The sequence below is a fragment of the Tenrec ecaudatus genome, chromosome 1 (assembly GCF_050624435.1).
Source record: "Tenrec ecaudatus isolate mTenEca1 chromosome 1, mTenEca1.hap1, whole genome shotgun sequence".
Taxonomy (NCBI): Eukaryota; Metazoa; Chordata; class Mammalia; order Afrosoricida; family Tenrecidae; genus Tenrec; species Tenrec ecaudatus.
In genome coordinates this window covers 149,779,608-149,996,240 of record NC_134530.1, presented here as the reverse complement: position 1 = coordinate 149,996,240, position 216,633 = coordinate 149,779,608, and the positions used below count along the sequence as shown (strand labels likewise).

General features: G+C 42.4%; 4 protein-coding genes and 2 pseudogenes across 5 annotated transcripts; 4 read left to right on the top strand and 2 right to left on the bottom strand.

Annotated features, from left to right (window-relative positions):
• The first annotated feature begins 12,628 nt into the window (after positions 1 to 12,628).
• Positions 12,629 to 44,402, top strand: AMPD1 (adenosine monophosphate deaminase 1). Of its 2 annotated transcripts, XM_075540319.1 has the most exons (16): positions 12,629 to 12,650; positions 13,923 to 13,934; positions 17,083 to 17,263; positions 19,711 to 19,876; positions 30,995 to 31,160; positions 33,823 to 34,042; positions 34,841 to 34,970; positions 36,110 to 36,304; positions 38,688 to 38,819; positions 39,429 to 39,592; positions 41,215 to 41,341; positions 41,507 to 41,670; positions 42,272 to 42,392; positions 43,016 to 43,189; positions 43,719 to 43,829; positions 44,244 to 44,402. In XM_075540319.1, exons 1-16 carry the CDS (start codon positions 12,629 to 12,631, stop codon positions 44,400 to 44,402), a joined length of 2,244 nt encoding a protein of 747 aa, XP_075396434.1. The 2 variants fall into 2 exon arrangements, with proteins under 2 accessions (XP_075396434.1, XP_075396435.1); XM_075540320.1 differs by lacking the exon at positions 13,923 to 13,934.
• Positions 44,403 to 46,123: 1,721 nt separating this feature from the next.
• On the bottom strand, positions 46,124 to 47,502 carry LOC142437006 (phosphoglycerate kinase 1-like). The gene has a single exon (XM_075540318.1). It carries the CDS (start codon positions 47,455 to 47,457, stop codon positions 46,204 to 46,206), a length of 1,254 nt encoding a protein of 417 aa, XP_075396433.1. The 5' UTR covers positions 47,458 to 47,502; the 3' UTR covers positions 46,124 to 46,203.
• A 6,265-nt stretch (positions 47,503 to 53,767) lies between these two features.
• Positions 53,768 to 58,082, top strand: LOC142437179 (ecotropic viral integration site 5 protein homolog pseudogene; annotated as a pseudogene).
• A 401-nt stretch (positions 58,083 to 58,483) lies between these two features.
• DENND2C (DENN domain containing 2C) lies at positions 58,484 to 155,953 on the top strand. Its single transcript, XM_075559655.1, has 19 exons — positions 58,484 to 58,601; positions 107,093 to 108,105; positions 108,699 to 108,835; positions 109,247 to 109,359; positions 109,948 to 110,118; positions 118,074 to 118,170; positions 123,104 to 123,148; positions 124,740 to 124,927; positions 129,446 to 129,555; positions 137,460 to 137,529; positions 138,758 to 138,835; positions 140,165 to 140,305; positions 140,783 to 140,931; positions 141,869 to 142,046; positions 145,640 to 145,681; positions 147,105 to 147,210; positions 151,960 to 152,196; positions 152,441 to 152,527; positions 154,195 to 155,953. The coding sequence occupies exons 2-19, from the start codon at positions 107,288 to 107,290 to the stop codon at positions 154,224 to 154,226; spliced, it is 2,799 nt and encodes a 932-aa protein (XP_075415770.1). The 5' UTR covers positions 58,484 to 58,601; positions 107,093 to 107,287; the 3' UTR covers positions 154,227 to 155,953.
• An 8,910-nt stretch (positions 155,954 to 164,863) lies between these two features.
• On the top strand, positions 164,864 to 176,978 carry BCAS2 (BCAS2 pre-mRNA processing factor). The gene is made up of 7 exons (XM_075559647.1): positions 164,864 to 165,032; positions 165,133 to 165,225; positions 168,152 to 168,222; positions 169,704 to 169,865; positions 171,124 to 171,174; positions 172,553 to 172,633; positions 175,382 to 176,978. Exons 1-7 carry the CDS (start codon positions 164,940 to 164,942, stop codon positions 175,506 to 175,508), a joined length of 678 nt encoding a protein of 225 aa, XP_075415762.1. The 5' UTR covers positions 164,864 to 164,939; the 3' UTR covers positions 175,509 to 176,978.
• A 23,197-nt stretch (positions 176,979 to 200,175) lies between these two features.
• LOC142437005 (protein SREK1IP1 pseudogene) lies at positions 200,176 to 200,630 on the bottom strand (annotated as a pseudogene).
• Positions 200,631 to 216,633: the final 16,003 nt, after the last annotated feature.

Here is a 216,633-nt window from a genome sequence, read left to right as displayed (position 1 = left end):
AGGTTTCCCAACAAAGTTCTCAGAACAGCCCTTGCTTCCTCTGAAGAGTGTGCAGGAGCATCGAGACGGGCAAACGTTTCGGTGCAGCTTTCGCAGCCTTTCTCTGGCTTGTTTGTAAAAACTTCCTTATCAGCCCCTCTGCGGCCATCTTTGAGGAAATCTATCACGATGACCACTTTAGAGTCCCCCAAAAGAGTGCCATAATCTTTTGCACTGGCCTCTCTGCCTTAAATTTCACCGGCCCAGCAGATCCCCTTGAAACTGCTGATTTGGTTGGCCCTTGAAGGTACCTCAGACAGGTGTGCTGAGAGAACTTCCCACAGAAACATGCTTAAACATTTTGTTTGGGGGGGAAGAGCATCTATTGACTGGAACCCTTGGAGTAGTACTCTGACTTACCTCCATATTTATCAGCCGCCTGGTGCGGGCCCAGTGACAAGAGGAAGCCACATTCATCCTCAAAAAAAAAAAAACTCTAGTATCAATACAGTTTGCCATCAACTTGAAGCCACATAAAAAAATGAGACCAGTTTATATTGCCTGCAACATTAGGCTTTCAAGAGCTATTAAATGTTTCTAAAGATAGCGCAGTCACATCCTTGATGGGAGAGGGTCCAGTGGAAATAGAGCCGTTGCCTCCTGGAGCTTGTCGATGCAGAAGCTGGAAAGACTAGCTGGGCCAGGAAAGGCAGTCTTCCCGAACTGCTGCTAGGGAAGGGGTAAAGTGGGCACTGCTGACTCCTGAAGGCACGGGCGGCGCTTGAACAGTGCCTAACTAAAGCCGAAAGGTAACTTGGCACATATTTAGAAAACACTCTTGTTTAGAAAACATCTTTATATAAGTTAATTCTCCACATATACATACAACTGAGAGCCCTGTGCTCTTTATATAGACGCTTCTTTATTAATAGAATGAAGTTCCATTTATCTTGAAAGCTCAAAAGAGCTCATGTTTACACCTGTTTGGCTATGAATTTGAGGAGTTTGACCTTTAATATAAAAGTCTGAAATGAAACTCCAGCATAGCATAGCATAAGCGCTGAAATTACCAGGACGTGTCCTGTTACCCCATCATTCTGTAGCTGGTGTGACATTTCCTCTCAAGAGAACCATATTTGGGTGTCACTGTTGGGCACAGTGGCGCAGTGGGGTAAGCATTGGGCTGCTAGCCACAAGGGTGGGGGTACAAATGTGCCAGCTGATCCGAGGCAGAAAGATGATACTGTCTGCTCCCATAGTGATCTTCCCTCAGGAAAACTAAGGAGCTGTTCCGCTCTGTCCTGTCGTATTGCCGTTGGAAGGCGTGGCTTGACAGCAGTGGGTGGATAGGTGAGGCTACACCACAAACCTGAGCTCAGTAACTTTTCTTTGTGATGCCTTCCTAGTTCATTTCGTAGGATTTGATCAAGCACATATTTGGGCATTGAGTGCTTGCCCTGAGCGCACAGCACAGCCTAATAGAAATGGGTACCTGCCCTCATTAATGTTCTTTATTCTGTCCGAGAGGAATCTCTAAAAAACTTCATTGCAATTTGCTGAGTGCTGCAAAGGACAGTATTTACTGTGAGGACTTAATTTGTTTAACCTCAGTGTCCCAACTTTGGCCCCCTTGCACTTCCAATGCTCACCTCTCTCCCTGATTATTCTGAGAATAATTCAGGCTACCCAAGATGTACCCAATTCTGGATCACATAAGTCAAGTGTTCATAGAAGCAAAAACTAGTATCTATTGCTTCACAATTTCAACCTGTTCTTATATCTCGCATTTAATCCTTCACATAACGTAGTAATGATCTTTTACTGACAAGGAAACGGAATGATCTGTGAAGAATTAAGCTCATGTAAAATTTAAACTCCAATCTCTTGACTCGAGATTCTGCGCTCTTCTATGGCTCACTATCCGTTTTCCACTAGGGCCCTGGTGGTTCCAGTGGGTGCCCCACTAGCAAGGTCAACAGCAGTTCAGCAGTTCCACTCCACAGGAGGAACATGAACCCTTTTCCTCAGAGAGATTTACACTCCGGGAAACCCACGGGGGAGATTTTGCTCTGCCCTGTATTGACTCACTGGCCATGGGTTTCAAGGATTTTCCAGTAAGAATCCTCGTGGCACAGTGGGTTACAGATTGTGCTGCTAGTTCCCAAATCAATAGTTCAAACCCACTACCTGCTCTTTGGGACAAAGATGAGACTCCTGTAAAGATTTACAGTATCTGAAAGCCACAGGGGTCTATAAGGGCCTATGGACAGAAACGCACTGAACGGCATTGAGCAAGTTGAGGATGGATTTCCCAGCATGCTGTTCAAAGCCCTTGCATTCCTACTTGGAGCCACCCTGCAGGATGGAGTGGAACTACTCTGTCTCCGAGGCTGGAAATCTCCCAGAAGCAGACAGCCACATCTGTCTCAGAACAACTGGAGAGTTAGTATCCAAGCACTGGACCACCGGGCCACCAGGCTCCTGAAGTAACATAAAGATCTGCTGAAGGGGAGCTGATATCAGGGGCTCAAGTGGGAAGAGAATGCTTTGAAAATGATGATGGCTGCATATGTGCAAATGTAGTTGACACATTGGAGGAATATATGGATTGTGATAAGAGATGTAAGAGCCCCCAATAAAAGTATTAAAAGAAAAGATTTGCTGAAAATGATCAGTGGGTAGAGTGCCGCTCTTCACCTTTAGCCTCATTTCAACTGGAGCAGCACTACTTTCATCTGAGTTTTCTTGTAGGCTTTCATCTAAGATTTGGTTTGAAGTTTTCAGAAGTGAAAGTATCAAAACCTCTTGAGCTTCACCAGTCTACTTCTACAGCCACCCAACAAGATGGAGGTCTCTAAGTCACAACTCATGCCTAGTTCAGAACCTAGGAGCCTCTGGATACAGCCGTCATCATTGCAAAACTAAGCAATAGGGAAGCAGTACAGGTGTTCTCTCGAGCCCTGGTTGTGTAGTGGTTATGCACTGGGCTAACCACAAGGTCAGCAGTTTGAAATCACCAGCCACTCTTCAAGAGAAGGATGAGGCTTTCTACTCTCATAAAGATTTATAGCCTCAGAAACCCACAAGGGTGGTTCAACTCAGTCCTCTAGAATCTCTGAGTCAGAATCAAGTCGATGGCAGTGAGTTTGTTGGTTTTAATAGTTTTATTGGCAAACACTTCACATATACAATTTAATCATTCAATCTTATTTAAAAGATTTGTGAAATCATCACCACAATCAATTTCAGAACATTTACTTCTTGTACTCAATGTTAGTTCCCCAATCTCTCCCCTCCCTCCCCTGTTCTTCCCTGCCATGCCCCTAGGCAATTATAAATCCAGTTACGGTCTTTATAGACCCACCACCCTGGGTTTCCTAAACAGAAAACCATACAAAGCGCCAACAAATAACAAAACCCAGTAACAATGACTAGACAAAATAGAGGTTAACCTCAATCAAAAAGAAAGCAGACAGTATTAAAAACTTTTTTTTGTTGTTTTATAGATGTATGACACTGGTTCAGAGCCTCTGCTCTTGAGCCAGAATTCTTGGGTTTAAACCCACTTGTACCTCTTAGCTGTGTGACCCTGAGCAAGGCAACCTCTCCATCTTCCAGTTTCCTCCACCGTAAAATGGGGGTAATACTAATTCTCAAAAGATTCTTGTACCATTTCAATAGTGTGTGTAAGAGCAGTTGGAGCCATGCCTGGCACGGTTACTGCTGCGCGGCCCCCACAGCGTGCCTCCCCCCTCTCCTCTCAGGGACCACAAGTTCACCATGGAAGTTTAGATTGTTTTGTTAAGAGCAAATTGCTGACTTTCAATTCCATTCAAGAGGCAGGAAATGCAGTCAGTTTGTCTCATGGAAAAGGATGAGTCTTGTAAATTTGACTTCTCTATTTTTAGGGCTGTGTGGGAAATGATTACTGACTGGAAAATGAGACGAGTGCATTGAAATGCCACATAATTCCTCGCCATCCCACAGGCTTGGTGTTTTGTTTGTTTTTAAAAACATTTTTATTGTGGATTAGGATCTACAGGACAGATCCTAGTTCTATGTTCAACAATTCATACACATTCTGATTCAGCTCCGCCCATCAATGTACCAGCATCACTTCTACTTCCTTCCTCACAGTCCTGCTCTGGCCAGAAACATTTCTTAGGCCTAATTTCACTGCCATGCACTGCACATGGGGTGACCAAAGAAAGCCTACTGTCGTTGCTGCTGGCAAAAAAGTGCTTACATTCCTAAACTGGAAGTTGTCGTGAATTCCAAACTCCTTGCAATGAAGCAGAGCAGCAAGGCTTTTAAGGTAAGCTGGACAGTTCACGGCTGGTAGCTGAGCCCCGCAGAACCCTTTGGCGTGCTGCAGTCAATGAAGCCCACGGCACTCTGGGCAAGGCGGGATGGGGCGTGAGGAGCGAGTTGGAAAGGGGTGGGCATTGCCAGTAAGTTTCTCGGAGAGAGGAGGGGAGGTTGATTTCCCATAGCTGAGTGGCCAGAAGGGCTTTCTGTGACCAGGCAGCAGGGATCTCATGGTACTGTTGATTCCTGTAAAATGCCTGTCGTCTGCTTCCCCGAGGAGAGCATCAAGTTCCAGGTACCTCTCACTCAGCGAACACAAGAAATCTGCATTTAAAAAATAAGATTTGCTCCAAAAATACACTTGTCAAGGTCTTTCCTGAAACTCAGTGTTTTCCCCACCTCCACCCCATTGGAATAATGTGTAAGCAATGATTAGGTGTCCATGTTAGCCTCTCAAGCCAACATAGTCCATAATATAGCTGAAATATTGAAAACTAACAATTGTTAAAGGGAAAAATTGTTTTGCTAAAAACTAGAGTGAAAATAGAGTTCTATGAGCCTAGTGTATTTCATATACCGGGGCTTACAGAAAAGCATGCTTTGTTAAAAGAAGGATGAATAGATAAGATGAAAAGATCGACTGTCTTTTTTTTTTTTGAGACTCTTATTGAAGGAAATTTCTAGATATTTTCCCTTAAGGGTTGTAGATGACAGGCAGAGATTTTTCTTTATTGTATTTCCCCTTAAATTCAAGGTTCTATTTTATTTTCCCTTTCTGATAATAAAACAATACTTGTTCATGGGGGAAAATGCAAATAAATCAAAACTTAAAATCTGCCATCATCTCACTCTGAAGATACATTGATGTAAGCTGCTTGGTTGTCAGCACATGTTTGTAATTGTCAGATGCCTTTGAGTCAGCTCCGACTCCTGGTGACCCTGTGCAGAGCAGAGCGAAGCACTGCCCTGTCCGGCACCGTGCACACAATTGTGCTTATGTTTGAGCCCAGCGTTGAAGCCACCGTGTTAGTCCATCCCATTGGCAGTCTTCCTCTTTTTTTGCTACCAAGCCCTGGTGGTATAGTGGTTACAAGTTGGACTGCGATCTGCAAGGTCTGAACTTTGAAATCACCAGGCACTCCACAGGAGACCGATGAGGTTTTCTACTCCCGTAGAGGTTTGTAGTCTTGGAAACCACAGAGGCAGTGCTAGCCTGTCCGACAGGGTTGCCATGAGTCAGAATTGATTCAATGGCAGTGAGTTTCTACCAAGGATGGTGTCCTTCCTCAGGGATTGATTTCTTCTGATATCATGTCTAAAGTACATGAAACAAAATCTTATTCCTCCACCTAAGGATCATTCTGGCTTTACTTCCTCCAAGACATGGCACTTACAATATTCTTTGTCAGCACCTTAATTCAAATTCATCCCTTCTTCCCCAGTCTTCCCGACTCACTGTCCAACTCTGCATGTGTATGAGGCGATTGAAACCAAGACTTGCATTCGGAGCACCTAGTCCTCAAAGTGACGCCGTTGCTCTTGAGCACGTCAGAGAGGTCTGCGCAGCAGATTCGCCCGGTGCCATCTCTCATTTGAGTTCTTGAATGTTGCTTTCATGAACGTTGATTGTGGATTCAAATAAAATGAAATCCTAGACAACTTCCATCTTTTCCCTGTTTATCACGATGTTACCTTTTGACCCAGTTGTGAGGATCTCTGTTGTGGGGATATAATCCATACGGAAGCCTGCGGGTTTAATCCTCATCGGTAAGTGCCTTAAATCTTACACTTAGCTTTTAGGAAGCACACCTGTGTCCTCCAATCCTGATGTCATGATGTCCTTCAGACAGCCCATCTTCCGGGATTATGTGCTCAGCATAGAGATTAAATAGACATGATCGAAGGATACAACCCTGAGGCACATCTTTCCAGATTTTAAACCATGCAATAACTCCTTGTTCTGTTCAAACAACTCCCTCTTAGTCCATGTACAAGTTTCATATGAGCACATTGAAGTGTTCTAGAATTCCCATTTTTCGCAATGTTTTATCTACCTTGCTCCACCACTCACACCACCAAGTGCCATGGCAGCTCCCCTCTGCCCACCAGGTAGATGGTAGAAGAGGTGGTCACAAATATTTATGGACCTTTGTAGATGGCAGAATATGTGACTCCATCGATATAATTTCAAGTTTTGAAAGTGTTTTACAACTTTATGAAAGCAAAGTTTATTGACATCAATAAACTGCATGTATTTAGACAGTAAATTTAAAAATATATATATGTTCATGGCATGGGCACAAATAAGGATCTCTCTGTCAGTTGGCCATGGAGCTGTCTCCCAAATTTCTTGGCATAAATAAGTGAATGCTCTTGTCATTAACTGGAGCCTTGTTTTTCCCTCTTGCCTCAGTGCCGCTTGGACTTCTTCCTTCAGGACCACTGGTTCTTGATTATATGCTTCTTGAAATGGCTAAATGTCCACCAATGTTTTTTGAGACTGTGTATTCTTTCCATCTTCTCTTGATGCTTCCTGCATCTTTTAATATGTTGTCCTGATGGAGCTTACAGGATGCAACATAATGAAAACGTCTTAGACATCACCAAATACCTTGAGGCTTGGGGGTTCAGGAACCCCATGGTCTTCAGAGACAGTCCAGGCTTACTGGTCTGATAGAGATTGGTGGAACCCCCAAGACTACGGCTTTTAATCACCCTGCAGGTCAAGAACTGAAGTCACTTCCGTGGTTCAATTTTATGTTAAGTAATAGGTCTATAAGGGGTAACAGTGCACTTTTGAGGTAGAAGCATCTTCAAATAATTTACCATTTGAGATCAAAAGAATAGCCTTCACTGAAGGACAAAGTTCAGAAAGGTTAAGAAAGAAGGAAGAATAGCAACCGGAAACACAAGGAGGAACTGGAGTGTGTGATGTTGCATTATGGGTATTGCAATGAATGAGATGAAACAAAATGTATGACTTGAATGCAAAACTGATCATCTGCTCTGTAACCCTTCACCCAGTTCACAATAAAAAGTTCCAAACAAGCAAAACGCATTGCCATCAGGTCCATTTGACTCATGGCAACCACACGTGTATCAAAATAGAACTGTTAGAGTCTTCATTGGCTGTGATCTTAAGGAAGTAGATCTCCAGGCATTTCCTCTGAGAGGCCCTTGGGTGGGCTTGAACCTCCAGTCTTTGGGTTAGTAGCTGAGCACAAACCATTTGCACCATCGAGGGATCCTCTCCAACACAACGAACACTAAATTCAAAATTCTCCGTGTGACCTTTCTCTGTCTTATCTTTTCCTGTGCCTTCTCCGACTCTATATTTCTGCCCCAAACATTTTGAGCTAATTGCAACTCCACAATTGGGCCAATTATCCTTGACAATAGTGCATTTATAAGAGCAGAGTTGAGTCCTGAAATGGGAGGATATATAAGCATTTGCATCTTGGAGGTGGGGCGAGGTGCAGGAAACACCAGTGAGGTAAAAACATCATTAGAATGATCCTATAAGTTTGATGAGTTTTGTTTTTGATGTATGTATTTTGAGCTGTAAGAGTCCTCAACAAAATGGTTTTTTTTTTAAAAAAAAAGAAAGATCAAATAAGAATGAATACCTTTATCATCTTCTTCTTTTAAATCATTTTACTGGGGGCTTTTACAGCTCTTATCATAATCCATACATCCATTGTGTCAAGCACATTGGTACATTAGTGGCCATCATCATTTTCAAAACATTTTCTTTCTACTTGAGGCCTTGGTATCAGTTCATTTTACTCCTCCCTTCCCCTCTTTCCCTCATGAACCCTTGATAATTTATAAATTATTATTTATTTTTCATGTCTTACACTGACTGCTGTCTCCCTTCACCCACTTTCCTGCTGTTTGTCCCCCTGGGAGTGGGTTATATGTTGATCATTGTGATTGGTTCCCCTTTTCTACCCCAACCTTCCTCTTCCCCTTCTGGCATCGCTACTCTCATTATTGATCCTGAGGGGTTTATCTGTCCTTGATTCCCTGTGTTGGGAGCTCTTATCTGTACCAGTGTACATGCTCTGGTCTAGCCATATTGAGATAGAATTGGGGTCATAATAATGGGGGGAGGAAGCATTAAAGAACTAGGGGGAAAGCTGTATGTTTCAATGGTGCTATACTGCACCCTGACTGGCTCATCTCTTCCTTGTGACCCTTCTGTGAAGGGATGTTCAATTGTCTACAGATGGGCTTTGGGTCTCCACTCTGCCCTTCCCCTCATTCACATCAATATGATTTTTTTGTTCAGGGTCTTTGATACTTGATCCCATTGACACTTCGTGATCACACAGGCTGGTGTACTTCTTCCATGTGGGTTTTGTTGCTTCCTAGCTAGAGGACTGCTTGTTTATCTTCAAGCCTGTAAGACCCCAGATGCTATATCTTTTGATAGCCAGGCACCATCAGCTTTCTTCACTACATTTGCTTATGCACCCATTTCAAAAGTCTTCAGTGATCTTGTCAGGAAGGTGAGCATCATGGAATTCTGGGTTATTAGAACAAAGTGTTCTTGTGTCAAGGGGAGTACTTGAGTAGAGGCTCAATGTCTGTTGGCTACCTTAATACCTAACATATAAATATATGTACATAGATCTATTTCCCTGTTGTTATATATAAATATATTTACATACGTACATGCCTTTATTTAGACCTCTATAAATGCCCTTTGCCTCCTATTTCTTTCCTCTATTTCCTTTTACTTTCCTCTTGCCCCACTATCATGTTTGACCTTCATTTGGATTTCAGTAATTCTTCTCAGCTACATTGCACTTGATCAAGCCCCACCAGGCATCCTACACCCTGTACGCCATCCATTTTAGATCACTTGTTGTTCCCTTGTTCCTGAGTTTATTGGCACTACCCTTTCCTTCCCCCACCTCCCTCTCTCCTGTGTTCCCCCCTCCACCAACCTTCCATTGTTTTCTCCTCTGGATTGTTTATCCCACCTATCTAGATAAGCATGCAAAAACAATACCATAATAAGCACAAAATCAAAACAAAACAAAAACCAACAACGAAAAAGAAAAGTGTATAAATAATTCCAGGTCTGTTTTTTGACCTTTATAAATGTTTTCCGGTTGAGTTTGATGCACCCTGGCCCCAAAGTCTATTTTGGGGCTTCCTCAGGGATTTCACTGCTTTCCTCCCCTTGCGGCACTGTCCTATGATCATGGCAAGCAAGCATTGAATGTATACTTTTGAACTGCAGAAGAACAAGCAATTCTATCTCGGGGAACTTCTGACATGCGATCAGGAGGGACCAGTCCTGGAAAAGGACATCATATTCTGTAAAATAGAGGGTCAGTGAAACAGAGGAAGACACTGAACGGGATGGAGGGGCCCAGGGGCTGCAGCCATGGGCTCAGTAAAGCAGTGATTGTGAGGATGGTGTCAGACTGGGCAGCGTTTCGTTCTGTGGTACGATGGTTGCTATGGGTCAGACCTGATGACACCTAACAACAACATCACTCCAGTTAAACGGTATTGACTCTGAGTCCCTGAAATCCTGACTAATCACAGCTATTTCTTACCACTGCAGACGTCTGGGGACGCGCTTCTGGGGGTATTTGGCAGCTTTGTGGTAACAGAGAGGCCTTGGCGGTTTCCATTCTTCTTCCTGTTTGCCACTATATTACGATAGTCAACCCTCCTGAATAGATCCTTACTCCAGGCAGGAAGAATAGGGAGGGGAAAACATATGCCCACCGAGTTGATTCCTCTTAACAAAGTTGTCCAGATATTTCATCCAGCAATTTTGATACATCCTATTGGTCAGAACTGTGCCACATGACTCCTCGCTGCAAAGGGGTCTATCAAAAGAACCTTGTTAACTGGGCACTTTAATGTCCCCCCACCAAAATAATTTTTGTTAGTAAAAAAGATAAATGACTACTGGGTTTTGGCTGACAATTTGGCTGTCTGCCATAAAGTGACTATTTAGAGATAGGAGCCCTGGAGGTGTAGTGGTTATGCATTGAGCCATGATCCCCAAGGTTGATGGTTCAAAACCACCAGCTGCTCCTCAGGAGAAAGATGGGGCTTTCAACTCCTAGAAAGAGTTACAGTCTCAGAAACTCACAGGGGCAGTTCTGCCTTGTCCTATAAAGTCGCTGTAAGTCAGTATTGACTCGACGGCAGTGAGTCTTTAGCATTAAGAAGCATTTAAGGAAAAACCAGTTTAGAGAGGAAGGTGTTTGGTTTAGATAAATACAATGGTAGATGCCATTAGGAAGCCCAGGTGGAATTGTGACAGACAGGAGTTGAAAATAAACAAACATTTTGCTGCAGTGACACCTTTGTCATATGTTCCAGAATTGTGGATTGAAAAGATGATGACGGTGAGGCTAAACACTGAAATACTTCACTTTTGCCAATGTGTTAGTCCGGGCTGACTAGGGAAACAAATCCAGAGACACTCATATGAGCAATTGTTTATTGAGAAAACATCCCAGCCCAGTCCCCATCAAGTACGTATGTCTGATGTTAGCTTGTATGTCCTATTGTAGTCCATACATTCCTCTTGTAGCTAACATTGACACTCACAATGATGCTGAGTGCAGGAAGGTCATAGGCCGGTGGGTGAAAAGTCTTGTGGATGGTGGTGGTAGACACCTCTCCAGGGCTCCGGCTGCTGTCAGTGTGGCTCCATGTGGATTGTCAACAGGAAAGAGTTGTGTTTGAAAGCAGAAAGAGTATGTGGCTCTCCTCCAGAGAGAAAAAGAGGACGTTCCCAGAAACCTCATGAGAAGGCCACGCCCACAAGGAAACATCATCAGGCTGCGTCCTGATTGACAGGTTACACTCCACCCTTTCCCTCTCTTTATCATGTTGACACAAGGTTATGTAACATCCAGAGCCAACAAAGAGGCTTATCTGAATAAGCCCATTGCTGTGGAATCTACTCTCCTCACGGTAACGCGATAGGGCAGTAAGCTACCCCATCGGGTTTCCAAGAATGTTACATTGACATGAGCAGCTGCCACATCTTTCTCCCACTGAGTGCTGCTACTGGGTTAGAATGCCCAACCTCGCTCTTAGCAAGCAAGTGCTTGACCACTGCACCTAACTCCTAGGAAGCAGTCCATAACGAAAGAGTCGCTAGCCAATGTCCACCATTCTGTTCCTACCCCGACGTCCCTAGTGGGGGGCTACTGCCCTTGATGTAAGCTGTTAGTTTTTCAATTCTGCTGAGCATAGCAAAACGTTTTATTTACCTAAGTGTAATTTTCACTCATATTACTTACAGTTAAGATGCATTTTACCATGAAAACTGCATAGGGTTTTGATCTGGAAAGGTGTGGCCTTGCTATTTATGAACAAACTAACTTTGGGCAACACCTTTCTTAGCACTCTCATTTTTTGTTTTTGTTTTTCATTTGGGAGACAGCAATCATCATCTACTTGCCTTATGGGGTTGTAGTTATGATCAAACAGCATATTTTCAAAGTGGTGTGTATAGTATAGACTATCATAGAAAGAAAGAGACTATTCTTGTAAGACTATGAAACACACAAATGCACTACCATGGAATCGATGCCTACTCAGAGCAGCCCTACAGGACAGGGGAGAACTGCCCCTGTGTTGCCAAGGCTGGAATTGTTTACAATCTTTCTGAGGAGCTGGTAGTGGTTTCGAACTGCCCACCATATGGTTAGCAGCCTAATGCATGACCACTACTGGGACTCCTTTAAAAGTATATAGACCAAGGTAACTGCACATTCTAGATGGCAATTGAGTCTCTGTAAGACTTAAAGTGAAATTCCTGCTTATAAATATATTCTGTCATGTGAATGTATGCTGAGTTGGGAGCACTGTAAGGACAAGTGTGTGTGTGTGTGTGTGTGTGTGTGTGTGTGTGTGTGTGTGTGTGTGTGTGTAGAGAGAGCTTGGTAAATACACCAGTGTACTCACCAAGCACCTCCCCTGGGGTAAACCCCGGAGCATCTTGACTTGTCAGAAGACTAGATAACTCCATTATATTTCACTAGGGTGGCTGAGTCTTCCAAGAGAACGGTGTTTAAAAGGAATCTAATCTGTAAGACCATCTTGAGATCATTGTAGTGCAATGTCTGGCCCTACCACGTCTCTCTTCTAAAATCCCAAAGATAGGCTTCACCTGTTTGTCACTCTCAATTGCCTGATCCTATAAATAGGTCCAAAGCTCATCTCTCTCCTCCTAGCCCAGAAGACTCAGATTTCAGAGGATAAAGCAAAATAACAAAATGCATGTAAGGACATTTCAGAGTGTCAGTCAGCCAGCCACCCCATCTCCACTCCTGGAACCGAGGACCCAGCAGCCATGCCTCTGTTCAAACTTGCAGGTAGGTGTGCAAATGTTTGAAAAGCTCAATTGTTTTCATATGCAACCACTTCTTAAGCTATCATGCCAGCTGTGATAATCCTAATTTAGGGTTCATAACACAAGTTGCTTTAATAATACATTTCTGAGGACAGACACTTTCAAGAGTTTTTGCTTTTGTTTTAATTTAGAAAGGGGATGCTTTTCTAAGATTGCACTATCACCTTTGATGATCCCAGTTCAAAAAAAGTGAAGTATTAATCAATTAATATCTAGTGTAAATAAAACCTGTGCTAATCTAATTCTGAGAAGGGTCCTGCCTCACGCCTCGAGCTACAGTGTGAGCTGAAATCATGAACATGATGAAATAGTAACCCAAATTTTACTTTCTGATGGTTCCCAACCCAGGTTTGTAGCCACGGTGATGTGTTTTTAAGTAGTAAGCTGAAAGTCCTTTTCAGTATCAAATCCCACATTTCACATGAAACAAAAAGGGGGCGATTGCTGCAAAAGACAGAAGCAGAACGTTCATTTAAGAAGCGTGTGAGTCTAGGAGAGCCGCAGTGAGCTTACAGCCGCTGCTCACCTGAGGATACCCATTCATGATGCTTTGCTTTTGAGTCTACTCCCGCAGTAAAATGAAAGCGGTATTTAAACACAGTTGTGCTTATGTGGTCCATGTAAGTTTACATTCTGCTCTCTCTCTCATTTTTATTTTTGGCTTAACATTATAATTTAATCATCTTACCATGTCATCCCAAGCATCATTTTCAATGACTCCATAATATTCCAATTTTCCTAACTAACCTCTTAGGTTGCTTGTAGGTTTTTAAAAGTATAAATGAATTTTGACAATAATCTTTGCCCCTAAAGCTTTTCCATATGTAAGTATTCTTTCCATTGGAGAGAGTTAGAAATGACTATTGGTCCCAAAACCCAACCCACCCTCTTACCACTGAGTGGGTTCTGAGCCCTGACTTGGTAGGTATTAGTCAATTGTGTCCAAATGAGTTATTTCAACGTGCTGGAAAAGTCCCCACTTACCTTCATCAGCTTTTACAAAGGGGACCCTTTTTTGAGATGAGAAGCACAACTTTGAAGAGCTGTTAGAAGTGAGAAGACAACGAAGAGGTGTACGATGGGCACCGCCCCAGGGGTTTCTGATGGCGGCAGACTGTAGGCAAGCAGGGAGAGTCACCCTGTAATTGTCATGCATCCCACACGCCTCCACGTGTTTTCGTCCCGAGCACTTAGTTCTGAAAGTTGTTCACTTATCTTATTTTAATTCATACAGCTGAAGAAAAACGTGAGTACTTCATATTATTTTTCCTGCCATTTCCCAAACCGTTAATTAGACAATTGGTGCTGTTCCTAACTTTAGAAGCATGGTTATCTTTCAGCAGTGTTAATTAAAGGATACCATTGATAGTCAACAGGGGTTCACACTGATCATCGATATCCCACAGTAGAGCAAATGAACTCACGGTATTTCTAGACACCCAAAGAATCCAGTCTCTGAAGAGAAACTGCTGGACCACTTATTTGATTAATGTAAAATAAAACAATCCTTTCCATTGACACAAATTAGCCAAGAAGGCCTAACACAACTTACCTTAGTTAACTCTCAATTTCAGTGCAAAAAAAACATTTGTTGAGCATTTTTATGACAAGATAAATAGAAACATTTTAGAAAGACAACAGGACTTTTATTTGTATGTGCCCCTTTATCTTAAATCAGACTCTTTTTTAGGCTGACTGATATGGATCTGCCTCTGAGCGCCTTTGTCTTTGAGATGGAAGGTGCTAGATGGAAGGCTTATCACTTTGTTCCATCCCCCCCACATTATTCAAGCACTGCTGAGAGATAAGCATGCTTCCCACCCGCAGCCCCTACCTGAAACTATTGATTGAAGAAGCAAGCATGATAGTTCTTTTCTCAAAAGCCTTGCAATTCCTGGGTTAATAATAATAACCCCCACGTTTGGGTAGTATTGTGCCATTTGAGAGTGTTTGTTATTTAATTGTCTTAACAACTCTCTCAGGTGGGCATTATTATTATCCATACTCTCCTCTTATGATGATGAAAACTGAGGTTCCTTGGTCATTTCGTGGTTGACATGACTGGCTGACACGGACACCGCTTCTGAGCACCTCCTGGACTCTTTACCTGTCACCACTCTGCTTCTCGTTTCGAGCCTGTCTCTTGCCTATTCCCTGTCCAAGTGTAGATGTCCTAGCCTCAAGGCATTCCCACGTGATGCTCCGCTATCTCAAGTGTAACATGCTCAGGAAAGAATTCAGCCATTATCCGCCCAAACCTGACGAGGTCTTCTTTTGCTCCATGAATCCAGATGGCCACCAATCTGATCTCCTCATCTTTTGAAATCCCAAGCTCGGGCTTTCCTTTCCCATGACCACTGCGTGCTCTGGATTAATTTTGAAAGGCAGAGCTCTGGAATGGGGGTCAAATTTCAGCTGTGGCTACATGAGGTCACGCGACTGGTTGATTCGGTGGAAGGCAATAGCAGACGCAGTTTTTTTCTCATCGTGTACACTACTTCTGGAGAGTAGAGTTTCTCCTTTTAACCTACTCAGAGTGGTTTAGGTATCTACAACTTTAGTAGAAACAAGGATGTTTAAGAATGTGAAAGAAATGGAGATGGGCAGTCCTATGCAAGAACCAGATCTTTAACAAGTAGGATTTAGTTTCTGGGCAAAGATGCCCACACCACTTCTGAAGACCATCTTCACTATTGCCATAGACCCGGCATACAAGCAGCCGCATCTTCCTCCTCCTCATCATCATCATAACTCATTAGTCCATTTCCATCTGCCTTGCAGGGTGCCTGAAGCCTCTTCTAATTTATGCTTGCCACTCATGCTTGACATGCATGTGCTTGCTTGTGATGTTCAGGGAAGAATGGGACTATTTCTGGGGATCCTTTGGCCTTGGGGTGGAGAGAGGAATTTTCAAGCTATCAAATGCATTTATTAGTATTCCATTTGCTCCTTAGTGAGTCATGGTGCCTGTTAAAGAACTACTCACAACTTCCAAAGATGCTTTTCAGTTTCAGGAAGTGCTTAAGTTTAATGAGGCAAACAGATGCATGAAGTCCAGCCAGTACAGTAGGACACAGTGTGACAGGCTGGTTTTTAAAACTGGCTGACCGGATTGTGGTGAAGTTATGAATCAGTGACTATCATTTCCAATGTACCCCTCAGCCTGTATAAGTCATTTATCATTTCCTCGTACCAAATGCCTGTTTTGTCAGTGCTACCATCTTATGTTATTCCATTTAGTTAGGTGTTTGTTTTCTGCCATAAAGCGTTTCCATTTCATCTCATTTGAGTCAAGTTGGGTAGGTCTTAGAATGCCCACTTTACAGATAAGGAACTACAGATCAGGGAAGGCGAAGCCAAGACTTGAGCATATCACAACTACTTACCATGGAAAATGTGGCTTTGGGGAGGCCTGTAGGGCTTTTTCTCTGCATGCAGTGTGGCCTGTCATCCTGTGGGGAGTGTTTGTCGTCTATTGTTGCTCCAAATAACTAGCTATGTGCCCAAATCAGTGTTGCTACCTCTTCTTCTCTGGAAATAGCAGCCAGAGTCACTGCGCAGTGTCAGAGGTAATGATTATCCAGATGGAAACAACTGGGTCTCTAGAGAACCCGGGGAGACAGGGAGAAAAGCAGAGGCTTGGTGTGCATCATGACTAGTATGAAACTGGTTCTCTTATAGCCGGAGGGTCTTCAGTGATACACTGTTGAGCTAAATGTCACCCATCCGTTAAAGAATGGAAAAATTAAGGCACATAAACGTAAAAGGGCCTCTCCAGGAGCCGCTCATTATGGGACGCCTGATGTTCACACGCAGTGGGACTCCCGAGACCAAGCATCAAAATTCCCAAACTCCCTGTCTCCTCCACACCCACATATCAAGTTATCAGGATCGCCAAGAGTCCCAGGTTGTTGTGTGTGAGAGAAACACAGTACCTGGCCTAGAAAGAGCAGAGACCCAAAAGCCCACAGCTCTTTTCAGGATTGCTTGGAGGACCAGAGCTCTTCGGGAGGGAGCCTCCAAAGCCTGCCCTGCCCTTTCCAAAGCTCCCCGAAAACCACCATACTCGAGGCAAGGGCTGGGCGGCGTGGTTACGATCAGACAGAACCGTGTGAGTGAGGAGCTTGTCTCCAAGAGCCAAGTTCCATCTTGAGGATCAGCTTCGGGACCATCCTGCAAAGATCTGGGAGAAACCTGACTTACGTTTCTGAGAGTAGATGTCTCTGCTCCTCACAGCAGAACCTACTAAAGGAAGCAGAAGCCTTGCAGCCTGAGGGTGGAGCAGGGTCCCCAAGAGCCCAGTATCGTTCTTAGCACTGCACCTTATAACAGAAACTCCCAGGTGATTTAGGGGGGAAAGGGTTGGAGTACTAACCTGCGAAAACTTCCTTTAGAAATTGATGATGCGATGCGTAGCTTTGCTGAAAAGGTATTTGCCTCTGAAGTCAGAGATGAGGGAGGCCGGCATGAGATTTCTCCCTTTGATGTGGATGAGATCTGCCCCATATCTCACCATGAGATGCAAGCACACATTTTCCACCTGGAAGCCCTGGCCGTCTCTACAGAGGGCAAGAGGTAAGTAAGAGGGATGTTCAGAGCTGGGCACTTGAGGGGCGGGGTGGAGACCAGGCAGCTATGGTCAGTCTCTCTGGATGAGGATTTACCCCTGCCAGCGTTACTATTGGTGTTTGTTTGTTTGTTTGTTTCCTTCACAGTGTGTGTGCTGGTAGCGGTATCAGTGACTAAAAGAAGAGAATAGCGGACGGCTTAGCTTCACCCACCTTGGTTTTGTCAAAGCCTGCCTCTCTCTCTCTCTCTCTCTCTCTCTCTCTCTCTCTCTCTCTCTCTCTCTCTCTCTCTCTCGCCTTCTGAGCCAAAGGCTCAGACGAGCCTTTACAATTAGCCCAAAGTAGGCTGCTGGCTGCTGCGGGCACATTCAACTTACACATGCGTGCCCACCCGATGGGTAGACACCTTGGAACCCACAATCCTTCATGTTCAAATGCTTCCCTAGCCGAGCTTAGTGTGGTGACTAGTGACACGCATCACTGCAACCAGCCAGTCTGACTGCCTCCTGGCCTCTGCGACACAGCTCTCCCTCCGTTTCTACCCTCGCGCCCTTCCATCCCACACGCCACGATGCATGCTTAGTGCTTCCCCTAAGCAGTTTTTCATACGCCCCTCTCCACAAAGTCTATCTATGTTCCTGTATTTGAACTACTTCAAGGCTCACTATCTGTTCTGTCTGCCATAGAGTTGGACCCTGTATTGGGTTTGAACTGCCACCCTGTCAGTAAGGCACCTAACCAGGTACCACCACATTGGTGTCAGGTGCCATCGAGGAAGCGCCACTTAACAAAGCGCCACTAAACAAAACACTGCTTCGTCCTGTGACATATTCATATTGTCATTATACTCGAACCCATTGTTGCAGCCACTGGGTCAATCCGCCTTGTCCAGACTCTTCCTCCTTTTTCACCTCACCATGACTCCCACCTACCTGCAACCCCCTCCTCACAGCACCCTCCCCGGGCACAGGTGGAAAAGATCATTCTATTGTCTCTTTCTTGATTTCATGTTTTTAAGGAAAGAATAGTATTTCACCTTTTGGGGCAGCCCTACCTAAGGGAGAACTTGAGGTGGAGTGGGAATGATGGGAGGAAATAATATGTATTAAGCACTCTCTATGAGCCAAGTACTTTTGAGACATTTTCTATACATAAAATCTCCCCCAAATTTTATCCTGTCAGTATTATTGCCCCTCTTTCGTCCAGGTGGGAAGATGGAGAGTTTGAGGTATATTCATAAATGACACAAGCAGTAGCTGACATGACTTGGATGATGGCAGCTCCCAGACTGCCTTTCTCCTGTTAAAGATCTCCTAGTAGGTTCCCTGAGGGCCATCACTGGAAGGTATGGCAGGAGAAAGGGGAGCACTGCTGGGGTCCTCAGCGAACCTTCTCCCACTGTGGCTGGATCCTCTTTCTTTTTTAATCATTTTATTAGGGGCTCATACAATTCTCATCACAATCCATACATACATTAATTGTGCAAAGCACATTTGTACATTCATTACCCTCATCATTCTCAAAACATCCGCTCTCCACTTAAGCCCCTGGCATCAGCTCCTCATTTTTCCCCTCTCCCCGTTCCCTCTCCCTCATGAACCCTTGATAATTTCACTGTCCAATGTCTCCCTTCATGCCCTTTTCTGTTGTCTGGCCCCCAGGGAGGAGATTATATGTAGAACCTTGTAATTGGTTCCCCCTTTCCACCCTACCCTCCCAGTATCGTCACTCACACCACTGGTCCTAAAGGGATCATCTGTCCTAGATTCCCTGTGTTTCTGGTTCCTATCTGTACCAGTGTACATCCCTTGGTCTAGTCAGATTTGTAAGGTAGAATTGGGATCATGATAGTGGGGGGGGGGGGGGGGTGAGGAAGCATTTAGGAACTAGAGGAAAGTTGTATGTTTCATCGTTGCTACAATGCACCCTGACTGGTTCGTCTCCTCCCCGAGACCTTTCTGTAAGGGGATGTCCAGTGGCCTACAAATAGGCTTTGGGTCTCCACTCTGCACTCCCTACCTCATTCACGATGATATGATTTTTTTTCTTCTGATGATGTCTGTGACCTGATCCATTCGATACCTCATGATCGCACAGGCTGGTGTGCTTCTTCCATGTGGGCCTTGTTGCTTCTGAGCTAGATGGCCGCTTGTTTACCTTCAAGCCTTTAAGACCCCCAGACGCTATATCTTTTGATAGCTGGGCACCATCTGCTTTCTTCACCACATTTGCTTATGCACACATTATGTCTTCAGCGATGGTGTCAGGAAGGTGAGCATCATAGAATGCCAGTTTAATAGAACAAAGTGTTCTTGCATTGATGGAGTACTCGAGCCCATATTTTAATTTTCACTTTTTTTCCTCAAAATAAAATTCCATAGTAAAATATCAATATGACACAATGGAACTTCTGGGGAAAATGAAACTCATCTATTTTTAAAATTCCAAACATAGAAAGAAGCGCTTCCAAGGACGAAAGACAGTTAATTTGTCAATCCCACTAAGTGAAACATCTTGCACCAAACTGTCTAACATCGATGAATACATTTCTTCATCACCTACCTACCAGACTGTGCCTGATTTCCAGAGAATGCAGATCACCGGTGATTATGCCTCTGGGGTGAGTTGCTCCCTCCCCCTCAGATGCCCCTGCCCCAAAGACTTTCAGCTTGACTGCTCTAGCCTCTCCCCTCCTTCTACTCCTCGCTGAGGGAGGCCCTACTTCACTTGCCCTTTGTTCTATTTTATTTCGAGATGAATAGATAATGTCTTGTAGATCTATATTGTTTTTTTTCATTCAACATTATTTCCTTTTCTTTGCCTCATTTGATTGCATGGGAAGAAGATGTATGTAGAGCAGAAGGCAGTAGACAGATTCTGGCACAGGGACCCAAGGGAGAAGTAGGTGGTCTAGTCTCACTGATGGCCGCAAAAAGTGGGAGCAGGAGCCTCAGGAGGGACAGGGGACTTTCTGATAAATGTAGAACCCAGCAGACCTGGACTAGAGAGATGGGTTTCAGGGAGCCTGAACAACTACAACAAATCCGTGGTATGAAAGGGAGAAGAGAGGAGAGAGAAAAGACCAAAGAGCAGGAGATGAGCGAGGGCAAAAAGTTCCAATGCCTCTTTCTTTTAAAAAAAAATCATTTTATTAGGGGCTCATGCAACTCTTATCACAATCCATACATACATCAATTGTATAAAGCACATCCGTACATTCATTACCCTCATCATTCTCAAAATATTCACTCTCCACCCAAGTCCCTGGCATCAGGTCCTCATTTTCCCCTCCCTTCCCACTCCCCACTCCCTCATGAACCCTCGATAATTTATAAATTATTATTTTGTCATATCTTGCCCTGTTCAACGTCTCCCTTCACCCCCTTTTCTGTTGTCCTTCCCTCAGGGCGGAGGTCACATGTAGATCCTTGTAGTCGGTTCCCCCTTTCCAACCCAACCTCCCTCTACGCTCCCAGTATCGCCACTCACACCACTGGTCCTGAAGGGATCATCCACCCTGGATTCCCTGTGTTTCCAGTTCCTATCTGTACCGGTGTACATCCTCTGGTCTAGCCAGACTTGCAAGGTAGAATTCGGATCGTGATAGTGCAGGGGGAGGAAGCATTTAGAAACTAGAAGAAAGTTGTATTATTCATCGTTGCTACATCGCACCCTGTCTGGCTCGTCTCCTTCCCGAGACCCCTCTGCAAGGGGATGTCCAGTGGCCTACAAATGGGCTTTGGGTCTACACACCCTACTCCCCCCTCATTCATTATAAGATTTTTTTTCCTGATAATACCTGATCCCTCTGACACCTCGTGATCGCACAGGCTGGTGTGCTTCTTCCATGTGGGCTTTGTTGCTTCTGAGCTAGATGGCTGCTTGTTTACTTTCAAGGCTTTAAGACCCCAGATATTATACCTTTTGATAGCCGGGCACCACCAGCTTTCTTCACCACATTTGCTTATTCACCCGCTTTGTCTTCAGTGGTTGTGTCGGGAAGGTGAGCATCATTGAATGCCAATTTAATAGAAGAAAGCATTCTTGCATTGAGGGAGTACTTGCATTAAGGTAGTGGAGATCCAATGTCCTTCTGGTACCTTAATACTAAACCTATAAATATATGCACATAGATCTATTTCCCCATCTTCATATATAAATATATTTGTACATATACATGTCTTTATCTAGACCTCTATAAATGTCCTTTGCCTCCCAGCTCTTTCCTCTATTTCCCTTGACTTTCCTCTGTCCCACTATCATGCTCAGTCTTCATTTGGGTTTCAGTATTTCTTGTTGGTTACATTACTCTTAATCATGCCCTACCAGGCCTCCTACACCCTCCTCATCACCGATTTTGATCATTTGTTGTTCCCTTTTCTCTGGGTTTGTTAACACCACTACCTTTCCCCCCACCTTCCCCCTCTCTCATGACCCCCGGAACTGTTGGTCCCATTGTTTTCTCCTCCACATTGTTCATCCGCCTATCTTATTTAGACAGACCTGAGGAGATAATAACATGCACAAAAACAAGACAGAGCAAAACCAAGCAACAATATATAACAAAAACAATAGCAACAACAAACCAAAGACAAAAAACAACAAAACAAAACACAACAAGAAAGAAAAGCTTGTAGTTAGTTCAAGGACTGTTTGTTGGCCTTTACGAATGTTTTCTAGTCCAGTCTGTTGGGGCACCAAACCTTGGCCCCAAAGTCTACCTTCGGCATTCCCTGGGGGAACTTGTTGCTCTATCTCCTTGCTGTTCTGTTGCATCCACTTATTGTTTTGTCTTGGTGTGGTGGAATCAGATCGGGTGCAATTCCCACTGTGTCTCCAGTGTTGTCCCCTGTAGGGCTAAAGGTCAGTGAGGGATGTTGTGTCTCATAGTGGGACCGGTCATGTGGTCTTCTCTGTGGACCGGTTGCTCTGAGTGGGAACGTCATCCTCAAGGCCTTGTGGGCCAGGATGTACTCTACTCTCTTCCTCCCCCTTCATCTGCTCCCGTGTTCTATGATCAGATATATCCCTCTCCCAGAGCTGCAGATTCAATGTCATCCTCTGAAATAAATTCTTCTGGGGGGAAGGGCAGGCCAACACCTCTTTGTGTACTCAGTGCAGCCATGGCTCCTGGTCCCAAGAAGCATCTTAAGCAAATAGCTGCTCATTGGCTGCTGGACAAACTGACGGGTGTGTTTGCTCCTCATCCATCCACTGGTCCCTACAAACTGAGAGAATGTTTCCTGTTGTCATTTTCTTAAGAAATAGACTTACATATGCTCTGACAGGAAATGTTGTTTTAAAAATTGGCATGTAGTGATTTATTAAGATGGATGATCCCTACATAAATGCTGAAGACGAATGTGTGCATAAGTAAGTGTGGTGAAGAAGGCTGATGGTGCCCGGCTATTGAGAGATATAGCGTCTGGGGACTTAAAGGCTTGAAAGTAAACAAGCAGCCATCTAGCCCAGAAGCTACAAAGCCCACATGAAAGCAGCACACCAGCATGCGTCATTTATGAAGGGCCAAAGGGACCAGGTTTCAAACAACAAAGGCGCGGGGAAAAATCATATCATTGTGAATGAGGGGAGTGCATGATGGGGACCCAATGCCCAGCTGTAGTGGACCACCAAGTAAGGCTGAGGTGAGCATGCTACCATGAATTGTCTCTGACTCCATTTATTTCAATACTTCTCTTCTATCTCTCATGCTCTCTATAACTTTACTATGATCTTTACTTATTATTGCTGTACAATTGTGCCTACTGGACCCGTAATGATGTGCTAGGGGCTGGCTTCCCCTGGCAGATGGTGCCCATTATGTGGGGCCCAGTAATAAAAGAGCTCTTTCATGTTATATCCCATGTAACAATTGTTCGCCCTTATCAGACAGTGAGGGTGAATCGGGAAAGTTCTTTTTGAGTTAATTTTTTTAAGTGTGAAGTTTTTAGTCTGAGTGAGCTATGGGTCAGGGAAAGAGCAAGGATACAGAGTATGGCACCACTCTTTGCCGCCTCTTGAAGATACAAAATGTAGTGGTAAAGAATAAGAGAATGAAAGAGTTTCTTCAATTGGTAAAGAAATTTAATCCTTCTTTTCTGGAGTCAGGAATCTTCGATTTGGAGATCTGGGATAAGGTAGCCATTAACTTAAGAAAAGCTCACAGGGAAGGACAGAGCATACTCATGGAGACCTGGGTTCTGTGGGTGCAGATTAAAGCCATGTTGGAGCTGCTGCAAGGTGAGAGAGTGAAGGATCCAGACCATCAGAGTAGTGAGAAATCTCTAAGCTACACAGACTTAAATCAGGTGAGAAGCAGGCAGAATGAGTTTCAGGCAGATGAGAAGATTTTAGATGTAGCTGAGAAGGCGAAGTTTGAATCAGGAAATGGCAGAGTAGAAGCATCTGCCCCACCAGAGTATAGAGCAGGGAATTACAATACTATCAAGCAAGCCAGTGCTGGAGGAGAAGAGATTAGATCCAAAGAAATGCAAATAGAGAGATTTAACCTAGAAAGTGGACCTTGGAAAGTGAGAGGCAAAGAGGGAGTAGGAAAGCACCTTTGCTCTCCCGGGTGGAGAATAAAGAGTATAGCTCAAGAAGCAGACTTAGAATTCAGAATGGCTTATCCTGTTAGAATTATAGACAGGGAGCCCGATGAACAATAACCGAAGGGAATCAAGAAAGGCAATATACAGCCTTTCCCTTGAAGCTTCTGAAAGATCTCAAGCAGGCAGTAACTAGTTAGGGTCCAGATTCACCATTTGTAATTGGTATGGTCAAGAATATGGCAGATACGGAATATTGGATCCCGGCAGACTGGAAAGCTTTGACGAAGGTGTGCCTTTCCCCTTCAGAATCTTTGCAATATCAGATGCTATGGAACGAGGCAGCCCTTGCACGAGCATGCAAAGACGCAGAACAGGGCATAGATAAGGGGTTCATCAGCTGCTAGGAGATGAGAATTACATCACAGTTGAGTCTCAACTACAGTTTACTGAACAGACAATAGGACAGACAAGTGAAGTTTGCTTAAGGGTCTGGGAAAAGATAATTCCATCAGAAGAGAGAAAGCTGAGTTACATGACTATAAGACAGTGGAATGATGAGCCTTACTCTGACTTTGTGTCCCGACTGGAAGATGCTATTTCCAAATGTGTGACGAATGTCCAGGCAGTAAGAGACCTAGTGCATAAGCTATCTTATGATTTCTCTAATAAGCACTGTGAAAATGCCTTGCGTCCCTACAGGGAACAGGGCACGTTGCTGGATTATTTTAGGATATGCAGGAGTGTAGGGGCAGAGGAACACAAGGCAGACCTCATGGCAGCTGCACTGGCAAATTATTTTAGACCTAGAAGAGAGTACTTTAGTTACGGAAAGACAGGTCATCTTCAAAGAGAGTACAGACAACACAGGCCGATCAGCCTGCCTGTGCAAGCAAACTGCGGCCTGCACCAGAGCATGGGCCGGGGCCACCTAATTCCGGTTTAAAAGAGCCTGAACTCTGCCCCCGCTGTAAGAAGGGAACTCATTGGTCGAGTCCATTTCGCTCAAAGTTCAACAGTGAAGGGTTGCCATTAGCAGAGGCTTCCCGGCGGGAAAACAGAGGAAGGAGCTGGATCCAAGTCCCGCCCAACAGAGCTCAGAAGGCAAGGCCTCTGCCCAACCCAGCAAGAGAATCGTTGAATGGCAGCAATCACAAGTATCCCCCAGCCTCACAGCAGGAGACCAGACCTAGTCAAACAGACAAAATCCCAGCCTCTGTTCTCCCTGCAGTTGGGTTGAGTAACCAAGAGAAAGCTCAGAAGCCCTCACAGCAGTTTGCTGATTCTAAAGAACAGAAGCCTCTTATTGAAAGAGTAATACAGTTTTTATCAGGAAGTTTTAACCTAAGTACTCAAGAAATTAAAGTTGATACTGGAGTTGATCAGAGTTGTGAAGTAAAGCCAAAAGCTGTGATTAAATCAGAAATTATTAAGAGCGGTAATAGGGGTTCGCTACCTAAAAGAACTATAGGGTGTTTATTAGGAAAGTCTAATGTAAATTCTTAAGGTGTTCTGATTGTTGCTGGAATTCTTGAACAAGATTATGAAAAAGTTAAGGCAGTGATGAATTCTGATATATCATAGTTTATGAAAGAAGATCGCTTGCAAAGAGGTAGTGGGGAGGAGCTGAGTCACTCAGGGTTCAGTATAGCAATAATGAAACTCACAAGTCTTAAACGTTTCCTTCCCGCCAACTATCATGATCCCAATTCTACCTTGCAAACCTGGTTAGACCAGAGGATGCACAGTGGTACAGATGGGATCTGAAAACACAGGGAATCCAGGACAGATGAACCCCTCAGGACCAATGGTGAGAGTGGCAATACCGGGAGGAAAGGGGGTGTAGAAAGGGGGAACCTATCTCAGGGATCTACATATAACCTCCTCTCTGGGGGATGGGCAACAGGAAAGTGGGTGAAGGAAGACGCCAGGCACTGTAAGATAAGATAAAATAATAATTTATAAATTATTAAGGGTTCATGAGGGAAGGGAGAGCGGGGAGGGAGGGGGAGGGAAAAAAAGGAAAACGAGCTGATTCCAGGAACCCAAGTGGAAGGCGAATTTTGAGAATGACGAGGGCAACGAATGTATAAGTGTGCTTTACTCAATTGATGTATGTCTGGATTGGGATAAGAGTTGCATGAGCCCCAATAAAATGATTTTAAAAAAAGATGGATGGCAGGTTCTACCTGATCGAACCTCCCTTGCTGGGGTGTGGCTGTCGTCAGCATGGACAAGGCCCGAGAGAATCTCCGTCTGATCTATGAGACCAAGGTTCGATTAGCTGTTCATTGTATTACATCGGAGGAGGCAAAGCACATTTGTGCAAAGTAAGAACGATCTTTGTGGGCACAAAAGGAATCCCTCACCACCCGCTATCCTGATCCCCTCATGAACGTGAACGGCACCGTTCAGATCGATTTGGAGACTGGTAAGATGACAAATCTCAACAAGTTCTACACCGGTAATGTGTGTATACACGGTGACTGCAGGTGCTAACCTGGGAAGGAAGAACTAGAGTGATCACCACTGGAGAGAAACGTCCTGGCTCTTTGGATGCGGCTCATGTGAAAAGTGCCAATGGCAACAGCTCTGCCACCCCGTTCCCAACATGTTCGTTATTGAAAAAGGCAACAAGCCATGGATTTCTCTTCCCCAAGGAAAAGGGATCTGCCTCTCACTTGCTGAAGAGGGAGACAAGAGATTGATTGCCAAATAGTGCAGTGGGTGAAATGATCGCTAGGTGGTGAAAATGAAGAAATGCCTAAATTAATAAATGTGGCATAACTGATTAAAAAGAGAGAGAGAGCAAGTTCCAAAAGGCTATTGTTGTCTTTCTGTCTGGCTGTCCTCTCCAATTTCGTGGCAGATGCGTGCACAGTAGATTATTGCTTGGAACAGACTCTCGTGTGCCACAGGGCTAGTAAACTCATGGCACAAACAACCTGACCTGCTTGTCCTATCCATAAGGGCTGGCCAATTCATAAACCTCTGCCACAGGGACTTGCAGAATCAGCACCAGGTGGGTGAAACTGTGTTTAGCCATCAGTCCGTGCTCCAAATATAGTTTTATGACCAGTCCCAGGCCCCCTTCTCATATAACTGATCCATTTAGGATCCATCCTAAGTTATTTAAAAGTGGTCCTGGAGACTTTGAAGAACAAACTATATCACTATACTTGTATATTTGTTGGCTAGATGTGGCTGAATAACACTCCACCTAGTTTTAATGTGTACCTGAATGAAAAAGAGAGCTGAAAATGATAGCAGGATGAAGTTCTATGGGCCATTAATCTCTGATTTAAAAAAAAGGGGGGGGGATTCCATTTAACCAGGTCTCACTGAGGACTAGAAAGCCCTGGTGGTATAGTGGTCATGTGTTAGGCTATGATCCACATGGTTGGCTGTTCGATACCACAAGCAACCCCTCAAGAGAAAGACTGGGTTTTCTACTCCTGTAAACGATATAGTCTTGGAAACCCTCCGGGGTCACTGTGAGTCCATATTGACTCAATGGCAGTGAGTTTGGCTTTGGTATCAAGGACTACTCCTTGCTAGGTGTTGTGCAGTATGTGCCAACAGCCAACCCCAATTCCACTGTGGAGCAATGCAGACTCCGAAGGATTCTGAGGCTATACATCTTTGCAGCTGTGAATTTGTAAAGCCTCGTCTGTCGTGTGTGGAGTAGCTGGTGGGATGGAAGCACAGACCTTGCAGCTAACAGTCCACTGCTGACTGTAGAGCAGCGGTCCTCAACCTGTGGGTCGTGACCCCTTTGGGGGGGGGGTCAAACGACCCTCTTACAGGGTTGCCCGATTCATAACAGTAGCAAAATTACAGTTATGAAGTAGCAACGAAAATAATTTTATGTTTTGGGGGGTGGTTACCACCACATGAGGAACGGTATGAAAGGGCCACGGCATGAGGAAGGGCATGAGGAAGGCTGAGAACCCCTGCTGTAGAGCATCCTCAGGGCTGAGGACAGGAATGAAAATAAGACCTAACTTCTTCCCTTGAGTTGCTGACCAACGGATGGCTCACTCGTTGGCAATGTTCACAAGTATGTCCCTGAAAGCGGATCCCTGATCTAGCACCATGTGTTACATACTTTACAAGCTCTTTAGAAATAGTTGAACTGATTAGGATCACATCTGAACTGCCAACCTTTGGGAACAAGCTTACATTGATCCCCAGGGGTGGGGGAGGGAGCAGGAATAGTCAATGATTTAAAGTCAGAACTACTTGATTATGCCTCCCTTAGCCAGAAGTCACATTTGGAGGAAGGGGGAATAGGCCTGTGTCAGAATATCCCAATGTTCTAATAAAAACGTATCTCTTTTCTGCTGTCTGTCCCCCTAAGAGGGGGCCCCTGTGTCAATCATAAGGATCAGTTCCCACATATCCCCCCACCCCCACTCCTTACCCTCCTAGTATTGCTACTTTCCTTATTGTTCCTGAGGTGTTTAAAAGAGACAGCAGTTGGTGTAAGACATGAAAAGAAAAAAAAATTATCAAGGGGGATAAGAGGGAGGGAGGCGGGAAATGGGGAGCTGATGCCAGGGGCTCAAGTAGAAAGAAAATGTTTTGAAAAAGATGATGACAACATATGCACAGATGTGCTTGACACATGGATGGATGGATGGAATATGATAAGAGTTGTATGAGCCCCCAAAACAATGATTTTAAAAAGGAAGGAAAAGAAAAAAAGAACTGTAAGAGCATCTAATAAAATAAAATACATGTATCTCTCTGCTTTTAGCCAGAAGTAATGGTCCTCAAAGCCATTCAAAGAGTGACCGCTCACAGGCTAACATTCAGATCTGTCTACAGCTACAGAAGGGGGTGCGTGTGTGAGGGGTCCGGGGGATTCACACCACCCCGTCTTCCCCCAACAGTTCCCTCACTAGCCTACAAGTGGTTTGAAATCTCATTAGAATCACATTGCCTTTCAGTATTCAGAAGCCTACACTTAAAATGCCCGCATGTTATCTGGAAGGAAGGAAGCATTTACCTTTTAGAATAAGTAGTTTTAATCATATCTGCTAGATAACCAGTGCTATGGATTGCATCTCAATGTAAAGAAAACCACAGTCCTCGCAACTGGACCAATAGATAACATCATGAAAAATGGAGATGTGCTTGAAGTTGTCAAGGATGTCCATCTTGCTCAGATCCACAACTCTGTGCTCATCAGAGCAGCATCTGGAAGTCAGAGGACATACCGCATTAGGGAGATCTGGGACTCAGACCTCTCTAAAGTGTGGATGAGCAATTATGTCACTCTGAGGACTAAAGTACACCTGATCCAAGCAATGGTTATTTTCTGTTGCTTCATATGCCTGTGAAAGTTGGACACTGAAGATGGAAAACCAGAGGAGAAGAAGTGCATTTATAGTATGGTGTTGGCAGGGAGTATTGAAAGCACCCTAATCGCCACAAGAACAAATAAATCTGGGAGGGGGAACGTAGCATTAGAACTGATTGTGACAATGTATATACAACTCTTTTAAAAAGTGATTTATCTATGCAAGTATATGATAAGTGAATATTATATCAAGAAAATGACTTAAAAAAAAAGACCAGTGGTTACCAGGTATGTAGGAGGAAGAGTGTTTGCTTAGGGGCCTTTGAGAGGTTGGAGATGGAGGTGCAGAACAGAGATAGAATTTAGCCAGGAATGTGAAGTTAAGAAAGATTTTATAGAGGCAAGAAAAGAACTTCCAGGAGGGAAGGAAGAGCAGAGAAGCACAGGGGCATCTTGAACCCCCGGGCGGGTTCTGAGACCCAACCCCAACGAGTTATGTCAGGGGAATCGCACCTGGCAGTGAGGCAGTGGGACATATATAGGGCTTGAGCCAAGGACAGGTGAACTGATAAGGGGAAGGAGGGCCTTCTGGTGCTGCAGTTGCAGGGTCTGAGTCAGGGTGTGGTCTGTGAGTAAATCATCCTGGAACGCTGAGGGAAGGGGCTGAACAGACCCAGCCTGCAGAGAAAAGCTCCTTGAAATGCTGGAGGCAGGGACTTCACAGTCCAGCTCTGGCCTGGAGAGGCGGGGAGAAAGGGGCCGCACAGTCCAGCAGGCCATCTTTCAGGAGAACTGGGGCAAGCAGCTGCATGGTTCGGACCTGGCCCAAACAGCATTGAGTTTGTTAATGGTGGTTGTACAACACAAAGAGTATAATCAATATAATCAATGGCAGTGAAATATACACGTAGAAGTTGTTGAATTGGTAAAATGTTTGTTGTGCATATTTTTACCACAGTTACAAACATAATTACAGGAAAACAATGAGTACAAGAAGAAGAAAAGGTTCTAGAGTTGACTGTAGTAATGATTGTGTGATTGTTCTTGATAAGATTGAACTATTGAATTGTAGGGTAGGTGGGTGACAAGCCAATATAACTGATGATCAAAATAAAATAAAATGAAATGAAAAAGAAAGAGAACATATATCTGTCTTAGAAAAGGACAGCCAGAATGCCCTTAGAAGCAAAGCTAGTGAGACTTGTCTCACCTGTTATCAGAAGCATCTACTTGCTGGGAAAGGACATCATCCTTGATGAAGTGGAAAGACAGCAAAGAGAGAGAGAACCCTCCACAGGAAGGGCCAACACAGCGGCCAAAACAACTGTGGGGATGGCGCAGGACCAGCCGCGTTTCCATCTTCATTGGGTCCCTATGAGTTAGTACTGACTTGATGGCACTTTTTTTTTTTTACAACATCTATCTAGTGAAGAATGGAACTCTGGTGGCAAAGTGGGTTAAGCACTGGGCTGCTAACCAAAAGGTTGGTGGTTCGAACCTACTAGCTGCTCCACAGGAGAAAGATAAAGCAGTTTGCTACTGTAAAGATTTATGGGCTTGGAAACCTTATGGGGAAATTCTACTATGCTATGATAAGAATGTCACAATAGTGGGTATGGTATCTAGTGAAATACAAACAATGACAGAACTGTTAAGGGAAAGAACTGCAGGCCAAATAAGCTTTGATAGAAATGAAAGATCTATCAAACTTTTAGGACCTACTCCTAGAGGGAGGCCCAGTGCCCAAGTCAATGGGGAAGCATCCGAAGTTCCGTGGGGTGAGGGAGGTTGGCCTGAACTACAACAAGCAAGAGAGGTGGGAGGGACCAGAGAGAAGCTCAGTCTATGTCTCAGATTTCCTGATACTCTGAACTTTTCTTGCCAGGTTACAATCGAAGATTTTGAGATGGTTTGCACAGGGCTGTACAGGGCACTGTGTATACGGGAGAAATACATGAAGAAGTCAATTCAGAGGTTCCCTAAAACTCCTTCCAAGTACTTACGGAACATTGAGGGCGAGGCTTGGGGAGCAAGCGAGAGCGTCTATCCAGGTAATTCATAATCTCATAGGTGTAGAAAATGTATCTTTAGGTTTGACTACTAAATATAAATGTAAAACATGCTCCTAAATTACAAAGAACCCAGTGTAAAAAGTCATAGTCCTCGTTGGCTCCATTCTCCTTCCTGTGACACATGCGTGCTCAATCACTTCATTTAGTCTGGAAAATACCTCTCATAATATCTTCTCTCTTCGCCCTCCTCCAGACCCCTAACTTGACCCTGGATTTCCCCGTGCCTAGATGATTTCAATAGCCCCACACTGCTAAAAGTTGTCTTACTCTCAGTTTAGCCTCACATTAATGTGGGATATCTTATTAAAACACAGTTCTCAGGGGTGTGAGGGGTGATACTTGGAGAGTAGAGGGTGAGTGAGTTGGAAAGGGGGAACCGATTACAAGGATCTACATATGACCTCCTCCCTGGGGGACGGACAACAAAAAAGGGGATGAAGGGGGACGCCGGATAGGGCAAGATATGACAAAATAATAATGTATAAATTATCAAAGGCTCATGAGGGAGGGGGAAGCGGGGAGGGAGGGGAAAAAGAGGACCTGATGCAAAGGGCTTAAGTGGAGAGCAAATGCTTTGAAAATGATTAGGGCAAAGAATGTACAGATGTGCTTTATACAATTGATGTACGTACATGTATGGATTGTGATAAGAGTTGTATGAGCCCCTAATTAAAAAAAATAAGTTTACAGCAATCAAGAAAAAGTGGTCATTCTGAAATGTTGGACACATAGATTAAAGAAAGCAACAGAGAATCCAAACTATACTTATACAAATACGAATAGAAGTACAGTTGTCCCAACAAAATCCTTTATTAAACAAAACTATTAGTGAAAAAAACAACAACACAGTTGTAAGCTCAACCTTCTTCTCACAAACAACGTAAGTTACTCTCCCTTACCAACAAAACCAAAGCCGCAGTCTTTAGGCACAGCATCTAAGCCCTACCACCATCTGGCCTCTAAACTCCGGTCCTTTTACCATCTGGCCTCTAAACTATGGTACTTTTACAATTTTTACTGGCTGGTTGGTTGGTTTAACTTGCATTCAACCTATCTCCACATCTGCCACTTCTCCACCTTTGTTCTGTGCAGAGGTGCCCCTGCTCCATATAAATGGACATGTCCTTGTACCAGCACTGTTCCCATGCTGTTCCCTGTGTTTCACCCTGTTCCCTCATTCACTCTATGTCCAGTAATAAATAATCCTCCAAAGACTATTATTTCCTGCCTTCCTCTAACCCCGGAATGAAAGTAAACTCTTTTGAGTTTCCATAGTATGTCATTTACATACTTACATTTTACTTTCTGCCTGTCTAAATCGCAGTAGCTATTCTTAATAATAGCACAGTCTTTTTATTGCAACACTATCATAATTTAAACAATGTTTATTTTGGGGCATTTCAGTGGCTGCCCAATAACAACATATTTCCAAATATCCTTACATAAGCATCTTTGTGCAATTGTATTGTAGTAGCCTTGGGACTAGACTCCTAGAATGGGCATTTCTGGAGAGGCAAATATTTAAAGGTTTTTGAACTTCCAAATGGTTATATGATTAAAGAGGTTCATTCTACAAGCCCCTCTTTGTCATTTCTTATAATATTTAAAATTGTATTACACACGTGTCCTGGTTGGCCACTCATTATATTGCTACACCCACCCTCTTTAATATGCATATTCAAGCTGTTCCTTGGTGTCGATTTCCCCTAAGTCACACTTCACCTCTCGAGTGTAATTGAGAATGAGGGTTGATCGTTGGTGTTCAGTGTAGCACCGCACTGGCTTTACCCCCGCGCCCCGCCCCCCCCCCGTGTGCCTTCTCTCCCAGTTTTGAAAGGAGGCGGCCGACGTGTCCTTCACACGGTGCTCCCTTCATGCTCACTCTGGCTGCTGCTCGAGCGACACTTGCAAACAGGAGACTCTCTGTCCTGGGACCCAGCAGCTGAAGAGACATGAATGCCACGCTGTTAAAGGTCAAAGGACAAGTTTGCAAAGACACTGCCTGTGTGAAAGTTGTTTTTGGCTTCCTCAGCTTGAAACTGTTAGCAGCAGAAAAGAAAAAGAACGTGCACCCACCGAACCCCTTCTGAATTCCTTTAGCAGAAACGAGGTGCTTTAAAAGGTGGGCAGCAGTATAATGATACATTCCTATAAGAAGAATTTATTTTCATAGCTTCATAGTGAAATCATTCGACATGGAAACTAATCTAGAAGGTTGGTTTAAATAGGGTAAAGATCCATATTTTGTTTTTTAATTGCAGTTTTCTATGAAATTATCTGATAGACTAATAGTGAACAGGAAGCCGTCAAAGACTCAGTTTAGTGAACAATTTAATTTAAGTAACTACCACATCAGTTGTAAATATCACAATTTCTTATTTGTCAGCAGTACTTCTGAAGAACTTGACTACTGTTCTTATACTACGTAAAATATTGTTTTGGCAATTATTTTAAACTACTAGTTTAATCACCATCAGAGAAGAAGGTAAAAAAAAATTTATCTTAACTCTGGATAAATATACCTTATCAAGTAGGGCAGCTCAGTGACTGGTATTTTATAACAGTACTTCATGGTTTGGTTACTTTTATGTGGTCATTCAATCTATTTGCTGATATCTGACTCTCTGTTTTATGGAAAAAGTCTTTACCCCTCCTCCGAAGAAGGGAGAAGACCCCTTCCGAACAGATGACCTTCCGGAAAACCTGGGCTATCACCTCAAAATGAAGGATGGGGTCATTTACATCTATCCTAATGAAGCAGCAGCCAGCAAGGATGAGCCAAAGCCACTTCCTTACCCAAATCTGGACATCTTCTTAGATGATATGAATTTTTTACTTGCTTTAATTGCTCAAGGACCCATGTAAGTGTTTCCTGAAACCTAAGCAACAACAACACTCATTACTATTGACATGAATGATACTACCGGCAGTGAGAATGGCGACTTATTACTCACTGCATTCGCCTCGATTCTGACTCACGTCCACCCTAGAAGATAGAGTGGCTTCTGAGACTTTGAATCGTGACGGCGAAAATCTTTCTGTCAGGGAACAGCTGATGGGTTCAAACTGCTGATTTTGTGGTTCAAGGTGTAACCCCTGGGCTCCAAAGGGAACGGTGGGTTGCATGGCCGGGAGTTAAACTTGTACCTTGAGAATTCTACTACTGAACCATTCATATGCTACCAATGACTTAGTGAGTGCGTTCTACCTTCACACACAATGTTAGACACTTTGTGTACATTGTTTATTTTACTCCTCACAGTTGCCCTATCTGGTAGGTCTGTTTAAAATGCCAGGTTTATCCGCTGAAACGTTCAGTTTTTGGTAAATATTGGCCAACGTCACACTGCATGGCAAGCTGATAGTCAAACCCAAACCTGCTGATTCTTAAGCATTGGGTCCATACTCCGGAGGGACTGTCCCCATTGGTTTATTAAAATGCCTTCTCAAACCGTCCCTCATTCTTATCTCTGACTTTGATAGAAAGCCGAAATCCTGGAGCGCAATACTTTGCAGGAGGATTGGCTGCAGGGTAACCCAAAATGATAGTTCTAATTACTATTTCCTATGGGTGGTAAGGGTCTCGGTGGTTTTGAAATGATGATGGTTTCCCGAGATGTCTGGGATTTTAGAAAAGTGTGTTATTTTCATCTTTCTAGTAAAACCTATGCCCACCGGCGCCTGAGGTTCCTGTCCTCCAAATTCCACGTCCACCAGATGCTCAATGAGATGGATGAGTTGAAAGAGCTGAAGAACAACCCCCACCGCGACTTCTACAACTGCAGGAAGGTGACGGCTTAGCTGCTCAGAGGAAGTCTCGAGGGATGAGGACAACATAGTAGTTTTCTGATTAATCTGAGGTTTCTGATGGAAATCCATCTGATGCAGATGGATTATGGTCTACATGTTATGCCCGTGGAAATATGTACCCTAGTATTGACATAAAACTATTATCATGAACACGTAGCACCAAACGAATCTTCAAACACTACCCTTCTTAAAAAAAAAAAAGACTGCCCTTCTAGGATATGGAAGTTGTTGTTGCTGGTCTTTTTTTCTGCCATCTCCTAACTGTATGACCTTGGAGAAGTCATTAAATATTTTCAGTTTCCGTTTTCTCATTTGTGAAACTGGGAAATGGCTGCTCAGCCCATCACACGTGAGGATTGTGAGTGACTGTGTAAACCAATCAACTGGAAACGCTTTCAACGAGTGTGCTATTTAAGTGATTCTTAAGGAAGTGCCAACAGGAAATATCTGAGCAGTGATTCGGGCCCAAATCCCAGCTCCGCAGCCTATGTGACCTTGGGCAAGTGACTTTAATTATAAAATTGTCATTATCACAATATTTACCTCATAAATGTCCTCTGTGCTGTGCCTCCAAACTCAATCCTCTCTCTCTTCTGGGCAGAAAGCAGCAGTGTCTTTACCTCCAGAACTGGCCCAGGGACGGGGTTTCGGTCGCCATGAGTTCCGTGTGCCTCAGGAGCAGGAAGTCCCCTGTGTCCGAGAGGTGGCAGGCTTAGGCATCTAGCCTGCCCTGGCTGTTGCTATTGCATAGACACATGAGGTTCGGATGGCCCTTTTTTTGCCGGGTCACCTCCACCAGTTGTCCGATCACACACACCCTGACGTTTATTGCTGGCTCCCAACAGTGGGATTGTACGCACTATGGCCTCCAACAAAGAGCCCCGGTGGCAGTGTGGGTTAGTGTTAGACTGCTAACCAAAAGGTCGGCAGTTCAAATCCATCAGTCTCTCCAGGGAAGAAAGATGAGGAGGCTATCTGCTCCCATAAACATTTCCAGCCTTGGAAATTCGCTCTGGTTCTAGAGTTTGACTCTGTGAGTTGGAATCTGTTCCACATCAGTGGTGGGTCACAGTCTCCAACAACGAAGGCGGATTTTCTTTCTCTGAATGTACCTACAGGTAGACACCCACATCCACGCAGCTGCCTGCATGAACCAGAAGCATCTGCTGCGCTTTATTAAGAAATCTTACCAAGTTGATGCTGAAAGAGTGGTCTACAGCACCAATGGGGAAAATCTCACCCTCAAGGAACTGTTTGCGAAATTAAAAATGCATCCATACGACTTGACGGTCGATTCTCTGGATGTTCACGCTGTAAGTTGAGAAGACGAGAGTTTCACAACCTAGAAGGAAGGTGGAGAGAGGATGGGAGGAAGTGGGAAACTTTTGGGATGATGGACATGTAACCACACACCCCTCCCTCCAGGGGCACAAACGTCAGAAACCGGGGGAGGGGATGGGGGGCAGGGAGACAGTGGTCAGTGTAAGAGTCGAAAATAATAACAATTTATAATTTATCAAGGGGTCATGAGGGTGGGTGGGAGAGAGTAAAAAGAGAAGCTGATACCAAGGGCTCAATAAAAAGTAAATGTCTACCATAGGACACCCCCTTACAGAAGGGTCTCGGGGAGGAGATGAGCCAGTCAGGGTGCCATGTAGCAATGATGAAACATACAACTTTCCTCTAGTTCTTAAATGCTTCCTCCTTCCCCACTATCATGATCCCAATTCTACCTTGCAAATCTGGCTAGACCAGAGGATGTACACTGGTACAGATAGGAATTGGAAACACAGGGAATCCAGGGTAGATGATTCCTTCAGGACCAGTGGTGTGAGTGGCGATACTGGAAGGGTGGAGGGAGGAGAGTGGGTTGGAAAGGGGGAACTTATGACAAGGATCTACATGTGACTTCCTCCCTGGGGGATGGATAATAGAAAAGTGGGTAAAGGGAGACATTGGACAGGGAAAGATGTGACAAAATAATAATTTATAAATTATTAAGTGTTCATGAGGGAGGGGGGAGCGGGGAGGGAGGAGAAAAATGAGGAGCTGATGCCAGGGGCTTAGGTGGAGAGCAAAATGTTTTGAGAATGATGAGGGCAATGAATGTGAAAATGCGCTTTACACAATTGATGTATATATGGATTATGATAAGAGTTGTATGAGCCCCTAATAAAATGATTTTTTAAGTAAATGTCTAGTAAACAAGGATGGCAACATATCTACAAATATGCTTGATACAACTGATATATGGATTGTTGTAAGAACCCCCAATAAAATGATCTTTTTAAATTCTATTTCTTTAAATTTATTTTAAAAAATCATTTTATTGGGGGCTCGTACAACTCTTATCACAATCCATACATCCATCCATTGTGTCAAGCACTTTTGTACATTTGTTTCCCCCATCATTCTCAAAACATTCGCTTTCTACTTGAGCCCTTGATATCAGCTCCTCATTTTCCCCCTCCCTACCCACTACCCCCTCTCCCATGAACTCTAAATAATTTATAAATTATGATTATTTTGTCACACCTTACACCATCTGAGAGGTACCTGGAACTGGATGCTCTCCTCGGGGAAGCAGACGACAGGCATTTTACAGGAATCAACAGTACCATGAGATCCCTGCTGCCTGGTCACAGAAAGCCCTTCTGGCCACTCAGCTATGGGAAATCAACCTCCCCTCCTCTCTCCGAGAAACTTACTGGCAATGCCCACCCCTTTCCAACTCGCTCCTCACGCCCCATCCCGCCTTGCCCAGAGTGCCGTGAGCTTCATTGACTGCAGCACGCCAAAGGGTTCTGCGGGGCTCAGTTACTAGCTCCTCCCTCCTTCATGAACCCTTGATAATTTATAAATTATTATTTTCTCGTGTCTTACCCTGTCCGACGTCTCCCTTCACCCACTTCTCCTCTTTCTGTTCCCCAGGGAGGAGGTTATATGTAGATCCTTGTAATCGGTTCCCCGTTTCTACCCCACTCTCCCTCCACCCTCCCAGTATCGCCAATCTCACCACTGGTCCTGAAGGGGTCATCCGCCCTGGATTCCCTGTGTTTCCAGTTCCTCTCTGTACCTGTGTACATTCTCTGGTCTAGCCAGACTTGCAAGGTAGAATTGGGATCATGATAGTGGGGGAGGAGGAAGCATTCAAGAACTAGAGGAAAATTGTATGTTCCATCACTGCTACGATCTTTTAATTAAAAAACAACAGCAAAGCGTTTCTGAACGTCATGTGTCCTACCAGCTGGTCCCTTCTTGGGGCTCCCTGAGCCACACTGGCAGCTAGTGGGAAGTCCCCACCATGTGGAAGTCAGTTCATTGTCAACTGTCATGACTGTCTTTTTAAAAAAAATCATTTTATTGAGGGCTCATACAGCTCATATCACAATCCACACATGCATCCATTGTGTCAAGCACATTTGTACATATGTTGCCATGATAAATTTCCAAACATTTTCTTTCTACTTGAGCCCTTGGTCTCAGCTCATTTCCCCCTCCCCGACCCTCTCTCCCTCATGAACCTTTGATAATTTATCTTTTTTTATTTCCCATCTTACACGGACCGCTGTCTTTGATTCTTAGAGCTCAGCCCTCCTTCTCTGCAGCCAGGTGCCATTCCTCCAGCCATGTCCTGCTCTCTGTGTCCAGGAAGCCCTGATGATTATCCATTTGTGTTCCCGTTTTCTGATTCAGGGACGCCAGACTTTCCAGCGTTTTGATAAATTCAATGACAAATACAATCCGGTAGGGGCCAGTGAGCTACGGGACCTCTACCTGAAGACAGACAATAACATTAATGGGGAATACTTTGCCACTATCATCAAGGTGAGGAAGAACCAACCAGATCTATATGGAGGTGGTATCTGACACCATTCTTGGCGAGGGGGGACGAGAAGGTGGAAAAGAAGAAGGGAGAGAAGGAAAGCTGGTGTTATCCGGAAGGCCAAGCGCCTCATGGATTACTTCCGCTGCAATCATTTTAAAGACCTCTGCCTAGGGTGCAGACGCCAAGGGTGTGGCTCTGGGACTAATGAACGCCGACTCCTTCAGGCTTTGGAAACTGGAGGCCCAGCCAGCTTTGCAGGCTTCTGTTGGGATGCCTGCGCACCAGCAAGCAGGAAGGACATACAGAGTTTGGGGAGACTGTTTTTGGGGAGGTGGGGAGAACAGGGAAACACGGGATCGCCTTCACAGGTGCCCTAGTTATCTCATCATTTTGAATCGAACCTTTTCAGACTTTAATCTCCTTTATGTTGAGCCTGAGTTCTTGGGCTCCCCACAACTTCCCATACACCTCGACTTTTGATATTCTCGCCTATTTCTTGTCACACCTTGGTCCTTAGTATCCATCTCCTCTCCCTAGACCCTGTAGGTTTCAGTCCCCGAGGGCCTTGTGGAAATTCCTGGTTTTGGACTCCTCTCTTGATTTTGTAGGAAGTAGGCTCTGACCTGGTGGAAGCCAAATACCAGCATGCTGAGCCCCGCCTGTCAATCTATGGTCGCAGTCCTGACGAGTGGAGCAAGCTGTCCTCCTGGTTTGTCCGCAACCGCATCTGCTGCCCCAACATGACGTGGATGATCCAGGTCCCCAGGATCTAGTATGTACCTATTCATGGGAAACGCTCAGGCCTGCTCCCATCTCACTGGCCTCAGCTTGCCTGCATGAACGAAGAATGAGCAGCACACCTAGACCGAAATAACTGTGGTTAGTTTGTTATCCACAAGCAGGAGCTTGGGGAAGATCATTTCAGTCCGGGGTTCGAATCAGAAGGTGCACATAGACACAGAGGACTTAAGGAAAATCACAAGGAACTAAGTGAGCAGGATTAGGCTGAGCTAGAACAAGAACTCCATGCACTTTCTCTCTCCGCCTTGTCTTTGCTGTGTCCAGTTCTTTCTTTCCCCTGGTTATTGGTCGCTTTTCTCTGTCGGAATCTGTGTTGCTGGCCTCCTTGTCTCATCCACAAGTGCTCACGTTTTCCGGCACTCATGCTTTCCTGCCAGTGTCTCTGCTGAGAGTCTCTGCTCTCTGTCATACCATTGCTGCTAAGTCATTGCCCTCAAGGATGCCATCTTAATTGTTTAGCTGCTCTCTGGCCACCTGCCTCCCTGTTCTTTGTGCCCCGAGGCCATAAAAGGTCTGATCCTGTCTCTTGAGCCAATGGGTAACTTTCCCACTGGAGTAGTGCTTCCTGTCTGAAGCCATTCAGCCAGAGAGACAACAGAATGTGGTGGCTCCTTAGGGCTCTGAGCCCAGACGGGCTGTGCTTAAATCTTGACTCCACCACTTCTTAACTGGCAGGCTTCACCTCCCCGTGCCTTAGTTTCATTATCTCTAATGTAGGTTAACAATGGGACCTACTGTGTTGAGGTATTTTGAAGATTAAATTAGCTAATATTTCTAGCCTTAGGAAAATGGATTTATAAAACCCAACTTCATTACCATGAAGCTGATTCTGACTCATGGCGACCCTATAGAACAGGTTAGAACTGCTTCTGTGTATTTCTGAGACTCTTGGCTAGAGTAGAAAGCCTTGTTTTCTCCTGGGGAGTGGCTTGTGGTTTCCAACAGCTGACCTTGTGATTTGCAGCTCAGTGCCTAACCCCTGACCCCACCAGGGCTCGTGGTACATATAAAAAAGCCCCAAACTTACTGCCATAGAATCAGTGCTGACTCCTAGTAACCCCCCTGTGGATTTCCGAGACCGTAACTGTTTACGGGAATAGAAGGCCCAGTCTTTTTCCTGTGGAGCCTCTGGTGGTTTTGAACTGCCTACCATTTGGATCGCAGCCCAACACGTAAACACTACACTACCAGGGGCCCATACGTTCTATACCCAAGCCCAACTGGATTCTTCTTTATGGGTAGCCAAGAAGATGTTTAAAATTACGCTTTTCTTGTCCATTACGTTTGGTCCTCTGACTTCCTCATACTGGGGCTATCCGCCCACCAAATCTTTCTTTCCTCCTATGTTTTCTTTCATAAGTCCCTGGAAGGGGGGGGGCACAGATGAGCAGCACCCAGTATTGAGCACTTCACTGAAAGACTGGTGGGTCAAGTTCACCTAGAGATGCTTCTCAAGAGAGGCGTGGTGGACTGCTTCTGGAAGGTCCTCGCCCTGAAAACTTCCTGGAGCGAGTCCACTCTGCACACCCTGCACTGCCACCGGGTGGAGCAGCTCTCCGCGGCGGCGGCAACAATCTTGATTCTTGTTTCTAGTGATGTGTTCCGAGCCAAGAATTTCCTTCCACACTTTGGAAAGATGCTGGAGAATGTTTTCATGCCGGTGTTCGAGGCTACTGTCAACCCCCAGGCTCACCCAGACCTCAGCATCTTCCTCAAACATGTAAGCATTTGGAAAGGTCCCTTAAGCCTCTTGCTGCTGCTCACAGCCCAGCCCCTCTACTTGACCAGGCCTTAACCCCGGGCTTCTCTCTGACGCTTGCCCCTGCCTTTGGAGTTGAAGGTCCCTGCAGGATGGGACCAATGCCTGGCTCCCTTTTCCTGGCAGATCACTGGCTTTGACAGTGTGGATGACGAATCCAAGCACAGCGGCCACATGTTCTCCTCCAAGAGCCCCAAGCCCCAGGAGTGGACAATGGAAAAAAATCCGTCTTACACATACTATGCCTATTACATGTTTGCAAACATCACAGTGCTCAACAGCCTGAGGAAGTAAGTGGGGGAGGACTGGGATAAGAAGGGAAATCTAGTTGACACAACTGTTTCATATTCTTTGGCACTCGGTCTGGCCCAGGGCCTATGTCGTGTTGGTAGGACGCTTCCGATTGGCCCAATCAGATACGTCTTTCCTTTGATTTTTCTTTAACTGCTCTAGCTATTTTGGAGTTTTCAGAAACCTTCCCAGTTCCTTTTATCTGAGAGTTTGGGGATTATGCTAAATCACTACACGATTTATTATAAAACTCGGAATGTTACCCTTCTTGGTAATCTCTGGGTAAGGAATAAATAAAGGAGAATATTCTCCTGGGCTTCTGCAAACATCTCCCCGGGAGGTGTGCTAAGAAAGGCAGTGGGAGCGTAGTCTTGCCAGTGGACACTGAAGATGGCACTTCTTCCCTTCCTTCCTCCCCGCATCTTGCTACTGTGGCTTTTAAAAAAGTCTTTGTTGAGGAATAAGTACATGAATTCAGATTCTGATTTGGGATTGCCAGTTTTGCCGGATCTTTTGGCTATCCCACCCATCCCTTTTCACCAAATTTTCTTGTAAGTCACTCTGTCACCTGCGATTCCGACAGCGGTTTCATCCCCCCAGGGAACGAGGCATGAACACGTTTCTGTTCCGACCTCACTGTGGGGAAGCCGGCGCCCTGACCCACCTGATGACGGCATTCATGACGGCAGATAATATCTCGCACGGCCTGAATTTAAAAAAGGTGAGTCAGAGGCGCCCTTCTTAAGATGAACTTTTGTACTGGAGCTACAGACTCCTTTTTGTTCTTACGGTAGGGTCACAAGTCATCATCAACACTAGAAGCAAAGAAAAGTGGAACAGAAAGAATTTTTGAGGTGACCCCGGGGCAGGTTGGTCACAGCGGTCCAGAGAGCAGAAAGGCCTGGCTGAAGAGCACCGGCCTGCCTGGGGAAGGCAGCTCTCCTGTCTTCCGTTTAGAACTGGGCTGCACTACGCCAGTCCTGACTGGAGTTCCTGCTGTGGCATGTTTGGAGCTGCCTCTTGGGTAGAGGAAAAAAATGTTTCAAGGTGTAGTCTTTTGCCTGAGACAGACTACCTTGCCAAGGCAATTAAAAGTTCAACCAACCCACTTCGTTTAACTGAATGCTTCTTAAAATTGGGGCACCCAAATAGATCCCCCCAAAAAACATCTTTACATTAAATAAAAAAGAAAACTACAGTTAATCTTCACTGGGGGTGTTAAAGAGCAGGCGATACTTTTGTGGAAAGCTAAGAAGTTTAAAGTAGAATACGGGATCTAATCGTCTCTAGTTTGGATTCTTTTGCAAATCCTTAAATACCTTTTCCTCCAAATTTTCTTTTCAGAGTCCTGTGTTACAGTACTTGTACTTCTTAGCCCAAATCCCCATCGCCATGTCGCCATTGAGTAATAACAGCCTATTCCTAGAGTATGCCAAAAATCCGTTCTTAGATTTCCTCCAGAAAGGGCTGATGGTCTCGCTGTCGACGGATGACCCGATGCAGTTCCACTTCACCAAGGTACGCATATGGAATCTCGAGCAACGCCAAGGAGTTCGGGTGGCGCCGTGGGTTACGTGTGGGGCGGCTAATGGACCACCAGCCATTCTGAGAGAGAAAGACCAGTTGCCTGCTTCTGTAAGGATGGACCGTCTCAGAAACCCTGGGGCAGCGCTCCTCCTGCTTCATACTTTCATGGAGCCAGACTGGACCAGAGAGCAGTGGATTTCTTTTGCTTTAGCAATGCAAATGTGTTTTGCTGGACTGTGGCGTTCTAGCCAGAAATTTTCTTAATTTAATAGACAATTTTATTGGTGGCTCTTTTACATATAACAATCCACACATCTACTATATCAAAAGGACGTATATAATAGTTGGCATCAAGAATTTCTAAGTATTATCTTTCTTCTTGAGCCCTTTGATATCAGATTCTCTCTGTCTTTTAAAATTTTTGAAGTCAAATTAAGGTACTTCATTTTTTTGCAGGATGCATATTGTTTCTTTTATTAATATACTTCTTCTTTTGATACACTTACATCAATAACTTCAGGAACCCTTGATGGAAGAATACGCTATTGCTGCCCAAGTCTTCAAGCTGAGCACCTGTGATATGTGTGAAGTGGCAAGAAACAGCGTCCTGCAGTGTGGGATTTCTCATGAGGTAGACTTGTCCCTGACTGGTCACTCTCCTAAGGTGCTCTGGTGGTGCAGTGTGTTAAGCACTGGGATGCTGTGTCCTCAGGGCTTCCTCCTTCTAAGTATAGAGTTGAAAAATTAGCTGGGGAAACACATGTGGGAAATTTGACCCACAAAGCATATCTACTTACTGTGGGCAGGGACTAGAGAGAGTCGTTCTATCTCTATCTCTAGCCGTGCCTTTGGGCCAAGAGAAGTAAAACACATTTCATTTCTCAGCAATGGATGCACATTGAGGCACGGATGCATGCCTTCAATGGTAGGTCTTTATCTCTGGGCAAGGCTACTGTCGTGAGGAGGTTTTTGCTCAGGGCGCAGTTGCTGTCCACGTTAAAACGAGAAGAGATAGAAGTCATTCTGCCTCCTTTTCTTCTTTTAGGAAAAAGTCAAGTTTCTGGGTGACAATTACCTTGAGGAAGGCCCTACTGGAAATGACATCCGGAAGACAAACGTAGCCCAAATCCGCATGGCTTATCGCTATGAAACATGGTGTTATGAACTCAATTTAATGGCAGAGGGTCTTAAGCCAGTGGAATAAAATAAAGAAATCACAACAACACAGACAATGTCTTCGTTGTACTCTACATGTGGTAGATATTCCACAGACAGTGATTCCTTTCATCCTGCTTGCAGCTTGGTGGAGTAGAAGTAGGCATACCTCACAGCTACTACAGGTTTGGTTCCCAACCACTGTAATAAAGTGAATATTGTAAAAAGTGAGTCACGCAAGTTTTTTTGTTTGTTTCTGAGTGCATATGAAAGTGCCCGGCTATCAAAAGATATAGCGTCTGGGGTCTTAAAGGCGTGAAGATAAACAAGTGGCCATTTAGTTCAGAAGCAACAAAGCCCACATGGAAGAAACACATCAGCCTGTGTCACCACGAGGTGTCAAAGGGATCAGGTATTAGGCACCAAAGAACAAAAAATAATATCATTGTGAATGAGGAGGAATGCAGAGTAGAGACCCAAAACCCATCTGTAGGCAATGGGACACCCCCTTACAGAAGGGTTGCGGGGAGGAGATGAGTCAGTCAGTGTGCCAGCCTAGCAACAATGAAGCATACAACTTTCCTCTAGTTCCTAAATGCTTCCTACCCCCCACTATCATGATCCCAATTCTACTTTACAAATCTAACTAGACCAGAGGATGTACGCTGGCACAGATAGGAACCGGAAACACGGAGGGTGGAGGGAAGGTGGGGTGGAAAGGGGGAACCAATTACAAGGATCTACATATAGCCTCCTCCATTGGAGATGGATAACCGAAAAGTGGGTGAAGGGCGATGTCGGATGGTGTAAGATATGACCAAATAATAATAATTTATAAATTATCAAGGGTTCATGAAGGGGGGGGAGAGGGGAAGGAGAGGGGAGGGAGAGGGAAAATGAAGAGCTGATATCAAGGGCTCAAGTAGAAAGCAAATGCTTTGATAATTATGAGGGCAACAAATGTACAAATGTGCTTGATGCAATGGATGTATGTGTGGATTGTGATAAGAATTGTACGAGCCCCCAATAAAATGATATTTTTAAAAAAGGAACCAGAAATACAGGGAATCCAGGACCGATTATTCCTTCAGGAGTTGAGAGTGGTGATACCAGGAGGGTGGAGGGAAGGTAGGGTAGAAAGGGGGAACTGATTATAAGGATCTACATATGACCTCCTCTCTGGGGGACAGACAACTGAAAGTGGGTAAAGAGAGACGTCGGACAGTGTAAGACATGACAAAATAATAATTTATAAATTATCAAGGGTTCATGAAGGAGTGGGGAACAGAGAGGGAGGGGGGAATGAGGAGCTGATACCAAGGGCTTAAGTGGAGAGCAAATGTTTTGAGAATGATGATGTCAACGATTGTACAAATGTGCTTGACACAATGGATGTATATATGGATTGTGATAAGAGTTGTATGAGTCCCCAATAAAATGATTTTTTCCCCCAGTTTAAATGGACAACTTTATTGTTCCTTTAACAGATCATCGACTTGTTCCCCTACCTAACACTGGAGCTTCATCATCCTTCCATGCCAGTAATGAAACGGTAGCATAGCTAACCAGAGTAAGCTGCTCCCAGAGGACTAACACAGCCTACTTTAAGCGGCAAAACATATATATACACCTAGAAAGCACAACGGGTCAGCCACTACAAATTTAAATGCAACTTGAACAATGTGGGAAAAGCCAAGGTGTGGTAAAGATGAGCTGAGATTCTGTGCATCAGTTATGGGTTCCTGGTGCTTCATCTTGACATGAGAGACGATTTTCGCTAATACCAAGTGGAGATATGAAAGAAAGCACTCAGTTGCCAGGACTGCACAGGAACCAAGGGCCGGCGAACACTAAACACTGCTGAGAGCATCCACCCCAGGAAGGACTTTACCTTCCAGGAACTCCAGACTAGCACCACCCCCAGTGCTCACGTGGCTGACTTTGTCCTCAGTGTTCCATTTGGCACAGCAAGTGGCAGTGTCTCCACCACCTATGATGGTGATACAGCCCCTGGAAGTGGCTTTGACCACCTTATCCATGAGAGCTTTTGTTCCCCGGGCAAAAGCTTCCCATTCAAATACCCCCACCGGTCCATTCCACACAATCTGCTTAGCATGACCAACAGCCTCAGCATACTTCTTGCTGCTCTCAGGACCACAGTCCAAGCCCATCCATCCAGCAGGTATGCCGGAGGCCACAGTGGCTTGGCCAGTCTTGGCATTCTCATCAAACTTGTCCGCAGTGACAAAGTCAACAGGTAAGGTAATCTTCACACCATTCTTCTCCGCTTTGGACATTAGGTCCTTGACAATCTTCGCTCCCTCTTCATCAAACAGAGAAGTGCCAATCTCCATGTTATTGAGTACTTTAAGGAAGGTAAAAGCCATTCCACTGCCAATAATCATCTCATTAACTTTATCCAGCATATTATTGATCAGTTGGATCTTATCTGCAACTTTAGCTCCGCCCAGGATAGCCAGGAAGGGTTTCTCTGGGCTCTCCAAGGCCTTGGCAAAATAATTCAGCTCCTTCTTCATCAAGAAACCACCAGCCTTCTGTGGCAGATTCGCTCCCACCATGGAACTGTGAGCTCGGTGAGCAGTGCCGAAAGCATCGTTGCCATAGACATCCCCGAGCTTGGAAAGGGAAGCCTGGAAGGCTTTGACGTCGGCTGGCTTGGCTTTCACCTTGTTCCCAGAAGCATCTTTCCCCTTCCCTTCCTCCTCTACATGGAAGCGGAGGTTCTCCAGCAGGATGACAGACCCAGCCTCTGGGTCAGCACAGGCTTTCTCTACCTCTGGGCCCACGCAGTCCTTCAAGAAAAGGACATCCTTGCCCAGCAAAGATCGCAGTTCTACAGCAACAGGCTCTAAGGAGTATTTGTCAGGCATGGGGATGCCATCGGGGCGGCCCAGGTGGCTCATAAGAACAACTGACTTGGCTCCATTGTCCAAGCAGAACTTGATGCTTGGGATGGCAGCCTTGATCCTCTGGTTGTTTGTTATCTGGTTATTCTTCCTAGGAACATTAAAGTCCACCCTCATGACCACGCGCTTCCCTTTCACGTCCAGCTTGTCCAGCGTAAGCTTGTTAGAAAGAGACATCTTGGCAATACAGCAGTGGCGAGTGGCTGGGAGCTAGGCAGCGGCAGCAGCCATAAAGTGATTTTTTTTAAAGTTATGTTTATGCTGTAGTCTTCTAAATGTACAATCGTAGTATGGAAGAGTTGAGAACTACCAAACTGCAACACCGACACCAGGAGATGACATGCTGTCGGCAAAAATGGTGTCAATAGACTTGCCTGACTCTGAGTTGCTACAGACTTCCATTTGCAAAACAAGCATAAAGCAAAGTATCGCACAAGTGAGTATGTCTGTGTTGTAACACCAGTTTTAGAATGAGCTTTCACAGTGAGTAAGTAGATTCTGACTCCTAGTGACTCTATAGGACGGAGTGGAACTGCACTTCTGGTTTCCGAGGCTGTAAATCTTCAGAGGAGCTGGAGTATTTGAACTGCTCACCTTGAGGTTAACCGTTCAACTTGTAACCCACTACCCCACCAGGGCTCCTGAAACTGAGCTTAGCCGAGTTAATAACATACAAGCATGTACCCAGTGAATGGTAGAATTGGATCAGAAACCTACGTTTGTTTGATTCCACAGTCTCCATGGCTTTTCAGGTAAAATAGTTACTACGGTTGGGCAGAATAAATAAGCAAATGAGTTGCTATTGGAAGAATATAGGCTTTTGTTTTATAGAATCGTTAAGATAATGACTCACAGTGACTCTATAGGACAGGGTAGAATTGATCCTGTGAGTTTCTGAGACTTGTAAATCTTTATGGGAATAGAAAGCTTCATCTTTCTCCCTAAGAACGGCGTGTGGTTTCAAGCTACTGACCTTATGTAATAACCATTACACCACCAAGACTCCTCCTGGACATTCCTTAGAACCATGAAAAAGTACTTTTGACAGGTTACAACTGAAGAGTTAGTTTCTTAGACAAAAACGAACTAGGCATACTCTATATAGAAGCTCGATACCAAACCAAAGTCACTGCTGTTCAATCCATGCTGACTCAGTGAGACTGGACAGAGCACAGAGACATGCTCTGGTGAGTTCCTGAGACTGCATCTTTACCGGAGTGGCGATGTGTTGTGCTGTGGGGAAAATAGACAGGTCTGTCAACCCCAGAGGGAGATCCTCTGTCTGGCTGAGATGACTGCAGTATGGAGATACCCTGGGGTGAAGTCTTCATCACCACTTCCGACCTTCAACTGAAGACTTGAGGGATAAGAAAGAAGAAGAAATCAAAGTCTTTGGACAGGATAGTGGTTAGACACATTTCATTGACAACACATCTCAAGAAACTCAAAGAATCATATTGTCAAAGACAGGGAGTTCAGTAAATTTACTCAGGTGTCTCTTGGAAAGTCAGAGAATTGCAGATAATCATACTCCATAAGCACTGGGAATGGAGGAAGAAGATATCATTGAAATTTATCGGGAACACAGAGTCTGGAGAGTTTTTAAATTTTTCTCTTTCCTTAATCCTTTTTTATTAAAAAATATATTTTGTAATATGATGTCAACATGGAATTGAAAACCGGGGCCTTTCTTTTAATCTTCTGGCATTTGGAATCCTAGTGCTCCTGTTCATTAGTTTTGTTTCTCATTGTGCTGATGTTTGGTGATCCCGCCTTGGTCCCCTTCCTCGTACACTCCTCTTCTTGAAAACTACACGTGTGCACGAGAGGGCCCTTTGTCCAGGACTGCGCATTGTTAGGCTTATGTCAGATAAACAAGATCAACCATTGCAAGTGTTCACGATGATTTGCAATTGCGTCACACCTGGAACATGACTTTCTGTAGGAGAAGACCGTTTTCCAGAGAACCGGACTGTGGGGAAAATGACCTTCTCTTAACTTGCAGCAACTGAAAATCGGAGAGTCTGGGCCAGTGTTGCGGCCACTCTGGTTGGAGTCACAGTGACAAATGGAAAGAGTAACGGCTGCGTCCAAAGGTGGCGTCACTGAAGAAATAAAGCACCTTACGATTAAAATTAAAATCTTGTCAAAAGATCCCAGAAAAGTTCTAGATTTCATTAGCAATTAATAAAGTTATTCATGCAGAAGCGTATACAATAGAACCCTGCTCTTCTTAATTTTATTTGTACTTTTGGGGCTGGGATATGGGTTTCAAATGGACACTGTAACAGCTTTGTTAAAATAAACAAAAATATTAGTGAAAAAAAATCTACAGAAGTAGAAAGCCTCATCTTCTCCCACAGAACTGCTGGTGGTCTGGAAATACCAGCCCAGTGCATAAGCCACCACGCCACACAGGCTTTTATGGGTTTCAATCGCCCTGCCATGGGGTCTGTGCTGACTCCCATCAGCCCTGTTGGACAGAGTAGAACTGCCCCTGTGGGTTTCCAAGACTGTAGCTCTTTACAGGGGTAGAAAGGGTAGTTTTTTTCTCCTGCGAGTGGCTGGGGGTTTCAAACGGCGGGCTTTTTGGAGGTCCAGCACACAACCATATGCCACCAGAGGCCTGTGAGCTATTATCCTCAGCAATAATTTATTTTCAAAAGGATTCTTAGCATTAAGGATGCACAATAAATTACATCCTTATTGTAATATCATGATAAATGGAGAAAAGGTTGAAGTTGTCAAGGATTTCGTCTTGCTTGGATCCACAACCAATGCTCAGGGAAGCAGCAGGCAAGAGCTCACATGTTGCATTCATTACATGGGCTCGTCGGACATAGGGTCTTCTCGTTTAAGTGTCGAAAAGCAAGAATGTTGCTTTCAGGACTAACGTGGGCCTGCCTCAATACATGGCATTTTCAATTGCTTCATATACAAGTGAACGTTGGATACCGAATAAGGAAGCCTGAAGGAGAATGGATGCATTTGAATTATGGTGTCAGCGAAGAATGTTGAAAATATAGTGATACCTCAAGTTGTTGAATGGTTCCAGCTCAAACTTTCCACAACAGCAAAGTTTGAAAAAAAACTCTGCTCGGTGTTCCTAACTTTGCCAACAATTGAACTGAAAATCGGACTTGACAAAAACCTGCTCTTCAGGACCAATAATGAGAGCAGCGATACCAGGAGGGGAAGGGGAAGATGAGGTAGAAAGGGGAAACTGATCACAATGATCTATATATAACCCCCTCCCTGGAGGATGGACAACAGAAAAGTGGGAGAAGGAAGACATCATACAATGTAAGACTTGACAAAATAATAATAATGTATAAATTATCAAGAGTGAGGAAAGAAGGGGGGTGGGAAGGGAGGGGAAACATGAGCTGATACCAAGGGCTCAAGCAGAAAGCAAATGTTTTGAGAATGATGATGGCAACAAATGTACAAATGTGCTGACACAATGGATGCATGTATGGATTGTGTTAAGAGTTGTACGAGCCCCCAATAAAATGATTATTTTTTTAAAAAGAAAAAACCTGTACAGGCTTAGTGAGTCACACAAGGAGTCCCTCATTTTAAGATACAAAGAGGTGTCTCTGCAGTCTAAGTGCTGCTCTCGCTCAGACAACAACTTGTATTAAAATGTTCATCACTGTGGCTTTTGGTACTTCATTTGCATAAAACATCATAACCATGGCTCCAAAGAAAGCTAGTGATACCCACAGTAGAGCTAAAAGAAAAACTGTGAGAACCACAATTATAAGAAGTCTACATAGACCTGCAGAGATAATAATATGCACAAAAAACAAGACAGAACAAAACAAAGAAACAAAACAACAACAACAAAAATCATAAAAAAGAAAAGCCTGTAAAAAGTTCAAGATATGTTTGTTGACCTTCAGGAGTTTTTTTTCCGGTTGAGTCTGATGGGGTGCCACACCCTGGCCCCAAAGTCTAATTCTGATATTCCCTGGGGACTTCGTTGCTCTGTTCCCCTTGCTGTTCTGTTACACACCCTTAGTGTTTTGCATGGGTGTGGTGGGGTCAGATTGGTCACAATTCCTGCATTGTGTCTCCAGTGTTGTCCCCAATAGTGCTATGAGTCAGTGAGGGACGTCATTTCTTGTAGTGGGGTCGATCCTATGGTCCTCTCTGTGCTTTGGTTGCTCTGAGCGGGAATATCGTCCTTAGGGCTTGGTGGGCCAGGATGTGTTCTACTCTCTCTTCCTCTCCCTTCCTTTGCTCCTGTGTGCTCTGATCAGACATGTCCCTCTCCCTGAGCTGTAGCTTCAGTGCTGTCCTCTGAAGTGAATTGTTCTGCGGAGAGGGGGGACTGTCCACGTAGTTGAGATTGTGCCCATCCCCTCAGACCTCTCTATTGGTTCCCTACTTCATGCCGGTATGTTGCATTCAAGTCTTGGAGCACTGGGTACTGTTGTACCCTCCCCTTGGGTGGGTTAGTTTTTCTCTCTCTTGTTTTTTTGTGTGCATATTATTATCTCTGCAGGTCTATCTAGATAAGATAGGCAGGATAAACAATCTGGAGAAGAAAACAATGGGACCAATGGTTCTGGGGGGACATGAGAGTGGGGGAGGCAGAGAGGACATGAGAGAGGGGGAGGCAGGGGAAAGGAAGTGGTGTTAGCAACCCCAGGAACAAGGGAACAACAAGTGATTCAAATCCATGGTGAGGAGGGTGTAGGAGGCCTGGTAGGGATTGATCAAGGCTTGATCAATGTAACTGAGAGGAATTACTGAAATCCAAATGAAGGCTGAGCATGAGAGTGGGACAAGAGGAAAGTAAAAGGAAAGAGAGGTAAGAGCTAGGAGGCAAAGGGCATTTATAGAGGTCTAAATAAAGGTATGTACATATATAAATATATTTATACATGGGGATGCAGAAATAGATCTATGTGCATAGATTTATAGGTTTAATATTAAGGTAGCAGATGGACATTGGGCCTCTACGCAAATACTCCTTCAATGCAAAGACACTTTGTTCTAATAACCTGGCATTCCATGATGCTCACCTTCCTGATTTGATCGCTGGAGACAAATGGGTGCATAAGCAATTTGGTGAAGAAAGCTGATGATTCCTGCTATCAAAAGATATAGCATCTGGGGTCTTAAAGGCTTGAAGGTAAACAAGCGGATATCTATCTCAGAAGTACAACAAAGCCCACATGGAAGAAGCACATCAGCCTGTGTGATCATGAGGTGTTGATAGATCAGGTATCAGGCATCAAAGAACAAAAAATCTTATCATTGTGAATGAGGGGGAGTGTTGAGTGGGAACACAAGACTCATCTGTAGGCAACTGGACATCCCCTTACCGAAGAATCATGGGGAGGAGACAAGCCAGTCAGGTTGTGATGTAGCTCCGATGAGACACACAACTCTGCTCTAGTTTTTTGATGTTCCTCCCTCCCCTACTGCACTATCATGATCCCAATTCTACCTTACAAATCTGGCTAGACCAGAGGATGTACACGGGTACAGATCAGAGCTGGAAACACAGGGAATCCAGGTCCCCTCAGGACCAATAATGAGAGTAGAGATACCAGGAGGACCCAATCACAATGATCTATATATAACCCCCTCCTTGGGAGACGGACAACAGAAAAGTGGGTGAAGGGAGACATCGGACAATGTAAGACATGACAAAATAATTTCTAAAGTATCAAGGGTTTATGAGGGAGAGTGGGGGAGGGAGTAGAAAAAAATGAGGAGCTGATACCAAGGGCTCAAGTAGAAAGCAAATGTTTTGAGAACTATGATGGCAACAAATGTACAAATGTGCTTGACACAATGGATGTATGTATGGATTGTGATAAGAGTTGTATGAGCCCCCAATAAAATTATTGTTTTTAAAGAAAGAAAGAAATCATTGTGAACTTTGAATTAGGTTGTGCTTGTCTGATGTAGCAACTGGATATAGCATGGCTAAGTTGGCATTATCAACACGTTTGAAAAAAGAAAATGTGATTAAAGAAGCTAAAGTAGTGAAAATGTGTGAAATGGTTAACCATGAAACAAAGAACCCAGACCATCGAAGAGGTTGAAATTTACTGTTAAATTGAATAAATCAGAAACAACTCCATGGTAATAGTGTATTCAAGACAGCAATATGCAAGAAAGCTAAAAGCCTCCATAATGATTTAAAGTCCTGAGAAAAACTGAATTTAATAGTATAATTTTGGGGCCTCAGAACCAATTATTTGGTTTTCCACTACTTTTTATGGGAAAAATCTGTTTAGTTCCCCAACTTTTCAGTGTTCAAACATGAATTTGGAATGAACTGATTTAGACAACAAAGGTATTAATGTACCATGGACTGCCAAAAGTATTTTTAAAACTCTCTTGGAAGAAGTACAGCCAGAATGTTTCCTTAGAGGCAAGGATGGCTAGACTTCATCTCAAGTACTTTGAACAAATTGTCGGAAGAGACCAGTGTCTGCAGAAGGACATCAGGCTGGAGGGGAAGTTAATGTCTACAGCGGAGTCCACCCAACGTCTCCAAGGTGGCGACAGACAAGGTTGCAGGAAAGCTGAGTTCTACTCTCACATGGGTGAAAAACACAGTATCGCATACAGTCAGTCAGATGGCCAGTCAGGTGGCAAGTCCATCTGCTTCATTACACACTACATCCTCATCTACCACACTGTCAACACCAGCCCTTTCCCCAGGCTCTCCATCACAGCTGAGTCCAGACGACATCGAACTCCTGGCTAAACTGGAGGAACAAAATAGATTGTTAGAGACGGACAACAAGTCTTTGAGATCTGTGAACGGGTCGAAGAAACAATGGCTCCTCTCTCATTTCAAGCTCTCCTGCCTCTAGCAACCTCAGCCACCTTGAAGAAGATTCATGGCTTCTCTGGGGAAGAATTGTTAATGACTGGAAGATGTACGCAAAAAGAAGGAAAAGCAGGTTAAGGAACTTGTTCGTAAAGGAATTCCTCACCACTTTCGAGCTATAGTTTGGCAACTTCTATGCAGTGCACAAAGTATGCCAATCAAGAATCAGTATTCAGAACTTTTGAAAATGACCTCACCCTGTGAAAAATTGATCCGAAGGGATATTGCAAGAACTTACCCAGAACATAACTTTTTAAAGGAAAAAGATAGCCTTGGACAGGAGGTTTTATTTAACGTGGATCGAGAGGTTGGTTACTGTCAAGAAAGTGCGTTCAAAGTTGGATTGTTGCTTATGCAGATGTTGGATTGTTGCTTATGCAGATGCCAGAAGAAGAAGCTTTCTGTGTGTTCGTTAAATTAATGCAAGATTATAGATTACATGAACTTTTTAAACCAAGTATGGCAGAATTGGGCCTTTGTATGTATCAATTTGAATGCATGATACAGGAACATCTTCCAGAGCTCTTTGTACACTTTCAATCTCAGAGGTTTCATACCTCAATGTATGCATCATCTTGGTTTCTGACTATCTTTCTTACAACTTTTGCATCATCCTGGTTTCTGACTATCTTTCTTACAACGTTTCCACTCCCAGTCGCAACAAGGATATTTGATATTTTTATGTCTGAGGGTTTAGAAATAATGTTTCGAGTAGGATTAGCATTTCTTCAAATGAATCAAGCAGAACTAATGCAGCTTGACATGGAAGGCATGTTGCAGCACTTTCACAAGGTCATTCCACATCAGTTTGATGGTGGAACAGACAGATTCATCCAGGCGGCCTACCAAGTCAAATACAACTCAAAAAAAAAAAAAAAGAAAAAGCTTGAAAAGGAATACACTGCGATAAAAACTAAGGAAATGGAAGAGCAAGTTGAGATGAAAAGGTTACGCACAGAAAATAGACTTTAAAACAACGCATCGAAACATTAGAAAAAGAACAAGTGACACGAGCCCCGGAGGCTGAGGAAAATGACCTCCTACAACGGGAGTTAGTCACCATCAAACAGCAGAGTGATGAGGCCAGTGCTGAAGACCTTCAACAAGATGGAACGGCCCAGTGGCTGCATCGATGGGCTCAAACACTAGGAACAATTGTGAGGCTGGCACAGGACTGGGCAGTGTTTCGTTCTGTGGTACACAGGGTCTCTCTGAGCTGTAACTGACTCGACAGTTCTTAAAACAAGAACAATACGAGATTTCATATACAGAAAATCATACAAAATAAACACAATCATACAAAAAACTAACAAAGCAAACTAACAAAGCCAACCACAACAAATAGACAAAACATAGAAAAGCCTCCATCAAAGAAAAAGCAGAAAACATCAAAATTTGAAGCAACTTTGGAATGGGTCAAAGGGAGATCAAATGATAGGGTGTTACATTTTAACCTAACTCCATCTGCCACAACCGACTTTCCAATGCTTCTCTGTCTGATAACAAGACTATTCATATCCCTTGACTATGGACAGAGGGAATTCACCAGAGACTTAATCTATGTGGATTAAGGATTTTTGGCTGTCATCTATGGCCTAATGGATTTTTGGCTGTCATCTATGGCCTTCTATAAACTGGGTATTCCTCACTTAGATGGCTGTTTGTTTGAAGACGAGCAAGTAAGATCCGTTACCACACTTTGCTATCCCATATCTTCCGTGGTCATCTCTTCAGGGGCAAGCATCGTGCAGGGTCATGTCATAAGAACCGATTTTTCTTAGATTGAGGATAGAATTAAGGGGCAGATCAAAATTCATTCATGTATCTATGCTTTATACATGTCTTTGGTTCATTTTAGAGACATCAGTGTGATTTTATGATAGAGAACATTGTAAATAATTCCCCTGGCACATAAGGTAATTCTATTGATAATAATTTAGCCAGTGGTATAGAATTTAAAACACCGTTGAGAAGAGGAAATTATACAAGTACAGGCCAGCTTCAGACTACAATACATGAATTGTTGACGTATACAGATTAAACTCTTAAATGACTGGACACTATTTACGCCAACAGTGGGGGTTGGTGATAGGGCAAAACTTTCAATAACACTCATCCATAAGACAGAATCATGCCTAGAAGATATTAATATTCGTCATAAGAAAGCAAGGAGGGCATTAAAATAGTAAATTTGTGGTAGTCTATACTGGTAGATTTTAAGTGATGTTCCTTACCAAAATAGCATGGCAGCACCATGGGTTAAGAATAGAACTGATTCATGGGTTTTTTTCCCCCTCTAATCTCTGTGGAAGTGGTTCACCAAGCTTTCTTCCACAGAGCTGCTTGGTGGGTTCAAACCTCCACTTATGTCATCGAGATCCCTGAGATAAGATGACACGCACCTCACTTCTTGGAAGCGTCTGTTACTCAAGCAAAGGTGAAACACCAACTAGCCGAATTATACTTTAACGTATATAACTGTGTTGCCATCTAGTGGCTAGACTGATATTTCATTCCGCTTATTTAATAAGCAATTGCTGATCAACTATCTAGAAACCAGAAACTATTCAAGACACCAAAGCGGAAGAATAACGTTTCGTTATTGCCTCCACTTGTTCATGCCACGAGGTTATGGCTACGGGATACCAATGTGGAAAAGTGCATTTGTGAAACATCTCAGAAAGCAAGGCGATTATAAATAGGGGAGGGGTAGGGGTGTGTGGAAATTCCTGCATGTTTTCACAGTCTCTACCTTTAAGCATAGGTGTGACTCTATTGATGTGTTTGTACTAGCTTTGGTGGAAGAATCCTCTCACTGGCTTACGAACTTGCAATTTTGTTTGCTGAGTAATTTGTAATTCCCTTAGAGAACTTGATCTGGTTTTTCCTTGGTTTCCTTGTCATCAAAATAATATATATTGTTAAATTAAACATACACTTCTCAGACTTAAAAAACATCTATCTATCTTCCCCATGACAGGGCAGTAGAATGCACGCATGTGAGTTCATTTGTTACCTCCCTAGATGTGGCTTTGTATTAAATAACTCCAACTCACTACCATCAAGTCATCCCACTCATAGCGACCCTACAACACAGGGTAGAACAGCCCCTCTGCGTTTCTGAGACTTTAGATGTTTATGAATATTTGTTAATTCAATCTGCTTCGTGTTGCTATTCTTCCTGAATGCAAAGTTTCCAACGGGGAAAATAAAGGTTTAAATCCACATTATTCTATCTAAAATGCCCTTTATAAAACTACCGAGGGAATTTAAGGGAAAAAACTATTCATTAAAGGTCTGGAGTGTGGAGGGGTTCATAAAAATTAATACTCAAGTTTACTGCAAGCAATATTCACCTTTATTGCTTCATGGGGACATGATTTTTAAAAACTGTGCCTCCCCCACCCCCAACATACGTAATTTGTTTTATTGTTCGCAGGTCATAGTTTGGTTTTCAGAAAGGCCGGGTTAAGCAGTCTTGTTCTTTTGGTCAAGTTAACGAATGACAGCCAACTGGGTTGTGTAACCAAACGCTTCCCCCCCCCCCCCCCCAGTCTTCTATTTTGATACCTTTATGTGAACAGATGTGAGAAAAGTTTGGCCACCAGACCCAGGAAGCTAGGAGGAGGGGTGGGGTGAGGCGGATAGGATAGGGTGGGGCGGGGCGCGGCCGGGGTAGTTAGCAAGTGGCTGGGAAACAGGCTCAACTCATCTTGAACGCAGCAGTCTTAGTGAAACTGGGCTACTGCTTTGCAGTGGGCACCAGGCCATGCACATACTTTAGCATGAGCGTGTCGCCTATGCGTGCGTGTCACAACAGGGTGTGGGGGCGACCTTAGCCACTGGGAGTATCAAAGGCGCCTCTGCGCCGGGATTTCCAGCCTCGGGTGTTCCAAGTGTGATTTCCATCTCCCTGCATTGCAAGTTAACACCGTACTGAAATGGCCCGGGAAACATTTGTTCCCCCCACCCCTCCCCCCCAGCTCAGCTAGACCTATTGTTTCACTGCAAACGGGAAGCTCAGTCCCTGGCGGCCAGCATTTTACAGCTTCCTTGAGAGAGGTGCCGCTGGGGTGCCTTGACTCAACTAGGCTTTTCCTCGCGGGGTTGCCAAGTTTGAATCATGCCTTATAAAGTTCGGGCCCGCGACCTGGAGCCAGGGGGATAGGAGGCACAGCGGGGACAAAAGACTTTGCCCGCCACTTGCCAGCTGGGGCACTAAGGTGCGGACCAAGGTTCTCGAGCTTTGCAGACCCGGTCTTCTGTAGGCGGCGGGGGCGGGTCCAAGTGTGAGGGTGGGAAAGGAGCCAATAAGAAGCGAGCTTTGCTGGCATGGGCGGGGCCTGAGGTCGGGGCCTGCGGGGGCGGGACGGAGCCGACCCCGAGTGCCGCCTGGCTGACAGACCGAGCGCCCCCGCCGAGGAGAGCGAGAAGCTGGCGGCGTCGAGGCCCCGGGCAGGTAGGAGCGCCGACCCAACCTGGGTCTGAGGCCGCTTGGGGCAGTTGGTGCCGCCGCTGGGCATCGAGAGCAGGGCTCCCCGCCACCGCCCGCCCCTGGCCCGCTGCCTTTCCACCCCGCGGCCCGCAGGGACTCCCGGGCGCCCCTTGGACGGCGGGCTCCTCGGCCGCGCGGGCGTCGGCGGCGCCTGGGGGCGAGTCCCGCCGCCGCTCTGTGGGGGAACCCGGTTTGAGCGGGCGCGTCGGTCGGGGGTCTCGTCGGTCGGAGTCCCGTCACTGGGGTCTCGTCGGCCGGGGTCCCGTCTCTGGGGTCTCGTCGGCCGGGGTCCCGTCGGCCGGGGTCTTGTCAGCGGGGTCCCGTCTCTGGGGTCTCGTCGGTCGGGGTCCCGTCTCTGGGGTCTCGTCGGCCGGGGTCCCGTCGGCCGGGGTCTCTTCAGCGGGGTCCCGTCTCTGGGATCCCGTCGGCCGGGGTCCCGTCTCTGGGGTCTCGTCGGTCGGGGTCCCGTCTCTGGGGTCTCGTCGGTCGGGGTCCCGTCGGCCGGGGTCTCGTCAGCGGGGTCCCGTCGGTAGGAGGCGCGCTCCCCGGTGCGGGTGGGCTCGGGAAGGGGTGGAAACTCGGGCAGTCGCTCCGCAGGACGGGAGGGTGGGCGCCGGCGACGGGCTGAGGCTTTTCTAAAAGTGTGTGCGCGTTTATTCCTGACCGAATGGAGCAGGGCGTCGTCTAGTTGGGTTTTTCAAAGATCTGAGAGCGAAACACCTAAGAGTGGTGTGTGTGCGTGTGTGTGTGTGCGTGTGCGTGTGCGTGACTTGTACAGCAGAGGATGATTACATGATGAGTCAAAAGACCGAGCCTCGGTCAGGAGTCACTTACCAGATGGGATGTCGGGGCTCTACTGAACTTTTGAACGTCTCTGGACCTTCTTTTCCGTAACTGTTAACTTGGGATGCGCGTGCCACTGGCTATTCTGAGGGGCACAGGCGATGAATGAAAGTCTACAGCAGACGGTAGGACTTGCGGTTAACCCTGCACCTGCAGCACGCACAGCCACCTCTAGATGCCCGGCACTCACACCTTTACCCTAAAGCCAGTGGTGTTTTAGCCTTAGGTCTCCATTTACTGTGGAAACTAGTTGTTCAAGCTCTTTAAAAAACATCACGATTCAAAACAAAACCAAAAACATTGTTATTACAAAATCACCATAGTTTGAGTTCTGACCGATTTAAAAGATTTATGACATTTTCTGGGAAACACATATTATCTATGTATTGTTGTTCATTTATCATTGATAGCAATCAAGCAATCCACGTGAAGACCGTGGCTTTGGTGGGTTTTTTGGCTGTAGGCAAGCAGTTGTAGTCTAGGATACCTGGTAAAAAGTAGCCTGTGAGCATTGCTTCAAATCAAGACTTAACTCAAAATTTAAAGTCGAAGGCCTGCTGTTAAGAAGTTTTGTCTTCCAAGACCAAATTAATAGATGCCAATACTTTTTTAATACATCATTTTATTGGGGGCTCTTACAACTCTTATCACAATCCATCCATCTATCCATTGTGTCAAGCACATTTGTACATATGTTGTCATCATAATTTTCAAAATATTTTCTTTCTACTTGAGCCATTGGTATCAGCTCCTCATTTCCCCCCTACCTTCCCCACCCTTCCTCCCTCATGAATAATTGATAATTTATTAATTCCCTCCCCCCATGTCCTACACACTGTTGTCTCCCTTCACCCACTTTTCTGTTGTCCATCACCCTGGAAAGGGGTTATATGTAGATCATTGTGATCGGTACCCTTCCCCTACTGGTATGGCTCCTCTCATTATTGGTCCTGAGGAGTTTATCTGTCCCGGATGCCCTGTGTTTCCAACTCTGATCTGTACCTGTGTACATGCTCTGGTCTAGCCGGATATGTAAGGTAGAATTGAGGTCATGATAGTGGGGGGAGGGAGTCTGTATGTTTCATCAGTGCTATAGTGCACCCTGACTGTACAAATGCTTTTATACAGTTTTTATTTTAGATACTTGTGTTCTTTACAAGGGGTGTGTAAATGTGAGGCAGTTTTGGAAGAAGGGAAATATAAAAGGGACTAGTAGCGTTGTACCCGGTGAACTTTTCCTGAGGACACAGGCTCAGATGTGAATTCCTAGGCAGACGTCAGGAAATGTAGTAATTGTATCTTTTGGGCTTTCATTCTCATAATTATTTTAGTATTATTAGTGTCGAAGGCGGCAGCAGGTTTTTTAAAATGCTGAAACAATGGGGAAATGTTAGTTTTTCTGATCTCATAAGAGGCAGCTTTTGAAACCTGAAAATTGCATTACTTTTAAATGACCTGCAGTAAGTCAGTCTTGCTTGTTGTTAGTTGCTGTCCAGTCAGTTTCAACTGGCAACCCCAAGTGTGCAGAGTATAATTGCTCCTTAGGGGTTTCAAGGGTGTGACCTCCTGGAAACAAATGGCTAGACTTTCTTCCCAGGTGCCTCTGGGTAGGGTCAGACCTTGACCATTTGACTAGTAGTCAAGTACTTAATCACTTCCACCCCCAGGTACTCTTGTAGTGTGGTTCAAGGCTTTTCAGTCCCTGGGACCAAGACCAAATTAAATGGAGGAGGAGGAGAGGCAAACTTCAGAGTGGATATAATTGTCGTGCTATTGTAAACATTTTATTTCAACAGCTCAGGGGAAGATGGGTTTTGACCAGCTAATTTGAAACACCAGTTTTAAGCTGTGCACCCTCTATAGATTGGACTGTGATTTATAATTTACTGTGAGTTTAAAAGCTGGTGATAGCTGCGGTATTTATTGGGACCCTCTCTGTCCAGTGGCACAGTGGGTACGTGGTTGGCAGCTAACTGAAGGGTCGGGGCTTGAACCTGCCAGCTTGCTCCCTGGGAGAGCCACCTGGCAGTATGTGCCCACCAAGGTTCAGCCTACCCTGTGGGACAGATCTGCTCTGTCACTTGGGATAGCTATGAGTCTAAAATGGACTCAGTGGCTCCTAATGACAACAGTAACTATCTACATTCTTTCCATGTGTTTTCTTATTTTCATTCTCACAACAATGCCGTTCTGATGTTATTTTGATCTCCGTATACAGAGGCCTGGAGAGACTGAGTAACTTGGCCAGGATCAAAACAGTGTAGGTAGCAGAACCATGATTCCAAACAGACCAGTCTGGCTCCCGAGACCATACTCTTAACCCTGTGTGGTACCTGACTTATAAATTCTGTGACAGAGATGCAAAGGAAATTGTCCTTTAGCCAGCGTGTGTGAAAGAGAGTTATGTAAAGCCCCTTTTCAAAAGGAGAGAAGGAGAAAAGAAACTGGTATTGCAAGATGAAAACATGCTCACACTGCAATTTAATTACACCTTGTGCATGAAAGCGCTTCCCTCTGATTGGCTTTCTTTTTGTCTTTAAACTCTGTCACTCAGTTGTTACAATTACATCATCATAACAATATAAAAGGTGATTTTTTCAATAATCAGTCTTTTAAAAATCTGTTCTCAGACTAGAAGTTAAATGTTAGAATCGAGAAAAGAAAATGCTTCCCTGCCTTCAAGAAGTTTATCATCAGCTATGTTAACAAATCTCTGTAATAATTCAGTGTGATGAGAATATATAAGGAAAGGGTGGCGTTCAGTAGGAATACTGATTTGTGCATGGGAGTAGGGAGGAGGATTAGACAGATGCTGTTAGTTGCCTTCCAGTAGATTCTGGCTCATAGCGTCCCTATGTGTGCGCAAGGAGAACTGTCCTCTACAGGATTTTCAAAACAGATTGGCAGGCCTAGCTTTCATGGAGCCTCTGAGTGGATTCAAACTCCCAACGTTTTGGCTAGTAGGTGAACACTTAACGGTCACACAGGGAATCCTATAGAGAGAAGACGCCATGTTTAGGCTCTGAAATTTGCTGATTTGGGAATGGGAACCAAAGATATAGATGAAAACCATGGATGTGTGAAATTACCAGTTTTTGAAATGTTTGAGGGACAGCTTGTCGCCCAGTGTTACCAGAGCTTTGAGTGTGCACACGTGGGTGGGTGAGCTAAGAAAGCCGATGATGAGATTTGGGGGAAATGAAAGTTATAGCACTTGGTTGCTGTTCACACTAACGATCAACTGAAAATCAGGTAATTGTAGGGTTTCAACTCCTCATTTGCAGTAATGAAGTGAGTGAGTAATCTAGTTAGACGAAATTTTTCCCTCTAGAAAACTATATTGAAGCTGTTTTACTTTCAGTGCTTTTAATTCCTTAAAGTACAGGATATATTATACAACACGATATAGGTAAGCAGAAAAGTTATACCCTAATTGAGGAAAAGAAGAAAGTAAAGGGTGCTGGTGGTGAACAGCCTCCTGCATCATGCTAAGGACTTTGGACTCGTTTCTAAAAACAATGGAGAAACAGTGAAGGATTTAAGTATTTAGGAAAGATAACTTGGCTGCGGCATTGTATAGGGCTCCAGTGGATGGAGAAAGGCAAAGGGTGGGGTATGCAGTAAGAGGCCATTGCTATTGAAATAGGCTGGGTAAGAGAAGATAAGGACCTGGAGTTGGAATGGCGAGAGAAAAGGACAGATTCTGAAGGCTGAGAATTTACAAGGCTTAAACCAGGATGGTGAAGGATGAACAGGGAAGTAAAAACTGACTTACTAGCTTCAGCAACTAATTTCTTATGGATAGAAGAACTTATTTTTATTTTCTAAAGTATGTGTGAAAGAAGAAGGCAATCATTTCAGTTTGAGGTTATGAAACTTTTAGGCGGGAATATCAAGATGGAATCTGGAGTATAGACTGAGATTGGAGATTCACTTTTTACAGAGCTGGCCAGAAGGCAGATGAAATTGCTCAAGGAGAGCATGTAGAATTAGAAGCCTGGAGAGAAGTTTGCTTTGTATGTGTGCATAGAAGATAGTATTAATATTTTTTTGCTTCTAATAATTCTATACATTGTGATGATAAAGCTGTATAGTGGTTTTAAAATAAAGGTTAAACAATGTTTATTTCTGCTTGAGTCCTGTTCTCTTAACACTGTGCTTGGGAGTTATTTATTTCAAAATTGTATTGCCAAAGTGTCATCAGTTTCCCTTTGTAGACCACTTTCTTTTGTGTGTGTGTGTGTGTAGACCACTTTCGTAGCAAATTTACAAACATGCAAGAAATGAGACCTTCTAACTTTATCATAGGTTTCTTCTTTCTCCTTTGTGCTCCTATTTCCATGGCTTGTATAACCTGTTTACCTTGAATTGAAGCTGTGACTACTCCTCTACTTGAGAGTCAGCTTTTAGAAGTCAGAGATAGGGCTAAAAAAAAAAAAAGGAAAAAACCAAATCAACCTTTTTGTATTCCATAGATTTAGATGATCAAGAACTGTTTACTGTTTGATTTATTTTGATAACCAACCTTAGTCAGCATTGGTTCTGCGTTACACAGTCTCTGTTGCCTCGGCTCTACAACAAAGGGGCATGACCTATATTCCAATAAAACTTTATTTATTAGGACTCCAATTCACATTTCATGTCACTTCCACATCATGGAAATTTTTTAAAAATTCCAAACACTTAAAAATGGAAAAATTATTCTTTGCTCAGAGATGTCCTACAAAACGAGAGTCAGACCAGATCTGACCCTGTCATAAAGTGTGTTCTTTTTTTTTTAAGTGTATTTATTTATTTATTTATTTATTTTAAAATATCATTTTATTGGGAGCTCATATAACTCTTAGCACAATCCATACATCCGTCCATTGTATGTCAAGCACATTGGTACATCTGTTGCCATCATCATTCTCAAAACATTTGTTTTCTACTTATAAGCCCTTGGTATCAGCTCCTTATTTTTCCCTACCCTCCCTGCCCCCCCTTTGATAATTTATAAATTATTATTTTTTCATATCTTTCACTGTTTGACATCTTCCTTCACCCACTTTTCTGTTGTCCGTCCCCCAGGGAGGGGGTTATATGTAGATCCTTGTAATTGCTTCCCCCTTTCTACCCCACCCTCCCTCTACCCTCCTGGTATCAACACTTTCACCACTGGTCCTGAGGGGTTCATCTGTCCTGGATTCCCTGTGTTTCCAGTTCCTATCTGTACCAGTGTACATCCTCTGATGCAGCCAGATTTGTACGGTAGAATTGGAATCTTGGGGGAGGAAGCATTGAAGAACTAGAGGGAAGTTGTATGTGTCATCGGTGCTATACTGCACCCTGACTGGCTAGTCTCCTCCCCACTACCCTTCTGAAGGGGGATGTCCAGTTGCCTACAGATGGGCTTTGGGTCCCCACTCACACTCACCCTCATTCACAATGATATGATATTTTGTTCTTTGGTGCCTGATACCTGATCCCATTGACACCTCATTATCACACAGGCTGGTGTGCTTCTTCCATTTGGGCTTTGTTGCTTCTGAGCTAGATGTCCGCTTGTTTACCTTCAAGCCTTTAAGACTCCAGACGCTCTATCTTTTGATAGCTGGCCACCACCAGCTTTCTTCACATTTGCTTATGCACCCAAGCTTTGTCTTCAGCGATCGTGTGTGTTCTCTTAAGGACTTGGATTTATAAGTTTAGTTTAAAAATAAAATTAAAATTCTGGTAATTCAAAGTTATCCCTCCTGTTTCCCAGTTTTACTACATTTCCAAGAATATCCAACAGTGTGTTCATTCTCTCTATTTCTCATAGAATGTAAGTGAAAAAAATTCATTGATTGGTTTGGAACCTCTGAGTCAGAGAAATAGATTAACTTGTGCAATAACAGTCAAAAATATATTTGAAAACATACTCACCCGAACCAGTTAAACAGTGATGGCTTTGATGCTAGAGTAGTGGGACGTTGGAAGGTGGGTGAAGTACCAGACCTGGGTCCCACAGCCTTGCACAGGATGGCTTTTATCTTTTCACTCCTTGTCCAGAATGAATTATTTTGATACTAAGGACAGCGAAGGAGCCCCGGAAATTTAGTGTTGACAAGTTGGGTTGTGATAACGAGAAAGGTCAGCATTTCAAAACTGCCAGCTGCTCTGTAGGAGAAAGACGGGGCTTTCTATAAAGAGTTAGAGCTCACAGGGGCACTTCTACCCTGTCCTACAGGGTCACTGGGAGTTGGCATTGACTCGATGGCAGTGAGATTTTGAGGACTAGGAAACAAACCTTTATCTTCACTTCCAAGAATCACAGCAGATTATGAGATTAAAGGACTAAGTAAATGATGGTGAGGTAGGGAAATAAATTTAAAGGGTTTATTGGCTTTATCACATCGAACTACCACAGGGTGCTTTTCTTGCTTGGTTTTGTGCAGAAAATTCAAGATCATTGATTTCGATATTTTATTCCTTTTTTAATTATTAATAAATCTTTTTATTGGGGCTCTTATCACAATCCATACATACATCAATTGAGCAAAGCACCCTTATACATTCGTTGCACTCGTCTTTCTCAAAATTTGCCTTCCACTTGGGTTCCTGGAATCAGCTCGGTTTCCTTTTTTTCCCCTCCCCCTCCCTCCCCGCTCCCCCTTCCCCCTGCTCCCTTAATAGTTTATAAATAATTATTTTATCTTATCTTACACTGCCCAGCGTCTACCCTCACCCACCTTCCTATTACCAATCCCCCAGAGAGGAGGTTACACATAGATCTCCAAGATCGGTTCTCCCTTTCTACACCCCCTTCCCTCCTGGTGTCGCCACTCCCACCGCTGGTGTTGAGGGGTTCATCCGTCCTAGATTCCCTGTGTTTCCAGTTTCCTACTGCACTGCTGTACATCCTCTGGTATAACCAGGTCCGCAAGGTAGAATTGGGGTCATGATAATTGGGAGGGGAGGAAGCGTTCAAGAACTAGAGGAAGGTTTTGAGTTTCATTGTTGCTACACTGAACCCTAAGTGACTCATCTCCCCACTACCCCTCTGTAAGAGATGTCCAGTTGTCTACAGATGGTCATTGGGTCCCCATCACACACTCCCCCCTCATTCACGGTGATGTGATTCCCATCCCCCCACCCCCGCCTTTATTGTTTGAGACCTGGTCTCTGCCCTTCACGATCACCCATGTTGGTGTGCTGCTTCCGTGTGGGCTTTGTTGCTTCTGGGCTAGATGGCCGCTTGTTTGCTTTCAAGTCTTTAAGTCCCCAGGCGCTATATCTCTCAGTAGCCGGGCACCATCAGCCTTCTTCACCACACTTGCTTATGCACACCTTTGTCTTCAGCGTTTATGTGAGGAAGGTGATCACACAATGATGGTTTTTGTTCCTTGGTGTCTGCTGCCTGGTCTATTCAACACCTTATATTTGCTTAGGCTATGTGCTTCTTCTCTGTGGGTCAATATTTTATTCTTAGACTCCTGATCAGCAACCAGAAAATTTTTAGTATTCATTCAGACAATATAAATCCATTTGTATTACTTAAAGGTTATTATTTATGTTCTCTTTTCTAAGTGGGATATCTTACTTTATTGCTTTTCCTAATGGTGATTAATTTTTTTATAGCAGAAGCTTGGAAAGAATGTTTATTATTTTCCCTTGAAGTTATAATTCCTAGTAATGGCATATTTGTGGATGATTTTTCTGCATGTGTTAGATATTTAGGACAGTTTGCTGTGTATGCGTCTTATTTTTGCCGCTACTTCAAAGGAATTTCCTTTTCTTTCTCAACCTTCTCTTTTTCCTCTGCAGTTAAATAAATAAACCCACTCCAGCTGTCTAGGGTATGTTTCAATTAGTTACTTAGCAATCTAAAGCATATTGTATTCAAGTTTTTATCTGTACTCTTTTACATTCTGATTAAATAAGGGTCTGTTATGCTGATGATCAGGCCTGCTGGGAGGAAGTGAGACAGCCGGCTTTGAAACAATACTTATTGCAAGTGTGGGTTATCCTGGCTCCCTATTTTAACTGTAAGGGCTATCATGGAACCAAAGGGAAAATTATGTGAATTAGAGTGATGGGTCAAGTTGATCACAACCATAATGTTGCTGATCCATGTATAATATATTTGCATTTACATGACTTACAACCAAGCAAAGTGTGGGAGAATTGACCTGCCACTGGCAAAAATGACACAGTTTTCAACCATGTTATGTTTTTGTAACACTCGGTCCGTTCTTTATGTGTGATATTTTATCTAAGGAGCAATGATGATTGTGATTTAAAAATCGTACTAGAGCTTTTGCTCCTAAACTGAGTCATTCCACTCTTGGAATGAAAAAGCAGGACGTGTAAAGCTCAGATCAGTGTTCTGTAGTTGAAGTACACGCATGTTGACTTGTAATGAAAATTATGTCTTTAAAAAACGGTTTTATGGTATAAAACCTGGTTAAAATAGCAGACTATTTGTAAAAAATGTTGCAAATAAAACTTAAAATCTTTAATTAAAAGGTTCTTTGAAAGATAGCATGCTACACTTTCAATAACCCTTTCCAATATTTTCAAAGAAAAGTAAAACTATATGAAATTCCTGTTTATTCTGGGACCACTCCCGAGAAGGCTTCAATTTGATCCTTTTTGGTTGCATATCAAGAGAAAATGGGTGTGTGGCTCTTGAAACCAGTAGTCTTCTAGAATGCATGGATGTATAATTTTAAAATAATAAGTTAGTTGAAAATTTGAAACTGTCCCTCTTAGTGGGAACATTCTGTACCATAATGGGAGCTTTACCACGAAGTTTCATAATATGCTTACATGCTGGTGCAGATTTTACAAACCGGGTCAGTGGGACTACTGGTACTATAAGGTTCACTATGCTTTTGCTTGGTCAAATGTAAGAGCAAGACAATTAATAAGGAGGATTTCCTCCTGTTGTTTAAATGCAGCCACAGTTCTATGAGTATATTTATAGAATTTAAGAAGTTAATTGTTGACTCTTCTAAACTGGAAATTAAAAAAAACAACCAACTTCTAAGTATTGGAATAGCAGCTATTCATGTAGTTATTTAAGCACTCTTTGAAACTTCTATTAATAGTACTTTATTGTAAGGTCCCCGCCTATATTCTATTGATTACATCCTTGTTTACATTCCAACATTCAGGGGAAGAGAAGGCGGGAGAAGGGAGACAGACAGTACTCAAAGCCACACAACGGACAGTTGCGTTATGGACTGCTTTCTTCCATAGGACCGCTGATCTCAGCGCTTTTACTTCTGCGGGGCCTGGGTGGATGCATACCTGTCCTAAGGGTTAGGTGATGCTTATAATTCCTGTTTTCTATATCTCAAAGCTTTGGTTGGTATGCCTGTCAATCCTTTATAATTTCATGGCAATATTGAAGTACACAGTGAAAATGGTTAGCTTTACTAAAGGAAACTTGCCAAGCAGCCAAGTTTTTAAAATATTTTATTAAGGATTTGGAGCTAACCACTTACTATGTCATGTCAGTGTTGGTTGTTATGGGAGAAAGAATTGTGTGAAGAAAGAATTTTTCAAGTTAAAAAGCAATCTCCCTAGGCAAAAAATTCCAACATATTGCCATATATATTTCCAAAAATTTATATATTTTCACTTATTTCCAAAACTTTCTAATGAAAAATTTGTCCACTTATATTTTGGTCATGTTACTTGCATCGGAGTCACCTTGGTGCATAGGGAGCCCATGCATGTGAGAGTAGAATTGCTCTCCAGGTGTCCTAGACTATAATCATATAGGGTTGCCGGGAGTCAGACAACACGCAACAACAGTCTTTCTGGAAGCAGATTGCCAAGCCCTTTCCCAAGGAGCCACTAGGTGAGCCTCAACCAGCAACATTTAACAACTGAGCACATAGCTGTTGTGCCATCAGAATACCTTATGTGGCAGTAACTAACATGTATTTAGGCATTTTTTCTATATATCAACTAGAGTATTATCAGTGAAGAAAGTTTGAAAGAAAAAGAAAGAAAATGTAGGCATCATATTATACTTCACTTTCTGTTTAAAACCTTTAAGTTATTTCCCACAAAATAAGCTTAAAACATTAAAGAAAACCACTTTAATAAAAGATCTATTTATTCTTGAATCCATCAATATTGAAGTTCAGTGTGTACTCAAAAACAAAAATAAATTACCATATCTATGTATATGCCCATGATGTAACTAATAATGCACACACATTAACAAGCACCGAGTGCAGAGACCTAATGCATGGCAAGTCGCATGGTTTACAAAAATTGTATAATGCCTATGTTATTTGTATAAAAATAGGGTCTTGCATCTTAGTTCCTCATTTACTCTGAAGAATGATTACATGACATTGCTTATTGTTGTCTTGATAATAAGGAAAGATTAAAGAATTTCCTATGCTCAATAAAAAAGAATGCGTTACTATTTTTACCATCCACGACTTATTGTTTCAACTAAGATTTTCAACTCTGACCCAATAAAAAACAAAGGAATAAAGCAGACTAAATATGAATCTGGTAAGTGCAAAATATTGCCCTTGTGTTATTCAGACTAAATGAATTTATGAACAAGAAAGATTACCCATTGGATTAAATGGATTCTTCTTTAATTAGAGCTTTTATATGATTTATTTGGGGATTTAAGACGTATTTAAATAATATTTTATTTTAACTTTATGTTTTTAGTTTATCACACATAGGTAAGAATAACTATTGCCTTATGAAACTTCTGTTTCAGTTGTGTGTGTGTATTGTGATGTCAAAGTATTCCTTACCATGGGTTTTAGTAAAAAAGTTTAAAAGTTGACCTGTAGCATAAAGAAAGGAGGATTTGAGTCAATAGGCACTCCTGTTCTCTTACTAAAAGGGTTAAGACCCTTAGGATTTGTGTGTGTGTGTGTGTGTGTGTGTGTGCGTGCGCGCACACGCGCGCATCTGTGTTCTACTAGGGGATACCTCAAACAACCCGGAATGCCCCTCCCCCAAAGCTATGTATTTACATTTTTTTACAAAACAACCTTAGCACCTTCAAAGTACTCTTGATTGCATTTAATACATTTGTCAAATATGTGATTCCATTCTTGGAATCAGTTTTCAAACTCATTTGTTTTGGATGGCTGTAGCACCTCCCTTACTGTTTTTCTTCACTTTTTCAAGTTGTCACATTGATGTCCTTTCATGTTCCTATTCATATGCAGAAACAAAAAGAAGTCATACAGAATGAGGTCAGGTGAGTCAGGTGCATGGGACAAAAGAGGCATACTGTTTTTTGCCAAAAACTGGCACACTGAGATGGCTGCACGAGCAGGTGCATTGTCGTGGTGGCAAAACCAGTCCCCCATCTGCCACAAATCATGCCTTTTTGTAACACACTGTTATGCAATCTTTTCAGAACCTCTAAATAGAAAACTGATTAACAGTCTGACCTGCTGGAACAAACTCTAAGTGCACTATCACATCAAAAAAACAAATGATCATCATCTTGATCTTTGATTTCATGTGACGAGTTTTTTGGGGGCAAGGTGATGATGGTGTCTTCCACTGGCTTGATTGATATTTGATTTCAGGGTCTTAAGAATAGCACCATATCTCATCACCAGTAATGACCTTGGGAAAAACAGTCTGGGCCACTTCAGAGCTGTTCATTCAAAGCATGGCATATTTCTACTTGATGTTCTTTTTCCTGATCTGTCCGAACCCGAGGTGCAAATTTTGTAGTGACCCTTCTCACTCCCAAATCTTCCGTTAAAATTTGCTGAACTGAGCTCCAAGATAATCCAAAACAACTTTGCCAACTCTTCAATGGTCAGTTGTTGGTCTTCAAGCACAAGTGCACGAATTTTGTCAACTTTTTTGCCAATTTGGGAAGTTGATGGAAATCCAGAATGAGGTTTGTCATCAATTGACATTTCACCTTTTTTGAAACAAGAGAACCACTCATACACTTGAGTTTTTCCCATAGTGCTGTCATTGTAAGCTGTGTTCAACAGTTTCTGCGCCATTTTTCCTGAGCAGGAAACAATTTTCACAGCTCTAAGCTCTTCTCTTAAATCAGTCATCACAAAAAATGAGGTTTGAGCAAAACTGCTTTTACAAAAAAATTCACTGTGATCAGAGAGAACCTTCCCAGGTGATGCCACTGGGTGCACTAACTCAGAGTGAGTTGATAGATGCTCACCTAGTGGGTAAAATGCATACTACAAAAGCTCGGCCTAAAGGAGCCTTTTCGGTTTGGGAGGGGAACCTCATATGTAGCAATACTAACATACTCCTCTATTCCTACTCCTGTTAAGTGACTCCTCTTTGAATTTTTCAATTCCTTCCCAGAAAAAGTCACGATTGCTTACTCTGTCTTCTTATTATTGATATTAGGTGGTCTTGCTTTCTTTGTGTTTATCAAATGTCTCAAACTCCATTTTTCCCTGCAAAATCCCTTTCCTTTTCTCAGTGCCTTAAGTCTTCAACTTTGTCCTCATCACATCCTTAGATTCTTTTATTCACGTTAAGAAGCAAGGCATACCTCAAATGGGAATAACCAGTCATTTCCCTGTCTTGGCCACAATTTACTATTATCACTCATGTGCCCTAATCCTGGAGGGAGACTAAGTAAGTACCATGTAGACCAGACCCTCTCTGAATCAAGTTACCCAACTTCAACTGAATATCCTACTGTCACTAGCTGGCTGACCACCCAGCTCCATGGTTAAGCACATCTTACAGATCTGATCTTTGAATAGCCTGTTCTTATCTCTAATTGTTAGCATGATTATATTTACTTTTGTAGATTAAAATCCGACGAGGTGAGCATGCTCAGGTGACTTTCTCTTTGCCTTCATTGTACATATATCTTCGTACCTTGTCTTCTAGCTCCAGAAGAACTGACATTCTTAGACTCTCAGGCAAGCTGTGGCATATCTTTGAGATTCAGCTTTCCCTCTTCCTGATTTTAAACCATGCTACATTACCCCGTTCTATTCCAATGACTGCCTCTTGATCTATGTAGAGGTACTGCATGAGCACAATGAAGTGTTCTGGAATCCCATTCTTCTCAGTGCTATCCTCAGTTTGTTACCACTCCCACTGTCGAATGCCATTGCACAGTCAATAATGTACAAGTAAGCATTTTTCTGGTGTTCCCTGCATTCAGCCAAGATCTATCTGACATCAGCAATAAATAACCTTCGTTCCACGGGCTCTTCTGTCTGAATTTTTGGGAGCTCCCTTTCAACATATTGCTGCAATCATTGTTGTCTGATCTTCAGCAAAACATCATTTGCATGTGATATAAATAATATTGTTTGATAATTTCCACATTATGTTGGATCACCTTTCTTTAGAATGGGCACAGATATGATCTTGTCCTGTTGGTGGGCCAGGTAATGCTTTCATTTTGCTGACGTAGCTGAGTAACTGCATCCAGTACTTCGTCAGCTTGTTGAAACATTTCCACTAATAGCCCATCAGTTCATGAAGCTTTGTTTTTCACTAATGCTGTCAGTATATTTTTGACATCTTCCTTCAATACCATTGGTTCTTCCTCATATGCTGCCTCTTGAAATGGTTCAGTGTCTACTAGTTCTCTTTGATACAGTGACTGAAATTACTTCCATTTTCTTGTGATATTCATGGTTCAATATTTTGCCAATAGACACTTTTTTATTATTAAAAGATCATTTTATTGGGGGCTCATGAAACTCTTACTACAATCCATACATCAATTGTATCAGGCATATTTGTACATATGTTGCCATCCTTCTTTTCTAGACATTTACTACCTATTGAGCCCTTGGTATCACCTCCTCTTTTTATCCTCCCCACCCCCTGACACTTTTAATTCACTTGTAATTCAAAACTTAAATTTATTCTTCAGTTTAAGATAAACTGAGCATGTTCTTCTGTTTTGGTTTTCTAACTTTAGATCTTTCCACATTTCATCATAATATCTTGTCTTCTTGAGCTATGTGTTAGACAGGGTTCTCTAGAGAAACAAAACCAGAATGCTAATAATTAAATATATATGTATTTATACATATATGTAACATAAGAAACGCACAGTTAATTAAATTATAAAGCAGTACATATGGCTAGTGCAACTCACTAAGGTGAGACATTTGTGAGACACTGGCAGTCCTTCAAGTCTTGAGGGCTTCCCAGGTAGTCCTCTGTAGAGCAATTAAGGCTATCTGGGCACAGGCAGCAAACAACAAGGCAGGTCACCAACAGTCAGCCAGATGACGGAGTCCGACATTCCCCAGCTCAAGAGATGTACATTCCAATAGTGTGGCAAAGCAACAGAAATCTCAAGTTACAGTGACACAGTCCACTGGTTAGGTGTCCCACAGGTAGTGTAGCTTGCAAAACAAGACACAGAAAAAGCAAGGCAACTGCACACTGGTCTGATGATCAAAGAGCAAGAGACAAGACAGGCAAGGTTCGCCGAGCCATTTATCTCTCTGCCCTTCAATTAATCCCACATGTATTTATCGGCCAGGTTGGCACAATAAACTAACTACCACAAGCTACCCTTGGAAATTTTGTTTGGTTCTTTTCATTGTTTCTTCCATTTGCTTTAGCTATTCTGTGATAAGAGCAAGTTGTCAGAGTCTCTTCTGACATTCAATTTCATCTTTTCTTTTCTTTCTTTCCTGTCATTTTAGTGACCTTTTGCTTTCTTCATGTATGATATTTTTGATGCATGATGCTCTAACCACAGCTGATCAGATCGTCTGCTATTAGTGTTCAATGAGCCAAAACTCAAGGTCATATTTTGACTCTTGTGGACTTGTTTTAATTCTCTTCAGCTTCAACCTGAATTGACATATCAGCAACTGGTGGTCTGTTTCACAGTCAGCCTTTGGCTATGTTTTGCCTGCTGATACTGAACTTCTCCACCGTCTCTTCACACAGATGTAGTTAATTTGATTTCGTGTAAACCATCTGAAGAAGACCATGTGTATAGTCAGTTTTTGTGTTCTTAAAAAGGGATATTTACAATGAAGTCATTGGACTTAGAAAATTCTGTTGTGGTCTCCACCTTTGTTTCCATCACCAAGGCCTTATTTTCTAACTAGTGTTCCTTTTTCTTTACTCCCAGTTTCCGCTTTCCAATCTGTTATTAATGCATCTTGACTGCATGTTTGATCAGTTTCAGACTGAAGATATTGGTAGAATCTTCCGTTTCTTTAGCACTAGCTTTAGAGGTTGGTGTGTAAATTTGAATAAGAGTTGTATTGCCTGGATTTTTTTGTATGTGTATAGATACTTTCCTATTGTGGACAGCATTGTACTTCAACATAAAGCTAGAAATGTCCTTTTTCACAATGAATGCCACCCCCCTTTTGAATTTCTCATTCCTGGCATTGTAAACCATATGATTGTCTGATTCAAAATAGCTAATATCAGTCCGTTTGTTGCCTAGGATATCCATCTTTATGTGTTTCATTTCATTTTGATGACTTCCAGTTTTCCTACATTCATATTTCATAATCCCAAGTTCAGAGTATTAATAGATGTTTGCAGCTGTTTCTTGTCATTTGGAGTCATGCCCCTCTGCCAGTGCAGGTCCTGAAACCTTTCCTCCATCCATGTCATTAAGGTTGACTCTACGTTGGGGTGGCAGCTCTTCCTCTGTCATATTTTGAGTTCCTCTGACCCAAGGGGGTCATTTTTCAGAATGGAATCTGTTTATAAGACTTTCAGTGGCTAATTTCTCCTAAGTGGAAAGCTCATTTCTTTTCCCCACCTTTAGAATGCTATATTTAAAATTGCTTTTTCCCTTTTCATTTTATGATCTCTTTAACTACATGACTCCAAAATCATTGTTTTATTTTTCCTCTCTGTTTCTTCATAATTTTCACATTCTATTCTAGCTTTTTCTTGTCTGTCCTCAGTGTTCTTCTGAAACTTTGGGGTTAGGGGTAGGTTTTCACATAGAGAAATTTTATTGTGTCTTCCAGGAGAGAGAGAAAAATCGCTTCACTAATCTACATGACTGGGTCTGTGGTGCTTCTCTCGCCTCACTAATCTACATGACTGGGTCTGTGGTGCTTCTGTGCTCACCCCTGGGAAAACATGCTTTTAATATTCTTGAGGAAGAGACTGTTGGGAAATTCTGCTGTAGCTAGTAAGGGTTTCTGGGAAATGTAGTCCCATGATATTGGATGGATTTTGCGCATGTTAGTCCAGATCTCCACCTTTGTTCCCGTGTCCTTCTACTTTACCTTTTGGTATTTCATGCATATAATTCTTTTTGGGATCAGGGATGAAGGTGTCTCCTTGTATAGCTACTTCCTGTGTTTATTGGTCATAGTATATCATATCCTCCTCATATGAGTAGAAATCTCTCAATCTATTCTGTACTAAAGGAGAGCAAGTTCTTACAGGTAGACTTGAGGCTGTGAATCATTCATAGGCACTGTTCATCATTTAGATCCTTCACGATTGACTGGTCCTAGTCTTTGAGAAAATTCCACCAGCATTGATATACAAAGGTGATATTCTTAATTTTAATGAGAACGAAGAAAGGAGGTGAGGAATGGATTGCCACTCATCAATGCCACACCTGTCTAAGAATAATACTAACAGCACAAATTAGTCTGTTTCTCTTTTCTACTTTCTCCATAAAAATTCCCAATCTACACTAAAAAAATTTCCCAATCTAAGCTTTAATTATAAAAAGTCAGGAAGGAGTTGGTTGGTCTAACAGGCTAAAATGAAAGAACTAAGAAAGAAAACTCATTTTTTCTACATATTGTAGATCTGAGGACATTTTTAGGCCACACTTCCTTATTTGTATGTGTCTGCATGTGTGTCTTGCTCTTTCCTAAGCACATTTTCTGATTTTTCTAGGATTTGCCCCGGCTTTCGTGTAAGTTAGTGATTAGACATATACGTGCAGATAGAGTACTAAAGATGGCTTTTGGACTGATTCAAGGCGTAGGATGAAACCTGGGCTGTGTACAGGTTGTGGCTTCCTGCAGAGCAAGTGCTTTTCAGCTCCTGGCCCTAACCCATTCCTTCCTCTTGATCAGAGGTAGAAGATAGCACACTGAGAATTACCCTGGGGTTTGGGTGGGCTTGAGATGGCGGCCATAGCAGGCTCTTTCCACTCACAACGCTGGTGTCCCACTGGATCCTATCTTACCGTCGTCACCGGAAAGTTCGCAGTGTCTATCAGAGCTTCTGTTCACCACGTTGGCCCAAGCCCTTCTTTTCCTTCTGCTGTGCGTGAGGCAGCAGTTAAAGATGGTACTGTGAATAGAATGCAGATAGAATTATTACCATCCCTCCTAAGGCTAACTTTCCTCAGGGGAGAAAGCTCTTCTCTAAAGTTTGTTAACAAATACAAGAGATGCTTTTCTGCCTTGATTTCTGCCCTCACTCTGTCTCTTTTGTTCACAGGTCCTGTAACCTGTGGTTTTCATGATCTTCTAATCTCACCATTAGTCTTATTCCTGCTGCGATTCTCTCTTAGATTCTCTTTTTTCTTTCTTTCTCCCTCTTAGGCTCTTATTTGCATTACCTAACTATGACAAAGACTCATTCATTCATTCATTTATTTATTTTAAATAGTTTTATTAGGGGCTCATACAACTCTTATCACAATCCATTCATACATCAATTGTGGAAAGCACATTTGTACATTCATTGCCCTCATCATTCTCAAAACACTTGCTCTCCACTTAAGCCCCTGGCATCAGCTTCTCATTTTTCTCTTCCCTCCCCGCTCCCTCCTCCCTCATGAACCCTTGATAATTTATAAATTATTGTTTGTCATATCTTGCCCTGTCCGACATCTCCCTTCACCCACTTTTCTGTTGTCCATTCCCCAGGGAGGAGGTCACATGTAGATTCTTGTAATTGGTTTCCCCTTTCTAGCCCACCCTCCCTCTACCCTCCCAGTATCTCCACTCACACCACTGGTCCTGAAGGGATCATTGGCCCTGGATTCCCTGTTTCCAGTTCCTATCTGTACCATGTACACTAGTACTGGTACATTCTGTGGTCTAGCCAGACTTGCAAGGTAGAATTGGGATCATGATAGTGGGGGATGAAGGATTTAGGAACTAGAAGAAAGTTGTATTTTTCATTGTTGCTAGACAAATACTAATTTTTTTGAAGTTGCCCTAACTATGCCTTTTTTTAAAAACTTTTTTTGTTTAAACTTTCTGCTTAGGGAACCTGTATTGTGTATTCTTTCTTTTCTTTCTACAAAAGCTACTTTAAACTTTCTTTACTCTATTTAGACCTTGGCTTTTTCATCTCTTATTTTACTGTCAGCAGATAATCATGCCTGTCATTTCAAGAGAAAATAAAAGCTAGCAAGTGGGAAGTTAGTTTATCAATGTGTGGCCCCAACACCTACAAATTTACCTGCATCTATTCCAGGAAATTTAGAAGACAGCTTCTTGGCCAACTGACTGAAAGAGATCCATATTTGTACCCATTCCAAAGAAAAGTGGCCCAACAGAATACTAAATTATACAACAAGATCATTAATACCACATGCAAGTAAAATTTTGCTGAAGATCATCCAACAACAGTTGCAGCAGTACCTTGACAGGGAGCTGCCAGAGAGAGGTTCAGGCTAGACTCAGACGAAGAAGTGAAACAAGAGACTATATCATAGCTGATGTCAGATGGATCTTGGCTGAAAACAGAGAATACAGAAGGATGTTTACTTGTGTTAAATTAACTATGCCAGTGCATTCGACTGTGTGGGTTATAACAAACTATGGGTGCCTTGAGAAGAATGGGAATCCCAGAACACATCACTGTACTCATGCAGAACATGTACATGGATCAAAAGTCATTTGTGCAAATGAAACCAAGGAAAACTGCATGGTTAAAAATCAGGAAAGATGTGTATCAGGGTTGTATACTCTCACAAAACGTATTCAATCTGTATGCTGAACAACTAATCAGAGAAGCTGAATTATGTGTAGAAAAATGTAGCACCAGGATTGGAGGAAGTCTTGTTGACAACCTTCCATACTCAGATGACGCAAGCTTGCTTGCTGAAAGTGAAGAGGACCTAAAGCACTTGGGTGATGAAGATCCGAGACTTCAGCCTCAATTATAGTTCATGAAAGAAAGAAAGAAAGAAAACCCAAATTCTCACAATTGGACCAATAGATACCATGATAAATGGAGAAAAAAATGGATATTGACTAGGATTTCATTTTACTTGGATCCACAGTCAACGGTCATTGTGGTAGTTATATAATTGTCTGTCATTTTGCAGATTACGAGTGAAGGGGTAAAGTCTACGCTGTCAATTGGGTCATAGCCAGTGAGGCCTCTGTGTGGACATAGCCTTCTCCTGAGGATTCTGGGAACTCCTGTATTTCCTCCTTGGAGGCAGGAGATACACACTCTCTCTACTCTCTTCCTGAAAGAGGTTCTACTGACAATACACATGGCGCTATGCCCTGGGAGCTGGAGAAGCCATATGGACCTACCCTGTTGTAACCAGACCTATGGAGCCTGAGAAGCCACGTAGAGACCCCTGCCAGCGCTGAGATGCATACGCCACTGGATCCAGAAAACTTCCAACTCACTGGCCTGTGATCTTCCTGCATTCGGCATCATTGCATGTGATTCGTGATTCTGAAGAGGACTTTATAGATTGGTATTGGACATATGGGCTACATAGCGTACTTATGGACTTGATCTGGACTGGGCTGGGATGTTTTCTCAATATTCAATTGTTCTTGTGCATAAACCTCCTTCTTAATCACATATGAGTCTCTTTGAATTTGTTTCTCTAGTCTACGTGGACTAACAGTCATGGAAGCATCAATCAAGAAATCAAGTGATTTAGTGCTAGAGGTGTGCTGAAAAAGACCTCTTTAAAGTGTTCAAGAACAGAGAAGTCACTTTGAGGACTAAAGTCTGCCTTACCCAAGCCATATGCATAGTATTTTCAATCATCTCGTACGTGTCCAGTGAAAACTGGACAGTGAATAAGAAAGACTACAGAAGAATCCATGTATTTGAATCATGGTGTGGACTACCAGAAAAATGAACAAATCTGTCTTGGAAGAAGTACAGCCAGACTGGTCTTTGGAAGTGAGGATGGCAAGACTTCATCTCAAACACTTTGGGCATGTTATCAGGAGAGACCAATCCCTGGAGAAGAACATCGTACTTTGATAAAATGGAATGCCAAAGAAAAAGAGGAATACTGTTACCTAGATGTGTTGACACAGTGGCTGCAGCAGTAGGCTCAAACATAACAAGAATTGTGAGAATGATGCAGGACTGAGCGCCTCTTAAGTTGTACATAGTGTCACTATGAGTCAGTACCAGTTGGACGGCACTTCACAACCACCACCACCATATTTCACTTCTACCTTGCCTACATATGTAAGATGCATAGCACAACTTATGCAGTTTACACTTGTAAGCACACTTGCTATTTGTGTAAAACTAGGGTGTTCTCCCCATTGTATCTGGTGCATGTGACACAGCTTATAGCCCCGGGTCACGCAGCAATTAGTGAAGTGTTTTATGGGACTTCCAGGAAGGCTGCTTCAGCAGAGCTATACCTTTTCTTCTGCTTCCTGGAATGTGGATGTCATGCCTGGGACTTCGTAGCCAGCGTAAACTATGGTATGACTTTGAAAACTGAAACCATGTGCTGAGGAAGGCATAGTAGAAATAGCTTGGTTACCTGGCAATTCTTTAGACTGTGTACTCGCTTTCTCATTCTCTTTTATAAGTGACAGAGAAACAAACATCTTTTTAAAAAAATCATTTTATTGAGGGCTCTTACATCTCTGATAACAATTCGTATACATCAGTTGTATCAAGCATATTTTGTACACTTGTTGCTATCATCATTTTCAAAACATTTTCTTTTGACTTAGCTCCTCTTTCGCTCCCTCTCCCACCCTCGTGAGTCCTTGATAAATTATAAATTATTAGTATTTTTATATCTTACACTGCCCGCTGTCTCCCTTCACCCACGTTTCTGTTGTGTCCCTCGGGTGTGTGTGTGTGGGGAGTGTTATATGTCGATCATTATGTGATTGGGTTTCCCCTTTTTCCCCCCACCCTCCCATAACCCTCATGGTATCACTGCTTCCATTATTGTACCTGAGGGGATTATATGTCCTGGATTTCTTGTATCGAGATCTCTTATCTGTACCAGTGTACATGCTCTGGTCTAGTCAGATTTGGAAGGTAGACGTGGGGCCATGATAGTAGTGGGGAGGGGAAATTAAGGAACTAGAGGAATGTTGTGTTTCATAGGTGCTAGACTCACAGTGGCTGCTTCATTCCTTCCTTGTGATCCTTCTGCGAGGGGATGAATCAAACATCTTTAATGTTTAAATCACTGCTATTTAAAATTCATAGTTACGTATACTCAGAGTATCATATTAACCACAGAGAGATAATATGATTGATGTGATTAGCATATAGAAGGTTCTTCTAAAAACTCGCTGGCATTGAGTCAGTTTTGACTCATAGTGACCCTGTAGGACAGAGTAGAACTGCCCTTGTGGGTTTAGGAATAGAAAGCCTCATCTTTCTCCCAAAGAGTAGCTGGTGACTTTGAACTGCTGATCCTTGTGGTAAGCAGCCCAACTTGGAACCCACTACACTAACAACGTAGTAAAGTTAAAACTGTTATTACTGTGTATGCCTTGTATGAAGCAGATGCTCAAAGTATTTATATGATGAATCTTCATATGAGGAAGTTACTTTAAGAAATTATGTGATTCTGCTTATTAAAAAAAATACAAGTAAACAAGCAAAAACCCCTCAACCATTGCCCTAATACCGAGACAATAGTTGTTTCTGTTAACATTTTGCTGTATATCCATAATGCCTCTAAATCTTTTTATTCATTTTGAATTTTTTCTTTTTAAAATTATTTTATTGGGGGTTCATATAGCTCTTATCACAATCCGTACATACATCGATTGTGTCAAGCACATGTGTACTTTTGTTGCCATCATCATTTTCAAAACATTTTCTTTCGACTTGAGCACTTTGTATCAGCTCATTTTCCCCCTCCCTCTCCCATCCTCCCTCCCTCATGAACCCTTGATAATTTATAATTTATTACTGATTTTTAAAGGACCGTATACTATACAGTAATAGATCTTGCCCTTCTTTCTAGGACAATGAAGACACATCTACAATGCCTTTTTATAACTTTATAAGAATTCAGTGTATGGATATAACCATAGTACATTAAAAACAAACAAACAACCACTTGCCAGTTGAGTTCACTCCAGCTCCTAGTGACCCAGTGTGTGTCAGTGTAGAGCTCTGTCCCCTGGGGTTTTCCATGGATGATTTATTCCCTAACATACATTGCCAGGCCTTTCCTCTGAGGTGCTATGGGTGGATTCAAACTCCCAACTTGTTTACCAGCTAAAAGTTGCTTCTAAAGGGTACTGTTTTGTCTGAATGCTCCCATTGTAGATTTAACATTCCAGGTTTTTAAATAATAATTTGAGAGATATGAGACATGGATTTAATAATCATGTAAGTATAATTTTACTTTTTGATCTTTATTTGGACTGGAGTAAAATAGCCAGTGAATGCATAGTTTAGGAATGCGCTTTAAAAAATCATTTTATTGTGGGCTCATACAACTCTTATCACAAGCCATCCATCCATCCATTGTGTCAAGCACTTTGTACATTTGTTGCCATCATCATTCTCAAAACATTTGCTTTCTACTTGAGCCCTTGATATCAGCTGCTCATTTTTCCCCCTCCCAGGGATGCGATTTAAGAACCCGAGAAATTGGTCTTGTGGCTTTTTCTCTAGTCAGGAATATACACAAGAAGCTATATTACACAATGGAAAGGAACGTTTGTATTTTAGAAGGGTCTGTATGTGTGTAAGGAACCCTGGTGGCACAGTGGTTAAAAGGCTGCGCTGCCAGCTGGAAAGTTGGCATTTGGACCCTGGGAGCTGCTTATGGGGAAAAAATGTAACAGTCTGACTCGCTAAACATTTACAGCCTTGCCTTGGAAACCCTGTGGGGTAGTTCTGCTGTGTTCATAGGGTCACTCTGAGTCTGACTGATTCGGGGATAGTGGGTTTAACCATGTCTGTATTCTCAATTCTTGAGAATTGGATCTTTTAATACAATGCTCATTCTAAAAGGGTGGTATAGTTACATATACACTGTACTGCAACTATAAAAAATATGGAAGGAATAAAAGGTGTTGAAACTGATTATGGTCACAATTGTACAGTACTGCTTGATGTGATTGATCTATGGAATAAGATGTCTTGATTAGCTCCAATAAAATGGCTTGGAAAAAATATGGCAATGAAAGTAGTACACTTTATAGGGAATGTAAGGGTGGAGGGTGGGTGATAGGGAAGGGGATTCGAGGAGTAAATACTGAAGGTGGAGTGGAGAGGGAGCACTGGAACTGATTATCATTGCACAACTCATTTAAAAAGCATTTTAACGGGGAAGTGGGGATGTGCTAAGATAGATGTGGTGGTGACTGTTCAATTCCCCTTGATAGGATTGAACTATTCAATTGTAAGATATGTAAATTATATGCTAATAAAATTATTGGGAAATTTTAAAAAATAAAATCTGAAATATATACATATACACATCTACATATGCTAAAATATGGTTATTAAAATATGCCAGTGATCATGCTGGAAATCACAGGCTAAGAGGTAATTTTAAATTTGTAAAGTTTTCAATATCACTGTATGATTTAAAAATTTTTAATAGACTCTTTTTAGTTTCTGGAAATTATTTTTCAACTTTTGAACACTTCAGGAATGGTTATGCTGCTTTTACTTTCCAATGTCAGAGGGGAAAAAGTACCTGAGTAGAGTTTGAGCCTGTAATTTAAAGCCTAGGTTACCTTAGTCATCTTGAAGCCATTTGAATACCTAAAAGATTCTAGTTTTAGGGACAGTTATTTCTTACTCTAGAGAGTTTTTTAACAAAAAAATAATTAGGTTATGAAAATTCAAGATAAACTTCATTTAATTGCATGGATAGTTACTAACTGCATTAATGTAATAAATTCTTTTTGTTTATTATTTAAAGTTAATTTTGTGTGTAGTTTTCCACATTGAGGCAGTTGGTAAATCATCTCCAGAATCTAGCTAGCTCTTTTTGTTCCCAAGTGTGCGTCAGACTCCAGCCTGTATCCCTGTATTCCTTGTACTTCCAAGTGCTTACTTGCATAATTGCTTTGCGATGAGAAAGCTGAGACTGAATTGGGTAAGTAAGTTGGCCAAGGTCACTCAAACCTAGACTGGGGATACTTATTAGGTGTTCCAGAAGTTATCTTGATGCTCCTGTCCCTTGGTGTGAGGTGAGCAGGAAGATACCTCCTTTTGTTTCCCCTTAGGAACCTGGGAAACACATACTAATTTTTGTTTGTTAGTTTTTAAAGAAAGGACCTCACTACTTCCTCTTGCAATCTGCATAATAAATTTTAATTTTCCTACATAGTCTGGAAGAGGGTGATGAACTGATGTCAGCAGAGCCCATTTGGGCCACCCCATTTTGTAAGCCTTGCACTTGTTGGGATGTAGCGTGGTATTTGACTCCTATTGTCTTGTTTTGGCCTTTGAGGCCTCTCCTGAAACTGAGAGGACCGGAAGAGTTACACTGGACATCCTGTTATATTAGCCAATATTATTGTTTTGTCTACTCACAGGCAGTACATAGTGGTTAAGTGCACAAGCTTTGGAGTCATGCAGGTCTAGGTTTGTGCGACCTCGGCCACCTTACTTAACCAACGGTCCTCAGTGTTCTCATGCCAAAATAGAGATAATAATTATCAGTGTTGTTGTCAGAATTAAAAGCAACAATCCAAGCCAATGCTTAGCACATGTAAGCACTTAATTAAAAAATCATTATAATTTATATATGACCCTGGTGGCAGAGTGGGTTAGGCATTGGGCACCTAAAGGAAAAGCCATTCATTTGAACCCACCAGCAGCATCTCAAGGGAAAGAGGAAGCAGTGGGAGGGGTAACAGCCATGGGAACCCTAGGGGGTGTTCTAGGGTCACTATAGTTAGAATTGTCTCAGTAGCAGTGGATTTCATTTGTCTATACCCCTTGAATTTATTTGTTGAAAATCGGAGATGTGTAAGAACTGAATTTGTCTGAGAAGAATGCTTTACTGTCCATCATGCTATTAACCAGAAAACCCTCCAAACTCACTGCGCTGCCAGGGCTCCTTGTTATATATATTATTCCCCACTACCCCCCCCAAAAAAAAAACACCCACAAAACCCCTCACTGTCATTGAGTCAATTCTGACTCAACAACCCTATAGGACAAGGTAGAACTGTCCCTTTGCATTTTCAAGTCTGTAACTCTTTATGGGGGTATTTCTACTCATCTTTCTCTTACAGAGTGGCTGGTGGGTTCAAACCTCTGACTTTGTGGTTAGTAGCTTCCTGCTTAGCCCACTATGCCCTCCAGTGCTCCTTTGTCATGCTGTTCTTGCTCCCACCGAGTCAACCCTGACTCACAGTGACTTATAGAACAGAATAGAGCTGCCCTGTCAGTTTCCAAGACCGTAACTTGTTTTTGTTTTTTTTTTTAAGACCATAACTTTAGAGTAGTAGAAACCTCTTTCTCCCTTGGAGCAACTGATAGTTTCATACTGCTGACCCTTCAGTTAGCAGCCAAAAGTACAACCCACTATGCCACTAGGGCTCCTGTAATACTTTAGGTGACATTAAATACCCTTATGTAACTTAACACTTCTTTTCCAGGGGATGAGAAGTTGTGTGGATAGTGAACTATATTATTAGATCATCCGAAAAATATTTCTTAACTCTGGGTTTATATTATATATTTTCATTTTATTCAGAATATCTTTATAAATTTATTTTCCTTAGGTAAATTTAATTGAATATCTTTAAAATTCTAGTATTTGGTATTATTTAGTATTTAGTATTGTTTAGTATATTCCTATGTTTATTAAGGAATCCTGGTGGCACAGGTCAGGCAACCAGCTGCTAACCCAAAAGTCAAGGGTTGACCTACCACCTACTCTGAGGAGGAAGTTATAGTAGTCTGCATCGATAAAGCTTAGAGCTTTGGAAATCTTAAAAAGCATGCTTGTTCTACTCTGTTCTGTTAGGGTCACTGTGCGTCAGGATAGACTTAATGGGTTCGGTTTGGGTGTTGGGTCAGGATAGACTTAATGGGTTCGGTTTGGGGGTTGGGTCAGGATAGACTTAATGGGTTCGGTTTGGGGGTTGTTGCTACATTTAATGTGTTACTGTTTAAGTTAAGGCACGGTGGTTGTGTAATGGTTATTATCCATTGGACTGCAAACCATACCAAATCACCACCCGCTGCACGGGAAACGAGGCTTTTACTCCTGTAAATAACTAGAGTCTCGGAGGCTCACGGGGGCAGTTGTACCCTGCCTTCGAGAATCGCTATGAGTCAGAATATAACAGGGTTCCCATCACAAACATTACCTGACAGCAAGAAGAGGTAATGTAGAAACAAACGAAACAGCTAAAGTCACTGGTAGAATACTGTATAGACTCGTGTATAAGCCAAGTTTTTCAGCACAAAAAATGTGTAACTGAGTAACTCTTATATTTGAGTTTATAAAGCGGGAATTGTTAATATTTTAAGACTCAGATAAATAACTTTTGGTCAACTTCTTTCTTTAACACTCCCCCGCCCCCCACCACCCCCAAGCCCTACTGGCAAAGAAAACAGAAAACCACAAACCCCCAAAACTATTGTCTTCAAGTCAATTCTGACTCATAGCAATTTTATGAGTAGAACTGCCCCATAGGGTTTCTAAGACTTTAAGTCTCTAGGGAAGCAGACTGCCACATCTTTCTCCCTGATGGGTTTGAAGTGCCCACTTGTTGATTAACAGACATCTGAAAATTCCCCATTTCCTTTTGTAAAATGGTGTGCGATAAAATGGATGCATGTGGAAGTGGGAATGCCTGATTATGTACTCGGGATACTCAAGATGGCACATTGGAATGTGAGAAAAGCATTAGAATAGCAGTTTATAGTCGTTGTTGACAAAAAAAGGCGATATGCTTTTCTATCGCGATCAGAAAACATTAGAGACAGGCGTTTTGTCTGCAGCACCTCTTCTCAGCCCACCCATAGACATGTCTCTTTCTCTGGTCCTTGTCCTTTTAGCCACACAGATCCTTGGTTTTTGTCCCTGCTCACGCAAGTGTTAAAAAGCTCCATTTAGCACCAGTAAATGACCCAAAGGCACCCTACTGTGCAAACCAGGCTCATGGTCAAAGGCACTCAGCTTTAACTCATCGAATGGCCCGGCCCGCTTCTCTGTTTCATGGTCTCTGCTGCCATCATAGCTTCTTTAGGGTCTCTCCTGCCAACACTTCTCCAGCAGGGATCCCAGACAAACATAACTCTTCTATCTGCTAGTCATGTGGTTCTCTGTCACTGCTTCTGAGATAGCTCACTTTTGTACCCAATGGGAAGACAAAGTTGACCACTCCTCCAATTAGAAGAGCCATAGCAAGTAATTTCACTTTACCACAGTAAATCAGGTTGATTTCAATTCATGGTGGCCCCATGCATGTGTGCAGAATAGAACTACTTCGTAGAGTTAAGACCTTCAGAAGCAGACTTCCAGGGTGGTCTTCCAAAGTACCTCTTGGTGGGTTCAAGCAGTTTATATGTGTCTGAGTAAGCAGATTTTCAGATTATATCCTAAATGATATACTACATTAAAACCCTTTAAAATGAAATGAACAGTGGCCATGGAAATATTTTGTTACATAACATTTTTTCTGTTTGTTATGGATAAATAGTCTTAAAATGAGTCACAGAATTTTCCTTAACCAAAAATGTTCCAAAATTATTGTCTTCTCTGTAATGATAAGTTGCTCTTGAGAGAACATTTTTTAAAAAGATGAACATATTCCATCTATCCTTTCAAGATAAAGGTGATAGTTTAACAGTGAATCAAAATTAGTTGGTTTTAAAGAAACTGATGATTTAGAGAAAGAATTTGAGTATTTGGAAATTGTGTTAGACCAGGTAGACTAGAGAAACAAATTCATAGACACTCATATGTGTATGAGAAAGAGCTTTATATAAAAGGGCAATTGTATATTGAGAAAGCACTAACCCTGTCCAGATCCAAGTCCCTAAGTCAGATATTAACCCATATGTCCGATACCAGTCTATAAATTCCTCTTCAGACTCACACAACACATGCAATGAGCCGAATACAGGAAGAGCACAGGCCAGTGGGTGGAAAGTCTTATGGATCCAGTGGTTGTGGAAGCATCTCAGCACTGGCAGGGGTCTTCCTGTGGCTCCTCCAGCTCCAGGGCTCGAGGTCCATCTGCGTGGCTCAATGTGTCATGTCAGTAGGAAGACAAAGCAGAGAGTGTATCTGGCCTCCAGTGAGCTATTTATCTCTGTAGCACCTCCACATGAGGTCATCAAGCTGCGACCTGACTGGCAGGCTTAACCTCTACCCCTTCACTCTTAGTAGTCTCAAGTTGACACCAGATTATGTAACTACTACAGAAATGTTTCCATTGCTATTTGGTTCTGTTGCCCAAGCAAAGTGTATAATGTCATCTATAAAACTCTCAGCTTGAGAAGCAACAAAGTCCACATGGAAGAAACACACCAGCCTGTGTGATCACAAGGTGCCTATGGGATCAGGTATCAGTCACCAAAGAACAAAAAATCATATCACTGTGAATGAGGGGGAGTGCGGAGTGGGAACCCAAAGCCCATCTGTAGGCAACTAGACATCCGCTTACAGAAGGATCACAGGGAGGAGACGAGCCAGTCAGGGTGCAGTATAGCACCAATGAAACATACAACTTTCCTCTAGTTCTTTAATGCTTCCTCCCCGCTGCACTATCATGATCCCAATTCTACCTTACAAGTCCGGCTAGACCAGAGCATGTACACAGGTACAGATAAGAACTGGAAACATAAGGAATCCAGGAGAGATGAACCCCTCAGGACCAATAATGAGAGTAGCGATACCAGGAGGGTAAGGGGAAGTGGGGTAGAAAGGGTGAACCGATCACAAGGATCTACATATAACCCCCTACCTGGGAGATGGACAACAGAAAAGTGGGTGAAGGGAGATGTCAGCCAGTGTAAGACATGACAAAATAATAATAATTTATAAATTATCAAAGGTTTGTGAAGAAGCGGGGGAAGGGAGAGGGGAAAACGAGGAGGTGATACCAAGGGTTCAAGTAGATAGAAGATGTTTTGAGAATGATAATATCAACAAATGTACAAATGTGCTTGACACAATGGATAGATGTACGGATTGTGATAAGAGATGTATGAGTCCCCAATAAAATGATTAAAAACAAACAAACAACTCTCAGTTCTGCATACTCAGAACTTTGGAAACAACCCTTTCATCTGTTTAAAAATCTCTTCCTCTAAGTGGATTTTGAATCTGTTTTTTAAATATTAAAAAAGCGACACCCTAAACTTAGTTTGCAAATGCAGTTGATACATATCAGAGAAGACAGAAATGTATTTGTCAGACTCAACAAAAACTTACTTAAATGATGAGTGGATTGACAAGTTAGTTATTAGGATGTAGTCAATGAAACTCTTCTTTCATTGCCTGTTTGTATCTTAGTGAGTTACCTTTTTCAATTATCTCAGCCGAGTATTGAAATAACCTGAATATAGAACTAGATCTTTGAATCACTGTACATATGTAAAAAATCATGCCCAATCTCATTACTCTTACTGAACATATTTGTCATTAATAATCTTTTAGTGAGATTGAAAAGAGAAGTATGCCTTTTGTTTATATTTTTAATTTTTAATCCATAAGAATGAAATTAAATACATTTTAAATATCTTATGCTTTAATTTTTGTTTGTGTAATTTATTAATGTATACAATATTATATTTGTTTATGTCTGTACCTCTAAAATATAAAATAATTTAAAAAATAAGATTTGGGATCAAAGTTCAAAGATAGGTGACCTAGTTGTAGTCATTGTTTTTCCCTGCCCTCAGGTCAGCCCTAGGTTCATGACAACCCCACACACAACTAAACAAAGTGTCAGCCTCAGTCCAGTGATTGCCAAGAGGACTGACCGAATTTTCTTGAGCTGTTTTTTGGAAGTATATCTTAAGGCCTTCTTCCTAGCCTATCGTTGTCTGGAAGCTCTGCTCCACCCTGTCCACCATCATAGCATTGGGCAGACCTCCACTGACATATGGGTAGTCCTGTTATGAGGTGTATGGGTAGAATTGAACCCGGGTCTCCTGCATGGAAAGTGAGAGTTCTACCAGTGAGCCACCAATGTCCCCAACTTAGATTTTGTTCCTTCTCAAAATGTCTTTCTATCTTGAAGACAGTATGGTATGGCTGTTAATCAGAACGAACCTTTGAGTGTTCCAGTTCATACTCTGCCACTTGTAATACTGGATGACGACAGAAGGTGACCTGCAGTTGTTAAGCCTCAGTTTCCTTATCTAGTAAATGAAGATGTCATCCTCCAAGGAATATTTGGATGATTAGATGAGATATAAGTGTACTTTAAAAATTTTTTTCACTGCTGTGCAGTCAATTCTGCCTCTTAGCCACTCTATAGGACAGAGTAAAACTGCCCCTGTGGGTTTTAGAGACTGAATTTTTGCCAAACTAGAAAGCCTCATCTATCTCCCATGCTTTTGAACTGCAGATCTTGTGGGTAGCAAGCCAACTCATAACACACTATTCCATTAGGGCTCTTTAGATAATAGGTATATGGCTGGCAAATAGTAAATATATAAAAACATTATTATAGTGATTATTATCATTTAAACAATTATAGCATTATCCATTTATCTTCAAAGAATTATAAGATGCTTTTCCATTTTATATAAGGTAGCTTCAAACACTAGAGGGTCACTAATTTTCATGAATTTTCCCACTTTAAATGATCTTCTGTTAAATTATTTATTCCTTCAATAAATCCTTCTGAGAGATTACTGTATGGTAGATTCTATTGTAGGTTTGGGGAATATAGTAATGAAAATGTTGATGTTTCAATAAGGGACATAGTAAGCCAATAGACAAATTAATAATAGTTTTTAAGTAAATGACAAGTTGGTGAAGGAAACATAGCAAGGTTTGAGCATAAAGAATCTTGTGAGGAAAGGAGTCTTAATTTCCCCGGGAGGGAAAATTGAGCAGAATTTGAAAAGGAGGCAGGGAGGAGTTTTGGATCAGTGTAGCAATGAAGATGGTTAGTGGTCAGTGTAAGAGATACTTTTTAAGCTGGGGCCAAAGGAGTTCTTACGGGATTCACTGTGGGAATAATTCCGAGCATGCAGTTTTGGCAAATCAAATTTTCAAGTACCCTTTAGAGCCAGTCAACAGGAAGGGCATAGAGGAATGGTAGTTGTGGTAGAAGTTTGTGAATAATATGGATAACCAACTGTGTAACAAAAGGAGCATTATTCTAAGTTTCTGGCTGGGACATCAAAATTCTGAAGTATGACATCAGCTACCATTTTTCATTCTTTCATGTTACAAAAAGCTCCAACAAAATCCCATGACAAATGTTTCAACAGAATGTTGAAAAACCAAAAAAAAATTTTTTTAGAGGTTCTTTTTTCACTTTGTTGTTAGGGGCAATAACTGCTTGGGAAATTTTTATACTGTATATTATGAATAATATTAGAACCTTTTCGTTTCTTTGCTGTTTGGGGAGGCATTTTTAGTTATCTATAAGCCTGTTTCCTCAAATAGTGAGGTAACAAGAGAATATGATACCCTGTATGTTTTCATTTTGAATATTTGTTGTTCAGGGAACAGCCAACAATATATCATACAGAAAAGTAGAAGTCACTTGAACACTTGCTTTTCTCTCTCTTTTGTTTTGGTCCCTTATTATCTGCTTTAAAACAGTTGAGCTGAACTAAACTAAAGGACTTTTATGCGGGATTTAGCCCAGCGGGCTTTCTTAAAAATTTATCCTGAGAATTTACAATATAAATACTATTACTTTAATATATCTAATTCACTTGAAAAAAGAAAGCAATGTGAGCCATTCAGATTCCCACCTGCCTTCATTAGCAGATGTCATATGTTCACGCTATATAGCATCCTCTGCTGTCGCACCCTCTGCTATAATGAGTGCTATTCTGAGATTTTTATTTACTTCAGGTATTCCAAGACAGTCTTACGGAAGAATTAATCCTTTTTTGTTTGGTTTTTTTTTTCCTTTATTGGGTATTTTGGAGTTTTTTGTTAGTTTGTTTTTTAATCGTTTTATTAGGGGTTCATACAATTCTTATCACAATCCATATACATCAGTTGTGTAAAGCATATTTGTACATTCATTGCCCTTATCATTCTCAAAACATTTGCTCTCCATTTAAGCCCCTGGCATCAGGTCCTCATTTTTCCCCACCTTCCCCATTCCCCCTCCCTCATGAAGCCTTGATAATTTATAAATTATTATTTTGTAATATCTTGCCCTGTCCGACATCTCCCTTCACCCACTTTTCTGTTGTCCGTCCCCCAGGGAGGAGGTCACATGTAGATCCTTGTAATTGGTTCCCCCTTTCTAACCCATCCTCCCTCTACCCTCCCAGTATGGCCACTCACACCACTGGTCTTGAAGGGATCATCCACCCTGGATTCCCTGTGTTTCTGGTTCCTATCTGTACCAGTGTACATCCTCTGGTCTAGCCAGACTTGCAAGGTAGAATTGGGATCGTGATAGTGCAGGGGGAGGAAGCATTTAGGAACTAGAAGAAAGTTGTATTTTTCATCGTTGCTACATCGCACCCTGTCTGGCTTGTCTCCTCCCCGGGAATCCTCTGCAAGGGGATGTCCAGTGGCCTACAAATGGGCTTTGGGTCTCCACTCCGTACTCCCCCGCTCATTCATTATGATAAGATTTTTTCTTCTAATACTGCCTGATACCTGATCCCTTCGACACCTCGTGATCGCACAGGCTGTTGTGCTTCTTCCATGTGGGCTTTGTTGCTTCTGAACTAGATGGCCTATTGTTTAGCTTCAAGCCTTTAAGACGCCAGATGCTATATCTTTTGATAGCTGGGCACCATCAGCTTTCTTCGCCACATTTGCTTATGCACCCGCTTTGTCTTCAGCGGTTGCGTCGGGAAGGTGAGCATCATAGAATGAGAATTTAATAGAAGAAAGTATTCTTGCATTGAGGGAGTACTTGAGTGGAGGCCCAATGTCCTTCTGCTACCTTAATACTAAACCTATAAATATAGGCACATAGATCTTTTTCCCCATCCTCATATATAAAATATTTGCATATGTACATGTCTTTATCTAGACCTCTATAAATGTCCTTTGCTTCCCAGCTTTTTCCTCTATTTCCCTTGACTTTCCTCCTGTCCCGCTATCATGCTCAGTCCCGACCAAGGTTTCAGCAATTCCTCTTTGTTACATTACCCTTGATCATGCCCTACCAGGCCTCCCACACCCTCCTCACCACCAATTTGGATCACTTGTTGTTCCCTTGTCCCTGGGTTTGTTAGCACCACTACCTTTCCCCCCACATTCCCTGGGGACTTTGCCACTCCATTCCTTTGCTGTTCTGTTGCACCTCCTTAGTGTTTTGCCTCGGTGTGGCGGGATCAGATTGGGTGCAATTATGTCTCCGGTGTTGTCCCCTGTAGAGCTATGGGTCAGTGAGGGGCGTCATGTCTCATAGTGGGGCTGGCCATGTGTTCCTTTCTGTGGACTGGCTGCTCCAATTGGGATCATCATCCTCAAGGCCTGGTGGGCCAGGATGTGCTCCACTCTCTCCTCCCCCCTCCCCCCTTCATCAGCACCCATGTGCTCCGATCAGATATGCCCCTCTCCTGGAGCTGCAGATTCAATGCCGTCTTTTGAAATAAATTCTTCTGTGGGGAGGGGCAGATATCCACTTAGTATTTGGGACTGGGGCCAGCCCCTAGTCCTGGAAGAATTTATCCTTCTCTGACTATACAGGTGACCTCTGCTTTAATCCTCACCTCTGAGTTTCCTCTTTTTCTCCAATAAGAATGACTAGAGTATTAAGATTCTTGAGGTAGAGAATGTATACAAGAAGTATTTGCTGTAAGGAGAATGTGGAATTAGGAATGACAATAAAGGTGTAATGTGGAAGCACACAGAAGGGGGAACGGCTGAGGTTTCACTGGGGAAAAAAACAAAACCAACAAAAACCTTAACAATGGCCTTGAAATTACAGTGTGATCAGGGAACAATGGAGGTTGTTGCCTACTGACTGCGGTGGGAACTACAACATTTTATTCCCTGAACACACTATGTACTTTCAGGAGCAGTTCTACGTTCCCCCCCCCCCCCCCCCCCCCGTGAAACCTTCCTTAGCTCTTTAGTCTTCTGTGTGCTGACACTTATCCTTACCACACCACATCAGTTTGTCATGCTATGGGAGCTGTGTCACTGGTGTTTCATTTGCTTGCAGGGTCACCCGTGGTGCACAGGGTTTAGCAGTACTTCCAATCTAAGACAGACTAAGGAAAAAAAGGGTTGATAATCTATTTCCAAAATATAGTCAATGAAAACCTTACAGATTGCATCAGAATATTGCTTGGGGCATATCAGCAGAGGGATCAATCTTAGAGGAAGACATCACATTTGGTGAAGTAGAGGGCTCGTGGTTAGGAACACCTGCTGTCAAAGCTCATTGATGGTGCTGGATTGCTAACCTTGAGATTGGAGATTCAAACCCACCACCCACTATGAGAAAGATGAGGGTATCTAGTCTGGAAGAGATTTATAGCCTCAGAAACCCTCTTTGGGGCTTCACTGAGTCAGAATTGACTCAATGACAGGTGTCGAGCTTCTAGCCACTAGTAGTTGTTACTGGAATGAAGTATGTGAACAGCAGGAAGCAAAATTGAAATCAGAGCGTAAAAGACCTTAGAGTGTAGAGTATTCAATATGAACTTTATTTTGTTTATTTATCTTATTTAGTTTTTATTATTTATTTCTCAAAGCTGTCGTAGTATTGTGACTGTATTTTATGAGTCCATTATAAAAACAAAAATGTATGTGAGAGTCCTTATGATTTTAAAAAAGAAGTTTAAAGCCACAGTGCTGTTTTTTTCCAGGTGTTTTCATTGATATTGTTGGCTATAGATTTAGGGAGCTCTAGTGATGCAATGGTTAAGCAATCAAGTGTTAGAACAATGACTGTTAGTTAGGACCTACCGCAACAGAGGAAAGATCAGGTGATCTCCTGTGAGGATTACAGCCTAGGAAACTGCGGGCAGCTCTGCTCTGTAATACAGGGTCACTCACCATGAGTCAAGTAAAAAGAAGAAAAGTGCCCACAATAAAATGATTTTTAAAAATAAGAAAAGTGTGTATCTCTTCCCAACATGATCGCTGAAGACAAAGCGGGTGCATAAGCAAATGTGGTGAAGAAAGCTGATGGTGCCCGGCTATCAAAAGATAGAGCATCTGGCATCTTAAAGGCTTGAAGATAAACAAGTGGCCCTCTAGCTGAGAAGCAACAAAGCCCACATGGAAGAAGCATACAAGCCTGTGTGATCATGAGGTGTCGATAGGATCAGATATCAGGCATCAAAGAACAAAAATTTATTTCATTGTGAATGAGGGGGTGTGCTGAGTGGGGACCCCAAACCCTTCTGTAGGCAACTGAACATCCCCTTACAGAGGAGATGAGCCAATTAAGGTGCAGTATAGCACCAATGAAACATACAACTTTCCTGTAGTTCTTTAATGCTTCCTCTCCACCACCACCCCCCACTATCATGATCCAATTCTACCTTACAAATCCGGCTAGACCAGAGGATGTCCACTGGTACAGATAGGAACTGGAAACACAGGGAATCCAGGGTGGATGAACCCCTCAGGACCAGTGGTAAGAGTGGTGATACTGGGAGAATGGAGGGAAGGTGGGGTAAAAAGGGGGAACTGATCACAAGGATCTACATATAACCCCTCCCTGGGGGATGGACAATGAAAAGTGGGTGAAGGGAGATGGACAGTGTAAGACATGACAAAATAATAATAATTTATAAATTATCAAGGGTTCGTGAGGGAGGGAGTTGACGAGGGAGAGAAAAAATGAGCTGATACCAATGGCTCAAGTAGAAAATAAATGTTTTGAGAATGATGATGGCAACAAATGTACAAATGTGGGTGACACAATGGATGTATTTATGTATTGTGATAAGAATTGTACAAGCCCCCTATAAAATGATTAAAAATAATAATAATAATTAAAAAAGAAAAGAAAAACTGGTCACAAAATATTCAGTTATTTTATTAATAGATGAAACTTTTAAAAAATTCACACCCTCTAAAATCAGAAAATTCAATAAATAACCTTATATGATTAAAAAAACAAAAGTGTGTATCAGGGTTGCATTTTTTCACTATAGTTGGATAAATATAATGTCTGATGTGCAAATAAGCCGAGAACCTGGATTGTTTAAGAAGAATATGGCCTCGGTGTGGGGAAAGGAGAGTGAGCTTTAAGGGAGGAAATGGAATGCGTGCCCTGTTTCCGCTGTGTACAACTGCCTCCTTTCCCATGAGACCAGAAGAACCAGCTGGTGCCCAGGTACCGTTACTGAACATTTGGATCAAAGAATCTCATCAAAGGGGGCTAGGGGTTGGTGGGGTTGAAAGAATGCAGAACAGCATTTTAAAACTTTTATAGAATTCAAATTTCCTTAAAGCCATGGAGGCTGGATAGACCCCAGAGATAATACAGTAAAAAAGCTCTTCAAACCAAAATTATTCCCAAAGTCTTCGAAAAACCAAACAGACTTAAACTGTAAAGAAGGGCTGCCTTGAACATTCTGCTCTTTTGAGGTCAGTGGATATGGAATCAAACTCACAATAGCAACTTGAAGGAATAGACGAGCACTTCAGAGGGCCCGTGAACTGATGTCAGTAGGGAGGAACAACTCAGAAAAGGAGGGTGAGTGTCATTGCACAGCTCAAATAATGCAACCAATATGACGGAATTGGATGTGGAAAAGCTGTTGAGTTGATGTATGTTTTGCTCAACGATTTAAAGAGGACAGAAATTTCACAACTGGACCAATAAGCAACATCCTTATAATGGAAACGTGATTGAAGTTGTTAAGGATTTCATGTTACTTGGATCCAATCAATGGATCCAATCCAATCACGGAAGCAACAACCCATAAGTCAAAGGACAGGTTTATTGCCTCGGGCAAATCTGTTCCACGAGACCTCACTAAAATGTTGAAGAGCAAAGATGTCATTTTGAGAACTAGTGTGTGCCTGGCTCAAGCCTTGTGTTTCCAATTACCTCCCTGTGCTTGTGATATCTGGAAAGTGAGCAAGGAGGACTGGAGAAGAGTCGATACACTTGAATTGTGTTATCAGTAAAGAAATTCAGTATAACCAAGACTGCCAGAAGAATGACCAAATCTGTCTTCGAATTTAGAATATACCCTGAGAATTTAGGATGGTGCGACTTCGTCTCAGGTACTCTGGACATGTTATCAGGAGGGAGCACTTCCTTGTAAAGGACATCATGCTTGGTAAGGTCGAGGGTCATCGACAAAGAGGAAGACCTCAAAGGGGTGGGTGGATGGCCAGGGTGGCTGCAACAATGGTCTCCAATATAGAAACAGCCACTGCTGAGAAGCAGGGCCAGGCAGTGTCTGTTCTGCTGTACATGGGATTGCATCAGCATATGAGCCAGAGCCTCACAACAGCAACAACAACTGTTTTATTTTTAAAATGGATTTCTGTTGCCAAGTTCCTATTGCTGAATTGCCAAGTGATTTATTCAGTTCATCTATATTGCCATTCAGTAAACTCAAGAGAATCTGCTTGTCTCTTTGACTTTTTCTTTTTAAAATTATTTTAAAAGCTAGACATAGGAAAAGCATATTCTCTTTCCAGAATTTTTTCTGCTACTTTTTAACCTAAAAATGGCAGTCATTAAGCAACAAATTGAATTAATGGTCCATAGGCCCAGTACTGACTTTAATAAAAAACCAACAAAAACAAAGGTGGTCTTGTTGTTATTTAACTAAGAGTATCTGTTGTGCCTTACTCCTCTTCTGTAACAGTAGTGGCTGGTCGTGGTAATTTGTATTTTTGTCTGTTTTTTCCCAGAAGCTTACCCCTTCCTTTTTGACCTATGCCATATGAATAATAGACAGCATGCAACACTCAGATAGGACACTAATGTGTGAAGGTACTGTGTGGTTTGCAAAGACACTATAATGTGTGTTATGTTCATAAACATGGAGTATTTTGCTATGTCAATTTGTAAAGGCCTCTGGGAACTCTGAGGATGAAGTTGCACTGATACTTTTATAAGATTGACATCCTAATAGCTTTTCCTTCACCTCTTTGTTAGCTCCAAAATGGACTCTCTTATACCGAACACAGTAGCTTTCCAAAAAAACGTGACCACACTTTACTACAATAAATACATTTGCAATTCAGACACACACAAAACTGAAACAAAAGCTTCTGAAAGAACACTAACGCTTGCTTGCAGTGTGCTCCAAGTTCTATTTGTTCTACATTATTCAATCTAATTAAAAGCATTTTCAGACTCCCTCTTCCAACTAGGATGTAGAAAGACTTGAAAGACCTTTCTCCCATAGTAATGAAGTCCTAAACCAAATAAAATCCATCTATTTAGCTGGGCCTACAGTAGGTGTTGGGAGCCTTTTTCTGCCAGGGGTCATTTGGATAGTTAGGACATCTTTTGCAGGCCATACTTGTCAATCATTTAATTACCTCACCCTAATGTGATGACTGGAGGAGCCCCAGTGGAGTGGTGGTTACCAGGTGGGCTGCTATCTGCAAGGTCAGCAGTTTGAAACCACCAGCCTCTCCACAGGAGAATGACGAGGCTTTCGACTCCTGCAAACCCACAGGGGCAGTTCTTCCTTGTCCATAGGGTCGCTTTGAGTTGGCATTGACTCGATGGTCATGAAATCTTGAAATCCAGGAGCCATTCCCGTCATCACATTCAAAACCAAACTCGTTTTGGAACTTGGATTGAAATTTAGATGAATCTCAAATGCAAAAGCAAATTATTTGACCCAATAACTGTATGCCTTGTCTCCCCTTCTCCCCAAACTTTGTTCAGAAAGCAGTATTGGAAAAGAGCCAATGAGCCACAAAGAAGCAGTGTAGTTTCACATAGTTGTGCAATGAAACTCTAGTGGGGTTGAATTCAAATCCGAGACTAGTCAAGCTCCCCCAGCTCATACAGGTATGGGTCACTAACATCCACAGCACATTCTGTCAAATAAGACATCATTTGTTTTGTCTGCTATGGGAACACCATATGACTGGCATACCTCAGATATAGAGTGAGTCCAATTCCAGACCACTGCAAAAACGCAAATGTTGCAATAAAGCAAGTCATACATAGTTTTTTGATTTCTAGTGTTATGCTGTGATCTGCGAAGTCAGTGGTTTGAAACCACCAGCCGCTCAGAGGGAGAAACACAGGGCTTTCTACTCCCATGAAGAGTTATAATTTTGGAAACTCACAGGGTCAGTCTACCCTGCCCTATAGGGTCACTCTGAGTCAGCATCGACTTGATGGCAGTGAATGTAAATGAAAGTATGTCTACAGAGTGGCACCTAACAACGACAGTGGATTGTAATCTGTCAAATGTGCATAGCACTATGAAAACGTTTGAAATATTGTGAGCATTACAAAATGTGACACAGAGGCATGAAGCGAGCACATGCTGTTGGAGACTATGTATGTTTGCATATGTTTGATACACATGTATCAAAGTAAACCCCACATAAACTGCTAAGCTCTTAGCGCCCCTACCCTCAGGATTTGCAAATTTGCACCTGCAGTGGGCTGTGGCAAAGGTCCTCGCTCTCAGCAGTCTCAGAGAATTGGAAGTTGATGGATGGATTGGAGCAGCCGCAGCCCAGAGCTCCCCGAAGGCACTGGTCTTGGTGTGGCTTGTACACACCAGTGACAGGCGGCTGCTGGAGCAGGAGCCTCCTAAGCCATGCCAAGGTTCAGAGGCTGCAGCTCAGCTGAGGCAGCTACAGGAACTGAGCTGGGATAGTGTCTGCCACGAACGCAACGCTGGCCCGGCCTCCTGGGCTCCTCCAGGCATACCCCTCCACCCTACCCCAAAGATGTATGTGCTGCCAGGCATTGCCAAACAGATGTTATGTGGTGCATATGTTTGCACACATCTCCCATTTCAAAAGTTCACTTTCTGCCACTGTGCTTTTGCAAAAGACCTCCATGAGTACCTGTTTTCACTAAGCGAAGAAACCCACGAAGACTTTGACTTTTATCAAAGAACTAGCCCTCTGCGTTTGTTTTGCAGTGAGCGCCTAGAGTGGCCCCTGGCACCCTGAGCAGCAGCAAGAGTGGCACCACCAAGCCGATGTGCAGCCTTTGAGTGTCAAACCTCCAGAGCTTTGGCCTGTGACTGTGAACGATGTAAGGGCCGTCAGAAGTTTGTGGGAAATTTCCATGATCTCATAGCTCTCGTTTTCCACCAACTTTTTGAAGTCTTCCTGTATTATGTCAGTGTTTTTTTAGGTTTTATGTGTTGTCTATTTGGTATGATTTGGCAGGTTATTTTAGGGGATCCTGAGAATGCTTGAAAATTTTCCCATATAAATTAATGGTAATTACTTCCTTATTTTAGTGCCATTTTGACTTACAAAACATCTCCAAAGAACACTGATCTGATGTAAAAGTCAGCAGAGCTTGGGAAGCTGAGGGTTCATCTAATCCCTGGCAGTTTCCCTGTCCTACAACCTGTCACCCAGCCTCAGGCCAGCTTTGTCCGTCGGAGGAGTGTGAGCGCTCACCCTTCAACCTGACCTCCAAACTCAGGAAAGACACTTTTACTCTTGGCAAGATATAAAGCAAACAAGCAAAAACTAGACACTGTATCCTCCACTGTTCTTTTGTGCACCCTGCCATGAATATAAGTAAACATTTCAAGACATTAGAGGAAACCACCAAATGCGAACCCTGTTGTCTTAGTTACCTAGTGCCACTGTGACAGAAATCCCAAGAGTGAGTGGGTGGCTGTGAAAAGAACAGAGATTCATCTTTTTCACAGTTCTGAGGCTAATAGACCATATCAGAGCCTTGGCCAGTGTGATTCTCTGGGGGCCTCTCCCCTAGTTTCTGGTACCTGCTGGCAGTCCCTGGCATTCTTGCCTGTGTATGGGCATGCACATGCTATCTGCCTTTCCTCGGGGTCCCTGTATAGATTCTGCTCTTTGTGTAACTCAGCAGTGATTTGGGCTCATTGTTCACTCTACTATGGGACATCCTCATTAAGATAGCAAAATAAAGCCTTATATCTGAACAAGATCCTGCCTACAGGTGCAGGTGCCAAGACTTCAGTACATATTTAGGGGTGTACAGTTCAATCCTCTAACACAGATTATGAAAAAGCATAGTAGAAGCAAACCTGCAGATAATGCAGTTGTTGGAATTAGCTAACAAGGATTCTTCAAATTATAAATAAGTTATATAATATACAGGCAAAATTAACATAATGGATAAAAAGATTTCAGAAGAGAAATGAAAATATCTAAAAATAAGCACAAATAGAAAATCTGAAGCTGAAATATACAATATTTTGAATTTTAAAATATGTAATAGATGTACTTACTCAGAAGCCGATTGGCTCTGTTCTGTAGAAGAAATGGCATGAACTTGAAGAAATCAGGTTGACAGAATTTAAACAAAGTGAAAGAAAGAAGGGGGGAAAGAGGTTAGCATTGAATGTGTGTAACAGAAAACCCCAAAGGAAAGAGAGAACGGAACAAAAAAATTGAATTTTATGGAAAAGATAAACTAAGGTCCAAGAGATCTTGATAGAGAACAACCACAACTCTACAAACCTGAAGCAGGATAAATATACATAAAACCACAACAAACACCTGTTGTTATTAGTTATTTCTAACTCATAGGGTCCCCAAGGCTGGAGAGAAGCCGACTGGCCACATCGTCCTTCCATGGAGCGTTTGGTGGATTCAACCTGCCAACCTTTTGGTTAGCAGCTGAGCACTTTTCCCTGTGCCAACAGGGCTCCTTAGACCACGCTTAGGAGCACAAACAAACTACTGAAAAAACAAAGATAGCTCAAGAAAAAGCTCAAGGGAAGAAAAAACCCCAACTACATTACATACAAGAGAGTTAAGGTTGCTGATTGCTCATTGGGGCTGGGGGGTGGGGGAAATACTAACTCTGAATCAATAAAATGACCATTTTAAACTAATTAAAGGGATTAAAATAAAGTCACTATCCTAGAATTTCACATTCAAAAAAATTATCCTCCAAAAGTATAGGTGACATGAAAATGAATAAGCTGAGAAGGTGTGTTGCCAGATGTGCACTACAAGAACTGTAATGCAAAAGTACCTGGAGAGCATGATTCATGTGATTCGTCATGCTTTACAGATGGCAAGACCGAAACTGTAAAGTGACATGCCGTAGGTCACAGTGCTGACAAAGTGCAAAAGGGTTAGGACTAGGATCCAGTTCCTGGGCTTTCTAGCCAGTGCCCTTTGGGAAAGGCTAGTAGCACTTGGTGTGCCTCGAAAAGGTCGATCCCAGCTGCACTCTACTAGCCTTAGGACCTCGGACTCTTTGGAAAGTCACTGATCCCCATTTTTCAGGTCAGGAATGTGGCACAGAGAGATTAATGTCAGTTCTGCATGATTGGGGGGGGGGTGTAATGCTTATTAAAAGACCTGTATGTTGCTCTATGTTGTAGGCGTGCAATGTTAGTTCTCTGCTCCTCTTTGTACTATTGTGTGCTGCCATTTTTTTTTTAATCCATGAGATTTCCTTGGTCCATCTTTCCCACATGTTATCCTCTGTCTTTTGATATAAGCCATTCTTAGGATACCAACAGCGAATCTCTTCCCTGTTGGCCGTGCGCTTTCTCATAGCTGAGTAGTTGGAATCCCTTTGGCACCTATTTTCTTCAGATAAGCAGTCACTCTTGCACTAAAATTACAACTGGCATTTTAAAAATAGGCATCTGCACCTAAGCCTCATTTCCCAGGGCAAAAGAACAGCCCGGAGTTTAAGGTAAGACTACAGTGAATAGATATTACTCCTTGGGAGCTGATGCATTGCTGAGAAAGATATATCTGATGCTTAAGAAGATGGTTGTATGATAACTTACTTTACATTTCCTGATCAAAATCTGTTGTTCTACGCATGGGGAGGACTGTAGGGATGGCCCCACCATGACTCTGCGGGGGACAGCACCGGAGACACAGTGTGGGAATAGTGCACCGGTCTGGCCCCATCCCACTGGGGCGAAGCACTGAGGTCATGCCCATGCAGCAGAGCAGCAGGGGGAGCAGAGTGATGAAACTCCTGGGGAATACCAAAAATAGACTGGGGAGACAGAGTGTGGCACCCCATCACACTAGACTGAAAAACACTCATAAAGGCCAACAAACAGACTTTGAACTATTTATAGGCTTTTACATTTTTGTCAGTGGCTTTCTTTTTTGTTATTGTTATTTTGTTCTTGATTTCTGCTGCTGTTGTTATTGTTTTGTTGATTTTGACTTCCTTTGTTGTTTTATTTGGCTTTTCCTGTTTTTTTCATTTATTGATGTATATCTGCATTCCTGTCTAGATAAGATAAGCAGGATAAATAACTCGAAGATAAAAAGAGTGGGACCAGTGGTTCTGGGGGATATGGGAGAAGTGGAGATGGAAGAAAGGAAGGAGGGGTAGACCAACCCAGGGACAAGGGAACAACAAGTGAACTAAAATCAATGGAAGTAAGGTTGTAGGATGCCTAGTGGGGCTCAATCAAGGGCAATGTAGCAGCGAGAAATTACTAAGCCTGAATGGAGGTCAAACATGATGGTGAGACAAGAGGGAAGTAAAAAGGAAATAGAGGAAAGAACCAGGAGGCAAAGGACCTTTATAGAGGCCTAAATACAGGCATGCACATATGTAAATATATATATAGGAAATATATATATATATATAATGAGAGGGGAATAGAATTATGAACTTATATGTATATGTTAAGAATTAAGGTTGTAGATGGACATTGAGCCTCAACTCAAGTACTCCCTTAACACAAGAACACTTTGTTATAGCTTTCTGGCATTGTGTGATGCTTACCTTCCCTACATGATTGCTGAAGACAAAATAGGTACATAAGCAAATGTGGTGAAGAAAGCTGATGGTGCCCGAATATCAAAAGATACAGCAGCTGGGGTCTTAAAGACTTGAACATAAACAAGTGGCCATCTATCTCAGAAGCAATAAAGCCCACATGGAAGAAGCACACCAGCCTGCGTGATCATGTGGTGTCATTGGGATTAGGTATCAGGCATCTAAGACCCAGAATAAAACCATACCCGTGTGTGTGTGTGTGTGTGTGTGTGTGTGTGTGTGTGCATGGAGTGGAGACCCAATGCCCATCTGAGACAATTGGACATCCCCTCACAGAGGAGTCACAGGGAAGTGATGAGCCAGTCAGGGTGCACTTTATTATCAATGACACACACAACTTTCCTCTAGCTCTTTGGTGCTTCTTTCCCCCTACTATCATGACCTCAAGTCAAATCGATTAGACCAGAGCATGCACACTGCTACAGATAAGAGCCTGCAACACAGGGAATCCAGGATAGATTAACCCCTCAGGGCCAACAAGGAGAGTAGAGATACCAGGCGGGTAAGGGGAAGGTTGGGGGGGGGGAGAGGGGAGCCAATCACAATGATCTACATATAACCCCCCAGGGGGACGAATAACAGAAAAAGTGAGTGAGGGGCAACAGAAGACGATGTAAGATATGAAAAAGTAATCTATAACTTATCAAGGGTTCGTGGGTAAGGGAGGAAGGGAAGAAATGGGGAAATGATATCAGGGCCTCAAGTGGGAAAGAATGCTTTGAAAATAATGATGGCAACAAATGTACAAATGTGCTTGACACAATGGATGCACATGTGGATTGTAAGAACCCCCAATAAAATGATTTTAAAAAGAAATATGTATTGTGAATATTGTCTCCCAGATTATGGCTTATCATTCAATTTTTAAACAAAATCTTTAGATGACCAGAATGTTTGAATTTTGTTAATCAATTTATCAATTTATTTTCCATTATGGTTAGAGTTTTTGTGTCCTAAGAAATCATTAACTTTCTTTAAAGTCATGAAGATTTTCTGTTTTTCTAGAAGATGTAGAGTTGCAGGCGTTATATTTAAGGTTTCTGATCCCTTTCCTGTTAAATGTTTTAAAAGTGTGAAGCAAGGATTGTGTTTCATTTTTCATAAGATGAGCCTTTCTCCATTGAATTAACTCACTAGCATTGTGGAAATCAATTGACTGTGTAAGTGTGGGTCTATTTATGGTCACTGTATCCTTCTAGGGATCCATTGGTGTACCCCTTCCCTAATGCACACTGTCTTTGGTAGTGTGGTTTATATAAATTAATCCTGCTGGGGCCAGATGGCTCAGAATGCAACTAGGGTGAGGGGAGAGTTAGATATGAGGTGCCTATAAGAATAAAGACTGAAGAAACTCTTGTTTTGGTGAATGAGTCTAAGCAAGCCACATTAAAAAGGGTTTACATTTATTTGGCAAAAATTAGCACTGTAATCAGATGTAAAGACAATTTATCAACATAGTTGTAGATCTAATTTTTTTCTTTTTAAAATCATTTTATTGGGGGCTTGTACAACTCTTATCACAATCCATACTTCCATCCATTGTGTCAAGCACATTTGTACATTTGTTGTCATCATTCTCAAAACATTATAGATCGAATTTTTTAATTAACTAAAATGTTTTTTATTTTGATAGTTTGCTTTTTAAAATTTTCTATGTATCAGTAAACACATTTTGGAGCAGTTAAGATACCTCTTTCCAATATCTGCCTGTGTTAAGGAATTTCTTACACTGCTGTGCAACTCGGCTACCATGGAAACAGCACCAGGGCACAGCATTTATATTGGTGTGTGAATTACATAGCCTAAGCCAACTGTTGCTGATCACCTTCTTATTTTGCCCCAGAATTGTTCATCTTTTTCTCCTCATTTTGACCTAACCCACCCTTACACCCATTGCCTTCAGCACAGAGTAGAACTGCCCCATAGGACGTCCAAGCCCATGAATCTGTAGGGAAGCAGATGGCCAGATATTTCTCCCACAGAGCAGCTGGGGCGTTCGAACCAGCCCCTCCACAACCAGGTTCACTTCAGTTTGACCTAAACAAAGAGTTAACAAAGACAGCCCCAAACTCCTACTAGGCTTCCGGGGTCCAGAGGAAAGATTCGTATCTTGTGTATAAGGAGGGAAAGCTGAGTCTCAGGACACCCCCCAATCCTTGGGATCCTGAGTAAGCAACGGAGTCAGAAAGAATTTTAGTCACGAGTGATAGATGAATGACTCTTCAAATTCTGTGCATTAGTCTTTAGGTATTGGGGAGGGTTGTTTTAGTTATTCTTTGTTCCCATCTACATGCGTGGGTTTTTTAATGATTTGCTTTGCACCCAGCCCCCGCGACATGTATTTACTGACAAAGCTGGTGTTCCTGCACATGTGTAGGAATGGTTTCAGTGAAAGTTGGTGGAAGTCCTGATTAGTAGTTGCTCTGCTATAGTAAGTCACACCCCCGTGGGTGGGTGGGTAGGTGGTGTGTATATCAGTGTCGGTCAGCTCCTGAGCCAAGATATTTTCCTGCCTGTTAGTTAATCAAGGCCACACAGACTAAGCTCACGGAAGGATGACCCCTGCCTCAGGAAGTTTTGAATCAATTGCTATTTATAACTAATCCAGAGTAGATGTCAGGTCTTCGCGCCATCGGTAGAAAAACTTTCCTGCCAAATTTTACCCTTGAGGAAATAGTTTATGGGCCTAACTGAGTGAAGCTTCTGTGTGAAAGGAGGGAGTGTGACAGCATCTGTAAATATTTTTGCTGATTTGGGCCAAACGTGTGGTGACAGAGATATGGGACGTTCAGTCAGTGACAATAGATTATGTTTTAAAGCAACTCTCTCTGAAAAAAAAAGAAAGGAAGCTAAAAAAGACAATGACAACTAGTGCTGAGTTACAGGGCACCTTGGACGGGCTTCAGCTCTTTGTGTGTGGAATCTGGCAACTGCTAATAGTGAAGTTGAAGTGAGGGTTGGTCATAAGCTAATATTTTAACAGCATTAGAAAGGAGTGTGAAAGTAGCTGGCGTCGTGTTTCTAGACTTTCTCTTGCTCTGAATATACACATTCAGGTCATTTGTGCTGTATTTCTGTATATCTATGCATTTTATACTTGGCACTGGCCTTTGTTTCATTAAAAGAAAACTTCATAAAGAAATGATTAATTTAAAAAATAACATTATATACTGCTAGGTATAATCTCTTCTAAAATTATATCCCAGCTGACTTTAGGAAATTAAATATGGCAGGACATTAAAGCTGGCTACTTGAGAAATACACGAAGCAGCGTTTTCTCAGTAGTTTTGCGTCCAGCATTGCAGGAATGCCTTTTAGAACTGAGTTACTCAATAGATGACAAGTACATGTATACATATGCATTGTTAAGGAACCAGTTAGGGAAGGGAGGGCCATGGTTTCGTGGAGTTGACATTGGGAAATTACAGAACCATGCTAACACACTCTGTTTCATTTTAATAGAGAGAATCAAGATAAAGCTGTGCGAGTTCTCAGCAAGGATCAATGACCAATTTTTGTACTTCTTAAAAAGAGCCCTTCAAGTTGAAGATGAAAAGCAACGAGTGGAATTGCTTGCTTCTCACTGACAGAATAAAGGATACAGCGCTCCACACTTCCCTGTAATGGACCCTTGGTTGTAAAAAGTTACCACTTGCCATGCACCCAACAGGGAACATGGATGTTGGGTTTTCTCGTTCTGCTGCTCAGACACTCTCGAGAAGTCACTGTAAAAACATCAAACTGAAAATCTCTCAGTGGGAAGGAAGGACAAACGGGAAATGTAATCCAGATAAGTGGCACCCAAAGGACTTTGGGGTGAAATATAACCAGCACCAGGACATCCTTCCCAAGAAAAGACTTGTTGCTGAGGCGGAAAGTCGAGCTTTGGATGCAAGCAGCTCTCAGAATGTGGGTGTAGGTCTGCAGGAAGATGCCAAAAGCCGCGGCCAAAGTGAGGGTGAAAGCGAGAGTCCTAAACACAGCGATGCAGGTCTCTGTGGGGATGACTCAGACACGCCATGGGTGTGCTCTCGGGTCAGACAACTCGAAAACTGGAAAGAAGTTGTGTTGGACCCAGAGGCGTCATTACCTCCAGGGAACTTCTACACCTCACAAATACTGTGGAAGAAAATTGAAGCCCTTCCCCCAGATAAAGTATTAAACTTGGCTTTACGGAATTGTGACTCTTCAGAAAAACTGGATTTCAGCGCTCTGGATAGTTCCTATGGAGAAACCAAGAGCTTGGAGAACATTTACGCTGAGCCTGAGGGGCAAGAATGCAGACCGTCTATAAATCCTTTGCCAAAACCTCGTAGGACATTCAGATATTTATCTGAATCTGGCGTTATGGCATATAAAGAAAGAAACTGTGACAGAAAACACTGTGAAAATAATTCTTGTGCAGCATCTGTTGCCCCTTCTCAGGCACCCGAGACAAAGAAATGCGGTGGAAAAATCAGAGGGAGATCTAAAAGGTATGTTTTATCCTATAGCTTGTGATCTGTATAATTATTGAGCCCAGCCCCACAAAGCAACCCCTTTACGATTTTCCTTTTAGAGTTACAGCCCTGGTTTGAACAGACAGAAGGTGACTCACAGTGGGGGGACATAGAAGTATAGGAAATAGTCAGGAGCTTTGGTAACTATGGGGCAAGTCTATTCTGTCATGTAGGGTGGTTTTCATAGGAACTCCTCTCCCCCCCCCCACACACACACACATAGGAACTCTCTAAGACAATCTACTGACAAGCATCAGATAAACTTGAATCCACAGGGAAACAATTTTAGTCTTCCACTTCATCCAGGGCATGTTGGCCTTGGCGCCATTCTTTGCGAGGGTGATCTGAGAAAGGAACTGAATGTGAACACGGTGGGACTGGCTAAAAGCCTCCTTTATTCCTCATTGCGCACCCAGAGGAGCCACCTGGTTGTTTATTCTTAGGTAGCTGATCAGAACAGTTGGTAAGTGTGCCTGCAATTCCGTTAATAGTCAATAGTGGTTTACCCTCCCAATATAAAGAGGCGAGTTTTGAAAGGCCTAACTTTAAAATCTCTTTCCTTTCTTCAGGAAATCCTTTGAATTTGAGGATATTCAGCACTTTCGAAATCGGAATGCACAGAGGATTCATGAAGAACTTGGAAGAAATTCTGGGTCAGCACTTTATTACACTCAGTCTGAGGACAATATCTACGAGGATATCTTATGTACGTATCTTATGCCCACAAACTTTGCAATTAGACTGAATGAATATGTATGTGGTGGAGCCCTAACAGTAAGATGGTATTTCCTTTCACCATTTAGCATATCTTACTGAGATGATGGAAACCTTCAGTGAATAGTATCTTTTGTTCTTTAAATATTTCACTCAGGGTAATGGGGCTGCTCAGTGTAGAGTAGATGTCTTTATTTTAGTATTTTAAGGATTCTTTTAGTTCAGAGGAAGTACAGATTGGTTATTAGCATAAAAGGACTTGGTTTTGAAGATGCTTACCCCATCAACAGAGTAGAATAAGAAAATGGAAATAGTCTTTTCTTTCCTTTTCTAGCTGTGATCACTTAGTTTAGTTTTTATTTAGATTTACCTCAAAAAATTTTTTTCTTCATTATTTTCCAAGATCCAGCCAAAGAAAATCCATATGAAGATATTCCAATACAGCCCATACCCATGTGGAGATCTCCTTCAGCATGGAAGCTGCCGCCCCCTAAAAACACTTTCAAAACGCCCAAGGTATGATCCCAGAATTTAATGGAAGAAGACGTTTAGCGTTAATTAGGTCCTTACAAATAGGTCAAGATGGTTTAACTGGGGCCCAAATCAGGCACTGAGAATGTGGTTTTGGTTATTGTGTTTTTCTATTTGCTTTGCTTTGTGGGGTAGTACAATGTTTTTGCTTTGTGTTAGCACTTTGTTTTTGAATTTGAATATGAGTGCCTTTAAACCAGGCATGCACTTTCCATTTTCAGTTCACGCCAGTTCCCATGACTCCTCATCAATCTCATCTAGCTGTGGCCTAAATTACCTGCCCAAACGCATCCGTAACCCATGACAGCATAGGCTCCTTGAGTTAATGAGGCCTGAGAGCCATTGTTCACTGAAAATTTGATTACATTGTAATAGAAGAATTTTGGATTAGGAACCAGAGAAACTTCTTTATAAATGGTGAGAAAGGAAATAGAGAATCCTTGCACAAGTCCATTATTATTGACAAGATAAGATAAATATGCTCCTGGGATAGCTTTGCCTTCGCATGAAAACACAGCATAAACTAGATGATTGGACCCTGACCCCTTACCACTTTAACTTCTCCACTTTCAGCTTCCTCCCAAACCTCAGTTCTTTCTCCGGAAAACGATGGAACTGAAGAACTCACAAGCTTTTTTACGGTTGAAACTTACAAAGGATGCCACTTTGCCCGTCACGTTAACTGAATGGAAGCTATTCCGAGCTGGAGAAGTTGCCAACCGGAAAAGGAAAAACCTGCCAAGGGTAAGGACTCCAATACTTTCTTTCTTTGACTCTTATTAATTATTCCTCACTTCCAGAAATGAGAATAAATAGACTGAAATAAATAACAAGTTAGAATGCACCCATTAGAATTAGAAGGTTTGGAAAGCAACCTTATGCTTTAAACTTTTGCTCACGCAAGGCAAACGCATGAATGGCTTTTGCCAGGAACTGGACTTGGAAAATGGATTTTTAACTGGACTTCCCTTTATTAACCTTTGTTCTTATTAATCCCGCCACCTCTGTCACTCTAAAGGAGGTCTCAGAATCTCGTCTTAAAGGACTTTTTAATCACATTAGGTCACTGCCTTTGTCACAGCTCACTGACTTAAGTGATTACAGAAGTAAATTAAGGTTTGTCCCAGGGTTTACAGATTTTTACTTAAGGCAAAGTACAAAGATCTCAAAAGGTATTGCTCAATAATCAGAGACACCTTTATTGAACAAAAATATCAAAATGTGAAGCTGTGGGTTCTTGATATATCCTCCTGATAGGTCCACACCCTTCTGAAGGTAGCTTTTCTATCTCTCGACCCTTCCCTGAAAAATTCTTCACTCTTGAATTTATACCATGTTAGAGAGGCAGTTCTAGCACCCGCAAGGGACTCAACTCATGTTCCTTTCCAGTGTTTTTTGAGTTAGGGGAACAAAAATAAAGTCTAAAGGACCAAGATCAGGGTGAACAGTGTAAGGTTCTCAATAAAATTCTTGTCGGACAGCCCTTACTGCCTCTGAGTAATGAGCCAATGCTTTGTTGTGATAGGAAAAAAATGATGCCAGTGCAGCTTTCCTGGCCTTTTCCTCACCAGTGCAATTTTGAGTTTTTAAAAAGTCTTCATAATGACTGTCCTCTGTCTGGAGAAAATCTATCAAAACTGCCCGTTGAAAACTCAAGAACGCTCACCATACCTTTAAAGTGGAGGGGCAGTGAGAAACGGAAAGGCCTCAAGGAGATGGATTGACACCTTGGCTGCCACAATGGGCTCTGGCACGGGGACCCTGGTGAAGATGGCACAGGACAGTGCCAAATGTTTTGCATTGGGTCGCCGTGAGTTGGAATCGATTTGATGGTACTTAGCAACAACTACATAACCTTTTGAGCCAACCCCCTCTGCCTTGAACATTTAAATTGGCCCAGCAGGAGTCCTTGAAAACTACTGTTTTGATTGGATCTTTTCTTTTTAGATATATCTCAAAATTATTTTAATCAGATCCTTGAAAAACTAGAGGTCTCTATCAAAAATTCATTATTTATAAGGGTGCCCCAGGAAAAGAGACAATGCCACAATGGCATGCTTGTTATCTGGTGTCACTTGAGGGCTCTGGATATCTTAGGGCAGCAGTACATAGAAAACACAGGGAATTAAACACAATCATGTCTCCTTCTGAAACTAGTAATAAATGGCTGTTTCTCATTCTCACTGCCATTGAGTCAGTTCCGACTCGTGGCCACCCTAGAGGACAGGGCAGAGGTGCACAGAAACTCACTCCAGATACAAAGAAGGTAGGTACCAAAATTTTGAAGAATTGCAGAATCCTACCTTCCTTTGGGATACATTAACAGCAACAGCTTCATAAGCGAGAATCACCTTGATCAGCCTTACTTTAGCCCCACATTTTCTTTTACATCTGTTGGATGTAATGATCTCTTTTACTGTTCAGCCCAAATTCAGGGGGATAAGGGCCTAGTCGGGTGGCTCAGGAAAGATGTTTTTATAATGGCAGTGAGCTTGTCTTCACGCCCACCCTTACCCTCTCCTTTGTGGAAACCTCCAAAGTCTCAGAAGTGGTTTCCTCCATGATCACATGGCAGTTGTAATCTATCTGATTCAACAGAATTCTTCTAGCAAGATATAGCTGAATACTTGTGTGCGATAAGACCACGGGACCCTTCACGTTCATTCTTGTTACATAGACCACCCTGAGATGGGCTAGTCGAGCCGTGTACATCCCATGTCAAGCTTCATGCAGAGAGAACAGCACCCACCAAGAGCCACTATGTCTCAATGATCACTTGTAGATTTATTCACACCGTTGTCATGGTTTTTTGTTTTTTAATTTGGGATGTTATAAGAAAAAGCTTCCTACCCCTGCAGAGAGTTACAGTCTCAGAAACCCAACTGTGCACCTCTGCCCTGTCCTCTAGTGTGGCCACGAGTCGGAACTGACTCAATGGCAGTGAGAATGAGAAGCAGCTATTTAATACTAGTTTCAGAAGGAGACATGATTGTGTTTAATTCCCTGTGTTTTCTATGTACTGCTGCCCTAAGATATCCAGAGCCCTCAAGTGACACCAGATAACAAGCATGCTATTGTGGCATTGTCTCTTTTCCTGGGGCACCCTTATAAGACCAAGAAAAGTATATTACTGAGAGAACTTACCTGCATCCGTCCACTGAACACATAAATGTGTTATAAACAGGTTTTGTTGGGAATAAACTACACATATGAACTGGAACCCTGGTAGCAGTACTTTGTGACTCACTTTAATATATTCCACAAACAAATGCAGCCTTGGAAGAAGTGATCACTTGTCTATGAAGAGGCTTTGAAAAGTCCGTAGGGGAATTCCAGTATCTCTAGTTCCATATTTGCATAAACTTTTTGAAGCCTCCTTTCTTTTTTTTATCGTTTTATTAGGGGCTCATACAACTCTTATCACCATCCATACATACATCATTGTGTAAAGCACATTTGTAAATTCATTGTCCTCATCATTCTCAAAACATTTGCTCTCCACCTAAGACCCTGGCTTCAGCTCCTCATTTTCCCCCTCCCTCCCCACTCCCTCATGAACCCTTGATAATTTATAAATTATTCTTTTGTTATATCTTGCCCTGTCTGACGTCTCCCCTCATCCACGTTTCTGTTGTCCATTCCCCAGGGAGGAGGTCACATGTAGATCCTTGTAATCGGTTTCCCCTTTCCAACCTACCCTCCCAGTATCGCCACTCACACCACTGGTCCTGAAGGGATCATCCGTCCTGGATTCCCTATGTTTCCAGTTTCTATCTGTGCCAGTGTACATCCCCTGGTCTAGCCAGATTTGTAAGGTAGAATTGGGATCATGATGGGGGGTGGGGTGGAGGAAGCATTTAGGAACTGGAGGAAAGTTGTATGTTTCATCATTGCTAGTTCGCACCCTGACTGGCTCATCTCCTCCCCAAGACCCTTCTGTAAGGGCTGTCCAGTGGCCTACAAATGGGCCTTGGGTCTCCACCCCGTATCCCCCCACATTCACTGTGATATGATTTTTTGTTTTTTGATGCCTGATAACTGATCCCTTTGGCTCCTCGTGAATGCACAGGCTGGTGTGCTTCTTCCATGTGGGCTTTGTTGCTTCTGAGCTAGACGTCCATTTGTTTACCTTCAAGCCTTTAAAACCCCAGATGCTATATCTTTTGAAAGCCGGCCACCGTCAGCTTTCTTCACCACATTTTCTTATGCACATATTTGTCTTCAATGATCATATCAGGGAGGTGAGCACACAATGATATGATTTTTTTGTTCTTTGATGCCTGATAGCTGATCCCTGCGGCACCTCGTAATCATGCAGGCTGGCGTGCTTCTTCCATGTGGGCTTTGTTGTTGAAGCGTCCTCTTATGCAGAAATTTGGAAGACAATTGGCTGGCATAGATGTTAATGATTATTTCAAAGAAAGCTGATCCAACAGTCTGGAAACTATCAAACAATATGTGTTCTATCACAGACAAGTAAAATTTTGTGGGACTGCAACTACAGCATAGTTTGAAATCAGGAAACTTGGACAACTTGGCCATATTTACTCAATCTATAGACTGAGCAAAGAGTCTGAGAAGCTAGACTATACGATCTCTTGATGAAAGTGATGAAGCACAGACTTAGGAAGCTCAAACACTATAGACTTGATGGTCCATAACAACAGCAGCATCATAATCTAGTAAAAGAGGCCTGCTGAAGGGAACACCGAAGATATGGGTGCTGTAGCAAAATGTGGTGAAGAATTTAGAAGGTACCTGGCTATCAGATAAAATAGTATCTGGGGTCTTAAAGGCTTGTCTCCAAACAAGCAGCCATCCAAGTGAGAGGTCAACTAAGTCCACATGGAAGAAGCTCACCATCATCAGTCACCAAAGGACTGGAATCCATAGAATTCAAAGTCGAAGGAGGGATCAGTATCAGAACCTAAATTGTGAAAATCCGCTGTGCAGAAGGCAGTGGATGACAGTGGGAACCCAAGATTCCTTTGTGGATGAATCTACAAGGAAATAAGCTACATCAGAAATCAGCCTCTGGAGAACTCCTCCTATCTAAAAGTAAGGGATGGGAGGAGAGTGGTCACTGAGCAGAGTGCTTGGGAGAGAGAAGTATACACGAGCAAAGGCATACATCTGACCCGAACAGTTGAAACAGTTGAAACTTTGGCAGTAGATTCCCTCTATGTTGCATGCTGGGATCTGACCTGGTATCCAAAATTTTCTCTATTTTTGGTTTGTATTGTTTTGTGTGGTTTTTGTTCATTCTCAGGTGTTATGTCAATGGAGATAACCCTCTTGAAGCTGTGTCGTATGTTTTTCTGTTTTTTGGTATATAAAACCCAGGATTGGTGAACCTATAGGCACAGCAAGTAAAATATAAGGGGTTCTGGGGGTGGGGGGACAGCGGTGGTGGTGAGGTGTGTAAAAGGGAGACAATGTCCTGGAGTCCATGTAGAAAAAGAATCGTTGAAAACGGATTGTGGTAGCAATTGTACAATTCTCACTGATGTGACTGAAATATGGAATGATACATGTATTAAATCCCAACTAATTAAAAAAAACATAAGTGCAACAGCCAAAGGGCTTGGCTGCTAATCAAAGGTCAGCTGTTGAACCCACCAGTGCTTCCCATAGACAGATGAAAAGGCCTGCGCCGTAAGGGTACAGTCATGGAAACCCGCCCTAGAAGCCAGTGCTGCTGTAGTCGGGTAAGGTCACAATGATTGGAATTGACTCCAAAGCAGTGGGGTTGTTTTTTTTTTTTTTTGGTTGTTTCTTTCTTACTTTTTTTTTAATGTGAGACAAAATTTTCAATTTAGATGAAAGAAAAGAGAAATCTATCACTTGGAAATAGAAATTGCTAGCAATTATACTAATTAAATTACTTCTCTGAGCATAAAAAAGGCAGTAAGTATAGAAGTTATTTAGCTTAGAAATGTGGGACCCACAAAGAATTAATTGGGATTATATATTTTCTTTTAGGAAAGACGTTTAAGGAATTACATGGAAGTATTTTTCAAGAATGTTGTCAAGATTGAAAAATACTGTGCAGCTGTCACGCAGCCCTCTGGAAAAGTTTTTATTTCCCTTTATCTCATCTGATGTAGCTGGATTTGAAAACCGCTGATGTGTGGTTTCATTTAGCCTATAATTCTTTTAGCCTATGATTTTGGTACCTGACTTTAACATTAACCAGAAGTCACAGCTGTTTCTTGGTTTAGTAACTCCTGTTGAGCTCCTGTTACTTTACCTCTTCTGCTCAATTTCCTGCCTCTTCCTCTTTAGCATATGAAGAGTTAAAGGTGCACACTTTAAAAAACAAGCTAAACGGACTTCTCTCAGTAGAAAAACAAATCTTTTGCTGTTTTTTCTCCTGCGTGTGGTGAGGAATATTTAAACATCTGAGGTTTACAGAGCTGCAAGGCATCCGGCAGTGGCTGTGTGGATCATGCCGGCACAACAAAGCAGCCTCCCGCATGGCCCAGAAACAACAGGTCCATGTGTGCACCGGAGGAAGAGTGCAAACACAAAAGGGATTGCGTTTGGATGTGGCTCCTGGAATAGCATGACCGAATCCTTGAGCGTTATGCACGGTGGCGTTTAATGAGTGCCCATGAGACTTTGGAGGGCTTTTGACTTCACGCCTCAGTATTTTATGTCCTGTGTGTCCCCAGAGACTAAGCCAGTTCCCTTTCTGATTATAGGAAGCATGATCCAACCGTTCCTTTTCTAATATTTTCCTGAAAGTTTTCTTGAGGAAGCAAAGGATGATCGACTCTAAATTCTGGAGCGGGAACAGACTTGTGAACAGCATTTCTGCTGGTGCTCCTCCATGAACGCACGTTCTGTAGGCAGGATGCAGTTTGGCTTTGGAGTGTGTTCAGGAACAGCTTTCCACAAGAAAAACATTTCTCATTTCTCTCCCCTTTGATGACTAGAGCTATCCCTGGAAGGGAAGCTGCTTTCATAATTTGAAAACCACTGATCTAGTCCATATGCCTCCTCCCCACCCTTCCTTTCTCTCCCTGCTGTGGGAGCTTGTGTGGGATTGTTTGCTAGAGTCGGTTTCCTAATGTTGTGTATTGTTTTTGTCAAAGATCTACAGCAATATGGTCTCTGTCGTTTCTTAGGACGACTATTCTGCAATATTTCCTGCCACTAGACATGAAATGTAAGCTCTTCTACCTAGTTCTACCTACTAGTAATTTAGACGAGTTCATAGTCTAAATTAAAATCTTATTACCTTATATCCTCTTTCTAGAACACATATTTCCCTTTATAATATTTGAGTATAATTTTCAAATGCACATTAATAATTATGCTCTCTTTAGTCATTTTGATCTCAAAATACATGTTTACTCTCATAGGTTGTTCCTGTAGCCTGTAAAACAGTACCTTTTTATGCTGGAGTCTCTTGTGGGCTTTTGTTGTTATTGTTTTAATTTAAGGACATTAGTAATTTTCTGTTGGAGTTGCAGCTTCACAAGCTCTTTTTAAAAACCTAAACACACAAAACAGTTCTCAAAGTGTGAGAATAATCCAAATAATGGAAGCAGTTTAGTCTTTTCTCTCTCTTCTCTTCTCTTCTCTTCTCTTCTCTTCTCTTCTCTTCTCTTCTCTTCTCTTCTCTTCTCTTCTCTTCTCTTCTCTTCTCTTCTCTTCTCTTCTCTCTCTCTCTCTCTCTCTCTCTCTCTCTCTCTCTCTCTCTCTCTCTCTCTCTCTCTCCCCTCTCCCCTCTCCCCTCTCCCCTCTCCCCTCTCCCCTCTCCCCTCTCCCCTCTCCCCTCTCCCCTCTCCCCTCTCCCCTCTCCCCTCTCCCCTCTCCCCTCTCCCCTCTCCCCTCTCCCCTCTCCCCTCTCCCCTCTCCCCTCTCCCCTCTCCCCTCTCCCTCTCTCTCTCTCTCTCTCTCTCTCTCTCTCTCTCTCTCTCTCTCTCTCTCTCTCTCTCTCTCTCTCTCTCTCTCTCTCTCTCACACACACACACACACACACACACACACACACACACACACCCCTTTCCTAACAGCAAAGAAAGAATTCTAAGGAGTAAATGAGGAGAAGCAGTTATGTAACTTTTAAAAAGTGAATGGTCTAGGCTGGACTTGCTTAAAATACAGAATATGAAAGGAAGTTTTAAAAAGCTTGTTTTTTGCCTTTGATATTTGAGAGTTTCGTATTTTTGCCCCATTTAAAAAAGAGAAAAAAAGAAGTGAGTGTCCCCTTCGACAAAAGCTGTTTAAGAATGATTGTCCTCTTCACAAAGAATTTCTGGGAGCAGAAATAACTGAGCCTCACCCTGCCTTCCAGTGAATGAGTATTCCACTTCCTACGCCAGACAAGTGAAAACTTGAGTTTGATCATCAGGATTTGGTCACTCTCTGGAGTGCAGTAGCCAGATTTCTCCCATGTTGTGACGTGGAGTGACCATCCTAAGAGTCTGCACTGAGTTCTCCTGGAAAGATGTCCTCTCCTACTTGCCTAACCTATGCCATGAACTCTGGCTTGGAATAGCATATTTAATGAAAGACTCAAAAGTAAATCATTTAAATGTCGTAATTTCTAAAATAGGTCTTCTCACTGAATGAGAATCACAAATAAATTTTCTTTAATCATTAATAAAGTAAGGCCATTGCTCTGAAAAATTTTAGAGTGCTACTTTTAACCAAAAAGTTTAAGGGGTCTTTTTTTGGTCTATTTTCAGTATGTGTTGAAAATAGAAGACGTATTTGAATCTAAGCGAGGAAAGAAGAAAGTAAAGTTACACCCTTACACTGGGAAAGAGGTGCCGCCCTCAAAAGGTAAGATGTGCTCTGTTCCAGCTCTCATTAGCTACCGGTGTAGGAGGAAAACATTGCATACCTGAAGGTTTGATGTGTATTACAGTTTTTTAATTTACATTGGTTCCATTCAAATATAAGCTTCTTTGGGATTAGTGGCTGCTTCCTATTCTTCCTGTTAGGCCTTTTATTTAATTCCGTTCATGTAGAACCAATTAGATAAATACATGACAAAATAATTATAAACAAGGTGACACATTCTCACAGGTAGATCGCATCACTGAGCAGCCCTGGCAGCACAGTGGGCCAAGCTTTAGGTGGTTCAAACATACCAGCTCCTTTGCAAATGAGGCTGGCTGCTTCTCTGAATATTTAGTCTTGGAAACCCTCAAAAGAAGTTTTACCCTGTCCTTTGTATGGGCCCTGGGAGTCAGAATTGACTCATTGGCAGTGGGGCTTTTTGGGTTATACACTGTTCAAAAGGAGCGCTGGTGGCATAGTGGACACACTCGGAGGTGCTAACCACAAATTCAGCTGTTCAAACCCACCAGCTGCTGCACAGGACAAAGATGAGGCTGTCTGCTCCCATAAAGATTTAGTCTTAGAAACTCAAAGGGGCAGTTTTGTCTAATTGGTCGCAGCAAGTTCAAATCTACTTGACAGCAGTGGGTTTTTGAGACACTCGTCAATGGGAGGCGGTTGGAACTTCAACTCACCAACTGCTCCGTTGAAGAAAGAAAGGCCGTGTGCTTCCGTAAAGATTACAGCCTTGAAATCATATGAGGTAGTTTTATTTTGTCCTAGAGCAGGAGGGAAGAACCTTTTTTTTTCTGCCTGGGCCATGTGGATAGTTAAAACATCATTCTTGGGCCATTGTGGTCAAATGTTTCATGAATTTACCTCAGTCTGATGGCTGGAACGGCTTCTCTTTGATTAGGCCTGTGATGCTGTGCTGCTAGTGATGATTTCCCAGGCCTCATACATCCTGGGGGCTGGACATTCCTCACTCTTTCCCTACAGGGTCACTATGGGGCTGAATCAACTCGGCAGCAGATTAGAGCCACCTTTTTTTACAGTTGTACTTAAACAAATGAAAATACTTAGTATATAGAGACTAAAGGTATGTAGGATTGAACTTACAATCTAAGTTCAATAGTGTTTTATGTCTAAATAGAGCTTACATTGTTTTAATTAAGAAACTCTCAGCATCTATAATGCAGTATTAGCATTTTCTTAAAATGCATGTGAGATTCTTAACTCGGTTGCATGGGATGGAATATATAGAACTGGGCAGTTTGAAGACTTCAGATTAATTCATAAGGAATCCTGAAATATTATATAATAAGAAACAATAGTCAAGTGTCACACCAGAGAAGAGCATTTCTTGTGTCTGCAGACTTCCACAAACATTTAATTTCCCTTAAACCTGTTCTTTGATCTACACTGGTAGTAAATTCAATAATGTGCTATCAAGATAAAATTTTCAGTTCTACAATTTAAGACTCTTTACTTTGTGGTGATGAAGACGAACATATCACCCCTTTAAATATAAATTTTCATATTTTCAACAGCAGTTAATAAGATGTGTTTCCGTCTTCTCTGTAGAAGAGATGTTTTGGTCATTGTTAATGAAATAGCTCCTGTCGACTCCATGACCTAAAGGTTCCTTTGCATGCTGGGCCCCACGTATAGCCTGAGGCAGCACCATGAAGCAGGACTCTCCTCACATCACATATATGGAGGCTGAGCCAGAGGAGGAATCCAATCACGAATCATGGCACCACACTCTCACTTTCCCTCCTAGCTTTGATTCTCAGCAGTTGTGCTGGCTCCTCTTCCATATTTCCTAATTCTCAACTAGAGTACAAAGGCTTTTTGTTTCTATAATTCAGAATACAGATAATACAAAAGGAAAACTAATGCCAGACATGACACCAGATCCTTTCAACTATACTTACTAACTTTCTAAATAACCCTATGTGGCAGTTACTATGGTCACTATTGTAAAGGAAATAAATGATAAATTGCAAATTTGGTGGTCTTGAAACCCTAGGGCCAGGACACACTCTTGGAAAATAAGACACGCATTTGCCCAGATGAAAAGTAGTCTGCAGGTATACCACTCTAATTAAATGGTATTATTACTGACTTTATTTTATCTGTGTGGTTTTGCCAAATGTAATAGGAACATCTTAGTGAATTTGGCTTTAAGACAAGTTTCTTTCTTTTTTCTTTTACATAATTTTATTGGGGGCTCATATAACTCTTATCACAATCCGTACATACATTAATTGTATAAAGCACATTTGTACATTCATTGTCCTCATCATTCTCAAAACATTTGCTCTCCATTTAAGTTCCTGTCATCAGCTCCTCATTTTCCCCCTCCCTCCCCTCACCCCTCTCTCATGAACCCTTGAAAATTTATAAATTTTTATTTTGTCATATCTTGCACTGTCCAACATCTCCCTTCACTCACTTTTCTGTTGTCTTTCCATCAGGGAGGAGGTTATATGTAGATCCCCCTTTCTACCCCACCCTCCCGGTATCGCCACTCTCATCACTGGTTCTGAAGGGATCATCCACCCTGGATTCCCTGTGTTTCCAGTTCCTATCTGTACCAGTGTACATCCCTTGGTCTAGCCAGATTTGTAAGGTAGAATTGGGATCATGATAGTGTGTGTGGGAGGAAGCATTTAGGAACTAGAGGAAAGTTGTATGTTTCATCATTGCTGCACTGCACCCTGGCTGGCTCATCTCTTCCCTGCTACCCTTCTCAAAGGGGATGTCCAGTTGCCTACAGATGGGCTTTAGGTTTCCACTCTGCACTCCTCCCCTTATTCACAATGATATTATTTTTTGGTCTGATGATGCCTGATACCTGATCCCATTTGACACCTCATGATCACACAAGCTGGTGTGTTTCTTCCATGTGGGCTTTGTTGCCACTTGTTTACCTTCAAGCCTTTAAAACCCATGTGCCATATCTTTTGATAGCCGGGCACCATCAGCTTTCTTCACCACATTTGCTTATGTACCCATTTGTCTTCAGCAATTGTGTCAGGAAGGTGAGCATCATGGAATGCCAGTTTACTTGAACAAAGTATTCTTGCATTGAAGGAGTACTTGAGTGGAGGCCCAATGTCCATCTGCTACCTTAATACTAAGCATATACATATATGCACATAGATCTATTTCTACATCCTCATATAAATATATTTACATATGTACATGCCTTTATTTAGACCTGTATAAATGCCCTTTGCCTCCTAGCTCATTACTCTATTTCCTTTTACTTTCCTCTTATAAGACAAGTTTCTTAAGAGCCACATGCTTTTAAAAAAAAAGAACCAAATCTTTTTTTCTCATTGACTTGTATCATTATTAAAAAGAAAAAAAACAATAGCTCAAGTGGCCAATGTCTAGCATCAAATTTTTAAAAAAGAAAAAAATTCTCAATAATAACCCTTACCAAAAAATTGTTATCCATTGTCAGTTGCCAACTCTTCCAGTAAAACCGGAAGAGCTACTCTCATGCCTGAGAACCTTCTGGCTTCATGGTCATAGTTCTCAGCATTACAGTCTCCTCCTTTTGTCTGTAAACCAACCATACCTAGTAGAACTCAATTATTATACTTACTTACTCTGTCAGTACATGCTGGGATTTACCGACTGTACTCCAACCAAAATATTTTTAAATTTTCAGTTATCAGGCATTACAAAATTATTCATTGACCTTATTTTGTTCTGTCTTTATCATCTATGTATCAAAGTTATATATAAAAAGGGACACCCAATTCAGAAAAGAATCGTGATCATAGTTGGAAACATGAAGAATGAAGAGTGTAATCATAGTTACTGAATAAGACATGAAAATTATTGACTTGGCAAGTGTTTTATTATGTATATTTTAACAGTGTTCAAAATTAAAAATATATATGACAGTAGAAAAAAAAGAACACCCAAGTATTTTTTAATCCATCCAGAGTCCCAGCAGGTTTCCCTATTAGTGCATAAGCCAACTGACATTCGGTTTCTGGAACTGCAGTTCATCCAAATATGTCAGTATAAATGCATTCCAAACCCATTGCTATCAACTCAGTTGTGACTCATAGCAACTCTGTATAGGGTCTCTTGAATCTCCGTGGCAGCAGACAGCCTATCTTTTGTTTGCAGAGCAACTAACTGGTGGATTTGAGCCACCAACCTTGCAGTTATCAGCCCAACACCTAACTCAAACGATCACCAGCATGCTTTATGAATACATTAAAGCCTCTTAAATGATCTCAGAAGATCTTTCCTAGTTATATTGCCTTTCCTCTTTCTTTCTAAACACTTCATAAACTCTTAGGAGGTGGCCAGCTGTTCTATGGGAGAAAAGACCCACTGATGTGCTCCCTTAAAGATCAGAGCCTGTGAAACCCTATTCTGTCCTTAGTGTCACTAAGAGTTCATCGTGTTTGGTAAAGTAGAGGGGCAGCAAAAAAGAGGAAGGCCCTTGACAAGATGGATTGACACAGGAACAATTGTGAGGATCGCACAGCACCGGGCAGTGTTTTGTTCTGCTGTGCACAGGGCCACTGTGGGTCAGAGCGGACTCCATGACCCACTGGATTAGACTTGCATTTTTTCTATCATTTTATTGGTGGCTCATACAGCTCTTATCACAATAGACTTGCATTCTTAAAACTAGACTGAAATGCCATTGATTCTCATAGTTATAGGTGAAGAGGGAATGGTGGGAGGAAGCAGGGTGTGGAAAAAATTGGAATAAAGTACTTTATGAGCCTTTTTAAATTCTCTTGTGGAACTCGCCCTAACCTGATATAACTGGAGTGATTTGCAAAAAAAAGGCTAATTAACCCTGACTGCAAATGCTCATGTCTCTGTTTTTCTCGACTCATGTACTTTGTATGTCGGACAATACCGATGGAAACTCTTTCTCTCTTTTCAGGTGAAACCAGTGGGAACGAGAGTGATGCCGAGTATCTGCCAAAGAGTGAGTGAGTCACCGGCTGCTCCCTTTCACGTGATTGTCATGGGTCTAGGCGGAGTGACACTTTCATGATTAAACATGTTTTTTCCCACATGAAGTTTCACTTGTAGGTAATTCTTGGTTTTCAGAACCTGCTAAGATTTGGTGGCAGTAAACAGTGTGCTGTCAGGATTTTGACAACATTAAAATCCCCATACAGAGTAAAGTAAACCAGTATGGTTCTCAGGGTGGAATGTTCTTTGGGGAGCGGCACAGAGCTGCATGCCCAGGCAAACGTGCAGTAGTTCTCTGGCAGTTCAAACCAAGTGTGTGAATCATCCTCAGACAAATAATAATCATTAAATATCTGATTTTTCATAGTCACTCAAGTGCAATTATTTGAGTAACTCTGATATCTGTCTAAAGGCATTGAGAAAGAATACATTTCTTATTCAAATGCATTCATAAGCCAAATTATTATGCTGTTTACTTTCTGTTAACATGTGTGAAATAGTGCTGCGTGATTTTGGTTCTATCTAGTGCTTTGTATACTTTATCTAATGACTTTTCACAGCAAGTTACTTGGTTTCTACTGAACTTACTGACATATGAAGCCTGGGGATAGAAAGTAGGAGACTTGAATGATCAAACCTGAGTATAGGACACAGCCAAATCTGACACACTAATCTTATGACTAATGAGCCTTGTGCTCCCTTCTTTGGCCCGAGTTGCTTCAGGTGCTTAAATCTGTAGCCTGAATGAAGGTGAAACTTAAATCATCATCAGACTCATCCCACGTGTATAAAGATGCTACTTTTGTGTCCTTGGTACTGACAAACTACCTAAAATTTCCTTACATTGATCTCAGCCCTTTGGGGCTTAGTAAAGCTTTGCCTAGAACAGTAAATGTAGTGGGTAATTCTGGGGAACCATCGGGAATAGTTATTCCTAGATTTTTTAAGCGTTTTTTACATTTGGATCCACAATGTAACTTTATTTGTGGAAGAAGGCACCTTATCTTAAAAAGAAAAGAATTAGAGGATGTGTCATTTAGTTGCTGGCTCAAAATGATACGTAAGCAAAACTTTGAGCCGTTTGGGCAATGTTGGGTTTTTATTTTTTCAAGTACACAGTTTCCTTCAGTGAACAGTGCCCCAAATTGTTCAGAATGCAGAGATAACATAAGTCTAAACACTGTCCAGATTTAAGTGGAATTGCTGCAAACTGCTTAAATATGCTTATGTACAGGCCCTGCCCACGATATCAAAGTCCCAACAATGACCCCTGTTGCCAGTCCGGTGCTTTTTGATGGTATTCCCCTTGTGTTTCCCATAGATCCTAGTGGGGTGTCAGGAAAGATGGCATAGCATACAGAATGTACCGGCATGCACTATACTATCCAGTTACGATGTAGCGATCAGTCCCGTAACAACCTGGTGATGCCCCCTGGTCTGCACTCGGTGCCCCCCGTATGTCATAGCCAACGAGGTGTGTCTGTGTGGCAGGAACGGATTAGTCAGCATTCACTCAGTGATGACACCATGAAGATGAGTCCTTAAGGGGTCACAGCCTCTGGGGGAGGAAGGAAAAAGGTCACTTCCTGATTTCATTCCAGATCGCCACAAGCGCTTAGCACAACTGCAGCAGGCGTCCAAGAGGAACCCTCACTACCAGACCCTGGAGCGGGACCTCATTGAATTACAGGAGCAGCAGCTGTTTGAGCTTTTTGTGGTGGTGTCCCTGCAGAAGCAGCCTTCAGGAAAGAGCTATGTCCCCCAGGTCATACAGCAGTTCCCTAGCAAGGTGGGTAGACGGAGGCCAAGAGGAGGGGTTGGTCCTGGGTCTCTGTGAGGGCCTCTCGCCTCTTTCCCTGTTCATTGTGATCTCTCCCGTGTTTACCAATACTGTACTTCCTGTAGAACCTGGTAACTGAATCTGACACAGTCTTATGTCAGACATGTGCTGCACCAAGTGGGTACCAAACAGGCTCATTGTCCAGGTTCCTTTTTTTGTTTGGCAAGGTGTCCATCTTCTCATTCTTGATAAGGGGAATAATAAATGAGGCAGAATAGGGGGTAGTGTTTTAGGCCTTGGAAGGGGAGCCTTCCTGGTGCCGTGGTTAAACACTTGACTAGTTAACCAAGGTCAGTGGTTCGAACCCACCAGCAGCAACATGGGGCAAAGATGTGGCAGTCTGATGTAAAAACTACAGCTTCGGGCACCCTGTGGGTCAGTTCTCCTCTGTCCTGTTGGGTGGTGGTGAATCACAATTGACTCGATGGCAATGGATTAGGTTCAGTGTTTTTAGAGCATAGACTATAAGCCAATTCTGTGCATCTGCCACTCCCTTAGTAGCTCTGGAACTGTTATTTCAGCTCTCTGAGCCTCAGTTTCTTCATTTGTTAAATGGGCATAATCGTATCTACATGACATATTTTTGAGGATTAAATAAGTTAATTTGTGTAAGACCATGAGAACAGTGCCTGGCACCCAGAAAGCAATAGAAGAAGTATCAATTATTAGTGACGATTTCAAGACAGAATGTCTATAATGTGCATCATGGTGGCACAGTGGCAAAGCACTCGGCTGCAAACTGAAAGGTAGGTGGTTCTAATCCACAGCTGCTCTGTGTGGGGGGAGATGAAGCTGTCTGGCTTTCATAAAGATTTACAGCCTCGCAAACCCTGTAGGGCCGTCCTACTCCATCCTAGTGGTACTGGGGTGGAATCAACTTGATGGCAACAGGTAATGCAATTCCTAGCACACAGGAAGCAATCAATAAATGGTAACTATCATTAATAATATCAGCTAGTTTTGCTCTACCGTTTTCAAAAAAATCGTTTATGCACTAAGCTAACCATCAAGCATTTGTTAAACCCTCCTATTTGCTAGGGCTAGGTGCTGGGGATACAGCTGGAAACTATCTTTTTGGTCTCCCTTCACAGGGTGTACAGACAGCATGTGGCTCTGAACTTCGAAGTTCAGAGTTGGAAAAACAGAAACTTGATTCTTAAACCACAGTTTGCAAACTGGTGGCTGTGAGCACACTGAGCCCACAGACATGTTGCTTTGGTTTGCATTGTTTTGGATTATTTTTAAAAGGATGACACATCTTGTTGCCAGTATTTAAAAATTATTTTCCCATAGAAATCTCTTGCGACTTTTTCTTGAGGAAGCGCACAGACCGCCAACAGCTGACCTGCATTCCTAATTGGCAGCATTTGGCTGAAGCCGAGTAAGGAGCAGGTTTGGCTTCCAGGGCATGTGACCAGTGAAGTCACATGAGACCCCCCTCTCAGAAGGGCCTGTGCCTGGAGTTTAATACTCCGTAATCCCCACCTCAGAATTCTTAATTTAACATTTGAATTCAAGTTTTGTAAGTGAAACCCAGTTGGACAACGGGACATGTATGCTGGGGTTTTAAAGCCTCAGTTCTCATGTGGTCCCAACTCCTGCTCCCAGTCCTTTGATGGCAGAGGAAGCCAGCCCCTAACACATCATTACAGGTCTGGTAAGTGCAATTGTACAGCAATAATAAGTAAGGATTATATTAAAGTTGTAGAGAGCATGAGCGATAGAAATATTGAAATAAATGGAGTCAGACACAATTCATGGTAGCATGTCGCCTCAGCCCCGCTTGGTTGTCCACGTGGAGGGGGAGAGAGAGAGAATTTTTAATGCTAGCCCAGGCTTTTATCTTCTCTGGGGACATGCAAGCCCCTTAAATTACAGGCGAAGACAAACCTCACAGGAAGGGGTTGTGCTGTAGGTAATACAGTAATGGAAGGAGGTGTCTAGCGTAAGGTAACTTTGTCCCACTTTGGGCGGGACAGTCCCAATTTTTAACAAATTTTTCTGCGTCCCGCTGCATTTTTTAAAAGTCCCGATGTTTGGAAAGAATGTACGTCAAGCTAGGGTATACGGTTTTTGGCTGCCATGTGGCTATTTTGCCAGGATATGAATTTTATCAATGGTGTCCCGTGGCTTTAAAAGTTAAAAGTTGGTCACCTTAATCTAGGGGTATCCACGCAATAGGAAGAGGAGGGATTGGGGGTACACATGTGGCAAGATGGGTGGATCCTAGAGTCAGGATGGCAGCTGGATCTCCATAAGAACCTTTAGAAGTAGTAAACCCCACCTACAGGAACCAAGCTAATGGTTGCAAGCTCCAGGGAGAAGTAATCCATCGACCCCAGCAGCAGGGAACAGGCCCACACCTGTGATGGGGCGGTGAGACAGCAGTCTAGCAGAGATTGCCTTCAGGGAGGATGTCTGTAAGCATCTGACTTCCCCCCACACTTTGACTAACCTTTCCTCTGCCCCCTGATGTCCTGAGCCCAACCTGATGTCCCTGCCCCCTCTAGTCAGAGACTCCTGCCACCCTTGGGCTCCTCCAGGACCCTAGGTATAGTCATGGGCAGGAGCTGGATCAAGCGAGCCCAGGCAGGACAAGGCTGTGACCTACTCTGGCCTTGGCTGGGGTGGGGTGGAGCAGAGCAAACTCCTCTACCAACCCCCAACCCAGAGAATGAAGCCTTCCAGTGTGGAAGTTCCAGCCCATTGGGGGTTGCCCAGCTGCTGTGGGTTGGTGTAGCAGGCATGTGGAAGGAGAGATGGCTGACTCAACTCTCCCAGCCCCAGTCAGGTCCTACAGTGTCAGTCACAAAGCTGGCTGGCTGGGAAACCACGCTGCCAGGCTGCACGTGCACCACACTCTGGGACACCTGGGCATCTGTGAGGGTTCCAAGTGCCCTCTTGCCTAAGGGAATGCATCATTTAAGTAACATGCAGAAACCTGATGACAGGTGGAAAGGAAGACTACAGAAGAAAGGATGAAGTTGTCTATTTTCATTTTTATTTTTTATATAATTGCACTTTAAAAAGCAGACCCCACATTTTCATTTTGAGTGTGTGTGTGTGTGTGTGTGTGTGTCTGTAATGTGGAGAAGACTCCACATTATTGTTGGGCCACTTTGCTCATTCACCTGCCAATTTTGGACTGGGCTTCTGACCCCTGAGCTATATGGTTTGTTTGGTCAAGTGCTCTGGTGAAGCACAGCTTCAGTACAGCCCCACTGTAACCAGATCTCAGAGGCACGGCCTGCATGGGTCCACCAAGAAAGTACAAGGTCCTCAAAACAGCCCTGCAGTGGATCCTGCGGGCTTCTTTGCTCATAAAGTCCCTCAATGTCTGTGGAAAGCATGATGTCACTGCACTGTTAGGTCAAGCAGTACCATCAGAGTCTAGAGTAATTAATCTTGAATGATCACATTTCCAAATCAAGACACACTTACTATATTCCCCTCTTTCATTTTGGAGTGGGGACTTTTGAGGTTGAATCTGTTTTCAGAACAGCTTAAATTAATGAGCTCAGAACCAGATAAGAACCCAGATGACTCTGGTAGTGACTCGGGGCTGTCACTAAGCAAGTTCCTTAGCATATTCATGCCTCAGACATCCATACCTTAGGGAGGACAGAGCTGGATGCATTGGAAAACCAGGAATATAAAAGGTAAAGAATATGATAAAGCAATGTTTTCCGCCAATTTTTTTAAAGATCCTTATATGACTCAGAATGGCTGCATGTTTTATTTTGGAAACTGTGTTAAAGAATGAATCATCTTTATTAGTAGGCATATTGAAGGCAATGTGATAGATTTATTATCTTCTTATTTTTAAATGAGAGCAGATTGTATTAATTTTTAAATGACTTTAAATTTAATTACCTATAAACTACCTTTTGAAGCACAATATCAGATGTCTACAAATGGGTCTTTCATGCTAAAATAGTACAGGAAGTCACAAACTATTAGTTAGGAAGCAAAGATTATATACTACAAAAATGATTATACATGGAGTGGATTCTAAAAAACAATTTATGTTTTCTAGATCACATTCATCTTCCATTCAAAACTTTTTTGATTGACAAGAGAATGTCTCGGGCTGACCCAGTTTTTGCTATCAGTGTACAGTAGAATGGACATGGATTTACTCTTTGTGTTGTGATTCATGGGGATGTTAGGTTTCCAATTGTGTGCAAATTTCAGATGAAGGTTTTGCCTCTAGGTAAGAACTATTTCCAGTCACCTCTCATCAGCCAGATTGTAGGTGCTCCATGGGTACCATTTGCCATGGGTAAATATAGGCTTCCTTAGTCTCTGCCTCTGCAGTGGCTTTCCTGTTCTATTAAGCAGTTTCAAGCCATGCTGAGATGGCTGCTTGGGCCTATCGGAGACCACTGTTCCTGAGATCAAGCTATTTGGTCTTGTGAATATCCACTTAAATAGGACAGGAAGCACCCATCATATTTTTTTTTCCAGGGTGATCATGGTTTTAAGCAATCCAAGGATACCGAAGAGAGGCTCAAAGTTATCCCAAAATTTTGTTTTCCTGATTCAAAGGACTGGATGCCAACCTCAGAACTCAAGAGGTAAGTGGGCTACTCTAGCTTAACCTCTGTGTGTTGGAGCTGCAAGTGTAAGGTCAGAGTATTTGAGAAGTGGGGAGGGCCAGTAGTGGCAGGTCAAGGATGTAGTGGGAGGAAAGGAAGAAACGGATTTAGAACACTTCCTATGTGAGGCTCCAAAAGATAAAAAGAAAAACAGAATAACTCCAGTGTCTGAAGAAAAGCAAGTTTGAGAATCTCTTCAGTTTCCCAATTCTGCAGGAAAAAGAATCCCACTTTCTATACAATCAGACCTGTTCCTGAGTGGACAGAAAAGGAACAAAAAAATTCTGGTACTTTGGAACTTTACCTGGAAGCAGTGGTAAAACGGAACAGTGTCTGCATTTTTTTGTTTCTTCTTCAAGTTTATTTAAGGAGTCACAGCCCAGATGCTGTGGTTTCCTGTAGAACTTGTTCAAAGGGAGGCTCCAGTTTGGGAGGCTTGGGGGAGGAAAGGAGGTTTGGCTTGGCCTATTAATAAGGGAAAGTGGTTTAAAAAAATACCCTACTGCCCCCTCCATAGTATTTAAGGGGAATTACCATTTTTAATTAGTAAACCCCATCCCCTCTGAATCTTATTTGGCAATAGCCAACTGCTTTATTTAAAATTGAGGATTCTGTGTACGGCGGAAGAGCTTGATGGTGGGAGCCTTAGAGCATGCCGATGTCCTCCTGGATGACTGCCTGGCTGTTGCCTAAGTGGCTCTGCCCTTCAGCATCCTCACGCAGCTGCTAGCTCATAACCAGTTTAACGAGAGTGCCTCGCTCAGCTCTTCGCCATCAATCCTGATGCATTGACATTGTCTAGCCTCAGAAGTAGCTGCTTTCACACAGTCTGGATGATCTGTGTTTGACTTTGGTCCCTAACAAGCGATATATGTTTATTCTGGGGTATTTGGACAGTGCAGAAGAGTGGAAAGTAGAAACTAGAAAGTACTGGTGCAAAAATGGCAAGGAGGGGCCTCCACCTGACCTCAAACGTTAACAGTGTGGAGGAGGAGAATCACCATGGGCAGTAGCCCAAAGCTGATTCCTATGGGACCAAAGTCAGACATGTCTCCAACTTCCAAGCTTTTTTTTTTTAAAAAGACAACAACCAGTTTTGACACTAACCATCTCCCTCTTACAACACTCTAATCTATTGAATTCAGTAAGGCTTTTCCGTGGCCATTGTGTTACTCTGGGTTCTCAAGAGAAGCAAGCCCAGTGACCCTTATAAATGTCGATGAGGGACCCTTATAAATGTCGATGAGGGGGGACCCCCCAAAAATGGAATTTTTCCCCAAAGCTATGTACTTAATTTTTCTTACAAAACAACCTCATCACCTTCAAAGTACTCTCCATTATACTTACTACATTTGTCACATCTGAGATTCCATTCTTGGAAACATTTTTCAAACCCATCTGGTTGGATGGCTGACAGCACCTCCCTCCCTCATTTTTTCTTCACCTCTTCTAAGTCATCAAATCACTGTCCTTTCATGCCCTCTCCATTTGCAGTAACAAAAAGTCCCACAGAGTGAGGTCAGGTGTGTGGGGCAAGAGAGCCATGCTGTTTTGTGTAAAAAACTGGCACACTGAGACGACTGCATGAATAGGTACACTGTCATGGTGGGAAAACCAGTCCCCCGTCTGCCACAAATCAGGCTTTTTTTGGTGGCACACTGTTGTGCAATATTTTTCAGAATCTCTAAATAGAAAGCTTGATTAACAGCCTGACCTGGTGGAACACACTCCAAATGCACTATTCCCCTCACATCAAAAAAACAAAAACAAATGAGCACCCTCTTAATCTCTCATTTCACTTGATGAGCTTTTGGGGGGCGAGGTGATCGTGTCTTCAATTGGCTTGATTGATGTTTGGTTTTGGGGTCTTAAGACTAGCACCATGTCTCTCACCAGTAATGACCTTGGGAAAAAAGTCTGGGTTGCTTCGGAGCTGTTCTTTCAAAGAGCGTTATGTTTCCACTTGACGTTCTTTTTCCTGGTCAGTCAGAACCCATGACACAAGTTTCTCTTTCCCAAATCTTCCATTAAAATTCGCTGAATCAAGCTCCAAGATAGTCCAGATAACTTCCCCATCTCATCAATGGTCGTCATTGGTTGTTAAGCACAAGTGCACAAATTATGTTGACATTTTCATCTGTTTGTGAAGTTGATGGATGTCCAGAATGAAGTTTGTCATCAATCAACATTTCACCTTTTTTGAAATGAGAAAACCACTCATACACTTGAATTTTTCCCTTAGAGCTGTCCTTGTAAGCTTTGTTTCAACATCACAACAGTTTCTGCTGCATTTTTTCCTGAGCAGGAAGCAAATTTCACAGCCTGACACTCTTCTCTTAAAATAGCTATCACAAGACAACAAGGTTCAAGTGAAACTGTTTTTACAAAAAATTTCACTGTGACCAGAGAGAACCTTCCCAGGGGATGCCACTGGGTGCACTAACTTAGTGTGAGTTGCTCGATGCTTGCATAGCGGAGGGGAAAAGGTGTACTATGATAGCCCCACCCAACCAAGTTTTTCAGGGTTTTTTTAAGGGGGTTCCCCCTGTATATAGAAATAAATTTATATAAAGAAAATGGATCACACAGTTGTAGCAATGGGTGAGTTAGTCTGGTTCAAGCCCATGGGTCAGAAGTTAAGCTGGAGGCTTCTCCTGACTCAAGTAGCTATTGGGACTGGTGAACCTGGAAGTGGTGAGAGGAAAAGAAGAAACTGATTTAGAATACTTCCTATGTGAGGCTCAAAAAAAGAAAAACAATAATTTTAGTATCTGACAGAAAGTAAGTTTGAGAATCTCAAACAAAGCAGGAAGACCACAGGATGCAGACTGGAATGAATCCAAGGTCAGTGATCCACTGATGGAATCAGCAGGCAATATGGCAAAAGGTCAGTGAACCAGATGCAGAATCCAGGCCTACTAAAAGCAACAATGTGTCCCATAGAATCTGCTTTTAAAGGAGCAGACCACACGCCCTGTGAGATTTCCTTCCAATTGCATCAGGGCTGTGACCTGACCACGGGGCGCCCAACTCCACCACAACTGCTGGCTGCTCGTGGAGTAGATTATGTCCATTAAATCACAAAACCTAACTATCAGAGCCATACAGAACTCAGAAAATATTCAGTTAAGGGGTTTATTAAGGAAGTAACCAATCACAACTCAGGATCAGGAATTCCTCGGGAGAAAGTTCTTCAATCTGTTGCCTCCTCCCAGTCATGCCTATAGTCACATCTCTCTCTGGCCTTTGACCTCTCAGCTGTTAGCCTCAGCTGTGCCACAAAGGCCAGTGTTACAAAGCTCTTTCAGTTCTGCCAGTTGTGTACCAGAGGCAGCATACTCCATTAGTAATCCGCCTTCCAGAGGTGCTCAGCTCTGACCTCGTGGGCTGGCAAACCCATCACTGTGCCAACAAGCCTCCTGCCCATGGCACTCAGCTTACTTGCTCTGTTGGTCAGGAAGCCATGACTCTATCTCCTGGCTCTACCGCCTCTACTGCAGCTGCTTCCTGTCTACTGCTTCTCACCATCTCACGCTGCCTCTGGTGCCACAACTCTCTCCTGGACTGAGGTGGCTCAGCGCGGTGTCATTTGGTCAAAGAGTGAAAGATTGTGGCTGGTAAGGGCCATGCTAAGTAAATAACAGCACTACACAGAAAGACATCGCCACTATTTTGGCATATTGGTTTTGCATATTTCTAGCAATTATAAAGTTTTATATTTATCTATGCATGCCTTTCACCCATATTTCTAATGAAAATTTGTTCTTTTTCCTATTGATTTTATATTTTAAGGACATAATCCTATTCCATGGGTCCTCTCCAAACAAAATCGTGTAAGAATTTGGAAGGGGAAAATGGCTTATTTAAATCCTTGAGAGTGACCCATATGTTTAATTATATTGAACATTCAGCTACAACAGTGGCTCTCAACCTGTGGGTTGTGACCCCTTTGGAGGTTGAATGACCGTTTCATAGGGGTAGCCTAAGACCATTGAAAAACACATATTTCTGATGGTCTTACGAACCAAGACACTACTCCTCTATCCATCTCCAGGTGGGTCCACCCATATGCAGTACCCAACATGATGACATCATCACGCCAACTCCATCACATACACCCAGTACAAATACAGGTTTATGTGACAGAGTTGGCACCATAATGTTCTTATAAGGACCAGTCACACATGAGTAGAGAGCAGCTGTAGAAAGCAGTATTGGAGGTAAAACAACACTTCATGAATTATAATTACTGGGTAAATGTAAAATCATATACTCTAAAATCATCAACTACTGCAAAAAATATATAAATCTATACCATGGGAACTTAATCTGGATGCTGACTGGTCTTTTTCATATTCAGCTGTGGTTGACATGAATACTGCCCCCTTGTGATAGTAACCAGTATGTAGAAAAAACAATGATAAATCATAGGAAACTTTTATGAACTGTATTAACTGAACTATATCATGTATCACCTTTTGTATTATTAAAGTGATGGTTATATATTATTTTCATTAGCAAACTATCCCATGACAATGGATCATACAGAGAACTTTAAAAAAGAAAATATAGTGAGGGTTTTTTACAGTATGGCTTTACCTCAATAATTACAGAGGAATTGAGAAACCGCAATGTGTTAAATGCTGTGAAGTTCTATCAGCTGAATCTATAAAGCCAAACAAACTAAAATGCCATTTTGATTGCAAGCACCCAAGCTTTGCCAGCAAGGATACCAACTATTTTAGATGCAAAGCTGATGGACTCCAGAAAGCCAGACTTGACACTGGTGGCAAGTCCACAAACAAAACATAGCAGCCATTAAAGCTTCATATTTGGTGGCACTCAGAATCACAGAGCTATGAAACCTCACACCCTTATTGAGGATTTACTGTTGCCAGCAGCCAAAGACATCGTTCAATTATAATTGGAGACGAATTTGTTATGAAATTGAGTGTAATTTCCTTATCTAAGGACACTGTCCGCAGAAGAAGAGATGACATATCTGCTGATATTCTTGATCAGGTAATCCGGGAAATTAAATCTTCTCCACTTCCAATATTTAGCATCTAGCTTGATGAATCTACAGATGTTGCAAGCTATAGTTTGCAAACTGTTCACAGTTAGTGTGGTTTACGTTAGGTAAACTGTTCACAGTTACTGGTTTAAATGAGGTATATTATGATGGCAATTTAAAAGATGAGTTTCTTTTTTGCAAACCTCTCGAAATGACAACTACTGCACATGATGTGTGTGACACAGTTGGTTCATTTCTGAAAGAGCATAAGATCTCTTGGGAAAAGGTGTGAGGTGTTTGCACAGATGGTGCTCCAGCTATGCCAAGATGTCGATCTGGATTTCAACATTTGGTGCTGAATGAATCACTAAAAGTTGTCGGAACTCACTGTAGGAGTCATCAGCAAATATTAGCAACAAAGACACTGTCACAAGAGTTACAAGAAGTAATGAAAAGTGTCATAAATTCGGTCAATTTTGTAAAGGCGAGCACTTTAAACAGTCGACTGTTTTTGCAACTGTGCAATGATTTCGGTGTGCCAAATAATGCTCTGCTTTTTCACACTGAGTGAGGAAAAGTTTTGGTTTTTTAAAAATCATTTTATTGAGGGCTTGTACAACTCTTATCACAGTCCATACATCCATTATCTCAAGTACACTTGTACATATGTTGCCATCATCATTTTCAAAGCATTTTCTTTCTACTTGAGCCCTTGGTATCAGCTCCTCATTTCCCCCCTCCCTCCCTCCCTCCCTCCCTCCCTCATAAACCCTTATAATTTACAAATTATAATTTTTTCATGTTTTGTACTGTCTGATGTTTTTCCCCCACCCCTTGTCTATTGCCCATACCCCTAGGAGGAGATTATAGGTACGTCATTGTTCCCCCTTTGTCCCCCCATCTTTCCCTTACCCTCCTGGTATGGCTACTCTCAATATTGGTCCTGAAGTTTATCTGTCCTATAATCCCTGTGTTTCCAGTTCTTATCTGTACCAGTGTACATACTCTGATCTAGCCAGATTTGTAAGGTAGAATTAGGGTCATGATAGTGGGGTGGGGGAAGCATTAAAAAACCAGAGGAAAGCTGTATGTTTCATCAGTGCTGCACTGCACCCTGACTGGCCCATCTTCTCCCCACAACCCTTCTGTAATGGGATGTCCAATTGCTTACAGATTGACTTTGGGCCTACACTCCACACTCCCCCTGTCCTCATTCACATTATGATTTTGTGCTCTGAGTCTTTGATGCCTGATACTGATCCCATTGACACCTCGTGATCACACAGGCTGGTGTGCTTCTTCCATGTGGGCTTTATTGTTTCTGAGCTAGATGGCTGCTTGTTTACCTTCAAGCCTTTAAGACCCCAGATGCTGTATCTTTTGATACCTGGGCACCATCAACTTTCTTCACCACATTTGCTTATGCACCTGCGTTGTCTGCAGCCATTGTGTTAGGAAGGTGAGCATCTCAGAGTGGAGAAGAAAAGTTTTTAAATGTGTTTTTGAGCTTTGTGATGAACTGAAAAGATTTTTCAATCAGAAAGCAAGACAGTTCAAAGCACTTTTCAGCAATAAAAGTGAACTGCCGAAAATAGCTTACTAGGTTGACAACTTTGCCATCTTGAATGAGTTAAATTTATCACTGCAAGGACCAACTGCAACTTGCCTCGATTTATCTTAACAGATCCGATAATTCCAAATGAAACTTCAGCTTTGGCAAAAAAATTGGAAGGAAATATAATTTGCATGTTATATTCCTTCTTGCTTTCTTTGAGGAACATGACATTGAACCAGACAAAAGGATTGCAATGATACTTTCTGTGAAAGAACACTTGCACATGCTTGCATACAAAATTCATCGTACTTTCCAAATCTACCTGACACTCAATTTGCACTTGCCAGAACCCATTTAGTGTCAAAGTTGAAGATGTTCTTGAGATAGCACAAAAGGAATTCATTGAACTTATTAACAGCGATGCAGTGAGAATTGATTTCTCTACAATGCATTACAAAATTCTGGATCAAGTGTTTGCAGTCATATCCTGTTCTGTCTGAGACTGTGTTGCACCTTCTTCTTCCATTTCCAACAACTTATCTTTGTGAAACAGGGTTTTCCGGCTTGTTGGTTATCAAGTCTAAATATAGGAAGATGATCTTTGTTGTGCACTTTGCAAAGACTGCCCCGAGAATTTCTGATCTGGTGAGAAAGAAGCTAGCTCAACTTTCGCACTAATGTTGGCTTCTTACACATACTGTTGCAAAATGTAGCAATGTTGTTTACGCTTGTTACATTAAGCCGGTTACCTATGCTATACCATGCTTCAGGACAAAATTTCATTTATTTGTAATTAGAAGTAAATATTTCACAATATATAATTACATATTATTTTGTGATTAATCATTATGCTTTAATTATGTTTAATTTCTAACAATGAAAATGCATCCTGCATATCAGATATTTACATTACAATTCATAACAGTACCGAAATTACAGTTATGTAGTAGCAGCGAAAATAATTTTATGGTTAGGGGTCACCAACACATGAGGAACTGTCTTAAAGGGTCTTGGCATTAGGAAGATTGAGAACCACTGAGCTACCGGAAAACAGACCTAATTTACAGCTAGATTGAATAATTAAGAAAGTAAAGGAAGGTAGTGGAGTCAACAGCTCATCTGATACCTAATTTCTCACTCCAGTTGAGGTAAGATATTCCTAAAATGATTCTAACAGATTTTTTAAAGTCCCTTCATGTTAACTCTCTCTCTCTCATATCATGAAATAACTGTTGCTGGACCCCAATTTTCAATTTTTGTTTCCATGAAGACTGTCATAAATGGTCTCGAAATAACTTTTTTTTTTTTCCCCAGTGAAACTTTCTCCTTCGTCTTGACTGGTGAAGATGGGAGCCGGTGGTTTGGATACTGTAAGAAGCTCTTGGTAAGAACCAGGAATTCCCTACTAGCAGGGTTGTTAAGGAATAGTAGGGTCAGAATAAACCTTTCCCTCAAAATTCAAATTCATTGCCATCCAATTGCTTTTGACTCATAGTGACCCTTTAGGACAGAGTAAAATTGGCCTTGTGGGTTTCTGAGACTGTAAACCTTTATGGAAATAGAAAGCTTCTTCTTTCTCCTACAGAGTGGCTGGTGGTTTTGAACTGCTAACCTTGCAGTTAGCAGCCCATCATGTAACCCACTACACCACCAAGGTCAGACTAGTATCTTTAACAACAGTATCACTGGATGAATTTGAGGACAATTTATTGATCTGTGTATTAAAGTAGCGATGTTAACTACAAATGTAGTAAGGTGGGATTTAGTCTTAGAATGCTTTTAAATCGAAGACTCTGATGTTATTTATATATGTATGAGTGTATATAATAAAGAAAGAAACTGCGAATGTGGTGGCTAGCTATCAGTCTGGGTAGATGTGAGGAAGGGTCCAAGGAGCCCCTCCAGGGAGTTCGGAGTTGCTCCTGTGGAGGCTCTGTTGAGGCTTTCTTCTTGCCTGGACACCTACGCTCTTCCACTAACCCTGGGAAAGGAAGTCTGGGAGCATCAGCGGATGGTGGCTTATATTATGATGGCTGCAGAAGAAGTCAGTTCTTATGTAAATGAAATACCCTTTCCCCCCCCTTAGTTTTCATTATTATTGCCCACATCTTTAAAAATCTAATCATTATTTGTCTTTGCACATAATTTACATATCATACAATTCAATAGTTCTGCCGTTCAATCATTTCAAGGAGAATTGTACAGTTATGGTGGTTCATTTTTACTACACTTGATCTTAGCCAAAAGGTTGAGAAGTGATGGTGGTTAATTTTTAAACATCCATAAACATTTGCAAGTAAACATCTGAGAATGTTAACATCAGAAAATTGCATACTGCAACACTGTAAATAGTTTACTATTTACAGGTGTTTACTTATCGTATCACTAATGATAAGTTGTACAACACAAAACAATGACTCACTTACAGTTCATTGTAACTTATGTCTGTCATAAATCAGGACTACTTGTCTCATTTTTAATACTTCTGTCTTTTTCTCTGTGTACAGTGAGACTAAGAGCCCTGATTCTTGCTCTGAGTACTAATGGTCTGGATTAGCATAGAGTTGTGCTGTTTGACTTTTGTTTTGTTGCTTTGCTTTTCCCCCTTTTAGCCTGAAGGCAAAGGCAAGCGACTCCCTGAGGTATACTGCATGGTTAGTCGCCTGGGCTGCTTCAACCTGTTTTCCAAGGTGAGTGGAGAATGGACAGTGCAGAGGAATGAGCTCTGAGGAAGGCTTTCTTTCCAGGGACTTCACCAACGACTAAAACCAGCGCCATTGCTCTCTAGTCCACTGTGTCTCATGGCTAGCCCACGTGCCCTGTGTGAGTCTGGGTAGACTAGAGAACAAATTCAGAGACGCTCAAATGTGTGTAAGAAAGAGCTTTCTATAAAAGAGCAATTGTGTATTAAGAAAAAAATCCCAGCACAGTTCAGATCAAGTCCACAAGTTCGATATTAACCCATATGTCCGCTACTGGTCTGTAAATTCCCCTTCAGACTCACGCAACCCATACCATGACACCAAATGCAGGAAGATTACAGGCCAGTAGGTGGAAAGTCAGCGCAGTGGAAGCATCTAGGCACTGGCAGGGGTCTCCACATGGCTTCTCCAGCTCCAGGGCTCTGTCTCCATCAGCATAGCTCCATGTGGCTTGTCAACAGGAATGTGTAGCAGAGAGTCTGGGCCTGGCCTCCAATGAGCTATTTATCTCCATTGCACCTCCAAATGAGGTCATCAAGCTGCAACCTGATTAACAGGCAAAACCCCACTCCTTCCCTCCTAATAGTCTCAAGTTGACACCAGATTATGTAACTACAACATGCCCTGAGTACCAAGTACAATAAATAGGGTTTTCTTGGCTGAACTCTTGACAGAAGCACTTTGCCAGAGTTCTCTTTTCAGTGTTACTGGATGGGTTCAAACTGCCAACCTTTAGGTTAGTAGCCAATTGCAATGTACTTGTGCTACACAGTGTTAAGTGACATAGACATTAGATTAATAGATTAGGAACAGCAAGCATGAAGATGTAAATTTAGGTCTCTAATCCAGCTGTTAAGGTCCCATCCTCTTTGGTTTGCTGATGCTCTCAAGGCCTTTGCCAAAGCTCTTACCTTGGGTCCTTTCTTTCCCAGCCTTTATTTTGTTGTTGTTGGAGTTTTCACTTAGAGAAACTTTATTAAGCATCTCCCAGGAGGGAGAGAGAGGAATCGGCCTGCATGTCTGCATGTCTGGCTCTCCGGTGCTTCTCTCCTCCCTTCCCTCTCCACTCCTCTCCAGGATATTACATTGCAGGAGGTTACTATCAGCGCCACTTGCTCTGACACCATGTATGTCTCAACTTCTTAAAGAAATGAAAAGTGTCGTCTCTCCTAAAACGAGTGTTTGTTGCTTTCAGAAATTTATCTCTGTTAAATCCCATTATTTGCAAATTTGAGCATGCAACCTATAAGCAGTTCCTTTAATGGCATTCTTTGGTATTTCTGCACTCTTATAAAATAACATATTTTGGCCATGCAGATTCTGGATGAAGTAGAAAAGAGACGAGAAATGTCCCCAGCCCTGGTTCACCCGTTCATGCGAAGTGTCATGGAAGCTCCTTTCCCAGCTCCTGGACGCACCATCACGGTTAAAAGCTACCTCCCGGGGGCAGGAGATGGGGTAAGTTAGTAGACTTTGAAAAGGGTTAACAGCCTCCCAAAGGCAAGTAGATTCCATCAAAGCATACTTATAGGCAGAGTTCCAGAAGCATTCCGAACATTTCTCCTCTTTTCCACAAAGTGAAGAATATGGTTTTATCCCACCAAGCACTACAGAAACACCCAGTTGGTCTGTGAGCCAGTTGATCTGAGACTCTGGTTTACATTGATTGACTACCCGTGGAATGATGGGTTGGGTTTGGTAAGTGAAGAATATACTCACCATTGACCCATGGGATAAAAGGTTTTAGCTGAAATTTGTAGCAGAACAAGAAGTCATGGGTTTGGGGAATCAGGTAGGTAGCTTCATGAACTCTTTTTAACAAACCCTATTTCTTATATTTCTCTTAGAGCAAAAATTGACAGGATCCATTAGTATTGTCATCAGATTTTTTTTTCAACTTTTGCCTCCCTGATTCGAGCTCTTCTTTCCTTTCAGTCAATTGAACTCTGCCGTCCTCTGGATTCACGATTGGAACATGTTGATTTCGAATGTCTCTTTAAGTGCCTAAGTGTGTGCCATCTCATCCGGGTCTGTGCCTCTCTCCTTCTGGAGCGGCGAGTCATCTTTGTTGCCAACAGCCTAAGGTGAGAAATATGTGGGGTGTTGCACTTCCTGCTGGTGGTGTACTTGTTTGGGGACCCATTTTTAAAATGTAGCGTCAGTCTCTCAATAAAGTAGAATAATGGCGTGGATAACCCCAAATAATAAATAACCCAAAAGCATTAGACTGCAGTAGCGAGTCTTTTGAAGCACAAGAAATTTACTTTTCAAAATGCATTCTGCTTAAAGTACTGTTGTTGTTGTTTTTTTTTTTTTTTTGCTTTCTTTTCTTTAAATCATTTTACTGGGGCTCATACAACTCTTATCACAATCCATACATTCATCAATTGTATAAAGCACATTTGTACATTCATTACCCTCATTATTCTCAAAACATTTGCTCTCCACTTAAGCCCCTGGCATCAGCTCCTCATTTCCCCCCTCTCTCTCATTTCCCCCATTCCTCTCTCCCTCCTGAACCCTTGATAAATTGTAAATTATTATTTTGTCATATCTTATACTGTCTGACATCTCCCTTCACCCACTTTTCTGTTGTCCGTCCCCCAGGGAGGAGGTTATATGTAGATCCTTGTAATTGGTTCCCCCTCTCTACCCCACCTCTCCACCCTCCTGGAGTACTGTTCTTAAAAACTGATATTGCTTATTCCAAGTACCCCTAGATTTTTACTATGATAAATTGTGTGAAAGAACTTAACTGAAATTAAACATTTAAAGATTTTTTTAATTAAAGTATGCTAAAAAGCAATGAACACAACAAAAATTGAATAAAAATTTTCAATGTTAAAGGGCATACTAAAGGCATTGAAAATATATAGTACTAAAAAAATAGGTAATGTGTCATCACAGAGTTGTTCATCTGTGATCGTTAACAGGTACTGATTTATAATTTTCTTGAAACGTCCATTTAAAAGACCTTGCGTGTGCTCTGCTCTGTGTGACACCGTCTGTCTCCCTCGCTAGCACCTTGTCCAAGTGCGGTCATGCCGTGGTAGCCACCCTGTATCCGTTCACGTGGCAGCACACCTACATCCCCGTCCTGCCCGTGTCTATGATCGACATTGTGTGCTCCCCAACGCCGTTCCTGATTGGAATCCTGTCTTGCTCCTTATCACAGCTTCACGACCTACCCATCGAAGAGGTGAGATGAGAGAAATGGCACTCTATAGCACAGTGGGGGTTGAGTGGTTTTACAGCACAGTCACACCTGAAAAGTGACTTCTCAAAGTTGAATGCCTGATTTCTCCAAAGGTTACCATCAAAATTTGTCAACATGGGAAATCTGCCGCCCTTTGTTAGGAAAGAGTTCAATTAACGATGAGCAACCCCTTTTAGCAGTGCATGTGTTTTCTCAAAATACAGATATTTCACCCTGGCCAGGGGATGGTAAAAGAAGAAAGCAAGTTGACAGTTCGTGCCGTGCAAGTAGCATGTGACAGGTGACAGAGCGTAGGCTTCAGAGTTGGACTGGTTTAGGTTCAATTCTTGGCTCTGTACCAACTAGCATTGTGACCCTGAGCAACTTGCTTCACCTTTTTGAGCCTTGGTTTCTTTATCTGTAAAACTGGAAAGCACTTCATCCCCTTTATTTGTTACCTGACAATTTCACATTGGAGACCATAGTGCAAAATCTACCATCAGTATGACTGAAGTCTGGCAGTACCAGAAGGTTACTGTGTGAAAGTGAGGTGTGAAGCAAGAGTAGTGCTGGTTGTGCTGGTTAGAGTCCTGTGTCGACTTGGCGTGGCCCTGATTCTGAGTGGTGTGACAGTTATGTAATGATGTAATTTGGTACTTGTGTAATAGGAAAATCTGGTAGCTATGTAATGATGAGTGATCATGACTACCTTGCAAGCTTTTGCTATGGTTGTGGACATAATGGACACTTATTAAGTGTTCTTTGACCTATGATTTTTACTTCTGGGGGTATAACCCTGGAAAATAATCTAAAAGAATGATACAGCTCAATATGCATGAGAATACTGGATGAAAATTATTCAGAACAGTAAAAAATTAGAAGGAAAAGTCAAAGTGAGGGAGAAAGGAGAGTATAGCATGTTCAGTTGGTGGAATACTAGAAACTTTGGCCATCAGAATTTGTCAGTATTTGTAGCTGTGTAGAAAATTATTGTTAGTAGAAAAAATTACTCTGACTTTTGTACAGTATTGGTGTGCTGACAAATGAAAACACATCTTTCATAGGACAGAGTGGCCAGTAATTAACACAATTAAGATGCCATGTTACCGCCTTTTTATTAGTGAGAAAAATACTATGACAACCTAACTTTCTATCCTATTTACAATAGATGGCCTCATTCGTGTATTACTTATAAAGGGTGTATGTATTATCTGTTTTAAGAAGAACAGAACAACAATTCAATGAAATCGTTTCACATAAAATCCACATACAGGTAGATGTTCAAAATAAAATGTGGAACTCAGTGAATTATCTCAAAGTGAGCCCTCGTGCCCCCGGCTGAGGAGTGAGACGCGAACTTGACAGCACTCCAGAAGCCCCATCGTGCACTCCTAATCAGTGTTCCCTTCCCCACCCCCCGTGTTGCCTGATTTTAAGGTCTATATAAATTAAGGCATACCACATATATCATTTAAATCAGGATGCTTTTGCTCAACACTGTGTCAATAAGGTTCACCATATTGTGTAACACTCGTTTGTGCATTCCACTGAGACTACCACAGTTGATTCATTTACCTGCTCAATAATTGATGGTAATTGGACATGTTTAGGGTTATGGCAATAATGCTGATGTGAATAGTGTTGCACATGGCTCTTGATATGTGTGTGTATGCAATTCGATGAGTATATTAGAAGGTAGAATTGCTGGGTCATGGTGTCAGCATATTTTCTTTTTTTTTTTAAACCTTTTATAAGGGAATCATACAACTCCTATCACAATCCATACATACATCAATTGTATAAAGCACATTTGTACATTCTTTGCCCTAATCATTTTCAAAGCATTTGCTCTCCACTTAAGCCCTTTGCATGAAGTCCTCTTTTTTCCCTCCCCTCCCCGCTCCCCCTCCCTCGTGAACCCTTGATAATTTATAAATTGTTATTTTGTCATATCTTTCCCTATCCGGTGTCTCGGTGTGAGCATATTTTCAACCTTAGGTAAAGTCTAGCTGTTTGCTAAAGTAATAGTGCCAGTATCAGCTCCCTCTAGTGGTGTGGGAGTCCGTGCTGTCGAGCGTCCTTGCCATCAGGTGTTCTCATCAGTTTGTGTGAGTTAGCCAATCTGGTATGTGCATGGTGTGCCCCCTGTGGTTTGATTTTCATTCCTTGGTGACTGTGGAGCTTGAGCATCTTTCCTATGTGTTTATTGGTAATTTGAATATCACCGTGTAAAAGGTATTCTCCAGCTTCCTACTGAATTGCTAGCTTATTATTAATTTGTAATTTGTCTTTTTAATATTCCGAATGCCAGTGCATTTTCTGTGGCTTTCAAGTGCACTTTTCAAAATGATGCTTTTCAGTCATAGATGTTCTTAATTTGAATGTGGTCTTGAACTTTTCCTTTAGACCTCATGATTTCGTGAACTAAATGCTTAGGTTTTCTTTACATTACCTTTATGAAGGTCCTCTCCGGCACTGTCTCCTGGCATCTTTACTTTTAGTACTCCCTACTGGTGGTGGTCTGCATATTCTGCAAGGGTCGCAAGGACTGTTCCACAGAATTTTGCTGAAAAATTTGACTTCATCTACTCTACAGCTTCGATGCTACCCTATCAGACTTCTATTTGTTCCCAAAGCTTAAAGAATATTTCAGAGTTCTTTGAGTATCCCTGGAGGATGCCAAACTGACATTTTAATGTGGGACAAATTGAAGAATGCAGAATTTTTCAGTGAAGGGTCAAAGAGATGGGTTAAAGAGCTGGGAATGCCACTTTCAAGAGGGTATGGATCTCTATGGAAGAAAATTGAGAAGCCATAATTCACGTTATGATATTTTTGTTAAATACAGGTTGCTATGATTTTAGAAAGAGCCCTGGTGGGCTGCACATTGAGTGGCATGATGGAGGTCAGCACTCCAAACCCACCCTTAGTCCACAAGAGAAAGATAAGGCGAGCTGGTCCCTAAAGAGTTACACATCTCGGGAGTTCGATGGCAGTCCCACTCTGTCCTAGATAGGGTTGCCGTGAGCCGGGATAGATTTGACAGCAATAAAACGAACCCTTAAGTGCCCGTCACTGTTTCTTAGTACATATCAACTTAGGGCCTGTCTTTATCTGTACCTGTGTCTCTCCTCTAATACTATGATATTTTAAACATAAGTACAATACTACTATTATAATACCTAAAGCATTTAGCAGTAATTTCTTAACATAAGCAAGATCCAGTGTTCAAATTACCATTTACCTTATAAATTTGCAACGCTTTGATATTGAAGTTTGACGAAAATAAAATCCATACATTACATTTGATTTTAAAGTTTCTTTTAATTTATAGATGTGTGTACCATCAGTTTTTTCACTTAAAATATATTTGTTGATGTATCAGCTTTTAAATGCTTTTTTTTTAAGTTAAACAAATATTTTTTGAAAGCATGAGAAACATTTGAAATGGGGAGGTGTTTGTTAGCACCCTGAAGACCAACAAATTCCTAAATGACTACAGTTTTTTGAGTTCATTGTAAAACCTTCTCGTTAACAGAATCAAGACTCCATTCCTGGTCTAGCAGTTTAACTTGCCTGGTTCCTTTATCCCACAGGTGCTGATAGTTGATCTCTGTGCAGACAAGTTCTTACAGGAGGTGAGTGACAAAGGACAGGATTCCATAATGTTCAGGGATAAAAGTCTCCCTAGATAATTGGCCAGAAAATATGTGAAAGTACTTAGAGAAGATGACTCACACAAGCTTCCACCTATGCTTGAGTTGACACTGAGGCCAATTACACAAGACTGACCTGAAAATTTGGGGTTGGGTTTATAACTGTCCAACCCAAAGAAGGAAGAAGGAAGCAATAAACCTCATTCTCAAAAGAGGTGACCCTCCCTTCAAATCCAGATTAGTTGATTTATACACTTCTAATTTCATTAAGTTTAGCAACCATTAACTAAACACCTATTTTCTTGTATTTACTCTGACAGGCAGTTGGAATCTAAAGATTTGATAGAAACAGTTTGAACCCTAAGGCGTTATTATATAATACAGGGTGGTAGACAGATGGACATAAGCAATAAACGTAGAAATATTTAGAAAGGTAGAATGGAAATTAATATTACTATACTGGGTGTAAGGTGTAATGGGGGCAAAAGGTAAGAAAACGGTCATTTATCCTAGATGCTGCAATAGCAGGGAGGACTGCAAAGAGGGTTCAAACTGGTTTGTTTGTTTCACCCTCCTGTCCCCATAATGTGACTAGCCAGCCAGATACACCGAACCAGAATCTGCATTTTCACAGGATCCCCACGTTGTTGGGGATCCCATTATTTTAGCTCTTTATAGATTTGGGGATCTTGTTAAAATGTAGATTCTGATTTCAGTGACTGGGCAGGACATGATAATTCTCAACAGAGCATTGAACTAGAATTCAGAGTTCAAAGCCCTTCATAGAACAACCATGTAAACTGTAAATGGCTCCTAAGCTCTGAAACAGGTGGGGACAGGATACCCTAAGACTGTCTCAGTTTAAGAACCAGTAATAGGGAAGGGGTGGAGGGAGCATTACAACAGATGATGATTACACAAATCATGTTTAAATGATTTAGCCATGGTGGGGGTGAGGAAAGTGTTCTAAAACTGCTTGTGGTAATGATTGTACACCTCTTCTTGATATGATTGAACTATTGAATTGTGTGATGTGGATTGAGTATCAATAAAATGCTTTAAAAACACCAGTGAGCTCACCACATTGGAGACATTTATTTGGAATTGACCTTTGCAATATAGCATGAGAGTTCTTGAGAGATATTTTGAGGAAAAGTGCTACTTACTAATACTGCTGGGTTTAAGACCTAGAAAAGTTTATAAAGTATATTTACTTTTTTCATATTCATGATTAAAATGTACATCCATGAACATCATGTATTCTGTTTAGCATAGGAAAGGAAACTTTGGGCTGATTCGTTAGGCAAAATATATACAAAGCCTCCTTGGAATTTGGGGACCTATGTAATTCATGGTGAGATTTTCTTCCTCAAACTCATAGGAAATTTCAATTTCTTCTCCTAAGGTATCTGATGAAGAAGAAATTCTACCACCTAAACTCCAAGCTGCCCTGATACAAATTTTGGAAGAACGAAATGAAATCTTGACTCAGGAGCAGAATTTTTCACATGGTGAGATAGCTAACTAGGGACTCCGGGTCAAAGCTATAAATGTTTACAGGATTGAATAGCAAAAAATATATATGAATGTGTATTTTTTAATGTTTAGGTTACTGACTCATGACGACCCTATAGCACAGGGTACGGTGTAGAAAACCTTGTCTTTCTCCCAAGGAGCAGCTGGTGGTTTCCAACTGCCAGCCCTGCAGATCTTACGTAGCCCACCTCGTAACTACTAGGCCACCAAGGCTCCCTCAGAAGTTGCATAACCAGCTTCCTTGTTAAAGGTCAAATATTCCAGCTCCTCTTCTATTGCAGAACCTTTTGTGTTTTTCGGTTCCAGTTATGGACTGCTCTTCCCCCAGAAGCCATCCACCTAGCTTCTGTGCTTTCCTCCTTCAGATCCACTAGCAGCTGTGGCCGTCCAAGGGAGCCCTTTGCTGACCTCTGTTTAAAATTGTACGCCAGCATGCCCTATCCTCCTGGTGTGCCCTATTTTTCTTCATGGTTCATGCTACCATATGAGGGGGTGCCCCACAAAATAGGACTCCTCCCCCCAAAAAAAGCTGTGCATTTAAATATTTTTACAAAACAACCTTATCACCTTCAAAGAACTCTCCATTACACTTAATACATTTGTCAAGTATGAGATTCCATTCTTGGAAACGTTTTTCAATCTCATCTGTTTGGATGGCTGACAGCACCTCCCTCGTTTGTTCCTTCACCTCTTCTACGTCGTCAAATTCCTTTCATGTCCCTCTCCATTTGCAGTAACAAAAAGAAGTCACATGGAGAGAGGGCAGGAGAGTAAGGTGCCTGGGGCAAGAGAGGCATGCTGTTTCGTGTCAAAAACTGGCACACTGAGATGGCTGCGTGAGCATGTGCATTGTCATGCTCTGCCATAAATCAGGCCTTTTAGTAGCACACTGTTGTGCAATCATTTCAGAACCCCTACATAGAAAACTTGATGAACAATCGGACCTGGTGTGGAACAAACTCCAAATGCACTATCCCCCTCACATCAAAAAAAACAAACAAAACCAAATGAGCATCACCTGGATCTTTGATTTCGCTTGACGAGCTTTTTGTGGGGAGAGGTGATGATGGTGTCTTCCACTGGCTTGATTGATGTTTGATTTCAGGGTCCTAAGAATAGCACCATGTCTCTCACCAGCAATGACCTTGGGGGGAAAAGTCTGTGTCGCTTTGGAGCTGTTCTTTCAAAGCACATGTTTCCACTCAATGCTCTTTTTCCTGGTCAGTCAGAAATCGAGGCACAAATTTTACAGCAACCCATCTCATCCCCAAATCTTCCGTTAAAATTCGCTGAACGGAGCTCCAAGATAGTCTACATAACTTCCCCGTCTCTTCAGCGTTCCGTTGTTGGTCTTCCAGCACAAGTGCATGGATTTTGTCGACATTTTCATCCACTCGGGAAGTTGACCGACATCCAGAATGAGGTGTGTCATCAATCAACACTTCACCTTTTTTTGAAATGAGAAAACCACCCATACCCATAGCGTTGTCCTTGTAAGCTGTGTTCAGCATCACCACGGTTTCTGTGGTATTTTTCACAAGCAGCAAACAAAATTTTACAGCAGCATGCTGTTCTCTTAAGTCAGCCATCAACAAAACAAGGTTCGAGCAAAGCTGCTGTTAAAAAAAATTCACTGTGACCAGAGACAACCTTCCCAGTGACGCCACTGGGTGCACTCACCGAGCGAGCTGCTCCATGCTTGCCTAGACGGAAAATTATGTACTACAAAAGCTCCACCTAGCGGAGCTTTATTCCAGTTTTTTGGGTACCCCCTCATGATGAAGCAGAATGCAGGTTTTGTGAGGATGCTCACTTTGTTTTGTTTTTTTATTCCAAATACTATAACCAGTATTAAAATAAACGTTTGGTGCGCAGGTACTCAGGAGGTATTTGTTTTAGTTATCCAGTACTGCTATCACAAAGACCACAAGGGAGTGGCTTCCACAAACAGAAATCTAACTTTGTCAAGCTCTAGAAGGCTACAAGCCTTAATTCCCGTGCACACTCTGGGAGGTTCCCGTTCAGCTCTGGAGGAAGGTCCTTGTCTCATTGAGCTTTGGCTTTGGGGTGATCTTGTACCTTGGCATTTGTGTTCCCCCATCTCTTCTCTGCTCACTTGTTTAATCTCTTTTATGTCTCAAAAGAGATGAACTTAAAACACTAATTCTGTCTCACTGACTGATAACAGACCACCTACTCCCAGATGAGATTATTTACACAGGCATCAAGGTACAGTGTTTGTTGAATGAATAGTTGAATAATAATATTTATCAATTATTTACCAAGCATTGGGCTAAGCCCTTAAATGTATTTACCCTAGGAATAGCCTTATTAAAATAGATATTATTAATCAATTCCTATTTTACATGAAGAGTATATACTGCTGGGAACATAAGAGAATGACCAGGTTTAGGAAGACAATTAAAAGTTTAGTTTAAAAAAACGTTTAGTTTTGTAAATTAAGTTTAAAATGTTTATTGGATGACCAGTACCTAGAAGACACCCGATTGGAATCTCGTCAAGTAGGTGTTTATATACGTGAATGTGCTGTTCCGAGGGCATATTCGGGTTACTTGGGTTGCTACTTAAAGTTATGGATCTCAATATGATGACCCAAGTAAGTGAGTACCAATTAGAAAAAAACAAACGGATTTAAGGATTGAGCCATGCATTATTTGCCTATGGTGTAGTTTCCAACATTTGGAGTTTGGGGAGGAAAGAGAGATTCAAAAAGGGAGATTAAAAGGAGCAGCTAGTGAAGTAGGAAAAAACAAAAGTGTGTCATATTACAGAAGCTGGGGTGAAGGAAGTGTTTCAAAAGGAAAAAGTAACCATCTGTGTCTGTTTTTGTAAGGAGATCACTTAGATGAAGAATGAGCCATTGGATTTGATACTCGGGAGCTTGGAGACCTTGATAAGTGCAGGTTAGGTGGAATAGTGAGGAGAAAGCAGGGTTGGGTTGAACAAAATATAATAAACACCAAGATTGGAATAAAAATATAGGAGAAGCCAGAAGAGGCAAGTATGAGCTACCCATTTTTATATACCTGTTTCATGGTAGAACTGTGGTTAAATGTGGTTCCCTGCTTCCATGTGCAAGGTGGAGTCCATGGGGAAAAGCCAGAGATATTTGGGTGAGGGGAGAGGTAAATCATACGGTTATGGAACAAAAAGGAGGACTTTGAACCAGATCTGAGATTTGAGCCTGGGACCTGGGAGGCAGTGCGTTTTCAAGTAAGGTACTAGTTAAGAACCCCGGGGCCTTGTGTTGTTAGGTGCCCTCCACTAGGTTCCAACTCACAGCAGCACCGTACAACAGAAGGATACATCACCAGCCTCGGAGCAGAGCGAGCCCTCTGCCAGCGCTCCACGGGAACAGACAGCAGGGGCTGGCTGACGGCAAGCTGCTTGCAAACATTGAGGACCCAGGCCCTCTCCATCAACTCAAGAGCGTCAAACCCGTTTGTAGGCTAGTCAGTGGGAATGTCCCATGAAACCATGACCCAAACTTCAAACAAGGAACCAAATCCCATGAGATGGTTGGTTGTACATAAGCAGCCTCCGCAGCTACTCCATTGTTGTTTCATTGTAAATCACACAACTTTTGCCAATTCAACTCTTTACGGGGGTACAGCTTACTGAAAACTGTCCTACCTGGCTGGCCTATTTTAAGCATTCAGTAGTCATTTATTATGACATAATTGTAGTGCTATGTAAAATGGGAAAGTTGAGAGCGAAACTAATTGGGTGGTGCATTATAATGAATGCTGTTTCAGATGTGTTGTTACCTAGTCTATATAGATTGTATAAGATTCCAAAAGAGGCCTCATATGGTATCTTATAAACAAATGAAATTCAAAGTGCTAGTCAGGTAGCCAAATGCTGATCGCCTGGAAATGTAGAAGAGGAATTGAGAGGCCATCTCAGGATTAGAAATTTAAGGTTGGAAATTATCACCTTAGAAAGCCAGCTTTTAACTCTGTGCCCATTAGCTCTTTAAGGAAAGGGTGTGTTGAACAGAGGACGTGGTGGGATATCATCGGAGAAAGAAGTAGAAGCAGCAGAGAAACAGATGCTTGGTCATAAGGCAGGGAAATGAGAGGAGCGGAGAGTTGTGGGAGATGAGCAATGAGAAGACGGCTGCACAGTGCAACCAGTGGGGCTTAAAGGAGGATAACGGTGGAAAGCTGAATTTGGCTGGCTCCCACTGGGCTCCTTTGGAGTGGCAGTTCCAGTAAAATGGTGGATATGCACGGCCGACTGCTTAATTTAGTGAAAGTGTGGGCAGGGGAGCCCGGTGGTGCCGTGGCTGCACAGTGCGCTGATCACACCACCAGCTCAGCAGTTTGACACCTCAAGCTTCCCCACCGGAGAAAGACAAGGCTTATTAATCCCATAACAGTTCCAGACTAGGAAACTCTCAGGGGAAATTGTACTGTCCTACAGGGTGACTATGAGTCAGCACTGACTCAATGGCAGTGAGTTTGCTTTGATTTTGGATGTGTGGAAAGACAATGAGGGCCAAGGGGATAAGTCGTTTATGTTTCTTCAATCGTGGAAAGAGTGAGAGAAAGCTAAGAATTTGGAGTCCTTGGTCTATTCTCAGTATACCTTCTTAATCATGAATTTACTAACCAGAGGTAGTATTCTCAAGCACCCAGAACTTAGAAGATTTCTTTTTTTTCTTTCTTTCTTTTTTTAAAAAAATTTTCATCTTGATGCAGATGTGACGCTCAACTCTCTGGTGTCAGAAGCATTTGTCAGGTTTTTTGTGGAGCTGGTGGGACATTATTCTTTGAGCATGACCGTCACCGAGCGTGGGGAGCGCATATTCCAAAGGGAGCCATTCCGCAAGTCCCACACCTCCCGAAGCGTGCGCCACTTCCTGGATCTCTTCATGGAGACTCAGATGTTTGCAGGATTCATCCAGGACCGAGAGCTTCGGAAAAGTGGGGTGAAAGGTCAGTTTCCATCAGAACATTCTCCCTCTCTTTTTAAGTGCCTGGGACTATGAAATTTACATTTAAAAATGTAATAGCCACAAGGGTTCAAAATGTAAATTGCTTATTGTGAGAATTAACCATATTTATTTTAAAATATTATTTTGCCCATGGAAATATTACACTGGTAATGAGCATCAAGTCTTATCTACCTAACTAAGCTTTTGAGAGTTAGGCAAATTTACTAACTGAGTTTTCCTTACAGGTTTGTTTGAGGTCCGGGCTATTCAATATTTGGAAACAATTCCTGAGTCTGAGCCCAGTGGGATGAATAGAATTTTGCGGAGCCTTGGTGAGTTGCTGTACTTTCTTGTTGAATAAAAGTGGCTGATAAATATTAAAAGCATACTTCAATCACGAAGCCTTAACAATCTGTAATTATGTAAAAAAATCATCTGTGTCGGGGTAGCAACTGGCCTCCTGAAGATAGAGTATTACCTGCATCCAAGGCAGATTTTGACTAGGTGGAGGTCAGACATGTGTTCACCCTCCAACCTTTTCACCAGTTTTGATACCAACCACCCTTCAATGACACTGCTGCATTCAATAATTCATTGCAATGCCCACACAAAACTCGTGGACAAAACTCACGATTATGGGATTCATTAGGAAAGTAGCGGGTTATCATTCAGGATCAGAAACAATGCAGGACATAGTTCTTCAACCCAGACGGTGTCTTCTCAGCCTTGCCCACAGGCCTGCCTCTCTAACCCTTAGTGTCTTTCAGCCCTGGGGCTCCTTGGCCTCTCCCCTGCTCTGGCAAGTGCTACAAAGCTCTTTTAGTCTGCCAATGAAGTACCCAGTGGCAGCCTACTCTGCCAGTAACCTTGAAGGTCTCCCACATTCGTTCGGCTCCAGCTCTGTGGGTCAGCACACTTAGGCTCACTAGGTCCCAGGGGCTCCTTCTCCTGTCAACAAGTCTCTCACCTGAAGGCATTCCGCTTTCCCACTCTGGGCTTGGAAGCCACCACTCTAGTTTATTGCCAGTCTCTCAGTTCTCCTGGGCCTGCTTCCGTAATTTCTCTGGTATCCCAGTTCTCTGTTTTCTATGTCAAGGAGGTTCTGTGCAAACTCTTGGGTCCAGATATCATGCCCCACTCCTGGCCGTTCTTTCTTGATAATAGTAAGATTCCTCCTTCCACCTCTGAGATGTAAAGCCTAGTGGGATGGCAAAACTAACCTTTCCCCTCAGGGTTTCACACACCTGATTTTCATGGTCCTTAACCCCCTCAAGGGTGCCATGCACCTTATTTGCATAATTAGCAAGCTGTCCAATCCCCTTTATGTACAAGCACCTCATATTTGCAAAGTCCTACCCAGTGATGTGATGGGACTTTTAACGACTATAGCTAGAAGGGCCATACTAAGCAATTCACATAGTCAGGTCAGCAATATATTTGAATACTATTAATCTCAAATAGGCTGATTAGAAACTATGACGGTAGTTCCCAAGTGTTACGGAGAAAATTAAGTCTCTTTCTCAGAAGTTGGGATCAAGTGTATGCTTCAGAAAGTTCAGGGGCTGTTTCCCTCAAACAAAGCTCCCTGCTCTAGCCCCGCACGCCATTCGCTTGCCTGGCATGATCACGCGCCTCTCCTAGGCTAATTCTGTTGAACTTTGTGCATTCTTTTTAGTGTTTCAGGTATATCCTTGGGTTAATGTTTAAAGATTATCTCAGGGTAGTAGTTTCAGGGGTTCATCAATTTTCATGGTCCCAAGAAATCTGGATATCACGAGAATTTGAAATTTTGTTCTGCAAATGCCCTCTTTTGATCAGGATTCTACCATAACAATTTTAGACACCTGGGGCTTTTCCGCAACTGGTTTACGTCGCAGTGCGTCATTTCAGCAGATTTATGGGTATTCTGAGTCACTAAATTATTCATCCATTGCCCCATATAACTTGCAGTAATTAAAAACTACTTAATGAGATTATAATCTTTTCTTTATCCTTTTAGGAAATAAAATGAAATTTCTCCAGAAGAAATGAAATTTTGACTGACAGTCTCTGCTTTAAATCAAGCAGAATGTGCCAAAGAAAATGTTTCCAAGAGTTAGTATGCCTTGAAGTATTCCACACACGCTTTGAAGTTTACGTTTCAAGTGAGTCAGCTCTCGGAGGATGCCCGGTTGCTGCTGCGGTCATCACTGGAAAACTGTAGGGAGGGTCTAGAACCCTGCTGTCTCCACTCTGCCTTCATTGTTTTTATTTCTCGAAGTGGCCTTTTCCGTTTGACATCAGGCCCATTGGATGTTTGTGCTACATCTGTGAAGGCACTTGTCTTCTTCAGAGGAAAGACTCGGTGGGGGGTGGGGGGACATTTTCAAAAGAGCTCCAAGATCAGGGGCTAGGGAAGCGTGACCGAAATGGAGAACATTAGTCCCACACATGATTCTCCTCCCTGAAATATCATGGCAGCTTGAACTGCATGGGCTCTTTGTGCTGCGTGAATCTCACTGATCTGGCAGCTACTTGGGAGGACGGGTTTTGAGTACTTTATAGAAATAGGTGTCGCTCCTCCTCCACCATATGTCACAGTTGGGCAGCATGTCCCTCACAGGCCAACATTAAACTTTGTGGAACGACAGTTGCTAGGAAAATGTCCTTTCAACAACAGGGGAACTACCATTTCTTTTCATTATCTGCCATATGCAGGGCAGTGTATGTATGTCATCTCACTCAGTCCTTACGTCAACTTCATTTTACTAATAAATAAACTGGAATTCTCAGAGGTAAATTACCTGCCCAAAGTTGTACGGGCCTGTCGGTATTGACCCTAGGACTGTTATAGTATGTGCACAAAGTTGGTTAGTCCTGCTGGTAGATATTGGAGCTCTGTAAGAGTTAGCTATTGAAAGAGTTCCTGTTAAGCTTAGGGATACCAAAGAGACCCCCACCCCACAAGCCCTGAGAATAAGGTATTTCAAACTCTAATGTCTAACTAAGACAACGCTTGTCATTGGTACCCCTGGAATTGTGGACTTTTTGCTAAAATTAAATGGGACTCGGAATTATAAGAAGTTCCTGAGGACACACCACTAAATCACCCATAAGCTTAATATATAAACTAGTATTAGTCATTGCAAATAGAAACTTGTTAATGATGGTGCAATTTTCATTGATAAATGTTACAGAAAATGTCGGTGTGTTTTATTCAACCCCTGCTAATGGTTTTAAATAGCATTAAAAAAATTATTTATTCAACCTCAGCCCTGCAAAGGTGTGGTGTGCGACAGTTTAATGACTTGTACAGTATTGTCGTAATAACGCTTTCAGGTGTGCTTGGATGAATCTGAAGCAGACACTTGGTAAGGAGTGGTGCTGTGTAATATAATTCCAACAGATGTGGGTCCAGGGAACAGAACTGAACACGTCTTATTAAAACTGTTATAATGTGGCTTATCTCAATGGGGCACCTACCAGATACCTCCCCAGTGGTTTCCTGTAACACTCCACCCTGGGGGACCAAATGAGTTATAATTGGGAGGAGGGGGTGTCTATAACATGGAGATAAGAGGGGTTACTGTGGGGCAGTCCTCTGTGGGGAAACCTTTGTGACAGCATGGAGGCCTTTATCCCTGTACTTCAGCTGCTTCCCTGGGTTTACTGTATTTTGTTCTTGTAAAGTGTTATGAATTCTGGACATGTTTGTAAGATAATTGCTCAAGATTTGTATAAAATGTTGTTTACAGATCTTTTAAAGAATAAACACATAAAAATCCCACAGCTGTCTGGAAAACTTTAAATATAGTTACGTTCGCTTTTTTTCATAATGTCACCCCTGAGCTTATGTCCGTGGTCACTCTTCAAGTCTGGAAAGAACTCCCCACGTGATTCAGGTTTTAGACAAAAAGTAGCCAGGTCTATAAAGGAAGCAGCCACACTAGAGGTAGGCGCACCTTAGAATAGCCAATCGTTTGCTATAAAAAAGGGCAGAACAAACCCAAGGAAAAATTCAGAAGAATTAGGAAAAGATGAATGGAAACAGGAAACAGAGGCAGTGGGATACTTGATGTTACATTATAAGAATTGTAATCAGTGATGTAACAAAATGTGTATGAATTGTTAAAATTTTAAAATTTCCATCAAGTCAATTCCAACTTGTGGCCCCATGTGTATATAGACTAGAACGTCATAGGATGTCACCGGGCGGGGGGTGCTTTCATCTTAATGGAAGCACATCTTCTGCAATGTGCTTGGTGGGTTTGAACCATCAACCTTTAAGTTAGTAGTTGAGCACAAACTCTCTGTGCCGCCTAGGGAGCTTACACGTCACTTAAATGCATAGGTAGCACATTTATCTGACTAATAGTAAGGAACAGTGCTTCAAAATAACTCACTAGGTTCAAACCTTGGCTGTGAATTTGCATTTCCGCCCCAGATACACTGAATCAGAATCTAAATGTTAACAAGGTAATCATCTTAGATTCCTATATACAGAAATAGATTGCCACCTCTTTTTCCTGAAAAATGCTTCTGGATTCAAACCACTGCCCTCAGGTTTAAGAGAAAAAAAGCTCTTAACCACTGAACCACCAAGGGGTCCTTAGTTTTCTAACCATGGCTTCAAGCTGGTTTATTCCAGTTCAACCGCATGGTGAGAATCTGCATTTCCACGTTAGATATACTGAGTCAAAATCTACTTTTTAATAAGGTGGCTGCTTTTTAACACTTTAAAGAGGTCTTTTGCCTTGGAGACTAAAGTATACCCAACCTGTGCCATGGTATTTCCAGATACCTCATATGTATTGCTGTGTTGGGCAGGGTTCTCTAGAAAAACAAAACCATGACAGTTATGATTATTTTTATCAATATCATTATATCTAAATAATTATATTTATATAACATATTATATATAAATATATAATCATTATATATATACAGAGAGAGAGATTTATACAGCAAGAAGGAATATAACAGCTAACTAGTCCACACAGCAGTACAGAGGGCTCAGTTCAACTCTTCACTGGAGCAGTTAATATACTGGAGGTCTTTCAACTCATGTGGGCTGCCGGGTCTAAGGTCAAGGAAGCACACAGCAGAGTCCTTCCTGGGGCAAGGCAAGCAGAGTCCTTCCTGGGGCAAGGCAAGCAGCAAACAGCAGGGTGCATCACCAACAGTAGCTTTGGAGCTTAGCAAAGCAGGCCTCGATGGGATATGGAATGCAAACAACGCAAGGCCACAAGATTCACCAGCCTCAAGCTCGAGCGATGTATGCACCAGCAGTGTGACAAAGCAGGTCTCCAAGGAGCCTCAAGCTCTAGCTACATGTCCATGGGTTGGCCTCGCCCACAGGTAGTGTAGCTCACAGGCTGAGGCAGAGTAAAAAGCTAAAGCAGAAGCACACATGCTCCAGCACACTCGCAGATCACCAGAGAGCAAGAGAGGGGTGGGGGAGTGGACCATTTATATCTTTGCCCTCCAATCAAACTGTAACCTGATTAATCGCACATATTCTTATTGACCAAGTTGGCACAATAAACCTAACTATCACAATTGCAAAAACTGGACAATAAAGAAGGCTGAAGAATTGATGGCTTTAAATTACAGTACAGGTAAAGATTATAAAATATCCTATGAACTTCCAGAAGAACAAACAAATCTGTTTTGGAAGAAGTATGCTCTATAAAAGTAAGGATGGCAAGACTTTATCTCACATGCTTTGGACATGCTATTAGGAGGGAGCGGTCCCTGTTGATATTGTATTTGGTAAAGTAGAGGGTCAGCGAAGAGAAATATGCTCAACTAGATAGACAAAGGCTGCAACAAGCCTAGCAGCAATTAGGGAGATGGCGCGGGACTGGGCAGCACTTTGCTCTGTTGTACACACGGTGAGTAGGAGCTGCCAACCACTCGGCAAAAGCTTCCATGGGCATGTCCTTACTGTGGATCCCAGTAAAATGAGATCCTTAACAAATCCAATATTTCCTTAGTTACCATGGTGTTGTTAGGCTGTAGCCTTTGATCTTCATCAGTAAGCGCTTCAGGTCCTCTACACTTTGACCCAGCAATGCTGTCATGTGCAAACCGCCAGTCGTTAACGAGACTTCCTGCCATTCTAATGCTGTGTTCTTCTAGTCCAGTTTCTGGAAGTATTTGCTCAGCATACAGATTGAATAAATGTGCTGAAAGGTTGCAACCCTGACAGACACCTTTCCTGACTGCAGGACCCCCTTGTTCTGTTCCAACGACGGCATCTTGGCCTATGTGTAGGTTCCACATAAGCACAGTTAACTCTTCTGGGATTCCCATTCTTCTCAGGGTTTGTTATGATCTGCGAAAGCAATTGCCTTTGCATAATCAATAAAGTATAAACATTCTCTGTTTTCAGCCAAGATCTATCTGACAGCAACAATGACATTCCTCTTGCCACATCCTCTTCTGAGTCCAATTTTGATTTCTAGAAGCTCATTGCCAATGTGCTACTGCAACCATTTTTCAAGTCAGTAAAATTTTACTTGTGTGCTAATGTTGTTCAATAATTTTTACATTCTATGTATAACCTATCTTTGAAATGGTTACAAATGTTGATCTCTTCCAGTCAGCTGGCCAGATGCCTGTCTTCCAAATTTCTTGGCATAGACGAAGGAGTGTTTTCAATGTTATATCTGTTGGAACATCTCAATTGGTATTGTGTCAGTTCCTGGAGCCATGTTTTTTGCCAATGCCTCTGGTGCAACATGGCCTTCTACCTTCGATACAATCAATTCTTTTTTACTCATTTTATTGGGAGCTCATATAACTCTTTATTATATGAAATCTCCTGAAATGGTTGAATGTTGACCAACTCATTTTAGTAAACTGTGTGTTCCTTCTGCTTTTTTTTAAATGGTGGAAAATTAACTTTATTCAGTACAATATTTATAGTGACCAGGTGTTTATATGTTCAGGTAGATTTGATTCTCAAGGTTTTTATTTTTTTATATCAGCATCCAAAGAAATCCCAGCTCTTTCATCATTCCTGATTTCTTTTTTCCTTCCTGGCACATTCAATATTTTGCCAATAGATTCCTCCAATCTTGCAATTCAAGACTTACAGTTACCCCACCCCAGTTCTTTCAGCTCAAGAAATGCCAAGTTTATTCTTGCTTTTTATTTGCAAACTCTAGGTCTTAATACATTTCATTATATGTTGCTGTGTCTTCTCAAGCTGACCTTGTTATTTTGTAACACTACAGTGGTTTGTGTGTTGCTGCGATGCTGGAAGTTATGCCAGTGGTATTTCAAATGACAACTGGTATTTCAAATTTCATGGTGTAGCTGTTTCAGAAAGCTGCCAGACTAGGAAGGGGAGAACCTGATGATCCACTTATGAAAAGCATTGGCCACTGAAAACCATATGACTAACAGAACATTGTCTGATATAGTCCAGTGGATGAGTCGCTCAGGTGTTGGAAGGCACTCAAAATACAGCTGGAGAAGAGATGCCACCTCAAAGTACTGTAGACCTTAATGGCGTAGATGCAGGAAAGCTTTGGGGACCTTTGTGATGGAACATAACTCAAAATGAGAAGTAATTACAAACATCCATTAATAATAGGGCTATGAATGTACAAAGTATAGACTAGGAAATTTGGAAGTTCTCAAAAATTAATGGATGGTTTGGAGGTAAATATCACCCCCTAAAACAAAATAAAACAAAAAGTCAAGGGCCAACTATAGAACATCATCAATTGCTCATATGTAAGTTCCGGTTGAAGCTAAAGAATATTACAACAAATCCTTGAGAGTGAAATTTTGACCTTGAATTTAGAAATTTTCTCAAGAACAGACTTGGCACACTGAACACTAGTGACTGAGGAGTGGTTGAATTGTGGGATGACATCAAGAACATCATACATGAAAAAAGAAAAGGGTCATTTAAAAGACGGGAAAGAGGGAAAAGATCAAAATGAATGTGAGACCGCTCTTGCTCTTAAATGCACATGCACAAAATGATGAAGTAAAGAGCTACAAACGATTTCAAAGGGCAGCTCAAAAAGTCAAAGTAAAGTATTATAATGAAACATGCAGTTAGAAACCCAAAGGGAAACAACTTGGCTCAGCGTTTCTCAAACAAAAAGAACTGAAGAAAAAACCAAAGCCTCAAGGTGCAGTGTTCAAGGATTCCATGGGCAAAATACTGAATGATGTTGGAATGATCAAAAGTAGACAGAGGAATGAATAGTCATGTTACCAAATAGAATTGGTTGAAGCTCAGTCACTTCAAGAGATAGTATATGATCGAGAACTTATGATGTTGAAGGAAAATATCCAAGCTGCACTGATGGCCCTGGTGAAAGGTTTTCACAAACTGATGCAACGCTCACTCACATATGCTAAGAAAATTGAAAGAAAAAAAAAGAAAGAAAGAATATTGCAAGACATCTACCTGGATGACTGACTGGGAGAGAGCCATATTTATGCCCATTCCAAAGAAGGTGATGTGAGAATTATGGCGCAGTATCATTAAAATCATGCAATACATTTTTTGCTGAAAATAATTTTAAAACGTTTGCAGCAGTACATCCATAGAAAGCTTTCAGAAATACAAGCCAGATTCAGAAGAGGTTTTGGGAAGAGAAATATCACTGCTACTTTCAGGTGGATCTTGGCTGAAAACAGAGAACACCAGAATATTTACTTGCATTTTTGTTGACTATGCAAATGCGTGGGATTCTGGATCATAACAAACTACCAATAACCTTGGGAAGAATGGGAATTCCAGAATACTTAATTGTGCTCATGCAGAGCCTCCATGTAGACTACGCAGCAGTCAGTCGAGTAGACTGAGAGGAGACGAAATGGTTTAGTATCAGGAAAGGTGCGTGTGTCAGGTTTGCATCCTTTCAACACACGTATTCAGTCTGTATGCAGAGCAGCAAACCCAGAACCTGGACTACAGGAAAAAGAATGTGGCACCAGAAGTAGAGTGAGGCTAATTAACAACCTGTGATATGCAGATGACACAACCTTGCTTGGTGAAATAAAAAAAGATTTTAAAACACCGATAAAGATCAAATACTAAAGTCTTCAGTTTGGACTATGCCTCACATAAAAACCCTCATAACTGGACCAATAAACAATATCACAATAAATGGAGAAAAATTAACGTCAAGAATTTTCTTTTACCTGGCTCCACAATCAGTGCTTATGGAACAGCGATCAAATGACAATGCATGACATGGAGCAAGTCCTCTGCAGAGGGCCTCTTCAACGCATTACATACAGAACAGGATGTCACTTTCAGGACTGTTATACCCAACCAAAATCATGACCTTTTCAGTGACTTTATATGCATATGAGGGGCCCTGATGGTGACTCATTGGGCCACCAGTTCCTCCTCAGGAGAGAGATGAGGCTTTCTACTCTCATAAAGAGTTGGTCTTTAAAATGCACAGTGGCAGTTCTAGCCTGTCCTATAGGGGGGTCACTATGAGTCGGCACCGGCTGGATGGCAGTGAGTTTGGTTTGGGGCTATATGCATGTAAAAGCTGGACAATATGTAGGATCAGAGAATTTATGCCTTTGAATGATGGTGTTGGAAAAGAACATACTATTGACTGCCAGAAGAAGGACGAAACACAGCCAGAATGTTCCTTAGAAGTGAGGATGGCAAGACTTCAGCTCACATACTTTGGGCATACTCTCAGTAAAGACCAGTCTCTGGAGAAGCATATCGGGCTTGCTAAAGTAGGTCAGTGGGAAAAAAAGGGAAAGCCCTTAACAAAATGAATTGACCCGGTGGATGTAACAATGAGCTGAAACAGAACAATTCAGAGGATGGTGTAAGATCAGGGTTTTGCGACAGGGACAGAGGAGGAGCGTCTGCCTGGTCTGACAAGGGGCTGAACAAAGGACTGGTGAGAAGTGGCTCTACTTACACCTTAACCTCGATGCCAGGCCCCGGTGACAAGGTGACAATTCCAACCCAGGGTTGTCCTCGAAGATAATTCTCAGACATGTTGGCCCAGAGCAGCAGCCCAATAAAACTGAAAGAAACAACGTCTGAAGCCCAAGGACTGAAGGCACAACTGATTACACAGTTGCTTGACCATCTGCAGAACGGCAACTCTTTGAAAGTGCCATTTAAACACTAGAAGCAAGCAACCTCCTGTTTCAGCTCTGGAGGGAAGACTCCCTTCCCTGTCAGACTGAAATGCATCTTATCTATGCTTAAGGTATTCTCAGCTTGTGAGAGAGGTTTGCTTTATTTCTTTTGAAGTGACTCTATCCTTTAATAAAATTGTGACTTAAGTCTTTGCTACGGCTACTGCTATGTATATGCATGCTCGAGAGCTTGGCTTCTCTGTGACTGTGAGATCCAGCCCCACATCTGGACGGGTCCTAAGGGATGGGTGTGTAAATTAAGGAGACATGACACAAGGCATGCAAGGATTACTTCCTTCCTGGTGACCAGAACCAGGATGAGGCAGTAATGTATTCTCTGTTTGTATAATCTCGGTCATGCAAACCACAGTAAGCACATATATAGCAGGAGGAGTTGTATTAGAGGCATACATGTAACATGAGGGGGTGGGCTAGGGGTATACATGCAATAGGAAGGCGAGGTACTAAAGGCATACATGTGACAGGAAGGTACTTGCGAAACAAGATGGGCGGCTTCTAGACTCAAGATGGCAGCCTAACCTTGGTCTTCTATAAGTTGGCTTGACCTTAGGTATCTCTGAGCTCTTCTCCAGGGAAACAATCTATCATCCTTCTTGGAAGGGAATGGGCCCTACTTAAGGTGGGACAGACAATAAGGTCTGATAGCTGATGGATGGCAGGCAACCTCCAGGCAAGTACCCTTCAAGCAGTTGACCTTCAAGAATATAGTAAGTAACCATGGGTTTGCAAGAAGCACCTCAAAATTGGCATTATTATGAGGGGTATTGTAAAGGACTCCTTCCACAGGAGCCCCGGCTTCCCAGACTCCTTAGCATAAGAACATAGAAAATTTGTCCGCAAATAATCTCTTCCCGGTTCTGTTTCCCACACCTAATTAACAAACCATTCGGGTCTTCTGAGTGCCGAACTTCACATTTCGTTCTGAGATGAGATGGGGCACCGAAGCCAAACCAAATTCTGCCCCTGAGTGCACTCTGATTTACAGCAGGCGAGGACAATGGGAGGTGGCTTAACCTGTGACTGGGGCAAAAGTGATTCCTTATAAATGACATAGGACTAAAGGTCTGGCAGAAAAGATCCTCCATCCACGCTTTCTCTCTTCGAAGGAAACATCTCAGCTATTTCGCATAGTTAATATCTGTGTCCAAAAACAAGCACCAGCTTGTGGATTGCATTTCGTTTGGGGAACTGCATTTCCCAGAATCCCGGGCATCGGATTCCATCTCGTGGAAACAGAGCAAGTCAGACTGAAATTCCCAGAATCCCTCACACCTAAAATCCCTATCCATTTGTGTTTGTGACTGCCACAGCCTGAAAATTCTTCCAAGCTGTGATCTTTCCTTATATATCTTGCCAGAGTTACTCTTTATCTCGGTAAATGACAAGAACCAACGGTTTTGTTGTACATAAGTTCCCTACGAATTGACGCCTAAAAACACTATCCCTTCCACCATACACACACACACACACACACACACACACACACAATGACAAGATTGTAAAACCTGAAGTTGATGGTATGGTTATCAATCTTTCTTTGAACATACATAAAATTCTTTTTCTTATGCAAACCCTGTTTCACTTTTTAACTGCAGAGTGGCATCCATTTCTAGAAATGTGTGAAAGAGCTGCACCACCCAATGCAAAGATTCCCGGGCGCTTAAAGCAAGGATGGTGCGGGGCCACAAGAAGGCAAAGGGAGCAAAGTCCAAGCACCAAGGGGCACTGGGTGACGCAAGGTTACGGGAATCAGATACGCTGGGAACTCAGCTTCCAGGCCAAACAATGCAGCTAAAAAATTGCCCCAAAAAGTTACCAAAAAAACTTAAGCCCTTCCTTCTAAGATTTCAGCGTCCCTTTGTTTTTGCTAAGTGGCATCGAGTCCTCCTGACCCACGGCCTCCTGACCCACGGCCACGGCTCCTGACCCACAGCAGGGCACACTCCCATCCTGCGCCATCCATTGCTGCTATGTGTGAGCCCACTGCTGCAGCCCGGCATCAATTCATCTCCTTGAGGGCCTTCCTCTTGTTCGCTGCCTCTTGACTTTAGCAAGCGTGATGTCCCTCTCCAAGGTCTCCCCAAGGACACGTCCGAAGTCTGTAAGAGGAGGGCTCGCCATCTCCGTGCTTCCAGGGAACACTCTAGTCATCTTCTTCCAAAGCAGCATGCTAGGGAAAAGGAAAGGCACCTGCCTCTTCACCAAAGGGAAATAAACAAGATTTAAAGCGTCGGACACCCTATAAAAGAACATTAAGGGTCGAAATGAACTTGATGGGTGGGGTTTTCATCATGAAACGGTTTCCAGCCGGAGACAGTGACTGTGAGAGCAAAGAAGGGAAAAAGGGGACACAGAAAAATGAAACCTTCCGCCCATGCTTGGGCACCCGGAAGTCGTGTCACTACCGAACAAAACAAATCCGCCGGACAATTCTAAGGAGCCGGCGAGGCACGCCTTCAGAATTGGCCAATGAGCGTGCGTGTTATAGACAACGTGTGGGCGTGGCTCGGGCGTCCGCGGCGCGCGCAGGCGTGCTGAGATGCACTGGGTTTCCGCGCTCTCCGGCGACGCTCTCTGAATTCCGCCGCTGTGATGGCGGGCACGGGGCTGGTGGCGGGCGAAGCCGTGGTGGATGCGCTCCCCTACTTTGACCAAGGTTATGAGGCGCCGGGTGTGCGGGAAGCGGTGAGTAAGGGGAGTCGGGGGAGCCGGCCGGCGCTCGCTGGCCGCCACCGCTCGGGAGCCCGGGACGCGTCCGCCCCTTCCTGAGCCCTGTTCCCCGCAGGCGGCCGCGCTGGTGGAGGAGGAGACTCGCCGCTACCGCCCCACCAAGAACTACCTGAGCTACCTGACGGCCCCCGATTATTCGGCGTTCGAGGTAAGCGCGGCGCCTTGAGCCCAGCGTTCTCGAAGCGCTTTCCAGTGGGCGTTTGGGATTGAGAGCCTCGGCGGCGTTAAAGTGCATCTCAAACGCCAGCGAGACCGTCGCTCAGCCGTGGCGGACCTTGTCGCGGGGCTCTCTGCCCTTGACAAACGAGTAGGTTTCTTATCCTGAGACCCTTAGAAGGATTTTCTGGTCAATTCGTGAACTCCCAAACTGGACAGACAAATCGGTGTGTACATGTTTTTTCTTTCTGAAATAGGATCCATGCATTTCCAAAGGAACCTGCTAGTTACAAAGGTCTACTTTAAAACTAGTGATCCTCGTTTGTGGGGTGGACTTGGGTGGGTTTTGGGGTTTCAAGCAGCTTTATTGCTTTGACTCTTGAAAACCACTGGAGGGCGGGCTTTGTGTAAAAGCCCCGAAGTTCATCCAGTGAAGGAGAGTGACAAGGAGGGGGGGCGGGCATGTGCTATCTGAATTACTTACGTGCCATTTTAAATGATTTATCTTACTAATGAACTCAAAATGTTCATTAAGGTCTAATCTGCTGGCTGTAAAATACCATTTCTAAATTGTTGCATAGTTTGAGACATCCCAGTACCTAATGGGCTTCGAATTCCCCCCCCCCATTATGCATAACTATTTATTTATGAAAAGGTTTTGTTACCGAAAAACCTTTTATGTATATGTACGTATCTAAACAGCTTTACAGGCATGTCGTTCACACAGTGTACAAATGAGTAGTTCAACCATACAGTTTTACAATAATCACCACATCAGTATCAGCACCTTCTCTTTGTTCCTGCGCTCATTGCTGTTAGCTCCCCACACTCCCCCAACCTCTGCCGCACTCCCAAGGAACCATTAATCCAGCTATTGTTTCTATAGATTTATCTACCCTGGATTTCATATACTATACAGAAAAACATTTTTAAAAGAAAATGACAAAATTAAGAACAATAAAGTAAAACAGATAAAAACCTAAATTGAAAAGAAAACAAGATATTCAGAAGTGGGTCAATAGGGATATCAAATGATGGGGTATTAAATAAATTTTAGCCTAACTGCATCTGCAATAATCCACCTTCCAAGGCATTCTGCATGATAGCAAGACTATTCACATCCCTGTCTAGTCACCAGAGAGGTTCATCCACATCTATTTCCCCCTCACTTTTTGAAAAAAAGAGCATTTATATTTGAAGTTGACCGGAAAACTGTTCATAAAGTTTTTAAATAGAGATAGTCCCATGAAATGCTGTTTCATAATATAAATGCTGTTTCATAATATAAATGCTGTTCCGCATGTTTTTTTTTTCTAGGTGCTCAGTGCTATCAAATCAGTTCAGACTCATAACAGCCCTCCCGTGCAACCACATAACAAAATTATGTTGCAGCCACTGTTGCAGTCAGTTCACGGGGTGAGGGCCTTCTCTCTGTGACCCTCTGCTTTACCAGAAGGAACCTGGTGGTGGAGTGGGTGACCAGAACTGCTGTGAGGTCAGCAATTCAAACCCACCAGCCACTCCTTGCAAGATAGGTGAGGCTGTCTGCTCCTGTGAAGGTGTACAGCCTCAGGGGCAGTTCTGCTCTGCCCAAAAGGGCTGCTGTGACTCACAGTCCACTGAGCGTGAGCTTGACTTGGTTTAGGGGGACTTTTCTTATTTCAAGCCTGCCCTACTCCAGGGACTAATGACGCTTTCCTCCAAGACAGGTTTGTCTGTTATTCTGGCAAACAATAAGGAAATCTATAATTAGAAAAAAGAAAGTAGACTGATGGTTGCACAGCAGGGAAAGATGAGAGAGTAGAAGGGTAAGGACTGAGGTGTGTGGAGTTTTTCTGATGTTGGGTTATGAGAATATTCTGAAATTGGCATAATATGAGTTGCTCAGTTGTGTGTCTTTTTTTTTTAATCGTTTTATTGGGAGCTTGTGCAACTCTTATCACAATCCATCCATCCATCCATTGTGTCAAGCACATTTGTTGCCATCATCATTCTCAAAACATTTGCTTTCTGCTTGAGCCCTTGCTATCAGCTCCTTCACTTGTGTATTTTTAACAGTTGGATAGTATGGTGTATGAGTTAGACAGTAGCTTATTCAAGCTGTTGAGAAAACTTAAAAACAGGAAGTTGGGCTCTGGGAGGCACTTACTTTCTATTTGGTCTCTCAGGACAGGTGAAGCTTGCAGAATAGTGAAATTACATGGGCCATGTTCATATTGTGCATAAACGGCACTTGATCCTTGGAGTAGGAAATACACGAAACAAGTGGGATGGGATATAGACAGAACAGGGAAAGCAGTCAAATTGCTAGAGCAGATAGCAGACAGTTCCTCCTCTCCCCCCCCCCCCCCAGCAAAGTATGAAGAAAATAGCAGCCAGGACCAGAAAGGCTAGATTTGAGCTTAAAAACCTTATTTTAAGGTTCTCAACACTGACTTGCATTGTTCTGCTGTGATTGAGGGGTGGGGGCGGGGGTAGTACTTACTCAGATGCCACATTTCCTGCCTGAGATGGATATGGAATTGAAGGAATTTGAGTTCATTGTGTGTATAAAATTTTTATTATGGTTTCTGTTTAGTTCAGAGAAAATTTGGGGGCATTCCCCAATTTAATTTAATTACTGCAGTGTAATTGTATAAGTCCCTGGGAGCCACTGCTTGGTGTCAAGTGTAGTGCCTGTGGCCGCTAACTGAAAGGTTGGAGGTTTCAGCCCCGAGGGTGGGAGGTGCTCGAGAAGGAAGGCCTGGTGATCTGCTTCCGCAAAACCAAGTATTTGGATTTTTGTCAAGAGTCAAGAGTTGACTCAGCAGCAACTGATGGTGTGTGAACAAACCTGAAGACGCTAGAGTTATCATTCATTTAGTGATTGCTGATTTCAATTTGTAGTTACGATTTTGTTTCTCTGATTTATTTGTCAGACCGACATAATGAGAAATGAATTTGAAAGATTGGCTGCCCGACAACCAATTGAATTGCTCAGTATGAAACGGTGAGTGCTGTTTCTCAGTTGAGTGCGGCTCAGTCATGGTTCCCTTGATTAGTAAAGTTGGGCTGTAAGCATATCAGAGTCAATGTTCCTGTGTGATGTGTGAAAGTGCCCCCAAATCTGTAAACAAAAATACCTGGCTTTCCTTGCAGTGCTTAAGCACTGCGTTGATGAGAACCACTGGTACTGCGTCCTGTCGAAGCAAAGTCTGCCAGGTGTCTGGTTCCCAAACCCATAACCCTTGTGAATTTCTTGAGTAATCAAAGTGCCTTTATCATCACCTCCAAGCGACAGTTGAGGATTTGTGCAAACAATGGGGACTGGCTAGGCCACAGAGACCACGTCTGGTCAGCTAATCTCAGGAAGAAAGAGGGATATGATTTAGCCAATCATGAGTAGTCACTGAGGCCCCAATATAACGGCAATAAGGCCAAATAATGGCTAAGCATGGACGTTGCGTGCGCTTCCTGGGTTGGAAACCGCACAGGAGAAGGCGCGCACATCTCGGAGCCATGGAGGCACCGTGGTTTGGGATTTTTTTTTCCAGGCTGTAATAGGTTCGTTATGCCCTTCATAACTTCTTCGAGTCACTTCGAGGCATGAGTAGACTCACAGGAGTGATGAGAGCCCACGGGGCCTGGCAGCTGCCTAGTTGGCAGCCCAAAGAGCGCCGTCCTTTCACTGTGTTCTGACCTAACTCAGGATGGCGGGGATCCGGAAAAGGCTGTGCAGACAGCTCGCAAAAAGGACAGTGGTATCCTTTTAAGTTGTGTGCTCTGACCTAGCATGGGGCTGGTGGTCATTCTGAAAGATGTCCTTTTAACTTGTAAGCCCTGAAACAGCTTTGGTTGGCTGGGGTCAGAGAGAGTGCTACTTGAAACAGTTGGCGACAAAGATGAAGTGGAAAGATGAGGACTAGACACAGTTCCGGGTGAGACTTTGGATCCATGCTGATCCTTACCATGCAGTTAAAGAGGGGCTTGAGTCTGGCTTCTCTGGAGAGGCAAACCCAGTGAAGCTTATATACATAGAGACACACAGAAAGAAATTTGCTTTCAGGAAATGTCTCATATTGTGGTGAAGGCTGTTAAGGTCCAAATCTGGGTCAAGGGACAAGCTAAAGACCTTTGAAGACTCACATTACCATGCAGCAGGCAAGAGACCTCGGGTTTGGGGTTGCAGGGTGGGTGGCACCAAATTCTGCAAGGCGGGCAACAGGCTAGAGACAGGTTACAGGGCTACATGGATAAATCTTTCCCAGCTTTTATTGGTTCCTTGTATTGATGACATGATTACTTTTTTGCTGTTGACTACGCTAAATCTTATTTGTAAATTAACTGATTCATAAGATGAGGTTTCTTCTGAGTTGTGCATCTTATTTTCAGTCTCTGGTAGAATTTACTGTATGTAGTTTTTTCTGTTAGGAAGAACGGTAGTTTGGGGAATATATGAGTTTACTTTCCTTTTTTGTTATTTCATTTTAGGTATGAGCTGCCAGCCCCTTCATCGGGTCAGAAAAATGATATCACCGCATGGCAAGAGTGTGTGAACAACTCCATGGCCCAGTTAGAGCACCAAGCAGTTCGAATTGAGAATCTGGAACTCATGTCACAGCATGGGTGCAATGCCTGGAAAGTATATAATGAGTAAGAGAGGTTTCTTTGTGAACTTTATCTTGCTTAAAATCTGTTCCTGCTCCAACTTCGGTAGGGGTAGTGAGTTGAAAATAAGCATAGCTGTATTCTAACTGGGGTCGGGCCCGCAGACTACCGACCCATATGAAGTACTACCGCTGTCAGGCTCAAAGTCGTAGAAATCACTCTGGAGATCTTTAGAACAAGAGAACGCCAGAAAAGAATTTGCTGTCAGAGCTAGCCTCGAAGCTCCTCTTGTTTTGTGTAAGTCGTCTCCTCATTTATTATCTACCTTGAGTTCATTTTCCTTATTTTTGAAGTTTGGATGTGAGACTGTCTTTGGGCACCATGGAGCTGAAAATCCTCTGAGCATCTCAACAGATTAAGGAAGAAAAGGCCATGACTTTTAGAGAGGATCATTTGACTTGAGTGACAGTCTGCCACTGAAGGTTGGGAGGTAATTAAAGTCATTAAAGCCACGTGAACTGGGGTGGCTGAGGGAAAACCTAGGGAGATCCAGCTGTGTAAAAACTTGAGCAGTCTGAGACGGGAGAGTAACTCAGGTGAGCAGACTTGGACTGTGTCGTCAGCCTTCCACTTATCTTTTTCCCTCCTCGAGCTTGGGGTACACAGTAGGGAAGCAGACATAGATACACAGAAAGCGGGTTCTAAATGACTACCCATATCAGGTATTTTCCATCTATGAAAAGAAGTCATGACAGCGTAAGAAATGGCAGAAGGAGCGTAAAAACAGGATAACTAGGCTCTAGAATGGAAAAGACTTCAATTAGCTCTTCACATTTACCCCTACCTCAAAGATTTTCTATGGAAATTAAACTGGCTAATTCTAACTCATGCTTCCATATGAGTCAGAGCCAACAGCAAATGTTTATTAAAGGCATTGGTAGCAGGCAGGAGACCCAGGTTTTCCCAGCCAGTGCACCTCAAAGACTCCCATGGACGCTGTGTGCTGCTAGGCTGCTCAGAGCTTGCGATGGAGTTGCCACACTAAGCAAAGGAAGAAATCGGCCAGGGAAAACCCGCAGTTCAAATAGTCCAATCCTGTTTTGCAGGGGTCACCATGAATCGGGGCATCTCTGCAGCAAATAACAGCAACTGTATTTTAAAAGTATCTAGCTGGATGCTTGGCATAGAGAGCTTGATCATTACTAACTGCTTTGAACAGAAACATGTAACTCTCAGCCAGAAAGTTCCCCGTTGGTTGGCACAAATACATCTTAATGTACCTTAACCTCTCTGCCTTCTTCAGAAACCTAGTTCATATGATTGAGCATGCCCAGAAGGAGCTCCAGAAGTTACGGTAAGTCATTACTGTTATTTTAGAATAAAGTTTAGGTACACCTATAATAAAATGGATAGAGTGGGAGAAGAAATCTGTGAGATCAGAACTGATTGTGATGATACGTATAAAACATTTAAAAAAAAACAATATATTAGTTGGTATTTAATACATCTTTCTAAATTTCAGTCACATTAAATAGAATGTACAATTGCTAACATAATCAGTTTCCAAATATCCTTTTTCTACATGGACTCCTTTACATCGTTTTAATTGATTTAACCAGGGTAGTGTATAATAGTGAATGCTATATCAAGAAAACTTAAAAAAAGAAGCCAAACTTGGCCCATGGTTACTGTGGGTGAAGGAGAAACAGTTGGTGCTTAGGGGCATTGAGTTTACGTTAATGGCGGTCGGTAATGTGGAAAGGCCGTCAGTAATGGTAGGACATGAAGAGGTGTGGCACTGAATGATGCACGGCAAGTTGTGGAATTGGAGAATGCTTTGTTAATGCAGACAATATTTTTTCCAACAATAAGGGGGAAATTACATGAGTAAAAATGAGTATAAGAAGAAAATGTTCTAGAATTGAATGTGATAATTGTACAACTATTCTTGATATGATTGAATTATATGAAATGTGGATGAAGTGCAATAAAGCTTTTTTAAAATGTATTACAAAAAAGATTATCAGTCACTGAATTGTTTGAATAAATTCTATCAAACTTAGGCATATGAACAAAATAAACAAATAGTTGGATCAACCCTTGTCCCCTTCTGATGGACACGGTGTTCATGCTGAGGGTGGGAGAGATCTGACATCTGAAATCCTCTGCCCGATCATTCACACTTTGTAAATCAGAAGACAGGAAATGCACTTTAAAATCGGGGAGACGTTAGAGAATAGCATATATAATCTAATTAGTATGTAATAAACTAATCTCTACATATACACCTAGTAGAAGTCACCAGACTGAACAGTAATGACTAGAGGGAACAGCAGAGGAATAGGGCCTCATGTGTGTGTGCTTTGCAGTGAGCCATTTTATAAAATTCATAATTTAAATAATTTTTTTAAAGCCCACAAACTCGCTGCCAACACGTTGATTCCAACTTGGTGACCCTGTAAGACAGACTAGACCTGCCCCTTCGGGTTTCTGAAACTGTTTACAGGAGTTGAAAGCCTGGTTTTTCTACCACTGGGCAGCTAGTGATCTCAAACTACTGACCTTGAACTAGGGCTCCTTTAAAAACAATAGAAACCAATTAATTCCTGGCAGTAATGTTTAACCATCTTTCCCAGGGTTTAAAGACATTGTCTGGTGTTGATGATTGTTTTTTCTGTTGCATTTAGTCTTAGGATAAAGTGTAATTGAGTTGTATAAATGATTTTCTGTAGGAAACATATTCAAGATTTAAACTGGCAGCGAAAGAACATGCAACTAACAGCTGGGTCTAAACTGAGGGAAATGGAGTCAACGTAAGTACCCACACTGCTGTCATTCATCATTCGGATCACTTAGCACATCGTTAAGGTCAAGATTCAGCAGTAGGATTCCAACCGTATTTAAAAATGGTGCCATAGTGTCTGAGGGGAGCTACCATCTGGCGTCCACCCTTCCTGGTCACTTCTGAAGTGATGAGAGAGCAACAGACAAGACGTTTGCTGCTGTTAACTTAGCCGCCTCTTCACCCTTTTTTCAGGCTAGAGTTTTTGCTTCTGCCTAGTACTCTACATCTATTCCTCTTTTCAAAAGAAGGGCAGGATACCTTTTACTGAAGTGTTTGAGGAGAGAGATCCCATGCCTTTTTTGATAGTTTGCTAGTGTCTCTCTTTTGATCTCTTTGTTTACACATTCTATTCTTAAAATGCCCTTCTGCATCTAGTCACATGTGTTCATTACAAATCCTACATGTTATTAAGTGCCAGTGATTGAGCTGTTTGGCTCGTAGCGATGTGTAACTGCCCCTGTGGCTTTCTAGACTGTAGCCTTGACTGTCACTCATTGCCAGGTCTCTTGCAGTGTCGCCACTGGGTGGGCTTGGGCCATCGGCCCTTCGAGCTGCTGAGCACTTTACCATTACCTCCAGGGCTCCTTCAGGTCTCTCTAGCATCACGAATTTGGTATTGTGTTTGCTTCACTGTATCTCTCCCCTTCAGTCACCCACATGATTCTTGCCCCACCCTTGGCAAGAATCACCTCAACTCTCAGTTACTGTGTTGCCTTACACATTTTTTTTCCAAGTTGATCTTATAAATCTAGGAGTGTGGGGGTCTGTGTGTTCTTATTCTGGATAATTTTTGGAGGGGAGCGTGGAAACTTATTGGATTTGTGGCTTTTTGCTTTTTTTTTTACATTTTTAGGAAGTTTCCATCATTATTTCTTCATAATTGCCCTATAATCTGTTACTCCCATCAACACTATCTTTCATTACTCAATTTCCTGTGTCTCCTTTACCTATTCTCCCCTCAGCTTATTGTGGTTCTTGTTAAGAGCACACACAGCAAAACACCCCAGGTCGGCTGGTTCCAGGTGCACCCTTTTATGGCATGATCCTGTTCTTTGAGTCCTGCGGCGCTTCGGGTTTTCTGAGTTCTTCCCTGGTATCCTAAGCTCCTTGCTCCCGAAGGTTCCTATACAGCCTTTGGTATTACTGTCATTTTAATCTGATACAAATAGCTTATAAAAGAACAGAATGCCCAAGGTAACCAGGTCTTATTGATTATGATAAACTGCTCCTTGATTTTAAGAATTCAGGGCAATCGTTTAAAGGATTCATTCAGGCCCTTGGGCTCCAGAAAGTCTGTGTTCTGTGAAAATTTGAAAGTCTGTTCTGCATTTTCCTCTCGATAAGGATTCTTCTATAAAAACCTTAGAGGAAAATGTTCAGTGGTGGTAGCTGGACACCATCCACCTCTTCAGGCCTCCTGGCAAAAAAAGGGCATTTGTTTGTGGAGGTATTTAGCCATACCGTCCATGTTCCTGACTCCCCTTCCTCTATTGCTACAGGCAAATAGACACCAGTTGCCCTGCCTTTGATGGCTACTTTCAATTTCCTTTTTTTTTTTAATTAAACTTCTTTTACTTTGAGATCATTGTAATTGTGCATAGATAACAATGTTATAGGTAACAATATGTCCTTTACCCCATTCCCTCATTTGTGCCTCAGATTGTTTTTTAGTGGAAAGTTGAAAATGAAGGTTTATGGGGGAGGGGGTTCTTTGAAACCCAGCCGATGCTGGCCTTGTTCTATGCTGCTTGGGCTCTGCCCGAGAGATGCTGTACCCCTGTGAGAGCCACCCCATCTCCAGAATCCAGCTCCACTGCTCCAGACCACTTCGTCTGCACCCCCTTTTAGTGATCATGAGAACCATCTCAGTCACCCACCCCACTTGAAGCTTGATTAATTATGTGCCTCCCACAACACTTCAGAGCCTTCTCTGGCACGCCTGACACACCCACCCACACCCCTACTGCCTAGGCCACCCGCTTCCCTGAAAATGGACAAGAGTCAGAGGACTCAGTGCCACCCTCAGCCTAGATTCAAAGACCTGCTGCCCCCAGTGGTCACCGCTTCAAGCCCCCGTGACTCGCAGTGCAAAAGCACCTGGCAGAAGGCCCAGAGACGCTGACCTGTCTCCTGAAACCTATCTGTGACATCTGAGAAACGAAGCCCTCTGCCACCTAACGGGGTGGGGGGGGGGGTGTCCTTAAAATTCAACCAGTTCCTAGGATCGTCCCCGGCCTTGTCCCTCACCCCCCGTGCCAATGGCTAAGCAGCTCTTGGGGACTTAGCTCCATCTGAGCAGCAGAGACCACTCACCCCGCGGCTCCTTCCACAGTTCCTTAGCCTAGTCCCCTGCTTATGGCGAGGCTGAACACTCATGCAAGGCCTGACGAAGACTCCAGGGAACAGGCTGGTTTCGGAGCTTGGAGCTGGGGAGGGGCACGGTCACCACCTCTGCCTGAGACCGTCCCAGCAGGGCCCCTGATTCCCACCCCCAGCCAGGCGCTCTGCAGGAAGCCCACTGCCTCCACCCATCATCAGTGAATGTTGTACCTAGTCTTGTACATTATTTCATTAAAGCGAAGGTTAAATGTTTTTTTTTTCTTTCAAAAAATAAAATGAAAGGTTGAGTTATGATGGTAGATTAAAATATATATACCTTAAAAATCATCCAAAAGAAATTTTACTTAGAATAATTTTCCCTCTTTTTCTCTTCTAGTTGGGTATCTCTGGTTAGCAAGAATTATGAGATTGAACGGACTATTGTACAACTAGAAAATGAAATCTATCAAATAAAACAACAACATGGAGAGGCAAACAAAGAAAATATTCGACAAGATTTCTGAAGAAATTGTTTTGTAAGAAGGGCGAGAATGAACTATATGTAAATTAAATTTTTTAAAACATTTTTAAATGTGGAATAAAACATTTTTTTACTTAGGTGGAGGATATGTTCAGAAACAATAACTGCTCAATTTGATATTTATGTTTAATAAAGACATATGATTTTGTAGCAATAAAAAAAAAACTCACTCCCCTGTAAAAAAAAAAATAAGGGCAAGTTGGGTTTCCATAGACGACCAGGCATCTTACCGGTCCCTGACCGGGAAGAACCAACAACCACTGTGGAAATGCAGTGGCTAAGTTTTAGGAGCCATGGAATATATAAACTTGTATTTTTTCCGTTTGTACATTTAGCTAAATTGTTTTGTTTTTTTTAAGATAATTTGGTGTTACATAGCCTTAAAAACAAAAACTAGGCTTGCAGAATAAGTGTGATTTTAGTGTAGTGGTTTGACAATTGTGAGCCACTTGGACCTTTCTTATTTTGCATCTAAGAAGTCTTGAAAAGTTTTCAACATGTACAAGAATTTGAGGGGATTGAAATGAATAGTGAAACAAAATGAGTGTAAATTGTTGATTGTAAATGTGATAATCTGCTCTGTAAATCTTCCACTAAGCCACAATAAATGGGTTGGTTTTTTTTAAAAACTGCCCAGTTGAGCAAACTGGAAAAGCAGGAAAATGGATAAACAGCAGTAGTATAGATTGACAGTTTTATAAGTCAATTGCAGAAGGCAGGAAAAGATAAACAGTACTGGTTGACCTGTTGGAAGCTGTTGAGGAAAAGCGGTTAGAGAACAGTTTGCATCAAAGGACATCATTTGTGGTCTAAGTGGTGTGGCCTTTGCGACATAAGTGGAGTTGAACGTACAGGACATTGTGAAGGGAAGCTGATGCCAGGCAAGAGTTCAGTTGTGCTCCTTTGTCGCCCAAGTGGTTCATGCTCGACCCACCTGGAGGCACCTTGGAGGTGAGGTCTGGAAAGGTCACAGTACAGGAAACGAGCCGCCATGCTACCAGGCGTCAGACTCTAGCAACTAACAAAAATCTTGAGTGATTCATTGACCCTTGCATTTCCCTTTTTAACAAAAATAACTGAAAATTGGCAAGTCTTTGTTCTTTGTGGGACTCTCGATAGTTGGTCTAATTGTCTGGCTGCTCAATTGCAGTGGAAAATACAATTAGAAAAACCTGTGTAATGTGCCACTATCAAAAAAGGTAGGTTATAATTATGAAATAATCTTCAGTATGTTGAAAATTGGCATCCAAAGTAGAGTCTAGTGGCCTAATTTACAGGGCAGCTGAGATAGTATGTTAAGTGAGGGGAAGTGATATTTGTTAGACATTTCTTTATAATGAGGTATTAGGTATTTAAATTTCAGATATTTCTAGAGGTTACTAAAGTTTTCTAAGCCGGAAAAATACATGGTTTTAAGATTTTTTTCAACGTTCTAGCTTTCTATAAGCAGCTACCCAACTTTCCCCTGGTTTTTGCCCTAAACTTGTTCAGAAATTTCCGTGCAAAAGGAGACAACCTTCCATCTTAGGGCTAGTATCAGAAAAGACATTGATGGACTTAGCTGGCTAGAGACCAATGAATAGATTCAAGACTTAAGCAAAACTTTTTCAAATACTATGTGTCCGTGTGCATATTTTAAAGACTTTTAAAATCACATACTCAAAAGAGCCTTATATTAGCAGAGTCCTTCCCTCAGTAGATTGACTACTGTTATGTCAGATTCCATCATTTTTTGCTCCCAACCAGATGTGGCCTGCACTAAACTAGCTGCCAGCTTGAGAAGCCCGTTCTTGGAGGCAGGGCAGTGCGAGAACGCAGTCCACTGAGCGGTTTCCATGGAGAAGGGTGAACACTGAGTGGAAGAGTGCTAGTTTACAGCCAGAACCTGAAGTCAGCACTGCCATGTATACCAAACGTTGCAGTATTGTGAAGTTTTCTTAAGGTTTTATGTTCTTGCCCCGTGGGGACTTCTTTCCAGTATCAAATAATCCAACTAGCTGCACCTTCTGCACAACCCCAAGAAGTGATAGCTCCTCAAACCCTTCCCTACTGCGACTGCATTCCAGGTAATCCCTGTCCCTTGCCAAATTCCCTTCTCCAATGGTTCCTTTAGACTGCTGGTATATACCAAAAGCATCACATTTCCTTGTCCCAGGTGAGTTTGGTATGCCAATTTCAGGTTCTCTAAAACCAAACTTGTTGCCACTGAGTTGATTCCAACTCCGAGAAAGAGGCCCTGTGAGACAGGATATCGGCCCCTGTGGGTTTCTGAGACTACATGGGAACAAAACATCTCCCATGGAAAGGTTGGTGGGTTTGAACTGTAGTGAGCAGCCCAATGCATAACCTGGTAAGCTGCCAGGCCCACCGATTTCAGGCTATCCATTAAAAAGCAGGGGCTATGAAAGACAAAATACTATAGCTAATGTTTATGGGTGTTTTGATTTTTTTTATTTGAGGGGCCTTGGCAGGGGGTGATGTTGAGTATTAGGTTTCTAAACTTTTTATTGTTAATGGATGAAGGTTTACAGAACAAACCAGTTTTCCAATCACTAATTCATCAGCATTTCATTAGTGCTGATTATTCAAACTGAACGTACTCTTTAAATTTTGCTCCATTTATGAGATTTATTAATAGCCACAGTGACTTTGAGGATAAACAAAGCTAGGAGAAAACCAAGTCTGTGTACCATTAGATTGATTGCTGGAGCAAGCTAGCCTACCTCCAACATAAGAACTAATAAATTGTTTAATCTGCTTAAGCAACTGAATTTGTTTGACATACAAGGGAGCACTCCCCCCCCCCCCCAAAAAAAAAGTCCACAGAAATGGCACTGGCACAGCAGAGCTTCTGTAGTATAGCATTTTTCCCACTGGACGAGCATCCAGCAGCTAGCCCTGAGCTAGTGCACCCAGTGACATCACCTGGGAAGAGTGGTCACTGAATTTTTTCATGAAAGTAGTTTAACCTGAGTCTAATTTTTTTGTGATGGCCAATTTAAGAGAACAGGGTGTGGCTGTGAAATTTTGTTTCCTGCTAGGGGAAAATGTTGCTTAAATTGTGATGTTGAACACAGTTTACAAGGACAGCGCTTTGGGAAAAACAAGTGGATGAGTGGAATTCTTGTTTCAAAAAAGCTTAAGTGTTGATTGATGACAAACTTTGTTCTGATGGTCATCAACTTCCCAAATGGGTGAAAATGTTAACTAGTACCGCAGTTGGCGTTTGTTCCACCAGGTCAGACTGTTAATTAAGCTTTATATTTAGAGGTTCTGAAAAGATTGTGTAACTGTGGCCCAAAAAAAGGCATGATTTTGGCAGATGGGGGACTGCTTTTGCCACCATGACAACATATCTGCTCACACCAGCTCAGTGCACCAATTTTTGGCAAAAACATCCCTCTTTTGCTACACACAACTTACTCATCTGACCTTGCTCTGTGCAACTTCTTTTTGTTTCCATGATTGAAGAGGGACCTGAAAGGACACTGATTGGATGATGTAGAAGAGAAGAAAAAACGAGGGAGGTGCTGTCAGCTATCCAAACATGAGTTCAAAAAATGTTTCCAAGAATGGAGTTGAAAATTTGACAAATTTAGTAAGTGTAATGGAGTGTACATTGAAGGGGATAAGGTTATTTTCTTTTTAAAATAATTTTATTGGGGGCTCATACAACTATCACAATCCATCCATCCATTGTGTCAAGCATATTTGTACATTTATTGCTGTCATCATTCTCAAAACATTTTCTTACTCCTTGAGCTCTTTGTTTTTTCTCCTCCCCTACGAACCCTTAATAATTGATAAATTATTGTTGTTATGTCTTACCCTGTCCGATGTCTTCCTTTAACCATTAAACCTATAAATATGTACACCTAGATCTATTCCCCATCCTCATATGTAAATATACTTACATATGTACATGCCTGTATTTCCCCCTCTATAAATGCCCTTTGCCTCCTAGTTCTTTCCCCTATTTCCTTTTACTTTACTCTTGTCCCACTATCATGCTCAGCCTTCATTTGGGTTTTCAGTAATTCGTCTTGGTTACATGGCCCTCGATCAAGCCCTGTAAGAGATTAAGCTTATTTTGTAAAACAATTTAAATACATAGCTATGAGAAAAAATTCAAGGTGTTTTTTTGTTTGTTTGTTTTGAAAACCCTTGTAAACTGTTCCAATTTAAGCAAGGTCTGCAGTGCTCAGATTATGTAATACGGCCCATCTAGCCATGGTCTTTGTAACTCCCCCAAAGGACTGTGTAAATTCACTGCCATTGTGTCTATTTCAACTCATAGCAACCCAGTAGGACGAGGTAACTGCCCCTGTGCTTTTCCAAGACGACTTATGGGAAAAGAAAGCCTTCTCTTCTGTAGAGGAGCTAGTGGTTTGTTACCACTGACCTTGAGGCCAGCAGCCGAATGCCTGACCATGAACTCCCCAGGGCTCCTCAAGTGACTGGCTAGGACGATGCAAATGTGAGGTGCTTGTGGCCCACTAAGGGAACTGGACATTGAATAAGGCAGACCGAAGAAGAAGCAATGTGTTTGTATTGCTTCAAGTCTTCTTCACTTTCCTCCGAGCGAGGTTGTGTCATCTGTACAATGCATGTTCCTCCTATCCTGATGCCACCGACTTATTCATGTAATATGCTTTTCTGATGATTTGCTCAGCATACAGATTGAATAAGTATGGTGAGAGGACACAACCCTGTTACACACCTTTCCTGATTATAAACCATGCAGTATTCCCTTGTTCTGTTCACACAACTGCTTCTTGATCCATGTACAAGTTCTGAATGAGCACAATGAAGTGTTGTAGAATTCCCATTCTTCTCAAGGCCATCCACAGCTTGTTATGGTCTACACAGCCAAGAGTCTTAGCATAGTCAATAAAAGAAGTAAACATCTTTCTGGTAGTTTCTGCTCTTGCCCGAGATCCATCTAACGTCAGCAGTGATATCCCTTGTTCCACATCCTCTGTTAATGTACTGCTACAAACATTGTTGGGTGACCTTCAGCAAAATTTTACTTGCATTCAATATTGGTGATATCATTCTATAATTTGAGTATTCTGTTGGGTCACCTTTCTTTGGAATGGGCACAGATAAGGATCTCTTCCAGTCAGTAGGTCAACTATCTGTCTTCTAAATTTCCTGGCATAGAAGAGTGAATGATTCCAGTACTTCATCAGCTTGTTGAAACATTTCAAGTTGTATTCCATCAATTCCTTGAGCATTGATTTTGGCTGATGTAAATATAAAGAAAACTCAAATCTTCACAACTGGACCAATAGGAAATATGGTAAACAGAAAATAAATTGAAGTTGTCAAGGATTTAATTTGCTGAATCCACCACTAATGCTCATGGAAGTATCAAGAGACCAAATGATCAGCTATTCAAAACCTTTCTAAAATCAAGAATTTTTAGTTTGAGGACTAAGGTGTGCCTGACCCAAGCCATGGTGTTTTCAGTTCCCTCATATGCATGTGAAAGTTGAACACTGAATAAGGAAGACTAGAGAATGATCCATGCATTTGAATTATGGTACAAACAAAGAATAGTGAAGTACCATGGACTGCCATAAGAACAAACAGATCTCTCCTGGAGGAAGTACCGCCAGAAAGTTACTTAGAGGCAAGGATGGTGAGACTTGTCTTGCATACTTGGGACATGTTATTGGGAGATACAAGTCCCTGGCGAAGGACACCGTGCCTTGTAAATTAGGGCAGTGAAGAAGACAAAGACTTTGGACAATATGGGTTGAAACAGTGGCTCCATCAATGGGCTCAAACAAGCACAGTTGTGAGGCTGGCACAGAACCAGGCAGTGTTCTGTTCTGCTGTACATGGCTTTGCTGTGAGTTGGAGCCAGCTGGATGACAGCTAACAGGTTGCAGTATTGAAGGACCCCATGGACAAATGGTGAGCAAGTAGCAAGCAGCAAAAGAAGGTGGACGGTGACGACCCAGCAATACCTCTGCTGAGCGCATTCCTCGAAGTAAGAACACTAAGAAGAGTATGCTCTCCATTCTGCATTGTAGCACAGTGCACAACAGAAGCTGGAAATAGCCCATCAGTAGAAGAATGGAGAAAGAAATCCTAGTATAAATACCCAATGCAATACCATGCATCCCTAAAAAACCAGGATGAAACCATGAAACACCTCATGATATGGACGGACCTGGAAACCATTATGTTGAGTGAAGTTAGTCAGTCACAAAAGGACACATACTGTATGAGACCATGACTATAACGATTAATACTAAGACCAAGGTAGCTTTCTGTTTGCAGGTCATATAATCTGTTTCAGTATCTCAGGTACGAGGTAGAAAGCTTCCCTAGTGCTCATGAACCTCCTTTAGGTGTACATCTGAAAAAATATTTCTACAGAGGAGGGTGCACCTCAGCTGGGATCAGATTCTTTGTTTTTTTCTTTTATTGGGGCTCTTACATCTAATTATTATCCATACATTCATCCAGTGTGTCAAGCACATTTGCACATATGCCGCCATCATTTTCAAAGCATTCTCTTCCCACTTGAGCCCCTGATCAGCTCCCCATTTCTTCCCCTCACTCATGAACCCTTGATAAGTTATAAATTATTGTTTTCATGTCTTACATCATCCTCCATTGCCCCTCACCTACTTTTCTGTTATTTTCCCCCTAAGAGGGGGGCGTTCTAGGTCGATCCTTGTGATCAATTCCCCCTTTCTCCCTTCACACCCCCCCCCCCCAAATCCTTCTGGTACCTATTCACATTGTTGGTCCTGAGGGGTTTATCTATCCTGGATTCCCTGTGTTTGGGCTCTTATCTGTAGCAGTGTGCATACTCTGGTCTAATCTGATTTGTAAGGAAGAATTGAGGTCACGATAATTGGGGGAAGGAAGCACCAAAGAACTAGAGGAAAGTCGTGTTGTTTTTTTTCTGAAAGTCATGTGTTTCTTAGGTGCTATACTGCACGCTGACTGGCTCATCTCTTTCCTGTGACCCCTCTGTGAGGGGATGTCCAGTTATTTACAGATGGGCATTGGGTCTTGACTCCATGATCGCCCACCCCACCCCCCCATTCACATTGGGTATGATTTTGTTCTGGGTCTTAGATGCCTGATACCTAATGGGATCAGTTTCTTAAGATGGAAGGGTAAAGGGAGGAAGAAGACCAATCAGGCTGCCCTATAACTTTGTACTAAGGTCACCTCAAATCAAGAGGGACTCCTACAAGGGTGATTAGGGAACCTTACTGAAAATTCAAGTGAAGAGGTGTGTGTCTGCAGGGGGCGGGGGATGAAGTCGGCTTGTCTTAGAAAAGCCAATGACATGTCCCTTGGTGGGTCAACCAGGTAGGGCAACCTGTCATTGGGGAAAAATGCTTAATGTTTATATTGACCCCACAGGGAGAACATGCTCAGTATTAGGTCCTAATGGGACACCTTTGACCTCATTTCTATCCAGGCTGAGTGCTATGGACAGCTGGAACTTGAGATGCTGACCTTTCAAGACACACACACACACATAGGCCACACCAGAGTATCCAATTTGGAAACCCCACTAAGCATTACCTTAGACTCACCTGTAGGAGACTTAAGGAAATGACATACTCCCTTGGAGTTAAGGCTGAAATGCCCTAGAAGCAGGTGACTGCTCTCACCAAAGCAGGGAATTGGTGGTCTTTGGCCTTTGTTTCAGAACTCTTGCTTTGAGGGTGTTCAATACGTGACGGCTTGGGACTGTCATATATTTACTATTTTCACGCTCTCTTCTTTATTATGACATCTATGAGTCTGGGAGGCATGGTTCTATTTTGTGAATGCGTGTTATCGAAAGTTTTGCCCGATTACCAAACCCTCACTGTTCCTGTAAATAGTGTCTGAAGTAGTTTATTGTGCCAACTTGGCCGATAAACACATGTGGATTAATTGAAGGGCAGAGGGATAAATGGCTCGGTGAGCCTCACCTTTCTAATTCTCAGGTCTCTTGCTTTCTGATGGTCAGACCTGGGTGCAGCTGCCTTAGCCAGTTCCCTGCTTTGCTGGCAAGAGTCACTGCCTACAAGACATCCCTGAGGAGAAGCCACATGGACCTACCCCGATGCAGATGCAGCCCTGGGTGCTGGAGCAGCCATGTGGAGACCCCTGCCAGTGCTGAGATGCTTACACTTTCACTGACTCGGCTGTCCTCCTGCAGTCGGCATCATTGCATCTGTTTTGTGAGATGGAGGAGGACTTTGTGAATTGATGTTGGACATATGGGTTAATGGGTTAATGTTGGACTTGTGGGCTTGGGCAGCACTGGGTTGGGATGTTTTCTTGATGCACACTTAACTTTTATATAAACCTCTCTCTTATACATGAATTTCTGTGGATTTGTTTCTCTAAAGTATCCAGACTAATAGTGTCCAATCACTTAAGCTTGTAATCTGTACAAGTCAACAATTAATTTATGGCAGTCTGAAAAGCTGGCCTATGCATGCATAGTTTCCTTTTCTCGATAGTGTTTTAAAATCTATACACTGGTTAAATTAATGATACTATCAGGAAAAGTACCATGCCCCAGGGGGATGATTTACAAAGTTCTCCAGTAAAATGACAATGATGTCGCTAAAGTGAAGCAAGGACATATTTAAACCCATATTTAAACCACAGATATATGTATGAATGGATTTGGGAATCACACTTAATCATAACTCTAAGAACAGTCAGTTCTTATGACATGGTTCCACTTGATATCCTCATGAAGACATCATTGAAAATATATGTGCCATAGCAAAGTGTGGTGAAGAAGTCAGAGGGTGCCTGACCACAGTCCAGGAACGCGACCAGCCTTGCCATCTGACCGAGAGCACTGTAAAGTCGGTAATGGGAAAAGTAGTGAAGTTAACATGCAACACCCTTGCATCTGATCTCCTTTTTGACTCATTTTAGATTATTCCAATTTCTAATATTTTCTGCTTTCTTTTCCATTGAAACTTCTCTTTTATTTCTGATTGCTTCTTGTTTTTGTTTTATATGATTTCCCATATATAAAATACAGGAGAGGCAAATCTATGGAGACAATAACTATTAATAATTACCTAGGGGCAGGGCAGGTTAGGGGAAATTTGGGAGCTAATACCAATGAATATAAGAAAGGAAAAAAGATATAGTATCTGTACATATGCAAATATATTTGTATATGAGGATGGGGAAATAGATCTATGTGCATATATTTATAGGTTTAGTATTAAAGTAGCAGAAGGACATTGGGCCTCTACTCAAGTACTCCCTCAATGCAAGAATACTTTCTTTTATTAAATTGGCATTCTATGATGCTCACCCTCCTGACACAACCGCTGAAGACAAAGTGGGTGAGTAAGCAAATGTGAAGAAAGCTGATGGTGCCCGGCTATCAAAAGATACAGCGTCTGGGGTCTTAAAGGCTTGAAGATAATCAAGCGGCCATCTAGCTCAGAAGCAACAAAGCCCACATGGAAGAACACACCAGCCTGTGTGATCACGAGGTTCTGAAGGAATCAGTTATTAGACATCAAAGAAAAAATCATAGAATTGGCTGCACACCTCCATGATGCGATCACTGAGGACAAACAGGTGCATAAGCAAATGTGGCGAAGGAAGCTGATGGTGCCCAGCTATCAAAAGGTATAGAGTCTGGAGTCTTAAAGGCTTGAAGGTAAACAAGCGGCCGTCTAGCTCAGAAGTAACCAAGCCCACATGGAAGAAGCACACCAGCCTGTGCGATCACGAGGTGTTGAAGGGATCAGGTATAAGGCATCATCAGAACAAAAAAAATTTACCACAGTGAATGAAAGAGGAAGTGCAGAGTGAAGACTCAAAGCCTATTTGTTGGCCACTGGAGACCCCCTGCAGAGGGGTCTAGGGGAGGAGATCAGTCAAGGTGCAATATAGCACCGATGAAAAATACAACTTTCCTCTAGCTCCTAAATACTTGCTCTCTTCACCACCACCCCCACTATCATGATCCAAATTCTACCTTGCAAGCCTAGCTAGACCAAAGGATGTACACTGGTACAGATAGGAACTGGACACAGGGAATCCAGGGTGAATGATACCTTTAGGACCAGGGGTGTGAGTGGCGATACTGGGAGGGTAGAGGGAGGGTGGGTTGGAAAGAACTGATTACAAGGATCTACATGGGACCTCCTCCCTGGGGGATGGACAACAGAAAAGTGGGTGAAGGGAGACGTTGGACAGGGCAAGATATGACTAATAATTTATAAATTATCAAGGGTTCATGAGGGAGGGGGGAGCAAAGAGGGAGGGGGAAAATTAGTTGATTCCAGGGGCTTAGGTGGAGAGCAAATGTTTTGAGAATGATGAGGGCAATGAATGTACAAATGTGCTTTACACAATGGATATATGTATGGATTGTGATGAGTTGTATGAGCCCCTAATAAAACGTTTAAAAATAAAACAAAAAAGAATTGGGTGACCTGGTATTGAAGAAAGAAATCCACACTGCACTGAAGACATTAGAATAAAAGAAGGCTCCAGAAATTGGCGAATAGAATCAAAATGTTTCAGCAAGTTGAAGAAGCACTGGAGGCATCACTAATCCATGTCAGGAAATTTGGAAAGTAACTACCTGGCCAAAGAGATTCATATTTGTGACCATTCCAAAGAAAAGTGGTCCAAGAAGATGCAAGTAAAATTTGGCTAAAGGTGATTCAAAATAGGCTGTAGCAGAATATCAGCAGGAAGATGCCAGAAATGCAAGCTGGATTCAGAAGAAGTGGCCGAAGGGATATCATCACTGATGTCAAATATATCTTCACTAAAAGCTGAAAATGCATGACAGTTGTTAACTTGTAATTTCTTGACGATACATAGGCATTCAGCTGGGTAAATTATAACAAACCATGGCTAACATTGAGAAGAATCGGGATTCTAGAACACTGTTGTGCTCTGTGGAACCTGTACGTATGCCATGAAGTAGGTAGTCATTTGAACAGAACGAGGGAATATTTCGGGGTTTGAATTCAGGAAAGCTGTGTGTCAGGGTTGTATCCTTTCACTTTCCTGAATCAATCTATATGCTCAGCGAATAATCCTAGAATCTGGACCAAATGAAGAAGAACAAGGCATCAGGACCGGAGGAAAGCTTTTTAGCAATCTGTGATAAGCAGTTGACATAACCTTACTGAAGAGGAGGACTTGAAGCACTTGCTGATGAAAATCAAAGACTGCAGCCTTCCTTACGGATTGAAAGTCAATGTAAAGGAAACAACTCACAGTGTACAACTAGACCCAATGGACAGGACCATGACAAACAGAAATGGCTGGAGTTGTGCTTTACTTTGATACACAAGCAATTACCATGGAGGCTGCAGTCAAGAAATCAGGCAGCATATACTGCTTTAAGTAAATCTGCTGCTGTTCAAGACCAGAAACCCACTAGATGTGAGGCTGATTCAGGTCTGGGCGATCTTTTGTTCTGCTGTACAGGGCTCATTATTAGAACGGATTCCTTGGTGTCTAACAACAAGAAGAGACATCATTAGAGATGATGGAGTGGAAGAGTTGGACATTTGAGACACTTTAACCTGTACTTCATTGGTCCTACTCTTGGGGAGGTCCTTCTAAAAAAGTATTATCTGTGCACATGAACAATCAATTTGCTCTTTTTTAAAATCTTCAACTATTTTATTCTTTCTGTCATTAAAATGGCAGGCCTTTAAAACAATGCTGAATAAAAGGATAATATAGGGATCCTATATCAGAGAAAATTCAGTATTTCATCCTTAAGTAAGTTACCTGTTGAGACATTTTACAGTTACACTTTTTGAGATTAAGAAATTTCTCTTATATTCCTACTTTATTAAAGAATCATTAACATAAATAGATACGGAATTTTATCAAATGTCTTTTTCTATAGCTTTGAGATTACATGACCTTTCCTTTATTATTTTTTCCCGTTTTATTGGCACATAATCCACATCATACAATTCCATTGTTCAGGGATGTCCAGAACAATTATACAATCAGTACCTAAGTCTATTTCAGAACATTCCATGCCCCTGACTAAATCACCTTTAGAATGAGCTGTGTAATATTCAGTTCTAGTGCTCCCTCCCCCTCCCACCTTCACTGTTCACTCCCCAAATCCCCTCACCCTCCCCATCTCCACCCAGACGCACCCTAAATCCCCTCAAACCCTTGCAACAGTTATTGTCTCTATGCATCCACCCCCTGTGCTTCACAAACTGTTAAAACCAGCAGAAATAGTAAAGAACAAAAATGGCATGAAGTGGTAAGGATAAAGCAATAGTAATATTAAGTTAAAAATACCACAATGAGCTAAAAAGAAGAGACTTCCAACAATATCCCAATATCCCTACTGGCCGGGCATCAAATTTGATCCAGCCTAATCAGGATGCTAATGCTCTATGTTTGATAACAAAAGGCTGTTCCAGACCTTTGCCGGTGGATGGGGGGGGGGGGGATCTACCAGCAGCTTAATCTGACTAGATCCTCTGCAGATGGGTTTGGGGCTCACACTTGTCCCCCACAGCCTTCTACAAATTTGGTGTTCCATCTTTCCTATATTCTGTTAGTATAGGAACTGCTGTTGTTGCTCTAGACTAGCAACTGTGATTGACATAAACCCTATGTGACCGAGCAGATCACCACATAGGATTTTTGTGGTTGTGGAAACCACAGGTCTTCCTCCCACAGAGCCCCTCGGCTCAGTGGGTTGGGAACAAGGACCCCTTTCCTGCAGCAATGACAGTGACTGCTTTTCGAATGCTAGCCCAGTCCTGTTTTAGGAATGGACTCAACATGGACATAATTCACTTTCTCTCTCATGTTAAAGGATTTAACTTGCTGAATTTTAAAACTCTGCTCCTGAGATTTATGATGGGGCTTCAAAAAGTCCATGGAAAAAATTCACGATCCATTTGTTCCATTTGTCTCTTCACCTTTTTGAAGCGCCCTCTTATTTATTACATTCCTAGCTTAAAGGCAAGGTTGTACTGCTTCACAAAAATATGGTGAAGGGAGACATCGGACAGTGCAAGATATGACAAAATAATAATTTATAAATTATCAAGGGCTCATGAGGGAGGGGGGAACGGGAAGGGAGGGGAGAAATGAGCTGATGCCAGGGGCTTGAGTGGAGAGCAAATGTTTTGAGAATGCTGAGGGTAATGAATGTACAAATGTGCTTTACACAATTAATTGATGTATGTATGGATTGTGATAAAAGTTGTATGAGCCCCCAATAAAATGATTCAAACAAACAAATAGGGAGATATTGACTCTGTTTTCTGGAAGACTTTGTTTAAGATTCATATTCTTCCTTAAAGTCTGGACAAATTCACAAGTGATACAACCTGGCTTATAGTTTGTCTGCTGGCAAAGGTTTTTAAATTGTACCTTTTCAAATTCTGAGAGGGAAAGAGGTAAGGCCAGAACGCACTGTACTGATAGCTTATTATGGCAGCCACTTCTGTTTATCCCTCTAACATATAGTATCTTCTTAAATCGTGGATGTCTGAGCGAGGCACATGTCTGCTCTGCGAAAATCGAATCTCCCGTGTTCCAGGTTCTCTTCCCACCGTGCATGCTATGATGTCACTGGGTTCTGTCCAGTGAGATAAGAAGTGAATTGAGGGGTGCAACTTGCCAGTTGTGTTCTTGAAAGGAAAGAATGTGCCCCGCCTTCTCCCAGCAGCTGAGCCATGAACGCAGACAGGCCGCTGGCTTGCATCTGGGACTGCAGGACGAGCGTTATCAGATGTTAAGGAGGTCCGAAAACAAAATAGAAGGCTGGATTCCCGACACTTTCAAACCACCTTATCAAGGTTAGAGCACTTACCTGGAGTTTTACATAAAAGGTATAAACAACTCTTAGTTAAGGCACTGGATTGTTACTGGGTGGTAAATTTGTGTGGCATTTTATATATGCCATGTGGTAAAAATAAATGACAAACAAAATATTTGACATGTCAACATAGTTCACATGTACAATTCAGTGACATTAATTCTGTTCTTCACATAGTTCAACAATCACTATGATCTGTTTCTAATTTTTTCATCACCCTTAGCAGAAGCTCAATATTAAAGCACTATATATGCTGATGTTTCTTTTTTTAAAAAAAAAACATAGCAACTTCACCTGTTTGCTAATTAGTGCAATAGACAAGGGCATGTAGAAGATATTTTATGTTATTCTTCCTATTGTCATTGGTAGAAGTGCAACCAGAATGATCCTTAGAAGCTAAGATGGTAAAGTAGTTAGATAATTGTATGTCAACTTGAGGATAAATGTGGTATCCAACCTGCCAATCAGGTCAGCCTGATGGTGCCTCCTTATTGGCATGGCCTTCTTATAAAGAGGGCTCAGGAAACCTCCTCCTCTCTTTCTGCCTTCACTTTCCTGCTTGCTGGCCACCCTGAGAGCTGCAGGAGCCCTGCCATGTTTCCACCACCTCCCAATTGTGGATCCACACGACTTTGCACTCGCCATTCCGTGATCTCCCTGCATTCTGCATCACTGCATATAGCTGTGTGACTCTGAGTTGGATTTGGTTGAATGTTTTCTTGATATATAATCACTTCTTGACATAAAGTTCTATCTTACACATATATGTGTCATACTGGATTGGTTTTTCTACTCCACTAGGCCTGACATAGGTAGGGAGACTTTTGTAGGTTATCAGGTGGTACTAGTCCATGGAGAAGGACATCATGCTTGGTACAGTAGAGGGTCAACAAAGGAGAGGACAACCCTCAATGAGATGGATTGCCACATTGGCAGCAGCAATGGGCAGAGCATAGTCAAGGTGATGAGGATGCCTCAGGGCTAGACAGTGCTTTGTTCCCTTGTACATAGGATTACTGTTAGTCAGGACCAACTTGACCGAGCACAACAGGAACAACACCCTAGTAGAAACATGAATGTCCTCAGTATGTGTTAAGGAAAAAGCAAATGAATACCTCCCTTCTTATCCACTCTGCAATATTGTTAACATGCCCATAAGTGAAAACTTTTTTTAACTAAGCAGAAAAAGAACAGTAAGACGGTCTTGGGACCATCATCTAGTTTTCTCTATAGTGCTTTATTCAGTGCTTTTTTTTCTCTCCAAAGAAAAATTACTGCAATGAGCAAGGGTGTCATTTATAACATATATTCATTGTGTCAGGTGATATGCACACACATAATATATAATTTATTTTAAAATAATTATGAAAATAATTTAAATATTGGCCTATTGATGGTAACAAATTACATATTTCACACTGCTGGATAAGCCTTTTAGGGTTTGAAATCTGCTCAGAAGGACAGAGTATCTTGCTTGAGCCCTAGGAAACGCGATGGCGGTGGTTTTGAGGCTGTGTCTTGCAACTGTACACTTCTTTGCCTCTGCTCCGTCATGCCATTCATCTGTCAATAAGGAGGAAATAGCAGATATGTCCAAAGATCACACCTGCAGAAAACCATATGACTAGGAAAAGTGTGAGAAGAATTATATTCATGAAATAGGCTGAGTTTCATTTTTTGGTGAGATGATAATTGAACTAACTCCTAACTACTCCCCAAACGCACAGTGTAACAAAAGGCATACGAGCCCTTACCTTTTAATTGGCTAGTCTCTGTGGGATACAGGAAGGGTTTTCCCCAGATTGCTCCCCAGATATCTGCCAAACCTTGCATCACATGGTAAATGACTGCACACTTGGAGGTCAAGGCAAGCTGCTAGAGGTTATCTTCCTTAGGGCGTCCGCCATCCAGAGCAATCAGACACGAACATCTGTCCCCCTGTAGGGGGAGCCCACCACACTCTGCTGATAAGAATAGTGGGTTGTTTCCTTGAAGGAGAACCCAGAGATAAGGTCTAGCCCAATCAAGGATGACCAAGGTTAGGCTGCCATCTTGAATCTAGGATCCAACCATCTTGTCACGTGTGTATCGCTAGTCCCTCCCCTTCCTATTGTTTGTACACCCTAGATCGTCTCTCCTCCCCCGCCCCCCCATTGCATGTATCACCTATGGTACAACCCTCCTGTTATGATTGTATTCGGGGGAGGTTGCATGCCCCTTTTAAGTGTATATAAGCCTTGATTAGAAATATACTCACTCTCTCTTCTCTCATCTCCCACTGCCATGTGGGCCACCAAGAGGGGCTGAAGTGAGCATGCTACTATGAAATGTGCTTTGTTCTCTCTCCCATCTTTCTTATTCTCTGACTTTGCTATAATCTTTATATATTATTGCTGTACAATTGCACCTGTGGACCCTGCAGTTGTTAGAAGCTGGTTTACTCTTAACCAATCTGCAAGCGAGACTTCAGTTTGTCACAATCAGCACATTGTGATTAAAGCTCTTCTGTGTTTGCTCAGGAAATGATAGAAAATGGGTAAGACTGCTAACTCTTAAATAAGGAATTTCAAGAAAATTAAACTATGTGTAATTGTTGAAAACTCTCCTCTCAGTTCTGTTAAAACCTCTTACTGATGCCCTCAGGTAATTTTTACATGCCCGAGGGTAATTTTAAAGTTAGAGAATTTTGGTAATCTCACGTTATTAATCTCTCAATCCCAAGAGTAAGAACTTGGGGAAATTTTGAATATAGAGAGGTTCCATTGAGAGAAGAGGTTGCCTTGTAGAGGTATTAAATTCTTATTAAGTCCAAACTGAATGTTAACCTGTAAATATTCCTCACTGATCTCTCAACAAATATAAAATTGTGAGGCAACAAACTGCTATTTTCTTACTTTGGGCAACTTATGGGAGCATGTATTCTATGAAAACCAAAAACTTTTAAGTGAGTTCTAATTAAAGTATATTATAGTCCTGAAAAAAAAAAGACAAATTATCAAGGGTTCATGAGGGAGGGGGGAGCAGAGAGGGAGGGGGGAGCAGAGAGGGAGGGGGAAAAAAGAGTACCTGGTGCCAGGGGCTTAGGTGGAGAGCAAATGTTTTGAGGATGATGAGGACAATGAATGTACAAATGTGCTTTACACAATTGACGTATGTGTCGATTGTGATCAGAGTTGTATGAGCCCCTAAAAAAACAATTAAGAAATAAAAAAATAATAACTATGGTGGGGGGTATACAAATTGAAAATTGAAAAGGAATAAACAAAATATATTTATTGGAAAAAATGTATTAAGGATTCATGGGGATGGTAGGGTGGAGGAGGGAGGGTATAAAGAGGAGCTGATCCCAAGGGCTCAAGTAGAAAGAAATGTTTCAAAAAGGATGATGATAACATATGTACAAATGTGCTTGATACAATGGATGTTTGGATTGCTATAAGAGCTGTAAGAGCCCCCAATAAAATGATTAAAAAGAAAATGATGATGGCAACATCTGTACAAGCTCACTTGACATAATTGATTTATGGACTGTTACATATGTAAGAGCCCCCAATATGATGATTAAGAAAGAAAGAATATAACATGTATATTTAAACCACATAGGGTAGCACACACTGGTGACAACAGAGCAGAGACCAATGAGTCAAGAACTCTCAATAGACCCCCTTAATTTGGGGGGAAACGCATTTTCCTGAAGACGTGGCTTTGCCGACAAAGCTGGAAGAATGTAACTAACTGAATTCCTACATTTTACCAACCAGCATATGTAGCCTAGACATGAAAATCTCTCTAGTATCACATTAGAAATTACTGTCAAGCGGTCAGAGTTATCTTGTGCTGCTGAAGTAGAAATAACACACGTGGGTAGCTTTCACAGCAGACTGACCCCCCTCACGGTTTCGGGGCGAGAAGTCTGAATTCAGAGCAGCTCCAGGGAAACAAGGCCCTGTCTCTGGTGGCTCTGTCACCCCTTTCAACATCTTGAAGCTCAAAGTCCCTTAGAGATTTCCATACTTCTTGGCATAAACCTTCTTGTAGAACACGAGTCAGCAAACTTTTGAGATGGAAGAGCCAATCCTATCCCTCACAACAATTTGAAAATTATTCAAGAGCCATAAAGATAATTTAACAAACAAATGAAATCACCATTAGTTGAATAATATCCTTTAAATGAAACTGTAATAGCTTTATCTTTATTTTCAATTTTACTTCAGAGTCACATGTAGGTACTGAAAGAGCTGCATCTTGAGCCACAATTTGCTGACCCCTATTCTAGAAGATTCTTAATACAGGAGAGCCAGGCCCAAAGGCCATACTCTACTCCTGGCCCTCCTGTCTTGTTGGTGGTCAGGAACCTCTTTCGTGGCTCACTTTTCCCTCCTTTAATCTCTTGTACAATAGCTCCTGTCTGCTATTTCTTATAAGATAAAAAATGATGCAGGGCATACACCAGGCAAACTCTCCTGACATTGGATCAGGGCTACAGCTTGTGTGGCAATCCATTAAGAATCATAGCCCAGCCAAGAGGACATTTAATCCATGACTTAAGTTGACACTTGAAGGCAGGGTGAGACGAGGAGAATACTGTGTTGATAATCATGTGAACCATGTTTAGTATTTATTTAATTTAATGATTGAATAGTCTCGCTATGCACAGTAGCAGTAAATTTCTACTTTAATGAGATTGAGATATAAGACAGTAATTCACTAAAGTGAGATTTTATTGTACAATGTAAATCATTAATTTCAACTGCAATGCTTTGAGTTACCATTGAGGTAAACTTTGGTTTTCTGAAAGTGGATTTTTCACCATTGTAAATTAATTATGAGACTGTCTAACCATTTAAAGAAAACAGAAAGAAATACACGTGTAATACTAATTTACATTCAATTTGCTACAGATGGAAATGCCTTTAAAATGGTTATTGGATTGTGTTATAACAAAATAGTATTCATATTAATACATAATCTCAATCTGCAGAATCTGCAAATGAACTAGAAGGCACCACATGCCTCCTTGCGATGCAATCAATAAAAAGTAGGGTAGAAGAAGGGGTCATATTAAGACAATCAGCTTCACATAATTTTTTTTCTATTTTGGTCACATAATTTTGGTGGTGCACTGTTGTTATTAGGTGACATCGAGTCCATTCTGGCCCATAGTGGCCTTATGTGCATCAGGACGAAACACTGCTCGGTCCTGTCCCCTCCCCATAATTGTCCCGATGCTTGAGCCCATTGTTGCAGCCACTGTGCCCATCCATCTCCTTGAGGGCCGTCCTCTTTTTTGCTGCCCCTCCGCTTTACCAGCAGGATGTCCTTTCCTAGGGACTGATCTCTCCTGACAACATGTCCAAAGAATGTAAGACACAGCCTGGCCCTCCTTGCCTCTAAGGAGCACTCTGGCTGTACGTTTTCCAAGGCTGACAGGGCTGTCCTTTGAGCAGTGCGTGGTACTTTCAGCATCGCTCTCCAGCTCCATCATTCACATGCATCCATTCTTCTTCAGTCTTCCTTGTTCAGCATCCAACTGGCACATGCATATGGGGCGTTTGAAAATACCATGGCTAGGTCAGGGACACTTTAGTCCTCAAAGTAACATCTTTGCTTTTCAATACTCTAAAGAGTCTTGTGCAGCAGATGTACTTACTACAACTCATCCTTTGATCTCTTGACGGCTGCTTCCATGAGCACTGATTGTGATTCCAAGTAGGACAAAGTCCTTGCCAACTTCAACATTTTCCAGAACATCGTGATGTTACCTACTGGTCAGTTGTGAGGATTTTGGTTTCTGTACATTGAGTTGTGGTCCACATTGATGGTTGCAATCCTGACCTTCATCAGCCAGTGCCTCACATCTTCCTCACATCTTCCTCACTTTCCATGAGTAAGGTTGTGTCATCTTGTTGTAGTGAGATAATTTCAGGTCAACTTGATAAATACGAATAGGGATGGAGTCTAGCGTATCCATCAGTTCACACAGCCTGATGATGCCTCCTTGTGGGCATTGCCTTTCCATGAGGATTCTGGGAACTTCCTCTTTCTCTCTGGAAGTGGGCCCCACTCTCTGCTTTCACCCTCCTGTTGAAAAGCCGCGTTCAGCGTGTTGAGGAGCCACACTCAGAGAGCTAGGAGAGCCACGTGGAGACGCAGGCCAGTGCTGAGGGGCTTCCATTGCCACTGGATCCACAGACTTTTCACCCACCAGCCTGTAATCTTCCTGTATTTGGCATGAGTCTGAAGAGAAATTTATAGACTAGTATCGGACATGTGAGCTAATTACAAACTTAAGGACTTGATCTGGACTGGGCTGTGATATTTTCTCAATCTATGCTTGCTTTTTATATAAAGTTCTCTCTTGCACACATATGAGTGTCTCTGGATTTGTTTCTCTAGTCAACCTGGATGAACAACATCTGCATATCACAGGTTGTTAATTAGCCTTCCTTTAATCCTGATGCCAGTCTTCTTCATGTAATACAGCTTCTCAGATGATTTGCTCAGCATGGAGATAGAATAAATATGGTGTGAGGACACAGCCCTGATGCACACCTTTCTTGAGTTTAAACCATGCAGTATTTCCTCCTGCTGTTCGTACAGCTGCCTCTTTGATCCACGTAGAAGTTCCACATGAGAGAGAAAAAAAGAAGTTCCACATGAGCACAACCACGTGCTCTGGAATGCCCATTCTACTCGAGATCATGCAGATTGTTAGGGTCCACTCAATCGAATGCCTTTGCATACTCCACTCAACACAAGTAAGCCTCTTTCTGATGTCGTCTGCTTTGGGCTAAGATCCAGCTGACAGCAGCAATGATATCCTTTGTTCCACCTCCTCTCCTGAACCTCTGGCAGCTCCCTGTCAATGTACTGCTGCAACCATTGTTGGATGAGCTTCAATAAAATTTCACTTGATGTGCTATCAATGATATTGTTCTATAGTTTGAGCACTCTGTTAGGTCCTTTCATGGAATGCATACACATATAGATCTTCCAGTCCATTGGCCAACTAGCTGTCTTCTGAATCTTCTGGCAAAGCTGAGTGAGGGCTTCCGGTGCTTCAACAGCTTGTTGAAACATTCCAATGGATATCCCACAAATTCCTGGAGTCTTGGTTTTGGCTAATGCTTTCAGTGCAGCTTGAATTTCTTCCATTGTTTCTTGTTCATATGCCGCCTTTTGAAATGGTGGAATGTTGAGTAGTTCTTTTTGGTACAGTGACTCTTTCCATCTTCTTCTAATGCTTCCTGTATGACTCAATATTTCACCCTTAGAATCTTTCAAGATCACAACTTGAAGCTTGAATTTTTTCTTAAGTTTTTTCAGTTTAAGGTATGATCTTCCCTGTTGGTTTTCTAATTCTTGCACATTTCATTATGCTGTTTGGCTTTGTCTTCTCGAGCTGCCCTTCGACATTTGCTGTTCAGCACTTCGACTTCATCCTTTCTTCCACTACTCTGCGATCAAGAGAAAGTTTAGAACCTCTTTTGACACTCACTTTGTTCTTTTCTTTCTTATATTTAAAAAACCGCCTTGCTTTATGTACGATGTTCTTGATGTCCTCCCACAGCTCATTGGGTCCCCTGTCGTTGGTGTGCAATGCATCAAATCTGTTCTGGAGATTTCTCAAATTTTAGGTGAGATAAACTCAAGATCATATTTGGACTCCTGTTGACTTGTTTTAATTTGCTGCAGCTTCAACCTGAACTTACATATGAGCAACTGATGGTCTGTTCCACAGTCAGCCTCTGGCCTGCTTTTAGCTGCTGATAATGAGCTTCTCCCTTGTCTCTTCCCGCTGTAGTCAACTTGATTCCTGTGTATTTCATCCGGAGAAGCCCATGTGTATAACCTCCTTTTGTGTTGTTGAAAAAGGTACTTTCTATGAACAAATCATTGGTCTTGTAACATTCTATCATGCACTCTCCAGATCAATTTCTGTCGCCCAGTCCATCTTTTCTAATGCCTGTTCCTTTCTCTTCGCTTCCACCGTTTGCTTTCCAATGGGCAGTAATTAGCAATTGGAACATGCATCTTGATGGCTTGTTTTTTCAATTTCTGACTGAAGTTGTTAGTAGGGGCCTTCAAGTTCTTCATCATTACCTTTTGTGATTGATGCATACATTTGAATAATAGTTGTATTGATTAGATTTCCTGGAAGTCAGATAGACGGAATCCTATCACAGACAGCATTGATCTTCAAGATTGATTTTGCAATGCCTTCCTCCTGATTGTATCATTCCCGGCAGGGTGAACCCCGTGGCTTTCTGGGTGAAAATGGCCAAAACCAGTGCATTCAGCTGGCTAATGCCTGCGATATTGTACTTTATCCTTAACCGTCCCCAGCATAGATTCACACCGCGTGCATCCCATGCTTCCATCAGGAGCAGATGTCTGCAGCTGTATCAGGCATGCCCCTTCAGCAAATGAAGATCCCCAAGATCCCCCCACCACACACACACAGGCTGTGCGGGTGGGGGGGGGGGGGTCCACGCCACGTTGGCTAACTCCGCCCTGAGACCAGCTCCTCCTCAGTCACGGCCCATCTGCAGCACGGTCTCCGACCATCTGACGAGGCTTCCAAGCTGGGGTCGTAAGATTTTCAGGGCTCCTCCCTCCGAAGTGGGGAGCCAAGTCCTGCTTTGCTGTCTGTTCTTGGGCTAGAAGCTCCGCTAAGACCTGTTTCCGGGGAGTGACCCTGCTGGCACGTGAAATACGCGCGACATAGCTTCCAGCCTCCTAGCGAGCCGCCAGCCACCAGGGCAGACAGAGTGACAGACAAGGTGTGAACTAGACAGCAACTGTTCAGGACACTGAGAAACCTCAGCTTCCTCTGACCTCCGGGTCCGCTTCTCCCACGGATTCTTTCAAAAGGAAAGGTTACCGATGTGGGGACAGCTTAGAAACCAGCTTGCTTAAATTGGATTCTGTAATGGCCCTGAATGTTCAGCTTTTGCTTATAATTATAATTAAATGGTCAATGCGCACTGAAAGTGGCTCCAAGACCATCTACTGAACCGCTCACCGACTTAGTTCATCGTGTGCGCTTCACCTTTATCACGGCAGGGGGTGGGGGGTGCTGTTCCAGGTAGCACTCCCGGTCAACCGCAGAGGGCAGGGCTCCTTAGGGGCAGTCAATAGAAAGCGGGCTGCCAGTGCGTTCGCAAACGCCTGTCCTTCACTCCCGCACGCAAGAAAATGGTATTACGTGTAATCTGATAGTTCACTTTTCTCAGAGGCTACATTTAAAGGAGAATTCCCATTCAGTGTCAAAAGGATTTCCAATTTACCAGAAGAGTCCAAGAGTGTCCATTTGTCCCACTAAGTCGTCGCGTGTGCACGCTCTAACTCCAGGTCTTAGCAGTACCTCGCCACTTGGAATCTCATTTCTGACAAACAGCAAGAATAATGAATACTGATGCGCTCTAGTTTTTACAGTTCTTCTGGGTTGCTTTATTGTATTTTTAAAAGTCCCTTTCTTTACAATGGCTCCCAAATGGAAATAACCCAACTGCCTACACACAGAGCCAGGATGGACAAATGCGCCAAGAGCGACGGAACCCTGATATTGGCTGCAAGATGGGTGACCTTGACAACATTGTACATGTCAGGAAGGCCGGGAAAAAGAAAAACCCTCTACGAAGTGAAATAAATCAGACCTAAAAGAGCAAAAGCTATAGGACAGCATGAATATAAAATACTTAGACAGGAACATAGGCAGAGACAAAGTTTATCAGTGCTTACCAGGAGACGGGGGAGGGCGAGGGGAGCTAGTGCGTGGGAGACACGGGGTTGCTGTTTGGAGCGATAGAAGACGTTTGCAAGTGGGTCTCAGTGACAGTTACACCAAGCGGCGGATGTGCTCACTGCAGCAGCCAAGTGTTTCTGATCTGTATTTCACCACAATTAAAAAAAAAATCAGTGATAGTATTTTAATAACACAAAGGAAAAACAGATTCAGAAATCAGAGTCTAGAGGAGCACCAAACAATGAAAGTTATACCTTAACAAACCAAGATCTTATCATACATTAAAAATACAAACTTCCAGTCTCCTCCCAAAGTCACAGAATTTAATGAAATACAAAAAGTTTTAAAAAGGAATCAAATATCTTTTATGTATGGATACCGAGACAGTGGCAGTTCCCACGTTGTTCCAGTGCTCCATCAGTGACACTGCTGTGTTCATCATGCTGCACAGCCATCACCGCTACCTGCTTCTGAATCAGCCGTCTCAATCCATCAGAGCCGCCTTCTTCTTTTCTCCACAAAATAGTGTTAAAAACATTTTAATTTATCATCCTCCTGCAGACACTATTCATTTAAAAATCCTCGCCAGGCCCAATAAGCAGTTTCATGTCCTCCGGCAATCAAAAAAGACTTGCAGGTTTGAAAGCAACATTAAAAAATTCCACCATTTTCATACATAACACCATAGTATACATAAAGCTTTTAAAAATATCAGTGTCACTAGAACACTTGATTCAGCAACATTCATTGGTGGCTAGGCAGATTCCCTGCGCTGACTATAGCAGAGACATTTATAATCAACTTACGATGTGAGAACACTAGCCCAAATCACACAAACATCAAAAAGGATGCTTTGCATTTGAGGCATGACTATCAAGTAACAAGACTGATTTAATGCTTTTAGTAAGAGCACATTGAAAATATTTTGCTAAAGGGGTAATGGTCCTATAAACAAACAAAAATCCATATGGGAAGGACTATGATTCACTGCAAAGAATTATTACATGGTAAAGGCCATCGTCCAATAATTTTAAAAACAAATGTGAAAATGCAAAGTCACAGTTACTTCTTGGAGATGTCAGGGCTGTGGGATGCAGAAGAATGTTTTTCCTTTATCCTCTTCTTTTTTTCCTTTTTATGATGTTTTGCTCTTTTTGCCTGGGGTTTGTTTTTTTTTCTTTCTTCTGAGCTTTTTGCTTTTTCTCTTTTGAAGTATCCTCTTCAGTGGAAGTGGATGACTAGGACCTTTTCCTTTTTTTTTTTCAATTTGATTTTTTCTTTGCCTTTTATTTTCCTCTCCTCGTCTTCATTTATTCTTTTTTCTTGTAGTGCCTGTAATTTAATTCTTCATTCTCGTCATCAGTATCCTCGCTGCTTGTGCTGCTGACGTCCAAAACGATGACCCTTTGAGGGTCTACTCGGAGGAAATCGCGGCATTCAAAAGTCGGGTGACCAGGGTAGCCACATTTTTCACAGCCTGCTCTGACACTGTCCTTGTTGCAACCTGGGACAGCCATGGCGCCTGCAGGCGGGGTCCCCGGAGCCCCTGACTGCCTCTTCCTCCCGTGGGCGCCGCGGAAGCTCTGCCAGGCTCCGCGGGCTTCGGCTCCGGCTCTGGCTCGGGCGGAACCGAGTCGTCGTCCCCCCCCACCCCCCCGCCCCCCATCAGAGCCTTCTTGTGGTGCAGTAGAGTATAATACAATACGAACATCTTTTCATGCTAACATCAAGTAATCAATTATAATCTGTATAATTATTACTTTGCTGTTTTCTCCTTGTATTCATCATTGCTGGGTACATAATTACAACAGAGAGTATAATTTATTCTTTGGCAATATGTCAATTGCAGGACTAGCATTTTCAATATGTTTCTCTTTAAGGAATATCTGTGTACCTTAAAGAATGTAATGTAAACCCCTGAACTTCAGTGTTAAAAGCACACAATAATCTTAGCAAGTACACAATTCTCTGTCTTTGTAATATTACATCTATTAGGAATGGCATTTTGAAAAATGAGGCCTCCTAAGGACAGAAAAGCAGCGCAGACCCCCGTGATATGGATGGCCAATGTTCAATGCTCCTCCCACACCTCCCTGAAAAGTTTCCCCCTTACAGTGCTGATCATGCCATATTGCCTGTTTCGTGTTTTGTGGCCTGTTTCGCTTTGATTCTTTTAAATTTCTGAAGTTTAAACAACAGATAACGTGCTCAGGTGAGTTATCTATAGTGTTATGGATTCTGATCATTTTTTTAGTGCTCAATACAAAGCACATACGATAAAGATGTTTGGGACAAAGATGTTTTGGACAACTGCAAATCAAACAAACAAATGGTTTCACAATTTCTTTATGACTAGCAATCACATTCGGTGTCATTTTTTAGCTGTCGATAGATTATGTGGAACTCCTGTAACCTGCAGCCATACTAGTGCCCTGGACCTTTGCCTGAACTTCCAGAACATCTCAAGAACAGATTTGCTACATTGAACACTAATGACAGAGGGTCTGATGAGCTGTGGAAGGACATCAAGAGCATCATCCATGAAGAAAGCAGAAGGTCATTAAAAAGACAGGAAGGAAAGAAAAGATCAAAAAAAAAAAAAAGAAAAGATCAAAGCCAATGTCAAAAGAGACTGAACTTTGCTTTTAATCACAGAGTGGCTAAGGCACATGGAAGAAATGATAAGGTCAAAGAGATGAACAGAAAACTTCAAAGGGCAGCTTGAGAAGACAAAGTCAAGTATTATAATGAAGTGTGCACAGTTAGGAAACCAAATGAGAAAGACACACTCAGCCTCTCTTAAATGGAAAGAACTCAAAAAGAAATCTTGCAAGATTCTATGGACAAAATATTGAATGATGCAAGAAGCATCCAGAGAAGATGGAAGAATAGAGTCACTGGTCCAGAAAGAACTAGTCAACACCCCACCGCTTCAGGAGCGAGCAAATGAACAAGACCCGGTGGTGCTGAAGGAAGAGTAGGAAGCTGCACTGTGACCATGAGCAAAGACAGGCTCCAGCAATGCGAATGGAAATGTTTCAGCTAACTGAGTGAGCGCTTCAGCAAGTACTCCCTTTCTACGCCGAGAGATTAAGAAGACAGATGCTTCGCCAAGGGCCTGGAAGAGATCGATACATTAGCTAGAAAGGTGACCTAATAGAGTGCACAAACTCTAGAAAAGTGTCATCAATATCATATGCCAGTAAAATGTTGCTGAAGATCATCCAACAACAGTTGTAGGAGCACATTGACAGGGAACTTCCTGAGGTTCAGGCTGGATTCAGAAGAAGATGTGGAACAAGAGATATTGCTGATTTCAGATGGATCTGGGCTCAAAGCAAAGAAAGCCGGAAAGATGTTTGGGCACTTAGGTAATCTCCTGTCAACTTGAATGAAGGGGTAGAGTCTAGCTTGTCAATCATGTCATAGCCAATGAGGCCTCTGTGTGGGCATGGCCTTCTCCTGAGGATTCTGGGAACTCCATTCTTCTTCCCTGGAGGTGGGACATACTCTCTCCCTGAGAGACATTCCTGCTGACAAGCCAATGGAGCTACACCGATGGACCAGAGCCCGGGAGCTGGCGGAGTGATGTGGAGACCCTTGCCAGCACTGAGATGCTTCCACCCACCACTGGATCCACAAGACTTTCTTCCCACTGGCTTGTGATCCTCCTGCACTCGGCATCATTGCATGTGTTGCGTGAGTCAGAAGAGGAATTTGTAGACTGGTATCAGATATACGGGCTAATATCGGACTTGTGGACTTGATCTGGACTAGGATGTTTTCTTAAGATATAATTACTGTTTTATATAAAGCTCTTTCTTATACACATATGAGTGTCTCTGGATTTGCTTCTCTAGTCTACCCAGTATGTTTACTCTTAGAAAACTGGAGAAATGAGTGTTTCAGATATGGAAGGGGATGATTTAAATAGCACAACCCAACATCCTCTAGAGTGTAAATCAGGCAATGCAAAGCAAAAAACATAAAGCAGAAATATTTTGAACCACTTAAATAGCCAGGAAAACCAAAATCTACACCTTCACATCACATCTTTGAAAACTAGAACAAGAGTAACAAAGAAACCTTTAAGCACCAGGAGAAAAGAAATAATAAAGATTAGAGTGGAAAAAAATTAGAGTGGAAATAAATGGTTCATAAAATAGAAAAAAATAAATAAGGCAAGAAGTTGTTTCTTTGAAAGAATGAGCAAAATCGACCAACCACTAGCAAACCTAACAAGGAAAAGGACAGAGAAGATGCAGATATAAAGGACAAGATCCACGATGCGACACCACAGCAGCCCAAATGAAGAACAGTAACACAGCAACAGGAACAAAAAAGCACTACTTCACTACAAAAGACCAAACTCCAACAAATTTGAAAGCTTAGAAAAGAAATGGACAAATTTCTAGAAATGCACTCCCTGCCCAAATTAACACACACCGAGGAAGAAAACCTCAACAGATTCATAACGCAAGAAGAAGTACCTTGGGTCTTTAAAATTTTTCCAACAAAATGTCCAACAGGTCATGATAGCTTGACTGGAATTCTACCATGTCCTCAGAGAAGAGTTGACACCAGTTCTCCACAGACGATTCCAGAATATAGAAAAGGACAGAAAACTCCCAATTCATCTCACGAAGTGAGCTTAAGCCTGATGACCAAACCAGGCAAAGACGTTATCAAAATAGGAAACTACAGACCACTACTCGTCATGCGCAGAGATGCAAAAAGTCTCAGCAAAATACTAACCAATACAATCCAACAGATATTTAAGAAATAATACACCATGATCAAGTAGGATCCGTACCAGGCACATGAGGACGGCTCAACATTAGACAAATGATTAATGTAATGTACTGCATGAACATAGGAACAATTGTGAGCATGACTCAGGACGTGGCCGTGTTTTGTTCTGCTGTGCATAGGGTTGTATGGGTCAGAGCCAACTCAATGACACCTGACAACAACCACCTAAACAAAAACAGCTAAGTATAAGAACCATGTGATTATATTACATGATGCATAAAAAGCATTTGACAATACCCAACACTCATTCCTAGTAAAAACACTCAGCAAAATAGGAGTAGAAGGTCAATACCTGAACATAAAAAAGGTCATATATGAAAAGCCAATGACCTGTATCTCGCTCAACAGGGAATAACTGAAAGCATTCCCCTTGTGAATAGGAACCAGGCAAAGATGTCCCTTATCACCACTCATTCAACATTGTGCTGGAAGTCCTAGCAAGACCTATTAGACAACAAAAAGAAATCAAAGGAATACAGATTTGAAAACAAGAAGTGAAACTCTCACTGTTTTCAGGAAATCCCAGATTTGACCAAAATAAAAATTTTTAGAAACAATCGAGAGATTTGGCAGTATACAAGATTAACACACAAAAATCAATCAGATTCCTATGTACTAATGAAGTCAGCTATTAAAAATAAACAAAGGAAGCAATGTAATTTACATGAGCCACATATAAAATCAAAAACTTAGGAATAAATCTAACCCGAGAAACTAAAGACCTGTACAGAGCACTGTAACAAGAAACCTACATAAATGGAAAAATATTCCATGTTCCTGGATAGAAAGGTTTAATATTGTGAAAATGTCAATACTACCCAAAGCAATCTAAAAAGCAATACAATTCCAATCCATAACCTAACTTCATTCTTTAAAGAAAAGGAAAAATACCTAATTACTAACTTCCTATGCAGAGGTAAGAGACTCAGGATAAGCAAAGAACATTTTAAGAAGATGGACAAAGTAGGAAGCCTATCACTTTCCAACCTTAAAACAGTCACAGTGTAGTAAGAACAACCTGTTCTGGTAATGATAGCTACACAGACCATTGGGACAGAATAGAGAACCCAGAAATAAATGACAGACAAAGGGCCAGAGAACATTAAATGGCAAAGAGATAGTCTCTCCAACATATGGTGCTGGCAAAACTGGGTTTCCATCTGTAGAAGGATGAAACAGGACCCATACCTCAGCCCATGTACAAAAATGAACTCAGGATGGATCAAAGACCTAAGTGTAAAATCCAGAGCTATCAAGATCATCAATGAGAAAATAGGCACAAACTTAAGGGTCCCATTGTAGGGAATTGACGCTCTATCAACTGTAGATAAAAAGTGGATCTAAAGTAAGCACTAATGTGCATCAAAATACCTCATCAAAAAATTAAAGAGAACTCACAAAATGGAGGAAATTGATGACGGTAGTACAATGGACTAATCTCTAAAATCCATGGAAAACTGCAGCACCTCAGTAAGAGAAAGATGACCAACCTAATTAAAAAGTGGGAATGGACATGAGCAGACTGTGCACCAAGGATGACCTCCACAAGGCCGATAAACAAACGCATAAGGACATGAATGTTTATGATCATTAGCCACTCAAGAATGCAAATCAAAACAACGATGAGATAACCCCTTACACTGACATTGACAGCCAAGTTAAAAAAGACAGAAACAACAGAAAGTGACAATGCTGAAGAGGGTGTGGAGAGATTGGAGCAATATGGTGCCACTTCACACAACTCAGGATAGAAATTCTGGATGAGCCAGCAATCCCTCTGCTGGGGATGTACCCTAAAGAAGCAAGAGTCATAGCACGGACAGATCCATGTTCAGCACAGTGCTGTTCACAATCGCAAGAAGATGGGCACTGAATATCCATCAGTAAAAGAATGGGCATGCAAACGCTGGTATAGACACACAATGATATCACGAAATCATCACTAAAAAACAGTGATGAAACTACAAAACATGGTTTCATCATGACATGGGTAGGCCTGGGGAACAACATGTTGAGTGAAATTAGTCCATCTTAAAAGGCAAATATTATCTGAGACCATTGTTATAAGGGACAATATATTAAAAGCCAAGATAAATACTTTGATACCCAAAGGAACAGACTTTGAGGACTGCCAAATAGGGGGGGAGGAAGATGCAGCAGTGGCTTGATTGTTGACAGAGGTTAACTGGGTAAAGTGAACGACTGGTTTATAAGAGGGAGAAGATAAAGTAAGGGCTGGGTCAAAGGCAGCACTTTTACTACCCTTGAATCAGATCCAACCACAGTGACATGACAAGGGGGCACTAAACAAAAAAACCTCCACATTTTTTTCTCCAAGCTATGTATTTAACTTTTATGACAAAACAATCATATCACCTTCAAAGCACTCTCCATTCCATTTAATACAGTTGCCACATCTGAGGTTCCATTCTTAGAAACATTTTTTTCAAACTGATCCGTTTGGATGGCTGACAGCACCTCTCTTGTTTTTTTCTTCACATCTCCTATATCACTATGAAATCTCTGTCCTTTCGTGTCCCTCTTCATTTGTGGAAACAAAAAAAAAGTCGCACGGAGTGAGGCCAGGTGAATAATGTACATGGGACCAGAGAGGCAGGCTGTTTTTTGCCCAACACTGGAGCACTGCGATGGCTGTGTGAGCAGGTACATTGTCATGGGGGCAAAACCAGTCCCCCATCTGCCACAAATCAGGCCTTTTTTGTCACACATAGTTATGCAATCTTTTCAGAACCTCTAAATAGAAAGTTTGATTAACAGTCTGACTTGGTGGAACAAACTTCAAAGGCACTATCCCCCTCACATCAAAAAAAAACAACAAATGAGCATCAGGGCTTTTGGGGGATACCCCTCATATGTACAGTAGAACAAAACACCATCCAGTCCTGCCCCATCCTCATCATTTGTATGTTTCCGCCCATTGTTGCAAGTCCGCAGTGCCTCGTCTCGTTTTTGCTGCCCCCCTACTTTACCAAGCAGTGGTGTCTCTCTCCGGGGCCTTGTCTCTCCTGATAACAAGTCCACAGTGTGTGAGACAAACGAAGTCCCAGCCTCCTTGCTTCTGGCTGTGCTTCCTCCAGGACAGCTTTGTTTGTTTTTCGGTAGTTTGTGGTATTTTCAATATCCTTCTCCAACATGTTAATTAAAATGCATCAATTCTTCTCTTGTCTTCCGGATCATTCTTCAGTTCTGACGTGCATATCGAAACTACTGTCGCTTGGGTCAGCACTCCTTCATCTTCGAAGTGACATCTTGGCTCATTAGCACTGTACAGAGCTCTGGTGTAGCAGATTTTCCCAAAGCAGTACATCATTTGGCTTCTTGATTGCTGCTTCCATGACTGTTAATTGGGGATGCAAATAGAATTAAACCCTTGACAGCTTCAATAGCTTCTCCATTTGTCATGATGTTGCTTATTGGTCCAACTGTGAACAGTTTTTTCCCCTTTATATTAAGGCATAATCCATACTGAAGGCTACAGTCTTTGATCTTTATCAATACATGCTCTCAGTCCTTTTCACTGTAACAAGCAAAGTTGTGTCATGTGCAGGTCACAGGTTGTTGAAGAGACTTCCTCCAATTTTGATCCACAGTCTTTTCCAGATGGTCCAGTTTCTTGGATGATTTGCTCAGCACACACATTGAGTGAGTATGATGAAAGGATATAACCTTGACACACACCTTCCTGAGTTTTAAAACAACAACAACAAAATACCATTGCTTGGCCAGGTGCGCCTTAGCCCTCAAAGGGACACCCTTTCTCATCAAGACTTTAAAGAGGCCCTTGTGCCACAGATTTTCCCATAACTGGGCCAATAGATAACATCAGGATAAGCGGAGGAAAGATTGAGGTTGCCAAGTATTTCATTTTGCTTATATCCACAGCCAGTGCTAATGCAAGCAGCAGTCAAGAAATCCAATGACATATTGCAAATCTGCTTCATAACCCTACCCTTAATAAATGTCACTTTTCCATCACTATAAACCAAAATGAAATGATATGTAAGCAAATATACCTTCTCTCTCTTGTAATCACTAGTAAACTTGGATATTACAAAAATAGTCCCTAGTTCTGTTGAACAATTAATTACTTCTTGATTCATGTGTAGGTTCCTCATGAGCACAGTGCAGTGTTCTGGAAGCACCATTCTCAGGGCTATGCACAGTTTGTAATGATCCACACAGTCCAATGCCTTTGCACAGCCAATAAAGCACAAGTAAATAATTTGCTACTCTTCTCTGTGTTGAGCCAAGATGCATTGGACCTCAGCAATGATATCCCTGTTCAATGTCCTCTTCTGAATCTGGCTTGAACTTCTGGCATCTCTGTGTGGATATACTGCTGCAATCATTTAAAAGTTATTTTTAGCAGCATTGTACTTGCATGCGCTATTAAGGATATTGTTCAGTAATTCCCACTTTCTGTTTGGCCATATCCCATCTTAGGGTTCCATATTCACTGCAATGCCTAACAGAACTCACAAACCACCAAGAAAAATGGCTTAAGTGGTTTCAGAGCCTAGCAAATCCCAAATGCATGAGTCAGGTGTCAGTCTGGAGAATTCTCCTCACCCACATGGTTGCAGTTGCTGACAAACCCAAATTAGCAGGTCAGACAGCTGCTAGTTCACAGGGCAGCAGAAGTAGGCATATGAAGTCAGATAATTGGCCTGTTTCAGATTAGAGAAACAACTTCATAGACACTCATACATGTATACAAAAGAGCTTTATATAAAAGAACAATTACATATTGAGAAAACATCCCAACCCAGTCTAGATCAAGTCCATAGGTCTGATATTAGCCCATATATCCTAGGCCAGTCTAAAAGTTCCTTTCAGACACACACAACATGTGCAATGAGGTCGAATGCAGGCAGATCACAGGCCAGTGGGTGGAAAATCTTGTGGATCCAGTGGTGGTGGACCATCTCAGTGCTGGTGTGGGCCTCTGTGTGGCTCCTCCCACTCAAGGGCTCTGACTCCATCAGTGTAACTCCATGTGGCTTGTCAACATCAATGTCTTGCAGGGAGAGGAGTGTGTCTGGCCTCCAGTGAGCTATTTATCTCCATAGAGCCTCCAAATGAGGTCATCAAGCTGCGACCTGATTGACAGGCTAGACTCCACCCCTTCACAAGCTGACAGGAAATTATGTAACTGCCACCGGCCACTGGTTCAAATCCCAAGAATCAGAAGTCAGACAAAGATGAGCCAGGTGCAGGATTTAAAGCAAAAGAGAACTTTGTCAGAAAAGTATCATGTGCTGAATGCAAACCCTCAAGAAAAGTAAGCGTGGTGATGTGGGTCACGTGCACTAGTAAATTGCAATTCAAGCTACATCCCACCCTAGTCCTGCCTTGTTAATGGAGTGGACTGCTTTCATTGTATGATAGCCACAGGCCTGGCGGTTGGAATTAATATCCCCAAATGTAAAACTATAACTACAGGACCATATGAAAGTAATCCACTGCCCAACATCTACCTATCTGATTTCCTATGAATTCCCAACTGTGTGCTTCTAATTTGCTCATCTAAGTGGAATCACCCCTTCATTTCTGCTCAAAACATTCCTCTTCTCTACTCAAATGCCTCCGATTTTCTTTCTCTCCCTCCAGGAAGCCTCTGTCCACATATGTGTACCATGCTCTCTTCTTTCTCTGGATTTGCGGTCAGGCCACAAAATTCAACCTTTCTTTAGAAATCTATATTAAAAATCCTTTCTGCGTTATTTTCTGTTGTGTGTGCGTGTGTATGTGTGTATAGACAACAATCCCCAGTAACTGACAAGCTCATCTAGAGCAGGGATTGGGCCTGATACCTTCCCATAGCATCTACCATGCTGGTGGACCCATGCTAGCCACGGAATAGATTTGGATGTCTAGAAATGAGACTTCAGGGACCACTTAGTCCAAGCTAAGTTTCCAGGTAAGTAAATAGAGACTCAGAAAGATTAAGCTGTAAAACAGCTCTAACTCCCACATGGCTGAGTTTGTATTGCTTTTACAGTGTGTATTGCTTTTGTGTCTCTTTTATGACTCAGTTTGCATCTCTTTTATGACTTTGTTTGTAGCTCTTTTATAATAAGCACTTCTTTTACCATCCTAATTCCTTTTCCTGCCTATTTTCCTGGTCCCCCTCTGTATTTTTAAAGTCAACTTCCCTTTGTCGGCCCATTTTTAAGAATATTGAGGTTCTCTGAAGCTCAGTCTTGGGATGTCGAACCTGAGCCATGGATTCCCACAAGCTTCAATCACACCAAGAAACTGATGACTCCGCAATCTCTGTATTTAACGTCTGTCCGCTCTCGCCTCACTCCGCCCAGATGCGCTGCAAGATTCTCAGACAGTTCTTGACCCCTTCCTAATCTCGATATCAAATGTCTACCAACTTCTCTCCCTTTACCATGGAAAAAGGTCACAGGGGGCCTAATCTTTTTTATGCCACCTGTCACTAATACAGGCCCTCCTTATCTCTGAATGACAGGAATAGCTCTTTCCAACTCTCCTGTTAGCCATTATTTCTCCACTAGTTCACCTTCAAAGCAGTTACCCAAGTGATCTTCCCTCCCCCTGCACCTGCCAGCCCCCAAACATTTAATCTAGTGAGGCCAGGCCTTTGCTTAAAAGCATTCATTGCATTTTATTACCTATCACTAAAACCTAAACTTACTAACATACCATAAAAAAAACTCTGTAAAGCTAGGCAGAAGAGCAAGTCCAGTGATTAAGGCAGAGTGCCCGAGGGCGAGTCTCCATCCCCTCATTTAAGACCTGGGTGGCTGCAGGAAAAGCTTGTTCATGTCCTTGTGTCTTGGTTTCCCATGTGAAATATGAGCTCAGTAATCTGATCGAATAGGATTTTTGTAAGAATTACATGAGGGAATACACATGAAATGCATGGAACGATTCCTAGCACGTTTTTTATATACGTCAGTAAATCATTTTTGGGGGGGCTCATACAACTCTTATCACAATCCATCCATCCATCCATTGGCCTTGCACATATTAATTGCTGTAATCCCCCCGCCCCACACCTCCTGCCAAATTTGGAAGAAGTTACCTGTCCAGACTCATCTACTGGTCCATGACTACGTGAACTCCATTCCCAAATCATAGTAAAGGTTCCTTACTTCTCCAGATACTGATAATGCTCTTGTTCCCTTTCATATGCTTCTCCCTCTCCTGAGAAGGTATGTGCTCCCCATTTTTCTGAGTTTATGTGTGTCCTTCAACAAACAGTTTGACTCATAACTTCTCTATAACTGTGATAGTTATTGTGCCAACATGGCCAATGAACACATGTGGGATTAATTGAAGGATGGAGAGATAAATGGCTCGGTAAACCTCGCCATTTTTGTCTCTTGCTCTTTGTTCATTGGACCAGTGTGCGGCTGGCTGCCTTGCTTGTTCTCTGCTTCAGTTTGCAAGTTACACCACCTGTGGGACATCTAGCCCGTGGACTGTGTCGTTGTAGTTTGAGGTTCCTTCAAGATCTACTTCGCCACACCATTGGAATTTACATCTCTTGACCTGGGACTGTGGACCCTGTCATCTGGCTGAGTGTTGGTGACCTGCCTTGCTGTTTGCTGCCTGATTGTCTGAATTGCTCTAAAGAGGACTCATCTGTCTGCTTCCTTGACTTGCACCCAGAGGCCCTAAAGACTTGAAGGACTTCCAGTGAATTCACTGTCTCACGGAAGTGAGTTGCACTGAGCCATTTGTACTGCTCTATAGACAAATTGTTTATTTCTTATATTACATATCTATCTATATAAACATAAAATCATAAGTGTCCTGGTTTTGTTTCTCTAGAAGACCCTGTCTAGCATAATAACCTTCCCTCCTTTCTCCACGAAAAAGAATTATATTCTCCTTTATATATATTTTAGGTCGCAGACATACTTTTATGTGCACTTGTCATATTATAAGAGAGTAAGGCAAAAAGTATTGCTACTAGGATTTCAGATCATAAAATCATAGGTACGTTTCCAACAAAACATGTTTCAATATGTCCCTTCGATCAATGGACGACTGCAGATAAGTTCTCTCAGTGGAACACTTGTCTTTGTCTCATTAGCCATCGCTCATCTGTCCGTTTGTCTTACAATGATGACTTGTGTGTTGCTGTGCTGCTGGAAGCTTTGATGAAGATAGAGAATACTGCCTTTAGTATGCTTGGTAACTCAGTGTCAAGAAACACAAAATCCTCATAACTGGACTAGTAGACAAGATCATGACAACGGAGAAAAGATGAAAAGCGTCAAGGATTTCATTTTACGTGGATCCACAGTCAACCCCCTCAGAAGCAGCATTCAAGACATCAAATGCCACATTGCAAATCTGCTGCAAGAGACCTCTTTAAAGTGGCAAAGGCCACGCTGCCACTTTGAGGCCTGAGGACGTGATCCAAGCCGTGATGCTTTCGATGGACTCCTGTGTGTGTGAAAGCCAGGCAAGGAATGAGGCAGAGAACCGGACACTGGGGTGCTGGAAGTAAGGTGTTGGAGAAGATCACGGGAAATGCCGGGGGCTGTCTAAAGAGCAACTCTGACTCCCGGTGGCCCCACAGGGCAGGGTGGACGGCTTCTGTGCGTCTCTCAGACCGTACATCTTTTTAAAAAATCATTTTAGGAGGGTGAGTGGGTTGGAAAGGGGGAACTGATTACAAGGATCCACATGTGACCTCTTCCCTGGGAGAGGGACAGCAGAGAAGGGGGGAAGGGAGACCCCGAATAGGGCAATATATGACAAAATAACGAGGTATGAATTACCAAGGGCATATGAGGGAGGGGGGAATGGGGAGGAAGGGGAAAAAAAGAGGACCTGATGCAAGGGGCTTAAGTGGAGAGCAAATGCCTTGAGAATGATTGGGGCAGGGAATGTATGGATGTGCTTTATACAATTGATGTACGTATATGTATGGATTGTGGTAAGAGTTGTGGGAGTCCCTAATAAAATGTAAAAGAAGAAAAGAGAAGAAAAAATGATTAGGGCAAAGACTGTACAGATGTGCTTTATACAATTGATGTATGTATATGTATGAACTGTGTAAAGAATTGTATCAGCCCCAATAAATTGTTAAAAAAATAAAATAAAATAAAAGAAAAAAAAAAAAGAAAAAAAAATCATTTTATTGGGGGCTCGTACAACTCTTATCACAATCCATATATCCATCCCTAGTGTCAAGCACTTTGTACATTTGTTGCCATGATCATTCTCAAAACATTTGCTTTCTACTTGAGCCCTTGGTATCAGCTGATTTCCCCCTCTCTCCCCGCACCCTCATGAACCCTTAATAATTTATAAAGTATTATTATTTTTCATGTCTTACACTGACCGATGTCTCCATTCTCCCACTTTTCTATTGTCCATCTCCCTGGGAGGGAGCTATATGTAAATCATTGTGATTGGCTCCTCCTTCCCCTTCCTTCCCCTTCCCCTCCTGGTATCACTACTGTCATTATTGGTCCTGAGGGGTTTATCTGTCCTGGGTTCCCTGGGGTTTGAGCTCTTATCAGTAACACTGTACATGCTCTGGTTAGCTGGATTTGTAAGGTAGAATTGGGGTCATGATAGTGGGGGGGGGAGCATTCAAGAACTAGAGGAAGTTGTATGTTTCGTCATTGTTATACTGCACCCTGACTGGCTCGTCTCCTCCCCGAGACCCTACTGTAAGGGGATGAGACTGTAAATCCTTATGGAAGTAGAAAGCCTCACTTTCTCTTGAGGGGTGACTGCTGGTTTCCAACTTCTGACCTTGCAGTTAACAGTCCATTGGGAATCCAGTTTCAATAATTTTCTAGTGGAATTCACAGAACTCACTGAAAGCTATTATATTCATGATTACTGTTCATGGGAACCAATGCAGATTACAATCAAACAAATGAACTGCCTGTGGTGTTACGACATGTTAGTTTTCTGGTACCAGTGTATGACAATACCAAAACCAAGCCCAATCTGGCATTCTGTGATGCTCACAATTGCATTTTATGGTGAAGAAAGCTGATAGAATATCTAGCGTCTGGGGTCTTAAAGGCTTGAAGATAAACAAGCAGCCCTCTAGCAGGGAAGCAACAAAGCCCACATGGAAGAAGCACATCAGCCTGTGTGTTCATGAAGTGTCAATGGGATCAGGTATCAGACATCAGAAGACCCAAATCAGTCCTGTTAAAATGTGTTTTGACATAATGGATGGATGTATGGATTGTGATGAGCTGTAAGAGTCCCCACTAAAATAATTTTTTAAAAAGACCCCAAACAAACAACCTTATCAATGTGAATGAAGGGGGTCGGAGTGGAGACTCAAAGCCCATCTGTAGACAGTTGGACATCCCCTCACAGAAGGGTCACAAGGAATCGACGAGCCAGTCAGGCAGGGTGCAGTATAGCACCAATGAAACACACAACTTTCCTCTAGTTCTTTAGTGCTTCCTCCCCACCCCCACCCCACCCCACTATCATGACCCCAATTCTGCCTTACAAATCCAGTTAGACTGGAGTACTTATACTGGTACAGATAAAAGCTCTCAACACATGGAATCCAGGACAGATAAATCCCTCAGGGACAGTAATGGGTGTAGAGATACCGTGAGCATAGGGGGAAGGTGCAGGGAGAAAGGGGAGAAAGGGGGAACTAATTACAATGATTGAAGTACATCCCGTACCCCACCCCCACCCCCAGGGGCATGAGCAGAAACATGGGTGAAGGGAGATACAAACAGTGTAAGATATGAAGATAATAATAATAATATATAATTTATCAAGGGTTCCGAGGGTGGGGGAGGGAGGGAAAAAGAGGAGCTGATACTAAGGGCTCAAGTTGAAGGAAAATGTTTTGAAATGATGATGGCACCATATGTACGTGTGCTTGATACAATTAATATATGGATTGTTATAAGAGCTGTAAGAGCCCCCCAATAAAATGATTTATAAAAAAACAACAAAAACCAAGACCAAACTCACAGCCACCGAATCGATTCCAGCTCATAGCAACTCTACAGGACAGGGTAGACCTGCCCCTGTGGATTTCTGAGACTGTAACTCTTTATGGGAGTAGGAAGCCCATCTTTCTCCATTTATGACAATATGCATTTGTATCACCAAGCTGGGAAGTGTGCCTGCGTTTCTATATAGGGCAGTGCATTGTTGAAGGTGGCTCTTCTAGCCAAGTCCCTGTAACTCCCACTCAGTGACCTTGTCCTTCATAGGTCTAGTTCAAACGGCGGAGGAAGACCCGACTAGGTCATTGTGGCTGCCATCCTGCTGCGCACAAAATGAGGCCTCTGAGCAGAAGGAGAGGGATCTCGTTATCAGCGAGAGCCCGAGTGGAGCACAGCCTTCGGATCCTGCATCTGATTCCTGGATCTGATTTTGCCAGCATCCACAGTCTTTGGGACAGCAAGGAGCCTCCAGAACTTTGATTGGGGACATCAGCATTCACAAGTCATGAGCCATTTGCCATGAAGTCATGCGTGTTGTGTGGCCATTGCAGCAAACTGTAGAACCCGGGGAATAAGGGAGTAGAAGTATACTGAAGGGAGAAGGTGGTGATTGGTGTCAAGTGATGGGATGGTACAATAGTGTGGAAAGATGGGAGATACTTAAAGTCCACCATCTTGGCACCAGAAGGAGCCCTGGGGTCGTAGGGATTACCATTTGGACTGCTAACACCAAGGTCAGCAGTTCAAAACCACCAGCAGCTCTGAGGGAGGAAAATGAGCCATTCTACTCCCACGAAGATTTGCAGTCTTGGAAGCCCCCAGAGGCAGTTCTACCCCATCCTCTAAGGTCACTGTGAGTTGGAATTGACTCAATGTCAGTGAGTTTGGTTGGTTGGTTGGTTTGGTTTGCTTGGGACCAGTCTTGTGTTAATTTTTCATGAAGGAAATTGTTACTACACTCAGTACACTTAGTTTTATCAGGCGTTTTATTGGTAATCCATTTTATTTACATGACTAATTGATTGATTATCCATATGGCTGATCTCCATCTGCAGGTCCGTGGGACCCAAGCCCCAGTCCTAAACCCCATAGTTGGCTTTCTGCCACAGCTGCGCACCATCTTAAATCACATTGTTATATTGTTAAGAATGAGCCCAAGCTCCAGACAAACAAGGACATCGCTACTGAGACATTCTAAGGAGTCCTGACTACACAGTGACCGAGCGCTTGACTGCTCATGAAAAGGCTGAAGGTGCAAATAGACCAAACTCTTGGGAGAAAGATGTGACGTTCTGCTTCTGTGAAGATTTGCGGAACTACAGGACAGTTCTACTCTGTCCTTTAGTCATTCAGAGCCAAAATTGATCAATAGAAAGGAATGTAACTTACCAAGAGCTCAGAGATCACTTCCCAGAAACCTAAGGCAAAAACTAGACCTTTCCTTCCCATGAGGTTCACTGTGTATACGACAGTGTCTCTATAGAAGAACGTCCTATTCTTAGTTGTTTTTTTTTATCCATCTTTTTACATTTTATTAGGGACTCATATACAACTCTTATCACAATCCATACATATACATACATCAATTGTATAAAGCACATCCATGCATTCCCTGCCCCAATCATTCTCAAAGCATTTGCTCTCCACTTAAGCCCTTTGCATCAGGTCCTCTTTTTTTTCCCCCTCCCTCCCTGCTCCCCTCTCCCTCATGTGCTCTTGGTAATTTATACATCGTTATTTTGTCATATCTTGC

What these genes read in the sequence shown, in the direction of transcription:
- BCAS2 (XM_075559647.1), top strand. Translation starts at nt 164,940, where the DNA reads ATGGCGGGCACGGGGCTGGTGGCGGGCGAAGCCGTGGTGGATGCGCTC. An exon ending in CGCCGGGTGTGCGGGAAGCG is followed by an intron (nt 165,033 to 165,132) that starts GTGAGTAAGGGG and finishes TGTTCCCCGCAG; the next exon opens with GCGGCCGCGCTGGTGGAGGA. An exon ending in GAATTGCTCAGTATGAAACG is followed by an intron (nt 168,223 to 169,703) that starts GTGAGTGCTGTT and finishes ATTTCATTTTAG; the next exon opens with GTATGAGCTGCCAGCCCCTT.
- DENND2C (XM_075559655.1), top strand. Translation starts at nt 107,288, where the DNA reads ATGCACCCAACAGGGAACATGGATGTTGGGTTTTCTCGTTCTGCTGCT. An exon ending in GATACTGTAAGAAGCTCTTG is followed by an intron (nt 137,530 to 138,757) that starts GTAAGAACCAGG and finishes TCCCCCTTTTAG; the next exon opens with CCTGAAGGCAAAGGCAAGCG. An exon ending in TCCCGGGGGCAGGAGATGGG is followed by an intron (nt 140,306 to 140,782) that starts GTAAGTTAGTAG and finishes CTTTCCTTTCAG; the next exon opens with TCAATTGAACTCTGCCGTCC.
- LOC142437006 (XM_075540318.1), bottom strand. Translation starts at nt 47,457, where the DNA reads ATGTCTCTTTCTAACAAGCTTACGCTGGACAAGCTGGACGTGAAAGGG.
- AMPD1 (XM_075540319.1), top strand. Translation starts at nt 12,629, where the DNA reads ATGCCTCTGTTCAAACTTGCAG. An exon ending in TTAATTGCTCAAGGACCCAT is followed by an intron (nt 34,043 to 34,840) that starts GTAAGTGTTTCC and finishes TCATCTTTCTAG; the next exon opens with TAAAACCTATGCCCACCGGC. An exon ending in TGCAGTTCCACTTCACCAAG is followed by an intron (nt 43,190 to 43,718) that starts GTACGCATATGG and finishes CAATAACTTCAG; the next exon opens with GAACCCTTGATGGAAGAATA.